This window comes from Parasteatoda tepidariorum, chromosome 7 (genome assembly GCF_982258835.1).
Source record: "Parasteatoda tepidariorum strain Cologne lab strain chromosome 7, Ptep-v5.0, whole genome shotgun sequence".
Classification (NCBI taxonomy): domain Eukaryota; kingdom Metazoa; phylum Arthropoda; class Arachnida; order Araneae; family Theridiidae; genus Parasteatoda; species Parasteatoda tepidariorum.
The window spans coordinates 38297341-38541133 of NC_141761.1; the positions used below are offsets into that span (position 1 = coordinate 38297341).

At 28.5% G+C, this 243793-nt stretch overlaps 4 protein-coding genes and 1 long non-coding RNA gene across 28 annotated transcripts; 1 reads left to right on the forward strand and 4 right to left on the reverse strand.

Moving 5' to 3' along the window:
• Positions 1-32802: 32802 nt before the first annotated feature.
• On the reverse strand, positions 32803-98168 carry LOC107448198 (uncharacterized). 22 transcript variants are annotated; one of them, XM_043051626.3, is made up of 14 exons: positions 97493-97883; positions 86477-86584; positions 85204-85329; positions 83888-83949; positions 83115-83206; positions 82669-82730; positions 79469-79527; positions 77733-77950; positions 75910-76100; positions 64516-64671; positions 50845-51057; positions 43048-43387; positions 40067-40117; positions 32865-34009 (listed from the first exon to the last, which is right to left on the reverse strand). In XM_043051626.3, the coding sequence occupies exons 1-14, from the start codon at positions 97601-97603 to the stop codon at positions 33774-33776; spliced, it is 2025 nt and encodes a 674-aa protein (XP_042907560.1). In that variant the 5' UTR covers positions 97604-97883; the 3' UTR covers positions 32865-33773. The 22 variants fall into 22 exon arrangements, with proteins under 22 accessions (XP_042907558.1, XP_042907564.1, XP_071039674.1 ...); XM_087167688.1 differs by having other exon boundaries at positions 50809-51057; XM_043051625.3 differs by having other exon boundaries at positions 64516-64620; positions 75856-76100; positions 97493-97880.
• Positions 98169-104691: 6523 nt separating this feature from the next.
• LOC107448243 (succinate dehydrogenase assembly factor 4, mitochondrial) lies at positions 104692-107245 on the reverse strand. The gene is made up of 2 exons (XM_016063378.4): positions 107056-107245; positions 104692-105093 (listed from the first exon to the last, which is right to left on the reverse strand). Exons 1-2 carry the CDS (start codon positions 107108-107110, stop codon positions 104819-104821), a joined length of 330 nt encoding a protein of 109 aa, XP_015918864.3. The 5' UTR covers positions 107111-107245; the 3' UTR covers positions 104692-104818.
• A 12604-nt stretch (positions 107246-119849) lies between these two features.
• LOC107448253 (uncharacterized) lies at positions 119850-139551 on the reverse strand. Of its 2 annotated transcripts, none has more exons than XM_016063387.5 (5): positions 139295-139551; positions 134530-134683; positions 133951-134087; positions 132229-132352; positions 119850-122049 (listed from the first exon to the last, which is right to left on the reverse strand). In XM_016063387.5, the coding sequence occupies exons 1-5, from the start codon at positions 139326-139328 to the stop codon at positions 120015-120017; spliced, it is 2484 nt and encodes an 827-aa protein (XP_015918873.3). In that variant the 5' UTR covers positions 139329-139551; the 3' UTR covers positions 119850-120014. The 2 variants fall into 2 exon arrangements, with proteins under 2 accessions (XP_015918873.3, XP_071039673.2); XM_071183572.2 differs by lacking the exon at positions 139295-139551 and adding an exon at positions 139013-139276.
• Positions 139552-158164: 18613 nt separating this feature from the next.
• LOC139426064 (uncharacterized) lies at positions 158165-196441 on the forward strand. Its single transcript, XR_011637343.2, has 2 exons — positions 158165-158369; positions 196315-196441. It is a non-coding gene; the product is annotated as an uncharacterized LOC139426064 (long non-coding RNA).
• Positions 160422-239543, reverse strand: LOC107448270 (uncharacterized). Of its 2 annotated transcripts, none has more exons than XM_043051621.3 (5): positions 239403-239543; positions 173309-173371; positions 168367-168426; positions 165733-165870; positions 160422-164624 (listed from the first exon to the last, which is right to left on the reverse strand). In XM_043051621.3, exons 1-5 carry the CDS (start codon positions 239428-239430, stop codon positions 164497-164499), a joined length of 417 nt encoding a protein of 138 aa, XP_042907555.2. In that variant the 5' UTR covers positions 239431-239543; the 3' UTR covers positions 160422-164496. The 2 variants fall into 2 exon arrangements, with proteins under 2 accessions (XP_042907555.2, XP_015918893.1); XM_016063407.4 differs by lacking the exon at positions 239403-239543 and adding an exon at positions 200248-200520.
• Positions 239544-243793: the final 4250 nt, after the last annotated feature.

Below are 243793 nucleotides of genomic sequence, written 5' to 3' on the forward strand. Positions count from 1 at the left end.
AGGAAAATTTGTTCGTTCATGATAGCTTTGATTGGAATGTGAATAAGAAAAATGGTTCTGAAAACAATATCGTAAGGGGAAAGTCTTATCCAGAATTAGCAAATATTCTGGAATATTCTACCATACGTGAAAAGTGCTAAATTTGTATTTGAAAGATGGAACATAAGATTAAAATTTAATAAAATCTGAATTTTTAAAATTAAAAAATATATATATTTAGATACAAAGCTATTCCAAGATTTTTTTTATCTGTATATACACTGTATATACTAAATCCCCTGTTTTCTGCCGCTCACCAACTGATTGCTTTATAATAATTGTTGTTGCTTTCTAGCATAAAACTGTTTTTAAAATTATTACTTAAAATATATCTACTGTAGAGAATTCTTCCTACCTACTTATTGCCCCCACATATAATATTCATTTCTTTAAATTAAATATTTATTTTCTCTCAAATTTGCTGTTGTTGCTTCTAATGCAACTTGCCATTCCTGCAAGCCTGCTTGGTGAAATCAAACGTATCTAACGCAGAATGGTTCTTGTTCTTCAGTCGCGACATCTATGATCGAAGACTTCAAAAAATACAAGTTCAGCCACACACACGTCACAACCCGTTACCCATTCATTCATCCACAAATATCAAAATTTTGACCTAAACCAGAGAATAATCAATCTCCAATTCAGTACCCTCAGATGTGGGATTTGTTATGGGAACTCGACAGATTTAATTAGCACCAGTTACTATTTACTACACGGGAGTCTTCGGTCGGTGGGGATTGAACTTATCTAGACCATGGGCCCAACACAGAACAGGGCCCAACGCCCTACCAACCACGCTAACCCGGTTTTGTCATAGTTGATACGTACATAATATGAAATATCTGGTAGGATTTTATTTTCCTTTATGATTCGATAATGCAGCAGTTCTCAAATGATGTTCAGCGGAACCCTAGAGATCCGTGTAAGAGTTGAAGGGGTTCCGCGGGTTAGCACTTTTTGAAACCAGTGATGAGATTTGAAACCACCGATTATATTTAGATCCAAACTATAACTCATTATTTATTTAATGGCATTTTTTTAAGGAAATTATATTTCTAATAACAATATATTGAACAAGCGATAAAGAAAATTAGCATTAATAAAATATTACATTAATATTTCCTATCGCGCTTTCCAAATAAAAATAAAATAATTAAATTCTTTAATAAATAAATAAATGTATCTGCTTAATAACCATTTTCAACATTTATAACAGTTTTTTTAAGTTGTCACCTGGAAGTAAAGCATAATTATGCTTATTTTGATCATTGCCAATGTATATATAACAAAAACAAACTAGAGGGGATGTAACACAAAGACTGCAAATCTAACTATCGGACATAAAACCTAATTTAATATTATTAATAATAAAACGATGAAAAATCTTTCCTCTAATATTTAATAATGTCTAATAACCTCTAATAATCTCTAATATCTTTAAAATAATCTTTTATATATATGTAGGTTGTGTTTACGATACCTTAATAAACTTTATTTAAACTTTGTTTTACGAAAAAAGGTTGGTTATTTAGGTTTCCGTAGCTGAAACAAAATTGGGAACCGCTGTTATAATGATCAATCAGTGAACAGATAGAATTTGCATAGTAATCATTTTCTAAAAATAGCTTTCAAAGCTGCATTGTTGTAACAAATATGATGAGTTCACATCCGTAATTTAATATTGTCGCTCACCAAACAGAATGATATATTAAAAACATTTTGTGCAAGCATCACATTGTGCATAAAGCTGATCTCCAAATTTTAAATTATTTAACGACCCTCATTAATAGTAATTTTTAATAGCATATTAATGTACTTTACACCAAAATATAATAACTCTAAAACCGTAAGTAGGTTTAAACAAATAAGTTTATTTTAAAATAAAGATCTATCTTGGTCATAAAATATATGAATAACGTGGATAATGTAGATCTATCTTGATCTAAAATTATCTATCTTGTGGCGATGAACTAATTCATTGCTTGTATTAGCCTCTAAAAAAGTTGGTTGGGATAATTTTTACAGAGTTGTTGGAATTATCTATTTTTAATTGTTTAAAATTACAATTTTAGAAAACTTTTGAAATGTTTCATTTATTTTTTCGTTTCTAAATTTTTACTTATTAAAGTTTTCTCAGAAGCTAATTTTAGTAGACTATTGAATATCTATTTCCAACTGTAAAACTTTTTTTATGCTTTTGTGTTTAATACTTATTTTTTTCCGTCTTTTTTCTTTTTTTGTTGTTAACTTTAGGGATTAAAACACATATACTCATATTATAAGTGAACCATAGGCAGAAGCTGCTAGTAAGTAATAAAATTCATTTTGTTTTAATGTTGATATCTTAAATTACGTTATCTGTTTTAGTCCTTTTTAAATAAACAATTTGCTTGTCATTTCCATGTCTTTAACGTTTTGTATAGGCTTTAAAAAAGATGAAAAGAACGGCAAAGAAGGCAAGAATGAAATACAAAAGAAATTTTATGAAGAATGACGAATTTTATAGCCTTACTGGTTTTCAATTTAAAAAAACTAGTTTAGCTTCAAAAGCTAGGAAAGTTACTTGAATTATATATTAAAATTAATCGTTTATCGATTTGAAAAGGTTTTTGTAAGAATCATAGTCAGTATTTCCTTGACTTAGAATTTTAAGGAATTTTGAAAGAAAAAATATTTGGTATCACCCTACAGCAATATGTGAAGTTTTTATTAAGGTTTCGTAAAGGTTTTAGTCAGAAAAATCTATTTGCCATAGATTTTTTTAAAACTAAATTCGTACAGTCTTTTAGGTAGAAAATACTCCTTTTTTGAGATTTTAAAAATTGAGCGAAAGACTTATTCTTAGAAGAGATTTCTAAGAATATTAAGCGTTTTCAACGGAAATGGGAGGAAATCAGCAAATTTCATAAAAGCAAGCGTAAAGGAAATATGCAAATTTTATAAAGGAAATGTAAAGGAACATTTCAAAATATATAAGTATCCATCGAAGAATTATTAGAACATATTAATCTAATTTTAACTTTCAAGTGATTTTATTATCGTGATTTTATTCAGAGAGAATATTAAGAATTTATAAAGGTTTTGATAAGCTGGAAATACTAAAAAATTTATGTTCGATTTAGTTCGTAAATTGCTCGAATCTGTTCATAAACAGTTTAGTTTGGCTGAGGATTAGGTTGGACTTATAAAACTGTTGCAAAGATTCAGGCTGTTTCGTTATAATAGTTGAAAGTAAATTTTGACACTTCTATAATTCGTCTACCCAAGTATTAAAAAATAGCTACAGTAGAGCTGTTGCTGCATAATTTTCAATTTTTCGTAAATTTTTAATAAACAGATTTGATTATTTGAAATATGCAATATTATTTTCAAATTATTTAACAGATTTCATTATTAAAAATTGCTGCATTTTTATGTGAAAGGTTAATTTTTCCACTTATCCGCGGAATTTCTGTGGGTTTTTTTTTAAAATTGCCTGATTTTCATTTAAACTTTACAATCCCAAAATTGCTTCAATTGAAAATTATGCACTTGGGAACCTTTCACAAATTAATCAAAGTGAATGGAGTAACTTGTCTATTCAACCCAATATTATGTTTCTTAATTTTAATGACTCTTGAAAAATATTATATGAAGTAAAAAGAAAAAAACTGCCATGGAGTTTGTAACGGAGCGTTTGAGATCATATACATATGTACAGTCCGCAAAAAAAAAAAGATATCACCCTGAATAACTTTCGTTCTAATGATCCGATTTTCACGAACTAAGTGTCAATCTTAATGGTTCCTGGGGGTGACCTCAAATATGCTAATTAATTAGTGCTAACTATTAATTAAGTTACGAAATCAGACACAAAAACGTACTTTCTCTGAATAAACATATATTTTTTTTTACATATTTGGAATCTAGACACTTGAATTAGGGGGGGTAGACAAAATTTTAAAACAATTGGGTCGTAAATTGGGTTGCAATAAAGGTTTATATATTTGGCGATAGTCCAGAGAACCGCCAAAAAAAGTCGCCTGCGCAAATAAATATTTTAAGATAACCCTTGACTGATTCAAAAGAGAAACGCTTAATTTTACTAGGTTGCTAGGCAACCAATTTCTGACTGTAAAAAAATTGAAATAATGTTTTGTGATTGCTCTGAGAGGTTTAATTAATAGTTAATAGAAAACACCTCGAAGTTTCAAGGCAATAGACAATTTTTAAGTTCATTTATGTCCAAAAAGCAAAAAAAAAATAAATAAATAAATAAAATAAAAAATTATTTTAATCTCTTTTGAAAAGAAAATTTGAATCGATTTATAAGTTTTCAGAATTTAAATACATGAACTGTTTATCTGATATTATTTAGATTATGCTATTTTTTCTATGTTTATTCGAGGATTTCATACTAAAATCAAATTAACATAACTTATAATTGCTATATACAAAATTTTAGGGATAATGATTTTTACAGCTTTAATCGAGTCTTCTAGGCATGAAAGTTTGAAGAAAAAAAAAGTGCATGAAAAATAAAACGTAGATTGTATAGTAATTCTAATGCACATTCACAAGGTTTTCTGTAATTTACGATTTCTTTTTTCTATAACTCAATGAATTGCTGAATGTTTAGTGGCATTTTAAAAACATTGAAATATGTTATGTTTAAGAATAAGATATTGAAGTAATATGTTGCATATTGTATGATTCATTGTTTAAAAAATTGCTTCATTTTGCTAGATATTTACGTTACATGGTTTTCTTTGGATAAAGGTGATTAGCAAATAGCATCCACATGTTTCGATACATTCTGAAACTTATGTTCGCAAATTCACCATAAAATGTCGCACAGCATATTCTTCAATTACGATAAGCTACATTTACCACCAAATACTGCTACTATGATTATTTTTGTTATATATATATATATATATATATATATATATATATATATATATATATATATATATCTGATATGATACTCTCTTTTTAAACAGAGCTCGTAAGGCCCTTAAGATACTGAAATGGGGGCACGGAAACTTAAAAGATTTTTTTTTTCCTAATGCCCGCCTGTGTTAACATCAGTCAATTCAGGCATCTACAGGGCGACAGATATCTGTGTGGCCTAAGGATTCCTAACGAGCATCAAACATTCTCAAAATTAAGTGTTCATTCACTGGAAAATTTAGTGTTTATTCAATTTAAGAACTGTTCCTTCACTTGGTTATCTTACTACTTATTATTTAAACCACCAAAAGCTTAAAAGAATATTATGTAAGTTATCTAAATTTTTTTTACATAATTTGCATTTAATAACAAATATGTCGACATGCATTTAATAACAAATACGTCATTTAGCTAAAATTACAAATTTTGAAATTTTTATGATTTTTTTTTAAAGACAAGCTAAGCATAAGTATTCCTTCACTGGTTAGTTTACCCTATAAGATTTTGAGAAATTTGCGATGTTGTGAGAGATGCTTAAAAATGTTGACTGCGTATTTTTATTAATATTTATAAAATATATATTCAAGAAATTGATGAATATTTTATTCCAAATTTATTCATTCGTATGTATATTATTGAGATTTTATCAGTTATTGAGAAAAAAAAATAAAAAATAATCACATTAAAGAAGCACAATCTGTTGTATAATCATATTCTATCAGAAGCATGCTTTTATAAAACTCCACATTCTCTGAATAAAATGTATTTTATTCAATAAAATGTTTTATTCAAATTTCTTTACTAAATTGCAAATAGAATTTTAGACGACTAAAGAAGAAACATCGTATTTTATAGCTTAAAAAAATAAAAATGAAAAGATAAGCAAACGATTATTAGCGAAAAAAATATGAATGAAATTTTATGCTAAGCGCGCGAAGTCAAGTTCCTCGCAAGTTTATCACATTTTAATATTAATCGCTCCATTTAATCATTTCTTCATTGTCGCCAAATTATTTTTTTAAAAATAATTCATTTAAATTTTTTCTCAGCTTCTAATAAATAAAAACAGTTGAAACTTTGAAAACGAAACAGTTGAAAACGAAAATTATTCAGGGTGATATCTTTTTTTTTTGCCGACTGTACAGTCGGCAAAAAAAAAAGATATCACCCTGAATAATTTTCGTTCTAATGATCGGATTTTCACGAACTAAGTGTTAATCTTAATGGTTCCTGGGGGTGACCTCAAATATGCTAATTAATTAGTGCTAACTATTAATTAAGTTACGAAATCAGACACAAAAACGTACTTTCTCTGAATAAACATATATTTTTTCTTACATATTTGGATTCTTAACCTTCAAAATATAGGGAGTAGCCGCAATCTGGGAAATATGGTCCCCATAGTTTGGTCAGGAGAGCGATTCAAAGTTCGTACCCCTTAATGTTAATTTCACTTTTTACGTTTTTAGTCATATTTTAAAAACTAATAAAAGCAATTCGAAGAAAATTTCACCCAGTCATAAAACTCATTTACCCAAAGATAATTTCACGAAAAAAATAATTTTTAATAATTGTTAATTATTTTTTATTATTTAATTAAATTAAGGATGAAAAATTTTTGAATTATAAGGTATGAATTTTTTTATACCATATTAATCTACATATTTTTCAATTGAAAAATCTAAAGTTTCAACTGTTTTTATTTATTAGAAGCTGAGAAAAATTAAAATTAATTATTTTTAAAAAAATAATTTGGCGACAATGAAGAAATGATTAAATGGAGCGATTAATATTAAAATGTGATAAACTTGCGAGGAACTTGACTTCGCGCGCTTAGCATAAAATTTCATTCATATTTTTTTCGCTAATAATCGTTTGCTTATCTTTTCATTTTTATTTTTTTAAGCTATAAAATACGATGTTTCTTCTTTAGTCGTCTAAAATTCTATTTGCAATTTAGTAAAGAAATTTGAATAAAACATTTTATTGAATAAAATACATTTTATTCAGAGAATGTGGAGTTTTATAAAAGCATGCTTCTGATAGAATATGATTATACAACAGATTGTGCTTCTTTAATGTGATTTTTTTTTTATTTTTATTTTCTCAATAACTGATAAAATTTCAATAATATACATACGAATGAATAAATTTGGAATAAAATATTCATCAATTTTTTGAATATATATTTTATAAATATTAATAAAAATACGCAGTCAACATTTTTAAGCATCTCTCACAACATCGCAAATTTCTCAAAATCTTATAGGGTAAACTAACCAGTGAAGGAATACTTAAGCTTAGCTTGTCTTTAAAAAAAAATCATAAAAATTTCAAAATTTGTAATTTTAGCTAAATGACGTATTTGTTATTAAATGCATGTCGACATATTTGTTATTAAATGCAAATTATATAAAAAAAATTTAGATAACTTACATAATATTGTTTTAAGCTTTTGGTGGTTTAAATAATAAGTAGTAAGATAACCAAGTGAAGGAACAGTTCTTAAATTGAATAAACACTAAATTTTCCAGTGAATGAACACTTAATTTTGAGAATGTTTGATGCTCGTTAGGAATCCTTAGGCCACACAGATATCTGTCGCCCTGTAGATGCCTGAATTGACTGATGTTAACACAGGCGGGCATTAGGAAAAAAAAATCTTTTAAGTTTTCGTGCCCCCATTTCAGTATCTTAAGGGCCTTACGAGCTCTGTTTAAAAAGAGAGTATCATATCAGATATATATATATATATATATATATATATATATATATATATATATATATATATATATATATATATATATATATATATATATATATATATATATATATATATATATATATATATATATATATATATATATATATATATGTAACATAAAAAGCTTCAATTAATCTTTTTATGTTAGTTTCTTTGCTATAAAACTTCATCCTAATTAATTATTCTAAACGAAATACTTTCTCACACTTTTAAAAACCACAAGCTGTTCTTAAATCTATTTTTGGCTCAAGTATGCATTTAATTAAGAGCAGGACATTTTTCCCTTTGCTCTTGTGTGGGAAACGTTCGATCTATTTCATAAACCAATAGCAACTACTAAGAGTTCCCTCTTTCCCTAAATTAAGACATATTACGGATTTTACTTTGCAAGATTTTCCCTAACATATAACCAAGGAGCGCAGCGCAACTTTTCATGTGCACTTTCACTCATTCTCATGACTGCTCTTGTCTAATAATTAATAAATAAATTTTGTACCCTCCTTCCCGACCTATGACCTGTTTTAATCCTTCCACTCGGCAACGACGTTATATATATATATATATATATATATATATATATATATATATATATATATATATATATATATATATATATATCTGATATATATATAACAAAAATAATCATAGTAGCAGTATTTGGTGGTAAATGTAGCTTATCGTAATTGAAGAATATGCTGTGCGACATTTTATGGTGAATTTGCGAACGTAAGTTTCAGAATGTATCGAAACATGTGGATGCTATTTGCTAATCATCTTTATCCAAAGAAAACCATGTAACGTAAATATCTAGCAAAATGAAGCAATTTTTTAAACAATGAATCATACAATATGCAACATATTATTTCTATATCTTATTCTTAAACATAACATATTTCAATGTTTTTAAAATGCCACTAAACATTCAGCAATTCATTGAGTTATAGAAAAAAGAAATCGTAAATTACAGAAAACCTTGTGAATGTGCATTAGAATTACTATACAATCTACATTTTATTTTTCATGCACTTTTTTTTCCTTCAAACTTTCATGCCTAGAAGACTCGATTAAAGCTGTAAAAATCATCATCCCTAAAATTTTGTATATAGCTATTATAAGTTATGTTAATTTGATTTTAGTATGAAATCCTCGAATAAACAAAACAAAAATAGCATAATCTAAATAATATCAGATAAAAAGTTCATGTATTTAAATTCTGAAAACTTATAAATCGATTCAAATTTTCTTTTCAAAAGAGATTAAAATAATTTTTTATTTTATTTATTTATTTATTTTTTTTGCTTTTTGGACATAAATGAACTTAAAAATTGTCTATTGCCTAGAAACTTCGAGGTGTTTTCTATTAACTATTAATTAAACCTCTCAGAGCAATCACAAAACATTATTTCAATTTTTTTACAGTCAGAAATTGGTTGCCTAGCAACCTAGTAAAATTAAGTGTTTCTCTTTTGAATCAGTCAAGGGTTATCTTAAAATATTTATTTGCGCAGGCGACTTTTTTTGGCGGTTTTCTGGACTATCGCCAAATATATAAACCTTTATTGCAACCCAATTTACGACCCAATTGTTTTAAAATTTTGTCTACCCCCCCTAATTCAAGTGTCTAGATTCCAAATATGTAAAAAAAAATATATGTTTATTCAGAGAAAGTACGTTTTTGTGTCTGATTTCGTAACTTAATTAATAGTTAGCACTAATTAATTAGCATATTTGAGGTCACCCCCAGGAACCATTAAGATTGACACTTAGTTCGTGAAAATCGGATCATTAGAACGAAAGTTATTCAGGGTGATATCTTTTTTTTTTTGCGGACTGTACTATTTTTAGAAGATGAAATCAAATTTCAAGTTGTTTCAAAAATTTTGATTGTTCCCTTTATTCAGATTAAAATGATTTTTATAAAGCTAACAATTGGATGTAAAAAAGAAATTTTAAGAATGGTGAACTAAGGGATCAGTCCCAGATTTATTCCTTTAAATAAACATGTTCATTTACATTCAAAACTATTAACTTATAAAATTTTTTTATTATTTACTGTTTTTGGAAGATGGATTCAAATCTTTGTGATGGAAATTTTATGTTGTTTAAAAAATTTGAAGTGTTCTCGTTATTTAGTTTATACAAAATGAATTTTATTTATTTTTACGTTTATTTAAATTCAAAACTAGTTCTCTTTTAAAAGTTTTAAACCAAATTACAGTTATTAACTAATACAATTACATTGCAGTGCGATGCTATTCCAATTTATATTTTAATGATTAATAACATTTTTAAGCGACTAACACAAGAATCTAATAATTTGAAGTGAATTAACTCAAATTGCTTACTTTGACTAGTTTTCAAAATGTTTACATTAACCATCTTACAAAATGTTTATGTTAGCTATTTTTAAAATCCATGAAGATTTTTGAAATTCATGTGAGAGAATTTTCAGCACAAAGATTTTTAAAAAAAATAACTTTAAAAATCCTTAAGCGTTTTGGCACAAAATTCCGTAGTTTTTATTAAGGAAATCTAAAAGAATTTTTCTTAAGTTTTTTTAAAGAAATAAACTAGTTTATTTAAAATGATTTTTATCTACTTTTATGTTTATTTACACTAAAAACTAGTGAAACACTTTCAAAAGTATTAATCCAACTTAACTTATTACATCCAAAGAATTTGGTCTGACTAAGAAATTATTCCAATTGAAATTTTAATAAATAATAATATTTAAGCAACTACTCAAAATTAATTTGAAAGTAAAGTAGTTACAAGTGAATTAACTCAAAATGTTTAATTTTTTTTTCAAAATGTTTTTATTCTATTTTAAAAATTATTAAGGATTTTTGAAATTCGTGCAGAAAAACTTTCAGTACTAAACCTTTAAAAAAAACTCTAACACTCCTGATATATATTATACATTATAAAAAAGATATAAATAATAAAATTGTAGTAAAAACTATGGTAATTCATCAGCAAACAACAATAATATATACCTTTGAACAAAAAAAAAGTGTTGGGTTTCGTTGTAGCTACGTGGCGAACAGCAAAAACTGTCAGCCATTGTTGGTTGCTGATGAGTTACAACACTTTTTATTATATTCCCAGTTTAAAGGCCGAGTTTAAAGGTTTATGTCCCAAGTTTAAAGGCTTATAATATTTAATATGCAAAAAAAAATTTTGAAAATCTAAATTAGGTAATCTAATAAAATTCTCAACGATCTAACATCCTACTTTCCTATTTTTTATTTGATCATGATTAATAAGTCATCTTATACAAACCAACACAGTTTTTTTTTCTCATTGTCAGGAGAAATAAATTATCTGTGAGCATTCTATACATTTCCATTATCATTTTGATCCTTTTGAAAAGTCGTGATAGAAATTCTGACGGAAGCATATACTGCATTTTTCTTTGTGTAACCGCAAACAATAGCATAGCACTCACCAATTGGAATTGGTGGATCAAATTTTTAGATTTGGGTTTCGAACAAAATTAATTTATTCATAACATCTATTTTCATACTTCTAGAACCAAATTCAATATTCGAATTGCAAATCAAGTATTTCTCAATCTAGGAAGTAATTGCAAACATGCCAGGTAAAGCATTTCACTACTAGATATTCTAAGCATCTTTCCAATCTCAATGTATATATTAATAAATGTACGAGACATTTTAAATGTTTTAATTATTTCTGTTCATCTCAGATTAATCATCTTGAATTCCAACTGATTTCCAAAATGGACTGAAAATTGCATTCCGCAGCAAAATTTCAAAATTTCATTCAATACCTTAGTAATGCGTGCAAATCAAAATATTTAAGTAGTTTCTTAAGTGGAAGGCAATTCTACAAGAGCCGTGCAAAAAATAAAAGAGACATAACTTTGAAAATTTTTTGTTCTAATGATTGGATTTTCACGTACTATGGGGCTTAACTTCATATATGCTAATTAAATAGAGCAAACGAGTTATGTTAAATGAGTATTAGTTTTATGTTTTGTTATCAGATACAAAAACGTATTTGGTTGGTTGGTTCTAATGCCACTTGCCACACGGGCAAGCCTGCTTGGTGACACCGAGTAAATTTAAGGCAGAGTGTGCGATTCTTACTTTTCAGTGGCGCCCTCTATGGCCAAGAATTCGACTTCTGCCACATCATACGTCACACCTGTTTATAAGGAGGACCCATCCATACTTTCATTCATTCATCCACAGATCGACACGGTTCCCAGCAGATCACCGAAGTCAAGCATCACTGGCTGCGGTCAGTGTGCGGGTGGGTGACGACTTGGATCAGTCTGCGTAGGGACCGAGGGTGTGCGGTATTGGTCCTCGCTAAACTGTGCTACCGTAAAGTGCTAGACTTCGCGTGCAGGTCATCGGGCTACCGAAGCGCAGAGGATCAAAATTGTGATGGCATGTCTTCGGATCATCCTCCGGGGTGTTTCCCAGACCGTCGCCAATAGCCCATTGTGCAGCTCTAGTGCGACGTAAATTAACAACAACAATCATCCACAGATCGTAATTTTGACCTGAATTAAAGAACGATCGATCTCCAATCCAGTACCCCCAAAGGTATTGATTTGTTATGGGAACATGGACGACTTTGCTGCTCAACAGAATTTTAACGTGCATCAGTCACCAACTACAAGGGGCCAGCGGGGTTCGAACCCACGAACTCTCGGACATGGGCCCAGCACCCTACCGACCAGGCTGTTGCGGCCAACACGTATTTTCTCTATATAAAGATACCTTTTTTTTCTAGATGGAATTGGTTGTAGTTGTTGTTGTTACTTTACGTCGCACTAGAGCTGCACAATGGGCTATTGGCGACGGTCTGGGAAACATCCCGGAGGATGATCCGAAGACATGCCATCACAATTTTGATCCTCTGCGGAAGGGATGGCACCCCCGCTTCTGTAGCCCGACGACCTGCGCGCGAAGTCGAGCACTTTACGGTAGCACAGTTTAACGAGGACCAATACCGCACACCCTCGGTCCCTACGCAGACTGATCCAAGTGGTCACCCACCCGCACACTGACCGTAGCCAGTGATGCTTGACTTCGGTGATCTGCTGGGAACTGTGTCTTAACGATCAGTCCACTGCGGGACTAGATCGAATTGGATTTTCAACAGATTCTATCAAAATAGGGGGGTAGTCACAATCTGAAAAATATGGTCCCAATATTGCGGGAGAGCGGTAAAAATTTTGGCTCTCTTCAATTTCGCATAATTTACTACAGCTCAGGATTTTTTTAAACTAATAAAAAAATTTATGCGCAAAATAATATTTTTTTTTCTTAAAAATAATTATTTATAATTTTTTTTATTTTGATAGTTCCTACTAATTAATTAGCTTATTTTGAAGTCGCCCTTTTAAATCATAAATCTTGGTACTAAGTTCGCGAAAATCCGATCATTAAATAAAAGTTATTAAGCTGATATCTTATTTTAGATTGTGCTCTATACAACTTTAAAATATTAATTGCAGGAAAATTACTAAAAGCAAACAGAGTGTACCGCGAGAGGCTCTTAACATATAATTTTAGAATCCTTGTCAAAGGTTTGCAGATAACGCTATCGAAATTTAACGAATCACTATGTGAGGAGGATAGCAATAAAATTATCAAAACATGTTCGCCGCAGAAAACAATGAAGATTAAAAAGAGGAAATGTATGTAAAAAAAATTTTAGAAAACGTTCTCGTGTGACAAACGTAACGTTGTTTGCCGGTGCTAAAAGAATAATTAGAATTAGAATTAATAAAGAGCTGATTTGTTGGTGAAAAAAATCGTGCACCAGAAATATAGTTCATCAAATCAAAAACTGAGTTTAGTGAATTTTATGGGATTAAAATTAAATTGCATAAGCTAGCATGGTGTTAATGCAACAGACTACAACAACTAAAAACATATCCGTTGCAATTGAGTGTTTGAAGATCGTATTAAATATAATTATTACTCTACTAATACATATAAATGCTTCGATTAAGAAGCCCATGATGCCAAACGAATAGTTTTGATTTATAACCGGTGTAGAACAGTCGACCCATTTTTGGGTTTATGACTATCTATTCTTTACCGTTGCTGTGAGGATACCTGGGACTTGAAGTAACGAGCTTAAAGCCATACACTTTTGCGAAATTTAGCTGTCCTAGTAACTTCAAATTGTGGTCCATTATCTGATCCTACAATATCCGGAATTCCATGTCTGGCGAAAATCGATTTGCAATGTAAAATTACTTCTTTTGGCGTTAACCTATTCAGTTTTGCCACTTCTGAATAACGCGAGTAAAAATCTATCACTAATAAATACCATTCTGCGTGAAGTTTGAATAAATCCATTGATACAATTTCTCATGGTCTCTGAGAAAAACTAGTTGGTTTCAATGATTCAGAATAGTTTTCAGCTTCCTGTATACTTGAGGGACATTCACGAACTAATTCATCGATTTGTTTGCTGATGTCTGGCCGATCTACTGCAAAATTCGCTAAAGCTCGGCATTTATTAATTCCCACTTGATCTTCATGAATTTGTCTTTCTTCTTCATGAATTTGTCTTAATTGTGTCTTTCCTTTCAACTAAACCAAAGGACATAAAACAAATCAAAACAAAATTGTAATGTATTTTTATTTTATTAAATTTTAAATGAATTTCTTATGTTACCTTTGTTACTTTTTTTTAATTTATTTATTTATTTTTTTTTGTTTTCTATTATTACAGTGTTCAACAATATATGACGTCTTATGATGAGCAAAATAATTTATGATTGTAATACCCCCCCTTTTTTTTTTTTTTTTTTTTAAATTTCTATTTTAAATTTATTGTATTACTTTTCTTTGTCGCCTGGACAGGATTTTCCTCTTGACGACGAATATATATTCTTTGTATTTATGTGTTTTTGTTCTCAATAAAATTATATTTGTTTGTTTAAAAAAAAAAAAAAAAAAAAAAAAATTACATACATTTGCTGACTTGTGTGCTCAATATAGGCTTATAAGTCATTGTCAAGTAGAAAATACAGATAGAACAATTCAGAGAAAGACATCACAAAGAATACATCCAGGGTTACGGCGGGAATCGAACCCGCTACCTCCACGCTTAACAGAGCGTTTGGACCGGCGATACCGCTCGGCCAGGGAGGCCCCTGTTGTAATGTATAGGTTATCATTAAAAAAATAGCCAAAATATAAATATCGCTATTTGGAATTTCTTGTCGCTTACGGCGATTTTTCAAATGCTCGGCAGAATTCGTATCGACCAGCCATCGCGGGATTTGAACCTGAGTCACCTCATCTGAAAGCAATGCTACACAACCTTAGGATCTAAACTGAGGAAAAAATAATTATTATGTAAGGCATTTACAGTCAAAAATACGTTGCTCAACAACCACTATTGAGAATTTACGTGATTAAGAAATAAATAATTTTACAAAGAGCTCGAACGATAAATATATCAGCATTGGTCTATACTTACATAAATAGACAATTTCATGAAAAAGAATCAATTTTAAATAGGCTTATAATTTTTTAGAAAAAAAAACATTATTTAAATAATTTTTTATATAATTCAACTTTTATCCTACATTTGTCCCTCCTACATGTTACTCCACATTTCTCTATATTTCTCTATTGTCACTCCATATTTCTCGAACGTTACGATTTTTTAAATCGTAACGTCCGCAGCTGCTTCGGATTGCTTAACTTAACGTTATACTTTGTTCATTTTTTCAAAATCCGTAAGGCTGCTGAAACTTTGACACACGAAAGGGCCATGTTTGTTTATGAACATAACAAGAGCTTTTTGTCTAATTTACAAACTGTTTGAAAGTTATTTCAATTTTAAGTGCTTTTGTCGAGAATATTTTTCTTTTACTTTAAATAATAGTTATTGTTAATGTAATTTATTTTTCACCAGATCATTATTTTGTTAGACTTGATGCCAAAAGTAACAAAAAAATAGATAAAAATAAAAGAAATAAGAGAACAAGATTAGATGTTGTAAAAATCACGTATAAATCATAACATATATAAATCATAACATCATATGTAATTAAATATAAATCATAACATATATTTCAAAAAATTTTTAAAAATATAAATCCCAAGAGAGATTAAAACCTTTTTAACAAAATAATTGCATCGGTTTAGATCGTTTTTAAGTAAATTGCGTCTGATCTATTGCTTCTTATTGTGTCAGACTTTCTATATTCCTAAGCTGAAATACTTTATTTCCAAGTACAGATAATTTATCTTTTTAAATACTAGAAATAATAAAAAGGTGATAGCTAAAGAGTACTCGTTTTTATTTTAAAAGCACCAATAACAGCTTTATGTTTGTCACAGAGTATGTATATCTGGAAAATAAAGGAAATAAATTTTAGATTAAAATAAAGCGTGAGTGTTTATCAATTTTAAGAACATAATTTTAGAAACAAAGGAAACTAAGCATTTTTTTTTTTTTTTCAAATTTCTCTACAGAACTCTACATTCACGATTATCTTAAATATTTTTTTTATTATTTATATAAAAACTTTTCAGTTTTGATTAAACTTTCGATATCTTATGAATATCGATTTCTCATAACTAACTTTAACGAAAAAAGAGAAGAAAATTTTTTAGGTGATGTTCAATTTTCTCGTTTCTGGAGCAAATGTTAAAAACCTATTTACCTAGCAAATGAAGTTTGGCATGAAATTGAAATATTTTATGCAATCATAAATATAAAAAGAGTTTAGAAGAAAAATCCACTATTGTAAGAAAAAACCAATAACTTCCCAAAAAATAAGAAATATTTTAAAAGGTTTCATCGATATAACGAGAGAGAAAAAACTCCGATATTAAGAAACTTCTACAAAAGCAAAATTTCTTTTTTTCGTTTTCAATGAATAACAAAAGTCATTCCTACGTTGACTATAAAAAAGTTCTTTAATTCTAAAATGCATGGAATTAAAACAATAAAATTGAAGAAATTTAAAAATTAAACTTTCAATTTCTGAGGAATTATTATGTCAGTTTATTATTGGATTTTAGCTTTAAAAATTTCATTTCGAATTTCAAAAAATGCAAAAATTTTGTTACAAAGTGAATAAAATAACTAAATTCGTTAATAATGAAATGTGTTTCCCTGGTAACAATTTTCAACGTTTATAACAGTTCTTTTAGCTTTCATTTCAACAAAATCATGATGTGGTTTATTTGTTTCATTTTCGCTTATGTATATGTCTAAAAAACAATTCTAAAACTAAATTAAACACAACTCAATAGTGTGAATTCAATAAAAGTAGTAAAAACACTTTTTAGTTTTATTCCTCACACTATAATAAAGATATTTTGGTGTCTTATTGATCTCGCCAAAAAATTTCTCCCCTACCTGAATGATTGATGGAGTAGGTGGAGGATCTCTACTGAAAAAAAGACACCTGCTCGCGGAGATCATTACTCGCCAAATCTTTATGACGCCAACGACGATAAAGGGTCTCAAATGGAAAACCGATTTACCTCGCTTTTGAGCGACATAGTTGATTAATTCTTCCTTTAGTGGAAGACGGAATTTTTCGGAGGCTCAAGGGATTTTTAGGAAGAAAAGCTGTCTTATTCACCTCTTATGAAAAGGGATAAATCAGTAAAAAGTAAAGAAATTTAACTAGACAAAAATAAGTCAAAGATTTTAAAAATAATTTTATAAAAAATTTGTATTATCTGCAATTCAAGATGAAAGTTTTAAAATAATACACTTTGTTCGTTCAGTTCTCGTAAAATTATTCTCTTGGCAACTCTATCTCTTTAACAAAATAAATAATCTTATCTTCACTCTATAGAATTGAGTTAAAACATAACACGACGTTTCTGAGTATTTACCGCATATTATGATAAATCCATTATTATGACAAAATTCTAAGCCTTCCACTTAAACAAATGTGGAAAGTAGTATTGCTACAAACCACTTTTATTCGAATGAAATAGCTACCAGTAGTTTCGCTACTTGTAGCAAGCTATTTCCGACCCCCGATCACTGGGCGCTACCGCTGTAGCTTTCTAAAAAGGTACGAAACAATATTTTAGAATATTGTTTACTATTTTACATTATTCCAAAAATTCATCAAGTAAAAAAAAAAATAATAAAATAAAAAAAATTATTCATCTTGTCACGCGTATCCCCTTTTTCTTTTTTTACAAAAAAAGAAAAGAAAAAGACGTCAAGGTAGAGATTTTACTTCTCAAGTTAGATTCTGCGCAGACGAGTTTTTCATTTTTCAAAGTTTACTGATCTAATATATTTTTTCACGGAAGATTTAGTTTTAATAAAACTAATTTCAAAATATTGTATACCTCTCTTATTTATAAAAAGTGTTGAAATATGTGTTGCTTATACAAACTGTTTTTTTCGAAATTCAATATAAAATATATAAGTTATTAGCTTAAAAGATGAGGATATGAGACCAAATTTCAATTAAGACTTTTTGCAAGCTTTCTGTATTACTAAACTGCCTACGAAAAATCTTAGCATTAGGTATAGCTGAACTTGACAAATACACATTTCCCCCTTTTAATGCAGTATTCAAATGTCAAAATGGTTGAAAGGTCAAGCTGAGTGTGGGGAGAAAAAATGATAGAAACAAGCAAATATTAAAAACATTAATTTGTTTAATATCGTCACAAAGTTTTAACAACAATGACAAAATAGAGGGTAGATGAAGTCTGAAATATAATACATTGAGTGTAGCATGTGCAGAAGTCAAAGACAACATCCACTCAACTGTACGATGAATAATAATCAAAAAGGGAAGTTAAAAAGAGTGAACATTTAAACAAGACTCCCAGAAGTCTTTCAATAGATTTGGTTATACAATTTAAATAAGCACTGGAAAAGTCACTTTCTCTCAAACTTTCATGAAATACAAGAATTTTATAAATGGAAAGAACATTTGATTTTTCTCAACAAAAAAAAACTATTATAACCTAAAAGGAATAGTTGGTTTAATTTACAATATATATATATATATATATATATATATATATATATATATATATATATATATATGGGTCATTCTCACGAAAACTGTCATTTTTCAGTTCATAAAATCCCGAAAAAGTAAAGTGACTAAAAAGCTCTGAAACTTTTTATATTAATAGAAATATGTAATGGCATTATAAAGAAAGTATATATCCTATAAAATATACTTAATATTTAAATTAATTATTTTTTTAAATAATTAATTTATAATAAATTAATTTATAATAACTAATAATTAATTAATTTAATAAATAAATAAATTAATTTAATAAATTAATTTATTAATTTTTTAATTTATTTTTCAAATTAATTAATAAGTAAATTAATTATTTTCACTATTTAAAAAGTGAGGGAATGACACTAATAGTGAGGGAATGATATTTTATTTTAATACATGTTTTTAAGTTACATCTACCTAAAGTTTGAAAATGATAACATACTAAGTATATCTAATATTTATTATAATTTACTCTTATATATTTAATAGTTTTTACAGGTTTGGGAAATAAAATTGGCTGGCACGATTGAACAAAAAAAAAATTTAATAATATACTCATCTTGAATCATTCCCTCACTTTATACACTAGTGAGGGAATGACGAATTCAATAAAATTTAAAAATAACAGTTAGGCCTAATTAATTTCTGAAGTCAATCACATACAATTATATTCATACAAGAAAGCAACATATAATTATCCACTTTCTCGATGAAATTGTATTTTATTTTACTCTAAAAAATGACATGAGGGAATGACAAATGTAAAAAAATTTACCTGGTTTGATTCATTCAAATTTATTCCACAGCAAGGTTTCTTTAAGTTGAAGATGGAAACATACTGCAATTTTGTTCTATGATGCCAGTTGTTAACTTCCGAAGTTTTTATTAAAATATTTTTATTCTAAGAAGATTGCAGGTGATAAGAACATTGTTGTGAGGGAATGACGCGAAACACTGGGGACAAAGTTTAAAATAGTGCTGTGTTAATATTTTTATCAGAAATTAAATTTAAAATTGATTTTCTGAATTCTATATTTTAGTATTCTGAAATAAAAAACACGAATTTGTAAAAAAAAAATTTTTATTTCAGTAACAATTTTTTTCTTTTTTTAAATCAGCAGTGGGGACAAGTGAGGGAATGACATATTGGTATATTTTAATTACCTAAAATAAATAAAAAATAAAAATTGATAATTTTATTTTTATTCTTTTGTTAGCTTGCATTCTGAAAGACACTTTCCCTGAATTTTTTTTTTTTCGTAAGCTGTAAGACAAACATAAAATATACTGGGGACATGAAAATGACTGTTTTTGTGAGAATGACCCATATATAAACACAAATAATAAAATTAATATAAAGAGAAACTAAAAATGGGAAAACCAATAGTCGTTATCAAGACACATCTACTGATGTAAATTAATGCAATATTTCTGAATAAAGAATAATTAAATTATTAAAGATAAAAATTATTATGTATAATTAAATCGGACAAAACCTGTTAGGATTTGTTACAAGTTAAGGTAATAAAGCAGCATTTGAAAGTTAAATAAAAAATAAACATTGCAATATGAACTTATTGAATTTAAAGAACAAATTCTATATGTAATTCATCGTTAATAAAAATATGTTTTATCAATTATATCAACAAATCAAAGATACTTTTCTTCTGAAATACGGCTGATGAGTAAATAAGAAGTATAAAATATGAGGGGGAAATTTGTACAGTGAAAAAAATCAAATGCTCTTCGAAATTAAATATATTATACTAAGCATCGTTATTTTAATGCAAATAGAAGCAGTCACTTTAGTACAAAAAAAATCAACATTAAATCATTTTTTTTAAATATTACGAATTAAACAATATTGATTAACATCAGAGACTCCAATAACTACATTTTCCGTAGTTTTAGAAAATAGTTTTTCCAAGTGGAGAAATGTATTCATATTTTAATGAATTAAAATTAAAGAAGTCCATAACTTAACACAAGTAATTTAAACACGTACATATGAGGTCAAATAAAAGAATGCTCAAGTTCAAATATTTTTTTTTAAATTTATTGTTTGAAAAGGTTTCGGTTTAATTTACTACCATTTAAAAAATAATTTGCAACAGTCTCAAAAAGTTGGAGTCTCTGAGACAATTCCAAAGCATTGAAATAAATTCAAATGTTTTTGAAAAAAAAAGAGTAGACAATGTTTTAAATATTTGCAACATTGTTTCAGCTAAAAGAGAAACATAAAACATTATATATATATATATATCATTAGGAAATTTTTTCTTTATTTTCATTATCACATTGAATGATTTGACACACAAAATTACTAAGCTATCTATAAGGAAAAGAAATAAATTTGAATCAGCAAAAAGTTAAACATTTAAACAACTTGATGATTCATGAGAGAAAAAAAAATCTTTACATTTCTCTAGATAACAAAATAGCACTCATTATCAATGCACATTAAAAGTATAATTAAAAGGCTTGGAGCAATATAGTGATCAAGTCACAGTTTTTGCAAATTTTACATCAAACTGTTACTAAGTATTGTTTACAGATCAGTGCTTAACAAATTTATAGAATTTCCACAACACGGCAGCACTGTTATATAGAGAATTATATCATAGATTACCATTGTTGCTCTCTTGAACAATTTGAGAAATGTTGCTCATTATTATATTACCTCAAGCCGTTTAATTTCAAAAATTGAGTCAAAATGCTAATAATCTTTTATGAATAAATTGATAGATTAACTCTACTGGTAGCATTAGGATAAGCTCGCATCAATTTGTTTAAATACTGTAGACTGTTTGATGGCAAATCTTTAAAAGACTTATAGATAAAAGCCGACCACGCATTATTTACAAGTACGCAGAAATATAGCATGTGTACAGTAAAAACAAGTGGCTTTGCTTCAGTAACAAAGGAGAAGCATATGCTTCAAAAATAATCATATCTAGATTATCCATGATTATTTTGGTAAATTATATCAAACTTTGGGAAGTGCTTGGTGTATTATACAAGTTTAAATTAGGTAATCCCCTGGTGAACATTAGCATGTACTAAAAATTTTTTAACTGTTATTCTTTAATCCACTTAAAAGTTACAAAGATATTATTCACAATGGTTAGTTTTCATGTTAATTTAATGCACTATCTTTATATTTACTTGTTAGTTAAAATATGTCCTAATAACAGAGTGAAAATGCTAACAAAATGAAAAAACAATGTTTTGAACTGTTAATTACTTTAAAAATTTCGTTCATGATACAAATATAATTTCCCTTTAAAAATAATAGTCATGATCTACAGAGTACTGGTAAGTTTAAAATAATTATCAAAAAATTAAATTTTTTTGTAATTTTTACGACTGTAATTCTAGCATTTTCTGCAAGAGTAAAAATAAAAAAAAAATTTAAGTACTAAGCAGAAATTTAAAATTAACAGTTGAAAACAATAAAATATTAATAAATGAGAATGCTTACAAAAACATTAATATGAATTTAGCAATTAATATGACTACAATTGACCTTTCATACTTTTTTTTTTTAAAAAAAGATAACAATGAAACACTATAAAAAATTTTTAAAAAAAGTTTCACCTAAAATTCAACAGTAATCTTTAATGTGTCATATGGTCAACAATCATATATTACATGGTTTTAATAGTGTTAATTAAAAAAAAAAAGTTCAGAGCTTAAAAAAAATTTTTCATTATAAATTACATTTTAAAAAAAAACATTTAATTAATATGGAATTTAATAAAAAAAAAATTTTAAAGCAAGATTTAAAGTATTAACTAAAATCAGTCACTATGTATCCATACTTGTTTTCAATTTGAAATTTTTCACAAAAAAAGAAAACTTTAAGAACTGCAGTTTCTATTTTTTATTTCCAACTTAACATATTTTGTAATGCAAGGTTAGAAAATTATTTTAAACAATTATAAAGTTCAACTTTTTGTCATCTTAACGCCCTTTTTACTAAGCATCAAAAACCTTGTTTTTCAATTTGATATTTTTTGCATTTACTACATTTTGTTACATAAATAATTCCAGTTATAATTTTCACCAGAGTTTGTACCTAGACATAATTTTCGTTTATGTCTACAGATAAATTAAATACATAAATGAAGATAAAAACAAACTTTACTTTTTTCTTGAAAGCTTTCTCATCGATATTTTTAATTCTATATTTTTTCTATATTATTCAGGTTAAAAACTTCTTTACATGTTTTTATTAATTACATAATTATGCTTTCACAATTGATTAAAAAGCAATCAATACTAAATTTAATTTTCAAAATAACATGCATAACTGCCATTTTAAATATCGTTACTTGAACAGTCAAGTGTTAACTGAGAATTTCTCATTGGTTGCTTTCTTAATCAGTTTTTCTCTGAGTTATTTAATAAGAAAGATGTTTATAAAAGAGAAAGTTTCTTTTAGTCTTGTCAAATATTTAAATGCAATCTGTTGGAGGTTCGGAATAGATGGTCAAAACAGCAGTCAGAAATATTTCTATTATTTCGTAAATACTGTTTTCTCATTTGGTATATATATATATATATATTATTTAGAATCACAGTTTAGATCATCAAATTCATAGCACATATAAATACATGGCCCTATAAATGATTTTGTGCTGTTCACATGACTTTCGCATACTTTAATATCATTGTATAAGTTTCAATCAAGCATTAGTAAATGCAATAAATCCTACTTGTTCACAATATTGCCATCTACTTAAGAGATAGTAAGGATTTAATTTTGTAGTTTAAAAAAAATAATAAATGAAAAATAAATTTTAAAAAAATAATTTGTAAAGTGTGTATTTAATAAAAACAAATGGTCAGTCTATAAAATACACTATTGCTCATAAAATTCAATACACCCATTTCTTTTATTATTATTACATTTAAGAAATTGAATTTTTTAAAACGAGTTTTGAATATTTTTGAGACTTACAATATGTTTTAAAAAAATTGTAGCAGCATTTAGATACTTTTAACGCAATTAAATTTCAGGAGAAATGTTTAATATATAGATTAAAATTTTAATACAACAGAGAACAATTGAAGAATTTAACTAAAAACCATTTTTCACAAAAATTTTACCTCAGATAAGTTAATATGAAAAGACTTTAGGAAAAAGATGACTTGTTCAAAATAATCAAAAGAGCAATAGACTTTTTTCAATGAATAATAATTTCAATTCATTTATTTTAACAATGTTTTAATTATATGCATAAATAAAATCAAATATATCTTTTAAATGGCCACTTGCAATGTACACTTTAAAAATTCCTTACAATCCATAATATGAATCTATTTTTAAAGTACAAAACTGACACTCAATATGAAACTCTATGATTCCAGAATATCAAGCTTCTTACTACAGTAATCAAATCGTCTAAAGCTGTCTGATTCTAAGCATATATTATATTTGATTACAAAAGTTCTGGTCATAGCTTAGAGATGCCACAGAATAACAGTTTATTGGATGTAATATAAGGCACACCAGGGTTAGAGAAGTGATTTTAGACAACAGCTATTATGGTTATGTATTCTATTAACATATACATATTAATACTAAACAGCAAGTCTTAGAGACTATAAATAATGAATAGCACTTCATATAAATGCTGTCAGCCACTTTTATTTTAGCATGTTTTAATGGAAATCTATTTCCCAATATTATAGTCAATGCATTAGATCACATGGTATCATAGAGGCAAACTTTTAAAAAATGTTTATTAGTAGGTATTCTTTAATCTTTTGTTGAAAATGAAAAAAGGAATAGATTGTAGAGACGAAATTGCATTAAAAGATTAGTTTTGAAATATTTTTCAAGCACTCAATGTACAGAGCGCCCCAAAAAAAAATGGACCACTAACTTTTGATCTAATGATCGGATCTTCACCTACTGGGACTCATTTTTAATGGTTCACAGGGGTGACCTCAAATATGCTAATTAACTAGTGCTGATGATATTTTAAGTTACGAAATCAGGAATTACTGAATAAACATAAATGTTTCTTTACTTGGTGGATTCGGATTTCTGTCCCCCAAAATATAAGGGGTAGCCGCACTCTGGGAAATATGGTCCCCATAGTTAGGTCAGGAAAGCAAACCTAAGTTTGGGCCCCTTAATATTAATTTTACTTTTTGCGTATTTCGCTATATATCGAGAACTTTTTAAACCAATTGAAATTTCTTCTGAACACACAATTATAAAATTAGTTTATCCAAAGATAATTCAATACAAAAAAAATTTTTTAGAAAATATTTATTATTTTAATTAATAATGGTTGAAAAAAAGAGAAATTGTAAGGAATGCAAATTTTTGCTTCATTTTAAAGAACATAATTTTACATGGAAAAATACAAAATTTGAGCAAAATCTGCCGAATTGTCATTGAGAAATCAAATTTCAAAAAAGTCAGATATTTAAAATTCGATTTCAAAGGAATTACTAAACCAATTTTGCCATGCAAAATTATATTCCTTAAAATGAAGCAAACATTTTTATACCTTAACAGTTCAACATTTTTTCGATCATTATTAAGTAAAATAATAAATATTTACTAAAAATTATTTTTTGCAATGAATTATCATTGGATAAACGAATTTTATAATTGTGTGCAAAAAATTTTCAATTTGCTTCATAAGTTCTCGAGATATAAGGAAGTATGCAAAAAGTAAAATTAACTATCGGGACCATATTTCCCAGGTTGTGACTACCCTGGCGGTCAGAAATCTGAATCCGTCAAAAAAATAGTATATTTATTTATAAAAAGTATGTTTTTCTGTCTGATTTCGTAACTTAAAATATCATCCGCATTAATTAGTTAGTATATTTGAGGTCATCCCTTTGAGCCATTAAAAAGGAGTCCTAGAAAGTGAAGATCCGATCATTAGATTAAAAGTTATTCATAGTGGACCGTTTTTTCTGGCGAGCTGTACATAAAAAAAATGCAATCAAAAAATCTAATGACAGATCAAGTAAGTTGATCAGATATTAATGCTCTTGTATGACATATTATATACATGATATGTCATATTCTGAATATGATTTTAATTTTGAAAAAAAAAATGTTTTTCCCCATGAATTATAAAACGCACAATATTATTTTAATAAATTTCTATTACATAAGAAGCCTTTATCTCCTATGACATATATAACTCCAAACAAATGCAAAAATTCACATAGTTGAACCCATTAATTATAAAACAGGACTCATAAAGTGATTCCTTATTGATATTTCATATTTTAAGACTTCTCAATTCAATTCCAATTTGAATCACTTGATTCAATGAGTAAGAAGAGAGATCATTTTCTGTGGATTTTTCATTGAGGTGACCTGTTTTCAGTCTCATTGATTTAAATTGCAATCATAAAAATGACATATTTTCCTATTGTTGAGCAGCAAGAAAAATCTATATTAGTTATGGGGAAATAATAATAGTTGATATCCTTCTAACATACAATCAATGAAGAAATTTATGCACAACAGTAATCCATATATTCGGAATATATGATTTAAAAGAATCACACACAAGATAAGAAATATCTGACCAACAAGCAAAGGGAAGAACAGTAGTAGCAATGCTTTAAAAGTTAATTTTTACTTATTGGTTGGCAAAAAGTTAATTTTACAATTGGAATACAATAAAAGTCAGATAACATTTCTTGATAATAAAAAAAAAATAAGAAAAGTTTTAAAATTTTTTCAATAAAAGATAAAAGCATAATAACAGTGATACATCGCAAAAGCAATTATAACTAATTCTAGGATCACAATTAATAATTAAAAGATTAGCATCTTGTTTTAAATGGTATGATTTTTTTTTTATCCTTATACTATAATCCAAACAATTCAACTACTAAATTAACAGTTAAATGGTGCATTCATAATAATTTAGTGAAAAACAAAAATATGATTGTCGTTTTTATTAAAACCATAAGATATGTATAATAACAATAATTTTTGCATGGCACAGTTCAAATAATTTGAAATATATTATCTTAGTTTACAATAATTCAATTCAATTCTACAATTAGAAATAGAAATTTGTTAAAATATTGATTTCCACAGTCAAAATTATAGAGCAAATACTTTATCTTTCTATCACAACAAATGACTAGCTCAGCCATAATCTCTAGGCAAAGTAATATATTAAAACAATAAAACTTAAAATCTGAAAAATTAATATTTTGTATATGATAAGAAATGAATATTTTAGTCCTTTGAGATAACGAAGAAAATAATTCATAAATTTAAAGCGCCCCACATACATATTTCCTAAATATTAATCTTTTTCCACCAAAGAAAGTACTGTAAAATTTATCAATATTTATAACTGCAAGAGAATTGTTATTAAGATAGGAAAAAAATTAAGATACACAGTTAAAAAGAAATCCTTTAATAATTGTAAATTATTTAATAGAAGAAAAAATTATTTACTTGCAAACGTTCTGAAACTGTATTTAAGAAAATAGCCTTCTTAAAATTTTGCATAACACTTTCAATAAAATTTTCTAGAAAAATTTAAAAGGATCTAAATTATACTGACAAGATTTATAACCCTGAATAATGATAAATAATTTTTTAATTAAGTATTATCATTGATTAATATTTTGAACTGTTTTGAAAAATTATGTCAAGTTTACAGATTTATGAAACCTTGTCTGATTAATTTTTATACACTTATATAATGTAAAGTGTAAAATAGAAAATAGCAGGGATTTAAGTAAGTAAAATAATCTTTTTTTTTTAACTATTTAAAAATTGATAAGATGGGCACATAATTTGGTAGGTATACATGAAAAGTTGAAACTATTTTTTATAATATAAAAAAAGTTAAATTTAGAAAGAAATTTTAATTTTTTGAAAATTAAATAGCTTAAAATAATATTACAAACATGTTAGTATACAAAAGAATACAATTTGAATTCAAAAATGATAATTTCTTAAAATTTTATCAGTTTAAAACAAATAAAAAATTACAAGTACTTTTAATGAATAAAGTACACAAATTTTATATTAAAAAAAGAAAATTTTATGAATAAAAAATAACAAGAAATATAGAATCGAGGAATTAATTGCGAAAATCTATAAAGTTTTTATAAAGAGTGCGCCAAAATCCTTTTTACTAACATAATAAGATTTTAGATGTCAATTGCATATCTATGGGAAAATTTAAGAAAACTACTAGAAAAGATTTTACTTTCATTATTCAACATTGTGTCAATTCAACAAAATCATAGTCTTAAATTTCGATCTTCGAAAAGAAAGAAAAAAGGAGATGACAACAGATATAAAAGAGAGCAAAATTGAATGCTAAAATAATATATTCAGACAATACATATTTACCATTTTTTATTAAATAATTGTTTATAAATAAATATTTTGTTCAAATTAAATGTAAGAAAATAACAATATTCTAAATTCTTTTAATAATGTAAAACAAACATTTTGTCAAGAATATAACAACTTTTGGCACCTTTATTATAACAGGCAAAAGTTATACATCATAATTTAAAGTGATAAAAATAATTATATCCAAAAAAGAACTTAATGGTATCATGTAAAAAAAGGAAAAAAAAGAGAGAGAGCCTTAATTTTAGTTATTAAATGATAAAAGTGAATAAAACTCAATAAATTCGCAAATCCCAAATTCAATATATGATTAATTATAGTGTAGACTACATAATTTGGCATTATGTACCAGCTGAAAAGTGCCAAGTAATTGAAATATCTAAGAACTGTACAATTAATTTAAAGTACACAGTCAATAATCCATAATTTGACACTTTATGACACAGCTGAGCCAGATTATTGGGAATACTTAATTAGAAAAAGACAACAAAATATGAAATTGGGAACGGCACAGGCCAGGTCAGTCTAATTTGAAAAGATAAAAACCAATTTAAATTTTTTCTGTATACTTGAGATACTAACAAGGTAAAAATTACTTGAGTATTCAATACAATAGTAGTATACCAAAAATTTTAATTTGAATAACTTTAATTATAGTTTAAATACTTTCAAAGCTCACAAGTGATAAATAATTTAAGTGATAATATTTTATCTTAAATTGAGTTGTTTTTTTTGTATAACATAATGAATTCTTCAACTTATTCCTTTTAAAATTTAAATGAAAAAGGCAATTAACATTATATATATTCATGCATGGAATCATATAAAGGACTAAATTAAGGATTATTTGTAAGCAAAATAGTTAAAACTAAAGTTTAAAAACATATAACATGCTATTTTGAAAATTGTCCTTAAAATATGCAATATGAAAATATTGTAAAGATAATTTTTTAGATAGAAGGACGATTTTTCCCCCCTGGAATCTTATACTATTTGAAGTTAGAAACTGATTTAATGGAATGAACTTTAAAGTTTATGATAGTTTTTTTCTTCCTAATTTTAAGACATTGTGTCTTGTAGTATACATATAACTATATATATTTCACATAAATTCCTATGTCATTTTTATATTGATAAAATTTTGCATTTTTGTTTCTGAGTTGCATATTTTTTTTTTTAGGTTTTTAAATGGCATTTATTATATTTTAGAAAAATTTCAAAAAGTTAATTTTAGGTGCATTAACCATCTGATAGATAAACCACATTGAATCAACAACTACCCTCTAGAAAATTTCCCTGTGTTATTAGATGAGTAAATGATGGACAGGAGCATTGTCAGAAACCTGCCCATTTGTAAAAGCACTAGAAGATTAAAAAAAAATAACAAAAATTATCAAATATGCAATACAAATGGTGCAAACATCAAGGATAAAAGAGAAAAGCTTACTGTTGAAAGAATGTGTATATCTATAAACTGTAATTAGACAACACTTTTTTTCCCATTAATTCCGTAAAATCATATTTCCAACTAGGTATGAATTTCTACTGCAATAAAATAACAGAATTTAATATCTTTACTTTCAAATTATACTTTTGAATAGATCTATTTACTGCAAGTTTATATTAATTGTGCACTGTAAAAAAAAAACAATAAAAAGAGCTATTTTACAGCTGCATGTTATGATTTATATTAATGGAAAGCTATTAGATTTTCTGTTGGAGCAATTCTTTTTTAAATCGGAACAGAAAATTTAAGGAACACCAGAAAAAGAGATTAGGTGTGCTAAGAAATACTTTCAATAAAAGAAAAACAAGCATTTATTATTAAAAAATAAAAATAAATTGCAAATATCAGTAACACCTTGGTCTGTAGAGTTTGTATTAGGAATTTTAAAAATCAAACTAGTTTTGATAAGTTGATATTAAAGAGTAGTAAGATTAAAAACTGTATTTTTAAAGCAAAAAAGCAGGTAATACATATTTTTACACTGTTTAAGTTATTAGTCGGTGTAAAAGAACATTTTAAAGTCATTAATTGTATGAAACAAAGAATGAAAGCTGATTTTGCATTTTTCTAATAAAGGAAAAAAATTGATACAAAAAAAAATGAAACAAACTTGCGTGTTAAGAGCCTTATTATCCAATAATAATGGATCAAATTTGACAGCCAAACTTGATTTACTTGAATGAGGACAAGTTAAATGTAACTTTTCAAATTTGTATTGCACATGAGTAATATCTAGCTGAAAAGCTAAAATTAATTTTCTATACAAGTAAGGAAGCGAGAAAATAATTCAACTGCTTTAAAATCTGTAGGATACAGAACAAAGAAAAAAAGGAAGAAAATGGTTAAATTGAAAGCAAAGAGGATAACTTAAGTACAGTTCTCTCTAAAAGACACAATAGGGTACCTTAGGATGAAGGACTATTTTTATGCAAAATATTTTAATTATTTCCTTGAAAATAAAAAACTATTAAACGTTTCAGTTTCAAAATGTCTAGTCCTTTTCATATCTGTACTTGTAATTTTAACATAGATCATTTAGTAAAGATTAGAAGAATTTAATAGCAAACAAGCGAACACAACCGCATATAAACGTTCATGCAATTAAAAAATTGTTATGGATGAAGTATAAGGTAAAAACATTCAGGATTCAGTAGGAGTGCACAACCTGTTGCCCGCCCACTGTTGATGTGAGGCTCGCAGGAACTGTTGAACACAGCAAAAATTTTTTAATGAAAAATATATAAAAAATTTCGAAAATTTCAATCGCACATTTGAGTTAGTAAATCGTCCGCTTTTTCAACGGTTATCGCTACAAAATTCTGCATGGTTTTAAAAAGCCCAATATTTTTAATATAATATTAAAATGCATGAATTTCAAATTAAAGTAATTACTTTTTTACTAGTTTTATTCTTATCCATTTCATAGTAAATTCAATTAACATTTTGATCCTTTTTTTTTCCCATTATTTATAATTTCCATGTGGTTAGTAAAATCCCAATATAATTTATTATGACTCGTGAGTTTCAAATTGCACATTTCAATGACCACTTTTCGACATGTTTTACTTGTGCCGATTTCATTATAAATCTAAATTATTACTTGATTTTTTCTCTCTTTGTAAAGGCTTGCTATGCTTCTATGCGATTTTAAAAGTCATGTATTTTTACTGCAATATCATTACGATAGGCAAGTTTCAAATTGCACATATAAGTAATCACTTTCTGATGCACTTTGCTTCATCCTTTATTTCATTTCAAGTCCAAATTATTTTTAATTATTTTTTTCAGCAGTTTTTGTTATCCATTCTCATGCGGTTACAAAAAATTGTAATTTTTATTACAACATGCAAATTTTAAATCATGCATTAAAATAATTACTCACTGATGCAATTTATTCATGCAGATTTCATTATAAATGTAAGTTTTTTTTTGCAATTATTGTGATGTTTTTTCATGTGATTTTGATGATCCTGTTATTTTAACATCCATGTTATTACAACATTTGAGTTTCCAATCCCGAATTTAAATAGTCACTTTTTGATACCATATATTTGTGCATATTTCAATTGAAATATAAGTCATTTTTTGTCGTTTTTTCAGCAGTCAGCTCCATGTATTTGGACGTGGTATTTAAAATCCTGATATTCTAATACTTAATTTTTTTTAATGAAATTTAAGGTATTGTTTCTAAAAAAACCTTTATATGCAAAGAAAATATGAATTGTATATAACATATTAAAAGTAATTTGAAAGGAGTGAATTGATATTGAACTATTCATATTTATTTCATAATTTATAATGCACCTATATTTCATGATCAACAATGTTTGTTCGACTTTATTACCAGCCTACAAGTCGGCCTCCTGATTTTTGTAAAATTTAGTGAGTTTAAAAAGTCATCTTATAAATTGGGATACACGGTAACCAATATTAGTTAAATAACCAATATTTTTAATGACACATAATTATGTTTTGCAAATTAAAAGAGCAAAAAAAGTAACATTCATTACTTAATTACAAATAAATTCCTGTTTAATAAAAAGTAAATAACATTTTTCTCTCAATTTCAACAAAAATTGTTCTGAAGGAACTTTTTTTAAATAGTTCTACTCCAAACGAATTGTTTTGCGTGTGCTTAGATTAATTTTGAGCTTTATCTGCTCTAGAGTGCAATACTACTTCCAATGCAAACATATCCATATTTACTTCCATCAGTAAGGCTCTAAACACTCAAAGTTTTAATGATCATTGATTGTTTATGTCCATAATGAAATTAATAAGATAAAATTTACCAAAATAAATTTTAAAAAACTTTAAAAAAAAAAACAGATATATTGATTTGTTTCATTTGAAATATTTTAAGATCACAAATTAAGATTTACACTAAGAAATAAAGATTTTCTTTGATTGGAATGTTATTTAAATACTCTCCCTGCCCACAAAAAAATGTGTTTTTTTTTTTGTTGTTTTGTTTATAAGTAGCTATATAAGAATAAAATTATAAAATATATAATAAAAATTATACTTGCATAAAGAAACATAATAATGCCCTTAATCCTCCAAGCATTGAGCTCCTGGGTAAAATTGCACAGAAATTTCCCTGCTATGCACTACTCTTCCTTTAAATAACATCTGGGGAACCGGTTTTTTGATGTAGGAAAGCATGCAGCTAGAGGTTCGGAAAAAGCCAGGACTAATGCTCAGAGGGTTAAATATCAATCAATGAAAATTTCCTGTTAAATATTTATTAAATCGGAAAACTCAATTTATCATACACTGAATTGAATTAGGAATTGAAAAGTTGACAGAGATGTGAAAACAATCCTACAAAAGTCCGTGGTTGGGGGGGAGAAAAATACGTTTAAAAATTGAGGAATACAATACATTGAACAAAATTATAATTGATAAAAATGAAGTAGACATATTTAAATGTAAATTTTGTGAAAACACTTCAAAGTGATAATTTTATAACAATAAAAAAACTTACACCCCCAAAAAAGTAAGAATAAATGCAAAGGAAATGAATAACATAGATATGATGATATAAAATTTTTTTTAACAAGTTCAGTTAACAAGTGATGATATCACAAAACCATGCACTAACACAGAAATTAAATGAGCAAATAGAAATATTTTAAAAACTTAATTTTGGACACATAACACTACAACAAAAGAGTGGGAAATGACATGCCTAATTTACATATGAAAATTTCAGTTTTCACCTGATTAAGGCATGAATTTGTACAAATTGACTTAATGTACACAATGTTTAGAGGCTGTTTGCTTTTTTTTTCTTCTTTTTTTTGCTCACATTACATAGTAATATGTTACAAAATGCAGCCATTTAGAATCCCCCTGTTTTGTCTTACACTATAAGTGATCACATGATCTACAACTTTACAGATATGTACACATGCCATAACTTGGCAGTTGGCATTTATATATGTTTCAATTTACACTAACGATCACACGTCGCGAGCGACTTCGATGCACTCGCGACACTCTGCCTCGTCTCCTATGAGACAAGGAAATGTGTTTGTTTTTTCTTAAAACGGATGAAAATGAAACGTCATCAGATTGTGTTCTTTCAAAATGTAATGAGAAATGTTTACTCCTCACAATGAAGAAGCTCGTAACACTATGAACCTTCCAGATGAAATGTGTCCTCTGCTGAAGGGTCACTCGATACAGGTATATCAGCATCATTCAGCAGCTGAAGTCCATCAAAGTCTAGATTTCCAAGGTGCAAGTTGTTCCTCAGAGCATCCTCTGATGTGAAATAGTCTGATTCAAATGAACTGCACATGTTGGATATTGCACATCCCAGTTCTTTAGCAAAGTCTTGCCTGGGGATGGTGTCATCTCCTGCAGGAGCTATAAAAATGATAAATACATAAAGATATTTATTTATTTTCCATTATTATTGCCTACTTTTAAGAACATTATTTCACAAAGTATATCTATGTCAATCAGGTTATGAGAGAAACAGTGAAATAACCCATAAAAATGAAAATTTTGTTTCATTAAGTATGTAAAATTTTAAAACTACATTTACAAAGATCTATGAATTCTGTCATACATTTCAGGAAGAAAAAAATTTTTAGCAAAGAAAATAATAAAAATAATTAATAGTCAATTATAAATTATCATACAGTTAAGTTTTTTTTTAAATAATTTTATCACATAATAATTGTGTACATTAGATAGATAAAATACTCGATTGAAAATCCCTGGAAACATTAAAATTGTAAACAATTGAAAAAATAATGCACTGACATGCATGATAGCTTCATTAAGGGGACTTTGCCATGCAGTCAAGTGCAAACGCAATTTCTGAAGGTTGACCAAATTTCAGTCCCTCAAGCACATGAAATATCAAAGCACAGAATATCTAAGCAAATTTACAAGTAAACACAAACTAAAAAGATGATAATCACAGATTTGAGTAGTGAATAATTTCAAAATCAATTGGGATGAAATTCACAAGTCAATATTTAAGGAATAAGTACAACAAATTAAAGATGAAGAAAGGCAATTGAAAGTCCCAAGATTGGTAAGAGAGGAAAAATAATTAAAAATTGGAAAAAGCAAGTCAATCAATTGAACAAACAAACACCCAATTATACTTCAAAATGGATCTTAAATGCCAGGGTTGCCGTACCATAGCTAAAAGCTAAGCATTACTTTACCCCAGGTGGCCATCCTCTATTAAACAAACCTGTGCAAAAATTCAATCGGGATGCCATTTCTTAATACGAGTTTATGTAGAAGTCTGCAGTTATTTAAAACAAGTACTTAACTATAGCAAATATAATATTAATTTAAAACAAACAGATGCGCAAAAGTCATCTATAAAATTAGCTGATTTGAAAAACTTTTAAACCTTTTTTTTTTCAATAAAGATATTAAAAGCAATTGATACAGTTAATAAAATGAAAATATGAAATAAGCAAATTTCTACATTTTTAAATTTACAATCAGTTATGGTATATTTTGAGAAGAATAACCTCATAGCTTGAAACCTATTTTGGAATATAGCAAAACTAAAAATTCTTATACACTGTAAAGAAATAAAAGTGTTAACAGTTTTAAAAGAAAAAAAAATCTAGCGATGTTATTTATCTTTTAAACTTTAAACATTCTTAAAACTCAAATTAATATATTAAATCTCTAATTTATTCATCTTTTAATTTCGATATTACTTTTGCTTAATATAATATATAATCTACATAAAAAAAATATTTTGAAAGTTAATAAACTAAGAAAAAAGAAAAAAAAATTTTATTATAAATCGAGAAAGAAAAAAAAAACGCTAAACAAAAGATTGATGGAATAAAAACTTTAAAATTACACTTTAATGACAAATTTTGCAAAATATAAACAAATATTCGACATTTATGGAGTAAAAAAAGTTTTAATTGCAAGAATAAAAAAAAATTTATAAATTTTAAAAAACTATAATAACATAAGTATAAATTTATTTTAGTGTAAAATAAATTGTGGTCTATCTATAAATGCTGAAGTGAACATATTTCAAAAATTATTATTCATAGTATTTATCTGAAATTTTGAACATTATTGCTTAATGTACTTGTTGACATGAAAGTAAAAATTGAATCCTAAGGCAGAGTATACAGTAAAAAACATTAACAATAAATTTATTGTTAACAATAATTAATATTATTACAACTGAAATAAAGACAATAAATGTATAATTATTTGGTATTCAAACAGTTATATCCAGCCTTAAAGTAGAATAAAAAGAATAAAATGTTACGCTAATATGTTGACCAAATAACAAGTTTGAATTCCAAATAATAAAAAAAACTTTCACATTATTTGATACTTTCTAATTTAAAAATTATCTTTCAAACTTAATATGAACAAGCATGATTTTTAAACTATTTAAATTTTTTTTAATAAGTTTAAGTATTTACTTTAAGAATAAATTTTATGCAACCCAGTATAAGCAATTATAATAATAAATATAAAATAAGTAACCTAAAGTTTTAAACAATAAAATAAATTAACTATTTGCGCTATAAGTTATTCAGTGACCAAACATTCAATGAAAATTTTAAAAAAATAGCTTGTAGGTGAAGTTGCAATGGTAAACAAGATAAACTATTTGGCTTACATTTTATCCAATAAAATCGCATTATTATCGCAACTAAATCTGCATTATAGTTAAGATTGACAAATATTTGAAGCTTGACAGTTTTAACTGTCATGTCAAAAAACCATTTTTGACAAAGCATTTGAAAATTGTAGCAAACATAAAATTTTAATGTATGAAATAATTATTAGCTATTATAAATATAAAAGAATTATTTTAAAAAAGTATTTATTGGCATGTGATTAAACATGTTCTTCATATGTTTTGACATTGAACCCTTTTAAATTTTGCATGTAGTGAAAATCCAAAATTTTCTGAGGTTGTGGTAAAATTAGATAATTATAAATAAAATTATGCAAAATTGCAATTTATCCAATCTGGTAATAATCTTGCTCATTGTGTTTAAAATTAATTTCTATTTTACTTCCATTCTAATTATTCCTTTCCCTGAAGTAGGTGAAAAATACTAGTTTTGAAGCCCTCTTCAGTTATGAATGAATTAAGAGAAAATTTTAAAATACATTCTTTTGATTAATACTCAGCTGCATGGGTTAGAAAGTAAACATATGAAAACTGTTATAACATTTTAAGATAAACTTGCATTAAAAAATTTATTCTAGTAAATGTACTAAAAACAGGTGATAACTTAATGATTGATTGAAAAAATTAATGAATTATTTAAAAAAACATTAATTTATTTTTAGTTATAATTAGTTTACTAATCAGGAAATATATTATAATCATGATTCGTAATCACATAAGCAACAACGAATATTGTGAATTAAATAGATCAGACAATTATTGGCGACCACTTTGGCTTTACATTTTTTTACTTATTTAAATTTCTTACACAACTCCACATGCCCCACAAAGTATGATATGAAGTATATAGATGTAAGTGGGCAAAGTAAAATTATAAAAAAAAAATAAAATATAAAAAACAGCCTTCACTTTTTTACTTGAATAGAAATTACAATAAAATATAATATGTTCTACAGTACCACAAGAATAAAAATTATAATTTACTAAATTAAACCTAAACAACTAGATGTTAAAATTTTTATGTCCTTTTACGAATCTGAGTTTAAAAAATTTCCTACAATCCACTGCCAACAAATAGATGGAAAAAATCTTTTAGTTCACACAGCTTGTGGTGAAGCTAAGAATTCGTACTCGTACATAATTCAACAAGGCCCTTAACACCCATAATCTAATTTATAATAAATAATATAATATTTGTTTTCAGCTTGATAATATATATACTAAAACTATTATTACAATATTTTAAAAGTATTCTATAAGAAAAAACCAGCTTTCATTCTTCAAGTTGTGCTTACATTTTTTGAGTCAACCGCTGACTTTCTGCAGTATTAGACCCGAATCAATTTTACTCATATTTTGGTTATACATGTAACAATTTGAAATTAACAGAACAAAAAGAAAATAGAATGCCTATTAACCTTATCTGCAGAATACCAGTACAAGATAGAATTAGCGTGTTTAGCATATAATAATCAACTTATGGATTAAATCAGGAGTTGGCAACATTCTATCTGTGGGTGGGTTGGGATACATTTATTACCTCACTTACTCTTCGGCTCTACAGTCAATTAATGACCGTCTTTACCACAGAGCTCTACTTTTTCTTATCCTTGGCCTTTATCTTCTAATTTTTGATTTTCATCTTTGTTAAATCAACATATCTGATCTACCTATCTTTTTCTGGGATGTCAGACCTTTCCCTCTAGTCTTCTCAAGATTTTCTTTGCTACTCTTTAATCACTCAATTCCTCTAGATGTCCCAGCCACTGTGTTCTTTTTCTTTTTATTATATTTAGTATAGCTTTTTTCTTTATAAAACTTACTTAACTCTAAATTACACCAAATTCTACACTTGTCTTCATCTTTGATTGGATGCTATATTTTCCTTAGAATCATTTTTTCAAAAGGTAATATGTATTTTTCTTCATTCTGACTGGTAGTCCAAGTTTCCTGCAGCATATGTGCAAATAGATCTAACTACTGTTTTCTACAATTTTAGTTTCAACTTTCTTGAGAGTAGAAAGAATTTAAACAACTGAAGCATTGAAAAGTAATATCTGTTTTCAGTTGCCATTCTAACGTTTACTTCTGGGTTCAATTCACTTTTTTTTTGTGATAATTGAACCAAGATATTAAAATATCATTTATTACCCACAACTTATTTATTGAACTGCTTCAATGAAAAAATTAATTATTTTTTATTGTTATTCTTACAAATTCATAGTTAAATAATTTAAGTTTTTGTCAAGTCTAAGAATAGGTAGTATATATTAGTAGAATTCAGTACAATGTCTGCAGTTGCAATATAAAAGCCAGCTTTTCAATAACCACTCTCACATCCATCATTGAAGTGCCTAAAAGATGCGTGTTATATTCTTGGAAGTACCTTTCCAGTTCCTCCATTATAATAAATGACTTATGGAGAAAAAGATTCTGAGAATTGAACTCTTTCTATGTACTCTATAACTCAGGAACTGCACAAAGTTTTACATTTATTTTACAAGAACATTAAATCGTTTAATCTTAGCCTGAAAAAACTTTTCTATAAATGTGTTATTTCTAGGAAGTTTTTCTCTCCCTTACAATGTTTTAGATTCGAAAATTAGGATGAATCTCGTAAAAGAAGCTAAAAATTGTTGCTTAGTTAATAAAAATTTTTTATTAACAAAGTCCCTCAGATTATGCAGGTCACAGAATGCTGAATGAAAGGATTAGCTAATTGACAAGCTAAATCTTAAAATTTTATTTGCATAATTAGAAATATTTGAATTACTATTTAAATTGATTAATAAAAAATGCATCACTTTATAATAATTAAACTGTTGACATGTTTCAAGTGCACAAGCATGCTCCTTGTCAGAACAAAAAATGAAAATGAACAAGCAGATACAGTTTTTGTTCTGATCAGAAACAAGTTTGCAATCCCATCTTGTGGTTCAGTAAAAACATGTTGGCAGAGTTTAAAATTTTTATGGAACGATAATTATTTTTTTAACAAAAGTAATTTCACTGCTTTTCTTAAAAAAATATTTTGCTCATAAGAGTAAATAGGTATTTAAAAATGTTTCGATGAGGAAAACAGACATTATTAAGTCAAAGAACGTAAGCAGTTCATAATTTGATTAAACTAAAAAAAAATGTATTTGATAAAGTAACTGTGTTTTTTTATTAATTTACATTTATCAAAATTTGAAAGGTTTTAAAAACAGAATTATAATTTATACAATTGAAAAAATATAATAACAAATTTATTGCATCATCTAAAAAAAATAAATGTCTAATTATTTCTTATCTATAAACAGGGGGGAAATTAATATTTTTGTTGCAAAAAAAAACACCAAATTGAAAAATAAAATAAAAAAGGATGTGATATAAATGATGATTTGCATGCAGAATATGATAGCAGCCAATGTGAGCACCTGTTAAAAATCATAATATACTAGCATCTTAAATAAGAACACAACACATTAAGACAATGTATTCGTAAGTAGCTACAAAGCATTAATTGTTGCAGCAAATCCACAAACACATACAACAGCTGCATAACCAGAAGGATAGGTATAAAAACTACATTGAGATCAGACGGTATCATTAATTATCATGAAAAAGGCAGAGCATCAAGCTAGTTGACAGGAACTATGCATCTGAATGTCACTGAACAATCTGTCAAACTAAGAAGCGGGTTAATGTTTGCTCTTTCTAGATATCTACATGTGCATTTCATTTAAATTATTTCTCTTGTTTGCTTTAAATGGATTATAAAATTCACTCACAAACATCATGTCTTCCTTGAATTTCATAGCCTGCATCACTTGAAAGTTCGCCTGAAAAGCAATTCATTAAAAAAAAGCTTTTGGCATAGTTCATTTTTCTGCCTAGTAATTAAATCAATTAACCACCCACTTTAACCATAAAATAGATTCACAAAATAAACTCAAATTTTGTTTCTTTGAAACAAAATTGTTTGAAATATTTAGATTTTCGATACAAAAACAGTAACCATTGGTTATATTGTGCAAACAAATAAGCAACTTTTCTTTAAAAAAAAAATTTTTTTTTTTTTTAATTAAAAAAACATGTATTGATAACTTTCTATTTTTCCTAATTCCATAAATACAATTTTTTGAAACAGGAACAAGAAATTATTAGCATCAATACATGCCTTTGATTCCTTGTAGTTTTAAGCGCAAAAATCCTCATCTTATCTAATCCTATGAAACAGAAGAAGAAACACCTCCTTAGAAGCACAATTACTGCTAATTTTCTATTATTTATGTCATTTTAAAGGACAAGCATTTTTTTTTCTACACAAATGGCAAATCAGCTAAAGCAATTTTAAAGACAGTGTGACAGTTTCAGCAAATTCGTGTCCCACCAGCTTCTTACCATGACCTTGAAAAAGCATTGAACTACATTATTCACCGATTTTGCTGGATTAGAATTCTTTGAAGTCGTATTAGATCAACCTTATGCCTGCTAGGATCCCCCAAAAAATAAGTCATCTTCTAAGAAGACCCCTTCTTTAAATGCACTACAGTCTAATACATGCCAAGAATATCTCAATAAGCTTCTTCTAACTGACTCTTATGAGATAGAATGGTCCACCAACAATTGACATAAGGTTTGTCTTTACACAATCATCCATTTTGTGCAAAGTCTTCCTCTTAGCTGATATTCTGAACATACGCAAAGGTGACTTTTTTAAGAAGGTTTGAGTTCTCACAATTAAAAATATGCCTAAGCCATCTGATAGGATAAGATATGCAACATTAGGCTATAGTCTCAAGCAATATTAAGTTTTTATTTTCATAGACTTCATGATTAAACAAAATTCTACATCTGTCATGTTTTCTAAGTGGGGAAAGATATTGTATAAGTTTGATAAAATGCAGATTGGCATTTTAAACCTGGGAAAGAAGACATTGTGGTCCCACATTGTGACATGGGAACACAAAAATTGCTGCAGCCTGGACTGAAATGCATCAACTTAACTTGGATAATCTAGGTAAACAAAAAATTTTTAATCTTTAAATTGATGTCAATATTATAGAGAAAAAAAACACTACTTGCACTTAAAAAAAAAAAAAAAAAGAAGAAGAAGAAAGGAAAATTAATTTTTGGGATTGCCATTGCAATAAGTTATCTAAACAATAAATAGCAATTGTTTCTTAGATAATGATGATTATATAAAAACCACTGAGCATCACGAATGATTGAAAATAAAGGTTAGTTAAAAATAACAAACTGAACTAAGTTGTCTTACTATAGTTATGAAATCTATTCTTTTATTTTTCTATCTACATTATATTGTATATTCAGATAAATGCTTATTTCTACAGCCCCTAATAAGCACAATATAATAAAAGATTACTGAATTTAAAACCATTCAAAGCAATATATTTATAATCATTTGCCAGAGTATATACAATTAAGAATCAAGTCTGATCCTTTTTCTAGAATGTCAGACAGCAAAAAAAGAATTTTTAAATACTAAAAGAAATAATTTCTAGGTTAAAATTAAGAGTAATTTCTACAATAAGAAATAAATATATCAATGTATTTCTCATTATATGAATAGATAATCATTTACCTTCTCATAGAAAAATTGAACTAACGATTTTGCAATCACTGTTTCATTTAATTTTAAGAACAATAAAAAATTCAATGCAACAAATAAAATCTAAATACTTATGAAGTATTTCCTTCAAAACATTCCAACCTATCTCAATTTTTTTTTTCTTTTACATTGTAATTAATATCATTTAGAAAACTTTCACCTTACAAGATGCAAAACAATTGAAAAAATACTTTTAACAAATAAAAACTATGAGGATAGGAAAATTGGTGGAACTTACAACAAATAAAATGTAAATTAATAGTTTAAAAAATTTGTAAATTCAACACAAAGAAAACAAGCAAGTTGTAACAACAATACAATATGGTATTAAAAGCCGTTCGTTAATAACAATTTCTAAAATTCCTTAAAAAAGTATAAATATTTATAAATAACATAATTTGTTTTAGTTCTTTTTTCATCAGAATATTAGAAAAAAAGCTTTTAACGATAATAATCAAAAATTAACATTGGAGAATGAAATCGCAATGATAAAGCTATTTGAAATATCATTTTCCTCTAATAATATAATAAGTACATGAAAGGTTTTACAAACTATAAAACTTATTTTTATATGTTTTAAGCGCTAAAAACTTAATTCATTTAATATCAAGCAGAAATTTTATAAAATTATGAATGAAAAAAGAGAATAATAAAGGAATTATTACATGGTTGGTCACTTGTTTTACACTTATTTTCAGAAATAAGTTTTATGAACATTGAAAATAATCATTAAAATTATTCATAATACCCTAATTAAAATAATTCATAAAATAATATACATTATATATCGTACAAAAAATAAGCAAATCACACATCAAAATGGAATACAAGTTTACATAATCATATGTTTCCAATACTTACGGTATGATAAAATTTTTAAAAATATTTTCCAAGAAAAGAAAAAAAATATGAAAAATATAATTTCTAAATTTTACTTAACTATAGCTGTTTTTATGCAAAATCAGAAGTTTCAAACTGAAAATTAGAAAATGATGACAAAATTATAAGATTTTCATCCTAATTATACATTTTTTTCTCTTAAAAATATTTCAACAATTTGTATGAAATTTTAATATATTGATCAGTTTTTGATGACATTTCAAAATGCAAGAAGTTGGGAGAAAATGAAGTAATTACCTGTTAAAATTATATCTGGTATACTTGTTGGAGTTTGAGGGGTTTGTGGCGTCGTCTGATGACTTGATATAACACTAGATTTGGTATAAAGGGTTGGGGACTGTAGATGAGGATCTGAGCCAAGAGAAGTTATTGAATAAAGCATAGCATTGTCCATATCCTGTGAAGAATTCATGCCAGGTGAAAGTTGACTTGTATATTGAATACCACTCTGGTTCAAAAGAGTTATTTCCCCATCTGACGGGGGACCAATACCTCCACCACTATCTACAGTTGCTAAAAACATAGCTGTGTTGTTATGGGACCCAACATTGCTCGAATTCGAACTATTATCTGCCATCTGAAATGGAAATACAGACAGAAAACTTAATATTTATTATTGAGATAAAGAATGAAATATACAGAGTCATATAGAGAGAGTAAACCAATAGAGAAAGTTTGATGACTCAATGCATTATCGGAAGTATAAAATACATTAACAGAGGTCCATCAAGAATTGGTTTTTCAGGGTGCTGTTTCAAAATTGCGTAAAAAATATTGTGAAATATTCTAAGAAAAAGTTAAAAATAGAATTCAAATTTCTGAAAAAGAAGCATGGAATTTTGATAAAATTATTTTTTGAGAAAAACTATAGTTCTATTTCTATGAAATATTTTTGTCAAAATCACATTTATGACGTTCCATGCTTAATTTGAAGAAAATTCACTAAGAGTTTCCTGATTATCCAAAGAAATAATTAAGATATATCTACACATTAATACTCCTACAAATTTAACTCTTCGATTTCAAAATTTTCTCATTGTTTTAAAGAATTTCAAACAAAAAACTTAATTATTCATCCACAAATCTTTAAAAAAATTATAAACTTTCATTTTAAGATCAAAAAGTAAATCAAATTCCTTGCTTAAATAACAGAATCTTAAAAAATTATTCTAATATTGAAGCAAATAAATTTTTAAAAATTTTTAGTATTGTGAAAGAAAATTACAATTTTGTTGCAAGAGGTTTCAGTAAAAAATTATATTTTTTTAGAAAAAATAAAACTTCTTTAAAAAGAAAAAATGTCCCAAAAATTTCAATTTTTTTAAATTTAAAAAGTTTAAATTTTTCCATGTTTTTAATAAAAATTTTAATTTTTCAAAATAATTCTGATTTTTTAAGCAAATTTGAAATCTATTAAATTTTCAAGATTCTTCCAGAGGTATATGAACCCTGTTTATATTAAACAGTATAAACTTTTAAGGATCAAAAATCTAAAACACACTAATCCGTATATTATCAGCTGACAAAAAGATCTCAACACATTATTCTTTAGAAAGTTTTTCTTTTCCATTTAAACACATTTTTGTCAATAATTCAAAATTCATGCCCTTAAAAAGTACTTAAGTTGTAACAATGTAAACAAAATGGAATATTAATTAAACATTATGAAAAAACTTTTAAAACTGGCAAAATGTCACAAAAAGAGAATAATGGTTGATATTTTGAAATGTCTTGAATTATTCTGCTTTGCTAATTTTTATGCTTGTGTTGAATACTTTAAAATACAATCTAGAACTTCCAACTGGCGGCCCGGGGGCAGTATCCAGCCCGCGCAGTCTTTTTTTGTGGCCCGCAAAATAAAATATATTAGTTGTTATTTTTTTGCAGACAATTTTTTTAATAAATCTTATGTGGCTCTAAAATACTTTTCTCATTAATAAAAACCTAATTTTTTCTTTTCTGTAAAATTTAATAAATCAAAAGCGCAAAAAAATTTTTTTCACAGGTTTTGCCTCCAAGAAAATATTTATTCAAATACAAAAATATGGTTGTTGCTCTTTTTTATTTCATTTTTTTGAATTTTGTGAATATAATTTAGCATGTGCGTATCAGAAATTTTCTCGAAGAAATTCTTCAATTTAACTTTTTGAAACCACTCATTTTGGACGAAAACATTTACACACACATTTGTAAATTTTAAATATAAATATCTATTCTCTGGTGGTTGCAGCAGACAAACCTCCATTTTCTCATTGAACATTTTGTGTGCTACTAGGTAAGTTTTAATACCAACCTTTTTAAAGTTTTATATCTTAACAGTTAGATATCTGTTGCACATTAAATGTTTAATACATAGGTGCACATAAAAGTTATTGTAGCGCGAATTTTTATTATTTATTTAATATTTTTAAAAATATTAATAACAATTAAATATTTTAAAAATCTACTTCTTATTTTAATTTGTAATTCAATATTTTTGTTTTATACAACTTTGTAAAAATCTGACAGTAATATTTAATGTTCCTTCAAGCATAAAAAGAGTCCTACATAAAATTTAGATAAAGTTGCGGCCCACCATTTGATTTGATTTGTGTTTTTAATTGTGGCCCCCAGCCTCATGTAAATTGGAAACAGCTGATCTAGAAGTTTAAGTTAACAATTAGTATGAATTCTTGCATGTTAAATACTGCTGTCAGCAAAATGATGTTATGTTAGTTATAACAGATTATTTTTACATTTCATAACTAATTATGGGTGAATATGCTTTAAGTATTGGTTTAAAAAAAAAACACTTATTTTGACATGTATCAACAGTATTTAATTCAACTAACAAAAATTCGGATAATTAGATTTTTTTTAAAAAAAATGCTTACTTTAAATAATTACTGTATGTATAGTGGAAATGAGGGGAAAAAATGTTTTTAAGGATTTCAAGGATTCTTAAGGATTTCAACAATTCTTCTGTGGGATGAATTGGTGCATTATCAACATTTAAAAGCACAGGACTTCCAACTGATTTTTGGCGTTTTTTCACTTCAGGAATGAAAATTTCGTCCTACCACTCTGTAAACAGTGCTGCAGTCATTCAAGCTTTGTATTGGTTTTCATAAAATAGAGGAAGTTTTTGACATTTTCAAATGCTCTAGGGCGTTTTGACTTCCCTATTAACAGAAGGGGTATTTCATGGCTCCCAGTTGAGTTCGGGCAGTTAAGCACAGTAACGACGTCTTTACTAGCTTTATGTCCTGGAGCACTAGGAGGCTTTGGCACTGCACTCTCTTTTAGAGGCTAAAGTGTTTTTGGGTAAATCTTTCCATAGACCAGTCTCATCGGCGTTGTATAAGAAGTCGGAATCGTAAGAGGCTGCTATAGCTTTAAACTTTTCAATAAACTCGTCAGAAGCTTTGGAGTCTGCAGATAACTTTTCACCACTTAAATCTAGTTCACAAATACCGTGCCTAGACTTAAAATTCCTTAGCCAGCCGTTACTTGCTTTGAAAGATAAATAACCCAGCTTTTCAGCTAAGATCTTACCTTATCCACAAATCTTTGTCCTATCCTGTAAACTTTCTCTGCATAAATCTTTCCTTGGCTTTACTAAAATTTTATTTTATTCATATAAAAAAAGAAAAAAAAAGAGAAACTCATCTTTTCACTATATTTTCATATTTCCATAGGAATTCTGAAAGCGATTCGGATAATCGGCGATTCGGATAGTTGGAGTTCGGATAACTGGAGTTCTACTGTATCTACTTAATTTCATTACAACTATTTATGTTTAGTTCAACATGTTAAAAAATCTTTTTATCACAATTTAAACATATCTTCAAAACAAAAAATCATTTCTAACATCAATTTTTCTATGAACTTAATTTCTAACTGTTCCTACAAATAGCAAGATATTAATTCCCAATTGAAATGATATTAAGAAAATTCAATAGATAAACAAATGTACATATTCATTATTTAGAGCAATAAATTAAAAACAATAAATGCCATGTCCTGACAAGAAAAACTTAAAATAACAAGCATGCAAAAACAGCAAGAATGACATTTACTAAAAAAATATCAATATAGAAATTGTAAAAGATAGAAAAATTCTTTTAGACATGCTAAAAACAAATAATTAAAACTCAAAATAACATGCAAAAAATGTGAATTCTTGTGAAAATCATGTAAGGCAACAGAACCTGTTTTCCTTTACCTAACAAATGATCGAAGAATTTTGAATTACATACATGACAAACTCTGAAATTGCAGAGTTAGCAACAGGGTGTTGTATCACTGCCAGATCGTCTAATTTCCAGGGAAGGTAGAGACTGTCATAAAGCATTGAACTCTATGACTGGAAATGCCATCATACACCGCTAGGGGTGCTTTGCTATTATGAATTGTTTCTACACGTGCCTTTGAATGGGTATTTTTATTTATCTAAACTTTATGTTTTATAATAATTGTTGTCAAAAGTTGTGTTTGAATTGGATCGGTATTAGATTTTTAATTGCAATTTAATGATTTGGCAATTAATTTGCAAAGTTCACAAAATCATTAAATTACAAAACAGCTGTTTTGGTGTCCATTTGAATGCAATTTTCGACAATGATTATTAGGAAACATAAAATTAAGATAAGTTTGATAAATAAAAATACCTGTTCAAATATTGAAACAATTGATAACATGGAAGCCTCACTAGTGGAATAGAATAACATTTCCTGTAATGACTTCCTATGCAATTCTAAATCCTCATGATGTGTCCTGGAAGTTAGTCTGGTAGTGATACATTCTGTGTAAAACTGATCCAATATGAAGAGAGTATAATCGAGCCGTATAAATAGAGCATGTTGGCTCAATAAAGATTTTATAATAACCATATTTAGATTAAAACGAAAAATGTCAATAAAGCACAGAAATGGACATACTACAGTTTTGGTTCTCGAAATAAGACTCTTACTCAGTGTCTAAATACCAAATTGATTTGGTTTTAAAATATTAAAGAAGGTTCTTGCTTAGAGAACCAAAACTATAGTATGTCCATTTCTGTACTTTATACAGTGTTTTTCACTTACTTTAGTCTACATAGCACAATGCATACCTTAATTAAAAATTAGATTAATTAGAAACATTATTTTGATCAGTGGGATTGTATAAGTCTCATGTAATTGAAATGTACATGGAGTTAATAGAGAGTCGATATAAATATTTTAAACAGTTGAGGCAAAGTTTCCTTTTTAACCAAGATATGGCTAACCATGCTTTGTTAAGTAGGAATTAGTTCGAAATGTAAGACCGGAACAAAACATTTTGTGTTAAACTTTTAATTGATGAAACACCAAACATATTACAGTGAGGAAAAGTAAACTTAGTTGCTAAGGGTTAATTTCAAAAGAAAAATACCTAAATAATTTGCTAAATGATAAAACTTGTAAATGCAAAGAATACAAATTGCGATTTTTAAACACAAAATTTTGAGATAAAATTGTATAATTAAAATTCATTTCTCCCCCACCTGTAAAAAAATTAAAGCTACAAGTATTTATCTTTAAAACTGCAACAGAACATTACTAAAACACTGACATTTGTTTAAGTTACATTATATTATTTTAATAATGAAACTATAAAACAAAATAATTAAAATAATAAACATATAATAAAAATATGCATTCATGAATCATAAACAAAAAGAACATCTATTTAAAGTAAATAGTATTAAGATTAAAGTCAAAAGTTAGCTAGACAAAAGAAATATTAGTAGAAAATAAAATAAGAATCAGAAAAACAAGTGGGTTTAAATAGGGAAAAGAATAATTTTAGTCAATAAAAACAAACATGCATTCAAAGATTAGTAAAAACAAACATTCAAAAACAATGCTGGGACATTCAAAAACCAAGGAAAGAGTTTAGAATCAACAGTGACAAGAAGAATCAACAAACAGCTAGTAATTTATTATCAGTGGCTTTTATGAAGTAATATTTTACATTAAAAATTTCTCCTCAATTATAACAGAATATTCCTGGAAGAACAGATTAAGTTTAATATTGAACAACTAAATAAGCCTTGACAAAATTAAATATAAAATCAAATGATTAAGGGAACTAATACTTCATTCAAATTCTAAATAAAAATAAACAAAATAATGAATTGCACCTAAAATTTTTTTTAAAAAAATATAACAAAAATAAAACTATTGATTTAATACAACCAACTTCGTAGATGTTTCTAAAATAACTAATCAGTTGATATAAATTTTTATGGCATACTACATAAAATTAGTAAGGTTTAAATCTTAAATCTGAAGAAATTAACTAGGTTTCATATTTTAATTTAAAAATTCTATTTTAATTTTCATTATGTTCACGAACAATTCAAATGGAATTATTATATTAATTTAATTTTATAAAGAATAAAATGAACAAAAATAGTAACTTTAGAAAAATTGCAAAACAAAGGAGATTTTGATATCATATGTAGTAATATCATGTCCTAAAAAGTTATTAATTCTTTGTTAAACCATTTGCATGATTATTTCATATCAGGATTTTTTTATCATAGAAAAAGTTTAAAACTTTTTTGGATACAACTCATGTTCACATTTTTAATTTTTCTTAAATTATTCATCATCATTCCAATTAACCATTAACACTTGAAAGAAACATTGATTTGTTAATTAAAATAATTTTAGACAGCTATACTGTTTTCAAAAGAAGCTCACACAGTCGCAGAGTCCCTACCACTTTGGTGGGAGCTAAAAAATTCCTTTACTTTATTATAGAACTATGTAGTCAGTACTAAATTAAATTGTTTTTGAACAAACTTTGAAAGAAATACAATAATCTCACAAAAGCATACTTTTAAGCAGGGAAAAAAAAAACCTTCTTTATGCACTGATATTTTAAGGTTACATTTTTACGCAAATACTCAGTAATTCATCTATATAAAGTTTATTTCAAAGCCAGAACTTTTTATTCTCCTGACATTTGATAAATTGACAAATTTTTGGTTGTCAAAGTTCTTAAAACTTTCTTTTCTTTTCTAGTCTTACTTCTTAAACAGCCGGTATTATTTTCAACACGTCACATATTACAAGAAATACTTTTGTATACTTTTATTCTTATTTTGAAAATTACTAGATTGATCAGCAATTTGATTACTACAAAAAAAATTTTTTAAGAATTATTTCTTTTATTAAATAAGCTAGACATCAGTCTTCTCCAAAATTCACTAAGCTTTACCATCTTATTTAAACATGAATTTTTCAATAGATTTGTTGATACATAAAATTATGAAAGAAATATATTTTTGAAGATTAATAAATTAAAAATTAATACAATTTATAACATATTTTTCTGTCTTTTTGGGAGATATTTATGGTTTTTTTTCGGGCGAGAATGTATCATAAAAGTTAACATAGGTCGTTAATTAATTTAATGGCCATCCCAAAAATGTGAAGATATTTGCATAACATATTTAAAAAAAGCACTCAGTTGTCTTTTTATTTAGAATAGAGACTACCTTAAGAAAATAAAAATTTCTAACACTAATATCTCATAAAATTTTGAACTCATTTCAATAACGCTATTTTTTTTTTTTAAATAAATAAATTCATTCTAATATTTAACTAAGAAACCATAAAATTCATCTAAGCTTTAAAAAAATGGGGTAGAACAGTGCTTTTAAAATAATAAAACCATACAACAGAATATTTTTATCAGTTTATCATTTTCTAAGATATTTTAATAAAAAATATTCCTTTTCACCTTTAGAGTCAGCCAGAATACAGAACTGTTAGTATAAAAATAATAAGAAATGCACAAAAATAACGTAATAAATATATAAGTTAACTAATAATTAAATAACTAAAAAAATTATAATAAATATGCCTTAAACATAAAAACTAGATCCTTTTTTTTTGTTCAATTAATTGTCTCCACTGAAAGTATAAATAGCTGTTTGATTCCAGTCACTGCAAAGCAAATAGTTTAGAGGTAGAGAGAAGTTACCATGAAGATGCATTCACACAGTTGTAGGTCACCCACCATCTTGAATTGTTCAAGTTGATGCTGCAATGCGTTTGTTTGCTGGTGTTGCTGGACATAATAGTTAGAATCTGGATAGGAATTATTACTCAATGTTGTATTAGACCCAAGACCAGGTGAACTAGAAGGTGAAAGACTATGAGAAGCAGGAGATGTTGGAGCACTACACGAATGATCTGCAGGACTGGCACTTCGATATGAGCCCATGGACATCTGTGGAAGAAATTAGATAGACAAAAATTTTATAATTGCATAAAAATGAGTAATTGCATAATTGTGTAATTGCATAAAAATGTAAAAACAACTATAAATTCAAAGACTGATACTGTAGTTCAGTGGTGCTAAATTTTATAAAGGAGAGCTCATAAAAAAATTGCTTTTGGTGACCACAATGAATTTTTTTTAAATAATAATTGGAATTATTTCTTAATGTAATTAAGAACAATATCAATTTGTATTAAAATTAAAAATGACCAAAGAATATTACTTTTGAATTAAAAAAGCCTTTTGATTTTTGTACACTTGGTCTCTTTCAGACAAAAATTAAATTTATAACAGTTTTTAAACTTCCTTGCAGATAAAATTAATTGCACATTTATTTTTAAATGTTATAAGCTACTCACATCTTTAACTTTTAATAAAAACTTGCATGTTAAGGTAAAAAAAAAAATTCTGAAAAAAATTTAATGTACAGGTCAGAAGTAAATTTTTTCGTAGCTATATTAGGGAATTTCGATGTTATAATTTCATTATGAGTTAAATTTTTATTAAAATTAATTTCAATAACAGTCTCATAATTTCTTATGCTAGTTATTTAGTTTTTTTTAATTATTAATATTTGGTTGGAATACCATTTAAGTATCATAGATTGTGCACCACCTAGGTGTAAGTAACAATTAACCCTTTAGTACCCTAAAACTGGGTAAAGAAATGTAATGTGCTATTCCCTTAAGTAAAATTTTAGAGGAAGGTTAATATTAGGCTAGAAAAATTTATAAGTTATAAAACAAATAATACATACACACTACATCAATTTGAAATTTTGTTCTAAATCTTTTTTATTGGTAAAATACAATTATTGTGTAAAATACAACAATCACTGAAAGCTTTAAATTATTTTGGACCCCCTGCCATTCTTTCCTAAATCATTACACTAATTTTTCGATTAATAAATTAAGTTGGTCTTGTACCACTATCAATCAATCCTCTTTGCACCAGCTGGTAAATAAGGCCTCAAGCCTCTCTTTTTTCTAGGTTTTACTTTACACAGATCTTGGTGTGTGTATCGTTGCCAAGTAAGTTTTGGCCCTCCTTTTTTAATCTTTTCTATCGGAAGTCCAAGTAAGTGCAATGTTGGCAGCTCTACTCGTTTTAAACATAGGGTATGCCCAGTTCTATTGCATCTTCTATTCAAAAATTTTAATGAATGGGCAAAAATTTAGTCTTTCTCAGAAGATCTTTATTTGAAATAGTGCAATGTAGTGTAGTGTAAGATCTTTAAAATGTTATAAATTTACAGTTTAAATTTGGAATAGCATAAATCTCTTTAAATGCTAAATGGAGAAAATAAAAGGGAAAATCTCAAATTTCAAAAAAATAAGCAATTACTGAACAATAGGGTAAAAAAATTTCAGTTAAGGTAAATAAAATTGAAGCTAGCATAAAGTACAGACAGGGAAAAGGTAAGCGGAGTAGTAAATTTATATTTTATATATTTTAAATTAATAAATATAGACACAAAAAAAGAGACAAAGAATGAAAAATAAAGAAAAAATTACAAAGAAATATTAAGAATTTGCAATTAAGTTTTATCATTTGCGCACAAGTTGCAAGTAAATAGAAGGCATAATATAAGACAAAAATACTAAAAAAAAAACAAGGAAAAAAAAATAGAAAAAAATTATAAAATTTATAAAAAATTTTAAAAATTAATAAAGGTTAGAAAATAAAATGATGAAAAGATATAGTCTTGTCATCAGCTCAAACAACTATATCTGCAAAAATAGTATTTTCAAATATTGAATTTAAAAAAAACAAAGCAAAATATAACAATAAATTGTGAGAAGCACAAAAAAAACATACGAATAAAAATAAATAATAATAAAAATGAAAGAGAGAAGCTGATTCTGAAATAAAACATTATGAAGCAAAGATCAATAAATTTAAGAAAAACACAAAATAAAACACAAATAGGAAACACAACGAGAAGTGAGAGTGGACATCATCATGTATTTACAAACATCTTGCAAAAATGATTTTATTTTCGTAGCTAAGCAGCCACATTACAAAATATGAAATTAAAGCATAAATAGAGGACAGTGGGATATATTTTTAAAGTACAATCTTATTGAAGTTATTTGTCTGTTACCTTGGCCCGAAAACAGGATTTGGGCAAGTTAAATTATACTGGATAACTCAAAGTTTATAATTTATAAAGTCGAAAATTTTATTAGTACAACAGCTGAATTCAGTGATTTTTATAAAAATTATTAACATTTATTGAAAAGCATTAATTGAATATTGGAGGAAGCTGTTTGTTAGATATAAAATTTTTTTAGCCATGATTTGCACACATCTGATTTAAACAAGTTAAAACAATCTATTTAGGTAACCAAAGGATTTAATGAAAATATATTCATTTATTAGTTTTAAAACACAATTAACTCATTGATTTTGTATAGAACTTAATTACATTTGTTGGATATCCATTGTTATTAATGAGATTATGTAAAAGTATGTCAATTTTTTTTATGGATTAATTGTATATGTATGCACACATATATACAGTGAAACCTTCAAGAAGGACCACATCTATGTAGCGACTTCCTCTATTTACGATCACTTTTGGGAAGCACAAAATTTTTTCCATAGATTTTTTATTAAAGAAAACCTTTAGGACCATCAAATGGGGAAAAAATCAAATAAAAAAACAAAATATATTAACAAAACAAATAAGTAGATTTAAATGAACTCAAAATATTTGTGTGATGCTCTTAAAAAAGTTATTTTAGAAAAAAAACTAAGCATCTCTAACAAACAAAGCTTTTCTCATTTTTGGAAGCGAACTAATTTTTTTTTATATAAGATTAAATGCAGGCAGACTTACACAAAAAACATTATTTTTAATTTATTTAAAATCGTTCTATCATTCATAATTGGTAAATTTGTCTTTACACTTAATTACATTAGTTGGGATCATTTGTACTAACACTAAATTTTATTTATCAATTCGGTTTTCATGATTCCAACACAAGTGGCAATTTCACACAAGAAAATGACACTGATTAAAATTAAAAATTGTTTGCAAAGAATCATGTACGTTTGATAACATGTTTAATTCAATGGAGGTAACTCCTAAGAACGACCAACCTCCACTAACGACCATTTTAAAGTGGAACAGAGAGTGGTAGCGTGCAAGAGGTTTCACTATATATATATATATATATATATATATATATATATATATATATATATATGTATGTATTAGGCCTGGGCAATATACCGTAATACCGGCATTTACCGATATTTCTTTGATACCGCGGTAATGATATTCGGAAGTATATTCTTCGGCAATACCGAGTTATTGAACGTCGGTATGCCTGCACCTCCCGGTACTCACCGCTAGCCAATATCTTCGGCCGACCGGCGGCGAGGAAGTGGCGGTATGGAATGGTATCTAGGAGGTATTGGTATGGCACGTGCTTGATTTAGGGGTGAAGAACTCAAAGGCTTGGGCTTAATATTTACGGTACCTCCTCTCGGCAGCTAGAAATTTCTCCTACAATATATTGTGGTATCATTTGACTTTAAAGCGCATGCGTCATATCCGTGGTATTGGCGATATCGGATTTCAAACACCCGCACGTTATATCAACCCTCCACGGTATACTTAGTTACTGATTTTGGTTTCATTTGATTTTGGTTTCATTTTGAGAATAGCGTGCTTCTGGATTTTAAAAATATCCGAGATTGTCGACGTTGCTTTTGGATCTCCTGTGAAAAACGAATAATACAGAGGAAATAAAAATAATCAAGGTATGTATCTATTATTTTCAATAAATATTTTATGCATAAATAAATATTTAATTATGCAATTTCTTTTCTATAGATGTTTTGAGAAATGTTTCAAAGTTCAGCAATTTTAATTAAAAAATTGTTTTTTTATTTGTTTTGTATTAAATTTAAATTATCTCATTTATTTATTTATTACTGAACAGAAAAAATACTTTCGATTAGAAAAAATGGGGATTTCCGTATTGTGATCTGTGGCTGAATAATAAGTAACAAGAATTTGAACCCCCGGGCAAAACCTCTTCGTTTATTTTATTTTATCATTTATTATTATTTATTTATTTTTTAATTTGAAAAACTTAAAATCTATTTCGCCCCTTTTCGAATGAAGTGGCGCGACAGATCACGATGCGGAAATATTCCCCCAAAATGCATTTCTGTTGATGCTTTGTGGAAATTAAAAATTTTCACAATTTGAATTGAAAAAAATTTTTCAGATAGAAATGGTTAAGTAGTTAAATTTGAAATAGCATTTTAAAAAAAAAATCGTTTCTATTTTAGCGATTTAAATTTCTTACATTTTTATCGATATTTTAAAGAATTCAAGAAAATGCCGGAGTTTTATTGAAAAATAATGCTTGAATTTTAGCAATTTTAAAAAACTTTGCACTTGGAGTTTCTTTGAATTTTAGAAAATCAAATGCATATGTATCGATGTTTTGCGAGAATTTATAGAATTCCGCAGTTTTAAATTTAAAAAAAATATATTTAAATAATATTTTAGTATTTAAAATGGCAAAAAACTGCCGTGATTTTAGCGATTGAAATTTTTTTTATTTTTATCGATGTTTTGAAGAATTTTAGAAAATGCCGCAGTTTTATTTGAAACGGTATTAAAATTATAATATTTTTGTACTTAAATTTAAAATAGCCTACATTTAAAAATAACGCTTGAAATTTAGCAATGATTTGCGGCAATTTATAGTTTAAAAAATTTTACGTTTAAGAAAAAATGTCTTGCTGACAAAAGTTTAGAATTTAAATATTAAATAGCGTCTTTTGAAAAAATTGCTTTGATTTTAACGATTTGAAATCCTTTATTCATTTTCATCTATGTTATGAAGAATTCTAGAAAATGCTGTCATTTAATACAATATTTTTATAATATATTTTAACTTTTTTTTTACAATGGCTTAAAATAAAAAAATTACTTTAATTTTAGCAAATTTTTAAAAAAAATTATTATTAAGGCTTTGTTGAATTTTAGAAAATAGTGGAAATTTATCGAATTCTTCAAATTCATTTTAAAAATATATTCAGGTAATATTTTAGTATTTTAAGTGGCACATTTGAAAACAATTGTTTTGATTCTAGGGATTTGATTTTTATTTTTTCTAAATTTTTTTTGTTGATATTTTCTAGTTAATATATAATAATTAGTAAAGGCTGCAATTTTAATAATGGCGAAATATTTATTAGTAAAGGCGAAATATTTCTAGTAAAGGCTGCAATTTTTTTTATAATAAAATTATATTATTTTTGTATTTAAATTTTAACAAAACACTTGCATTAGAAAATGCTTGAATTTTTGGAATTTGAAAGATTGTTAGTTTCTATTGCGGTTTTGTGGAATTTTAAAAAATCAAAGAATAAATTTTCTTGAATTAAATTTCTTATAAAAAATATGTAGTCTTATTTTAAAATAGTACGTTGGACGATTTCTGATTGTATGTACTTTTTTTATTCATTTCTGTTTATTTTTCCCAAAATTATGTTTTATAAACTAAATAAAAAATTTAAAAAAATATTAATAATAACAAAGATTTTGTCACATTATGGATTATGTTAATTGTTGAGTTGTAAAGTAAGACTGAAAACTTTTGTCAAAAAAAATTTATATTGATTTCATTATTATTCTTTTATAGAATATTTCTGTTATGGATGCTCTTACTGATTGTCCAGGATATTGCCAGGTAGTATCAAAGCCCAACACTAAAAGCGCTGTCTGGATTTATTTCGGTTTACCAGCTGATGATAAAGGCCGGATTTTAAACCAAAATATAGTTGTATGTAAATTATGCTCAAAAACTGTTGGATCAAAAAGTGGGGGTACAAGTAACCTGACAAGTCATCTAAAGCATCATCATCCTTTAAAATTTAGGGAATTGAACACTTCAAGCAAACAATTGACAAGAAGTACTATACCTGCCATTGATGTTGATGATCCTTCAGCTCCAGTTGATGCTGAGCAGAACCCAAGTGAAAGTGTGAAAAAGCGGCAAAAAACTATGTTAGATTTTCAACCGCTGGACAGTAAATCGTCTAAAAATTGCACTGAAGCTGTGGCGAAATTTATTGTAACATCAATGCAGCCTTTTGCCACAGTGGAAAATCCGAAGTTCATTGAAATGGTGAGGGTTTTGAACCCAAAATATAAGCTGCCTGGAAGAAAACACTTTTCAACTGTAGCTATCCCGAAATTATATAATGATACGGTTGAAAAGATAAAGGCTGAAATATCTTCCATACAGAGTTGTGATATCGCAATCACTACTGACTGTTGGGCATCGATAACCAATACTCCTTTTCTAGCAGTGACTGCTCATTTTATTTCTAATGAATGGCAACTTCTAAGTGCGTGTTTGAACTGCAAACATTTCATAGAGGACCATACATCAGAAAATTTAATTGAAATGTTAAGTAATACTTTAAAAGATTGGAATATTGATGTTAAAACATTGCCCTCAATAACATCTGATAATGGCACTAACATTGTTAAAGCTATAAGAGATCTGAAGGTAAACCAGATTTCATGCTTTGCCCACAATATAAACATTGGTGTCAACCAATCTTTACAACAGTCTTCCTTGAAGACAGCGATTTCTCGCTTGAAAAAGCTACAGAACACGATTTCTCATTCATGGAAGATGAAAAGAGATTTACAGAGAGCTCAAGAGCAATTGAGTATGAATGTTGAAAGCTTGCCGAGTGCATGCCCAACACGTTGGTGGAGCACAACAAAACTTTGCAGGCGATTTTTGTCCAATCAGCTTCCTCTCTGCAAAGTTTTGCTGGATTATCCCTCCAGAAAACACTTAATGCTTGAGGGATCTGACATTAATGTTCTTCAAGATTTTGTAAGTGTCACGAATTTGCTTGAAGAAATGACGAAATCTTTAAGTGGAAGCAACTATATTACAGCTTCCTGCGTTCTGCCGATGTTAAATAAAGTTAAAAAAAATCTTCAAGTTAATGACAGTGACTCTGAAGTTAGTAGGAGTATAAAACAAGAAATTCTGGGGGCTCTGGAGGCTAAATACAAAGATTCATCAATGGCATTGATTTTGGGTCTTTGTTCATTATGTGATCCGAGATTCAAAGTGAAATATCTAGAAAATGTGTCTGCAGTTAAAAGTAGAGCAATTGAACTTATGGCTGAATCATATACTATGCAAGATGACCTACAAATGAGTGTTCCTTCTTCATCCAGTACTCAAACAGAAAGAATAGGACTTGCTAAGTTTTTTGACTCAGATGAAGAAAAGGACTTAAATGCTAGGGATTGCACACCAATAGCAAAAGCTGAGAGGGAGATGAATGAGTATTTGAATATTTCGAAAATAAGCATTTCGGAATGCCCATTAATGTGGTGGAAAAGACATTATGCCTCTTTTCCGAAATTGCAGTTAATTGCGAGGCGCTTCCTTGCAATACCAGGGACAAGTGTACCATCTGAAAGTGTATTCAGTGTAGCAGGCAATGTTATTACTAAAGATCGTGCATCTTTATTGCCTGACAAAGCTGAGATGCAGATCTTTCTAAGTAAAAATTCCAATTATGTTTAATTGTGTTGCAAAATTTTGAGAAATAGTGTTGTGACGTTTATAATTGTGTTGATATTTATAATTGTTGATGTTTATAATTGTGTTGATGTTTATAACTGTGTTGATGTTTATAATTGTGCTGATGTTTATAGTAGTAATTGATGTTTATATTAATAAAATTTTTCTGTTTTAAAATAATGATGCTTCATAATTAGTTGATTCTGTAGGATAATTATGCTGCGAGCTAATACTATAGGATAAGTACCCCATTTTTTTTAAATGATGCTCTTTAAACAAATTAATTTTTAATAGCAAAAAAGTCTTAGCATTTATAATATACATAACAATTTAATTACCGCGGTATATCGTAATATCGTGATATGAAGCACACAATATACCACAATATCGAAATTCTGACATTGCCCAGCCCTAGTATGTATATTACACATTAAAACAAAACATTGGAAATGGAAAATTTCAAAACTAAACTTTCTTTGTAATAGTTTACCAAGTAGTTTTGTCAACCAATTTTGTCAGCTTTTGGCCAAATTTAAATTTTAAGTTTCACTTTTTGAGCTTTACACTGTCCAAATGTCTAAGCCGCAACCATCACTTAGATTCATTGATGCAAAACATCTTCAATCTAATAATTTGGAAGAATGGCTGTTATTTCTGAATATGGACAAGGACAGAATTTGGTTTTGCACTGACTATGGATTAAAAAAAATTCGGTTTTATAATTAAAAAATCTTTGTTATTGTGGTGTAGGGTCCAGCCAAGAGCAACATGGCCTATAGCTTTTGTTGTATCCCACATCCTATAACGAAGCATGGCACTTTTTTCATTTAAAGGGATGTAGTATTGTTGGCTGCTGATGCATTACAAAGCTATATATTTTTCATTATTTATATCCTTTCGTTTTAATAATCTAATTTGTTTTAATATCTGCTCTAATTTTCATTGGCAGCTTTTGACCATGTTTATTCGAGTAAAATGGCTTTTTATACTTTTTAAAAAATTTCTAAATACTAATTAATTATACACACACACACATACATATGTATAAAGACACAATAGAAAGACAATAAAGAAGGGAAGAGAATTTAAGATTGATGCATTAAGAATGACCTTTAAAAATATATTACACTACCCTCTATTTACACTTTAACTTCGTTATCTAACAACTTAGCTAAGGAAATATTTTAAAAAAATTTTTACTAAATGTGAGAAATATATGATGCTTGTTTTCACTTCTTGCTATACAGGCTCTTATTTCGGTCTTTAAATATTTGCTGTGTCATGTTATAATTCTGAATCGTTTTTTTCTTTGATGCTCCTATCATTAGTGTATAGATATATTTTGCTTTGGTGATATTAAGGTAATATTTACAAACTATTAGATAGATAAAATATACATAAATATAAAAAATTAATATGTATATATACATAAAGGTAAAAATAGATAATACATAAATATAAAAATAGATAAAATATACTATTTTTGTGTTTATAATTCTGAGAGCTGATGACATGATTATACCTTTTCATTGTTTTATTTTCTAACTTTTATAAATTTGTAATTTTTTTTTTAATTTAAAGAAAGAAAAAATTTCGAATTTTTTTTTCTTTATTTTTTAACAAAAAATTTCTTTCTTTTTTATTTTTATATCCTTGTTTTCTTTACATTTTTATTTTATATATATATGCACATGCAGTAGTAATCTATAAAAGGCAATTCTACAGATTGCAGTTTTCCATAACCCACAATAACTTTGTAAGTGTTAACAATGGAAATTACAGATGTACTATGAGTTACAAAATAAACTCTGTGCATCTGATTGCCACAAAAAAATGAGCGAAAGTTTAGGTTTCCGCAGAAAAAAAGTTTGAAGTTCTGCCATTGAAGATAAACGATATTCTGACCTTCCTTTGAGGTTGATTGTGACCAGTAAAAGCAAATCGTTGATCAAGACAAAAATGTTTCAACACAAACTATTGTGTTAGAGCTTGACATTTCCCAAAAAACAAGCGTTAATGCACTCAAACATAAAAATCTAATGTTTAAGTTTATTCGCTGGATGCCTCATGAATTGACAGCTGAAGAAAAAAGCAGCCTGCCTAGCTCGGCTCAGAGATCAAAGAATTGTGACCTGTGATGAAAAATGGGTGCACTACAGCAATACAAGTCATAAAGGAGGCTGGTCAGCACCCAGGGAATCAGCAGGTTCAGTTGCAAGAAGAACGCTAACAAGAAGGTCCTTCTCTATATCTGGTGGGAATGTCATGGAATTATCTTTCAGGAGGACCTGATAGCAGGCAGGCTATCAACAGTACAATGTACTGCAATATGCTAATCAAAGTTAGCTATGCCTTCTGTGAAAAACGAGTTCAGAATGAAGGTGGTTCTCCTTCATCAAAATAACATGAAAAAATATTGAAATTATAAAATGAAAAAAATTTGATGCAAACTATTTGCAATATATAAAATATCCCACATGGAGAGATTTCTAGAATTCTTTTTAATGAATAAAGGGAAATAAAACAAAAATCGTACATCCGATTAATAACTATAAAGTAAAAGTTGCAATGTTTTCCTAATGCAATTAACATTAAACAGACTTTTATTTTTTCATTATGTTTATCATATTCACCAATTTAAAATTTTGAATTGTAACATAAATTAAATTCATTTTCAATAGATTTAACATTTTTTTTCTTGAATAAAATATAAGGATATTTACATAATATAATAATTTTCTTGATTATTATATTTTCTAAAGAACATAATATTTTCTTGAATGAAATATGAGAGACTAGAAGTAAATTCAGAATGACAAAAAAAAATTATAAAAATAAAAAAATAAATTAAATTTTTAAAAAAAGTTTTATAATAAAAACACTCACTTTATAATTCAGAAGTAATACATGTAACTCATTTTGTCTCTCAAATTTCATAATTAAGTAATTTTAATAAAATTCTTAAAAGATAATATTAAAAGATAAGATAATAAATTCTTTTAAAGCATATATAACTTATTTTATGAAAATTCTAAAATTAAATTTTGTGAATATAAGTGATGAATATATTCATAATAAAAAAAGAGAATTTAAAGAGAAAAAAAACTAATACTTTTGTTTAAGCATAATTAAAAATATTGCTATTAAAATCATTTGCATGAATTTATATATCATTTTGGTACTTAAAAATACTTTTTTTAGTTATTTCGACAGACAAAAATACACTAAGTCAAAAAGAATAGCAAATAATAGATTTATCATAAAATGATCAAACATGTTCTTCATAAAATGCTAAAAGAGACTGGAAGTTTCAAAAGGCTAAATCAGCCCTCACAAAAAACTTTTACGTAAAATGACAGCCATGTAGTTGAAACAATAAATTTTGCAAATACTCTTTTTTCACTATAGATACATATCATGTTTAAGATGTACTTTCCAATTATGTTTCAAAATATAATTATCTTTATCTACAAGTCAGCATAACAGTTCAGTTTGTTTAGTTTGGCAATTTATATTTCAGTTTTAAAATCTAAATAGATGAATATGCACAAATTAAGTATCAACGCAACTACCTACTTTCAAGATTCATTTGGGTAACACTAGTCCTGTTAAGTAGATAACTTATTTTCAATTGAAATCTAGTTTAATTCGATTAATGATTTGTTTTAAACAAAGTACTACGAAAAAACTACCTAAAAATACAATAACAACCAGAAAGAAAATTTTGTTCATTAAATCAAGGTGTTTCTACAATGGTGTTAGCCGAAATTATCAATAACAAAAATTACAATAAACAAAAATGCACTAGAATAAACTTAAAATTAATTACTTTCCCTGTTTTCTATTTATAAAAATAAAATGTCTGAGTTCTATTATTTAAGCTAATGCCTTGTCTCAGAAAACTGTTTGGCATACAAAGATAATCGTGGCATTAAATACAATTTGCTAACATTATTAATGACAAAAGTAACTTTTTGTGAAGCACAAAACCTCTGATAAAAACCTCATTCACGTCTTCTTTCTTTAAAAAAAAAAAAAAAAAAAAAGATTTTATTTTTCATAGAAAGAACCTCTACTTTTAATTTACCCATTATTAAAATTTTGTAGCGATAAAATAAAGAGCATAAGACATTTGTATAGGAAAATACATGCAGATAAGTGAGCAACAAAAGCAATGGGATGTAGAATTTATTCTCAAGTTATTGAAGATACTATTTCTAATTCATTCATTGCTGTACTATAACTCCTTGATTCATGATAATACAGATGAAAAACTTCACATTGTAAATCTTTATAGCTTATATACAAGCATTTTTTTTTAACAAGCTGAAAAAAGGGGATTATGCTTCTTAAGAAAAGAAAATTTGCACGCAAAAAAAACTTTTTTTTGACAAGACAACTTGAACAAAGTTATTTTTCATAACATTATAAAAACTTCCTTATTAACAACACTAGAAAGACTGAAACTTAGTATATACCTATATTGCCCAAAAGCAGTCCTAATAACTGGATTGTGAAAGAATAACTAATGTGTAAAGAAATTTGTTTAAATGTAATTTTTAATATTTTTTATATTATTTACCATTATATAACAAGTTATTAGTAAATATTAACAATAAAAAATTATATGTTGTGCAAAAAGTCAGAAAATTGTAATAAATTGTGTCATTATATACGTCATTGTTTTTCTAATTGAAATTAAAAAGCAGTCAAAATAACTTCCTTGGCATTCTAGAGTTAAATCTGATTTATACCTGTAAAATAGAGCTATCAAAATTAAATGACTCATTTTTCCTAAATTCTCGCATTTAACTCAGGATCGGGTTAAATTAAAGCTCGCAGTACAAGTTGACTGTACAAGTTTTCTTTTCAAATTGAATAAAAACTTTTTTATTAACTAGTGTCACAGTTATTTTTGAATTAATACTGTAATCAATATTCAGCTAGCTTAAAGGAAATAAAATTCACACTTTAATTGCATGGCTGTCATTTTTCAAATTTGCCTTTCCCACTAGATGTGCAATATGTTTCAAAGTAAAGCATAAAAAGTAAAAGGAAGTTCTAAGCAACAGAGTACCCAATTTCAAAATTAAAGGTAATACCAAGGTGTAAAAAAAAAAGTTTTTCCTCCGGAAAATATTTTTACAATTGGTTATCAAATAGTATTTATTAACATTATAAAATCTTAAAATATATGAACTGCTTCTAAAGATAGGTAATTATACTATCTATGCTAAAATAATATTTTTAAAAAGTTTTAAAAAAAATTTTTCTTTGCTTTTTCAAAATTAGATTATTTATATTCAATTTAGTAAGAAATTCTAATTACTTTTCAAAAAAGTACTTTATGATAGTAAATTATTTTGGAGATATTTCAATTTTCAAAGAGAAATGCATCCTAATTTATTTTTAAATTTTCCACAACTTAAAAGGTATTGGTATAAAATAATATGCCCCAGCCTTTATCTTTTTAAAACTTATAAACCATTTTTGTTGAATATTTTATATAATTTTTTAATTTCATATTAAAACAATACTCACTCTCAACTGCACTAAAATTATTCTCAAAAATTTATAGTAGATAATAAAAAAATTTTTAAAATTTTAATTTTGAAATTGGATACTTTTTCACTGGACAACCTGTATGAGATATTTTTGTTTAAATTTTTAAAATTCACATTTACTGTTCAAATTAATTAGCCTCCCCTTCATATAAATCCGATAGCCCCTAATAATCTTTAATTGCATTTTATTGTAATGTTGCTTCTTATAACTTCAAATCTCTTTGAATTAGATGTCTTTATCAGCAGATTTCTACCTGAGGCAAAGTAGGAGATGTGGGTGTCGCAGATTCATAGCCAAATGGTTGAGAATTTTTGTTGTGAGGAGACGGCTGCTGAGGGTACACTCCAAATTGCGGCGTCTGCTGGGGATAAGTTTCAAGTGAGAGGGCGTTGGTATCCATAGTCAAACCCTAATGAGTTGCATCAAAGCAGAAAAAAAAAGATAGAAACAGAATGAAAAGCAACTACAGAGAACCAACTAAAAATTTGCAAAAAAAATGAAAAGGAAATTAACACTGGTGATTAAACACTTAAAAGCTACACCTGTGTACATCTAGTAGCTTTGATCTACGATCTTAGTAGTTTTGATATTTTTTCAAAAAGGATATAAGTGACATAATATTTCTCCTCTAAAACAAGTAAATTTTGACAAAATTAACATAACTGTGAAATAATGCTTTCTTTAAACTAAATAATTTTCACAATGGCTGAGATATTATAGCTGAGCTTATTTCAAAAAATAAATAAATAATTATAATAAAAGTGAGGAATTAAAATTATTTCATGATTGCAGTTACAAGTGTTAACTAACACAGGGATGAGATTAGCAAAAAGGCAAAAAAGCTGAATTTCCACGATAGTAAATTTTACGCAAGCGCAACCCTATAATAATAAATTCCAGACAGTTTAAGGTAATAAATAACGTGTTGACATACAATTGTGTACTAATCTATTATTATATAAATGATTACATTGATACTTAACATTTAGTGAAAATAAAAATTACCAATTGAAAAAATAAAGCTGGAAATTATATTTTTCCTCAGTTCAAATAAGAGACAATTATTACTTGAAAAACTACCTGGTTTAGCAAATTAAAACTACTGAGAATATATATTAATATTTCATTTCTTTTAATAAATACTGTTATGTGATTTATAGCAAATATATCGGTAATATTACTTTTTAAATTATATTGGAAAAAAAAAACTTTAACGATGGACCGAATTATTATGTTCATATTATAGTCTAATCTAACTAGAGCCCTGAAACATATCAATAACAGTGAAGTAGAAATATATAGTAACTCTTTAACATACAAAAATTGCTATTTTAGTTTGAAAAATTACATGACAATCAGCAACTGTTTAGATAATTGTTTTTTATTTGATAAGAATTTTGCATTTTATAGCATAAATAACAGCAATTATAAATAAAATTTTGATGATGAGTTAATTAACTCTTTTTCCAAAAAAAATTTTAATTAAATCCTTTTTTAAGTGATTGCTTTTGTTTGCTATATCTTTTATGTTTGCTATATTTAGTCGTTAGTTCATCTTCAAACATCTTGTGACAAATCCTATTTTTTTCTTTTTTGCAAGCACAGAATGTAAGTTTTGAATATATTCCCTTCCAGTTTCTCTGATGTTGTAAAACTTACATATACTAATAATCGTCGTGAGAAAAACAGTCACCTTTATAGTAACTAATTAAATAAAAAATTTACTTCTTACAAGAATCACGATAGTTGGTCTTAAAATTGCGTGAATATGAATAACAATTATGGATTTTGAAATCACATGAATATGAAACTAGATATGCGATTTTGAAAATGAGAAAGTACAAACTGGGATATCGAATTTTTAAAACGCGTAAATACAAATATGAAAAGCTATGTTTGATATTAAAATCGTGTGAATAAGAATCGAGATATTAGCAGATTCCAGGCTCGGGACCTCTAAAAGGCTTGTCAGAAGCAGCATCGTTTGAACTACGAAAATCGGATCGATCTGGAGGGCGGGTAAAAAATTCGGAAAATTTTATCAGCTGCGTGAAAAGGGGGAGAAAATAGCTAAAATAAGTAAAAATGAGAAAGGATTGGTAGCTATGTAGTTTCTGTAATTTTCTGTTTCTCTTTGAAAATCGGTGAATTTTCTGAAAAAGCGGAATACTTATAAAAAAAAGTGAAATTTTTAGAAAATCTGAATTTTTGATTTAAAAAACTGAAATTCAAGAGAAAAAAGTGAAAAAAGCGGAAATCCGCTAAAAAGCGGAAAAATCTCATCCCTGCTAACAAAAAAAAATTTCCTTATTGAAGACCCAAACATCAAAAATAATACTTTGCAAAAATAAAGCAATAAATTCTACTAGAATTTTATTTTTTTTAAAAAAGGGGGGAGTGTTATTTTAGTGAAAAATTAATTTAATTAATCAAATTAATTTAAAACCAATTTAAACTGTCTAAAATAATTCAAAAATTGATCATAATATACGATTAATCCTGCACTTTATCGTGATCCTTACATGTTCCAAATACACAACATACATTACTAGTCAATTTTAATATATTAATATTATTATTTATGTGGCGTATCATAAAATTTTTCTCAGTATGAAAATTTGCCTCAACGCTATTTTTGCCAACTTATGAAAACAAAATATTTTTTTAATATGACCCCAGTTCTCCATCAATCATTGTTTTTAAACTACAGTAAAAGTTTTTCAATACTTTTATGGCAGGGAATTTCATTTGGATGAGGAAAAATGATTGTTTCAACAGTTAAATTTCTTTGAACTGCTAAAAAAGTGATAAGTTCTAAAACAAAACCTTTGGTAAGAAAAAAAAATGTTGGAAACTTGCTCCTAAATTTGTTAAAAAAAAATTTTCGTAGTTGCAATTTTTCACATATTTTCTACATATTCTAGCTACTTTCTTTTTTTTTCTATTCTTAAGTAAGCAGCATTGTCAGCTAAAAGCAGATGGGGGGCGAAAATGTCTTAAACTAGTGCAAGAAAATTTGGAAAATTCGGAATGCAACGATATTGCAATGTAGCAAGTGTATTTTAGTAAATAATTAAGAGTCCAGTAGCAGAATTAGTGCGTCATGGTACAAGAAGCTACAGACTAATTTTAGCCTGGCAGCAAAAGTTTAATGTTGTTTTTCAGTTCAATGGTGTTTGGTTAATTTTTTTACACTATTTTTAATGTCAACTTATTTCAATAAACTAAAAATGATTGAAATCAAGAATATATTGCAATGAAGGAAGCTGCACTGTAGAGACACTTTTTATAAATAAAAAAACATTGATTGGAAACATCAAAATCACAACAAAGCAGAAAGAAATAGTAGAAACTGTCAATGATCGTTTTCCCCAACTTTTCACATAATTCCAGTAAGTCACATTTTTTTGCTTGTCCCAAGAAAACCATAATTAAGAATACATGTAACACAATTCCTTTAAAGTAAAGTATAAGTCCGATTCTAATTAAAAACCAATGCCACCAATTAAAAAACATATATTAGCTGTAACAAATAAAGCTAAAAAGACACTTTTTATAAAAAAAAAATATTTGAAACATCAACCACACAACAACAAAGCAGAGAGAAATAGCAATACCTGCAACGGTTTCGTATACACTTTAAAGAAAGTAATACCCACAGCGAGTTAGTATACACCTTAAAAATACAAAAAGCTTAGCTCAACGAAAAATCTACTCTCCGGCATTCCAAAAATTGTCTCGTTTTTTGTTTTTTTTCTTAATCTCGCTTACCTCGTAGTGTTTTTCAATTCATGCTTGCGTTAACTAAATATTTTTAGGTCTCAATGATTTTCCGACCTAATTATGTTACAGAATTTTTTTCTTTTTTGAATTAATACATACTTTCTTTTATATTTGTGAATATATAAATTAGAAGTTTCAATTTAACTCAAATTCAAAGTTTTAGCATTACAACCATTGAGGTGAAATACACGAGTGTGTACATCACAATAATTTTTGTTCTTATAATGAAACAATGTGACTATTAGTCAAATGGAGAGAGAACATTTTCAACCTTTATATCTTCTTGTTATTGCAAACGAAGATAATGAATGCTGGAATATTAAAGCCAAAAATCTCTAAATATGGTAGGTTACAGTACCACATTTGTTTGCACCCCAAAATTTCTTAAAGGAGGGCTTCATACATTTCACAAGTAAGTTAATTTATCACTTGTTGGAATTAAAATTGTTTTATTTATTTATTATGTATTTTAAAAATGTTTTTTTCCTTAGAACATCGTATTAATCCTGATTATTCCAGTTCATTCATTCTAAAATTCCTAATTATACTTTCAAAGCTATCTTATAAGCAAATATAAACAAATAAGAACACAACTATACCATTAAACAATGACTACATAGCATTATTCATTATTAAAAGAAAATAATAACTCGAATTAGGTGCTAAAATGCTGTAGGTAAAGTTTTGGATACATTGTTTCTTTCCTTTTCGTTTATTAAAAATTATATATTTTTTCTCTAATGTTTTTGAAAGAACCAGTTTTGTTTTCACCATATGCTATATATTTTTTTAATTTCAGTAGTTAACTTTGGGTTAGTTTTCTCAATACACTATTTGCTCATACAAAAGAGGGTTTATGAAGGATTAATAAGAAACAATTCGATAAATAGTTCAAAGATTCTTAACACTAAATTATCAGTTCTTCAATAATATCATCAGGTCATTTCAATTAAAATTGCCAAATCTTTTTAATTGCGATTAGGAAAACAAAAATCTAGAATACTATCAGAAGTAATAAAGTTATGTAACTTTACTATAGCAATTGTAAAGTTAAAATAAAATCGGCAAGTTAAAAAGAAGGAAGCAGATTTTTTAAAGGAGATTGATGGATTTTTTAAGAATGTTTTCAAAAACTTCTAATACCTGAAAAGATATCTATGATTTTACAAGATGTGGTACTATTGTAAAATCTGTGTTAGATTGAAATTTAAATGAGTTTTTTTTTTTTTAAATACTTCAAAATCTAAAAATCAATAAAAAAAATTACTATAAATGACTGTTACAAAACAACTATCAATGATTTTGAAAACTTCTGAATATAATTATAATATATTTTATAAAAAAGAAACACTTTACCATTTTTAAAGCCATTCGAAAATCAAAATTTTCTTCATTTTATACAGTTTATACATATTTAAAAATTGGAATTTTTAAATAATTTTCAATTTAGCAAAGTCTTGTGGAAAAATTATCAAAAACTTCACTGTCCTGCTAATTTTAATACTCTTGAAGCTTTCAGCTTTCTTCCATTGCCTTTATAAGTACAAAATCCGAATCTACCAAAAAAGAGACTTCATCAACTTTGACACAACACCCTTCTTTCTACACCGAAATTGCCAAATGAGAGGGTGTAAGTGACTATAAAGACTGATATTTGGGATGAGAGATGAGGAACTATAACAGCGGGCTTGTTCTATTTGTACTACAACTCTATGGTAGCAACTCTACTGCTTATAATAACATAGTTACTTCACCATATGCTAAATATTTGTAGCATAAAATAGTCTAGTCTTTTGAAATTTGAAAAGCTATTAAGTTCAACATTTAAATACAAATATTTTAATGCATGCTCTGGAAGAAAATGTTAGAATTCTTCCATGGTGTTGTAGATCAATGCAGAAGTTTTTGGTATTAAGATCAAGTGCAATTACTGATTTAACTATTAATGAGCATTTGCAACCTTAATAAACTATTGTATGATGTAATTATTATTAAAGTTGGTGTTTTGTCTAGAAAAAACCTATTATGTTCAGGACATTGATAGAAACAGGAAACAAACGGAAGAAACTGGACAAAATGGAAAAAATTAAAAGAGACTAATATAATTAGTTACAAGTATTATAAAAATAGCTTAAATTCAAACTACTGGAATAGAATATAGAACTTAAAATTTAAAAGATTTTTCACAACTATTAAAAAAACTTTAAAACTTTTTTTTAATACAGAAATTTAAAAATCTATATATTATATTACTTAAGGGTCTACTTAAGTATTCATATTTCACAGTATATGATTAAAATAACAATATGCAATTCCTAATTATGATCCTTATGATAATTCCTAATCCGCATTTTTTAGAACAGTATATGTTTAGTGACTCGTTAATTTTGTAGCATAAATAAAATTTTATTATGTTTTTTAACAGTTCTCTACATAGTTCAACATAAATTTAGGTTTTACTATAGATACTCATTTAAATCAAACAATATAAAATTGCAGTTAGTTTAATGGGTTAAGATAAATTTTATATATTTTTATATTTTATAAGATAGTTTTTGCTTATTTAAATAAAAATATGCATTAAATAGCTTGAAAATTAATACTATTATTTAAGCTAGATTGCAATTTGAAACTGTTTTAATATTTGATATTTCTTTTGTAAAAACAAAAAAAAATTGTTTTTCCAAGGTTTTTTTAACTGTGCAAGAAACTAGCCATCCCTTATAATTAAACATTACATTTTCCCACACTCCAAATAAAATATATAGCCATAAAATTATTAATAAGTAATAAATGTTTGGGTAGGTGTACCTAAAAAACAAGGAGGTGAGGAAAAAATTAAGCCATATTCGAATTGAAGGGGTCATTTTACAGGATAGCCTGTAGAACTGGCAAATGGAATTAACTTTTTCCTTTTGCAGACCAATATTTTTAAAGTGACGACAGTACTATATAATTTACATGAATGAAGAATTTAAGTTTATAATTCACCAGTGTCTAAAACCATAAAAGTATATTAAAAATCAGGCATTCTAGAATTTTAAAAAAAAATTATATTTGCAGCATAAATAAAATTAAGTTCATAAGTTTAAAGTAAACTATAAGTACATGCTCAGACAGAACAGAGAAACTAGCTGAGAGTGATTAAAGCATTCATTAAAAGCAAACCACTGCACATCAGCAATAGAAAAGGAATTTCAAATTTATACACAAGAAAGAAATGGAACATTTATTTAAACAAAAAGAAAAAAATAGTGCTTTACCATTAGAGAAATCTAAATTACTAATAATCGAATTTTAAAAAAAACTACCAAAAGTAACAGTGAGAGAGTGTTCACTAAGATTGAGATGGCAGTGACTTTGACTATTTCCTACAGAGGTTAAAAAAATTATAATACAATAAATAATAAATGGCTGAAGGTAATTTGATCAATCAATAATTTATCAAGTTCATTTATCTAATGGAAAAGCACCAATATTTTATATCAGATTACTAAAGATACTAAGTCAATCAAGGCATTTCAATAATATTATCTTTCATTGATTAAGTTCTTATTAAATTCACAATTTATTATACTACAATTTCACATAAAACACTTAGCGAAAAAGTGAAATAAATTAAAAATGTGCAGATATAAATGATCAAATTAAAATTATAATATATTATAGAAAAACAAGTAAAAAGTAATTTATTTATTCATTAAATATATTATTTTTTTTAAATTAAATTAAATGCGAATGAAATTAAATGAATTATTTTTTTACCTTTCAATTTCAACTGAAAAATTTCATTCCAACCTTAATACAAGTCAAGCATTATTAACTTAAAAAATTTGTCATTAGCTATTAAAAATTTGAAAGCTTGATTCACAAAATGTATAGATCTTCAAAAAATGCACAGATATGAAGGATAAAATTAAAATTATAATATTATAGAATAACAAGTAGAAAGTAATTTATTTACTCATTAAATATGTTACTTTTTCCTAATTAAATTGATTATTTAAATTAATTATTTAAATTAAATTAAATGCGAATGAAATTAAATGAATTATTTTTTTACCTTTCAATTTCAACTGAAAAATTTCATTCCAACCTTAATACAAGTCAAGCATTATTAACTTAAAAAATTTGTCATTAGCTATTAAAAATTTGAAAGCTTGATTCACAAAATGTATAGATCTTCAAAAAATGCACAGATATGAAGGATAAAATTAAAATTATAATATTATAGAATAACAAGTAGAAAGTAATTTATTTACTCATTAAATATGTTACTTTTTCCTAATTAAATTAAATGTGAATGAAATTAAATATATTTTTTTACCATTAAATTTAAACTGAAAAATTTCATTACAACTTAATTGCAAGTCAAGCATCATTAACTTAAATCATTATCATTAGTTATTAAAAATTAGAAAGTTTGCTTCACATAAATATTAACACAATATATGCTATTGAAGAGGTTTTGTGATATCAACGTAGTGACAGCACAGACAAATTTCTTACTTTTAGTTCAATATGTTCAGTTCACTACCTTATATTTCTAAGCTAAAGTAATCACTCTGCCCATACAGCTTATGAAGTAACTCTACAATATTAATATACTCATTACAGAACAAGACCTATCTACTCTAAAATGGATAGATAGTTCTCAAAGATTCAACAAGAAATGAAAATCTACATAAAACACAACCATAAAAGATAAAAACAGAGGTAGAGAGAACAAGAGATGGACAGACAGTTAGCAAGCATTTAAAAACAATTTTGTTAGAGCAAAAAGAGCTAGAGAATAGAGCAGAAGTGTGAGAATTATGCTCAGTAATATCATAAGTTAAACAAGCAATATCAAATTTATTTAATTATTTACAAATTTAATTAAAATATATAACGAAAAAAATTGGTCAAAACTTTTGAAAATAAAGCTAGTATGTGTATATATCTGCTGCAATTTAATGATTAAAGCAATAAATCATGTTATTATTCATAATAACAGGTGATTAATAATAACCACATTTCTTGGTAAATATGAAAATGTATTGTTATTTCATTAACCGGTTATTATCAATAATTGCCAGTGAAGTTCGGTCAATATGATAATTTATTGAAACTTTATCAGTCAGTGTAGAGATTAGTAGATTCAAAAATAGAAGATTACATAAAATGCCGAATTTTACTTATGATTTAATTTAAAATAGTAGCTTTAAAAGTCTATTTTAATATGTGATAATATGCATTGATAAGTGGTAATTTGAAATCTTGAGTGTATAAATTTTAATATCGTCCCAAAAGATTAATATTTTCATGAAAAGAGTTACAAATGCGCCTTTATCGCTGAGGCTGTGGTTGGGAATCTCTTTTGTGAGTGCCTGTCCAAGGCCGGAAGGTCTTGCTGTTTAGCCTAAATTGATTAAATCACTGAAATATGAACAAGTTCACTAATAATGTACTGTAAAGTATATTGACATATACTGTATATATTTTTTATTTACATACTTTAATTACATAGAATTTTTTCTTGTTTAAACACATTTTTACACAATTTCTGCGATTTCGAGTTCAGTTAAACATTTTGAAAGCTATGGCATATAGTGATAAAAACGGAAAAATTTGACGTCTAGAATATCTAACTATTAATTGAAAACTGAACTGCAAAGCCAAATACACAGCACGCTAGCAAAAATAAAACTCTTCTACTTACTGTAAACAAATACCACATGTTCATTTTAAAGCATGTGATTTGGAAACATTCCTTTCCCCTTATAGAACAAAAAACAAGAGTATGTGAGTCATATCTCTCATTTTAAGTAGAAGATTAAATGTACATGCATCTCAAGTCGTATGGACATACAATGCCATCTTGTGCTAAAAATTATAGCTTTTAAAAAGATCCAGAACACGGTATGTGACAGCCAGGGATGAACGAGAAATCTCTCTAACATGGCAGCTAAGAGATGAGAGGGTTTTATGCTGTCATGTACACCTGACGGTTAGCAAGAGAGTTAATGAAAATGTTAGCCTTATGGAAATATTTATATTTAAAAATTGCTGTTTATTATTTTTATCAATCAGATTAATCAAGGGAAGAGAGTGCCATTGACCAGTTTATCACATACTGGTGTTTTTTAAGGTTAAATTCAATTGACAGCTACACATTTGCCCATTTTACCGTGCACTGATGTTCTTTTTAAAGTCAAGTGCCACTGCCCACTATACACTAAACAGATATTTTAAGGTCAAATGCCACAGTTCAGTACAAATTTGCTGGTATATCCCTACATTGAAGTTTTTGAGGTTAAATGCCTAAGAAAATCAAGAATGTGAAAAGAACCAAAACCATCTAGTACAAAATATTTATACAACAAAAGAACAACCAATGCACACAAGGAGCACGTATCTGCTTCTAAAGTAAACAAGTAACTAACATTGTCTAACCATTTGAGCTGAAAATTACCATTACGCATGCATATTAAAAATCTCCAGCTAAATGCGCTGAAAATCGACCAAACTTCATTGGAAATTATAAATAATTTTAAAAAATTATTTAATTATTAATAATAAATAACTAAAAGATTAGTCATTTTAACTGACTTAATCGATTATTATTATTAATAACCCATCTTTTACATTGACCTCAACATGCATAATTCATACCATGCAATAGAAAAATAAATTATTATTCCTTTTCAACCCTAATTTTTTCGTGTAATCAAATTTTTATTAAAGTGATAAAATTAGTCTAGTTACAGCAGTCAAATAACATAGTCAAAAAAATTAATACAAAATTTGGCATTTGGGATCTCATACTACTGCAAGAACTATTTTCTATGATCAAAGGTTTATTTAAATTAAGTGTTTTACTTCACCTCAAACTTCTTCATATGCAAAGAAGAAAAATAAGAGCTTTAACAGAGAATCAAGAAAATAAGGATAATTAAAAATGATTTAACTAGCTTTCAACGTAGTTAAATCTACAACTTACAATAACATATTTGTAATTTAAAACTGGGGAAGATTTAAGCTGAATTTAAAAAAAAAAAAAGAAATATTTGTGAGTTGCATAGGCAAAGAGGGTGAATTTAACACATTTAAGAAAAAACAATAACAATAAAAAAAAGTACTACTTTTTTTTTTTTTTTTTACACATAGAATAAGAAAATTTCAAAATTTGATTTCCTGAATTTTTCTGATATCACGATGTCGGCTGTAATTTTCAATAAATTAATGACCTTGTAAAAAAATTTTATATTAAATTAGTAAAAAAATTCAAATACACATAATTAACTATTTTCAGCAAAGCAGCTTATCTTTTGCGTTTTAAAGCAAAACATTTACTCGGCTTGAGCTTTGATGGCAGTTTAAATATATATTACCTAGAGAAAACCCTAGCATTATTTCAGAAGACAGAAAATTTTTTTTATGGAGGAATTTTCTTCACAAGATGTATCTAAAACATTTTCTTAACTTCATTCAAAACTTTAAATGTTTATTTTTTTAAGGTAAAATTTTTATTTTAAAAATGCGTATTTAAAAATGAAAAATGAATAATAATAAACCATCATAAAAAAATTTCAAAATAATTTAAAACAGTGAAAAAAGTGAGTACTAAATCATAATGCACATTATAATAGAATTTTCTAATGAGATTATAAATATAAAAAAAATTATATAATTGGTTATAAATAAATAATTAGATTCAAAATTCATAAAACTAGAAAAAGTGTGTATTAAAAATTAATTTGCACAACTTTTTGATGTTTTCTTTTAAATTTTTATCAATTAGTACAAGCCATCTCTGGTTCCTCTTTACCTCCATAGTAATCCAAGATCGATGAAAATTATGCCCTTGGGGTTTGTAACGTACTTGCTGTGGTACATTGTGCTGGTGCCCTCCGTGGTGTCTTGGGCTTCCACTTCCAATTACTATATTTGTAAGATTATGATGATGGCGACGTCTTGAAGATGGTGATGGTGAAGGACCAGGACTTGAATGCCTACTACCTCCACCACCACTAGGGGTAGTAGTAATAAGTGTACCTCCACTGAGACTTGTACCTGCAAAAAAAATCAATTTAGCATTGATATAATCTCAATATGATTTTTTTCTAAATTTTAAATATATAAAAAATAAAATAAATTGCATTATGAGAAAAGTAAATAAATTTTAAAACTTAAACTTGAGATACTTTTCAAATTGAAAAATAAAAATCAGATATTAAAGTAAAATATTTAGAAATATGAAAGGATTTTTCACAAAGTCAAAACAGAGGTGCATGAACAGAAAATTTTGAGTAATATTACATAAAAGTCAAAACTATGAATCAATTAGAGTATTGTGTATTACACCATTACTTCATACACTGTATTATATAGTGAAACCTGAGAAAGTTGACCACTAAGTTGATTACTTCACTGGTAAACTTAGACAGGTGGTCAAATTACAGGGGAAAATAAGTAATCATTTTGTTTTATCATTTCTTACACCATATTACACTCATGTTTTTTTCCCCCATTTAACTACCAATGCAATTACCTTTTTTTTTAACAAGACTTTAAAATTTTATTTAGCAACTACCCCAACATATATTTTTAGATATGAGATTAACTACCAGAATAAATTTCAATTTCTTACAAGATTTTGAAACTAAACTAATTACCTATAAACCTTATTTTGTTAGTAATAGATGCCAAGTGTTAATTATAAAATTATCTGAAAATATGAGTACATAAAAATGTATGCAATAATAAAACTAACAAATTTTCAAAACCATGCAAAAGTGATAGCTGCTGAAAAATCTATAGAATTATTGCAAATACTTGGATGCGTAATTAAAATTTCCCGTGAAATATATAATGACATATAGCACACATGAAATATAGCATGATTTTATCGATACTTTAAAAAATTATGTGACAGAAAAAAGGTCAAAATACTGCATGAATTTAGCGCAAATTGAGTGTTTCAAAAAACAATTACTTAAATTCGCTAATTCTTGTGTTACGAATTTCTCCTGCTGTAATAATACCATATAAAAATATCAGGATTTTAAAAACCATTTGAAAACCAGTAGCAAAGCTGCGAAAATGTCGTTCGTAAAAAACAGTGGTATTGTCATATCAAAAAGTAATTTATCAACTGCGCGATTCAAATTTCGAGTATCGTAATAATATGGGAGTTTAAGAAACCATGAGAAAATCAATAGCAATAACAGCTAAAAGAAAAGAAAAAAAATTATTGGTACACAGCATAGATTTACAATGAAATCCAACTTGTTAAAAAGTTATTAGTAAAATAACATTAACCTTTTCATTAAATCTTATTAAAAACATTAATTCTTAATAGAAAAATTAATTAAATAAAAATTTTACCTGAATAAAAAAAAGGCAGAAAATATACCACATTGAATCAAAATTTGTAATGAAATAAGCATATTAAAATATAAGTTTTAAAAAAATTGAGAAAAAAGCACCACTTTTTTCTAGAAAATGATCAAAAGTAATTTGGCTTGTACAGCCAAAAGCATTTATTACAGAATTTTTCTTTAAGTCTCGTGTTCTCGAAGTATACCAGAAATTGTATTTCGCTTTTACAAATCCATATAAAAAAAAAAAGAAGAAAGAAAAGAAGAAAAAGAGGGACCTAAATGACTTACCTAACAAGATTTACTTAACAAGATTTTGACTTACCTAAAATGTGTGTCTGATGGTGCATTGATGAGGGGGACAATGTTGTACTGGTAGATGAATGAGGGGGTAACTGACTACTTGTGATGATACCTGTTTGATCCTCAACATCAAGTGGGGTGGTGAGAGGTGATGGGAAATGTAAATTCGTCAGATCAGGCAATGAACCTGTATTATTTGAGATTGGCACAGATCCACACTCTTCTTGAGAGGGATAGATGCTGAAAGCAACACAAACAGCTTTCGTTTACAGCATTCACAAAATTATAGAACAATGGGAAAATGTACATATGTAAATTAAATAGTATGCTGAACAAAACAAAGATATGCTTAAAATAGTTGCTTCATACCAAAGAACAATTATAAATCCAAAGAAAATAGAAAATATGATAAATTGAAATTGTTAGAGATAACACGAAGAGATTTTCTTTCGAATAAAATACGTCAAAAGTATGAATACCTTTTTAACACTAAATTGTGGAGAAAGTAATTCCTATCTTTTTACAATCACTTATAAAAGTCTGGCTTATTTGTGAGCCATGATCTGACCAACAAAATTAAAGTAACAGGTAATCAAATAAGAATAAAAACATTATTTTCAATACTGAATTTCTTATTTTACTTTGAGAAAAGTTAAATTAGAAGAATTTAATGTAACATTTATTTCTGCATTAATTACATAATAAACAGAGCTAGTTAAAAAGTTAAGTTATACTGATAAGATCTTGCAATAGAAGGATAAATTTCAAACAACAAAAGTAATGCATTTCCTTTTGTAAACAAACAGCACATATTTTATTATGAAACAAAATAGATATCACTTAAACCTCATATGGCTCTGAGGCTTATACCTCATATTAGGCTTAACTTTTCACCAACTTTCCTTGACACATATTTTATTTCTTAATTTAATGTATATATCAGAAAACTAAAACAGATGTTCTTAAAAAAAAGTTATTTTATTTTTGCATTGAACGCAAACATTTCTTCATTAAATATTAAACTTTATTAAATTTCTAATAGTATTCTTATTAATTTTAAGAGTAATTGCTTTTAACTGTAAATTTCATATTATTAATTTTTAGAATATTTTTTTTAAGGTACGTTAATTTGTTTGGCATAAATAGAAAAATATAATGGTTATGTTAATAAGTAGAGAAAGGCACCTTTTGAATAAGAAAAAACAGAAGTTTTGATAGAACCATCATTAAACTTTTGAGATGGCTAATACAACAGTTGTAATTAAAGTCTTTTTTTCTTCTTCTTTGCTATAAAAGTGTTTTGATATGAGAAATATTAATTTTTTGTGATGTCACATTGGTCCTACATAATATACTCAACATAACATGTCTCTTATATATCACATATTTTTATAACAAAAAAAAAGAGACTTAAGATATAACTGTTCTACTAGCCATCTCCAAAATATTAAGTAAAGGTTTAATTTCATAATAATAGAGAATAGCAAAAATTTATCATTTTTGTATTGTAAATTGTCCATTAAAATTATTTTGGTTTTCCATTTTTTAACTGGACAGTGGTTCTTGGATGATCTAACTGAAACTTAACATTTTTATACAGCAATAAAATTATATTTTAATGCGAATAGTTTAGAAATTATTCTAAGAACATTCCAAGTTACATAAAGTATTTCCACTCACAAGCACACACTAATTAGTTTAATTTACATACAAGACAAATATATTATTTTAAAAGTATAATATTTTAGAGGTATTTACTTTATTCCTGGAACTTCACAAGATTTTGGCCTCGACTGTTGTAATGGCATAAGATGGTTCTGCAAATAACAAAATCGTTTAAACAAACAAAAATCAACTTAAAGTAAATAAACAAGAGAGAAATAAACTCTAATACTGATAAAAAATTGGTTTGATATTTAATATTAAAATTTGGGGGATAATCAACAAATATTGAATGGAAAATTCTATTTTTCCTTTTTTTTATATAACATAAGAAAAAAGGAAATTGTTTTGAAATCAGAAATCAATAAAATAACAAAATATGCTACTTGAGACAAGCAAAGTTTTTCGGACACTAAAACTTAAGGCAAATGTCACAAAGTATCTAAAACTATTAAAAACATAAGAAAGAAACATACTGAAGATGAGATATAAGAAATCTAATCTAATTTAATTAAATCAAATTATCTAAGAAATTAATGTATAAATATAACTGAAAAGTCAGTGTTCTGTTTAATGAGATATTTTTGCTAGTCAAATGGAATAAGATACAAATTTAATGATTGAGTTTCTGATAGATTTCTTATTAAATTAATTATAATTATATTTCAAGATTTGATCAATGCACAAACAATCTGGGATTGCCAAATTGGCTCCTTCAGACTTCAGTCTTTTTAGTGTTAATGGTATGTGACTTTTATAAAATTCACACCAGTGTTGGCCTATGTATAAATTAGCACTTGCAATAAATTAGCACTTGCAATGAACTGAAATGACAGAATAACACTAGGTAAGTCACATACCTAGTGTTAATGGTATGTGACTTTTATAAAATTCAATTTCTCAAGAACAATTTGACAGATTTCTTTCAAAGTTTGTATTTTATCATTTAAAATTATATTATTTTAAATAATGTTAAAATTAATAATTATTGTTTGTATGATTTATCTTTGTATAAATGAATTTTATAATTGTGAGCAAAATTTTCTTGGTTGGTTTGAAAAGCATGCAAGATTTAGCAAAATACACAAGTAAAATTCACATTAAGTGGTTCAAACTTTTGACCTCTCCTGACCAAACTATTAGTATTATATAAACCAGATTTCGACTTCACCCTAAATTCTATCTTAAATCCTATATTTTAAGAGTCATGAATCCACATCCATGGAAAAAAGGTATACCTTTTTCAGAGGAAGTATGTTTTCACAACATCTTAAGGGGAAAGCAGCCGAAATTTTCAGAAAATAGAAGGATTTTTTTTAAAAAAAAGGAAAAAATAGGAGTGTTGAAAAACAAATAAAAATTTAACTTTAAAGTAATTTAATCAATTTTTATGAATATTAATTTAAATCAAAAAATATCTTTTTCCCTACGTAGCCAATATAAATTTTGAAAACAGTAATAAAAATAAAATTGCTGAAAAGATCAAAAATTATTTAAGTAAGACAGATATTTTACTTTCATTAGGACTTTAACAATATAATTATGATGCATAAGTAATTTGTATAAATAATATATTTCTATAAAATTGAGCTACAAAAATTTATCAAAAAATTGTTTTTGCCGAATTGGTATTTCATAAATAAAAAATTCTTATATTAAAAACTATTATTTTATCAAATTTAAAAATACATTCATTTCATACATAATTTTTTTTAAAGAGTTATTTTGGCAAGGAAAAAAAAACAAGGAAAAATTCATAGCAATGATCAAAATGAAAATTATCAAAACGCTACATATATTTATGATGGATTAAGCACATGTTAACAAATCCGAAATTGCAACAAAATCCCCACTCACAGTCAAATTTTATTTAAATGTACAATATATCAATTTTATTTAAATGTTCTTTATAAAAATAAAAAGTGAAAGCAACAACATGATTTTTAGAGCAAACTATCTTTCAAACTTTCGCGATTTCAGAATTTTTCTAATATTGTCTAATTGAAATTCTAGCAGAAGCCAATCATTATGAAATTTTTTAATTTTTTTCTCAAATAAGAAAAGAAAAATCAGAAGCATTTCTTTCCCCTTTGATGGGTGAGAAAAGTATCTTTTGAAACTAGTTCAACAGAATAAAAAATATCTTTTAAAAATTTCTGCAAAAAGAAAACTAAAATTTTTTACTTCATTATACTTAATTTTTCATTATTAGGAAATGAAAATGGAAAAATTGTGACCATTTCTTTTCCCTTCTATGCGCGAAAAAAGCAAGGAAAAAATCTTTTGCAAAAACTCTAACGTTCTGTGACAATATCGCCATAATTCCGGCACACGATTATTGATACTATCTAGAGTTTAACTTAAGTTTCAACATTTTGCTAAAACATTAATCGAAATCAAAAGCAAAATCTTATTGTGTATCACAATCTTATCTTTATGCTGAGCAATTTTATTTCTCCACCACTCCAACTAAACATGAATTGGCAAGCAGAAACAGAACCTGACGTAATAAAAAGAATTCATGTTCTACCACGTTCTGCCCCCTCCTCACACCCCATTCAAAATTAATGAATTAAAAAACAGGTGCAGTTGCAATGCTTGACCTTGAGTCTTTATTCTGTTCACTATGTTCAAAGGGGGAATAGCAGAAATGAGAGATGATTTTTAAAAATATAAGAAAAAGTAGGAAAAAGGAAAAAACAGGAAAAAAAGGAGGGGTGCTGAAATAGGAAAAGTAGGGGAAATTAGGTCTGCTGTCCCTGCATCTATATATATTTGAACATCGTTTGCACTAATTATTAGCATATTTGAGGCCATCAACATGAACTACAAGTTCTAGCATGCAAGAATTCGATCCCTAAATCAAAAATTACTCAGAACGTTCTTTTTGCGCACTCTACAGATAGATATATAAAGCAGATAGATAGATATATAGATAGATAGATAGATATATAAATAACTAGATAGATAGATAGATAGATATATAAATAACTGCTGCAAAGCAAATTATGTCATGTACTTACACGAAATTGCCAGCTCCCCTCCCTTGAAAATATATTGAACTATACACTGTAAAAGCCACAAAAAAAAAATTGCAATAATAATTGGCATCCACCTCTAAAAGAAAACTGTGAAGAGGGAGGAAGTAAATCACACTTGTAAACACTGTGTTTATTACAAAAAAAAATTACACTTCAAATGCCTTTTAAAAAAGCAATTTATGCTTTTGAGAGACATAATATTGATAAAGAAAAGAAATTCTAAGGATTCTGAAGAAAAAGGTACATAAAACTTACTTTTTTTGGGTCCCAATAACTGTTAACTTGATCATTTTCGTGCAATAGTACTCTATCAACTTCTACAAAAATCAAAAATGGTTTGTAAGAAAAAAGAAAATATTTAATGCTATTTTCAAACCTCTATAGAAATTTTTATCTGTCAATTATGCAAAGATATTAATATTATACAGATGACAATCTTTTAGATGATTCCTAGATAATAAAATTTAAAAGCGATTGCTACAACTCCAAGGTCAAATATACATAAGAGATAAATAAAAATTATTAACAAAAACATTTTTATGTGTATTCAGCATGAAGGATAAATTAATTCTAATGATAAAATATAAAAAAGATAAATCAAATAACTAAGAGTTTAGTAACATTCTTAACATCTTAACTGGTACACCAATTTTAGTAATGGATAAAATAATAAAAGTCATACATAAAAATCAACTACATACCAAATGTCCTGTTATTAGGAGGTGTATTGGCACCATGATAGTTGTCTTGGGGGTTCATAGCACTCTGATGAAGGGCAGAATCTGAATTGGTCCTAAAATAGCATAAGTTAATATTGAATTTCTTGGTGATAACTTTATAAAAAATGTTTGTTGAAAAAGTATTTATTGTTATAATATAGAAATTTAGAATTTTCATACAAATGTTCAGTTAGAATGTTTATTTATAATCATAGAAAGCAATTTAAATTCTTTTTCCCATAAAATGTGTTTTTTCCCTCATAAATATTATTTTAATAATAAGCGACTAATAAAATGATGAGTTTATAATTTTTTTCAATATACACAGCATTTTCTGGGAAGTAAAAATACTTTACTAATAGCAGCAAAGGAAATGTTTCTATGAATCTATTAACAACAAGTACAGTAACCTTGCGTTTCACTTTTCCCACGAAGTCATTCATCATTTTTATGGTGAGCCTTGTCTGAGTAGCACGTCTATATAACGTTCACCTCAATTAAAAATCCCACCAGTTGTAAAGTGCACTCCATAACATTTCTCATGCAAAAGGTAAATAAAAAGAATACAAGTCAAAACAAACGCAGGATCTTGCTGACAAAGAGTTTATTTGGTTTTTAAAAAATTAAGGCTAATTTCATTTCGCTTACACATCAGAAAATTTATCACATCTAAAATATTTAAAGAAAACTCAAAAATGGCAAATTTCTTTATAAAAGAAATAGTTTGTTAAAACTAATAAAATAATTTACTTTACCTCCGCCAGTTAGTATCAGGTGGTGGTGAAAGATAAGATGAATTATAAGGTGAAGCATCAGCCTAAAAGTGAATTAGAAATTAAATCCACATATATACTTCCAAGTAAAAAAATTAAACCAAAAGATTTTAATAAAGACTCAATACAACTTCATTTAAACTAAAATAGAAATTCAAAGGTTCATTATATTTTGAGTGCACAAAAATAAAAAATTTTACTTTAAAAAAAAAAAAACACTAAACTTATTTTGACCATCAAATTACATTAATAAGAATTAAGAAAGTAACAGAATAATTGATAATTACCCGACTTACTTTTTTAATGCAAATATATACTTAAAAGTAATATCTAACATATTACATAATGTGAGAAGAATATGTTTAAAGAAAATCTGGTTCCAGACATTATTTTTAATAAGTAACACACATTCAGATAACTGCAAAGCCTAAACATAATACAGCATATGAGAGGTGAATACTTAGCAATATACCAAAACAGACCAGCAAAATTTACAAATAAAAATATGAGTGACATTTTTCACTAAGATATTTTGTGTACAAAACCTTTAAATTAACTACTTGTACACATAATTGCTACAAAAAGATATCTATATATTGTTAAATGAACATTTCAACAGCTTTTATCTAGATTTCTTGCACAAAGATTCAATATTAATTACTCAAGGATATAACTCTAAAATGCTAATTAATTTGAGCAGATAGTATTTTAAATTACAAAGATAGGCTTTCTCTAAAATGCCTTCCTTTTATTTATTTATTTATATGTTATTATTTTGGGCAGATTTGGGTTCTAGTCAGTTAAATTATAGGAGGTAAATGCAATCTGGAAAATACATATTCAATAGATTTATTAGTTGAAAGTTTAAGATAAGAGAGACAAATTGAGACGTTATGGAGACAAGTTGAAAGTTTGGTTCTTGTGATATAAATTTCATTTACACATTTTCATAAAAAGATAATTTCAAGCAAAATATTTTTTTATGATAATCTATTAATTTTTTATTATTTAATTTATAACAATGGCTAAAATTTTTCTAAATTAAGTTACGAAAATTTTAATTTTACAATTTTAAATATCTAAAAAAAAACTTCAAATATAAAGGTTCAAAAAATTATTGAAATTTTCCAAAGGGTCAAAAAAGTTGAAACCTTTCAATCAAACCTTTCATTTCAAAAACCTTTCAATCAGTTTCATTAAAATTTTGGACTTCCCTAGGGAGCTCCTTCTCAGTTAACTTTCTTGGGTCGCACTGCTGCCTGACAGTACAAAACACACACTAAAACTAGTAAAATTACCCTTTTATTTTCAAATGCAAAACGACGACTCTGATGAGGAACTGCATGCCGTCCTCTTTCTCGGTGCATTCTGTCTGCTGAGACTTCTCGTCCTTGCTTCATATCTTCTAAACTATTTAAAGCACTCTATAAAAGAAAAAAGAAAAATATATAAAGCTGTAAAATCTACAGTAAAGAATGAGTTGAGGTTCAACAATGGGCAATTACAGCATCTCCTTATTTTTTTAAAATTTCACTCCCAACTCATTGGAAATTCTTTTCTGAACCCGAAAATCTGATTGTTTTTTCTCCAAACTGCGTATATATTTAATTACTAAACATTTAAATTGCCCAAAAAGAGCCTCGTTGGTGATGCAATCAAAAACAATTTCCGATTGGTCATGGTAATGGCAAGTTATGTGCTGAATGGAAATGTGCCGTCTCCATCTGCTAAGGCTATTTCAATGTTCTTTCATTTTTTATATCATTTATATTGTATGAATATCCCTTGTATATTATTAGTATAATATTATTAATACAATAGTTTAAAGGATTTAGATCTGGTGAAGAAGGGGTTGACATCAAATCGAAGAAGGGGCTAAAATAACTTGACATCAAATTTACTTATCTGAGAATCCTACATAAAATTTTAAATACAACCAATAGAAAACAAAAACTCATGTATTTAAAACAAAACAAGTTGGCATCTCTACTGCAGCAACAGGTTAGTGGCATAACATATTCCACTGTAATCCCATTGATAAAATAAAGTGAAAAATAAAAACAGCACTTGTAAAAATTAAAAGACATACAGAAGGGGAAAAATAAAGCATGATGATCGTTCATGAAAAAATCTGATCTATGGCACAACAAAGAAAAATACCCGAATTTATTCGTTTAGAAGCTAATTGGTAAGAAATGTCCTCAGTTTTTCATAACTGGTTGCAAAATAATAGTTTTTTTCTATATTTTGATTAAAATAGTCACCAGTCTCCTTCACTTTAAATAGTCGTTTTTTATTTGTCAATGGCAGCCCTGCATTTATTACCTATTCTAGCAAAGAAACTGTAAATCCAACTATAAAAAATTATGCTTCAAACAAATAAAAAAAATTAAAATATGCATTCTTTTAACATATGCATTCATTTATCGATACTTTCGTTTTTCTCCCAAATATTTGACATAAATATTCGAACTCAAAATACTTATTTTAGTTTAAAAGTTTATTTAATTTTGTATATACAGTGTTTCAAACAAAAGGAATATAAATACAAACATTACTCATAATACATACCTGTAAATCAATGCTATTGTTACCAATCTGATTTACGTTAGGTAAAGAGCCAGCTCTGTATGAACCAAGAGACTGGTTAATTATGAGGTGATGATTTTTTGGAGGACCCTGTAAAAGCAAATAAAGAAATATTAAAATTAAAATCTAAACAAAATGAAGATGACAAAAAAAATATGAAGTATTGTATTACAGACAGAAAATTAGTTTTTGTAGATCACAGGGTTGGGTTTTTGACGTCAAAAAGTGGTTTTTGACATGACAAGGGTATAATACTGGTTTAAACCGTCAAAAACCCGTCAAAAATGTCAAAAACTAAAGTTTGCCAAAAAAATATATAAACTTCAAAACTACCAATAGTTGCCATGCATTATATTGAAATTTAATTATACTATAGGTAATCAGCAGGTTTTAAAATATTTTTTAATTAAAATTAAGGTAAAATAACAGATTTAAAATCTCAGAAATTTATATTCAAATGCATGTGCAGAAAAATTTTGCACAAAATTTTTTTAAATATCTATATTTTGAAAAAAAAAAATTTTTTTTTTTATACTTAAGAAAATTAAAAGTTTATTACTATGCATTTTTGACATATAAGGAACATATAACTAATATTTATAAGGAACTTACAAGTTATGTTGTATAAATACAAACTTGATACAAGTGTATGAAAAAAATTTTAATGTTATACCAAATATATTTATTATCCAGTATGTTAATTTGAATTTAAAAGTAGTTATATTTATGAATAATGATAAATATAATTCATATTGTTTATTATATTTATTTATAATTATTACACTTATCATTTTAAAACAATTTTTACCTCTTAATTTTTTTCCCTCACTTGTATTAAGAATACAAATAATGCATATCTTGAAAGCAAGAAGTAATTATTCAACAGCTGAAAATTTAGATATTCAACAAAACTATGTATATAGTATTCAGCAAAATGAAATTCACAAGTATTTGGATAAACTAAATTTTCAGCATAGTAAATGAATAGGCTGAATATACTGTAAATCGACACTAACTACTCTGTGTATTTAACAGAAAGCACTTAAATTTGTATTGTCTTATGTTAAAAAGATTATTAAGAAGATTTAAAAGAACATTAAAAAGATTCTTCTTTAAAAGATGTCTAATGTGCAAAACTGCTAATGTTTATCTTTAAAAATGTCTAATTTTTAGTATAATCTATACTATACACTAAATTTGGTTATAAATAAATTTCTTAATAATATCACTGCAGATTTTCAATAACACATGAAAATGAATACATAATATTACAAAAGATGTGAGCTTTCAAAAGTACAAGATTTTGGTTACTGTTCAAAATATAAGTGTTTCTTCAAAATTTTAAATTTATTTTTTCTAGAACATATTTAGAAACACTATCCTTTATAAAAAATATATAAATTTTATGTATTAATTAAATTTCACATATGAATATAGGTTTTTGACATTTTCGACATTTTTGACAGTGAGGTTTTTGACGTGACGGTTTAAACCATGGTTTAAACTGTCAAAAACTGTCACATGTCAAAAACCTGCCAACCCTGGTAGATCATCAAAAACCTACAGACATCTCTTTTAGTTTAGCAGAGTTTACGGCATTGCATAGTTGACCAGATACTGATTTTAGCAAAGGAAACAATTATTTTGGTTTTGACACATAATATTTAAAACATAATATTTTTGAGGTAGTCAAAAGCCACTTTTTTTTTTTGTTTTTGTTTAAACCACTAAAAAAATTAGGGCTAAAAATGAAAAAGGCTGCTTTTTTTAAACAATATATTTCAAAAACTGTCATTTCAACTGAAATTTTAAAAAATTTGGAGCAGCAACTTTTTAAATAAAATATACTCAATTGTTTTGAAAGATACAGTTATATGGAAAAGTGCCTAATTTTCAAAATAATTATTTCAAATTTTAGAAGAAGTAAATTTGAGTAGATAAATTTAAGCTATAACAAGCGTTATTTTATTTCTAATAATCTTTAGAAAAATAAAAACTACAATTTTTTGAGCTTAACCCTTTGCTTATGGGGTTCTATGTTGTACCATCACTTATGGTCCACATGTTGTACCAGCCGTAAGCAAAAGGTCAATTAAATATAATTCTATATAGTTTTAAATTTTATTTTAAACTGAGAGTAAACAATAGGTATACATAAAAAAATTCTCTTTTTTTGATTACTAGATTTGTAAAACTAATAATCAAAAAAAAAATAAATAAATAAATACCAATGCTTTATTAAATAATGAATAAATAAAAATAGGATGAAATTTTATTTTTATGTCCAAACTACACTTCATATGTAAATATCTTTGAAATTTTTAATTTTATTTTTTTAATTATATTTTTATATATTTAAAAAGGAGTAGTATATACAACAACTCAAAACTGCCTCATGAATATTTTTTTGTAGCTTTAGTAGTAGTACTAAAAAATGATGTATGTAAATAAAACCTTAAATTATTCACAGTAATTCAAAATACCAAATTATATTTTAAGAAAAACTACAAATTTCTACAACTTTAACTTTCAAACTTCTACAACTTAAAGACATGGAAATACCTTTTAAATACTCCTACTTTTAAAACTCATAGTATTGATTGTTTTCAGCACATTAACAGCAAGACTTATAAAATATTCTATTTTTCCGCAACATTAGACATCTGATGCATAGCAGAATATCACAAAATATTTTATTCAGATTATTTCACTAAATAGACACCAATAAAATAAATTCAAATACATGCATGTTACTGTGAATAACAAAATATTACAAAAAGTCAATACAGACTATTTGTAGGTAAAAACTTGAGATTTTTAAAAATAAAAACCAGTCAGTCTGGTATTTTTCACAAAAGACCGGCTTTTTTGCAACCTAGAGTATTTTCCGAAAATAAATGTATGGAGAAAGAAAGTATCATGATAATAGCAGTAACAAAGGCTGGGATAGCCTGGTTGGTGCATGTCCAAGAGTTTGTGGGCTCGATCTCCGCCGATCGAAGACTCCCCGTGTAGTAAATGGTGACTGGTTAAACCTGTCAAGTCACAAAGTCCTAAATGTTCCCATAACAAATCATACCTCTTGGGGTAATCATCCAGGAGTTTCCTTGTCTCCCGAATTGGCTCAAAATTACAAGGCTACAGAATTGAACATTAGTCGTAAACTCAAAAAATTAGGTTGGCTGTTCAACGTCGGATATAAAATAAAATAGCATTAATACAATATTAATTGAAAGTTAAATAAAAGGCCATAATTTTTATCTTCAAACACAGTAGTTGACTATAAATAATTAAAAACTATAATTGCAAATTTACACAATAGGTAATTTTAATTCTTATTTATACTCACAATCCCCGTGGCAAAATCGTAGCGACAAGGTGACATTGTCGCAGAACGTTACAGAGTTCTTGCAGAAGGAATTTTCCTTTAGAAAGTAAAAAATTTTGTTTTTTTTTTCTGCAAAAATTTTATTTTCTCTAAAATTATATTTAAAAGATGCCTTTTTTGAGGATTGGAGGAAAAGGAAATGATCGTAATTTTTCGATTCTTCTTTGAAAAGAATACAAATAAAGAATATTGAAGGAAGAAAAAAAAATTTCTGCAAAAATTTTTGAAATATTTTTTGCCTCCACAATTATATTCAAAAGATGCCTTTTTCATGCATCAGAGGGAAAGAAATGCTCATTATTTTTTAATTCTTATTTGAGAAAATAAATAAAAAAATAAAAAATTGGTTTTCTTTCCTTTCACAAATTTTATGATTTTTAACTATATTATGTTATGATGATTTGCGAAAAAAAATAATAATTAGTGCATTTTCCTCTCACAAAATTTGAGAATATCGCCAATGATATTAAAATAAAAAAATATTACATATTCACTAAAAAAAAAATAAATAAATAAAAAAAAAACATTTTATTATATCCAAATAGAGTTTTTTTTCTTTGTAAATACAACGTTTCTGTTACTTTAATTAACATACATATTAGTTATTATTAAAAGTATCTTGTAGAAAGATATTAGTGCTAGAGAGGTTTGTCGCAGAAAGCCCAAAAAAATTTTGCCATGGGACTCACAACTTTTTATAAAAACTGGCAAAGAAATCAAAATGACAAAATTTAGATATTAATGTTGTCACAATTACAACTTAAAGCAATTGTGCAGATATTCTAAATTATTCAATTCTTGTTAAGAATAAAAAAAGAAATACAAAAATGCCAAGTAAACTTCGAATTAAAAATTTAAAAAGTAAATAAATAAAACTACACTTAAAATTTTTTAAAAAAAAAAAAAATTTTTTAGCTATTTAGATTGATTAACAAAGTTAATATTTTGATTTTCTAAATTAAACTATTGGAACACAAAACAGAATGTACTCATACCTTTTTAAACACTTGTAACTAGATTATTTAAAAATCAATTTAAAAAAATATTAATAGCAGTCATAAATTTGCTCTTAAGTTTTAAAATTTAGTATTGTTATGCTTACTAACTATGTTCTTATTGTCAAGTAATTTGTTCCTTTATCATTGTTTGAAATTAGACTAACAAGAAACTAAATATGTAATAGCATAACCAACTGAATCTAAGATTTTAAAAGTTTTTCAAATATAAAATATAATAGTTTTCAAATAGTAAATACATAAGTTTTAAAATTTAATATTGTTATGCTTACTAACTATGCTCTTATTGTCAAGTAATTTGTTCCTTTATCATTGTTTGAAATTAGACTAACAAGAAACTAAATATGCAATAGCATAACCAACTGAATCAAGATTTTAAAATTTTTTCAAATAGAAAATATAATAGTTTTCAAATAGTAAATATATAAGTTTTCAAATAGAAAGAGTAGTAATGATTCAATGATAACGTTTTTAAGAAGGGGAAGCAAACAGCTAAACAAAACAAAAAAAAAGTAGTTCAATCCATAGCTTTTAAACTTTCATTTTGTGCAGTATATTTCTTTGAACTTAAAAAAAAAGGAGAGACAAAAAGACAACACTTATTTCAAAACAACTAAAATCCATAGTGTATTAAAATTATTACTATAAAAAAATTTATGAATTACCTCCAAATTTAAAGACTAATTTTACAACTTATTACAATATTAATAATCACTAAAAAGATTGACTACAATATGAAAATAAAGTGCAATACGATGTTACATCATATTTTTAGATAATGCAGACAGTTAGCGAATATCATTAATTTTTATTTTTAACAAAAATTATGGAAAACTAAAAGTATTGAGGGGAAAAAAATTTCTTAAGAGGGAGATTCGCTATTCAGATGGCAGAGTGGCACTCTTGACTCGTACCTTAGATCAGCGACATATTTTCAGTTTGTCAATACTACAATAACATAAATAAATACCAATAAAGAAACTAAAATAACACGCAATGTTGGGTCTTTTAAATAATTTTAATAGTCACAGATCATTTTAGGTATATAGTAGTTCATTTATAACAGACAATAAAATTACAATACAATAAATAAACTTACAATATTTCGTAGAAAAGAAGCCACAACAAGATTCTTGCAGTAATATTTAACTTTTATTTTAGACATATTTTGGACCTCAGCAAAAGCAAAGTTATTTTTATTTAAAAATAATGAAATATTGTAATATGGAAGAAGGGTTTTATTGTTTTAAAATTGTCTACATGTTTCTGAATTAAATTTTTTAATATTTATTACTTTTTATCCTTTGATAAAATAAATAATTGCATTAAGATATAATTAAAATTATCTTGATTTTTAATCAAAATCAAGCACTTGAATTCATTATAAATAGAATTCCAAAATGGGAAAAAATCATTTGGTCTTTTACAGTTGCTATGTATAAAACACATTTGCTATGCTTGATCTCGAGGTCAAACGCCTGCGACAGGCTTATAATAAAAAGAGGTGAAAAATGAAATGAAAATAGAAAATGATTTCGTTCGAAGGATGGTGTTTAGTAAAAATATTTCATGCAGCAATAGTTCATTCTTCAAAGAAGAAATGAAAAAAGGGGTTTCATTTTTTTATGCTAACTCTTTTTCATTTGATACCTGATTTCAGGGTTGGCAAGTTTTTGACACATGACTGTTTTTACCGGTTTATACCATGGTTTTTAACCCTCTGTATAAAACGTCAAAAACCCATAGTTTTGGTAAAACTGTATTTTTATTTGAGTTTAACTGCTTATAATTTAAAATTAATTCATTTTTGGGCAATAAAATTAGAAAAAAAGTTGTTAAAAGATATTTTAGAACAGATTCTTGCATTTTCCCAACATGATTATATCAAAACATACTATTTGAAGTAAAATATTAGGATACTAAACAAAATTTTCAACATTTCCAAGCATCATCTTGTTTAGCATATTACATTACTAAAGAACGTCAAGTCATTCTTGAGTTAGAGTTTGTTAGTAGTTACAAGTTTTGAAAGTTTTGTTTAGCTTATTTCTAATATTTAAGAAATGCCAAATTTTAAATTCTTCTTTTTAGTTCTTGAATTTATAAATAGTTCCAAGCTTCTTTGTTTGTTTGTTTATTTATAACAATTAAGAAGTGCAAAATTTTGAATCCTTTGCAAATCAAGCTATAATGATAAAAGTAAGTATCACTATTTCAATACGTATATTACAATATTTCTATATGAATGTATATCCTTCTATAAGAATACATGTATATACAGTATACTCTCGGTTATCCGCGCGCGGATTATCCGGTTTGCAGATTATCCGTGCTCATTCCGGAGTCACACAAAAAATATAAAGAGAAACATTTTCAAGATTTAAAAAAATTTGATTCATGAAGTTATAACACTACCAAATTTTTGGAAGCAATATTCGTTATTGGATTGCAGTATATGGAATATCAGCAGCATGGTCAAAGGTAAAATCGTCTGCGTTATCACGATCTTGGAGAAAGATCATACCGCTTGATGAACAATCCTCTTCAGATGTTCAAGAAAAATATGATAACAGTATTCTCGAACAAGCAAAAGAAATCTAAGGTTTCGAAATTCTTGATGAAGAAAATTTAGAAGATTGGTTTCAAAGTGATGCATGTGAGCCTGGCTTCCAGTATTTGACTGATGAAGACATCGTTATGTAGTTAAATCAAATAGTGATGATAATAACTGACGCAGAAGATTTAGTAAATGAATGAAATACAATTTCTCATTCTGTTGCTCTGTGGAAACTTTATTAGATTATATGGGAGGATTTGATTACGGTGACATTACTGCGGTTCGTAAAATATGTGTATCGATATATGGCGAAGACGCATTACACATTTTTTAATAAGGAAAATTCCTAGTTTGATGTTATGCATGCTAATGTCAGTAATTTTTATATTTTTTGTACTGACATTGAATTTTTCTTTAATAAAAGGAGTTTTCGGATTATCCGTGTTTTTCGATTGTCTGTGCGACCTGTCCCGGTGATTAACCCGGATAATCGGGAGTGCACTGTAGTTGCAAAACCAATAGCAATCATTTACAACATTCATTTATAAAGACAACTATGCAAAAATAATATATTGTCCGCAATATGCCATAAATTAAAGAAAACAGTAGGCTTTGGATGGTTTTTACCACTGTCATGTCAAAAACCAGTTTTTGATGGCAAAAACCCAACCCTGCCTGATTTAGATTTCTTTTTTACTTTTCTTTTTCTTTCTTTTTTTTGGAAAAAAAACATGGGTTTAAGCATTGACAGGTCTAGTTTTTCTAATTTCTTTCCTACTAAAAATCCTGTCGTTGATGAAATGTTCCATTTTGAAATATCAAAAAAGTATGAAAATCATGACAAAATACCAAAAATCAACAATCAATTGTTTGGTAGAGTTATAAATACATTTAGTACAAATCATAATTTAAAGCACTTTGATTAATCCTCAAGAGTAGAGGATATACTTTTTTCTACATAGAATAAAGCAAACACAATGTGAATAAAACATAAATAAATGACAGAAATGGACAAATAACAAAATGAACAAGAGGTAATATTATGCATTTAAGCATTTACCATTTCTGCGTTTTTACTTGCGCTTTATTCATGTTCTTTTAGTTCTATGCATTTCAATTGAAATATCATTCATATCAAAGTAAATACCAACTATACTAAATAAAACAGAGGCTCGTAACAAACCTTACATAAATAATACTTTCGTAAGTAGGTACATAAAAAAAAGAGAAAATTAAAATTTAATTATATAAATCTAAAAGTTGTAGTACAATATAAGTTATTTGATGACATATTACTTTTAGCAACAATCACTCATTAAAATTGAACTATCATTCACATTAGATACCTACTACTATACTAAATGAAAGAAAGGCTTAAGTATAAACATAACATTATAAATATTACGTAAATTTAAAAAAAATTTAATAATAACATAAATTTTAAACTGATTTTAGTACAGCAAAGGATCAAAAGGGTACCAAACATTTAAATAAGTTTAATATTATAAAACCTTTAACACATAAAAATTAACATAACTCTATTATCAAATATTAAGAATATTTCCTAGCTAGGATTGGGCGATAAATCGATGCATCACGAACGATTGATTTAAGGCATGTATCTGCATGCCGATATAGTGACTTCCGTTTTAAGCGATGCACCAAAAATTTGATTTAACCCAGCGATATAAGACAACCCTTGTGGTTTACCAACATAACGATTTAACATTTTAGCTGCGAAGATGTTGATTGCATCTAGCTAGAAAAACGATATTCATTTCGTGATGTTGACTGACGAAGAGCTAATTTAATCGGAATTCCCGGTTTTGCATGAGGACCAGGGTTGAATTATAGAATGCAATGCACAGTTTTATCTTTGAGATTTTAAGTATCATGAAGATTATTTTCAGCGGGACTTACGTTATTTTGCGATCGCTGTGCCTTTCATTTCGTGCAGATTTAATGTTTCGTGTAAATTATTTTCAGTTAGACTTATGCTACTTAGCGATTGTTGTGCATTATTTTGTCACTTTTATTCTGTAGGGATTTAACGGTTTTTGTCAATTATTTTTAGTAGACATACTGTTACCTTTTTATCGCTGTTATTTTACGTTTTCATTCTGAACTTAATATCAATGAAAAGAAATTATGAATATACAAAAAAAAAATTCTTCATTGAATTTTTAATCATTGTTTTTCATTTTATGATAAAATTTAATAGGGGTATTTTATATTTAAGTAATTCATACTTTTATAAAAGTTAGTCTGTTTGTTTAATAAGTTTATTTACTGCATGTAAGTATAATAATTGGATTATTTTTAAACCAATAAATCCTATTTTTAATTATAAAAAATTAAAACTATTAATTTGCTTTAATTTTTGCAAAAACTAAAACAAAGTTTGTGCTATTTTTTCTAAAAAATACTTTGGCTATTAGTTAAAACGGCCAATTTTTTTAAATTAAATAAGAAGTTAAGCAATGTTTAGACACTTTTCAATAATTTTACAACATTACTTTTAAATATAGTATTTCTTTTAATTTTTGTTAAAATTCTTTTTGTTTGTTTGATAATTTGTTAATTAGTCAGAATCAGTATTATTTTTAAACCAATTAATCTTTAGTCTATTTTATTTTCAAAAAAGAAAATAAATAAATAAAAAACTTTCACTTATATTTACATTTTTTAAGTCAATACATTTTTATTATTTTAAATAAATAAATAAAAGAAGGCCTAACAATGTTCCAAAAGCATGTTTCTTTTTCAACAAATAGTTTAAAAATTGTTTTACTTACTTTTATGAACATTTCTTTGGTTTGTTTCTTATTTCAGTTTTTTTTTCCCCCTTTAATGCATGTATGTAAAATATTCTGTTACAGTTTTTTTATTATTTTAAAACTAATAAATCTTAAGTCATTTTTAATTTTTAAAAAAAAATTTAAACAAAACAAGACAGTGGTCTTAAGCCAATCCATCTTTATAATTTTAATTGAAAAAATTAAATAATGAATTAAGCATTTCTTTAGATTATAAATTTATTCTACTTATTTATTTTTGATTGATTAAAAATTTCTGATAGATAATTTTTTAACATATGTTAAATCGCTCTATATCACCGTATCACAATGTCTAACAGACGATATATCACGATATAAAGTTTCTTACATCACCCAGTCCTATTCTTGGCAGAACATATTAGCACAGCTATTTTAAAATTTTATATCTAAGTAAAATTTTTAAGTATGTAACAAAAAAACCAAATATAAACATGGGCATATCATTAAAAAGTCAAAACTTTAAAATTACTAAATATTAATTTAATTCTGAAGTTACAATAAGCATATAAAATTGAAAAACATAATATGTCTAATCTGATATTCAAAATATATATATTTTTTAAATGTCAGATAAAATACAAAAAAAAAATATATATATATATTTAAATAAATAAACAGTGAGGATGTTAAATTAGTAATTTTTAATTCCCCGTCGAAAAAGCTTAAAGAATTCTTCGAGGAAATCAAAACGGATTATAAGATATATACCACATACAGTAAATTAATACTCAATGACACCAAATTCAACGATCTATAATGAATTCAACAAATACTTTAATTTCATGCTAAACATAGTTATCATAAGATTGCATAGCATAGACAAAATAACATAGTTATTATAAGATTACTGAAAATCTATAAACATCAATTTTAAAGTCAGATGCATAAACATAAACAGAGTCGTAACGTAGTACTCACTACTTTTACATGTAAATAAGATGCCAGTTAGTAATGATCATAATTTTTACAAATTAAACAAATAAAAGGTTTAAAATCATTTGGACAATGTAATGCACCGCAATTAAATAAGGAAAGTATAAATTAAAGCCAAATTTGTTTGTAAATAATGCGTTCAGCTCGTAAGGAATGCAATGTTTTGACAGTATTGAACCACAGATACCCAAACAAATCGCATTGGTATTAAGTTTGAGAAGCACTTAATTATTTAACTTTAAGAAGTAGATCAATTTTAATAATTACCCTCGTAGCTCCAATAACTTCTTTCATAATTTGCTCAAAAGCAGCCGTTTCTTCAGCTTGCTTTTGATTATGAAGAGCTATTTTTTCACTAAACTTCCTCGGATTCGCCATCACGGAGTTTTGCTTGTACCTACATACTCTTCAACCCAGTAAATAATGACTGGACGTGAAAATTAATCAATAAAAAACAAAAACATAAGCTGAGACGCAGTAAACAAACATGCATTATCCTCCATGTTTGATGCTCAGCTCAATGTTAAGCGGAAATAAGCACAACAGCCCAACGATATTCAATATTAGTAGGATTTCATTTAAAAAAAAAATGATCTTAAGAGATAACAGCAACAGGGAGAAGATCCTTCACGTTCTCTCTGCATAAAATTAATACAATACTTTGTGCACCCAAAAATTTTAAATAAAAGAAACTAATTTTGAAAAATAAAAAACTTAATATTGAATTGCTTATTATAAAAAACTTGCAAATAATTCGAAAACTGTTTTAAACTGCAGTAAAACAATTACAATTATTTAGCATTAAAACTCAATAATTAATTAAATTATTTAAGTTGGTCAACTGGAATGTCTATGACCTTGAGCGTTTAATAAAATAATAAATTGAATGAAGGAGATTTAGTTCATAAAATCATGTTCAATGCTTTAAGACACTTACAACTTTTATTCATTTACGAACGAGTTAGCTCGTTCTTTTTTTTTTTTTTTTTTCCTGACTTACAAAAAAAAAAAAGGTATCATTTAAGATCAAGCAGAGCCAACAAATTTTGGTCGAAGTCGAATTTTTCTTTTTCTATGTAATGTTTAATAATTTTTTATTTTCGCCTCGTCGTTTTATTTTAAACTTCTTATCAATTTATCTGTAACTGTAGATTACTAATATTTAAAAACTTGTCTGCAAGATAAATCAGCCATAGCAGGCAAGTTAAAAAATCTCGGAACTGCTACACCTAAGCATAATAGTGCGAAAAACAGGATTATTTTGTCAAATATAATATGAATTTATAACTTCTTTTGTTTACCTTGCAAGATGTAGTGAAACAAATTTTTTCAAAGCCTTGATATATCTTTCACTTTATATAAAATAATAAAGTAACTTTAAAATGATGCTCAGGGTGTGTTTATTTTCAGGTCTCTGTCCATTCCTGATATTCATAGGTAAAAGATTTGTTTTTAACGGTCACAAAGTTATTAATTCTGTAAAAAAAAAAATTGACTCAGAAACATCATTAAATTTAATATAGCAAAAGATTTAGTTTTAGAAAGCTAAATTAATATTAAAGGAATCAGTGCATTTTTTAGAAAATTAATTTGCCTACTAATTAAATTGATTTTAAAAATTAATCTCTTTAATTTTCCCATGAAAAATATTTATTACTGGTATTATATTTATTAATTAAGAAGTCAAATAATATGTTTAAATCAGTATTTTGAGTTGTAGAATTAAAGTTATTCAATTATTCTGAATTTTTATTTAAATGTTTTAATTGATAATTTAATCAATGTTAATATATTCCAACTACAAACGCCAAGGTTCAAAATGCAATTTTTACTTGCAAATTCAAAAAAAATAAAATGTGTAGATGTTTATGGGGGTTGCTACAAGTTATCTTCCGTGATATTGTTGCTTAATTTCTTGTGAGCTACTGCTTGCCTCCTAATTGATCTTTTTTTAAAAAGTCAACAATTCTTGTGATATATATATTTATTAAAAACTGGTTCAACAAATTCAAAAAAATAAAACATGTCGATGTATATGGGGTTTGCTACAAGTATCTTCTGTGATATTGTTGCTTAATTTGTTGTGAGCTACTGCCTGCCTCCTAATTGATTTTTTTTAAAAAGTCAACATTTCTTGTGATATATTTATTAAAATATGGTGCAGAAATGAATTGATTTTAATTTTAAATATTTAAATCTATACATATTCTCCCAGCAGCCTGATATTCCCCCTCTTTATTTTATTCAATTGTTAAATCAATTTGCTATAATTAATCAAGTTTTATTCAAAATAAACTAATTAATATGATGTTATAATGAAGTACGAAAATGATTTTAAGTTATAGACAAATATGTTTATTGTTAAATTTTGAGTGGACCAGTGATATTGTTTGTGGGCCAGTAACTTTTATTTATAATTTCTAACTCTATAATTCTTTAATTATTGTAATTTTCTTTTATCAAAGCCTATATATTTGCTCAAACAGAATATAAACATGTCTATAACCAGTTTCTTCCTTTAGATCTTGACAAACTGATATTTGAAAAAGCATTTTATGGGCAAAGTACATTAAATGTACATTTCTTTTTACTGTCTATTATTAAAGATCTTAACTTTTTTTTTTACTGGTTATCATATTCCTAACACAAATACTATTGTAACTTTTAAATTATTGAGGAAAGGTTTTAACGGTTTTTTCTTATCTTTCTCGCTCTAAAAGTGCTCATCCAATGAAATGCATTTCAATGTTGAATTTTTCCATAACGCGACACTCTTATAAATAAAAGCAAACTGCTTCAATCTGAGACTATTTTCTTGAAAATAATGGTTCTCTTTTGCTGCTTTCTTTGAACTATGACTTGCCATAATATGCATGTTTGAGGACAAATACGTCTGAAATGAATAGCTTAACTGAAATGTTGTTCGCAATGACACTTGCCAATACCAGCAAGCCTGCTTTGGGAATCCAGAGGATGTGTTTCTTGTTTTTCAGCGGCGCCATCTATGGCTAAGAATACGACTTCAGCCACACACGTTTACAGAGAGGACCCATACATACATCCATAGATCATAATTTTGACCTGAACCAGAGAACGATCAATCTCCAATTCAGTACCCCCAGAGGTATTGATTTGTTATGGGAACTTAAAGGACTTTGTGACCTCCATAGATTTAACTTGCACCAGTCACCATTTAATACACAAGGATTCTCTGAACAGCTGGATTTCGAATTCACAATCTCACGAACATGAGCCTGGCATTATACCAACCAGGCTATCCCGTCCTTGCTTAACTCAGATTAATACTAAAAACTTTTCTTAACATAATAACCATTACTGTTGAATAATTCTTTTACTTACATTAATTTACTTCAAAGCAGTTTGCATAGTAGCACCTCCTTCTGAAAGTCATTTGAAAGAAAGCTGTGTAAGTCAAAACAAAATTTTGTTGCTTATTACTTCCTTCACTTTTTAACACTATTCGTAAACCTTTTTTATAAATATCATCCACAAATTCTACAATAATTATCTTCCTACATTCTTTTTTAATTTATTCCTGCAGTTATTATTTTTTAGTTGGGATGTTTTGTTTGTTGTAGATGAAACAATTCTGTGGGCCATCGGTTGAAGACCTCTTTAAATATAATGCGACAGTGAAACTAAAGAGTTCACAAGTCATAAGATTGAATTTTTATATTAAATGTGGTCTTAAATTTTACTACTATTATTTGACAGGGGAGCTTAGTATGGTAAGTCAAATAAATTTTCTCTCTTAAAAAATACAGACATTTTAAACGGATATTATGGTAAAACCTCAAACAAAAGTTTCCTTGAAAGGAAAAAAAAATAGGATCTAATTTTGAACATTTTTTATAAAGCAATTGTGAAAAATGCCTGATGTATACTTTCAAATCATGAAAATCAACGCAACCAATGTAAGCTACTCACACTAAGTATGCAAGAGTAAATTCTTCTATATTAACTTTGTGAGTAACAGCAACAAATTAATTTTTTGAATATTGTTTATCATTAAATAATTTAAACATAAAGATATAATATTATGTAAAGAAAAGCTTTAAATTTGAAGGTATGTATTACATTGTGTAGATCCGGTAATGCAGATGCAGGGTTAATAAAAAAGGAATCAATATGTCAGTACTGAGAAACACTACCAAATCATACTGAAAATTGAATTGAGGAGCTTAGTGGAAAAACCAGATAAGTGATATTTTTAGGGGAATTAATGAATCAGAGAAAATAATATAAATCGGTTGCATCAATATAGGTATGTTTAATGTAACAGAATTGTTTGAGCCTTCACTTCAATCTTAACAAACTAATCCACATTAGTTTTTAGTATTCTTGATTGATTTTTATTCCAAATTAAGCGGTGGTAAATAAAATAAGGCAAAGAATTATTAGTCCGACTTTCTAATATATGGATAATAAAATAGTTCAGATATCACTTTTTTTTTCATATTCTGATTATAACCTGTCTAAAAATGTCACTTAGCTTGTTCTTCCACTAAGTCCTTCAATATCCTTAATAAATCTAAAATATTTCAATTTTTTTTTTATATTTATTATTATTTGTAACCCTTTCCCATGATTTTATGTTATTAAACTAAGCAAAACTGGTTTATCTTAGTTCATCCCATCATAATAGAAATTAACAGTATTTTGCTTCACTTAGCATGTTATTGCTCGTAGTCAACTAATGATAGTCTAAACTTACCACTATCAATTTTCTCTGTAAATATCCCTTTCAAGAGGAATATATCCCTTTCAAGAGGAAAAATTGTCAATATAATACTTTATACCTATTTTAATACATTTGGTACTTATATACATCTTCAACAAAACAATTACATCATTTATCTGTGGCAACAAACCAAATCCAAATGTTTAAAAAAAAGAAGAAAAAAAAAACACCAAAGTGATGTTTACAGTAATTGAAACAGTAATTATGTGGTAATAATTAATTTGATAAGGACTTCAGAGCATAACCATTTCTCTTTCTAACCTTTAAGTTACAGTTTAATATATTTATAGATAGTAGTCAGGGGTCTGTCCAGGCTGAATTTACTACCGTTTAGCAGTACCTTCACAAATTCAACTTTAGGAAAATCAGTACTTTCACAAATTCAACTTTAGGAAAAATGGTAGTTTCACAAAAGACTTTTTCTTGAAATTTTATTTTTGTATCCCTTAAGAAACGATAAATCCGTATTTTTGTGTTGATTTTTTATTAAAATTTTTTATTTTTCACAAATTATGTCTTAAACTTTCACAAAATAGGTACCCCTCAGAAAAACCTAGACAGACCCCTGGTAGTGTAAAAAAAATTTTCATTCTGTAGGACGATTTTCTACGGTTCCCCTAAATGAAATTCGATTATACATAGCTTATTTTTATTATGCACATAGTATTTTTTTTTTATTTCACCTAACCCATATTACCAACATTAATTAAGCATCATAGCCGTCAATAATAGTATGGCAATTTTTTACGGTTCTTCATAACGAATAAGTACCTTTACTCTATTAATTTAGCCTTTTACTACAAAGCCTATTTCTTTTATTTCAATACTCATATACTATCTAAACTAATTAAGAATCGTTGTCGTTAATAATAATAAGGCGATTTTTTACATTTCTCCTAAACGAATCAGTATCACTTTTCCATTCATTTTACTTTTGAATACATAACAATTTTTTTTTTGCATTTCAATTACCATTAATTTAAAATAGTTACTTTTTTAGAAACACATTTTAAAAGAATAACTATAAAAAAAATGTGGTATTTCATAACTTTAAAAATAGAAATTTCGTGACATAATCCACACGTTTTACAAAACTCTTTTTTTTTAGCAAATAAGGCTATAAACTACAAATATCACTGATGTTAATCTTTAAAATATGTGATTTATGGAATCGTCTAAATTTGAATTTAAAACAATGGCTAGTGCTTAACCAATCAGAAAATTCAATTTCGTTTTTCGCTGATCCCACTCGAACGGTTTGTCGTAGAATGTTCTAATGCCAACAGTGACCTTCCTTGGGGTTTGAACTATCTGCCAAATAATTTCATAGCTTTCGGTCAGATGGTTTAGGAGTCTATAAAGGAATTACACACATCCACAGACAAACATTCATTTTTATATATATCATTTAATTTCCTTTAGAAACTTAAAGTAGTTTTGAAAATAAATATAATGGTTTGAAAAATAAGTAAACTGAAATTATGTTATAGTTGATTGACATTATTAATTAGTATTCTCATATTGTGTAGTTTTATCTTGCAAACTAATAGATGTGGATATCAGGCCAATAGAAAAAATATACTAAATATTTACAAACTATAAAAAAAATTGCAATACACTCAAAGAAAAAGAATTTAAAACCCGAATTTTACTCAAGCTTGGAAAGAACAGTTACCTCAATTCTCTCATAAACCATATGTTAAAGACATTCAACATAATTTAAGTATAAAGGGTGTTTCAACACAAAGTTTACAAGTTTTTACTCTACATTCAGGGAAACAGATGATGCAGTATCACATAGAAATGCTATCATGTGGCTGATAAAAATCTTACAAATATACAATAAAAATTTTATAAATTTACAGAAAATACAAGAGAGAACACCACCTAAGAGAATATACAATTTATTATTAAATGAACACCAACAAAAGTAACATGGTAGACTACATGTAGTCCATCCACTGTAAAAAAATAATTGATTTTAGACTTGGCGGGGTCTGTGTTGTAAAATCATTTGGGCCAAGATTTTCTCATGCAAACCATAAACGTATGTTTAAATGTAACTCCTCTTTAACTACTGGATTGTTACTATGATTTGCTCTTTAATCTTCTTAGAGTAACTGGAATATGAATGTTGGGAAATAAGTGCTTAAGCCGTTATCAACAAGCTGTGATACACTCCTCATATCTTTCACATATGAAATGGAAGCCTGCGTTTCTTAAAAGATTACAGATATGTATTGGTCTCCCCAAAATGCTGGGTGTGCAACCAGATTCTTCAAGTAAGCAAGACATAACAGGGATAGCAATCGATGACATTAATATAATGTCAAACCAACTACTGACTAAATGTGACAGCTAGATTATGAAAAGTCCATGAATAATAAGAAAACCAACTTGCATGCAAAACCATCTAAGTTGTATGCAAAACGTTTGCAATTCAACTTTGCTATATGATTCAACCATCTAAGCGCATCCTAACCCTCCTAGAAATTTGAAACCCAAGTTCTGAGAGGAGAATAGACATAGTATGCATTTCCTTTTATATGACAATTCCTTGCTATCACTTTTAGAGATGTGGCACAATTTTATTTTGATATAGTACCAGATTAGTAAGAGCATTTTACACAACATAAAAATCAAGGACATTATTTTTGTAACACAACAAAATTATTTTCAATCTGTACATTAATGCAAGATAAAATTCAGCACTAAAATGGAAACATTTATTTTAAATAGCAAGATACATATTTACAAGTTATACATTTTTTTTTCATATCTGGATCAACTAAATAAATTGAAAATATTTAAATTACATTTTTAATAGGTATCTAAAAATCAGTAACTCTTCCTTTTCTTTCCCAGTCTCCATATCGAGTAGGTTCTGGGCCTCTGGGACCTCCCACTTCTCCAGTGGCAGGATTTTTGTTTTCAGGAAAAGGAGCGTAAGGGTCAATAGTACTTTCTTCAGTGTCCTCTTCAGCTACAACTTCTTTATCTAGTTTTCCAGTTGGGGTCTTACCTCTTATCTTTTTACTAGAATCTGAAAAACTTCTGTGAACAAAATCTGGAGAAACCATCATAGGTGTAACTAAAAAATTTTTCCCTGTAAAAAAATAAAAACCATTGAAGGAAAATATGTTGTAATAATAAAGCATGTTGTAGAAAATTCATTTATAAATATTTTTACAAAATTGTAAATTATTATAGATGTAATAATACATAGATCAAAAAAAAAATTTATCTAGTCTAAATATTCAAACTAGGAAACTCTATCCTTACTGCAACAAAACTAAAACCTTATTTTGTTCTCGACAGAAGTATTAAGTACCAAGCCAGACTTTTAAAAAAAATTTCAACTACCTTATGAAATGGTGATAGTTAATTGGGCATAAATAATCTGATTTATGTTGATGAGATAATGTAATTTAACTAGTTCTTAAATTTTTGAAGCTTATAATGCATTGTAGGTTATGATGTTCTGGTCTATTTGTATCTTTTGAGTGTTTCAATTCATTATTTATACTAATTTTTTCTTAATTATTATTTCACTTTTTCTAAATTATAAACCCCCTAGATTAAGAGACATTAGTTGATCTGTTTATTAATCAACACACTATTTTTACTTAAAAAATTCATTGAACATTAGTTGTTTGAAGTATTTGATAGTAACCAAAATGGAAAAAAATTATTTTATTCAATTTTCGAGATTAACTTTATTTCTGATGTGATCGGAAAATGTTTTGCATCTCTAAGCGTTGCTTTCAAAGGCAAGCTGATGTTGGAGATCATGTTACTCTGTGCCAGAATAAATGAGTCTCATCTGTATGTTAGTAAAGTATAAATGTCAACACTCCCTCGGTTTTTAAAGGTTTGACAATTTTTGCACCATTCATTTGTCAAACTTCCAAAAAAATTTTTAATCTTCTGAATATTAATTAATTAAATGTAAACAGATTTAACATTTTCCTTTTAGACAGAAGGAGAAAACCTTTTTGAGTTCGACATGAAAAAGCGACATGTTTAAATAAAGGCTTGAAAAAAGTTGTAGTTGATAAAAGGGGGGGAAAATTATACTTAATAATGTATGCCAAATTTATGATGTTGAAAGTTTTTAGATGTAGTGCCTTAAAATAATTATTTTGGCAAAATATGCAATCTTAAAGCAAAAAAGATAGTGGAAAATGAGTAGAAGACTCTTCAAAATCAATTGTTTTTGTGGTTCCATTTTCAATAGAAATTATTGGCAAAGAATTTAGTCTCTTCAGTGTTATTGTACACCTTAAATACGTTTTTATAGTTTTTAATTTGCTAAAAGAATTAAAATGTTTAAACTTATCTATAAGTTGGGAAAAATATCTTCAAAGTTGTTCTCATAAATGAACATATATTATCTTGTTATTTTTTTATAATTGTACCTGTTTTAATAATAAATTAAAGGTGATTTGCATTCAGTGTACGCCATTTTGTTAAAAATTGTTTGTTTTATAAAATGAGACATGAAATTCATTAAGTGTCATTTAAAGAAAATATTTTTCTTATTTTTTTTGCTGCACAGCACTTTTGAACTGAGAAATATTCTGCAACACTAATATTGCACTTTGGAATTGAATATCTTCGGGTAAAAATTTACAGTTGGGCTTCCCTCTTATTTGAAAGATTTTCATGTTTTTCCAGAAAACATAAAAAATGTCTTAAAATAAGATTCTCTAATAAAAATAATAGGGGAAATGGATTATTTTAAAGACAGTAAAAGGCCTAAGTTGCAGTACCCATCTATTCTAAAGGGACACCTAATTCTAAATTCCAACTTCTTCTAATATCCTAATAAAATGTATTAAAATAAACCTTACATTGGAGATTATGATTTTGGGAACTATTTTTTCTTCCTACCTTAAAAAAAAAAAAAATGAGGAATACGTTTCATTAGATTAGCATAATCAATAGCTGACGAAGTAGGTGAAGGGAAGTAATAAGTTTGGAGACAGAAATTAAATTTAAATTCCTTAATCATTTTCTTTTAACAAGGATGTAACCATAGCATATAATTAAATATGTAAAAACTCACTAGGTTTTGAAATCGTTCTCAGTATTTTCGGATAAGTCTTGATAACCCTAAGCATCTTTTGATGGTTCGTTAAATGTTTAACATAAGTATTTAGGGAAACTATATTTTCATGTTCAATCCGAAGTTCAATCGCAATGTTTGTTTACATAACATTGCAAAATAAAGCGACGAGTCCTTTACGAAAACTTGCAGCTCTTCTCGTTAATATTTCGTCGTATTTACTTTTCCTGTTGTTGCAGGAAAAAAACTGTCTTAGCAGCCGCGATTTTAACCCTACAAATCTGTGGCGCAGCGATATCTGAAATTCGGGAAAGCACGCCAAGTTTTGTCCGAGTAGCGGTAGCTAAGTTTTGCGCAGGATGTGAGGAGCATGTGATGCACAGTCGGCTAAAAAATAAGATATCATGCTGAATAACTTTCGTTCTAACAATCAGATTTTCACGAATTAAGTGTCAATCTTAATGGTTCCTGGGTGTCCTCAAATATGCTATTTAACTATTGCTAACTATTAATTAAGTTGCGAAATCAAACGCACTTTCTCTGTATAAATGCATTAATATGTTTTTTTCATATTTGGAATCCTGGCCCTTGAAATAGGGTGGGGGGGGGCTTTGGATAAAAACGATTTTTAAGTAATATTTAATTTATTGTTTTCTTTCTTAAATAAATGTTTATTTATTAATAATATGGGTTACTATGGCGGAGGTTTGTTTTCCATCAGTAGCCGCCAATATTCGTATAGTGGAAAATAACTTCATGATTGTTCATTTTGGCCATTAATGAATGGATTAAACAATTAACAGTCTCCAGGAAAGAATATACAAATTGTTTAGTGAAATTTAGATTTTATTAAACATAATTGGTAATATAGAATGTACACTCTAACATCATCCAAAAAAAAAATGAAATCTCCTAAAGGGATCAAATCCAATATTCTCAAAGAGAGATTACACAGCCAGAATATCATCAGAGTCTAGCTTTTTCCAGCATGGCAGTATTATATTACATCTTTCTAATGTCAGATAATATCATTTTCATTTTGTTACCTGTATTTTTGAAACATGTGCAAAATGAAAAAGATAATTCTGCTTATAATAGTAATTCACTTTATTTCTACAAGCACTGTGGATAATTATTCTTTATAAGACTAAAAATTGAGAAGTATGAGTCACTGACGAATAACTTTAAATAAGAATTGTATGAGTATACTTTACTCCTTACGTAAACCTGCTAAATCTAAAAATGTTTTATTCTCTTATCAGTTATTTTTACACCAGCAGCACTTATAGTTTGTAAAGTATGGCGTAACTTGAAATTTCTTTCTCTCAATGAAACGGAAAACAATTAAACATCAAGTCCGAAGGAACTAAAATCCACCCCATCTGCCCTAAATGCCATCTATACCGAGCTTCCGCCGATCACATCCTGAACTGTCTTGGTCTTCTCTGGGAAGACATTTACTCTACTCCTCTTTTGGTATTTGATTTTCTTCAGGTCAACGGGTTCATAGATCTGGTCTGACTTCATCAGGCCAGAAGAGGATAAGCAACAACAACAATTAAATGTTTAGCGTGAGATAGAAATAAGTATATTTAAACTTTACACGCAATCAAAATGAGTTGTGTATGTGAATTTCTACTTTGCAAACAATAACATTTCTTATACTTCGAATCATTTTTTGTTAGACGTATTATTTTAAGTATCTTAATTTACACACTTATTTATTAGAAAAACATTTTTAAAATGTTATCAGTAATATTAAAATTTTAAAAATTTCACCCAATTGCCCCCTGCCTGCTTCACTAGCTGTAGTGAACGACCAAAGAAATCAACAGGAAAGAGACCGAAGAACTTCACGGGCAAGGCTACTAAACTTCTAGCATCCTAGAAGTGTTCCTTCAAAACGCCGAACTAGTGACGATGCTGCAATCACTCCTCTCCGAATCCCAAGCCTAATCCAAAATCCAGGACTAAGCCTTTTCCACGAGCCGATCACAGCTGATCATTTTTTCTTCTATTTTCAGATCCTCCAACATCATTGATCCTCTCAACTTCGGTGAGTCGGTTAAAGCCACTTCGCGGCTGTGTACCGAGATAGATGGAATTTATACCGTTCTGTTATTATAGAGGTTAAAACATAGTTCTGTTTTATTAGTAAATGCAGGCGGAGCCGGAAGGGGATTTAAGACAAGGACGCTTTTATAAAATAGTCAGTTCACTTCATCATTTTCGACTAAATGAAAAGTAGGCGTAACTTGAAGTTTCGTACAGTTATTGAGAACAATACTTAACTTAATATTTAACTTTAATAAAAACTTATGATAATTTATTCAAGATCATTTTAAAAAAATAGAACAAAATAAAAAAATTTTATAACTTACCATACAACTACAAATTTTAAGATTCCAGAATATCATATGCTTTCTCATGATCAATAATCATGGGTAGACTTATTCACTGTGATATAGACTAGTTTTATATTTCGGTAAAGTAATATCTATTCAAAATATATGGGGGGAAAATCCCTTTAAACCAATTATTATATAAACTTTAACGAAACCTAACATATTGCACATTAAGCTAGTTAAATGATTTCTGATAAAGCTGTTTTTCTGCTTACTTTTCGGGATACTAGAAAGAAACAAGTCGTTTCTTCTCTAATAGCTGAGCAGATGTGCATCTGAATATTTGAGTTTTGAAATAAAGTATAGTCAAGAAAATCAGAGAGTAGGCGCGGTGCAACTGGGAAGTAACGCCCACCTAGATAATTTCGCCTTTGATTTTATGAATATTTTTCATAGTTCTGAATTCCGATTACTGAGTTGTTACAACACAATCTTACGCGAAAAGGCCGAATCCTTAGGAAATTACAATTGGTCGTGGGGCAAGAAACGGATTACGAATAATGCTAAACTAGAAGACTTTAAATTCAGTCACAAAGGTTTGGCTTGTGAGACCCTGAGACCGAAATGGCCCTTTTACCCATTTGAAATTCGGGAATATGATGTAAAATCTTAGTGTGACATAAAAGAAGTGAAATTGGGGAAAATGGGCACATTTGCTCAGTTAAGTCCAAAGGACGAAATGAAAATCCGGAAAAGCATGGGATGGTGGCAGGAAAAAGAGTGGTGAATGGTCAACAATCATGAAAATCGCTGTACTTTGCTCGAAAAAAACATCTGACTGCTTAAGCAGATGCTTACGCAATGAGGTAGTTAACATCCCATGACGCCGCTGCTAACTTAACCTGTCGGTCGACAGCAGAACTTAGCTTCATGGGAGACTCCTACCAGCGATAACTGCTACGGACAGACGGGCTCAAACGCAAACAGTTTGACGGCGAACCTAATTGCTGCTACCGAATACCGCCACAGAAATTACGCTATTTGATCAAACCGCTACAACAATTCTCAACTGTTTAGTTTACACGGTGTGTTTGCTTTGTCCTGGTCTTAAGACCACAAAATCTTACATTTCTGTCATGAATACGTTGACTAGAAATCCTGCATTTCGTAAAAGTTGCAATTCAGGCACACGAAGGAGAAAAGAATCATTTCGGAAACCTGAAGTGGACGGTGTGAGGCTCGACTGGTAACCGGAACTCATCGGACCGGACATGCGTCCAAGTCATGGCAAAGGAAGACGTCGACGACGAAATTTGCCCTAGGGCGATTGTTGCGAATCCGCCACCTTCATCTAGCGGACAAAATTGAAACTAATTTTAGCTGTAACCGAAACTGATGAGCTTATGTATTATTATTATTGTTTGTTCCGTTCAAAATGGTTACTTCTACGCTTTAATTGGAAATATCTTCATTAAAATTTTCCTATTATTCTTTTTACTAATTAATAGTTGAGTCTCAACGAGAAGTAGGCATCAATTAACAGGGAAAATACGGTCTGATCCGCATCGAAGAGGAAGCGATTTAAAGAAGAGGTAAGCTTTCACCCAAATTATATTCTACTGGCTTTAAATCGTAAAAGAACTATATCATTTTTAATAGCAACGGTGACTATTGGCATATAAAGATGGAAATAGAATATTCCACAGAAGGAATTCTGTGGTCGTCATCAATGGATTTTCTCCGTGTCTATGTCTTGGAAGATGAGAGAAGAAATTGGAGCAGTGGAACTAACTCCGTATCTTTTAAGAATTCTTGTAGTTCTTTGACGTTGTTCAGGAATCTGGTTGCGGTGCGGTCTTACTCCGAGGCCTAGCCCTGCAGCCTGTGAAACAGGCCGAGTGTTCTTCCTTTGCAGTTGACGCATGTCGGATGCTTGTTCTGGGGCTTCATGCAGAGGTAGGAGTAATGCGCGTCTGCGCATTTCATGCATGCCTGCTCATCGGTGCAGTTTCTCTGGGTGTGGCCGAAGCCTTATAGCACTATATTTCGTAGTGACAGCCACGAAATCTTTCCACTCGAACAGGTCTAGAAGTCGGTCAATTTTAAAGATTTCCTGGTGCTTGGGATCATTGGTCAGCAGGGCCGGATTAACCTATAGGCACACTAGGCACGTGCCTAGGGCCTACGAAATTCAGGGGCCTACGAAAAACTTCGGAGAAAAAAATTTTTTGACAAAAATAATTTAGCTTTAAAAACAACAAGTGTATTTTGCACGAAATTATGAAGATACAAATAAAAATATAATATTTTTCGGTAATAAATTATTTTGCAGAATCTTATGATCTAATATATTACTTTTTTGCGATTTTTAGATTCAACGAAATCTTGTATTATGCTGTCGAATTCCAAACTACGCAAAATGTCGTATTCAATAGACATAAGTGCGAGCGATGCCAAACGATCTTGATTCATTGTTGAACGCAAATAACTTTTTATCAATTTTAATCTGGAGAAAGATCTTTCTCCTTCTGCATTTGATCCAAGAATCGACAAATATATTCGTAATGCAATGTGAACGTTAGGAAAAGTATTCACAAGTTTATCTTTAATTGCTTTAGGGCCTACGAAAATTGGCTATGCCTAGGGCCTACGAAAGGTATAATTCGGCTCTGTTGGTCAGGATCACTAAGTAGAGGGGGAGGAGCTTGAGTTCCTGGTCCCGCCTCTTCTGCATCTGCTCAGTTTTGAATGGTCGTAGTAGACCATCATCTGAAAGGTCTCTTTCGATGGTGAATCTCGATATCGGCCTCGGGAGTGTGGAACGAAAATGGTGAAGGAAGACGTCAAAATCAAAATAATGAGCAAAAATATTTTTTTATAAAAAAAGTACTAGTAACATTTTTTCTATTTTAGTATTGTTTTTTGAGCTTTATAGTTTATTGCATTTGAAATAGATCAAGATAAAAAATAAATAAACTCGTTGCAGCTGCGTCATACCTTTTTATGGCACTATTTGTGAAAAAGTACTTTTTAATTTTTTTTAACCAAAACTACGAATAGGGGGTTCATTTTAAAATTTGAATCAATTTAACAAAATCACGTATCTATAGATTGTTGCTCATATGTCAATAATATCTAGAACTTTCTTTAATTAATTATACACCAACTTCATAATTTTGGCGTATTTATTTAAAATGGGGTGTTTGGCCAAAATATTGACTGATATCTCTTTAAACGTATCTATGACTTAAAATTGGGTCGGCTGTTCAACGACGATTATAAAATAAGAAATAAAAAAACCTCTAGAATTTGAGCAGCGATGACTCAGGGGATAGAACGTTCTCCTTCCAATGAGGTGAACCGGGATTGACGTGAAATATCCTTAGTGGTAGACGGATCATGGGTTAGAGTCCCTTCACCGTCAGGTTAACTGTGGAAGGTTCTCGCAGTCTTCCTCTCCATGTACCACAAACGTGGGTTAGTTCCTTCAAAAAGTCATCCACGAAGACAAATTTCTCCCTATACTTGATCCAGGAGTTCCCTTGTCTTTTGGATTGGGTTCAAAACTACAATGGTACGGAGTTGAACATTAGCAGTCGTAAACCCAAAAATTGGGTCGACTGTTCAACGACGGTTTCAAAATAAAATAAAAACCTCTAGAACTTCAGCAGAAACAGTTTCTGGTCTGTTTTGCTCTAAATTTTAACTCCTCATTAAAAAATTCAGGAATATAAGACAGAAACTACATATCGTGAAAAAGTCAGCGGGTTTTTTTTTTTAAGAAACTACTATAAACAAGCGAATTTCTCTCCTCATGAAACTATGGAATTCTTGTATGTGGGGAGGGGACATCCCCCTGGTTGGGAACCACTGTTTTCGTGTATAATCCCAACCACAACCGAATGATCATGTATCTAATAAAGTCAGTAAATATAATGAATTGTGTTCATTATGACAGTGAGTATTTCGAGCATAGTAGTTGACTTCTGTGTAGAAGCACGCTATCTAACTGTAAATAATAAATACTAGTGGGCTGCGACCCGTGCTCGCTAACGCTCGCCAACCCCCGCAAATTGCTACGCAATCTTATATGGTTTGCTTCGCTTGCTACTAACTTAGGTACATTGCAAATGCACAAAATTCTAAGAATTCAAAACAATCATTCAAATCCATATAACAACTTTTAAAAAAAATTAGTATTACAGGAAAACGTTTCTCTATATAACATAAAATCATAATAGTCTGACACCGTTTTCCATTGTTGTCGGCGCATTTTTATTGGCCGAAAATCGCGTGGTAGGATCCAGTTTTCCCCCATTCATATCCATATTGTTTAGGTTGTCATCAGCAGATCACACTTGGTGAGAATGCTCTCTCTGGTTACTTCAGTTTCCGTTTTTAAAAGCGCTATATATTGAGCCACCTCAGCAAGACATTTTCTAGCGTTGCCATTCGGGGAGTTGTAATGAGACTTTTTTTGTCGCCGTGTAAGAGAAATATATATATAGATCATAGTTAGTTCAGAATATACTCGTAAAGCAGCATTTACTTAGTTATTCGCTTACAACAGAATTTTTCGATCAAAAAAAAAAAAAAAATCAATGTAGTAAAAATTTTTGTTTAAGATTTCATTTGAAAGGTCCTGTAAATTGTTTGTGAAAACATGTTTTGTAAATGCGTAATGTAGTTTTTTTTTATGACTATAATTTATCAATGTATCTGAAACTTGAGTCTACCCTTCTGCTCAATACTTTACTGATTCACAACCAGAGCCGGTCAAAGGCAGGGGCGGACGGGGCTGTTGCCCTGGTCCCAAATCAGAGGGGGGGGGGGCAAATCGGAATGAAAGTTTATTTTAGGTTTCTTCTTTTAAACAAACTATCAGTACAGTGTAAAATCCGTCAGCTTTATTTTAACTTTTTCATTAATCTATCGTATGAACACAAAAAAATCTGTATTTCGTTAATCCATGTCTTTCTAGTGCGGAATTCTGCTAAATTTTCGCAATTACAATGGACAAATTTTGCCAAACAAAGGCCTGTATTTTTACATATAGCAAAATGCGATATATTTACAAAAATACAGGCTTCTGATAGGCTTAATTGAGCTATTGTATTTACGAAAATTTACCTGAATTCCGTCCTAATGTTAGCAAGGATAAGAATTTTTTGCATCTAGATGGCAAAATTAGCAACCAGAAAACGGTATTTGGCATGACGGATATAGAATTGTCCAAAAATCAATGAAATGGACGGAATGATATTTCGTCTAACCATTGGAGGGGGAGACTTTATAGCTATTTTAGGTTCTAGTTAATTTTCTTGTTATCTATGTATAATGAGGTGCAAAATTTAAATACCTACATAAAGTTCACATCTTCATTACTGAAGTAGGGACGCCCTACTCTCCAATTAGGCTAAGTCAGGCACTGTTCACGCAGCACCTCCTAGAAAAGAGTAGGCCTCTGCACGGGTTACCATAAATATCCTTTAGTAGTCCAAACGTAATGACATATTTCGTATTTTCAACCACTGCGCAGCTTAGTACCCCGAACGTAATGACATCTTTCTTATTTTTCATCTACTGCGCACTTAACTTCGTCACATCGGACTACTAAATTGATCCGTGCAGAGGCCTTCCTTATTCTAGGAGGTGTTGGTTCACATCAATGTAGAAAATTAAGTAAAATTATATTGTCGAATTATTCTACTAATCATCTAATTTTTCCGACTGCTTATTCCGAAAATAAAAAACGACGCAAGATAAGTTATTTAGGCTAGTTCAGTTATACTACGCATGCGCAGAAAAAATTTAAAAAAGTTTCTTCATAATTTTGTAGGGAATCGTATTTGGCTACTAATGATAAAAGCTTTATTTGAATATCTTAAAAAGTTTCAAGCAATATTCTAAGTAGTTTTTATACTTTTTAAAAGGAAGCTCAAAACAGTAAGGGTTTATCCACTAATTTCATCTTGAATTATTAAACAAAATTTATTAAAAATGGATCACCCACCCCCCACAAAAGTATGTTTACATCTGCATGTACCATAATTCTCTGTTTTTCTCTGTACCATAATTTCTCTATGCCATCATTGTAATGGATAATTATTTGTTATTAAATTTTGTCGTATGATAAAAAATGAAATTTGTGAAAAACCCGTGATCGTTTTGAGATTTCTTTTGCAAAGTGCAAAAACTACTTGGAAAATTGCTTGAAACTTTTTAATGTAGTCAAATAAATTTTTTTTCATTAGTTGTCAAACAAGATTTACTACAAAATTATGAAAAAACTTTTTAAAACATTTTCAGTACATATGCAGTATAAAAGAACTAGCTTGAATACTTATAACTTTCATATTTTTTAACGAATTTTTAAAAATTTTAAATTGACAATTTTGTAATTAATCTTAAATTGCTCCAAAAATTTTGTTTAATTCCATTGAATATCAATAAAGTTACTGAAAAAACGTAAGGCGAAAAACTGAAATTTTTTTCAAAAATGTCCATATCTCCATAAATATTTACTCTAGGTTTACGAAACTGTATGCGGTTATAACAACTACTTAATAATAACTTAATAACGACTTAAGTAGCCGATACAATTTACAAGCTTGTTGCTTGATTTTATGGCATAGGGTGTTCAAAAATACTTGTTTACCTTCATAATTTATTTAATTCAGTTAAACAAATTAAATCTTTAAATTTTATTGCTATAAAAAATCGCATGGACTAAATATCTTTAAAGTTACAAAATAGTCCTTTAAACTAAACTCAGTGGCGCGACAGCCCATAGAGGGCCAAGGCCTACTATGCCCATCTCAGTTTTCTTGACCTTGGGCTCTTAGGTGCAGGAGCAGATGTCCCGGTCAGGTGGTCAGCCTAACGCGGAACCCCCAGTGTTTAGTTTCCAAGCATGCCTGGTACTCATTTATCGACCCACTGAAGGGTTCTTCTTGTTTTTGTTGTTCATTTACGTCGCACTAGAGCAGCACAATGGACTATTGGCGACGGTCTGGGAAACATCCCTGAGGATGATCCGAAGACAAGCCATCACAATTTTGATCCTCTGCAGAGGGGATGGCACCCCAGCTTAGGTAGCCGGACGACCTGAACGCGAAGTCGAGCACTTTACTGTAGAACAGTTTAACGAGGACCAATATCACACACGCTCGGTCCCTACGCAGGCTGATCCAAGTGGTCACCCACCCGCACACTGACCGCAGCCAGTGATGCTTGACTTCGGTGATCTGCTGGGAACCGTGTCTATATATATATATATATATATATATATATATATATATATATATATATATATATATATATATATATATTATAGAAAAGAAATTAATTAAATCACGATTAGTAGAAAATACTAAACTTCTAAAGCAATTAGTTCTATCTCAGTGTTCGATATTTCAGAAGAACTAGAACAATTCATTTCCATCCCTAGTTTTAATAAAGGCATTCTTGGAATGACTGCATTAATTTCTCCATAGGTAACATACGAACTTTCTAATTTAGTGAAACACATAAGACTTCCATTCATTTTAGGCAGCCAGACCAATGCTCGAAAGACATGCAATTCTCATTTCCGATGAAGCAAATTTAGATCTTCCATATCTTGATGTCGGTCGAAATTGACCAATTGTAAACTATTACAAGTTTATCCAGTAGATTACGGTGATTTTGCCATTCGCAAGGGCAAAAAGTATTTCGTAGAAGATTTTAAATTTATTGTTTTGAATCATTTTTTTACCCTTTGTCCTCAGAATCTCGATTAAACATGTTTTTAATACTTTGTTCATTATTTCGTATTAATTTAGGTCAAAATAAGTGAAAAATATTATATTTAGCATTTTAATAATTTATGGTTACGAAATACAGCACGAAACACCGGTGTCTTTTTCTGCGTTAATTTTCCAAATACGGCTCACTTCCAAAAATGAATCTTTCAAATTTTTATAGTTATTTATATCTAAAAGAAGCAATTATTTATCATTGAAATTTCTATACGAAAACAAATTGTTGAACGAAAACAAATTTTACGTTGTTTCTATACGAAAACAAATTGTTGATAAACTTTTTTAATAAGAATGAAAAAAAATTCAAACTGCTTTTTTTCGATTTTAAAATTTAGATTATCGTAATTATATTTGTACTAAGATCTATTTTTTAACAACTATAGACAAGTCTCATGTGCGTCAAGGAATTGAATATTATACTGCGCTAAAGGATTATTACAAAGGATTAAATTATTACATATTATCAAACAAATATTATGTTGTATCGTAAACAATTTTTAAGAGCATATGTCGAAATATAAGGTAGAATTTATAATCGAAAAAATTTATTTGGAATCATTTTAATAAATTATATTTATTATTATTTTAAAAGTTTCCGGTCTTGGTGGATAATTCAAGAACTTAATGTAAACATTTCGTGGAATTTTTCCAAGTACATGCATTAACTAAATGAGATTTAACTAAAATGGAACTAAATTTTCAGTTTCAATTTAACGTTGCCGAAAGTCAAATTTCTTTAACTTGGAGGATTCGCTCTCCACACCCCGTATTCTCCTTCCATACGAGGTATTCATTCTCATTCATCATTGCTTATTTCTGCCAAAACGTCAATGTTTTACACACAAAAAAAGTGGACGTTTTGTGGAGAACAAACATATTTTGGTTTCAAAATATATAATTATCTTTACGAATGAACATGTTAAGTATAATGAAATGGATATTTACCTGAACTTTAAAAAAGTTTAACTTTAAGAACACATAGAACGAGTGACTCAATAGAAGGATGTAAATGAAAAATATTTGTATTCTTAGACGAAACTTATAACACTTCAAATAAAAAATGATTTTAATCTCTTATTTAATATTTATTTTTAAAATTTTCATAATAAGTTTTACAACTCATAATTTTTTACAATTCATAATTTCTCTCTTTTCAGTTTGTTACTTTTGATTCCATCTACTCAAGCGAGAGTTTATAAACTGAAAAGATAAAGATCTAGTAAGGGAAAAATAAATTTTTACAACAATGGATAAATAGGCAGTATTTGATGCAAAAAAAGCTGAAAGAAATCACGAAAATTCAGTTAAAATTGCAATAATTCTTGAACAAATGGGATTTCCCCACCCAAAAGAAAACTGGTTAAAATTATAACACAAAATGGTCCTATCAGCATAGTAAATTTAAGCTGGTTCATTTCATAGTAAATTTAAACTGTATCAAAAATAAATGTTTCATTTCAACGGATACACTAGCATTTTTTTTACCAGTTATAACAGCCAATAATTATTAAACTTTATCGAATCTTTATACTCTTTGTGCACTTTTCTACACGCCTTCGTAGTTTCAAGTCTTAAATTTTTTTGCTGTAAAGCAAAATGTGGAGTAAAGAAAAAAAAGGGGAAAAATTAACATAAAAGGCGCTTAAAAATACAGTAACTTTCGAACAACTGTATTCCAGCTCTGTATTTGCATTCTTGCTGCGTGTAAAGCAGACCGTATGGTATTTTTCCAACAAGTTTAACAGTTTATAATGCTCGAACAAACTATAGAATGTACATTTTTTTTAAATTCTATCTCAATTCCTGTACTTTTTTCTATACATCATTATAACTACAAGTTTTATAGTTTTGTAAATGTAACGTTAAGTGTAATGTTATGTTGAACATCCAAAATAGCGTCATTTTTAGTGTCGGCCCTAACGATTTTTTAACATAGACAAGTACATTATAGAATTTCATGTTTGATGTGCATTAGATTTTGTGAAACTAGTGATTACCTCATAAGATTTAATAAGACTTGCACGAAAGTTTCATGAAATAACAAGTTAAGACATTTTCATGTTCCTGAAAGAATAAAATTTTGGAATATTTTTAAACAGTTTTCTTTCATTACATGTCTTCTCATGTTTTTAATTATTTGTAACTCTTAGACTAATCGGTATTTATGTTTGCTGATTTGTCATTTGAAAATAATTAAATATTGTATTTTAATGTTGTATTATTGTAATATTGCACTTAACTTAAATTTTTCTTTATCCGTTTCTACGTTTTCCCAAATATTTTACTTTCTTCGAACATTTTTATTTCCTAAGCTAAGTTATTTTTCTGTCAAAAAATGAACGTAATATTTAAATGAGTAAACAGTCTAAACACTAATTATCAACGAAATACGAGAATTTAGAATTCATGACTCAGTTGCCGAAATCCGAAATATTATGCCAAACACAAAAACGTAATTCCGATAAACTTTTCAAACCATGTAGCAAATCATAACGGCGCAAAAATCGAAACGTGACTTCGTAGGATTAATTTGCATATATACTCTAAATAACCAATTATACTTCAAAATTACTCCAAATTAAGTAATTCAAAAAATTTTAAATTCAAATTCAGAAGTTAGAAAAAAATAAACTGAGAACAATTAGAATTTTTTGTTTTTTAAAATACAAGTTTATTCAAATTTTAAAGTCAGATTTTTTTTTTCGTGTAAAATGTAGATACTACAGCATTGTATTACATAAAATTAAAAAGTTACGACAGTTTATTTTAACAAATTTTTACGAAACTTTAAAAAAAATAACTTAATTATAGTTTACAATTCCGCTTTAAAATTCAGAAATTTGGAGTTGGTTCGAGTTGACTCGTTTGACGATTCAACATCGAAACTTTTGTCCAATTTTGAATTTTTCCTTTCATTCACCACTTCTCGTTTGGTGCGTACCGTACGCCTTTTACTTTTGATATTGGAAGGAGGTTGTGAATAAATTGAATACATTTCAATGTACTCATTCATTTTTTCTCTTAGTAAATGTTCAAGTTCGCTTTGAAAACTTTTGTTTATGTTGTAAGGGTAATAAAATTGTGGAATTTTTATTTGTCTTTTCTTGGAATATGATTTTGTACCTTTTTTGGAATCGAAAATTTTTCCTTCAACATCTGCGAATCTTTCGTTCAATGCCCCAATTATTTTACGCAACTGGAGTTCTAAATTTTCTCTTTCTTCATTATAAATTTCAACACTAGATGACTCTGCAGTAACGTGTGAAGGGGGTCTTTCAAGGGAGTCTAAGTAGGATTCATCTGTATTAGAGGTTTGATCTACTACAAGATATGATACAGACTCATCGGGTGAATACGGAGGATCAACTAAAATATATGTTTCTCCCGAGGAATGTTCGTGATCTCCTTTGTGAAGCTCTTTTACATTTTGGTTATTTTCACCAGATAATTTAATATCGCCAAGCTCTTCTTCCGAAACTTCCTCTGTAACTATTTCTTCCGGAAGATCCATTAGCTCCCCACTTCTGTGTATATCAAAGTAATCAACTTCGGAAGTGGAAGTATCGGTGGTAAAAGAATCTAGCGATGTTCCTTGTTCATTAGCTATCTCTACAAAATCATCCACCATACCAGATCCGGAATCTATTAATAATGAAGATTCAAGCACGAAAGATTTCTGAGACTCGTTTACATTCTCGTTTTTTATAAGTGACTCCGTGACACCAGGTTGCGTGTTTTCATTGATTAGATTCCATGATTTCGGAAGCACTAATTGCTCTCCCTTTGCATGTGAATAAACTTCAGAGGTTGGGGTATCTCTGGGGGAAGAATCTAGAGCTATTCCATGTTCAGACGCCAATGTAAAATCTGCTTCCATGCCAGATCCGAAATCTGTGTAAAATGAAGTTCCAAGCGTAAAAGGTTTTAGAAACTCATTTACTATCTCTGATTTTACAGTAGACTCAGGCTGTATTCCTTCGGGAGCTGGATCTGAAGGTTTCAATTTAAAAGAGCACTGGAATATTTTCTTTGCATTTTCGTCTTTCCACTCACAAGACAAGGTCTGTAAGGGAAAGCTATCCATGTTCTCCCAAGATATCAAAGCTCCATCTTCGCTTATACTCTTAACCAAGAAATCTTCATTGCAGCTTAGAAGCTCTAACAGATCTAGAATGTAATCCTGCAGAGATTTTAGCTCAGCATTAAGTTCTTGCGAAATTTCTAAATTTAAAGTTTTAATTAGTCTCGATTCGCTAAGATTATCTAAACAGCTAGCTAACATTATGATCTCCGTTTCGCAAGGCTTCAAAATGTTTTCATAAAAATTAGAACCCAACTTATAAATTTCGGTACTAGCCTCTGATAAAACTTTCTTAATATTTCCAAACAGTAAACTAAACCCTCTTGCACTCAAATCTGGTTTTGGAGACAGTTCACCTTTTGGCAGTTTACATTTTTTGAAGAAAGGACCAAATTTATCATCAATTTCTTGCTTAAAAATATATTTTCTCAACTGATATTCATCCGATTCGAACAAATTTGATAGATTCTCTTCATTCATCAAGAGAGCAAAATTGTCCATCGTATCAACCAAGGCTGCTTCAAAGACATTGTTAATAGCTTTTGAGAGAGCGACAGATAGAGAACCGATTCTTTTTATAGTTTCTGATTGGGATGGTCGGCGTCGTTGGTATCTGCAGTACAGAGAATTACGTAGCCGAATCTCGCATACAATATCCCTGTTCTCTATTTTTAAAATGTGCATTCTTCTATGTACTTCAGCTGCTACAGAACCGCATCTTTGTTTCATTTTCCGAATGGTACAGTAAAATACTCTTTCAAGGGCCCTGAAAAGTAAACTTATTATTGATTTAAAAGTAAAATGTGAACTGGGTTCGAAAAATTATTATAAAAACGTACTAAATGATAAGCAAAATATCTTGTAGTTATAATATAATAAAGTATATTACGTAATATAATTTTGTATGTACAGTCGAACTTCGTTAAGGGGAACACGACGACGTAGATTTGTTTTTACGTGAACTAATTTTCGATTTCTCTACAAATTGTATATGGATAATGCTTTAAAGTACTTTTTTAACGTGAACACGCTCGATGTGAAATATTTTTTATGGTAAACTCTAATTTCATTGCCCTAGGAACGATCTTCACATTTATCGTGAATTAAGTTGTTGTTGTTATTAATTTACGTCGCACTAGAGCTACACAATGGGCTATTGGCGTCGGTCTGAGAAACATTCCGGAGGATGATCCGAAGACATGCCATCACAATTTTGATCCTCTGCGGAGGGAGAATCCTTTCTGCCCCAAAGTCACAGGTGTGCCTCGCTCAAAGTTTTCCCCCCTCCCTTTATAATCACAGGTTCGGAGTTGACGCTAATCCATTGCACTTGACATTATCTTTCTTACCATAGGGGTTGATAGTCATGATGCGTTTATCTCTGATTGGCGCCTTTTCGTTAATATTTATTATTTACAAAATGTTATGATTTCACAAAACAAGAATAAAATTCAGAATTTTTAAAGACTGCTTTATTTTGCGCTAGGTTATTTTTAAAAATTTATTTATTGTAATTCGTTTAAAAATTTATTTATTGTTTTCGTTAATATTTATTATTTACAAAATGTTATGATTTCACAAAACGAGAATAAAATTCAGAATTTTTAAAGACTGCTTTTTTTTCCGCGAGGTTATTTTTAAAAATTTATTTATTGTAATTAAAATATCAGTATTGTAGAGTTATTTCGTAATATTTTTAATCCCCTTTGCTCACAGTATTTTATGAAACATAAAGTAAATTAAATATGAAATTTCTTAAGTCATTTTTTTAGAATGTGTTTATTATTAAAATTTATTTATTGATTATTTACAGCAATATTAGTAAATTAGTGTGATTTAATGCAGCCGCATGCTAGGAACTAAACAGGACGAGAAACAGCATTCTTTTTGTCACTAATTTTTTAATATTAATTTATTAGCAATTTAATTCTAAATAGGTTGTCCCATAATTGCGAGATCAATTATTTTTTTTTAGAATTCTTGACTAGGTAGAAAAATTACACATAGGTAGTCTTGAAGTAACATTTTAAAGAAGAAAATTATTAAAGATTGACGCAATCTATTAATTACAGTAAATGTAGCATAAAAATATTTAAAAGCAATTCCTTTTTAACATATTTTAAAGGTGTTCGCTTTAGTTCCATACCATTTTTCACTTGAAATAATAAAATTGTATATTAATTATTTAATTCTGCTGTGATGAATCAGGATAATCTTTTATGAATCTTAATCAGCTTCTCAAATATTTACCTTTTGTCAAAAATTTTAAAACTAGCGAAGAGTGGAGTTTATGAAAAAAATTATTTTGAATGTTTCTGAAATATAGATAGAACAGTTGTGTTCATCAAGGCACTAACATTTCATAACAAATAAATCAGCTATGAAATAAAACTAAGGAAATTTAAATACACACTACCGTACAATAATAGATAAGACACTATCAGTTTTTCACCTTTTTTTTTTGGAATTTCTCACAAAATACCTAGAAGATTATTTTATGAATTTCAAGAGTGTAATAAATTTTAAAAACTTCAGAGGTGGTCTAAGGGGCCGGCAATAAATTATGAGCGAAAACAAGTATTATAGCATCTTATTTCAGAAAATGTAACAATAAATTTATTAACTCAAAGGACACTTTGTAAGAAGTACATAAAATTTCGTAAGCTTATAATGAAAATATGGACATTTTTATAGAATATATAAATAAAAACTTTTATTTGCCATACGATTTTTTCCTAAAACAGGAAAAATACTCAATAAAATAAAAGTTTTAGGAGCAATTTTTCATTAACAAGCATGTTAAAATTAGACCAAGAAAAAAAAAACAAATCCTTTAAAATACGTTTTTAATGTAGTTCTTTCCCACCTGCACTGAAACAAATATTTTTTCCTAATTTTGCAGTATAATTTTTTGAAGATATTCAAATCTTTTTTTTCCCACGAGTTGCTAACTACAATTCCCGACAAAATTTTTAAAAAAATTCTTCATACGCTCATATCTTGCGCAATTTTAAACGATTTACTTTCTGTTCAATTTTAAAATTATCTTGTAATTAATTAAAAATTTCTTCAAAACTTTTATTCCATTTCATTCAATATTTTTAAGCTATAGCAAAAAACAGCTACAAAATAATCCTCAAATTAGGACAGTGTATGTTCTACATTTACATAGCTGTAAGAGGACCAATTGTACTCGATCTTGAAAGAGTGAAAAATTCTTTGGATTGGATTGAGGTATTACCTATGATATAAGAAAACTTACGTTTATATTCAATTCAATGCTACTAACCTCGATTTCCGATAGATAATTCTTCGTGTAGGGGAATTTATTTATATTATGCTGGATATAATCTATATACTATTCAATAAATATATACTATATACACTAAACAGCCTAGAGGAGAGAAAAAAATCGTAAAATTCGATAAATTTTTATTTTTTGGCACTTTGAAAATTCTATATTCGATATAATATCCATAGCAATTTATAATAAAAGATGTTTACAAGAATGTAACGGTAATTTTAAAAAAAGTTATGATACATTTAACAAAAGCAGGAATTAAAACTTTAGCTTTTCGAATGATACTGAATCTAATTTTATCGAAAAATCATTACTTTATTAACAAATATAGTTTATCTGAGACAACTCACTAAAATATTAGTACAGTAACATATTTGCAAGTTTCTCTAAAGTAGTATAGTATTAAGTTTTAATAAATAGCCGAATTCCTGTAGCCGAATAGCCGAGTTTTAATAAATAGCCGAATAGATTTTTCCTTATTATTTTAAGTCTTACTTTTTTATAAATTGATTACAAGAAATCAATTTCAATTTTAGAAGTAAGTGAAAATTTATCAATTTGTTCTAAAATGAATGTGTCAAACAGAACTATTTTATTTCGTCTCAACTTTAGACTGATTCTAGATCTTGGAGTTCTATAGTTAATAAGGTTTATGCCATTAAACTATTTTTAAAAAAAATTTAATAGAGACGTACGAAGAAAGACTTGGAAAGAGAGCTCATCTTATAATTGCCATACCATAAACCTTCGACACATATTAATCAGGCCTTACAATTTTTATTTCGTCGCACCTTCAGACTGATTCTAGATTTCGGAGTTCAACAGTTATAAAGGTTTATGCCATCAAACTATTTCAACGACAAGAACTTTTTCAATTTAAGACCGTGGTGGGCGGAAGATTCGCAAGTGAGGTCGAATGCATATGCGTGGCGGAAGCAGCTTCATGATGACTTATTCAAGCTGTCGTTAAGTTACTTTCTGTTTTAAAGCATTGTATAATTATTTATTTTCTCTTCCTCTATATTTCTTTTCTAAATTCCAACAAATATTAAAAAAAAATAAAACGTGAAATCCACGTTAATAAAATAAAAACTTAAAAAAAAAAACTTATCTAGCAGATGTTTTGGAATAAGATGAAAAAAAAAAAAATTACTTCAAAAAGTTTCTCCAAAAATAGCTTAAAATTCATTACTATTTATTATTCTCATTCAATTTTGTTTAAGTAATCAGTAAAATAGATGATGTTATAAAAATTAAAGGTAAAATTTAATCTTGCAACAATACTACAAAACGCAAGTAAATATATGTATTTTTTAAAATTTTTACTCTGATCTTTTAATAAAAAGTTGTTTTTTTTTCAAATACTTATTTTCCGCAAGAAAATAAACCTTTTTTTTCTCCTTTTTTTTTTATTAACTTTACTAATAATCCATTCCTCCGGAAAGTAAATTAAAAAAAAAAAATATTTCATGATATCAGTATTTATTTATTTTTCTTGCAAAATGCAGTTGAAAATAATTTAAAAAGAAAATTCATAAATACTCATCCTAAGAAAACTTTTTTTAAATGTTCAGTAAGGAAAATATTTACCAAGGAATTTATTAGGAAAGATACGCACCAAGTACCTACTTTGAACTAATTTACTAATAAATAAGTAATTTAAAAATTATATTTTAAATTTCCGCAAGAAAATAAACAGTCTCCTCCTCTTTTTTTTTTTTTTTTTTTTTTTTTTAACTTTACTAATAATCCATTCCTCCGGAAAGTAAATAAAAAAAAAATATTTCATAATATCAGTATTTATTTATTTTTCTTTCAAAATACAGTAGAAAATAATTAAAAAAGGAAATTCATAAATACTCATCCTAAGAAAACTTTTTTTAAATGTTCAGTAAGGAAAATATTTACCAAGGAATTTATTAGGAAAGATACGCACCAAGTACTTTGAACTAATTTACTAATAAATAAGTAATTTAAAAATTATATTTTAAATTTCCGCAAGAAAATAAACAGTCTCGTCTTCTTTTTTTTTTTTAACTTTACTAATAATCCATTCCTCCGGAAAGTAAATAAAATAAAAAATATTTCATGATATCAGTATTTATTTATTTTTCATTTAATCGCATTCATTTAATCGAGAACTAAATCATTAAGCATTACGTTAGTTACCATTGATCGCAAGAAACGTACAGAAACTAGACAGTATAACTTATAAAAAAATTAATATAAATATAAAATTTTCTGTGGACGTGTTTTTCTACTTTGAGTAAATTAGATTCATTCTTATTTTTATTTAATATATATATATATATATATATATATATATATATATATATATATATATATATATATATATATATATATATATAAGGCATAAGCTTATTACGTATTTTTTCAATAAGCAATTTTTTTGTATTTATTTTAATTTTTCTTTACTATTTTATTTGTAGTTAACGAATGTTTAAAGAATTCAGATTTATAAAAATTTTATTCTCGCAAATAAATATGTGTGTATATGCTACCACCTCAGAAAAAAACAAAAACATTCTTGACTTCTTTCACATTTTTTCTATTTCAATTACATTTTAGTGACTTTTTTGTATTAATAATTTCAGAACACAAAAAAATACTGAATTACTGATATACATTCCTTTAAAATGAAGTTCATAATAAGTTGATTTCAGTAATAACATGAACAATACCTAGTGCATAGCTTCATTTAAAATACTTCTAATATACTAGTATGCAACTTCTTTTGAGAGATGAGAGAATTGGCGAGTTTCTAGTCTTCAAGAATTGTAACAGGATTCGAAGGTATTAAAATACGCCAATGCCAATCTCATTGTGTAACCCCTAAGCTTTCTCGAAGTTCTTCCTCCCTCTCTGCGCCTGAACATCATTAACAACAGGTGTGTTCTTAGGGGGGGGGGCTGTCTTGAGTAGTACAATGGGTTATCTTTTGGGCCAGAGAGGGCATCCCCTCTGCGGAGGGGATGGCACCCCCGCTTTGGTAGACTGACGACCTGTGCATTTTACGGTAGCACAGTTTAACGAGGACCAATACCGTGAATTAAAAATTTCGAAATTGTGCAATAAATCAGTTTAATTCAATTAGCTAGTAGCTTTTTAGTAATTTTTATTTGCTTCTATGTAATAGAAAAAAAAATATAGCATAGAAAGTACACATATAATTTTTTTTCTTTCTAAGTTTCTAATCTTTATAGCTGTATTTTATTTTTTTGAAGAAATTAGTTGTATTTATTGGGAGAATATGTATGGAAGATATTAAACATTTATATTAGAAATTTAAGCTTTGTAGAAAATCTATTGTATGATTTTTATGAAAAATTTCTGAACCGATAACGTGATATACTTTTAACAATTAGCAAATTTTCTGTCCCCCTTCGAGTTGACTTTAAAACAAAGTTTGACTGTAACACCAGAGGGCACCCAGTGGCGTAGCGAGCTTAACTCGCGCCCGGGGGACAATACCCTTTTAGCGCCCCCCCCCCCATTCGAAAACCATATAATATTCTATGTAAAATATATATGGTTTATATATAGGCGACTTGGATTATAGCAAATTAATAAATAAATAAAGTCACAGACTCAAGCTAGGCTTTAAATTTGAGACAAAAAATGTAGTTGAGAGAACAAGACTAGATTTTGAAATGTATATGATCATCTAGAATTAGTTCAAAAGATACCTATTATTTATTTTACATATTTATAAAGAAATATTTTAAAAACACGCAGTTTTTAAACAATAAAAAAGTAAATATTTATTATCTCTAAGGAGATACATATATTTAATAATCATATGATTATAATACATTAATAAAACTATTACTATGTCTAAATTTTCCGTGCTTTTGATGAAGAGAATGTATCAATAATATCATCAAAATTGATCATTTAAAATTTTTCTCTTTCCACACTTAAAAATGCTAGGTCACTTAGGCGATCTGTCAAAATTAATTTTAATTTGCTGAATGAACGTTCGCAGCTAGCAATTGATACTGAGATAGTCAGGAGTATTTGAAATGCCGCTCTCAGATTTGGAAAAACATCTTCTTCATTCAAGATTGATTATAAAAGTAAGAAATTCTAATGGAGTTTTAGGTTTAATTTCTTTTCTACTAACATTTTGCTGTCCCATATTTTCATAAAAAGTTCTATTACATTGAAATCTGTATTATAAAATTCACCCAGATTTTTAAAATTTTTTCAAGGTCGTAATTAACATTATCCTTGTTTAATAAATTTTCAACGTTTAGTAGAAATCCAAATTTGAAATTAAGGTCACTTAATCGTGTACACATTTCTTGTTGGAGACGATCAAGAGTGCTTTTCATAACGCGAGAAATTTCACTTTCTGCGGAAAGCCCACCATATGTGCCAATTCTCCAGGCACGTATTGTTGTATCCATATCCCATTTTTCACAAAGAGACTTTGCTTTTTCTATTACCTCTTTACAGAGCTTGTCTCAAATTTCGGCTAGTTCAGTCGCTAATGATTCAAGATCATGGAACACTTCTCTAAAATTCATTCTAGGATCTTGTAATCTGAGCTGCACACGATCAATCCTTCTTAAGATTTCATACCAGAAATGAAGTAAAGTTATAAAACTAAAGGTTAGTATATTTTGCAACAGAATTATAGCTTCACTTCTGTTGTCACTTGTAGTGGTAGTGTGCTCTGCTAACTTTTCTATTAGTTCTTTTATATTCTCTAGCCCATAGATGATAGCGATAACCGCTTGTATTCTAGCGCTCCATCGCGTTTCAGATGTGTGACCTGCCATCACGGCAGCATTATCGTAATATTGTGACCTGCAGTTTGTTAATGAAATTTCATCGTAATTTAATTTCTCTAAAATTGTATTTTCGATTTAGGCTGCATCTTTAGCATGTATTTCAATAAAACTCAAAAAAGATTCTTTGATGGAACCTTTTTTATTGATAAAATCAGCATCTACATATCTAGCAACTTGGGACATTTGTTCTCGATGAGAGATATCAGGAGTTCAATCAAACAAAAGTCCATATTATTTATTTCTTTTGATATCGTTTATTAGCTGATTTCGAACTGTAGATGCCAGAAGATGAATGAATTGATTTTGAATCTGTGGTGACAAATATGAGAACAACAAATTTTTCTGTTAACAAATTTTTTCATACTCTATTCACTTAATAATAGAAGCGTCGAGCAGATGTAGTAAGTAATCTTATTTGATTTATTACTTACCAAGAATGCCTTGAACTTGAAAGGTAGTAACATAGTGAAATGTACAATATAATTTATGCTGACATTAAACTTAAATATAATATTTAATATTTAATAACATTTCATTTTTATTCTAAGCAGAGCGCGATAACAAGGACGTGAATTAAATATTGAAGTATATTTAATATGAATATGAATTTAATATAATATTTAATATGAATTAGATATTAAATATTATGAATAATATTTATGAATTAACATTTATTATATTACACTGGCACTAATTTAAAATATATTTTCCAGAAATCGATTATAATAAAAAAAATTATCCAGCAATTTTTTGTTTTGCGGACCATTTGGCGCCCCTTTGTGAGTAGCGCCCGGGGCATGATGCCCCCCCTTGCCCACCCCTCGCTACGCCACTGAGGGCACCACCCCCTGCTCAAACTGCTAGCCATCTCCCCAGAATTGCGCTAGTAGTTCCTTTCGGATTTTTTCGCAATTAGAGCTCACTTTGTTCGCTCAATGAACAATATTCTAATTTAGTCCGGCATTGTATGTTAGATTAAATTCCTTAAAATGAAGTTCTGAAAGTAGGCAACATATACATCCAGTAAAACCTTAAATTTATATGCATTTAATTCAATTTATATACATTACTTTTTGACCTATATGTATTTCTATGCTACTTCGGAATAATATTTTTAGATAAATAGCTAATTGAATTATAAATTTTTACAATTGTAACTCATGCACATCGTGTTTTTAGCCTCGGCAGTTTCACGTTCTTTACTTCAATATAAACATGTCAATTGTGTAGAAAAAATATGTAAAGAAATTAAAAAGCAAAACAAGTGAATCATAAAAAGCAACTCTCCTGTTAAGGAGAGTTGTTTTGTCTCCGTAGGTGATTTTGATTTCATGGAGAAAGTAACAGTCAACTTTCCATAACTTTTCTATAATTTAATTTGGAATTCTGGATTTCTACTGTAGTTTAACGTAAGCACAGGCATTATTTGAACGCAAACACTTTTTGAAACATTGTAAAGCACTTAAATAATTTATATTCACTTTAGAGGGAAAATTTGGCGGGGAAAAAATACTAAGACTTCTTGCGCTCACGGCTAAAATCATAGAAATCATGCTAATGACTTAAAACTACTTTAAATAGACAGTCAAACATACCCTTTTTAAAACCAGACTAGCTTAAAGAAATTTAAAAATGAATTTTTATTTTTAAATATAAAAATGTTTAGATTTAAAAAAATCCAAATATTTTTATATTTAAAAAATATACTCAAAATAATTTAAAACAAATTATTTTGATAAAAAAAACATTTACCAATATGCAAGTGCTATAGTATGAATTTAACAACATAGTATACTCGCTAGTTATCAAGTTTTAACTTAATAGGTTTATTAAAAGTTTAAAAATCTTACACGCAAGGTGATTGAATTTGAATTGAGAGCAGATTTAAGGAAAATGCTTATTAGATTTAAAGCTTGTCTAATGCTTATCATTAGATTTGAATAAATTTTAAGCGAGATATTTTAGTTTTCAGAAGATTCCAGATTTCACTATTCTTGCTTTAACTTTGGAAGTTTTAATTATATTCTTTTATTGTGTGTTTCTTTGTTCAGTATAAAACAAAATACAACATTTTTTTAAGAAAAAAAAATCCAAAATTTTGTTAGGGAAAATTTTAAAGAATTATAAATTAATTATAAAGAAAATTCAAAATATAACTAAATTATTATTAAAACTGCGTAAACTGACAAGCACAGTTAAAGCAAAAATATAGAACAGTGTTATAATCTGTTCGATTTTAACTTTTCATTTTTGTCCAACTTATAGCTCAGTTTGTTTTTGATTTTTGTTGCTCATACAAAGAAAGAAATATATTTCAGAAGTTTATAAACTTGACTGTTCAGGTGTTAGTGCCAGTCTCTCTTCTTACATTTCAGTTTTTATTGCAAAGCAAAATAGCAATTTCATAAGACTTTTTTAACAACAGACTAATCAAATAGTTTTATAAAGTGATGTTTGAACAAATCTGTTATGTAGATTGGGAAAAGATCACTGTATCTTCAATGGCCTAAGAGTCAGGCCCGGATATACTTAGGCACTAGAATAGCTCGAGCTAAAAGAATATTACCTCTTATTTTGGGTAACGAAATAAACCGTTATTACTGAGTCTTACGCTGACGACTACCAAAATAAAAGAACAAAATAATGATAAAATGCTATGGTGGTTTGGGATCATGGAACCTGTGTTTACCTGAAAGCAAACCAGACTGAATTAAAGTGGGTAAATTTCGACTGAAAGTTACAGTATGTGTACGTAAATATTTTTAATGAAAATCTAATATTAAAATTGATGTAAAGAAGGTCAAATTTAGTAGAAATTTGAACATACTCGCATGGTTCAGGTATAAGGCACCAGTATGGACGATCGTCTACATATTCCTCCTCTTCTTTTACACATTCTTCTGCGACTTTCTTCTCATTTTCATTGATACATTTTGCAGAAGAAAAGTAATCTAGGAAACAATAATAGATTCATTATGAAAATACACATTTTGTAGATTTCTAACTATATCTGAAAATCGAATGATGGTGTCGTAGTTTTCCATTGTTGTCGGTAAGTTTTTATTGGACAGATTATTACATGGTAGAAGCCAGTTTCCCCAACATTAATTTACACTTTGTTTTTGCTTCTCATCTGCATAAAATAAATATAAGTCAAAGATACTGTTTTCCTGTAATAAAATTTCGTATCCCTAATTTAAAAATATTTAGCTTTAACATTTGTGTTTTTTTTTTCTACTTTGCTTTCAATGCGTTTTTAATTTAGTTTGTTTTCTAAATTTAAAGCCTAACTAAAAGCGTTGTTTCAGTATTATAATTTAATTCTATGATATTACATTATTACTCTACATTTTAAGATAAACTTATTTAAAGCAGTCTACTTAAAGTTTTTCCTATTTTTGCTGCACATCCATTAATATACTATTATAAATTACAGTTAAAGAGATTCGTTAAATGATTAAATGAACTTATGGCGAGTTTTTACTGAAGTTCAGAAGAGGGTTTGATTTATTAGCTACCTTGAATTGGCCAGAATCTGGATGTCCACAATGTAAGTATATTATACTGGATAATTCGAAAGGTTATCAAAGCTTAACCCAGTCAGGGGGCATCCGGAGAATACTGTAGACTAAGTGCGCGTACGTGACCTCTCAGCAAAAGAAAAAGATTATAAAAGGTCGGCTTGATCAAAAGGTTATAATTAATAAGGTTAAACTGCGATGGCTCAAGGGGTAGAGCGTTCACCTTCCAGTGAGGAGAGCCGGGTTCGATTCCCATCGGTGGCTGGTCGATACGAATTCCGCATCCGGCTTGCACTGACCGGAGTGCTGACGTGAAATATCCTCAGTGGTAGACGGATCATGGATTTGAGTCCCCTTGTCAGGCTAACCGTGGGATGCTCTCGTGGTCTTCCTCTCCATGTAGCGCAAATGTGTGTTAACTCCATCAAAAAGTCCTCCACGGAGCAAATTACCCAATACTTGATCCAGGAGTTCTCTTTTCTTTTGGATTGGGTTTAAAATTACAAGGCTACGGAGTAAAAGACGTAAACCCCAAAATTGGGTCTGCTGTTCAATGACGGTTATAAAATTAAATAATTTCGAACTTAATGATCAGCTTCATGCACAATGTGATTTATTAATATAGCATTTTATTTAGCATGATTTATAACATGTGACTATTTAATATAAAAGCCCTTTTAGGTTAGCGAAATTATTAAACTATGGTTGTGAAGTCACCAAATATGTTATAATAATATACTCATAATTTCAAATGTTTTTTTAAAAAATAATTACTAAGCAAAATTATTAATGTTCCCTAATAGATCTTAATATAATCATAAGGGAAAAGTTTGGACATGGGAAGTAGACACAACGTAAGTAAACAATTGTTGTTAGATATATTTTAAGTGAATAGCTTCAACTTTCGTAGGAAAAACTTAACTCAGGAAATAATTATTGTGGAGCAATTATTGGGGTTGGTGAGAGGCAGCGAAAAAAAGAACTTATCACTCTAGTTCATTCATGATCTGTATAAAAACGAAATTTACTTCTTTTCCATTCGAAGTCCGTACAAAAAAGTTTTAAGCTTCTTCTGTTGTCAAGAATCATTCTAGAGACGTTCGTAAACTTCTCGTTGCAGAAATCTGCAGCCTGTTCAACGCATGCAATGAACTCTTTGTGCTTCCTGGAAGAAAATTACTTTAAAACATGCTCAGAAAAAAGTTATTTTTTGAAAAATAATACTCCTTAGTTGAAGTTCTTATTCGTTCTGTTATAAAAATAAGAACAAATATTAAAAATCACTAGCTTGGTATCGAAAGCTAAGGAGGAGAGAGTTCAAAGTTAATCAAGTAAAACTGAAGGAACTTGAAGCAGCAGCTTCCGTACATTAAGGAGGAATTTCAATTCTTTTACGAATCAATTTAAAAATAAAAGGAAAATGAAGTCATTTCCTTGTTAGAGCCTCAATTTCAAACTATTGTAAAACTAAGTAAACTAACCATATAATTAAGCATAAATTTAAAGTGAGTTTAAAAGTCACTCACTGAATTATTAAGTTTAAATTATGGAGATTTCAAAACAAAAACATTAATATATTCGAGCAACTTTAAAATATTGAGTTGAACCTGCATATTTCTGAAAATCTATGTGGTTCTGTAGCCAGACGCCCTGTTCCACCTGTAACACTCATCCTGTAATCTCCGCACAGGTAAACTTTCTTGAAACACTCGTCTTTGGCAAGTTCGTCATAGGTCAGGCAGCTAATTACCTGCACTAGCACTGAAAAAGAAATAAAGCTAGATTTACGAAACGTAGAAATTTTTTCATCAATTCTACATAAAGTCCACCATTTATATCAATATGAATCTTCATCGAAATATTCAGAGTTAAAGGATGTAAAGTAAAAAGAAATACGTTAAGTTCGGAACCGGTAAAGTCATTAGTTGCAAAACAAATACAGTAAAAGTCCGTTTTACAACAATTCGCAGTAGCCGATTGAAATACTGTAACAAAAAGCTTGAAATCAAAAGTACATATCTGATGTTAAAATATAGCAAGACTAGTGTGCAATAGTTTGGACGTCATTAATAGCGAAGTTTATTTCAATATTCAGCGGACAAAAAAAATTTGATAGATACGCTTTTAACAAGCAGAATATTGTTTTTAAATGTGAGGCGGGGCTTTTTGAAACATAGAAATTTTCTTTTATTAAGGGGAAAATAACCTTGCCAGTGGTCCTTCATATATGCTTTCTTTTGAACAAAAGATTAAAATTACAAGATGGTGAAATGATTTTCAATTTTATCCTTTCGTTAATGATACAGAGAGTTTTTTTACTGTTATTTAGTAAAAAATAAATGCTTACCAAACATATTTTGCATGAAATTTTTTGGTAAACTAGTTTTATAATTGTGTGCAAAAAATTGTCAATTTCTCAGAAAGCTCTCGAGATATGGTGAAATACCCAAAGTAAAATTAACATTAAGGGGTCCAAACTTTGGACCGCTCTTCTGACCAAACTATTAGGATTTAGGCTAGCCCCTAAGTTTTGGGAGTTACAAAGCCAATCCAGTCTGGAAAAAGGTATATTTATTCAGAGGAAGTAAGTTTATGTGTCCGATTTTCATAACTTAGAATATCATCTGCACTAATCATTTAGCCTATTTGAGGACACCCCTTCGAAACATTAAGATTAAGTTCTAAAACTTGAAAATACGATAATTAGATCAAAAGTTATTTAAGTCCGTCCTTTTTTTTATTTTTCGCACAAACAAAATACAATCTTGTTTTTAATATTGCTTCAACTCGAAAATATTTGCTTGGATTTCATTTCAAATTCTTAAGGAAATGATTTCTTAGCGATGATTTTAACCCCAACACTTTCGAAACAATGTTTCGATTAAAAAGTTACATCATATATACATCGTATCAAACAAATGATGATAAAGAAATTGCTATTTAAGTAAAACGGTAATCTTCTAAATTAAAGATGCGCAAACCCTGTCAAGGTAGTGACTATTTTAAGTAATTTAATTCATCTTTATAATTAAATCAATGACAAGTCGTAAGTTATGTACCTAGATATGCTAAAAGCCCATTAAACAGTTTGGTATGTAGGATTCATCCGTAAGATATATTCAACTGGAATGTAGAAACACTTGAATTTACACCAAAACTGTTGAATCTAATCAAATGACTTATCAACCTATTACGAAGTTCCAAGGATTAACTCGTTTTTCCTAAGTGACACGCCAAAAATGAATTAAAGTTGTCGATTCTAAATGTTATGGAGGAAATGAAGCTAGATTTTCAGTATTAAAATAGTTCTGCTGTGTTAGTTCCTTGCTCAGGAAACAGCGACTTAAAAGTAATTTAATTTGAGAGAGACTGAAAGCTGAATGATTACTTCCAGAAATTTTATTTAAAACATTTTAAGCTGCACTGTCACTTAGCTAAACTTGTCGAAATGCCTTGTATTCAATAAATGGAACCTTTTGTATTTAATTGCCTGAGAAACGTTTTAATTTAAAACTCAAAAATTACAACAGTGTTAGAAAATTTAAGTTTAATTATTGCCATATTGTAAAGAATTTAAAAACACCCATATAGACAAATAAGCTCTTTCCATCAATGTAATATGCGTGCAAGGCATTCTATGAAAGATTTACAAGCTCATTACAACATATTTATTGACACATAAAAATTTGTTGTTGTTGTAGTTCATTTACGTCGCACTAGAGCTGCACAATGGGCTATTGGCGACGGTCTGGGAAACATCCCTGAGGATGATCCGAAGACATGCCATCACAATTTTGATCTTCTGCAGAGGGGATGGCACCCCCGCTTCGGTAACCCAACGACCTGCACGCGAAGTCAAGCACTTTACGGTAGCACAGTTTAACGAGGACCAATACCGCACACCCTCGGTCCCTACGCAGACTGATCCAAGTGGTCACCTACCCGCACACTGACCGCAGCCAGTGATGCTTGACTTCGGTGATCTGCTGTGTCTTAACGATCAGTCCACTGCGGGACCATGAAAATTTGAGCAAAGATATTTAATTATACACTAATCTCAAAAATGTTTGCGACAAATGAAAGCGAGGTAGTCTCGTTTTGGTTTTAAATAATTTGTTACACAGAGTTTTAATGGAAGAAACAAATAGCATTAAAAAATATCAGGTAGTGTATATTTCTCACCAAAAACAACTAACAATTCTATCAGTTCAGACTATTTTTCAAACGATTACACGGGAACTAATTATAATGGCAGGTAACTTTTTAGGAAATCTATATTCCACCTTCTTTACTTTCCTGTCCCGTTACGGGTAAACCGCAACCTTTTTCTTATTTCATTGAGGGTAAACCGCAATACTTTTTCTTAATTCGTAACGAATTCATCTCCTCAACAAAAACTCGGCCTTAATCAGTCAAATCTGTAATATTTCTAAAAATGTCGTTTGCATTTTCCATCTATCTAGTGAGGTTGCACTAATTTATTGCTTATGTTAGCCTTTGTTTTTGATTACTCTTGTAAGGTACTTAAGAATTAGGAATTGACATTATTTTTAATACTTATGTCACGTGACTGCATTAAACCTTCTAATTCAGGGGCTCTACTTAAAGATAGTTTTCTTTAACTTTTAAAATGATCCCATAAAAAGATTTTAAAAAGAAAGATCGACCTTAATAGAAATAAATTTTTAAACTTGCATTCATTAATACTTCAAAAGCACAAGAAACAATCACTTATAGATGTTACTTTGTCTTTACTAAACATAAACGAGATACCAAAGACAGACGTTTCTTTGTAATTTGCGGGTTAATAGTTTTTTTTTTTCGTTTTTTTTTTTTATATTTTAAAATATTTGTTCGAGTGCAAAAACAGTATCGAAAAATTTTATTTTATAATCAAAATCTTAAAAATCTTAAATAAATTTTAAAAACTTTATACTTTCAAAATTTTTTAGATTATTATTCAAGGAAAGTGTTTTCAAGTTTTTAAATTTACTTAATCGCTGTGTTATAAAAAAATTGAAAAACAAGTATTTTAAAAACCACTTCTTAAATGACATATTGGTGTATATTTAACGTTTATACATTTTACGCCGTTAAAGCTGAATTATAAGTTAACACAATTCTAAAAGAAAATAAAAAATTTGAAAACTAACGTATGTTAAATTTAAAATTTATATCAGATTTGACAGCAGCCATTAAGGAATTAGGTTAACTGGAAATGTAAAAATTTTCTCAAATGCATTTGATAAATTTAGTTTATATTTTTCTTAAAGCATAAGCAAACTGAAATGGGGAAAAATCAGTGCATTTTGGTTAAAAAACCACATTTTCTGCATTCCAATAAATTAAAGCATATTACTACCAACTTTAAATTTTTTTAAGTTGAATTTGCAATTTACAATTCATTGTTAAACTCAGAGTCAAGGGATTTTTCTGATGAAAACTTGTTTTAATGTCTTCCTTAAAAAAAATATTTATCCTAATTGTAATTAATTAAAATTCATGTTAAATTTTAAAAAACAAAAAAAAATTGAAGAATGTTTCTGTTAACATGTTATTTCAACGCAGCTCAAAATTTGGGAAAATAATGCAAAAATACTTATTATTAGAAAAAAACTCATTTTAAAACAATCATCGTACTCATATTTTTCATCTTACTCTTAACATTTTAAAAGAAAAATAAACTTAAAATGCTTGAAACTTTAATATACTTCAAGTATTTTTATTAGTTAGAATAAGGATAGAGGATTTTCAAATTTTAAGTTAAATTTATTCATATTTCATATTAGAATTTTCACAATTTCTTTTAAATGTCTCATATTTTAAACTTCAACAGAAATTCACTAAGTAAATTTATTAGTGTCTTCAAGTTGTTTTTTTAAGAATTAAAATACTCTAAATATTTGATAGCTGAAATATTTTATTGCATAAGAATGTTAAAAATATAACGTAATCCACATAATTTAGATATAGTTTATAAGAAGAAATACAGAAAATATATTAAAAAATTTCTTGATTAAGATATTGGCCACAAAATAGTTTAAAACAACAAATCTTGCACAGATACAGTAATTTAATTAGAATACAAACATTTTAAACAAGCTGTGAATTTCTGTACACATGCGAAACTTAATGAAATTGAATTTATAAAACAATTTCAGCTGTAAAGAACTTGTCTTTAGTTTTCATAAATACTTTTAATTTTTTTTTTCATTTACTATAATTTTAAAAACTGAAAATCAGAGGTCAAATATAAGAAAATAACCAGATTAGGGTGAGTAGGCCACGTTATAGCGTTTTTGTAAATGAAAATTAGCTAAAAGTACAATGATGTGCAAAATATTTCAATATTATACAACTTTAATAACTTACCGAGCAAGAAAACTATTTTCATCAAGCTCATCATATTGGGAAACAACTGGTAAAGAAAGCGAGTCCCAACTAAACAGTGTATATGCTATTCATGTGGGCGTTTTAAAAATAAGCAGTGTCAAGAGCGCTCGCCAAAAAGTCTAAACCCGCTGCCGTTCATAAAAAGTTTGGAAAACAAAAGAACGGAATAAAATCAAAAACTGAAAAATTATCGATGAGCAACATTTATAAAATATCTACTGATTTCCCTATTTTATGAAGTTTTCGTAGGTTTCACTCAATTTGTACATTAGTTTCTTTCATTTAGTGTCCCGCTGTGGACTGATCGTTAAGACACGGCTCCCAGCAGATCACCGAAGTCAAGCATCTCTGGCTGCGGTCAGTGTGTGGGTGGGTGACCACTTGGATCAGCCTGCGTAGGGACCGAGGGTGTGCGGTATTGGTCCTCGTTAAACTGGTCTACCGTAAAGTGCTCGACTTCGCGTGCAGATCGTCGGGCTACCGAAGCGGGGGTGCCATCCCCTCTGCAGAGGATCGAAATTGTGATGGCATGTCTCGGATCATCCTCAGGCATGTTTCCCAGACCGTCGCCAATAGCCTATTGTGCAGCTCTAGTGCGACGTAAATGAACAACAACAACGACTTTCATTTAGTATGACTGAAAGATAAACATCCCGTACTTCGATACGAAAGGCCCGCAGTAGACTGATCGATAAGACACGGTTCCCAGCAGATCACCGAAGTCAAGCATCAGCGAAGTGCGGGTGGGTGACCACTTGGATCAGTCTGCGTAGGGACCGAGGGTGTGCGGTATTGGTCCTCGTTAAACTGTGCTGCCGTAAAGTGCTCGACTTCGCGCGCAGGTCGTCGGGCTACCGAAGCGGGGGTGCCATCCCCTCCGCAGAGGATCAAAAATTGTGGTGGCATGTCTTCGGATCATCCTCCGGGATGTTTCCCAGACCGTCGCCAATAGCCCATTGTGCAGCTCTAGTGCGACATAAATTTACAACAACTACTTCGATACGAAAGGCTTCAAAAACTCAGTAAAAATTCCAGCTAAATCAAATAATATCAAAGTGTTGAACTTAACTGATTGCAATCCATGTTAAAAGGAAACTAATTTCTTGATCTTCAATTAAGAATACGTCTATTATTTTTCAGTAAGCTTGTCAGTTTCTTCGGAACACGAACCCTTGACCTCCAGCGTTAGATATTAGGTTGATTGATTGATTGTTAATTTACGTCGCACTAGAGCTGCACAATGGGCTATTGGCGACGGTCTGGGAAACATTCCAGAGGAGTTAGATATTAGGAAGCCGTTATTTAGATATTAAGATCCCGAACAGCTGCGCAGACTGATCACTCTTTGAAAATCATTCAAGAAATTTAATTTTTACTGGCAAAACTCATAACATATTTATCATTTAGTGTATAAATCTAACAACTAAGCCTTTGTACGAACTCGTATTCAGGATACTGAGTATACTTGAGTCTGGTATATACTTGAGTATACTTGATACAGAGTACTGAGTTTACGTATTCGGATTGCTGAGTCTCCAAATATAGGGGGTACCCGCAGTCTGGGAAATATGGTCCCCATTGCTTGATCAGGAACGAGGTTCAAACTTAATTTCACTTTTTGTGTATTTCTCCATATCTTGAGAACTTTTTAGGCTAGATGAAAAATGTTTACTCGTAATTATAAATTTAGCTTATCCAAAGATAATTCGGGGCCTCCCTGGCCGAGCGGTATCGCCGGTCCAAACGCTCTGTTAAGCGTGGAGGTAGCGGGTTCGAATCCCGCCGTAACCCTGGATGTATTCTTTGTGATGTCTTTCTCTGAATTGTTCTATCTGTATTTTCTACTTGACAATGACTTATAAGTCTATATATTGAGCACACAAGTCAGCAAATGTATGTAATTTTCAATAAAAATCAATAAAAAAAAAACCAAAGATAATTCCATGCAAAATATAACTTTTATGGTATATTTATTATTTTTTATTATTTTATTTAATACTATTCCAAAAACTTTTGAATTGTAAGATATTCAGTTTTTTAAATCATTTTGGAGAATGCAATATTAAACGGCTAAATACAAAGTTTGAGCGAATTCGGTCGAATAGTTTCTGAGAAATCGAGTTTCGAAAAAGTTGTACTTAAAAAATTCGAGTTCTTAGGAACTATCAGACCAATTTTGCTTAAATTTTGTATTTTGTCATGTAGAAATACATTATTTTAAATATTAGAAAAATAGTGTACAAAATAATAAAAAAATAGTGTTAAAAAATAGTGTACAGTTCAAAATTTTTCGACTATTATTAAATAAAGTAATAAAAAAATTGTAAATACTTTACTAAAAGTTATTTTTTGCACGGAATTTTAAAATTTAGAGCAAAAAATTTTGAATTCACTTAAGAAGTTCTCGAGATATGGTGAAATACATAAAGTAAAATTAACATTACTTTGGACAGCTCTTCTGACCAAACTATAGGGACCATATTTCCCAGATTGCGGCTATCCCCTATATTCGGGGGGTCAGAAGTCCAAATCCGTCAGAAAAATGGTATGTTTATTTAGAGAAAATATGTTTTTGTGTCTGAATTTGTAACTTAAAACACCGTCTGCACTAAATAATTAGCATATTTGAGGCTACCCCCTGGAACCATTAAGATTGAACCCTAGAGCGTGATGATCCAATCACTTTATCAAAAGTAATTCCGGGTGTTTTTTGCGCATTGTACACCTGTAGCTCTGAGGCAGCTCAGCAAATTTTTAATTTGTAATGCAGAGTATAGTCTTGGATCACACATTAGCCAAAAAGAAATTTCTTAAATCCCCAGAGAATGAAACCATCAAAAAATTCATCGAATGCAACCACTTTATGGTTCATTCTCCCAAAAACAGTCATTTTCATGTCCCCAGTATATTTTATGTTTGTTTTACAGCTTACGAAAAAAAAAAATTCAGGGAAAGTGTCCTTCAGAATGCAAGCTAACAAAAGAATTTAAAAAAAATTATCAATTTTTATTTTTTATTTATTTTAGGTAATTAAAATATACCAATATGTCATTCCCTCACTTGTCCCCACTGCTGATTTAAAAAAAGAAAAAATTTTTTACTGAAATAAAAACATTTTTTTTACAAATTCGTGTATTTTATTTCAGAATACTAAAATATAGAATTCAGAAAATCAATTTTAAATTTAATTTCTGATAAAAATATTAACACAGCACTATTTTAAACTTTGTCCCCAGTGTTTCGCGTCATTACCTCACAATGTTCTTATCACCTGCAATCTTCTTAGAATAAAAATATTTTAATAAAAACTTCAGAAGTTAACAACTGGCATCATAGAACAAAATTGCAGTATGTTTCCATCTTCAATTTAAAGAAGCTTTGCTGTGAAATAAATTTGAATGAATCAAACCAGGTAAAATTTTTTACATTTGTCATTCCCTCATGTCATTTTTTAGAGTAAAATAAAATACAACTTCATCGAGAAAGTGGATAATTATATGTTGCTTTCTTGTATGAATATAATTGTATGTGATTGACTTCAGAAATTAATTAGGCCTAACTGTTATTTTCAAATTTTATTGAATTCGTCATTCCCTCACTAGTGTATAAAGAGAGGGAATGACGCTGAAGTGAGGGAATGATTCAAGATGAGTATACTATCAAATTTTTTTTTGTTCAATCGTGCCAGCCAATTTTATTTCCCAAACCTGTAAAAACTATTAAATATATAAGAGTAAATTATAATAAATATTAGATATACTTAGTATGTTATCATTTTCAAACTTTAGGTAGATGTAACTTGGATAAAAACATGTATTAAAATAAAATATCATTCCCTCACTATTAGTGTCATTCCCTCACTTTTTAAATAGTGAAAATAATTAATTTACTTATTAATTAATTTGAAAAATAAAATAAAAAATTAATAAATTAATTATTTTATTTATTAAATTAATTAATTAATTATTATTAATTAATTAATTTTAAATTAATTATTTAAAAAATTAATTAATTTTAATATTAAGTATATTTTATAGGATATATACTTTCTTTATAATGCCATTACATATTTCTATTAATATAAAAAGTTTCAGAGCTTTTTATTCACTTTACTTTTTCGGGATTTTATGAACTGAAAAATGACAGTTTTCGTGAGAATGACCCTTATAAATAAATAGAACAGCTTATAAACATTTGCCAATTAGAAGAACGGATAGCACAAATTAGAGGTGACAATACAAATACATTCACGGTAACCCCGTCACTTTATCGTTTTATTTTTTATAACCGTCGTTGAACAGCTGACCCAACATTCGGGTTTACAACTACCAATTTTCAACTCCGTTACCTTGTAATTTTGAATCCAATCCAGAAGACAAGGGCACACCTTGATCAAGTATTGTGAGAAAATTTTCTTTCGTGGAGAGCTTTTTGATGGAGTTAACCCGCATTTGCGTTAGAATTTTTTTAATATATGAAATCAATTGCTGATAAATTTTGAATAAGAATGAAAATTCTTTTTTCAAACTGCTTTTCTTTTAGATTTTATGCTTAGTACAAGTATAATTCCTATAATCTAAAAATTTTTTAGTAACTATTAGACCAATTTTTATAATTAAAACCTACTAAAATGCATTTTTGTTGTATTTAGTGCACCAGAAAAAAAATTGTATCAAAGAATTTCGTATTTGGAAGAAATATTTCATCGGTGACTATACCAGGAAACAGCTTCGTCTTAGGCATAGAAAGTTTCGTGAAATTTGAGTATCCATTTTTATAGTGTATTACCAGAAAATTATTACAATACTATAATCATAATTAATTAAGCATCACTATCATCAATAATAGTTTGGAAATTTACAACGGTCGCTTGAAACGGAATAGCTCTTACATTTCTCTCGTATAATGGAAAAGAGTCATTTTAAATGCGTGAGTTTGAAGAAAAAGTCGAATTAAATAATGAATTAAACTATCTTATTCTAGAATGATATTGCTTAAAGCTTCATTTATGGGAGGTGAATGCTCTATTTCTTTAGCCAGCACGGTTCTTATTTTAATTATTTGACTGATTGTGATTTTGATTGTTTAAAAAATCAAAATATTAACTTTTACTTTTGAATTTACATAAAACACTATGAATATAATTATATTCAGTTTATAGCCTTTTTGTCACTAAATTTATACAATTTTCATTCGAGAAAACCATTTTAATTTTGTAATATAGTATCCAACTTTACTTTTCAACTCTTATAGGTAAAATTTTAAAAATGTTAGGAAATATTTTATTACTTCTAATGTAGCAAGGGTAAAGAAAGCACTCAATTTCAGTTTATTTTTTTATTTCAGTTAAAACGGATTCAACATTTGTTTAACTTTCATTTGTAATGTTTACTCATCTTGTTTCTCTGAAGAAAGTTACAAAAAGAGGGAAATTTTAGAGTTGGTTTCAAGTCTAATGTTTTTTTTAATTGATTAATATAATTTTCGAACTTTAATGACGAAAATTTTCTTGTTAATTTAAGTTAAAGTGTATAAAACATAATTCGAAACACATTTTACTCAAAATGTTTATAAGAATATTTCACGGAACAAAAATCTATAGTTTTTACGAAATAGGAAATTTATCTTAAGTACTGCGATTTTATTACCTAATTTTCCTGTCAGTGACGGTGGAATATTGCAATCAAAATTTTGAACACTTTCCGACTAGCCAGAGCCCTTACACCTCTACTGAAGCACCGTGTCTGATGATAACACAAATTTCAATCGTTTAATGATTGATACAAGCAGAGTTTATCACCCCAGTGAGTTTAACGTCAATCAAAATTCCGATTAGCAAAATCACTCAAATTTTTACTGGACTGTCTGATGATCATTTTATTCATTTCTTGATCACTACAAGCAGAATTTATTGCCATATCTGTATCTCTGAGGTATAAGACACCATGTTTCTAAAACTGAGTTGATACTATGTCTATGTTGTATACTTTTCACTCAGTCTTGCGGTGTGCACTATATCCTGTCATAATAAATGGTGAAGTATAGGCAGTTTGGAAAAACACCATATCCAACCTCCTCTAGAGGCAAGAGGTAAAAAATTGCATTTTTATGGCATGGTGTCCTAATACTTCCAACGTAGAGATATTAAAAGCTACAGAGAATTCAGAGCAAAAGGCAGTATTTAACTCACTATTTAATTTGTATAACATCTGATGTATAAAATTAATTATTAAAAATTATTGGAAAATGAAAATTGAAGTTGAATAAGTTTTCAAGTAAATCACCAATCAAAATGTTTATTTTTAAAGAAAGATTGTTTTTTATTCTTTATTAAAGAATTTGTGTATTAAGTATTGTAATAAATATTTAGAACTCACGTCGTATTTTCTGTTGTGACACTACAGAATCATTGCTGATGGCAGTGGTGGGATTTTCGAAAATTTTCATTTTTTTCTAAGATTTGAATTTCTTAAATTATATTACAAGTTATTAAGTGTTTTGAAAGTATACTGAAACACAGTAGTTCTTCAGTTATAATGCTATAACATGTATGGAATTTTTTCAATAAATGAAAGAAATCAGATCTTTCTTATCTAGATGAGGAGTTAGGTAAAACAATTCTTCCTCAAGTACAATTAGACTTGAATACTCAAATACATCAGCGTCAAGATACAACTATTGCAAATAACTCCTAAATTTCAAGAGATTAAAGAAGAAAGGATATTATATCTCATCAATTTTGAGCGTCGAGCAGAGATAACACAAATTCCCCTGGAATGGTGGCTTATATATTAAGCTTAGTGCCACCGGACATTTCAAATATGTTGGCGAGAAAATCACCTAAAGATGCCAATAATTATGATTTTGTGCTACGAATGCAGATCTTATGATCACTAATAATACACTCTATAACAAAAAAATCGACGCACCAAGAAGGAGTTGTCCGATTAAAACGAAAATTGGTGGATAGGAAGACAATGTACAGAATAGTAAATGATGAAAATTTCAGAACAATTGAATAATTTATTGCAGGTGTTGACCCACCTCTAGCCTGGATATAAGCTGCCACACGGCGTGGTATAGACCGATAAAGTTCCCGGATGGTCTCTTGCGGTATTTCCTGCCAAATTCGATCCAATTGTTGAACGAGGTCATCAAAATTCCGTGCCAGCTGCAATCGCCTTCCCATCATATCCCAGACATGCTCGATGGGAGAGAGATCTGGTGATCTAGCAGGCTAAGGAAGAGTTTGACAAGCTTGCAGACAGTTCATAGCAACACGTGTTGTATGTGGTCAGGCATTGTCCTGCTGAAAAACCAGCCCCGGGTGCTGCAAAAGGAACGGTAGCAAAACAGGTCTTATGATTTCGTCGACGTACCGCTGTGCAGTAAGTGTACCTCTAATGACGACCAAAGGGGTCCGGCTGTCAAAGGAAATGGCGCCCCAGACCATAATGCCTTGTTGAGGACCGGTGTGGCGTGCAATAGTGAAGGCACGATCCCCCCTCTGCCCTGTGCATCTCCAAACACGTCTTCCATGATCGTCAAGACACAGTCGGAAGCGGGATTTGTCGCTAAAGACTATACGCCCCCAGTCGGCATCATTTCAGCCGTATCTGTTCAAAACATTCATGCATACGAAATTTCAAAGCAATCGGATGATTTCTTCTTGGTGCGTCGATTTTTTTGTTATAGAGTGTACAGTCCGCAAAAAAAAAAAGATATCACCCTGAATAACTTTCGTTCTAATGATCGGATTTTCACGAACTAAGTGTTAATCTTAATGGTTCCTGGGGGTGACCTAAAATATGCTAATTAATTAGTGCTAACTATTAATTAAGTTACGAAATCAGACACAAAAACGTACTTTCTCTGAATAAACATATATTTTTTCTTACATATTTGGATTCTTAACCTTCAAAATATAGGGGGTAGCCGCAATCTGGGAAATATGGTCCCCATAGTTTGGTCAGGAGAGCGATCCAAAGTTCGTACCCCTTAATGTTAATTTCACTTTTTACGTTTTTAGTCATATTTTAAAAACCAATAAAGCAATTCGAAGAAAATTTCACCCAGTCATAAAACTCATTTACCCAAAGATAATTTCACGAAAAAAATAATTTTTAATAATTTTTAATTATTTTTTATTATTTAATTAAATTAAGGATGAAAAATTTTTGAATTATAAGGTATGAATTTTTTTTATACCATATTAATCTACATATTTTTCAATTGAAAAATCTAAAGTTTCAACTGTTTTTATTTATTAGAAGCTGAGAAAAATTAAAATTAATTATTTTTAAAAAAATAATTTGGCGACAATGAAGAAATGATTAAATGGGGCGATTAATATTAAAATGTGATAAACTTGCGAGGAACTTGACTTCGCGCGCTTAGCATAAAATTTCATTCATATTTTTTTCGCTAATAATCGTTTGCTTATCTTTTCATTTTTATTTTTTTAAGCTATAAAATACGATGTTTCTTTTTTAGTCGTCTAAAATTCTATTTGCAATTTAGTAAAGAAATTTGAATAAAATACATTTTATTCAGAGAATGTGGAGTTTTATAAAAGCATGCTTCTGATAGAATATAATTATACAACAGATTGTGCTTCTTTAATGTGATTATTTCTTATTTTTTAGTTTTTTTTCTCAATAACTGATAAAATTTCAATAATATACATACGAATGAATAAATTTGGAATAAAATATTCATCAATTTCTTGAATATATATTTTATGAATATTAATAAAAATACGTTGTCAACATTTTTAAGCATCTCTCACAACATCGCAAATTTCTCAAAATCTTATAGGGTAAACTAACCAGTGAAGGAATACTTAAGCTTAGCTTGTCTTTAAAAAAAATCATAAAAATTTCAAAATTTGTAATTTTAGCTAAATGACGTATTTGTTATTAAATGCATGTCGACATATTTGTTATTAAATGCAGATTATGTAAAAAAAATTTAGATAACTTACATAATATTGTTTTAAGCTTTTGGTGGTTTAAATAATATGTAGTAAGATAACCAAGTGAAGGAACAGTTCTTAAATTGAATAAACACTAAATTTTCCAGTGAATGAACACTTAATTTTGAGAATGTTTGATGCTCGTTAGGAATCCTTAGGCCACACAGATATCTGTCGCCCTGTAGACGCCTGAATTGACGGCTGTTAACACAGGCGGGCATTAGGAAAAAAAAATCTTTTAAGCTTTCGTGCCCCCATTTCAGTATCTTATCTTAAGGGCCTTAAGAGCTCTGTTTAAAAGGAGAGTATCATATCAGACATATATATATATATATATATATATATATATATATATATATATATATATATATATATATATATATATATATATATATATATATATATATATATATATATATATATATATATATATATATATATATATATATATATATATATATATATATATATATATTTATATAAGAAAACAAAAATAATCATAGTAGCAGTATTTGGTGGTAAATGTAGCTTATCGTAATTGAAGAATATGCTGTGCGACATTTTATGGTGAATGTGCGAACGTAAGTTTCAGAATGTATCGAAACATGTGGATGCTATTTGCTAATCATCTTTATCCAAAGAAAACCATGTAACGTAAATATCTAGGAAATGAAGCAATTTTTTAAACAATGAATCATACAATATGCAACATATTATTTCAATATCTTATTCTTAAACATAACATATTTCAATGTTTTTAAAATGCCACTAAACATTCAGCAATTCCTTGAGTTATAGAAAAAAGAAATATCGTAAATTATAGAAAACCTTGTGAATGTGCATTAGAATTACTATACAATCTACATTTTATTTTTCAAGCACTTTTTTTTTTCTTCAAACTTTCGTGCCTAGAAGACTCGATTAAAGCTGTAAAAATCTCTATCCCTAAAATTTTGTATATAGATATTATAAGTTACGTTAATTTGATTTTAGTATGAAATCCTCGAATAAACATAGCAAAAATAGCATAATCTAAATAATATCAGATAAAAAGTTCATGCATTTAAATTCTAAAAACTTATAAATCGATTCAAATTTTCTTTTCAAAGGAGATTAAAATATATTTTTTTTTTTTGCTTTTTGGACATAAATAAACTTAAAAATTGTCTATTGCCTAGAAACTTCGAGATGTTTTCTATTAACTATTAATTAAACCTCTCAGAGCAATCACAAAACACTATTTCAATTTTTTTACAGTCAGAAATTGGTTGCCTAGCAACCTAGTAAAATTAAGCGTTTCTCTTTTGAATCAGTCAATGGGTTATCTTAAAATATTTATTTGCGCAGGCGACTTTTTTTGGCGGCTTTCTGGACTATCGCCAAATATATAAACCTTTATTGCAACCCAATTTACGACCCAATTGTTTTAAAATTTTGTCTACCCCCCCTAATTCAAGTGTCTAGATTCCAAATATGTAAAAAAAAATATATGTTTATTCAGAGAAAGTACGTTTTTGTGTCTGATTTCGTAACTTAATTAATAGTTAGCACTAATTAATTAGCATATTTGAGGTCACCCCCAGGAACCATTAAGATTGACACTTAGTTCGTGAAAATCGGATCATTAGAACGAAAGTTATTCCGGGTGATATCTTTTTTTTTTGCGGACTGTACATAACAGAAAATACAGAAATTGTGGCTTCTTTACACGTTTCGGAATCTTTACTTAATGATGCAATGGCACCATATAAAAGAATTGACATGGTGAATAGTACTGAGATACCGATATTACGAGATATTGGCACCATCTTGAGTTTAGTTTCTTAGAAATGGGTAAAACCAGAAATGCACACAAGATAAAACTTCTATACAAAATGAATCATTTCATTTTCCCTTGGCTGAAATTGAATTAAACTGTAATTTAGGAAAGGTGGTTATCAAGAATAATAACTAACTTTTCTTTAGTTACATTTAAAATAAAGATAGCTTTTAAGGCTATCTTACAATTTTTAAAATTTTGAAGATCAAAATTATGAGAGCAATCTATAACAACGGAAATTCATTCTTGAAGACGATTCGTTGCTGACAAAATTGGTCTTATTTGTTCTAAATGAAGGAATCAGAACTTGCATATTATTATTATGTGAGAATACGAATAAAGTGTTATCAAACATTGAAGTTCTGAGTTCTGTTAAAGCCCTTGCTACTTAGTTAAACTTCGTCTTGTGATACATTCGTGAAACTTTTTCTTAGAACTGCTTGCATGATTTTTAATTTTTCTTTGCTGTTGTATTTTGGATAAGTGTACAATGCGCAAAATAAAAAAAAAATCCCCTTAAACAACTTTTGATCTTATCAACGATTTTTATGAACTATGGGTCAATCTAAATGGTTTAAAGAGATGGCCACAGATATGATAACAAATAAATGCTAACTACTACTTAAGTGGCAAAATTGGACATAAAAATGTATTTTCTAAAAGTAAGCAAGCCTTTTTTAATTTTTTGGATTTTCGGCTTTTAAAATATTAAAAACACAATTGCCACAATCTGGAAAATATGGCTTTAAAGGCTGAAACAGAAGAGTGGTTGTAAGTTTGGGCCCCATAATGTAAGTTTCACTTTTTAATTATTTGTCAAAAACTCGGAAATTAATGAAGTGAATTCGAAAAATGAGTGTTCACAATTATAAAATTAGTTTCTCTAGAGAAAATTCCAAATTTAATGTAAAAAATGTATTTTGATAATTATTTATAATTTTTATTACTTTACAAGAATTGAAAAAAATTAGAATTGTAAGACATACAAATTATTAAAAAATTTTATATTCTGAAATTTTAAATAAGAAATACAAAATTTGACCTAACTCAGTTAAATAGTTTCTAATCACTAAAATTTTGATAAAATTGTATTTTTGAAACTTTATTTTTATGAAATACTTTTTTAATTTCGTTCTAATTTTGTATTTTGCAGATATTTTTTACGTAAAACTACCCATTTGAAAATTAGAATATAATCTACAAATCAAAAAATATTTAGTCCCAGAGAGAACCGGGAACAAACAAAACGAACTACGATCTTGCTTTTAAAATGAAATTGAAATAGTTTCTTTTCACCCTTAAATAAATTAATCGTGATAAGTTTATATTTTTTTTTTGTTTTTCTTTGTTATTAAAAAATGAAGTAAATAAATAAATAGTTAAATAGTAACCATACGCATCTTAATAGTTTGACTGATTATAAAATAGCTCAGGAATTACAAATATTGCCATTTGAACTTCTTTCCTCATATTATAAATTCAAATGAAATCAAACTTTATTTAACAAACTTGACAGTTTTATAAGCCTTAAAATTCTTATATCTTCAATAAGAATTTTCGTGGATTTCAAAATACTTTTCACAGAAATTAAGCCATTGCTTGAAAATTAATTTATTTCACTGGAATGTGTGATGGAATTTTTTTTTTAAAATTAAGTACAAGAGTGGAAACACAACCCGTAATTTCAAATAATCATTCGAATTAAATCACATTTCTCTTTCTTATTTCCCTTTTTCAGAAGACATTAAATTTCAAACCAAATTTATTTTACTCATTTCCAATTCTCTTGGATTACATTATTTATAAGGAATTTCAATTAAAGAGATTTCGGAATAAAAAATAAACTTTTAATTTTGTCAGTAAGTTACATAAAGCAATTTTCGAGTTTAAATGCTTATCATAATTTTAACTAATAACTATAGTTCTTTATAAATAGTTATTAGTCAGTATCAACTAGCTTTATAAGAATACTGATATTTAACCACCGACCTTGAAAAAGTGAGAGTTGGAACTTCAATAGTGGCAATTTTATTTATGACTATTACACAAGAGATACATGTTACCAAGTTCATACTGTCTTTTAGTGTAGTCACCATCACTGTTTACAACATTGTGGAAGTCATTAGAAATCTTTAGTAGTGTCTGTTTCGTTGGTGAATACATTAAAGTGACCTAAAGCCAGAGAAATATCTGGAGATAATGTCTCGAAAGAATTTCTTCATCTTCAATCAAGTCAAATTCATAAAGACGTAAATCCGGATAGTATGGTAGATGTTACAGAACTTACCAAGATCAATAATGGAACAAATTATCCGCAGCTTGCGCTGTACGATGTACCTTAAAACGATGGATCGGCTTCTTTAGAAAGTGTCACCGCTCTTTTCCTTCAACAGGTAGGAGGTTGCGCTTCGGAATTTTTTTTTAAAAAATGACAGTGCACTGATGATTGTTGAGGGGGTACATATGAGTTTGAATAACATCATCACAATTACGCAGTGAACTAAGAAAAGAAAGGAAAAGAAAATATAAACTAATATGTAAGCAAGAAAAGGAAAAGTATTTACTAAAATTTTTTGAAGTAAATTATCAAAAATTAAAGAATGAGATGACTTGCTAAATTAAAAAGTACCCATCGCTCGCTTAGTGAAGTTCTTCCTTTAACACGTAAGGTGAATCGGGGTCCATGTTGGACTACACTTGTTTTTATTAGAATAGTACGAGCAATGACATTTCTATACTATATGAGAATAAAAAGCAATACTTAACCCAAGATAATTTCATTGACACTTAATTTTTTATTCAAATTAAATAAAAACTTACATTATATGTATTATGCAAACCGATGCTAAATGATGATGATGATCATGACTCCCAAATTAAAATTTTAAGAGAGAGATCCAAAATGGTGCATCGAAAAATGATTTCAAATAAGCGTCGCCGAAAAGGCATATCTGAATGGCAGAAAGCAAGATTTCTTGTCAAAGACAAAAGGAACTAGTGATTTATGCTCGAGGCCTTATATGCCTAAGAGCATGAAGATGTTATTCGATAATGTATTTATTTAATGGTACAATATATCATAGTTACAATCTAATTAAAGTCTAATTTTAGATATATTGAATTAAACATAATAACTAATTATTTTTTAATTAATTCGTGTATTTTATTTAAATAATTTAGGCTATAATGGGGTTGTATTGTATCATCGATTACGAGTTCGAGCAGACAAAAGCTAATAAGTGTCACTTCTGTGTTGCAAAACTTGTCGAACTTTCAGTTTTAATTGCTTTTAGACTTATACCCTATACTTATGTATCTTATGAAACAGAACAAGCAAAAATTTGGTCAAAATTTAATTTTTATCTTTGAAAAATAGCTGTTTTCAGAAAGAGTTTTAAAGCTTAGCATCTTCTACTTTTTGTAGCAGACTACAATGAGGGGACGAAAGCCATGGGGTACCTCTTAATATCATGTCGGTCCTCATCTACTCTGCGAAGTAACACAGTTCGATGTGGCATGGACGGAACAATGTAGTTGGAAGTCTTTTGCAGGAATATTCGACCATACAGACTCTATGTAGATCCATAATTTGCGAAAGTGTTGCATATGCAAGATTTTGTGCACGAACTGACCTCTCGATTATATTCCATAAATGTTGGATGGGATTCATGTTGGGTGGTTATGGTGACCAAATCATTCACTAGAATTGTGCAGAATGTTCCTCACGCCTCTCGCGAACAATTAGAGCTCGTTGACATGGCGCATTGTCATCCACAAAAATTTTATCTTTGTTTGATTACGTGAAGTGGACTTAAAGTATCTGAACATAGTCAAGTGATCTGAAAGTAGCTGAACATAACGAATTCTAGTCAATGATCTGTGCAATTAGACTATAGACTATGAAGAAGTAGCCCACACCATTATGGGGAGCCACCACCCGATTGCAGAGCCTTGTTGACAACTTGGGTAAATGGCTTCGAGGAGTTTGCTCCATGCTCAAATACTCGCATCAATTCTGACCAGCTGAAATCGTGATTTATTTTTAAATAAGCTACAGTTTCTCTATCCTCTAGGGTAAAACCAGTATGGTCACGAGATCAGGGTCCTTAAGTCGTAAAGGCACTCAAATCGGATTTTTGCTGTCATATCCCATTACAGCCAAATTTCACCATTTTGTCCTAACGTACATATCCATTTCATGTCCAGCATTGATGCTTGTGGTTATCTTACCAATGTTACTATCTGTTAATGCTGAAAATTCTACGCATTTGTCAGCAGCTTCGATCATTAAGTGCAGGCGGTCAGCCACTACGCTGTCCATGGTGGCAGGTTATGCCGCGGCACTCGCGACACTGTGACCTAGGAAAGTGAAATTCTTTCACTATTTCTGAAAGGAATGACATATGCCTCTACCTTCAACTACCATCCCACGTTCAAAGCTTGTTAATTCTCGTCTTGTGATCATAATTACACTATTCTCAGCTTAATAACTTGAACAAAATTAAAGTCCTGCCAGTGCACTACAAATTTATACATTATGTATGCAACTCTACTATCTGCATATTTAAATATTACTATTGCTCTTCTATGACTTTTATCACATCAGTGTATATTTTTAAAGAAATGAGAGACAGTCACCTGCAGCGAAAAGCAATCGCATGTGAATGGTTAAACCTGGGCACAGCTCGAAATGTGCATTTAAGAAAATGAATACGGCATTTGATTCCGTTTTTCAAACTTCCTTTATAAGTATTGATTTGTTTTTAAAGAATTAACTAATGAATTCAAATAAATTCGGAATATGCTATAGTTTATTTGCCTAAATCACTTGGTACATTTTATTAAAGAAAGCGTTTTTGTAACGACTTTAAAAGTCAACAGTTGTTTTCACAAAATTGCCTTTGGTGCTATAAATTTATAATAATAGTAGTAAATTTACGTTGTGTGATTTATAAGTTTTAAAACTCATTTTATCGTTCAGGGTTCTGATAACGAAGAAATTGCGTGAAAAGATATTTCTGTTATATACCTAGCCACAGGATTATAATTCCGATATTTAGGCCCGTAATGATCATACTTACACGGAAGTATGCATCTGTAAAGTTTCAACAAAAACGAAATTAAGCTTAAATTAAACAGAATGGTTGAAAACCTTGAATATGATAAAAATTTGCAGCCTGTTCTGCCCCTGTTGTAAAATATGTCATATAACAGTATTGCTCATTTAGTTTTAAACGAACAAAACATTCCAGCTAATGGGTGTTTATTCGTGGTGTAACAGTTCAGCTGTCCTTTTTGTACTAGAGGGTTCGAGGTTCAAATCTCAGCTACGGAAATAGGATTTTATCTCGAGATTTTTGTTCTAAAAAGGTGGAAAACTGTTTAGTATTACCATTTTTAATTCACTTAATAATAAATTATCAATTTATTCAATTTAGAAATTATGAATTTTAATTTAAAAGAATCTAAATTAATTATTTAAAAAATGTAATTTAAAATATTTTAATGAATTATCTGAATGTATATATTTTTTTAATTTTGAAATAAGTTATTTAATTTTTTAATTAATTTCTTTAAGAAAGTGTTAACAAAAGAACATTATTACATTTCTTAAAAAAAAAGATAAAATTTAAGTAATAAATTGAAAAAAGCTATTTATTACTTAACTAAAAAAACATTTCATCGTAAATGAAATCATTTCATTTAGTTGGTAATGCACTGGAATTTTGATATCAATTAAATGAAAAAACAGAAAATTAATGTAGAAAAGGGTTTAACAATGTACGAAATTTGAGTACAAGAATACACATGATTTAAATTAATAGTACGGTAAAAAAAATAATATGAAATGAATCTATACAAACACTACTATATTACAACGAATATATTAAAGGAATAACTCGAATTTCATCTCTACATTGATGCATAATATTTTATTAATTTTTTCTTAAATTCAATTTGAACTCGGCAATTAACTTAACTAAAACATACTAATTAATTAATTTATTTATAATTCTTATTTTGAATATCGGTTGCGACACTTGATTTATAATCCAAGCTTTTATACATAAAAAATAAGATATTAAGTAATAAATGTTTTATTAAAAATATATAAAAGCTGGTTATCTGGACGAAAGTTCGCATCATTTTATTATGTTTTATTTCATTAGATGAGCATGGATCACGTAGATATCCGAAAGTAACTATTGTTTTGAAGGTTAGCGAGTGATAACGATCAAGAGTCTGTATACTATTAGCATTCATATATTTTATCTACAAAATGTTATTTGTTTTTGTGAGAAATATCGGCTTTTACTAAAAAAGGAAACAATGATAAACGGGAGTTGGTGAGCACACCCTTCAACTTCTTTGAAGAGATTAAAAAAAAAAAATTCAAACTAAAAATTCTCAAACTAAAAAGTCATCTATTTTTAATACTTTCTGAGAAATTATAATACAAATCTTAAAAACATTTACAAGTTTCCAGAAGACTAAGTAAAGTAATTAACGCGTATTAATAACATTGCAATATAATGTACACCGAAGAACCATTACATTATGACCACCCTGCTAATAACATGTAGGACCACCTTTAGCCCTCAAATCTGGTACCAAGCGCTCACCAACTGGTCCTGCAATTCCCTCACATTGCAGGGGGTAGCGTGGCAGCACGAATTTGGTTTTCCAAGAAGGATTAAGGTCAGGTGAATTTGGGGGACAAGACATGACTTCAAAGTCACTGGAATGTTCCTCGAACCAATCCATGACGATTCGACCCTTATGACATGGTGGATTATCCTGTTGGTAAACACCATCCCCCGCAGGAAAAAATGTTGCCATGAATGGGTGAACCTGGTTTGCAACTATGTTCAAGTAGCTTACAGATGTCAGAGATTGTTCTATGAGGATTATGGGTCCCAATGTGCTCCATGAAAACATTGTTCCTGGGCGAGAAACCATGAAAACCTGGGCGAGCCCATTTTTGTAGATGGAGGGTGGTCATAATGTAATGGCTCTTCTGTGTATATGCATCATTATTTAAAATTACATGTTGTTATTGTTAATGTGTTTTGTTTCAAGTTTTTTATTAAATGTTCAGGGAAAAAAAATCTTCAAATACTCAGCATCAATTTAAGTTTGATATGTATAGGGGAATATAACGGGGTATTATTTTGTATTCGAATTGAGATGAAAATTTAATCCTTGTCATCGTGTGAACTAGAATTCATTTCATTATTTTCTAAAGTAATTAAAAAACCTCTAAACTTTTATACATTTTGTACTCTCTTAAAATGAATATCAATAACAAAATTCTATAAATATTTCAAAAGCAAATTGAAATATTTTTTTTAAAGTTTATTATTATTTTTGCCTTTTAAAGAAGTCTCATTTTATCCCCGAGGAAATTAAAATTATTTTTCACCATATGTTAATAAAATAGAATACAATGAAACTGCTGAAATTATATTATTAAAAATAGCTGCGTTATTAATTTTAGTTTTTATTATTGACTAGAAACTGTTCTAGATTAAAAGAAATGATAATTTCAGAAGGCAATTAACTTAAATATGATCTAAGAAATATTTCTCGTCTTTTTCTCCCTTTAGCCATCTCATTTTTCCTAAATCAATAATAATTTTAAAACTTCAAATATTTTTCAAATTAAAAGAGTGCTTTTATTTCTTTCAAAAAGAAGAAAGATGATATCAACAAGAAATATTTTCTTACCTTTTTCTTGTAATAAAAGAATAAGAAATTGAAACAAAATGTTTTAATAGAGTAAAAAAAAGATTATATTCATTTTGGCGCACGTACGTATATTTATAGATGTAGCGATATTTTTAATTTTTCAAAAATTAAAAAGCAGATATTACATACAACTTTTAACTAATAATATTACTATAATATTATTTTTAAAAATTTTATTACAAAATATGTGCTTTTTAGCGTAAAAAATATTATTTGATGATTTTGATATTTTAAATGAGAGGAACTAATATGTATTGTATTTTACTTACTTTTCTTCTTATTACAAACTTTTACTGTGCATATTAAGTGTTTAAGTATTTTTTCAGGTATTTTATTTCATTTTATAGCCACCCAGGCGAAGCTAATGGTTGCAGGTTCAAACCCCGATCAGGACATGACAGTTTCTCTCCGTCTGATGTGTGAATGTGGCCTACCCTACGAATGTATCTGTGCCAATGTGGTGTGGATAGTGTTGTTCGTCTCCGTGACTTCGGTTCACAGGTGCTCGCCAGGTAACTTTAAACTAGTAACACTTCTGGCATTTTTCGAGGTGCAGGACGAAAAGCTCCGTGTCTGCCGTTAGAAAAAATTTTTTGTTTAATGTGTATTTTCAGACAAATGAAAAAATTTTCTGTATTGAAAGCACGCTAAAAGTAATTTCCCAGACCGTGTAAATTAATTTACAAGCTTAAATTATTTTTTAAGCATAAATGAATATAATAAATCAATTACATATGAAGGTATAATTGCTATTATAATTTTTTCTCTCATAACTTTGTATTGTGCGTAAGAAGAAAACTAAGTAAAAGAAAAGAGAAAATTAAGTATATATATATATATATATATATATATATATATATATATATATATATATATATATATATATATATATATATATATATATATATATATATATATATATATATATATATATTTTTTTATTTCTTATACGTAGGGAACCGATTACCCGGAACGATCGGGACCATCGCTATTCCGGATAACTGATTTTTCCGGTTTTTTGAATCTCTACAAAAAGCCGTTTTTTTTATTGTTAAACCCAACTAAAAAAAAAAAAAATTTGGAAATAATCTTAAAAAAAAGAAAAAACGATGAAGTAATACGCTAATGATTATTTCCAAAATGATGGTAAGGTGAACATCTTTCAAAAAAGAAAGAAAATCCTAAAATCTTATGAGGAAAAAAAATTTTTTTTTTAAAAATGACGGGAAAATGTATCGAATTTCTTTCCGTTTTTTTGGTTTTCCGGTTTTCTGATTTCCGGATAACGGGTTCTGTACTGTAGTATTTCACACCTGACTAAATGTCAAAACTAATTATGTATGGATCTATAATTACATACTCTTTTTATTTTTTCACAATTATTAAATTTTCTCTTTTCTTAGTGGTTGAAACCCAAAAAAAAACTAGCAAGACTGTTTTATATTTTTTTTTGTAGTTTAAAACTGCTATTTTTTTTTAATTTTGCGTAATGAGTTTCATTTTAGATGCAGACATGATTTCTAATGTAACAATTTAACAAAAATGGGGTTTATTTTAAATGGTAGGCTATTAACCCATGACAGTTTAGATGTATTTGAATTTTACTCATCAGGGTTTTAGCTGTAGCCAACAATAATTAAATTTATTTTGAAGATGATAATGAAAGGCGCGGTAGCTCAGATAGAGCTTTCGCCTTCCAATGAGGCGTCCGAAGTTCGAAACCCAGCGATGGCGGAGTGATACGAATTCTGCTCCTTCTTAAGAATAGCTGGTGGATTAGAATCCCTTTGCCGTCGGTCTAACCGATGAAGATCTTTAGATCAGTTTTGGAAATTCTAACTAATCTGAAATTGGTAAGAAAAATTTAATTTGGATTGATGATAAATTTTTCCCTCCTAAATTTCCTTATTACTAACTCATGTTTTTGAATTTTTTTAAACATTTCTTTATTATTAAAAGAAATAAATGTTTCCATTGAGTTGACATTTCTTGCTAAAAGACAATAATCTTACAAATTTACAGGACATTTTTTTAATAAAAAAAAAAGAAACAGTAAATTTTTTTCACACTTTAAAATAAGTGATAATCAGTTATTTAGTTTTATTGTTTATTTGTTACATAAATTTGGGGGGAAAGTTTGAATACATAATGAAAATATAAAAGCACTAGTAAAATTCAATAAATAACAATTAAAATTAATGATGCATGCACAAGCTATCAGATTTACAAATGAAATTGATGACAATAAATAAAATATGATTTCAATAACATGAAAATTACAATACATATCCTCAACACTTAGATAACACAATAAATCACTTAATAATGACGATAATCCACAGATAGATTAAGTACTTCACATAATGTATGTACAGTAACATTGAATAACATCACAATTGTATGAAATGGTTTTAAAACATCAAACAATGTTTGAACAATTCGCACCAAAATGGTCAGGAATTTTTAAATAATGAATTTACACTTTGAAAGAGTTATAAGTTTTTATTAAGCATCGCGAGGGATTCAATTTTTATTTAAAATTTGGGAATATTTTTCTTAATAGATTTTTTTAAAACAAATTGCAGATGTTTTTTATTTAAACATTTTGGTACACTACAAAGCTTACACATCTTTTTAATTTTAAATGCAAAATATTATACATAATAACGATACAAGGAACATAATAATAATATAAAGTATGTCAAAAAAGTTTGGCAAATGAACAGATATCGCAACGTGAGTCAAAAATTGGGCATGAGCCTGTGCATGGAGAGACCTATAGAGAGATATTTATTACAGCATATGACAAATATAGCGTGTAATTGATGCAAATTAATCCGCTACGAGTATTCGAATAGCGAGTGCGCAAAAACCTGACTCAAACTGAAATGGAGCAATAGATAATCGTACTGCTTTATTAAAAAGGGGTTAAACAGCCTCAAGAAAGTGTAAACGAAATAAGTTCGGTGAGAAGAAAAGGCATTTATGTTTGGTTTTGGCCGAAGCCACGCACTTTTTCTAATTTGTACCCTGGACACAATCAGCTACAACCAAGTTTTCTCCCTTCATGCCACGTGACACACGTTCGGTGACCACAGCTTAGAAGGGTTTAATATTGAAATCGTTGAAAGCTGGGATGATTGCCCACATGACTTGAAGAGATCTCTCCACGTTGACAGTTTTCTTTGGAATTTAGGAAGCCTTATTTTTCAATTTGTTTTCACGGTATTTTAATGGCATACCAGGTTGCAACGAATGCCTGAAAACTTGCTTGTATTCCAACTTTCCGATCTGGCACGTGATCTTGTCATATTTTAAAACCTCCTTCTCATGTTCAATTGACGACCGGAATTGGCGTCAGGTGGCGCAAAGCAGAACTCTTTACCTAAGGCAGCACTAAGCATGCATTCACTATTAGCATGTGGATAGTCATGTGAGGAAGAAGTATAATAGTTTCTGTTTTGATTTTAAAATCACTTAAAAAATTTTAATATGGGAGTCTGCACGGAGGAAGGCTCTAAACATGGAACCGGTATTCTCCCCAGATGGAGTATTCGAGTGTTGGAATCGCGAATTTAAACGGCACGCGACCGGAAATCTTCGAGGATAATATCTAACGAGTGTACGGGGCTAGCGTGGACGTTAGGTAGAGCGCATGTACTTGAACGATTTTGCACTGGAAACTAATATCCCATTAAAATAACGAATCGAAAGATAAAGCCTACATTTAATTACGAAACTACGGTAAATTTTTATCTCTTTGTCCGTCCACGCAGTACGGGGTTATGTTGCCCTTTTTTGTCATCTGCTATGTAAAAGAGAGAGAAACACAGCCGATTTGTACTTACAAGCCATTATTTATCGGACACCTAATCGATGCAGGAATTATTTGCTTGTGGGAGGCCTTGAATCTGTTTGAGGTTAGGAATGCGTGCCAGATTACTCGTGGTTTCAAAATTGCGAAATGGAAATAGAGCTTGCCTTTGGCCTTAAATATTTTCTTTAACTATTTCCGGATCATAATTTGACAAATATAGCAGCTGAGAATATCTAGTGAATCAGACCGATGTAGCAGCAAGATTGCCGAGGGGTATCGAAAGGCAAATCATTCAAGCAAGATCTGTTTCCATTTTGATCAGAAGTGCGACAACTAAACTCGAATCTATCAACGCTTTATCGGTAATTTCAAAAGTGTTCATAAGCAAGGTTAATTTCTGGGTTTAAAAAGATATTTTATCTCCAAAATTTGCTTAATGGTTTCTTTGCCAAACTTTTTAAACTAATTTTGTATAAAAGAGAACTCCATTTTAATTGGATGAAGGAAAAGTCCACTCCTTTTCTGATGGATAAAGAGTTAATCGTTTTACCTAATCAACTTCAGTACTTTTCTGGATTAAATTCGTGAGGGAAAACGCAGTATGGATTTACATACAACAATTTACAGTTAATTCTTTTTAAATAAAGAGTAATCGACTCATGAAATTCGATATTCAAGAAGTGAATATATTCTTAGCCACTCCATTGTATATAATCATTCTTTTTTTCCCCATTAACTACTTAATTGTTTTGATGCTTTTTTTAAAATGTTATGATCATAAATAACAATAAAAGTAATAGTACCATTTTTGTTTCATTTCACATTAGTTAAAAAAGGTCTAAAAATATGTTTTAAGAAAATATTTCACAAAAAAAATCCTTAACCATAACGCTGTAATTGGCTTACACTCACAAAGCTGTAATGTAAGTAGAGAACATACGTAAATATAAATTTTGCTCTCAAAATGAAACCACGTGACAGGAGGCGAATGGAGAAAGAAATTTTCTACCTTCCGTTTTTCCTTGTTATATCAGTGGAAGAAAATCGATAAAGAAAAATTAAAGTCAAAAATCTTAAAATATGGTGGTGTACTGTACCATTCTATTTTATTCCATTTCACTGCTTTTAAAATCCAAATTTATATTTTTAAAACTGTTTTACAAATAAATATAAGAGAATAAGAACATGACTTAATCATAAGTAATGATTACATAGAACTATTTATCAGTAATACATCATTTTTTTTTTAAATTTTAGTGCTAACATGAAATAGGCGAAGTTTCAGCGACATAGTTATTTCCTTCCATCTTTGTTTATTTTACCTAATTATTTTTCTTATTTACTCCCTCTAATGTGAACGAATTTTTTTTCTTTATATTTATTTTAAACTTTAGTATCTTGCTTAAGGCTAGTTTTGTTTATAACATGCATTTGCTCCGACAAAAAAGGGATTAGGAAAGATTAATATAATATTTCTATAGAAATGGAATAATTCAAATCCAAGAGAATATCTTCGTGAAAGATTGGGTAACAAATGACATCTGGTGATATTGCTTTCCAAATATCTCTGATTCATAAATATATTTGCAAGTTTAATAGTATGATTATGATCTTGTGAAATACAACAAGATACTTCAAAATTGAGAATAAAAAGATACATGAAATGAAAAGCTTTCATAGACAGTAGATTACTACATCTAGCTTTAAAAATAGTTGCCAAAATCATGGTACGATATGCCCATAGTTTGATCGCTTAAAGATCATTGGCTTTTTATATGAATTGCAGCAAAGATCTTCTAGTTTAAATAAATTGAACATCTAATTGCTTCACTTTTTTCCTGGATGAGTATTATTGCATGCAGGGTTGTTAAGCATACTAGAACTCTTCAGCATTAATGACAAAATTGCTTATTTCATGACTAATAGACTCTCGGAAACATTTGTCTGAACTATAATATCAATACCCAGAACCTGTAAATTTGCTGCAACTTTAATGAGGCGTTAAATTAAACCAAGTTTCTCTTCCATTTGAACCATAGTTTCATGGAATCAATATTTAAAGTGTTCAACGTTATGGTTCGACTTCGAACCATAGTAAGGTAGCAGAAAACTTCAACGATGTTATGGTTTCCCGTGAACCAATATTTCTAACAGTGTGTAACCGATCTATAAACAGGTAAGAATGGCTTTAATAATAAATATTAATAAACTTTTTTCTACTTCGAGTATGGCAGTAAAATACTGAGAGAGGGAATAAAATACTTGTATAAAATTATAACAGCAAAAGATTCCAATTTCATTCATATTTAGATCTTTTGATTTAAAATTTTGAGCAATAGTTTCATTTGTAGCATATGCTCTCATAAATAAAAAAGTTTTTCTTCACTATTGCTAAATAACATGCACAAATCTGGTTAGAAATTGCATTACTTCAACAGCTGTGAAATATTTAAGTGTATATCAATCAATTGCGAGCACCAAAGTTTAGAAATTTGCAATGCATTAAAAACTGCATGAAATCAATGCATCCAATAAATATCATTCCATTATATTATATTAAAAATAAACTAAATAGAAAACTAATCGGGTTGTAATTTGACGAAGAATTTAACTGAGAAAATGTAACTAAAAGATGATTTTGCCACAATTTACATTTTTGGCAGTTTGCCAATCATCTGACTGTGGTGAGCTAAATCTACTTAAACGGACATTACAGGTCTTTGCTGCTGCAGTGATTACCAAACATTTGAAATAAGAAGTGTAACAAAAGAGGATTTTTACAAAGGACGAATTCGACATAAACTATACGTAAGACAGGGACCTCATTTGCTGATACCAAATCTCAATCCCTTTCCAGCAATCCTAATCTGTCGTTGTCTTCGTGCCTTGGCTATGGCTTTCAACATGTTTACAAGCTGAGCGGCAGTGTAGTCGCGTTTATTAACTCCACCTGTTAAAAATAGAAAATATTAAAAGCTATTCAAAACTATTGGGCGAAATTAGGAAATTTTGCTACTGGTGAGTTGGAACATTTTTAACAGTGGTCATTTCCTAAAACATGTAGAAACGTTTTCAAGGATCAGAAATTTTAAACGATTAAAAGAACTGCTGATATTAATAGTGTAAGGCATTTCTTTTTAAGCATTTCTCAAAATACGGTTCATTTCGAAAATGAAAATTTTAAGAAAAAAGATCTAAGGGTGTTTTCCAAATATTATTGAATATTCACAACAATTCCATATTAATTTAAAAAATAATAATAATGGGGGTCCAGTTTACTATCAATTTCTTTCAATCTCAGATAAAGAGCCCCGATGGCTCAGGGGATAGAACGTTCGTCTTCCAATGAGGTGAACTGGGTTCGAATCCCAGCAATGGCTAGTCAATACGAATTCCACATCTGGTTTACACCGACTCCAGTGCTGACGTGAAATATCCTCATTGGTAGACGGATCATGGGTTAGAGTCCCTTTGCCATCAGGCTAACCGTGGGAGGTTTTCGTGGTTTTCCTCTCCAAGTAACGCAAAAGCGAGTTAGTTTCATCAAGAAGTCCTCCAGGAAGTCAAATTTCTTCTAATACTTGATCCAAGAGTTCCCTTGTCTTTTGCATTGGGTTCAAAATTACAAGGCTACTTAGTTGAACATTAGAAGTCGTAAACCCAAAAATTGGGTCAGCTGTTCACAACGACTGTTATAAAATAAAACAAAATCTAAGATTAAACCTATATTTTTAGATTGAATAATAATTCTTTTAAATTTCTTTTATCTATTAATTCTTTTATATATTGAATATTAATTCTGTTTTAGACTGATCCTTCATTCTAGAATGAAATCTTAATTTCTTTCCATTTATTTAAAGTTGGAGTCTTTATTCTTAAAACAGCTCAATTAATAATAATGTGCAAAGCTTGAAGTTTATTTATTTATAATTTTTTTAAAGAAAAAGTAGAAGAAAAGATAAAATTTAACCAAATAAATTAAAATTCATATTTCATTGTTATCTCGCATATTTACTTTTTCTTTAATAGTGTTTAGTTATTTTTAAAATAATACTGACCAGTAATATAGCCGTCCAATGAATCAGTATCATCAAAGAATGGTATATCTTCCACAGGTCCACTCTTATAATGTGGGAAACGCTTTTTCCACCAATAAATATTATCTAGAGCAGAAATATCAGTAGGCACAAAACCATCTACAATGAAAAGTAGAGAAGAAACTTCAATTACGTTTAGCAACTCATAAAAAATTACATACAGGTATTATTATCAGGGCTAGAATGTTAATGACCCAAAAATTCTTAAAAAGTTGGAAGAAAAACTTAACAATATAAATTTGAACGAAACTAACCTTAAAATAAAAAATAATGTCCTTAAAAAATTTCGAAAATAAACTTTATACTGGCTTTTTTTCTAAAATAAAAATAAATCGTAAGTTTTCGCAACTTGGTAAGAATTAAAATAAACATGTAATTTGTAAATAAAAACCTGATAAAGATAGTTAGAATTTTTTCAATTTTTGGTTAATATCTACCAGAATAACAGAATTGCATTGTGTATCAAATGTTCTTTTTAGAATTCTTCGAATTGAAAGATTGCCTATTATCCAAAAGGAACTTCTTCAGATTTGAAAATCTCTATTCAACATAAAAATATGTTATCGGAGGATTATGGAATTCATAAAATTGAAAGGAAAATTTATATTAAATTATATGGGAAAAAATAATTCAAAAGCAAAGCAAACTTAAAAAATCATTCAAATTTCATAAAAACTATTTAAGGTAAGAAAAATCAAAAAAGTGCAAAAAAATTTCATTCTTTATAAGGATGTTAAATGTTGTATAATTTATAGTTAAAAAATTTTCCCCTTTTATTAATTAAAATAATATTTACTATGATATTTATTAATTTATATATATTTACTAAAAGTTATATTTTGCATGGAATTATCTTCCGATAAACAAATTTCATAATTGTGTGCAAAAATTTTTTATTCGACTTATAAAATTCTCAAGATATGGTGAAATACGCACAAAGTAAAATTAATATAAAGAGGCACAAACTTTTAACCTCTCATTTGACCAAACTATTGGGACGGACCATATTATGGCTATCCCCTATAATTAATTTGTCGAAAAAAATGCGTCTTTGTGTCTGTCTGCAACTTTAAATATCGTCTGCACTAATTAATTAGCTATTTAAGCTCACCCCGTGAATCCATAAAGATTGAATTCTAGAACGTGAGGTAACGATCATTAGATTAAAAGTTATTTTTAGTGGTCCGTTTCTTTTTTGTAGAAAATTGTAGCTTTGGGAACAAAACTAATTTCAAATTTGAAATTGATATTTAGCCATTATTTATTTTCCATTTTTACCCTTGGAACCTTTGAGTGTTCAGTTCCAAATCTCTTCTATTTTTCCTCATACACGCCGAGAAATTTTTTGGAATGGATGCCTATTTTTGACCACTCGGAACATGTCAACTTTTTATATCTGTGTAATTTTTCAAGTAAAGTAAGTTTTTATGCTATAAGAAACACTACCTTTTCATTTCATTCCTGGCTAGAATTATTAAGCATTTATATTGAAAGTAGTCATTACGGAACACCGTTGACGTATAAATTCAATCTTTTCTTAAAATAGCTACTCTTTGTTGCGAATAATCGATATAATTTATGTCATCGTTTCCATAAATTAGTCATTAAGTTGTCAAAAACTTAAAAAGTTATGTTATTAAGCTTTGAGTTACTAGGTTAACGAAAATATAAATTTTGGCAAACTCTTAGAAGTCGTTTTTGTTTTATCACGAAAAAATTATGATGATTATACTCATCTTTAGAATTAAGTTTATAATTAAAGATTAATCACAGATTTGATCAGGTTACCATGATTTTTATTTTATTTTATAACCGGCGTTCAATAGCTGATGCAATTCTGAGTTTAAGATTATTAATAGCTTTGAACCCGATCCAGAAGACAAGGGAATTCCTAGATTAAGCATTGGAACAAACTAGCCTTCATGAAAGACTTTTTGATGGCACTAACTCTCATTTGTGTTACATGGAGAGAAAATCCATGAAACCTCCCACGGTTAACCCGACAGCAAGAGTATCAATGATTCGTTAACCACTAAGGAAATGTACGTCAGCACTGTGATCGGTACTAGCCGGATACAAAATTCCTATCTTCCATCCAGAGCTGGAATTCGTAGCTGGATCACCTCATTGGGAGGCGAACGCTCTATCCCCTCACTCATCGCAACTCAGTTTCCTTCAGTTTTATGTTTTATTTTAAAACCACTGTTTAACAGCCAACTCAATTTTGAGTTTACGACTATCAATGTTCAACTCTGTAGTCTTGTAACTTTGATCTCAAAACAGAAGACAAGGGAGCTCCTACATCAAGCATTGGGATAAACTAGCCTTCATGGAGGACATTTTTTTAAGTGAACTAACTCGCAATTGCGTTACATGGAAAGGAAAATCAAGTGAAAACCACTATTAGCCCAACAGCAAGGGGACTCTAAACCATGATCCGTGTACCACTGAATATATTTTACGCCAACACTGTGGTCAGAGCGAGCCAGGAACAAAACTCGTATCAACCAGGTACAGCTGGGATTCAAACCTGTGGCATCTTAATTATAGGCGAAAGCCTTGAATAAAAGTGGAAATAAAAAGTGCGTGCCTTACCTTGGAAACTAGAGTAGACTGGAAACTGTGGCCTAAATTCTTTTTTGAGATTGCTTACATCTGAAATAAGATTAGATTAGATTAGAAAATTAGATTTTTCTAAACAGAATGAACTTTGTCATTTACTTAAATCTTACATTTGCAATGATTAGTTTTGTCTTCCTTTGAATAGCACGGTAATATTTCATCAGGAAAAAGAACATCACTTCAGATGGTCTTAGTTTAGATTTAAAGTGTAAGATTAAGATTTGTTTTAGAGAATATAAGACAAAAGGAAATCATGTTAAAGTTAAAATAGCAATAAGAAGATTATAAAACGAAATAGACATATATTTCTCTTCTTTTTAATAAACAGCTATTTTACTTAAAATAAATATTTAGAGTTGACTGCTTTTGTCTACAGTCTGTAGACTGAATCACGCAGCTCTGAACCTTGAAAGGCAGAAATGCTTAAGAATCGAATGTTTGAACAACAAGTTTTCACACCATAGCAATTTTTTGAAAGAAGAAAATAAAACAATGTGCCTTTTGATGTCATTAATAAGAGTAAATGTTGATTTTAATAGTAAGTTATCAAGGAAAAAAATAAGGATGATAACAGATAAGTGGTCCACAGATGGTGTATTTATTTTATTTTTTTATTGAAATTTGTGGCAAGATTTTCCAAAAACAAAACTTTTCTTTCTTCTTTATTTTTGCTCTGTTATAAGGAAGATTACTTAGCCGGTTGGTCGCCTATACATTCAAAATTGTAAGAAAAAAATTATGCTCGCTTTCCTCTTTTCTAAATTGATATCTGAAATAGATAAATATGTCTTCCATTTAGCTGTTTCGTATACCATACTCATTCTTACACAGCATAAAAATACATTTCCATGAAAACATTTTTCACTTTACCCATAGAAGCAGATGGGACTCCAGAGTAATTTTGATATATATATTTTTTTGATGCTGTAATTACAAGTAAAATATATATTGGAAACTTTTAATTATAAAAAAACAGTCTAATAGTTACTAGAAAATATCTGTTAGATTATCAGAATTATAATTTTACCAATATACAAAATAAAAATGTTTGAATTTTTTTTTCATTCACAATCAAAAATTTATTAATAATTCATTTTGTAAATTAATAATCTTTCTATGATGAATAGTTGTTTCTCTTAGACATAAATAACTGCAAAGAAGTGCAAATTTTAAAAACTTATTGTTGGAAGTGAGCGATGTTTGCAAGATTTTACCTTTAACACAGAAAAAGACACCGGCGTTTTCATAACCATAAAGTATTAAAATGCTAAATATAATATTTTTACTTATTTGACCAAAATCAATAGAAAATAATTAAAAAGTATGAAACATATGTTTAATAAAAAATTTGTGTCAAAGGATTAACAGCGGAAGGTTAGTAATTTTTAACTCGCTTGAAACATACCTGAATCTTTAATATTATGAATCTTTAATATTAACATTAATATTAATATTAATGTTAATATTAATATTAATATTAATATTAATTAAATGTTAATATTAATGTTAATATTAATATTAACATTTAATTAATGTTAATATTAATATTAATATTAATTAAATGTTAATATTAATATTAACATTTAATATTAACATTAATATTTTGAATCTTTAATATTAACATTTTGGTAGTGACTTACGAATTTGTCGTCCTATCAGAGTTTTGTAATATACCCTACACGCTATATCAAGATTTTATTGCACTTGAAATACAAGCTTCAGGTGTAAAATTTCAATCATAATACTGATGAAATAGTAACAACAATTTTTGTTAATTTTTTTTTCATTTGAAATTAAATACAAAGAGTCTACATTAGAGGTAATTTGTAAACTTCAACTTAACAGAAAAATTAACCTTCAAAGAGCAAGAGAAAAAAAATACAACATTGTAATTTAAACTATGTTTCAGTTAAGAAAATTTTTAACATAGCAAATATATATTGTTGGATATCATAAATTTTTATCATATAAAAATTTATGATTTTTATCATAATTTTTATAAGAAAATTAAACAAAATTTTTAAAATCAACCTTTTTAAATAGTCAGTTTGCATTACTATTAAATGTTGAATCATATAATTATTAAATTACATTAATTTTGAAAGATGTGTCTTAAAAAAAGGGTTTTATATTATAATTGAAGCCAAAATTTAAATACGAAAAAAAAATACAACTCATAAATTAAAAACATTAAAATTACCAATTCAGAAAGAAATTTTTGAGAGTTAATAATTAAATTAAGAAAATAATTGAGATCAAAATTAATATCTTGCTATCATTTTCTTATATCTTTACAAAAATAAATGTCACGGTAATTCATAAAAACTGTTTATTGTGATAAAAGTAATTTTGATTCCTTTGGTTTCAGCTTTAATTTAACATTTATGACACAAAGAATCATAAATTGATATCTAAAGCCCACGGTGGTTTAAAAGTTAATTAGTTTAATAGTAGCTATTAAAAAAAGTCAGCAAATTCCAAAAGCATTTTTTCATTGAGGAGCATTTTTATGTAACTTTAATTAAGAAAGCCAACTTCAAAGAATTCTGATAGCTATTCATTTTCTTAACGTAATTTTTACAGAGAAAAACAAATATCAAAAAGAAAGATTTGTGCAAAATTGTCTGAAGGATTGTCTGAAGCGGCATTAATATGTTTCAACAGATTGAAGAAATAGCAACAACAAAAAACACTGAAATTATATTTTCTGAATCACTTTTAAGAGACCCAAAATGAAAGATGTCTGAATTACAAATTATTTTCTAGCATTTTTGCTAATAACCTTACTTTCAATGTACTATTTTTTTTAAAATTTAATCAAGCAAATTGTAATTTGTGCTGTTATTTTTCATGTGAATTGGTTAATTATTTTCTATTTATTTTAAAGTTTTAAATCCTTTTTATTTACACTGTAAAAAATTCCTGAAAATTTATGGGAATGTGAGCAAATTATCACGTATCATGTTACTTAGTTATTTTAAATGGGCCATATCTTTCGCAGGACAATAAAGCTGCATAAACCTATAAAAAATATAAAAACTTACTTGATAAATTAAAAACTTCATTTGTTAACAAAAAATATGAAACTTATTATATAATAGATGTTTCATTTCATTTTATTTTCCACTTCATTCTTCACTACAACAGACTTTTTAGTTTTGTTTATCATCTTTTTTTTTATATTTTTCTTTGGCAATTTAACGATTTTCGTTTCAAATCTCTTTTGTTTTCCTCACTCACGTCTAACGAGTCTTGAGAATGGGTGCCTATTTTGAGCACTCGAAGAATATCGACTTTTATAACCATTTTCATATTTTTTCAAGAAAATGATGTTTTTATATTATAAAGTATATCTTTCTGTTTCAATTTCTTGTGATTCTTCATAATTAATAAGATGACATCTAAACTTTTAATTATTGCACAGTAAACACTCTTTATTTTGAACTGTAATTTTTTTTATTTATTTTCCTCTCTTAGAAATTCAATTCAGTGTTGAACCATAATATTATTACTTCTAAGCATTATAGGGTGCAATAGGTACTTAATAATGTGTAAAAAGACACTGTGCTAATATATTCATATATAATTGCTTTAAAAAATGTTGACTTTGTATAAGAGTTTAATACATCGAGAAAAAAGTAGGGTCGAAACTACTAGAATATGGTAACTTTTATTGTGTTTCTGTTTCTATGGAAAAACCAAAAAAAATTTTATTTTTCACCGAAGCGATTTGATAAGGACTTTTGGAGAAATTAACAATAAAATAAGGTTTTTCAATCTGCTATGAAATTTGGTATATTATGGTAATATTTGGTAATTTTACTGTCGCACTTTAGAGCATAGCATAAAAACCATTTATTCGATTAAATTTACTTTTCAGTTTTGTATTTTTTTCTAAAGTGTGATATTAAGAAATATAATTTTGAAAACCAGAACTTCCAGTGAACCGTTACCATATGAACGGAAAGATAGCAAAATAAGTGGTTTAAATACCGCATATTTTGGTTTTATTAACCAGAATTATGGATTATGAAATATCATTACCATATGGTATGATAAATTTACTAAAACTTTTTTTTCGTCACGTAACTAACTACACCTCATTCACTCAAGTTTACGTCCCATATTTTTACAAAAACATGGGAGGTGAACTTGATTTATGTTGATCATATTTTTGCAAAAAATCACTCTTAAATTTTTGAGAAAGATTATTTATTTATTGATAGTTTGCACATTTTATCCTTTTTTTTTAATTAGTTTAGAATATTTATCACTTAAATAGACTGGTTTTCTTCAAGTGTTTTTTAGTTTATGCTTTTATTATAAATTTTTTTAGAATAATTTTATACATAAAATTAATTTTTTTAATCATACATTTTAAACATAAGCAATCACTTATCTATACGGCGAAATAATTTTTGACTTAAATATAGACCATGAGCATTTTAAGCACCACTTCAGATTTAATATTGTAAATTAGATCATCTATATTAGTTTTGAGCAAAAAGAACTTAATAAAGAAAATAAAGAAATAGTATCTTATTTTAGCACCTGATTATAGTATCTTATTGTAGTATCTTATTGTCATACGGTAATATTGTTACAATAGTATCTTATTACAGTATCTTATTGTCATACGGTAAAAAATATTGAAAATGTTTTCAATTTTTATGATAAATAATTCATCTCGGCGGAACAGGTTAATGATGATTCTAAACGTCATTTAATTAGTAGTTTTCTGGGAAATGTTTAAATATTTTAAAACTCCATTTCAAAAAGTGGTTTCATTTTTTCAAAATACTATGACTTGTTTTAATGGATAACATTTTAAATTAATCAATATAGTAGTCTAAAAATTTAATCTGATTTGAAGGGAAAAAAATAGGCTCTAATAAGTAGATAAATTAAAACTTACCAGGAATATCATTGACTCGATAATCAGATGAGCTCATGAAATTGCCTTTATCAGAATAGTCATCTGAAAAAATAGAGTGTATTTAAAAGCATAATTTTTAAGTATAATAACAACTAAATGGTATAGTTAACAACAACTATATGGTATAGTTATTTTTGATCATATTATGCAGAATATGAGAAAAACGATAGCCCCAATTTGAATCACTTCATGTAATTTTATTTTTAAATCATAAAAAGTCCCGTGTGGTATCCTGTATTGTGAAGTAGTGAATAAAATAAAAATTACATAATAAAAAAATCATAGTACCTTTCAACTATAAATAAAAAGTCGAACTTATGCGTCTTTTTTAAGCAATAATTGTGTCAAACTATTATGTACTTACTATTATACTGTATTTTAATTTTAGCGCATGTTTTCAAATACAATTTTGCTATGGATACTAAATCTGAACATAATGTTTAAACGTACTATTAAGGTTTTTATGTTTACGATTGTGAAAAATGAATTATTTGTGTATTTGGTACATTAGTATAACATATTTGATTTATTACTATAATATATTTTATCGATGAAATTGATATAATTTTTATTTAGATCTACATGAAGTAAATATGTAAAATTCAGTTTTACAGCAACTGGCTCTATTAAAAATAAAGGATTTATTTAATGTATTTATAACGAAGCGAAACTTGTGAGTTTTTGTTCATAAACACTCAGTGAAAAACGATTTTAACTGAATTTAAAAACCTGTAATGTAAAGTTATTCTAAGGAAATAGATATAGCGACCGTCTTATACCAGCAACAAATAATATTCTAATAGAGAAATAAGTTTTTTTTTTTAATTTCGTGAATGAAAACTGACCTTAAATTTAAGCAACTATATTTTAAAAATTTTCTCAAATGCACATTTTATTATATAAATGTTACGTCATCAAATATAATTTCAATTTTTCCTCACTAGTAAGATTTAAATATATGAGCCTCCACTTTCCAAAAATGCGGTTTCCAATGTAGATATATGATGAAACAATGTAAGTAAATCTACGCAGCACTTATCTGTCGAAAACCACGTACTACTTTTGCTAACATACACACGCCTCTAAATAAATTCTTGTTTGAATTAGACAAGTCTGACGTCATAGCTGCCCTTTTAATGGAATTTTCCAAGATACTATCATATTTTCCTCTACGGTTGACACACGTTATTGTACAACAAACCAGCGATGCATACTCTAACTGCTTAAAAAGAATAAGAAAGGGACATGTAAGTCATTTTAGATAAAATGAGGAATTATATTCCATCAAGACTTAGCTACAAAAGGTTGTTTGCTTGCCTGAAAACGTCAGTGGCAATAATTCACTTCATTTTGTAGGTTGTGTATCATGCAAATTTATCAAGCACTCTGGTGCCCAAGGAAGTGTGAAATTAATAAAAACAAAGTTTTATTGTTCAGCGTATTGTCTGGCTAAATTTTTATGTGTTTCCTCGTGTACGCAGATATTAGTGTTTTAACCGGTTAATGCTTTACTTTGCTTTTAATAAAATTACTTTTGAATTAGATTTCTTTACTTATTTTTCTGTATTTCAGTTATTTAAAATACACATACTTAAATTTTAGTTTTAAAACTAGTTTGAGTTCTTCCTTGATTTTATTTGGGGAAACTCCTTTTTCAATTAGATTTTTTCTCGTATTTTTCTGCATTTTTTAATCATAATAAATGAATTATTTAATCAAAATAATAACGAAGGAAATTTCACGTAGCACGCGGATACCAACACGAACACAAAGATAAGTAACGTAACACTAAGATAAATAGAAGTATTGACGTCTCTCCATTGAGCACAAATATATTTCGGGTTTAGATTCATTCTCTTGCAACGGAATTTTAATAAAATGTTAATTTGCTTATACGTGGGGACAAAAGTCGGATTTTTCACTGCAGTGGCATCTATGAACTTTCCAAGGACTATTTTCGTAATATTATCCAAGCTCAAATATGGTTTATTATATAATTAAAAGACAACACAAACTAAAAATAATTACATGAAAATATCTCGTCAATCGAGCTGAATTTTTTATTACAAAGTATCTTTGAGAATAAAAATTTTAAAAAAATTTGTTGTTTTTTTTTGTCTTGTTGTCTTTTGTTTTAGGTATACGTTTTATTCAAATAATTTCGAAAGGATTATTAATTTTCCACCAACGAGTCATCACAATGTATTTGTCAGAGTTTCTGCATTGGTAATGCATTTAAAGAGGCATTTCCGACCAAGCAGTCTCCCCTCTCCGCCAAACGTTATTTAAAATGAATATATATATATATATATATATATATATATATATATATATATATATATATATATATATATATATATATATATATCAGTTTCTACTAGCAACCAAACAATTTTTAGCTTTTAGTCCTGTCTTTTCGTCTTATTTTTATAACGTTTCATTACATTAAACTGTTTATTACACTTAATAACCATGAATTCTGGTGAATGCAAAACAATTCAATGGTAACAAACTGATAATTCTTAGTATTATGATAAACAAGTAATTACACGTATTGGATAGACATATAATTACTGAATTCTTGTGATTCATGTTTGATTTAAAGTAAAAAAAGTACTGACATTATTTATTGATCGAAATACATAAAATCAAATTATATAAATTGATTTATAATGGCATATCAATCATACTTTAAAAAGTTTGACATCAATTTAAAATTACATTAGATTTTCTAAAAACATGCGATACTACATTTTATATTTGATTTTAAACTATAATTTTGGAGTAGGCTCTAAATAATAAATATAAAAGTACCAAAAAAAAGCTGTTTAAGATTTTAGATACTAATATTCATTGTGGCGGTTAAACTTGAACCGTAGCTCTCTCCCCCTCTTCCCCCATAAAAAAAAAAGAAAATACTGCTCAGAATGATTTAAAGACAATTTTTTTTCGATTTTTGTTCCACTTCATGAAAAATATTCTTTTTATTTAGAAAATTGCATATGTCGTCTGATGTTTGCGTTCCCAAGAATGACATTTACGGCGGTGAACTTTACAATAGGTTGTTAGTTTCTTAAAGCAAAAAAGTACATGTTTTTGATAAATTCTTCGAATCTTGCTTTTTATGCAAGACATTAAAATATAAAGAAAATTATTCAGTTAAACAATATACATATATTGTAAGTTCAGGAAATACTGTTATTTAAATTCCTAAGGTATAAAACGTACTTATACATAACCATTACTTAAAAAAAAGACATATATTTTTAAATTTTATTAGTTAAAGAATATTTAATTGTTAAAGAATAAATAGCTCCTGCACAAAGAAACAAAAAAGTATGATCCAAACTACCAAAAAAATTGTAAAATATACCATGTTTCTGGATTTCTAGGAACAACAAAAACTCGGTAATTTTTACAGAAGCACTTTCTCAAGGATTTTGGCATGAATAACAATAAAATATAGTTCTGTAACAGGTGATAAAATTTGGTAAATGTGGTAAAACTTGGTAATTTTATCATGATACCTTAGATTATGGCATAAGAACCATTAAATGTATTTTTCAGTTTTGTAGTTTTTATAAAATGTGTGATAATAAAAATTACAATATTGAAAACCAGAATTTCCGATGAACCGTTATCTTATGAATGGAAAAATCACGAAATGAATTACTTAAATACCATATATATATATATATATATATATATATATATGTGTGTGTGTGTGTGACGGAGGTTTTGTTTCTTCGTCAGTAGCCGCCAATATTTGTATAGTGGAATTCATGATTGGTCATTTAGGCCAATACTGAATGAATTACACAATTAAGTCTCCAGGAAACAATATATATCTCGTTAAAATAAAAAAAAGCTTAAGTAATGAAAGATATTTTAAAAGGATAGAAAATAAATATGTAATGCCAATTGTGGCATCACAAGATATATATAGATTTTAATTAATTATGGTTCTTTACTGCACAGTGCATCAAATTTACCAAAGGTTTTATCTTCGTGTAAACTTTTAAAAATGTTTCATATTAATTAACTATTTTTGCTGGTATGAAAAATATATTAATCGAAAGAACTTCAGCTTCTGTAACCGATAGTCGATAGTCAATAAAAATTGAATATCAGACCAATATCACAAATATACGGTTGTAATATTCTAGATTATTTTAAAATAAACTTAATGACCACCTGACACAAAAGTACAATAATTCCTCAAACGCAATATAACAACTTAAATCTACATAGAACGATACAGTAAGATTAAAAAATATAGGTAATTAAAAATTTTGCATTAGTTTAAAAAGAAATGTAGGAATCTAAATTCGAATTAATTAGTTAAATTATACTTTTTTTTAATTAATCTACTTACAAAAGTTTAAATTTTGCTATTCAATATTATAATAATCATGTTATAATTGGATGCTAATATTGGAAAATAATAAATTTAAAAAAAAAATAATAATATTATAAAATGAGAAAAAACTAGGTCTAGATATAAAACTTTTTAATAATAAGTATTTAAAATTACTCTACCCTGCAATTAACGCTATTTTTATTAATGATGAAAGACTAATTTGCTCTTGAATATCTTATGATCTACTAATTAAAAAAGCTAAAAAGTTTGAATTAAAAAAATGAAAATTAATATACTTTATTTTATGTCTTCGTAATTGTAAGAATTAAATATCTTATTTCATGATTATAAAGATATTTTTTGCATCGACTTCGCCCAAATATTTTTCTTCTCTTTAATTATCTTTAATTCCTTTTCAAAGTAGTGTCAATTGAAATAAGTTCTTAAAAGTTGATGTAGATTTTTACTCTATCATCCTGATACTACGCTGAATTAATGAAGGCAATAATTTTAAGGGAAATTAAATGCCTGCTTTAAGGTTTAGAGTACTTCAGATTCCAAATACCATCTTTGAGCAATAATTGAAAACTAAAAGGAATGATTCCAACTAAAATGAACTCTTTTAAATTTAATAAAAACTTAATTCTTAGTTTAGAATTTTGAAAAGAATTTTTACTCCCATTTTATTAACCGAATTTAAATTAAAATCATTTCAATGCTCATTTTCAGAAGCTAAACATCATTATTTAACAATTAAAATGCTCTTTTTAGTAAATAGTTTGTGAAATACATAACGTTATCTGAAAAAATTGACATTAGAATCATAATTTAAAGTTTGACTTATATTTAATACAACTATTCTAGAATTATGTATTCGATAAATTTATTTAAAAATCAGCTATTAGATCGCGCTTTCCTTTAAGAAATAACACAATAATCATTTAAAATTAAAAATCCAATTTTGATAATTTAAGAAGCAATCAAATTTGTAAATAATTTCCAATTACACTTTTATAATTTAATCTTAAAAATAGTCCATTTTAATTTTAAAACTAGACAGCACTTTGTTTGAATAAAATAAAGTGATTTAACAATTATATGAAGCGCAACAATCCCCTTTGTACGCTAAAAAATATTAGAGAATTGTTTTGAGTATGAGATGAAGTCAAAGAATTTATACATTTTAGTTTGCTTACTGCTTTGCCAAAATCTCCTAAAATAATACCGAATTTCAGAAAAAGAAAAATATCTGAGAAGTTTAACTTCTTCATCAAACAGCCATTTTCTTTATTTTTAAAATGCAGTCAGTCAGTATTTAAAAACTATAATTGATTATAAAGTATTATTAATTAAAAATTATTATTTAAGTATTATTAGTGTTATTTTAAGCTGTTGAGCATAGGAGCTTTTTAGCACTAATTTAGGGAAGCCTGCTAGCATAATTTAACAAGTCATTCTACAATGCAATATTTCTGAACTCAAATTTGTTTGCGATTCTAATATAGTCATTCAAAGACTATTATAATAATTGGCAAAAAACATGCAACCAAATTTAAATCTATAAAGTTATTAAAATTTATACACAAAACAGTTTATGTTGATGAAAATTTACAATACTTTATTTAGAACTTTATGGAATAGATAATATTTTGAAAGAGTGGAGCAATTTCTGATTCACTTAGAAAGTAATTTTAAAAAAATCAGAAAATTAATTAAATTTTTTCTGTTTTGTGTTTTTTTAAATTTTTTCATTATATTGAAATTTTCTTAGTTAAAGAAAAAAAATTTAACCTTTTTAAAAAGCCATATTTTCTTAACTGAATTACTACAATCTCATTTTTCAGAATAAGATCGTAAAAGTTTTAGGACTGTTCAGAAAATCTACATACGCAAAAGATTTAATTTAAATTTGAAACTCTTAGAACAATTCATTTTGTGTTAGATTTTGTGTTTTATTTGTTTTTGTGTTAGATCTTTAACAAGCAGGATATATAAAAAAAGGTCTTTTCCATTGCTTTTTAATTTTTTCTTACTTCCTCTCGTGAATATTTTAGCCGTTTTTCTCTCATCATCCCTAAATCTGTTATGAAAAGTAATCTGCTGATGCCGTCTTAATCTGCTGTGCCCGCTGTCGTGCTGGAAGGTTTTTGCTATCAGTTAAAAAAGTAATTAAAAATTTAGTAATTGAAATACTGTTTTCCATAGGTTTGGATTGAAATCTCGGTCGGATTTAAATGGTATAAAAATATTGACCAGAAATCTTTCCCTAATCTGTTATGAAAAGTAATCTGCAGATGCCGTCTTAATCTGCTGTGACCGCTGTCATATTGGAAGGGTTTTGCTATCGGTTACAAAAGTAATTAAAAATTTTGTAATTGAAATTCTTTTTTCATATGATTGGATTGAAATCTCGGTCAGATCTGAATGGTATAAAATCATTGATTAGAAATTTTTCCCAAATCTGTGATGGAAAATAATCTGCTGATTCTAGCAGATTATGCTGTGAACGCTGTCGTGGCAGAAGATTTTTTCCATCAGTTACAAAAGTAACTAAAAATTCAATAATTGAAATTATTTTTTCATATCATTGGATTGTAATCTCGGTCGGATCTAAATGGTATAAAATCATTCATTAGAAATCTTCCCCAAATCTGTGATGGAAATAATCTGCTGATGCCGTCTTAATCTGCTGTGCCCGCTGTCGTTCTGGAAGATTTTTGCTATCAGTTAAAAAAGTAATTAAAAATTTTGTAATTGAAATTCTTTTTTCATATGATTGGAATGAAATCTCGGTCTGATTTAAATAGTATAAAAAATATTCTTTAGGAATCTTCGACTCGCTAAAAATAAGTATATGCTCGACGAAATCGCAATTGTAGTCTTGCTTCATTTCTAACAAAATGATTATCTTTGGATAAATGTAACTGCATTGAAAGCAATATTTCCCAGAGAAATAATTTAAATTGAATAACTTTCTTTAGAAATTCAAACGCAATGCTATCCCATTTAATTAAGAAATTTAGAATAAGAAAATTTATTTTATATTAATTGTGATTACATTATCCGAAATATCAATCAGTTCTTTTATTTCAATTCTTTTATTAACAGTTATTTAAAAAAAATGATTATTACAAATGCTTTTGTAAGTTATATTGCAGAAAAATGTTTTTTTTTCGTGCAATAGAAACAAAATTAATAACTTTTGTTTCATTCTTCGTTTCATTCATTTATTTATAACAATATATTTTCAGCGAATACTTTTGCAAGAGTGTTATTAAATGAAAGGATTATTTTTTTAATTAAGAATGACATTTTTGTGGCAATATTTTTTTTTTCAAAAAAGGTAATTTAATTATTTAATTAAATGAAAAATTGGCAATTTTTCCCACGGCACTGAAAAAGGAAACTCACTTTAGCACTAATAAAAGTTAAATGGAAATTAATAAACAATTTAAGAATAATTTGAATTTTTTATAAAGAGAATATAAAAACTATTATGAACCATATTTTTGAAACCAAAAAAGCGTACTATATCATCATTTTGAGCATATTATGCATTTTGTTATAGAAATGCGAAAGTTGGTTTTCTTTTTAAATGATTTTTTTAGCTAGTTTCAATGTATAATTTTTAAGTAATATTTTTTAAAACTATTTTCGCCCTTTCTAGCCTCATTATATTTCACTATTGTGGATAGGTAATAAAATTTATCATTTAATCAACGGTTCCTTTTAAAAGCGAGCAAAGTCCGAATGGAACTAATTAAAATTTAAAATCACACTTTTGAATAACTAATCTTAAAAATGTTTATTTTGATGTTAAATTTTAATAAATATTAATTTATAATTAATACCATATTTTTTCCCGAGTAAAAAGAAAAATCACAGGAAGCTTAATATTGCTCAAGAGCAACCTCACAACTATGCGTCCCCAGCCTCATGGGGTCATTTATTCATTTAAGTTGACAGCAAGAAATGCATAAGGAATGCAAGAAATGCAAAAGATTAAGTGACGCATTTAAGATATTCATGAACAACACAATATATTCTACTATTATTAACAAGTTTATAATATTTTTTTAAAGCTGAGATTAAAAATACGAATTACGATATTACTTTTCCACCACTTCAGTCGTGTTTTTTAATTTGCTACCTAACTGTCAAGAGGGGCAAGCAATTGAATATGAAAGTGTAGCCGATTTATCAATCTGACAAAGTTCGCAGAGAATTAAATTTTAGGGTGATAAATAAAAAATAAGCCTTTATACATAGCACTATGTTTATAGCATACTCTTAGAAATTTAAAATTATAGTAAAATAATCGTCTGTCCATCGAAATAACCTTAAAATTTACGATAAAGAACATTTTTACCGGTACGGTTTTGAAACAGCTTATAACTAGCATGGTAAAAAAAACATGAAAACAAAACTATGCGGCTGCTTAACCAATTACAACTAGCACACCTTCAAAACCATTAAAAAATTAACTGGACATTGGAATTAGGTAATTGGAGTTGTGCTTTATCAAATGAATCATGGAATGTGGTTTGCTTAGTACATCTGGTTGTTTCACTTATCGTAAGAGATATCAGATACTAGACTCCTTTGTGTAAACCAACTTTATAGGGCTGCTATCTATGTGTTTATGAAATTTTAGTTTTCCAATAGTCCAGAATCACAAATTTGAGAGTGCAGGATACAGGAAACTCTTTATGTGTTGAAGGAAATGGCGGAAACATAGTAGTGTCAACGCTGGAACTCGAACCCCAGATCCGCCGGTTATAACATTGACAGATAAGCCCTCTCGGCTATAATATGTACCCAGTTGCAAAGAACTAACTGGCTTCATTGGACGGCTTAGTTACTGGGATAAAATTCTGGTTTTTAAACCGTATTCAGTGAAAGCAGTTAATAAACAGTTCTTCTCACAGTCAACAGTTTTACTACCATCCTATTTATGGTTATTTCACTGTTTCGCTTGAATATGGTAAGACAACAATTAAATAGATTGTTTTTTAACCATTTTTTTTCGGGAAATTTCTAACAGTGTAGCCCTTTCTCCCTTATAATCAATTTCTTCTCACTAAAACGACACATGAGACAAGAATTTATTTTTAAGCCATTATTGATTTTGTTTTATTAATTGATGCTCCTAATTTACCACAAAAACATTCCTTTCAGGAATTTCGTCTTTTCTGGGGGCTTTAAATTAAGAACTCCTTCAAAAATTGGATTTACCAAACTCAAAATATTATTATTTTAAAATATTGTTCGCCTACAAGAAATACTGAAAATTTAGTATTTTTACTGGTAAGCTTCGCACCCTATGCGAGATAACTGCAAGCATTGAAGAAACAGGGAATGCTGATCATATTAAAATATACAGGATGAACAATGAAAGCTATTCAAAAAGGGAACATTCATATGGTAACATCAAAGCTATATATATATATATATATACACTCTATAACAAAAAAATCGACGCACCAAGAAGGAGTTGTCCGATTCAAACGAAAATTGGTGGATAGGAAAACAATGTACAGAATAGTAAATGATTAAAATTTCAGAACAATTGAATGATTTATTGCAGAGTTACAGTAGCAAGTTCAATAAGGTGTTGACCCGCCTCTGGCCTGGATACAAGCTGCCACACGGCGTGGCATAGACTGATAAAGCTCCCGGATGGTCTCTTGCTGTATTTCCTGCCAAATTCGATCCAATTGTCGAACGAGGTCATCAACATTCCGAGCTAGATGCAATCGCCTTCCCATCATATCCCAAACATGCTCGATGGGAGAGAGATCTGGTAATCTGGCAGGCCAAGGAAGAGTTTGACAAGCTTGCAGACAGTTCATAGCAACACGTGCCGTATGTGGTCTGGCATTGCCCTGCTGAAAAATCAGCCCAGGGCGCTGCAAAAGGAACGGTAGCAAAACAGGTCTTAGGATGTCGTCGACGTACCGCTGTGCAGTAAGTGCACCTCTAATGACGACCAAAGGGGTCCGGCTGTCAAAGGAAATGGCACCCCAGACCATAATGCCTTGTTGATGGCCGGTGTGGCGTGCAATAGTGAAGGCAGGATCCTCCCCTCTGCCCTGTGCATCTCCAAACACGTCTTCGATGATCGTCAGGACACAGTTGGAAGCGGGATTCGTCGCTAAAGACTATACGTCCCCAGTCGGCATCATTCCAGCCATATCTGTTCAAAACATTCATGCATACGAAATTTCAAAGCAATCGGATGATTGCTTCTTGGTGCGTCGATTTTTTTTGTTATAGAGTATATATATATATATATATATATATATATATATATATATATATATATATATATATATATATATATATATATATATATATATATATATATATATATATATATATATACTTAGTTTAGTTGTTTCAAAATTGTTTAAATGAACTTTAAAAAAAATGGATTTTATTCTTTCGGAAGAAATAAAAATCAAATTAAATTTTATATATTTTAGTCAATAAATGAAAAAACTGTTATTCAAGCTAACAATTTAAAGATCATATAATTATATCATGATTTGAATATTCTTAGAAACAAGAAACAATATATTTTATCTATGAAATTTTTATTAAAAATCAATTTGAAGCTTCAAATTGTATATAATACTATTTCTTATTCCTAAAATAAAATTTACTTAATTATATGAAAATATTATGAAACATCTTACAAAAGTAAAAAATTTCACGCTACTTTATAAAGCTCGAGTGAACAGCAAATATTGTAAAAGTGGAATGAAGGATTTATTTGTAATGGTTATCGTAATAGATTGCAGAAATATAAGGATTGGTAAATAAAACTATTCCTTTAAGGTAAGCCATTAACTATTAACACGAAGATATGGTTTCGTAATAAAAAGCTTTCTTTTAATTCTTTAGTAGATCAACTAATCCTTAAGTATATAAAAGAAAAATCTGTTTCTTTATCACATTAAAAATTACTTTTCTTTTATATCGTAATCTAAAAGATATGCTATATGCATTTATATTTAAGATTCTAACTATGGAATTTAAACAACTTTAAAAATTCGGGAGGAAAAAAATTTTTCTTTTTTTTTATTCATATTTTCTAAGTTCTAAAGAAATTTTATTATTTTTTCGTAATAAAATAAATTCCAATGAAGCTGTATAAAATGTTAATTTTACGTGAAAAGTAATTAATTTATCAAAAAATATATTCTGTAAATCGGAACAGCCACCGTTTCTTAAGCTTCTAATAAAGCAGTTCCTAAAATTAAGTGCTAAGTTCAAAAACTTTTGCCAATAAATCTCTGTATGAAGGGTTAGAAAATAATAATAAGAAAAAATAAATATAAGCTCATCAAACTAATTACCACTGGTAGTGAAATAAATCTGATATTCCATAAAAGTTTAAGTTTATGATTTAATTAAATTTAAATAAAGATATGAAATCAAACTTCTGAAAATAACGTAAACTTCAATAATTTATAAGCAAACAGTTAAAAGTGTAAATAAATTGTATGTTAATAAAAACAATTTAGAGAAACTACGAGTGTGAAAAATGTTGTTATGAGAAATAGCCATTTAAAATTCGCAAAAACTTATTTCGTCCATACGCGCATTAAAGCAAATAGCTTCTGTGTACTTTTATTGTTCTCAAATGACAATAAAAATATGATAAAATAAACAATATGATTTTTTTTAAATTTCCTAAATTTTCATTACATTGCAAATTTTTATTCCCCTTTAAAAGAAGTATATCAAAATTTTCTTATTTTATTAACTAAAATAAATTAAATCTCTTATCTCAATGGAGTTAGAAAGATGATTTGAATAAGAAAAACTTAGAACAATTTAAGCTCTAGAAACTAGCATATTTTTTCTCCTGTAACTATCTTAACTCACACTAAATTAAATAAGATGATTTATAAGGAGTCAATCAATGTATGTACAGTGAGCTTACAAAAATACTACTTGAACGTTGTAATTTATGAACACGAAGATATAAATAGAAGATGTTCCGTTAATACTTTATTTTGCTTTAGCTCTAAGAACACACGTGAAATATTTCTAAAGGACACGTTCAGTGGCACCAAATTTGAATTTTCTACCTCAGTCTCTATAGTGGGATAAGGTTCACTTCGAAATCTTAAAAAGGATCATTTTTTATTGCAAATATAGATTTTTTAGACTTGATACAATATTGACTTGCTTTTGTTTACATTTTAATTCATTGGGGGTGATACAACAGTAAAATGAAGATACAGTAAAAAAAGATTTAAAACGAAAATATCTATAAAAAAACACGTCATTTCAAAAAAATTAAAATTGTTCGACAATTTAGTTTTTTATAAAAAAAGTATTCACATAAGTGTATTTCACTTACAATTGCTCCCTCCAGTGATTTTATTGAACGAGTCATGATGCAATTTCATTTCATATATTATTACAGTAGGGAACCGATTATCTAAATGACAATGTTACCCCTTTCGCTATTCCGGATAACTGATTTTTCCGGTTTTCTGAATCGCTACAAAAAGCCGTTTTTTTATTGTTAAACCCAAGTAAAAAAAAATATTTGGAAATAATCTTGAAAAAACGAAGTAATACACTAATGATTATTTCCAAAATGATGGTAAGGTAAACATCTTTCAAAAAAAAAGAAAGAAAAATCCTAAAATATTATAAGGAAAAAAAAAAATTTTTTTTTTAAAAAATGGCGGGAAAATTTATCGAATTTCGTTCTGGTTTACTGATTTCCGGATAACGGGTTCTGTACTGTATTTAGATTAAATCTTCTTAATATACAGTGATACTATAGTTATGCCTGAATAAGATTATATCTATTTGATCTTTTTTTTTCCATTAATTTAAAACTCGTAGAAAAAATTCGTATTTTTTTAAACTTTTTAATTAAAATTCACAATACGAATCATTCAACAATGTTCGACTTTGGAATTGAATGCTTTTGATAAAATTATTCACATGAATGATTATGAATTCTTTGGGGGAAAATTAATGAGAATTCGAGAAATTATAAACAATTTCATCAAAAAAGTATTTTTAAGCAGAACATGAATATAATTTAATTAAGATTGAGGCTTCTTTTAAGATGAAGAGACGGCGATTGCTTAAGAGAAATGTTTTGAACAGAAACAATATCGCATTTAAAATTAAACAAAAAATACAGAGAAAATAGTATTATCATTTAATTCTGCACTATTTGAAATGAAATCACCATAAAAATCTATAATAACATGCAATAGTTGATTATTATATAGTCGATCATTATATAGTCCTAAATCGATGGTAAACTTAAAAAATGAGAAAATATTTTTAATTCACTTTTCATCCAATTTATAAAAGTAAACTATATAAATATTACTCTAAAAATAAATAGTAAATTTATAAAAAATTGAAAAAATTGCAAACGCAATTTTGACCCAGTATGTAAAAGGGATAATAAAAAAATATTACTCAAAAAATAAATAGTAAATTTGTAGAATCGTGAAAATATTACAAACACATTTTTAACTCTGTTTGAGAAAAGAATAATATATATAAATATGAAACTGAAAATAAATAGTAAATTCATAAAAAATTTGAAAACATTGCAAACACATTTTAACACATTACGTGTAAGGGATATTATATGAATGATACTTTGAAAATAAATATTAAATTTATAGAAATGAGAAAATATCGTAAATACATTTTTGATCCAGCGTGTTAAAAAGATAGTATATAAACATTATTAAAAAAATGAATAGTAAATTTATTGCAATGTGAAAATATTTCGCAAACACAATTTTGACCCATTACATAAAAAGGATAATAAATAAATATTTCTCTAAAAATAGATAGTACATTTATGAAATAGTGAAAATATTGCAAACACATTTTTTATCCTGTATATGAAAGAAATACTATGTAAATATTATTCTAAAAGTAAGCTGTAAGCTTACAGGGAATATGGAAGCATTTCAAATACATATTCAGCAAAGATTGAACTATATAAGTATTTTCTCTAGAGAAACGTACTTATATGTATCATTCTTCAAATTGTAGCAATTCGTTTTTTGAGAACCAAAGAAACGTGAAAGTGTAAAAGTTCTTTGGTCACGCACGTGCTCGGAAGAAAAATGAGAAAACGTTTTTAGAATATAGTGACAGAACGTATTTTGAAGAACAACATCAACATGTGAGATCATTTGCTATCATTGCTATCATTTCAAGAAAAAAATTTCATGTTTTCACAGTCGAATGCCATTCGAATACGCAAATATCACATAAACACTTTACTGAGTATGTTTTTTTTTTCCTTCCATTAAATAAAATATTTGTTCGAATTAGAAAATATATTTTGCGTATTTTGTTTAAATTTGATAATGGGAATAATATTGATTCCTTTATTTTGTCATTTTAATGGCACTTAGGCCAATTTTAAAATTTAGTATATTTCATATATTAAATTATTTTAATAAAAAAAATAACAATGTTATAATGCATTTGAAATATAATCGTTTTTATGTCACTTTTCAAAAAATCATTTAAGATTTGATTTTTTTATCGATTAATCATAATTTTTATTTCCATGTGTATAGTGATTTTCCATGAGTATTCCATTAACTGAGTTGTTATTACTATTATAAAATTGATTAAATATGAAACACAAGAGGGCTCTCTCCTTTTGCTAACTTCGCTTACCAGCCCCAATAATTATTTCACAAACAATATTTTATAGTTACTTCAGTTAATAAATTGATTGTTACTTCCTTAGAATTAAAAATTACTTAAGTAAATGAACCCAATATTTTGATCGTGTTAGCACAAATTTAGTTTAATCTAAGTCTGTGTTAACCTGATATTGATAATAAATTTTAATATAAATAGCATTAAAGTATAATAGTAATATAATAGTATTAAGTATCAATCTAAACAATATTAATAGATATTATAATAACATTATTAAAAATGTCAATTCTTAATTTTTATATTGTTTTTCACTCTATATTTTACCGTTAAAATTTGATAACTCTACCTGCAGTTGAAACTACACCAGTATGTTATTTGAACCATTTAATTTTTCAGCAAGTTTGATAAAAGACGCCCGGTGGCTGAGTGGTTGCGCTCCCGTGCCACAGGCCCTGAGTTCGATCCTCGGGCCGGGCAAGGTTGTCTCAGCCTTTCATCCCTTCAGTGGGTCGATAAATGAGTACCAACCATGCTTGGGAACTAAACACTGAGGGTTCCGCGTTCGGCTGACCACCGGACCGGAACATCTGCTCCTGCACCCCAGATCCCATGGTCAAGGAAACTGAGATGGGCTCAGTAGGCCTTGGTCCTCTATGGGCTGACACGCCGCCGAGTTTAGTTTAAGTTTGATAAAAATTGGATTTATTGTGACTGCTATTCAGATATCACAAAAAATTTTGATTGGACATACGTGCAGAGCGCAAAATAAAAACGGACCACCCTGAATAATTTTTGATCTAATGATTGTATCAACACGTTCTAGGACTCAATCCAAACGGTTCAAAAGGGTGACCTCAAATATGCTGATTAGTTAGTGCTTATGATATTTTAAGTTAGGAAATCAGACACAAAAACAAATAAACTATTCTTTTTTCGACGTATTCGGATTTCTGACCCCCAAAATATAGGGAAAAGCTGGGAAACATGGTCCCAAATAGTTTGGCCAGGAAAGTATTCCAAAGTTTGTACTCCTTAAAGTTAATTTAACTTTTTCCATATTTTGCCATATCTTGAGAACTTTTTAAGCAAATTGAAAAAATTTTCCACGCAATTATGAAATTCGTTTGTCCAAAGATAATTCGAAGTGAAAAATAACTTTTGTTGAATATTTACGTTATTATTTTTTAGTATTTTACTTAAGATTACGTGAGAAATGTTTGAATAATAAGGTATAAAATTTTTTTTCATCCTCTTAAAAGAAAGGAAATTTCACAATTTTCTGCAGAATCGGTATAATAGTATTAAATTTTTAAAAATCGTATTTTCGAAATCGATATTCAAATTTTGTATTTTGCCATGTAACATTAGTTTCTTTGAAATGGTGTAAAGATTGTGTACCGTACAATTCAAAACTTTTTTGACCATTTTTAAGAAAATAATAAAAAATAATAAATATTTTTTTAAAGTCATATTTTGCATGGAATTATCTAGGAATAAATGAATTTTAAAATTGGTGTAATTAAATTTTTGAACTAGCTTGAAAAGTTTTCGAAATAAGACGAAATGCAAAAAAAAATAAAATTATCATTAAGGGGTCCGATTTTTGAACCACTATTCTGATTAAACTATGGAGACCATATTTCCCAAAATGCGACTACTTCCCATATTTTGAAGGTCAGAAATCCGAATCCATCGAAAAAAAGGTGTTTATTCTGAAAAGGTATACGTTTTTGTGTCTAATTTCGTAACTTAAAATATCGTTTATACTATTTAATTTGCATATTTGACGTCTCCCTCTCGAACCTTCAAGTCCTAGAATATGTAGATCAGAATTTATTCAAGATGGACGGTTTTTTTTATTTTATGCACTGTACATAAAGTTCATATAACTTATTATAACTAGTTTTGATTTAGTTTAAAACATGTCGAATAATATAAAATAAATATAAATTTGTTTCATTTACTGGATGATTGTAATATTTCCAGAGAAAATTTTTGGGAAGAATCCCTCTTTATAATTCAGTTCTCATATATTCAAATATCTTCCTAATAACATCAGAAATTTATACGTTTTACTCCTTCTGGTATAAAGTGATGAGGATTGTTAAAGATTCATAACGTCAAGCGTCTTTCTTTATCCTAATTCAAATGCATATTATATTTGTTGGTAAATTACCTTTATGGAACAAAATACATAAATGTATTATCTGAATAAATATATAGTTAGTAATTTGGAGAAACATGTCGAACATTTATTCTTGGTTGTCAAAACTGTTGTTTTTGATATTTTTAAACAAATAAAAATTTGAGCTCCTATCTTAGAAAAAGGTAGAAATACTTTAATGTTTATTCCGTTTCCTACCGAATTTAATTTTTAAAACTAGTGCTTCAGAAATATAAACTTTATATTTCTTTAGACAATGTGATTTGCATTAAAGCTTTATTCATTTTTATTTTGAATCAGGCATATATTTATAATTTTCGTATTGATGCTTTAAGTATTTTACGAGTTATGCATTCATTGGCAATACAAGCTCTTTATTTAAAATAAAGTTAATAAAATTATTTAGAAATGAAAGAAATTAACAATTTTAAATTAAAAAAGCTTTTTTAAACAGATTATAAAATGATATTTTATAAACAGTTAATCATAAAGTGATATTCTCTTAATGAATATTGTTGTCATAACAGTTTATCTTTCAATAATAAATGTTTTTTAAAAAAAACGCAAAAGGTATTTTGCAAGATATAACTCATAAATAAACATTCCCTATTTAACAAAAAGTCAAACGATATAATTGAGAAACTTGATGCAATCAAACGGTTAGTCCAGTTTCATAAATTGATGGGCCAGAGTTCAATGAAATTTAAAAATCTTACGGGTTTACATAGTTCACTCCTATAAAATTTTGGTTAAACGAGTTCTATTATAGGGCTCAAAAATGTTTCGATTACTTTAAAAATTCTCGGAATATTGTGAAAAATGCAAAAAATAAAATAACACTGGGAAACAATTTTTTTAGCTTAGATTTTTTAACGGCTCTAGAATATTTTCACATTGCTGATTTCAAATCCACCATCGTCTTCTCTCTCCAAGCTATAGTTCTTTTAATAACATTTCAACTTATTTTTTTGTCGAAATATGCAAGTTTTAAAACGTTATATACAACAGGGGGTCGCGAAAATGTTGCGACAAACTTCTAAAGGAATTAGGGCACATCATCAAGATTAAAATTGCATTGGAACCTATGTCCGGAAATTACGTCATACACCAATACGCTACTAGTATCGCTTCCCTATTAATATTTTTTTTCTGTCCTGAACAAGTCATAATAGGGTACGATGACATTTCCGGGCGTGGGCTCCAATGCATTTTTTATCTTAATAATGGACCCTAGCTCCTTTAGAAGTTTGCCACATCATTTACGCGACTTTTTATTATATATAACCTTTTTGAACCTGTATATTTTGAAGAAATTAGACACAAACTGAAAGTTAAAAAGAATTGTGCCTTTAGAACAAAGCTAATTTCAGATTTTAAATCCCCGCACATGAATTAAGAAAAATCAACTATTTGTATAAACGCAAAAAAAAAAATTTTTCTTTAGTGTTATCATTAAATTACCCAGTCTTTCCATCAATATCCTGACAAAACTATTGGGAACGTATTTTCTAGTTATTACAATTATTCCCCTTATTTTTAGAGTCGAGAATTCAAATTTGTCAAAGGTCAGAAAAAGTACATTTTTGTGTTAGATTTTATAATAATAAAATATCGCCTGCACAAATTAATTAGCATATCTAAGGTTAGATTCTCTTAGTAGGTTAAAATCTGATCATTGGATGAAAAGTTATTCCGGGTGTTCACTTTTTTCGTACTATTTCATCGGTGAGATTTTTAACTTGGACGTAGCTCGAAAAGAGTGTTTACGAAAATAGACAAAGTTCAAAATGTGTATTTACGAAAATGAATATAGCATTTTATTTCGCTTTTCAAACTTCTTTAATAAATATTTTAAAAAAACTAACGAATCCAGACAATTTCGAAATGTGATATCGTCCATTTGTACAAAAAACTTGGTACATTTTATTAAATTAGTCTATTTAAAGGTTGACAAAAAAAATCACTATTTAAAAGTTAACAGTTATTTTGCTATAAATGCCACAGGTGCTATAAATTTGCAATAGTAGTTGTATATTTACGTTTTCTCTCTCTTTATCGTTTAGAATTCTGAATACTAAGATATTGCATGAAAAGTTGCATCTGCAATATACCTACCCACCCCAAACCCAAGTCCGAGCCGTTGCACGATAACAAAAGCTTATTGTTTAAGTAAGTAAGGAAAAGTATTCCCCCGTTTAGCTGTCAAATTTTGATTGAAAACTAAAGGAGCACATTTTGCTGCGTCTATTTTCATAAACACGCATTTTGGACTGGGCCCAGTTTCGTAAACACACTTTTTTGGCTATCTCCAGATTTAAAATCTCCCCGACGATTTTCTTTATCCATCTATATTCTCCGACTGTTCAATTTGATTGTGAGGAAAGAAACCTTAAGACAATAAAATATGAAGTTATTACTCAACCGAAACGCAACAACTGACTTAAATGTATTTCTTAGAAATCGGTGCTTGCTTTAAACCCTTGTACTCTAAACACCATTCAAAGAAATGTTTTGATTATAAAATTGATCAATAAGCAATAACATCTCAATGATGGCTTTTTTATATGCATTTTTAAAAATAAATCTTAATTATTAAAAAAAAAACTAGTTCGTTAATTATAACTTAAACTACTTTTTTCATCTAGCAAAAAGAAAATGCAAATAACTTAGAAGCAAATTTCACGATGATAGAATGTCTTTAAAAAGAGCTCCCACGCAAACGTTATTATATTTATCTTCAAAGCCTCATTTATAAAGATAAATATAATAGAATCTTGAAGTAAAATGAACTTTGAAGTGAAATTTCTGAAAGCCTTCAAGCACATTCTATTTCTCAAAGAATATGAACTTCTTGTGTATGCCAGTTAAATTAGAAATTCATTCCCGTCAGACGGAAAACTGTTGATACCATTCAGGAAGTCTATTAATTTTTTTCATCGTTTTATAACTTTCGTTCCCTTTTCTTTTTCTGTTCCTTTCTCTTTCTATACTTGATATGCCTGACAAAATTATAAAATCTATACAATACTTTGTGGAGTATAAAATAAGACAGAAGTATGCATTAATATTTTTCCAAAGTGCTAAGAAAAATAAATTTCATTCACTTTAAAAATAAATTTAAGAGAAACTCCCATCTACAATATTTCTTTTATTTTAATGAAATCGCTGTTTTAAAATTTTAAACTAGTCACTGTTTGGTCAGAATCATTTTTTTGTCATAACATTGCGTTATCACATACATTTTAACATTACTTTATAATATATATTTCTCATAACATGCAAGTTACATTAAATATCTTTCCCCTTAAAACTGATTTACATAGTAGAGTTTCAAAAATAAATCGGTTTGTATTTTCCTTTTTCTTAACAAATTATGGTTTTAAATGTTTAATCTAGTTTCTGACTTGTCTAAATCATTTTATGTTAAAGTTTTAAGGAATTTTTTTTCACTCAAAAATAATTCCTAAGACAGAATTATTAAAAATTTTGCCCTCCCGTGTTTTTTTTCGTATCAAAATTACAGTTTTGAGTTTTTGAACAATAGAAGTACCTTTTGAAATTATGTCAAAATATTTTAAGAAAGATTAATTTTGAATGTGAGTTTGGTTTTTAAAATTAGTAAAACTGTAAGTTTACGATGAAATAAACGTAAATAAACATATCTTGCCTTTAAATAAACGTAAAAAAACATATCTAAGAAGACAGAAAATATTAAAATATATTATTCAAAACTCTACAAAACACATTTAACTGATGGCATGTAAGTTCATAACATTATTGCCAAAACCAGCATATGACAGTTACACAGAAAAATAGATTACTACCCTAGTAACTCCGAATAATGTAAGCAAGAAAAATAAATTTAGTTAAATAAAATTACCGATGAGAGCAAACAAAACAAATGATGTAACTGATTTTGAAACGGATTACATGCTTATAGCATTAGGTTTTTGCCTTCTTTAAACATTTAGTTTAATATTTAAGCTTTTATGTATTTTTATTGATAAAGGATCCATTTAACCGAGAAAAGTTTGGGATTTTACTCCTGCATAAGGAAAAGATGATTACAAACTGTATTCCAAAGCACTGTGTTGTGATTTTGCAAAAGTAATTTAAAACTACACGTTTTACAGTTTTTAGATTTTTTTAGAATCTTATTTTAATCAGTGCAGCTGGTTCAAACAGTTTTGAATGAAGCAAAAAATCATTTAACGTTAATTTCATATTAACAAAGATACTTATCAAAATCTAAAAACGAGCAACTGTATACTATCCAACTACTTATCAAGATCTATTGATTGCAGGATTTCATTGGCATAATTTTGTCAAAAAAATTAATTGAGATTCTAAAGTACCGCACACTTTATATCTCATATTGCGATTGGGTGGTGGCCTTGTATTTAATGTGTATCAAGACTTACTGCCGAATAGACTTACTGCCGAACCATCATCAGTTTATTTGTGAAAATTAAATAATTAAGTTAAAAACACATTTAGAATTTCACCTTTCCATCTCTATCCCTTTGACTTGTTGATTTCGATCTGGAGATTAAGAGCCACTTAATAACAGTATCCATTTTAAGTATGCTTTATAAATACTTTCTAAATCGTTATAAAATAAGAAGTTAAATATAAAGAATTCAGGGGACGAAAATTATATTTATGTGAAAAAAGAGAGTTATAAAAATCTGACAAATTACTTACGAAATCAATCAAAGGAAAGTAATAAATAAAAGCAGCAAAAAACAGATTATTTGAGCTGAATATGTGCTCTTTCATTTGCTTAATACTGCACATTTTTTTAATTATTCATATGAATTTATCTTTAATAGATCTCCTTGCTAAATCGCGAGGTTTATTTACATTTTTTCATCTCTAAGTTATTGAGTTGCAACGTCAACTGTTGACAATTTTTTTTATTCCAGTTTTAACAGGAATTATTTGAAGGATAAAAATAATATTAAATTTATCTTGAAATCTTTATTATATAACTCACAGTATAATGAGTCATAACGAACCATGCAACAAATAAACAATAAATTGTCATTTCCAACATCATACATAAATAAATGAGCAAGGTTTCCCTGAATTATGACCCTTCACATACACACTGAGCTCTTTTAGGTTATTTACTAATACGTGCAATATTAATTTGTGTGACGACTTGAATCAAACTAATTGGATTATGCGTTCCAATAATACGAATTATCCATCACTTAAGAAGACTGATTCAAAACTTTCAACTAGATTAATTATTTTCATGTATAGCAAGCGAGAGCGAAAAATCAAGCTACTAACAATAATTTAATTTGTAATACAATAATATTTATTAGCTTTCAACTTCAAAAAATAATTGGTTTTTCCCGCTATACATGTTTGTTTAACTTAATTCATGGAGGAGAGAAATTTTGCATGGAGTAAGAAATGAATATGAATAATTAAATTTGGAATTATGTGAGTTAATATGTGACATTTATTTGACAAAATGTATTAATTACATCAGAAAAATCACTTCGGAGTGGCATAATAAAATTTCAAGTTAATATAATTAGATAACATTATGTAAATTGAAACATTTGCTTAAGTTTGTTTTGCTCGAATGTTTAATTGTAAGCAAGTTACAAAGGAGAAATTACCTTTAATAATTTTACTATATACTACTTTAATATTAAATACTATAAAAAGTTCAGTCATCCAATAAAGACATTTAAAATAGAATAGAATAGCATACAAAATTCGTTGCTCATATTATAGATTTCAATGACTATTTATTTTTAGAGGATGTATTGGGGAACGGTCTTTAATGGTCTCGGAACCTGCTCGTTCCAGCTTGATTGTCTCAATTTTATTGATGGTATAGTTTTGTAGCTTTTACTATGTCTTTTATAAACTCTTCTGCTTCTACTTGCTACAATTTTATTGTGATTACTTTTACACTATTTAATTGGTTTTAAAACTACTGTTTTAATATGTTATACTATGTTGTTCCTTTGTAAATTTTGCATGTTTATCTTTTAAATTGTTCTTTTAACTGACACTTTCAATATATTGCTGTTTTAATGTTTTATCACCTTACATGATTTTTGCTGCTCTGCGCCCGCCATGTTCATGGGCCGTTTGCCATGTCTGATATGTATTTTATGTTTGTACTGTTTTCTGGTTATGTATTTTTTGATTTTAATAAACATTTACCCGTATGTCCTAAATAAGGGCGGGTCGGGGAAAATATTTCCATGACTATTTATTTTTGTTTAGATATTATGCTATTATAAAACCAATTATAAAAACATCTAAAGTTCATTTTTTATTAGTCATTTCTTGTAATTAAATATATATTATATTTTGAATGCTCTTTGAAAAATCTAAATTAATTTCATTAGATTAAGTTGTAAGATCTAACTACCTGTTTTGGATGTCATAGACGCTTTTAATGCTTAAATTAATACTTTAACATGACTTCTATAACAAGTTAATGTGCAGAAACTTGGCCCTTTTCAACTTTTGTGCTAGAATCAACTTTTGTGCAAAATCAGTTCAATCTGTTTCAATTTTTAATGCATGGAAGTTTCAAATTCGTTTACTATTTGTTTCGGAAATATTTTTAAACATTTTTGCACAAATTTGGGAAACCTTTTCTTACAGTCATGTAAAACTGTTTAAAATTGCTTAGCACATTTCTTTGAAACTTTAACTACACTCAATAATTTTGAGTCACCCTGTATTTTCTAAATGCCAAGGCATTTCTCTAGCTTTCGAGTAAACTACAGTCATAATTTCAATCAATCATCTTTTTAACATTAAATGCTTCCAGTTATTTTTATTAGTAATGTAGTTATGGTGGGAGAGATAACATATTTTAATGTAAATTAAAAATATAAAGTACAACCAATATAAATTACAGCCAATTTATAATGATTATAAGCTACAGTCTATTAAAAATGAAAAACATAGAAAGTAAGCATTAGTGGTATTTAGCCGTCGTCTTACAAAAACGATACTCTACAGCCAATGGTCTCGTATTCTGGAAGCAACAAGTCCTTTTAACATAATATTTACACAATTGGTCAAAATATTAAATATTTTTACTCATTACAAAATATTACTCTCTAATGAAGAAATCAAAGTTAATTTTAAATACAAAACATCTGGGATAAGTGTGAAAACACCACTCACAAGAAAGCTCAACGTTTAATTTATTCAAGACGGTTTATAGCCGCCTTCTTTAATGCATATTTTTTTAAACCCTCTCCAAAATGAAGTTTCCAAATGAACAAAAAGTCGCAAATTAACACTAAATTGAAAGGGATTTTATGAAAATTTGATTAATCATTATTTAAATCTCTAGCTTGGAAGTTTAGACAGTAGGGTTTTTCCTTTTAAATATCTATTGGCGACCCCTAAAAGAAACTTTTACTCCATAATCGACAAGTGTATGAAAATATATTACAGCAGCAGTTCGTATGAAACAGTTAGCTGTTTTTTATTACAAATCTTTTTTCGTAACCATATTGTAAATTTTTTTTTGAATAAAATTTTAATTTTTTCAAAAAAGAAGTTTAGTTTCTCGATGCTAATAAATTATTTTATTTTCTCAAGATTTTGCTTGAATTTCTGTTCTGAATTGTTTTTATGTATTTCATGTATTTTTCCTAGACTTATACAAAATCTTCGGGGTACTGAGAGAGTTAATTTCGGCATTTAATTTGGCCTCTCTCTCAATAGAAAAGGTTTTGTTTTATGGTTTCCGAGGCCGGTACCCCCTGATGACGTCAGCTTCGCTGGTCATATTTTTATTTTTATTTCCTTTGTTTTCTTTACTGCTATATCGATGCTAATAAACTAATTTGAATAGTAAATCAAATAATAAAGGTACATTTATTAATACCATAAAGAATAAGTACCAGATACAACTTATTTCTCATATATAATATTTATCGATAAATCAAATTCTAAATATCTTAAGTTAAAAGTTTAATAAATAAGCTTTTAAGTCATGAGTAAGTATATACAGAATTGTTAAGTGTTAGCCATCAAAAACTGATAGTGTAACAGAGGGCAGTATAAATGCAATGAAATTACATACATTCCTTGAGGGAAACTTAACAAAACTTAAATTTTCAATTTAACTATTAGTTACTTTTTTATTGCTGTAAATCATTTACACTGCATAAGAAATACATCAAAAGTCTAATTAATATTTATTTCTTCATTAGTTTTATAAATAAAAAACTGTCTGAGTAATGCTTCATAGAAGCTTAACATCTGAAATTGTAATTGTTAATTACTTTTTAAATTCTACGACAGACTTGGAATAAAGTATAATTTTTTCTAAAGTGCAAAACACTTTCCTCGCAAACACTTTATGATGGAACGTTATTTCATTAATGGAATGATTTTTTTTTTTAACAAAACACAACTGCAATGAGATTGCATGAATTTTTAAAAAAAAAACTTTAACACAACTTAAATTTCAAATTTAATTATTAATCCCTTTTTAATGCTATGAATTTATTTAACCTACTTGAGAAAACCGAAAGAATCTTACTATTATTAATTCCTTCATGTTATTAATAATATAAAAACCGTCTAAATATTTCTTTATAAGACTTTTATATTTAAAAATTACTTTTTAAATTCTGCCTAAGACAGACTTGGTATAAGGTGGAATTCTTTTTAAAATGAAAATTCCGTAAGTAATTGCAAACTCTTTATGAAATAACGTTATTCCGTTAATTCAATGATACCCTTCCTAGTAAAACACAAATTCAATGAGATTGCATTCATTTGTTGAGAAAAACTTAAAAGCAACTTAAATTTCAAATTTTATTATAAATTTATTTTTAATGCTCTGAATTGATTTATATTACTTAAAAATTTATTTATATTACTCAAGAATATATTTATATTATTAATGAATTAAAAGCCATCTCAGTACTTCTTTCATAAAACGTTTATATTTAAACATTTCATTATAAATAACTTTTTATAATGAAAATGTTTTTTGATGGAAAATGTTTTTTGAAATAATTTTATTCCATTAATGCAATGATTCACTTTCTAGTAAAACACAAATGCAACAAGATTGCCTGCATTTGTTGAGGAGAACTTTAATACAACTTAAACTTCAAATTTAATTATTAATTCTTTTCCATGCTCTGAATTTATTTATACCACTTTAGAAAAACCGAAAAAATATAATTAATTTTAATTCATTCGTTCAATCAATAAATTAAAAGCCGCCTGAGTACTGCTTAATAAAACTTTAATATTTAAAAATGTAATTAATAATTACTTTTTAAATTCTGTCTAAGACAGACTTTAAATAAATTTGAATTCTGAATTACTGAAATGGAATTACTGAATTTGAATAACTGAATTATGAATTACTGAATTTGAATAACTGAAATGGAAATTTTTAATGTTTCTTGGCAATAATAAATGTTTCTTCAAACCATATATAATACATTTCTATACATAATACATAATATAATATATTTCTAATTATATCGGAATTTCATTAATACAATTATTCTCTTCCTAGTAAAATATAAATGCAATGATTTTTATTTAATGCTTGGACACAATATCACTGCATGTGTATATTTTTATTTATCACAATCAACTATTTTTTGTTAATTTACTGCCACAAGACAAATGCAATTAATATATTTTAATTGAGAAAAGTAAAAGGAGCGTAAATTTTTTACTTACCCTTAGACCAGGGGTGATAATGGGTAGGAAAATAATTTATGGGTGAAGGTGGCCGTGAAGCAATGATGCTTATCATGGAAAAGCAGAGCAGCAGGTGAACAATGAAAGCAACTTTGATTGCCATTGTGAATGTTTTGAAGTTTTGGAAGAATAAACTGAGGCAATAGCAGCAAGAGAATCCAGGAGAAGTAAATCGTGACAGGTCTTTTATAAGACAAAATCTTCGAAGACAGTGTGGGAGGGAACTTTGCGCGCGCTTTTGACGTCATGTCCCTGCTTTTCCGACAAATCTTTCTTTTCTCAATTTTCTGATTGGTGTTTTGCGAGGGTGGTTAACGTATCAAGTTGCGGGGTTATTGAAAATTAAACTCTTATTAAGGTTGAAAAGACAAATCAATTATAGGTGTGTGTTTATCTTTCTTTTCAAAAGTTACTTTTTTTATTTATTTTTAATTTGCATCTCTGAAGAAACTAGTTGATAATTAATAAGTAAGATGATCGTGTTATTTAAATGAGATGAATTTCTCAATTTTGAAAATGAAAATTGCATTTCATGAAGAAACAAAATCTCGTCATCACTTTGTAATATGCAGTTTATATTTAGGCAAAATTTAATCTAAGTTTCAAAGCATTTTGAAAAGCACTTTTCAATGAATACTAACACTATAAAAATTTCCACCATTATTATGTTCATATTAATTGATAAAACTATGGTGATACTATGGTTTTCTTTCAGAAGTGTAATTCGAAAGTCTTACATCTGGGTGACTCATATTATTATATTGATAATGAGGTGTTCAATAAACAATGTCAAGCACATTGTTTAAGAAACTATAATTTAATATTGTTCGTTTATAATAACATACAGTACCCGCAAAAGTGCAATGTAAGTCAGAGGGTCACGAGGATTAGGGCTCAAAAATTTTGCGACCAACCAGATGAGTCAGCATTGCGCATCAACCGCTTCTATTTCTTACACACTCTGATAGTCATTAATTTGAAGCTGTATGGGCTTAAAAACCCCATTGAGGATAAACTATATTACAATGACAATATAGTGCCTGAGCCACTGTAATACAGCGGTCAAATAATGTATAATATTGACTCAAAAAAATTTTTTTTGTTGTAATGTCAATGCTTGGGAAGTGTTCATACCATGATGAGACAAAACAGTGAATAATAAGATTATCCTGTTATTTTCTTTTATTTCCAAATTGCTTTAGCTCCAAATTACTTTATCTTCAAATTACTTTATCTTCAAATTACTTTATCTCCAAATTACTTTATCTCCAAATTACTTTATCTCCGAATTACTTTATCTACAAATTACTGTTTTTTTAGAAAAAAATCTAAATTACATCTCACTTCATTAGAAAAAAAAACGTAATAGCAACTGTTTTTTTAGGTATACAACTTTATATTACATTCCTTTATATTACATACATATTGCTCAAAAACTATAAGACCTAAAAACTTGAAATTACAAAAATGTTTTAAAAAAGTACATACTGGGAATACCATGAAATAAAAAAAATCTATATTCGATAAATAGTTCGAGTAAACTTACAATAAAAAATACTAAGCAATCCGCAATTGCTGAGATAAAATTAAACTTGCTGAAACGGCTTTTTTTTTAAACTTAACGTAAATTTTTTTCCTTCGAAATCTCAATTTGTTTGAAAGTTCTTGCAATTTCTAGACATTTTTTCAACGAATATTTTCTTATTTAAATGAAGAGGATTCTTCATTTGTTGTACGAAATCAATGCTTAGCTGAAAGCTTTCGTAACAACTTATTATTAATTTACTTTCTTGAAAGAAAGTCATCACATAAATATTTATTAAGTTATTTCATAAATATTTTCTGCCATACTTTTATACTTTAAACTTACAGCATTTGATAATTTATTGTACTTATCATTTACTTATAATTTTTTTATCTTCATTATAAACAGCTTAAATTTACTTTAAATACTAAATTTTTAAAAAGAACCTTTCATAGATGTCTAAAAAATATACTTATTTTTCCTTTATTTATTTTCTTTTGGACATTTCTTCCTTTGAAACTTTGAGTCAGAATCACATGTAATCCTTCATACTTTGAGACTTTTAACTGAAATTAAAATTTCAGCATCTCAATTTTGTTATTTTCGAAAACTTGTATAGAATTTAAGCTGACCTCTTGCAAAAAAAAAAATTTGTTTTGTTTTGTTTTAATTTTACAAGGATTACCCCAACAGTCCCCCCTAATGATTCCAGGGCCATGTTTTTTTTAAAATCAAGCTTGTTAAACACCTTGTATAGATTATAATGAATCACTTTAAGCAATTTTAGAGAATTTATATTTTTGGTGAACAAAATCGATTAGCTTATTGGAAACTCCAATATTTAAGTTAAAGTTCTGTATAATAACATACTAAAATTAAAAATATTAGTTGAAAAAAAATTTTATGGAGTTCTTTTCTTCAAATTTCACTTTGACTGCGAATCATTTTGCTTTGAGTGATAAGCTAAACAAATTATGCTAATATTAGTAGATTAAAAATATAGGTTTTTCCTAAAGTAAATTAAGTGTGCAATATTCACTAAATTAAAGCTGCATTTCCCTAAAGTCAAAATCAAGTCACTACTACAAACATTGAAAGTTGTAATCTTTGAATAATTTCCCCACTAGATTACGGTTATTGAATGACCGTAAAAATACAGCTCTACCCGTTAATGTTTTCTTGCTAATTATATGGCCATAGACCGTAAATTGACATTATGCTTGTTAAAGTGAACTTCAGTTCGAGATTTGACATTGTCGGAGATTCAGTTGATTTCTTTATCAAATTAAGGTAAACCATAGAACGAGACGAAAAAGTGTATTGATTCCATCTGTTGAAGAGTAATTGAGTTTCATATTCTTTGTACGTGGTCACCAATGTAAAGATAGTGAGCTATTTGAGAGAGAACACAGTACATTTGTGTCCGTACCTTGATATTACAACTACAACCAACATTGCAGAAGTGAGTTAAGAAGCTTCATATAACATCCGTATAAATCTATGGCCATCTCAACTCAATCTCTTACTATCACAAGCTCTAGGTTTTTTCCTTATGGAAGAAATGTGGCCACACAACAGTCAACTCTCCGAAATGTTTTAGAGTGTATTGTACCATATTTTTCAATATATTAGCTGTAAAACTCTCTATAGGTGCACTATAATTAATGGCCATGCATTGTTTCCTGGCCGATTCAAGCAGAATTTACTGCAAGGTTATCACTAAAAGAATTTGCCGCCAATCTGAATTCCAACCGATTGCCTAATAACTGGAACAATCAAATTTTAAATAAAGCTCTGTGCTGCATGATATCACAATTTATAAGCGTTAAAGATCACTACAGAAGAATTCATTATTGCCAAAGTGACGAAATTTTTATCATATTTCAAAAAACTTTTATTTTATTTTATCACCATCGTTGAACAGCCACCCAATTTTGAGTTTACGTCTACCAATGTTCAACTCCGTAGCCTTGTAATTTTGAGCTGAATCCAGAAGACAAGGAAACTCCTAGATGAAGTATAGAGAGAGATTTGCCTTGGTTGAGAACTATTTGGAAAAATTAACTCGCATTTGCGTTACATGGAGAAAAAACTGTTAGCCTGACTGCAAGGGGATTCTAACCCACTAGGACATTTTATGTCAAGACTGTGGTCGGTGTGAGTCGGATGTGGTGAGCCTATCACTGGGATTCGAACCCGAGACACCTCATTGGGAGGCAAGCATTCAATCACATGAGTCACCATGGGTCACCTGAGATAACTTAATTGATAAAATCATAACTAAATCTTTTATAATATTTTTGATAGAGGTATCAATCGTTTCTGGATCACAACAAGTAAAATTCGTCCGTAATTAAAATTTATAGTTCATCAAAACATCAATCACTTTTCGACTGGACTGAGTACTGAAATTTCAGCTAGAGGTTTGTGTCTGATAATTGTACAAATTTTTTACACGTTTCAAGCGAAATTTTTGTCCATTTTTAGTGCAATTCGTAATTTCGGTCACCTATACAAACGGACACAATACTAAAATGAAAGAATTAATAAAGTAGAACAAAAACTTTTAAAACTTCTTTCTTCATGTTGACTAAAACGAAGAATGTTCTATTTATATTACTTTTAAAGTAAATACAGAAGGCGCATCATTTTTGAAATAAGCTTCTATCATAACGAATAATGCTCCCAAATTTTTCAAACGTAATGCACCTTACGTATTTTATCCAATGTCTGACAAAAATAGAAATATTTTTTATCCTTATAAGGTATACTTGAAAAAACAACGTTTTTAAACATTTATTTTATTTCATTATGTTAGGATCTTTTACTCAAGAAACAGTGTTAACAACTGTGCCAGCAAGAATTCTGAGTACTGTAATTAATGGAAATTTAGTTTTTTTTTAATAATATTATCTTTTTCTTCTAAAGTTTATCATTTCTTTCATATATCATTTCTTTTATATAGAAAATATTACTTTTTTCTGTTTGGAATTTAATTACCAATAAATTTTATTACTAATAAAGGCTTTGCTTTTTATTTAATTAAATTATACGAAGCAAAAGTTTAGTAATATCGCGAAGAACGTATGACTAGTATTTAAACTAGAGACTCTTATTTGTACCTTTACTAATTTGATTATGAATTTGATTTTGATCGTAATGTTATGACTGATTTCTATACTGTTTGGTGAGCTAATTTCAAAGCTGGTTTCATTTTTTTTTTTTTTTTTTTTTTTTTTTTTTTTTTTTTTTTTTTTGCTGTCACATAGGGATTCTTACAAATTCACCTATTTCGCAATATCTGGTCAGAGAGAAACTTTACTATTACTACTTCGACAGGTGAGGTATTGCTTCTGATATATATTTTTACGTTGAATTTAATGAAATCAAACTCGAGTCGATAGGTTAAATAGTTTAGAAGTTATTAAGGTTTTCTGTACTAAAAGTGCACTTTTGTATTTATACCTATTTCCGCGTTTGACGTTGCTCTCTTGGTATCTTCTATGTATTTTTGTTAACGCTGAATAAAATAAGATAAAATCAAAGTCTATGGAACTAATACACTATCGACCAATAAGTATTTGGACACCTACGTAAATTACTATATCTGCGGTCCTGAGATATGTCACGCCCTCCGCCAGTATATATCGTGTAGGGAACAACATGGGCATTAGTCCCATGCAAGATGCCTACTGCACTATTTTGGATGACAATGCGCTTCCTACGTTGTGGCAGTATTACGGGGTGGGCCCCTGTTACTTCCAGGACGACAATTCCAGCTGTCATGTTGCGAGGGTCACCAAGGCTTGGTATGGTGCCAATGAGGTTAATCGAATGGACTGGCCTGCTCAGAGACCAGACCTGAACCCTATGGAGAACCTCTGGGACGAGTTGGATCGCGGAATTAAGGGGTGCACTACCCGTCCAAAATCGGTGAAAGAACTTACACGTCTTCTCCAAGCCAAGTGGAAGAAATTACCACTAGCCGTCACACGAGGACTTGTGGAAAGTATGCCCCTGAGGGTTCACGTTGTAATTGCCTCTCGTGGAAGCCGCACCAACTATTGATTATGAATAAAGTTTGTTTTTCTTTTCAGTCACACGAGTCCAAATACTTATTGGTAGATAGTGTAGTTTAAAATTTATAGATGTTTTTATTTATTAAAAATTCAACTTTATTCTTAGACCTATTTACATGTCTTACACCATCTATACATTGATATACAGTCAATAAGACAGTGTTTCTTGTATACCAATGTATGATAAAACCATTAAAGTTAAAACCAAATCAACCAAAGAAACTAATAGCTTCGAAGTTATAAAGAATTTGTGTGTAAACGTGTATAAATTAATAACTACAATTTTCATAGATAAAACCCGCCTTTTTTTATTTGTTAGTTCTATAGATTTGATTTATCGCACTAGACTAAATGTAAAAGAGTATATAAGCAGCATTTTATGTGTCTAGATGTCAATCTCAAATTCTTGATAAGTCAGTATGAAGTTTACTAATTAGTACAAAATTGAATTTTTTATCTTGAAATAATAATCGCTTCTAAACTTTTCCTCCTATTGACTTGGTATTGTTTGTATTCAATTCAGAATAATAAAATACTTCAGAAAAATGTCTTATTTGTCTAGATATTAATATTTTAGTTTCCTCCTTAAAATAAAAGCCGTTTTGAATTAAATGTATTAAAAAAATATATATACATGCAGTTACTACTTTGTATTTATTATTTTTTTTATTTATTTATTTGAGTTATTTTTAAATAACTCAAGCTTTTTAACAAGTAATGACGACTTATGACATTTAATGTTTATCCATTCTTTAGATTAAAATATCAAGTATTGAAAATAAAGAAAGTTAAAATTTTCAATTTATAAAAAAACTGATAGAAAATATAATTTGTTTTATTATTTTTCCTAAAATCAGCATTTAAAAATCTATCAGAATCAGCTATTGGTTTCCAGTCTATTTTTTGGTTACATACCTGTGCAATCAGAAAATACTACAAAAATACAAACAAAAATAAAAAACATAGGCTTGTTTCTATATATTTTTCTACATTTTAACATGAGAGGAAAGCATTCTTAAATTCACTGTAAAGGTCAAATAATTTGATTAAATGTATTTAAGAAAATAACGTCACATTAGACCAAATGATTTTGCATACCTGTGTGAATTAATAATTATTTCTTTAGCATTAAAATTTCTATCCATTCAAAACACTAAAATTGCATTTCAGAGGATAAAAGTACGATGAACGATTCAGCTTTTATTAAAGGGTACCTCACTCCATACATATACTTAAAATTTTAATATTTCTCGCTAACATGGAGTACTATGCATATTTAATCATCAATCAACAACCTATCATGATGCATTGAGCTTTAATCTATCTGCTGTTACATTTTTAAATACTTAGGAGCAAAGTTTATAAGAATATATGCAAATTCTGACGAAAATTGTCTATTATATCATGCGTTAAATATCAAAAAGTATAATTAGGTTTACTTGATATATGCAGTATAAAATGGCTTACAAGAGTCTTTCTAAATCCCCTCTTAGCTTAAAAAACATTTATCTTATTAATTTAAAGACGGAGAAATCGTCCTTTTAGAAAAATGTCAATACTCTAATTAAAATATTATTTTCTAAAGTTATTGGGTAGTAATTCTTAAAATTTCTTGGAACCATTATTAAAATCCCATACATTTCCTGGTGGTCTTTATGGCATTATCTGTTAAAACGAATTAAGATGGCTAATTTTTCTCTTTCGGATTAAACAATTCAAACAACTTTCTTGTAAACAATTGTCAAATCTCTAGATGAAATGCGGGATAACCCGTATTTGTTTGGCGTTTTCATATTTTCATGGCTATAATACTCTGTGCCCGATTCTTGCATTCCTATTGTGTAAAACCTTAAAGTGAACTATGGAAACCAACAAAGTAAAGTGTTAAATTAACGTCCTTAAAATCATAATATATCTTTTTTTCTAAATAGCCTAATTTTCTTGTAATTAATAGCTATTGGAGGATATCTTATAATATATATATACTACTCGAAACAATTAATGGATATTGTAAGCCTTGAATAAAATAAAGTGGTATAAGCAAACTACGCAAATTTTTTTTGTTGCCTAAAATGGAAGAAGATAGTCACAAATGCAATTTGTTCTTATTTTCAAACTTCGCAATATGCAAATTTTGAGTTTGATATCGAAGATAACGCTTTACTGGCAGCGAATTTGATTTGGCTTTCAACTTAATGTAAGACAAAGCAGAAAAGAATGATCGACATTCAATAAACGCGTTGTTTAGATGATTGCTCAACGAAATCATTTTACCGAATCAGAAGCATGGAGAGTTGTTGTCCAGTTAGAGGGAAGCCAAACACAAGCCGAAGTAGCAGAAGTCATTTGAGTTTCACAATGTGTGATTTCCAGGATCTGAAACTGTTTTTGGAGGCTGGAAATTCAAGCGGAAGATCAGGGCAAGGACGTAGACGTGCAACAATACCCAGTAAGGACCTTAATTTAACGCTAACGGCTCAGAGACACCAAAATATGAATGTCACGCTTCACCTTCACTCAGCTACTGGCAGCACAGTTTCGACGCAAACTATCCGAAACCGTCTTATGCTTAGGTCTGTATGCTCACCGACCTATGGTGTGTGTCACGTTAGCAGCAAGGCACCGTCGCGCCCTCAGGGAGTGGGCAACAGAGCATGTGAACAGGAGGAGAAATGAATGGAGCAATATTCTTCTCTCCGACCCCGTGTTTCTGTTCATCCTGATAATAGGCGTAATTTCATACATTTGATTTCATCTGACAATCGTCTACTCAAAAAACAATTATATTTATAAATAAACATTTGAAGAAATATGCTTGTTTGTCAACTAAAGTCCTACTTTAAAATAAGGTATATCATGTTACATCAAAAATTAACTATTTTTAGGGCAATATTTTTTTTAATTTATAAGTTAGAAGTACGTTATTTAAGTCTAACTAGAGCTATACAACTACTATACTGTTGGGAACGGTCAGGGAACGATGTCATCCCATTTTTGATCTTCTGCATTGAGAATAGCTCCCCCTCTTTGATAGCCTTTGAACACGAAGTCGGCACTTTACGGTTAAATAGTTTAACGAGGACTGATATCGCGATGCTTTGGTAACTCAACGGATTGAGAAAAGTAGTCACTTACTCTCTCACTGTCCGCTGCCATTGATGCTTGACTTCGGTGATCTACTAGGAATCGTGTCTTACGATCAGTTGTGGGTTCAACAAATACTCTGAAGGAAGAAAAAGTAGAATTCAAAAAGTTGACGATTAATTTGTACGGCCAGTTCCTTTCTTCGAGTGAAAGCACGGTGCTCGTAATTGCAAAAAACTTCAGAAAAATTAGCAGTTTCAACCTCATGAGTTTATATTGTAATTATATAAAGCTACCTCGGGGGAGCCTGTAACCCCTAGAAAGCGCGTCCCCAGGTGGAGGATTGGAGAATGCCTCCATTGGTTTCTTTTGGGTGGTAGAAGGGAAATAAAATACCTTCCGCGGACCAACAGGCAGAAGTCCAACCTCCTAGGAGGTTCTGGCAACCTTCTTCTTCCATGAGTAATATATGGTTCGAATCTTAATGCTACTGTGGCCAAAGCTGTTTTAGATACTTTCGGACACATTTAATTTTCCTTGCTCTACTGGACAAGACAACAACATATAAAGCTACCAAACTCAAATCGACGATCATTGTCTTTTCTATAGTGGCTACAATATCATGCTAGGGACATAAAGTTCTCCAGCTGCAGCCCAAAAACAGCCCTCTCGCATTCTGTCTACATTGATGACCACGAACAACATACATGTAACACTTTTACTCCTCGGCAGATAAAATCGCTAATCGATCTCTCCTGGTTCGGTGGTTCGTCTTGCTTCGACAAGCAAATCAATCGAGTCTCAACTAGCTTCAAGACCCGAACGAAAAATTACTTTTGCGAGAATAAAATTAATGTACGGTTAGTGCTCCTACATTTGATACGAAAAAAAAGTCCAAACATTTAATTTTATGTTCATTAGTAAAACACTTTTAGCCGTCGTAGACTGTAATCAAGTGGTTTATATTATAATTGAACCGAAAAACCTTTTTTAAAACAACAATTAATCAAAATAGTAAATTTAAAAAAAATTTATAAACAATGACTGCCAAACGTTTCTGTAACCGTAACGATTGCCTTTATACTGATTCATTAAAAGTAATAATTAAAAATTTAAAAATAAATATATCGTTAGCTAACGATATATAAGCAATACTTAATGGTACAGTTACATTGTAATTAGTCCCACTGGACTAATTGTACGACACATTTCCCAGCAGTTCATCGAAGTGAAGCGTCCCCGTTTGAGATGAGTGAGCTGGTAGATGACCACTTCAATCTACCTGCGAAGGGACCGAGGATGTGCGAGAAAGGCATTATCGTTAAAAATTCTTCGCGCGCGGATCGTTAGGCTATCAAAACTGGGGGGGGGGGTGATTCCCTGTACAGAGGATCAAAATTATGATGGCACTTCTTCAGATTCTGCTCAGAGATGTTTCCAGACCATTACCATTCGGTTTATAAAGTGTTTTTCAAGTCTAGTTCATCAATTATGTAAAATTGTAATGATTTAAATGCTTTTAGGTTAAAATGATTTGAATTGTGTTAGTAATTTTTTTATAGAAAATGTAAAGAAAAAAATTAGCTTATAGCTTTATTGGAGTGCGATATTACACTTGTTCCCTTGACATTTTAAATCCGCCTTAAAATAATGTCCCCATACATCACATAATGTATTATCATTATACAATTTTATATGGCAATAGACATATTTATGAGACACTGCTCGATAAAACTCACTAAGAGTGTTTTTCAGTTTTTTAGAAGTAACATTTCTGGTCTTCAAATTTTGTAACACAGAAATCTCTTCAAAAACAAAAATTTATATTTCTTTTTCTTGATTTGCGTCAAACTCTATTATTTTTTTTCAAAAAAAAAAAGCCCAAAACTAGTTATTCAAAGAAAAAGAGTTAAAAAGCTTTTTACGAGCGAGACTTTTTTTTAAAATCTATAAATCACAACCTAGAAAAATTAATGATCAATATCTTTTGGGTTTGCCCAAACTCAATAATAGAACATAAATATGTTACTTGTTCCTGTTATTTTATCTATCATGAAAGATCTCCTAAAACATAAAAACGTATTTTCTTCTGGCAAATAAGCAGAGATTATTGTTACGAATAATGCAAGAAACAAAATGTCATACGAGATAACTTTTTAGATATTCTGCTTATTCAATTTTCAGATATTCTGCCAATTTACTGTAAACAATTAGTAAAAGTGTTTGTTTCATTTCCTAATCAGTTATCATCAGTTGTCCTTATACGGTAAATTTTGGAACACTGTTTTCTTTCAGATTTTCTTTCTAATGTAAATCAAGAACAAGAATACAATTTAAAACAATATCAACGGTTTACTTTTCTCTGAATGTCTCATGCAACTTAATTCACAATTTCATACTTGTAATTTTTTTAATGTTAAATATTTAGTCATTCAATATAGTTTAAAATTCTCGTTTTTCATTTTAAAAAAAACTTTGCTAGAAATGCAAATGTGGTTTCATTTGATTAGTGATGTACTTCACTGGCCTGATCCGAGAATAGCACCCCTCCAAACTAAATTTGTCTTCTTTTTACATCCAAAATGACATAGTTGCAAAATCCGAAAGAAAAATAATAAAAAAACGAGAAGAAATTACAGATAAAAAATAAACGCTAGTTGTTAACGGGAAAAGTTAAACGAGAGAAAATAAAATTAATAAAAACATTTGCTGGTTAAGAAAAATAAAAATAAAATAAACAAAAAAATTTTACTAAAAATTAAAAAATTAATAAAATAAAAATTAAAAATAACTTTATAACTGTATGCGCCTTTGCGTCAGCTAGTGAGATACAGCTGAGACCCAAAGGTTCTCTAATAAACATTTTTAATGAAAAATGACAATTTTAAACTAAAATATTAAACTGTAATAGTAAATTACCAAACATTAAAAAGTAGTTTTTTTATAAGAAGTATGTAATTTAAGTAGTTTTAACTTCTTTTTCACATTTTGCTAAGTGAATAAAATATAATACAATCCATGCTAAACCTTTATATAAAATAATAATAACACAATAATTTGGCAATTCTGCAGCAGCAAACTATTTTAAAATTTTTCACATTTTATTCTTAAGTTTATTTCATGTCCATGTTATTCGTACATCCATTTATTCTTAGATTCATTTCATTCTTGCATTCATTATAATTCATTTATTATTCTTACAAGATAAAGATTTTAAAAGTTAACATACTCAATAAATAGTTAACATCTTTGAACATTTTAATGCTAGTAACACATTAATAATTTTAACACGTGAATTTTTAAATAATATCACGTTATTCTAGAGGGCAATTAATTAAAAATCTATTTCCTTCAATACGGTTGCATTTATTAGCTAAATATTATTGGCTAAATACATTCTAGAATTAAACTAGATTTTAATCAAAAAATTAGCATTTTTAGAAAGTATTTCAAAAATTATTTTTTTTAGAAAATTCGAATTTAAACTATAAGATAAAAAAAAATATTTATGAAAAACTCATGTTCCTTTTTGTTTGCTTCTTACGAAACGTTGTTATTTTCAGTAATTGAATAAACACTAAAGTTTAAAAATCTCACTAATAATATAACAACTATTTTAGTTTTAAATATTTTTCTTCTTATTTATTTATGTTTTGAAATATTGAATATTTATTCATTTGTGACTCTCTAAGAAAATGATATCTTACACAACTAAACAGCCTATATTTCAAAACTATAACTATATTTATGTTTCAAAAACAGCCTGTTTTTCCCCCACCGAACACTCTTATACTTTTTATTATCAAATTTGTTTATGTTATTCACTGCCAAATATGTTTAAGAATCTTAATGTATGTATTTGACACTATTCTTTTTTTTCTCGTTAAATTGCAAAAATTAATTTAAATTCATTCAAGAAATTGTTTTGGTAAGAAACATATTCTTTTCGATTATGATTTAAAAACTAATATAATTGCAATACTTTTTAATATCAATTAGTATTTGGATAATAATTCACTAAGAAAAACAAAGTAAAGTTAAAACTACAAGAGCCTGATAAAATTTATCATGTTTCTGGCTCTGTGGGAATACCAAAAAGCGCGGTAATTTTTACCGAAACATTTTGGTTGTGATTTTGGTAAAATTAACAATAAAATATGGTTTTGTAACTATTTAATAAAATTTGGTAAGAGTAGTAAAATTCGGAAACTTCGTCATGGCACAAAAGCATTACAAAAACCATTATTAAGGCATTTTACAAAAACATTTATTCGATTAAATGATTCGTTTAATTTACTTTTCAGTTTTGTACTTTTTATTAAATGTGTGATAAGCTATAATTTTCAAAACTAGAATTTCCGGTACAATGTTACCAGATGAACGGAAAAATTACCAAATGAATGGTTTAAAAATTATTAATATATTTTTGTTTTATTTACCAGAATAATCCTTTTTTTAATTCAGAATTTTCATTACCAAACAGTACGATAATTTCACCAAAAATGTTTCTCCATGCAAAAAACTATGCAGTTAGAAATATCGAAGAGTAACATCATTTAATATTTTTATGCTTTAAAATCATCTAATACTTCTGTAATAATAGGACTATGCAGTTAAAAATATTTCAGAATAATATAGAAAAGTACCTTGTTAATTAATGATACTGGCATGAAATTTATGTTTGCTTCCACATTTTTGAGACGCTATATTTCGCTTCTAAGGTTCTTTGTTACAAAAATATCTTACATAGTGAAGATATACGCATGAATAATATATTTTGAATAGTTGGATATATCATTTGTGTTGACGTCGAAGCACATGTTTCATCATAAGGCAAAGGAGAATAAATTTAGAAAAGTTACGAAACTGAAATTTTACACAAAATGATTGGTATTCAGTACTTTTGAGAGAAGATTTTAAATGGCATATTATACAATGCCCTTTATTTGGGTTATCCAAGCTATCAAAGACTGGAACCCTTAGTCAATGAAGAAAATTATATTTGTTATATTATTCATAAATAGATCAATCTTGCAGAAACTAAATGCAAATCATTTTCCTTTATCTGTAAGGTATAGGCATTCTAAAACTCCTCAGTGCACGTATATAATATCTTTTGAAATTACCATACTGTATGATAATGACATTTTTAGTAAAAAAAAGCCATAATTCTAGTTGATAAGACCAAAAAAATAAAAGGCAAAACCATTTAAATGGTAATTTTTCCATTCATAAGGTACGATTTACAGGAAATTTTAATTTTCTAATCATTAGTTTATTTACCACACGTTCAGTAAAAAATACAAAACTGAAAAATAATTTCAACAAAATAAAAAGTTTTTATGCCATGTTCAAATGCATCATGACAAAACTACCATATTTGGTCACATTTACATGATTTTATTGCACATTATTTTATTGTTAATATTACCAAAATTTTTATCAAAGAACTTCAGTAAAAATTACCAAACTTTCTGGTCTTCCCATGGAAGAAGAAATACGGTAAATTTCATAATATTCTTGTAGTTTTGATCATACTTTTTTTCAATGTGGTAAGAGTTAGATATTCTTCTTAGTTTGTTTGTTAAATAAATAAATTATTCTTAGCTGATGAGCTAAGAATAAATAAATATTTACAGAAATCGACTCATATTTTATTTTATTTTTATTCTACTGCACCTTATTTAGAAGAATTAGGACCTTTTAGAATTAAAAGAATTAGAAGACATGATGCATCTTAAAAGAATTAGGACCTTTTTTTTCACTTATGGTTACTTGACTTGCTTCTTTATCTATTTGCGTAAAAAACATATCCCGGAAAAAACAAACTGTTTACCGTCATTGAACTGCTTTTGTTCAAATTATTCATTGAATGTCTTATTCGTTTAACATTTATAAATAGAACTTTCAGTTACAATTATCGGCAAAAAATAAAGACAATCCTACGCGACATCACAAGCACGGAATCTTCTTAACCACGATTCTTTGATATGTTTTCATTTAATGCTGTTTATTTCTTTTTTTATCCAGTTCTGTTACATGATATATCCTATTATTTTATTCAGAACAGGAAAAAGAAGAATTTATATTGATTATCAAATTAAACTGTAGGAAGCGATGCTTATCCTCCTATGATCTTCTATTTGTTTAAATTGATTAATGGTTCATATCAAATGTTTGTGATACGTGTATTATTTTTAATAAAAAATAATGAATTTAAGAACAAAAAAATAAAAATAAAAAGAATTTGGGTCAAAACATAATTAAACTTTGACGCTAAAGATAAATGTACCATGCGTGAAATAAAAAAAAGCAAACAAAAAAACGACAATAATAAATAATGATGGATAATCTTTGGATAAGCAAATTTTATAATTCTGTGCAAAATTGTTCGAGTTGCTTAATTTTCCAAGACATCACGAAATTGTAAAATTAAAGATGCATGTGTATCGAGTAAAACGTCTTTAACAACTCTTAGTCTATTTACAAGTATGACATGCTTACGCAAAATAACTAAAATTGCTTAAGGAGTAAAGATTCATTCTACAACATAGTTACACAAATTTCCAAAAATTGGATTTCATGGAAACCGTAAATATAGGAAGTGCTGCTCTAAGTCGTATTCTTTTAAAAAAAATTGATTAAAATTATGTAATGGTGCAATATTGTGACAAGCCATACTTTTTCCGGAGTCACTTTTTAGCCATACTGTTCCTTAGCGGCCACCTATTACTATATTTTTGACCTCCGTGTCCCCTTATTCATAAAAAGTCAAACTTCCTCTCCTCCTTCTCTTTTGTCACAAGTCACGCTGTATTACACAAACATATGCTGAAATTCAGTCTTTCTGTTGAGCTTCAATTGAGTTTAAACTTCAATTATGCGTTTTATTAACATTTGTGAGCATAACAACAAAAAAGATTCGGAGTGTGATTGTTTGGATGAAAAATATGAAAATAATTTAACAACTAATTACATTAAAAATATTTAACCTGCTTAATTTAAATTATTAAATTTTAATCCCTTCCTTCTCGCTCCCGTGAAAATGACAGGATGAGGTTTCGCCCTCTACTTCTCGCCCCCGTGATATTGACAGGCTGGGGTGTTCAGTAGTAACGCGCCAATAAGAATAAAACTAGTTCATTTCTTTTGCCCGGAAAACATTTTATTTCTCATTTTACACAACAGATGGCAGTACCAAGATATTTTTAAGGTAATTGTAGACAGTTAGTTTATTCTAAACTAGATATCAGCACTAATCAAATTCGTAATACAAATACAAAAGCCAAAAAAATAGGCACTTTTATGACCGTTTTCTTGAAAATTAAGCGATTGTTAAGGGGTTAACCAAAATATCACACTTCTTGGTACCTCATCCCAATCCACTTGTCTCAAACTGTCCTAGTTTTAAGAATCACTACTTTTCCCTCCAAGCGTGACATCTTTCATGGACTGCTCATTAATATTATTGCTAAATAAGTACTTTGCTAGTTTCCTGAATTTTCATTCGATAATAACACAATACAGGGAATTATCAGATTGCCTACTTGAAAAACACGGTGATTTTCATCAAAAACACTTCTATAAAACGTTTCACTAAATAATTAAAAATTGCTGCTTATCATTTTGTTGCTCCAAAGCCTTTCACTTATTTGATCAAGTTAGTGAATGGCTTACTAAAACAATTTTATAGCTGTATGGAAAATATGTTCATTCATAACTATAGACAATAAAGTAGAATGAATCTAAACCTTGATGCAAATAAACGGAAAAGTTATTAAGATGCTCACGATTTCCTGTGACGTACTTGTAATTTATTCTTCAAAGCAGCTGTTTTCACAAAAGTGTGGATTTGCTACGCACAAAATTTGAGCCAACAAATTACAATGCAGCTGTATAACAATAATTGCTATTCGTTTCTGAGTTTGTATGCATTTTAAGTTAGAAGATTTTTCCCGTATTAAAAGTTTCATAGATTGCGTAAGAATCTCCTCACAGATGAAACGATTCGAACTGTTAATGTGGAAAACAATCGATTAGGATGAAGAAAAAAACATTAAAAAAAAAAAAAAAAAAATTATTTTAAAACAGCGTTCAGAGGTTTTTTTTCTTCTCCCGACTAAATTCAAATGTCAGAAGGGTGTAGACGGGGGGGGGGGGGGTATTCTAATAAACATTGCTTTTGTGCATATTTTTTAAAAAACTTTTCTCGAAATAGATTCATTAGAATATTTAAGAGATTAACAAAAAATACCAATTGAAAAAAAACCTTATCAAAATTTGATTAGTATTGACAAGTGTCAGTTGAATTATGACCCTCATTGTACTTAAGTTATCATGCATTAAATCATAAAATAATCTCATAAATACATGCTAACCACCTTTGGTAACCAACTTGGTCAGATTAACGAATTTATCCCTTTGCCGTTCCATATTCCGTGATATCAAATTTTCCTTACATGGCATTTCAACTTCCAAATCAGGTGACTTTGACCTCCGTACAAAAAATTTAACATTTTAATTTTAATTGAAAAAAAATCAAAAAAAAAATCAATTGGACCAAGCTCAAAAAAGTTCGTCAATAATTTGTTAAAATTATTTACTTGGAAATTCAAAACACTACTGTACACTGCTCAAAATCTCTGTACACTACTGTACATAGTGATTCAATCAGATACGTAAGACTACGATAAATTAACTTTTTTTTCATGTGCTACTATTCGACTATATGTTTTTTTTATCATTTATTATGCAGTTCTTCTTACCTCAGTCTGTAAAATTATCCATTGATCAATAAATTAACTACCTAAAAACATAAAAAAATGCAAAGCAGTTCAAGACAGGAGTTTAAGGCGAAATTATTTCATTTTAACAAATTAATTATAGCGAATACGGATAAATCAAGATGCCTCAGTTTTCGGCAGTAATCAACACTGCACTTTGCATATTGCACTTGCTTCCATATTAGATATACCAGAGAAGTAAGACCATACCCATTGAAAGCAAATACATAACTAAGGGTACATTTTAAATCTACGTTTAATAATTATCTTTACTATGGAAAACATATTTTTATTTAAATTGATGGAATACGACAAGGATCTAATTTTTCATCTCTCTTAGCTAACTTATTTTTACAATATTATGAAAAAAATTATACTCTTAATACTAAATTTATTTTCAGATTTATTGATGATTTAATTATCTTTAATTTTCAAGATTATGTAATTTTGTTAAATAATATTCATCCAGAGGAATTAATCTTTCTTCGTAATATTAATGATAATATTAATTATAATTTTTTGGATTTAGAAAGGATTAAAAAAGAAGAAAATATCTGTTTTGTTAATTTATACTATAAAATAAATTATTTTAATTTTAATATAAATAAACTAATTACCAGAAATTCTAATGTTTCTAAAAACATTTATTTAAATACCATTTTTAATCAAATGAATAGAATTAAAAGAATATGTAATAATGTTTATTTGTCCAAAAAACAAATAGATAAACTCTTTCAAAATTTGATTAAAAAAAACATGGACACACAACTAACGTAATTAAGTTCTAGATAAAATCATTGAGTTAATTGTATGTTATTATTAATAAATTTACTAAAAACTTCTTTGTTAATTCATATTTTAACCATGTGCAAGTCCATGGCTGAAAATCTGTGCTAAACGGCTAAATCATGTTTCTTTTTTTTCTTTTTTTTTTAAATAAATGTTAATTTTATAAAATCATGAAAATTGTGTTACTAAATATCAACCTCTTTAATTATAAACTTTAAATTATTCAGTATAATATTATTACCTTACACACATCCATTTTCGAGTCAATTCAATTTAACTAACAAATCAAACGCGCTACAGTACTGCAGTAAGAACGTGCCACAAAAGATCCCTCTATTTTCGCTTCTAACCTTTATTTGCGCTTCTATTTTCATATTTTGTAATCTGGCAATCTTATTACGAAAATATTTGAAATCATTCTTGAAAGATTGCGGTCCATGTAAGTTCATTTTAATTCGCTACTCACTTTATAGATTTCGTTTTGTGTTTTGTTCTGCATTTTCTTTAAATTTTATTTTCAATTTTTTGCTTGATATGTTTTATTTCGTATATATTTTTTACTTAATGTGTTCTATTTTCGTTAAAAAATTTTTATTGTTCCTCACAATACAACGTATTGATATATTTTGCTTTGGATATATTGATACAATACCAGAAAGCACTCCTTTTTGCTGATATAATCGTGTGAGCTAATGAAGAGATTATATCTTTTCCTTGTTTTGTATTCCGGCTTTTTAACATATTTTTATTAAATAAAATGTCTTTTTTTTTAAATATTTTTAAAAATATTATATTTTAATAATTTTTCTTCTTCTTTCTTCATTAATCTTTATTATTTTTTATGTTTTCTCTATATTTTTAACTTATTTTATGTGCTCTACACACTTGCAGCTTGTGCACAGTAAATAAAACTTATAAATTGAACTAATAAATATACTTATGAAACTTATATAAACTAAAAAGAGTGAAATAAAATTAATAAAACTTATAAATTTCTTAATTTTCTTCGTTTTTCTCTCTTTTCTTTTTATCCTTTTAGTCTTTTCTGCACTATATATATACACACACATCTGCCTTGCTTGTATATCGTGTGTTCTCCCAATAGCACCATCCTTGAGCTTTAAATCCGATATACAATTTCAGATTATAAACAATTGAGCATTTTATATAACATATTTCGTATTTTCAACGAAATAATGTCTATGTTGTAACCCATTTAGCACATATTTAATTACATACATCTACGTTTTAACTTATATTTAATATGCACTGAAAAATAAATTACCTTAGTCTATAATTTCAGATTAAAACATTAAAAACAGTAGACAGTTTATAAGCCCTTCAAGTTGATTTCAAAACTAGGTAAGAAGTTTAAGAACTTACTTTGAAATTTTACTCGTGTAAAAAGGGTTAACTTTTTACTGCACAATCTTAAATCTCATTATTAATCAACATCTTTGGACGAAAAGACAACGTCAACAACTTTTTTTTTCAAATTAACTTGCACCAGATGTCAAATTTGCAAGCAGTAGCTGGAGCGATTAATTAGTTTTTCACCATATAAGAAAGTCTTTAAAGACAACCTACGTTTTGTCTCCTGAAATAAACAAGAGAAAATTTAATTGACTTTTTTATTAACAGAGAAAATTCATTATAATGCTACTAATGGTCTTAGGTTAAATAAATTAATTACTGCTGCTACGCTAAAGGTAAGCATTGCGCAACACTCTCATTAAATACATGTCATTACACAAATAAGTGAATTTAGCTTTGGATATTCAATTATTCATGTAAATTATATTATTCCTATATTATTATATGTTCCTACATCCCTGTGTTATTTCCTGTTAATATAATTTATGTCATGATTAATACACAATTTTTTTTATAATTGTTAGTACAAGTATGATATTTTAATAAAAAAATATTATTTTTTCTCAAACCATTTATTTTTTTTTTAAATTTATAGAATAATTTAAGCAGATGAAGAGAGTAAAATCAGTCTAGAGTCTTAAGAAACAATCAATTTTACTTTTTGATTAAAGTATTTTTTTAGAATAATGAGGAATCAAAAGCTTTGTAATTGAAAGAAACATTTTTTATACCATATTAAGTCACAAAAAAATAAAAAAAAGACAGAAAAGAAATTTAAGTCTTCAATTCATTCAGTCATTTTTCTTAAAATTGTTTTTTTTTTCCCAAATTTAATAAAAGTATATTTTCTTTGAATTGTACAATGATGTATTTTTCAAAAAATTTGAACTAAGTTTGATAAAAATACTTTTTATCACCTAATTGAGTACATTTGTAGCTTCTTGGAAAGGTAGGCATTAAAGCCTTTCAATAATTTTATAAATTTATAAATTATAAATGCCTTTTATGAGTTTTAAATGCATTTTAATCAAAGTTGTGTCTTTTAAATTGAGCTGTTGAAAATTTAAAAGACATCATTTATGTCTTTAAAGTTTCAAACGTGTTTTTCTAGAAATAATGAATTCTAAACGGAGTAAATGCGTAGATTCTCTAGATGTAATGCATTTAAGCATTTAAATGCATTCTTTCTTTCAAAATAGGAAATAAAACAGCTTCTTTGAGAGATAATCAATAAATATGAAACTTGGAACACTAAAATGTAGTTTTAATTAAAAGTATGGTCTAAGGTTCTTTTTTTTTTACATTCACTTTTCCATTAAGGACGTGCATACTTGGGATGTAACGAATAGTCGGCCACCATTCGGTATTCGGCAAAGTATTATTTGGAATATTATTTTCCGACAAAGTTTTTTTTGGGGGGGGGATTTTAATAGATTTAATAAAGAATAATCGCCGATCGGCCTGTGATGGGGTTAGGGAACTGCCCTTGCATCAGAAAGGTTCTGGATTTGAATCCCGGGCAAGGCATGGATGCTCTTTCCTTTTCTGTACTATCTTTCCTTACTGTGGGAGCAACGTTGGCCCACCTAATATGGTGCCCCTGAAAGAATGGCCAACAAATCTGCCCTTCAGGTGCCTGTATGACCTAGGTCATTATTCAGGTGGGCATTGGAAAAAAATAATAAGAAAAATAAAGAATAATCTAAAATTGGTTTCTTTACTATACATTCTTAGAAATAATATTTACACATATTAAGTTCGAAAACTTGTTAATTTATATCAGAAAGACCCATGAAAAAGCGAAATTTGAAGAATTGAAACTAAATTACTTTGCACTGAACCATGAGTTTTATAATGCTGATTTTTTTCCTATTTTTAATTATATTCATGCAAGTCAGCTTCATCGTTTTTTCAACACTTTATGTTTTAAAAATTAAGAACTTTTTTTGTTTCATTTTTCTTGTTTTTCTGTTTTAACTCAAGCGAAGCCTATGAACGGAGTGAATTTTTATTAATTTACTAATTCACTAATTTTGCAGTATAAGCATAAACAGGGTGTCATAATAGCAGTTATAAAAATAATTACTTTCATGAAATAAATAATTTTTAAACCATTGGCCATAGCTTATCGTAAACAATAGTGTGAAGCGAAAATTCCAGAACTCCAGAGAATTCCAGAACTTCGAAAATTCACGGACTAATTCTCACGAAATGGATTTTTTTTTTTAATTAGAAATTTTTGTTCCCCCAGCTTGCACGAATAGTAAATTTAATTTTGAAATTCAAAAGCATGATGTTCTCCAAAAATTGATTAAAATTTGCTGTAATTCAATATTACTATTCCTTAAAAAAACTCTTTGTTTAATTCTTAAGTTTTTGTTTGATTTATTAGGAAATAATTATTAGCTGTTAATTCTATTTATATACTAATAAAAGAGTTTAACTTCCTTTTGCAAAGAATGAGTCTGCATAACTTCTTTAAATCGGTTTTGTTAATTTTAAGCAGATTTATTCAGCACGTAACGACCTCTTTTATTTTAGAGTTAAATGAAAAAGTATGCATAAATAGCAAATCTTAGAGCTTATAATTTATTTCAAATGTTTCCCCGTGTCAGTTAAATATTCATTCATTTCAAAAACTATTTTTAAGAAACAGTAGAAAATATACTATGCTTTAACTCCTAAAATCTATTTCGATTCTTTCATTTTATGTATTTATTTATTTTTTAAACTCTAAACTTCCATAATATTCAAACATATGATTTCGATTTTTTGACTGAGGATAGAAATTCGCAACGGAGTAGAAATGGGAATTCTAAAAAATAATAATAATAAAACTAGTATCTTCTTAGTTAAAACTAGTATCTTCTTAGTTAAAACTAGTTCTTGCTTTAGTATCTTCTTTCATTTTCTTGTAACGTGTTATACTTATTGTGACTTGTAAACTTGCTGTATGCTACTCGCTATAAAATAAATTTTATTAGTTATAAATGCTCGATAATTTTTTTGCTGAATTATAACATTTTAAAATATTTTCCTCTAAGATAGGATAAAATATTTTACAAATAATTAAAAATAATTTTGCAAAAATATTTACATGCATTTTAAAATCTCATGTAATAAATATAAACGAATCTTCATAGTTTTTATTTGTTTGGTTCTGCAATCATGCTTGATAAATATAAGTTATAGATTTTAATTCCTGAGAGCATAACGAGATTCATAATAATATTCAAGTTAAATATTAATCAAATTTTATATTTAGTACATAAAAGCTAGCTAAAATTACTTTTAAAATATTTCTTCTCAATTTATGTTAAATAATTTTTATTGTACAAATTTGATGTTTTACTAAAACGTTGTTGTTTACCTTGTATTTACCTGAATTCCATGACATCAATATCGAAAAATGTTATACTGAAATGTAAAGAAAAATATTTTAAACAAATGAAGAAGAATATAAGAATAAAATTTAAAACAAACTATATTTCAATAAATGTTTTATTATTAAAAAACCATTGATTACGCTGTATTATTTTCTGTACAAAACCTTAACATTTCTTAGAATTAAGGAGGAGCTACAAAAAGACCTAACAGAAGTATTTGCCGAGAAATCCAATCAGCACGCTCGAAATCTATCTTTACTAATTGTAGATGTAAAGCTAGTTTACATGCTACTCGGTGCTTTTTAAAGTTAATTTTGTTTTAAATAAACAATACTATCGTGAGGTTTATAAAAATACGACTCTTTGCTGGTTCGATGAACCATCCAGCATTCATCATGACGAGTTCCACCCGTGATCCTGCCCATCCCAACCACCCTTCCATTGGACATTGTATTCTCACTGTTACGTATTTTTCTACAAAATCCTTACTCTAACCTTAAATCAGCATTGAATTCTGACTCAGTTTCAAAAGTTGGCATTATTGATCTGTCTAATAGTTTTGCTCGTATCATACCATCACGAGCTTCCGATCCACAAACTTGTCCCGAAACATCCGTAACAATTTTAACTAATTTTTCAACAGCCTGGGTGTGGCATGGAAAGCAGAAAATGTATGAAAGAATTGAAGAACCTTCCTCCATCAATTTCTTCAAAATTTAACAAGTTTGTGAATCGAAGGATCGTATCATACCATCACGAGCTTTCGATCCACAAACTTGTCCCGAAACATCCGTAACAATTTTAACTAATTTTTCAACAGCCTGGGTGTGGCATGGAAAGCAGAAAATGTATGGAAGAATAGAGGAACCTTCCTCCATTAATTTCTTCAAAACTCAACTTGATAGATGAGACGATATATGAAATTTGAGTGAATATCAAAATGTGAAATTTGAGTGAAATCGGTTGAATAGTTCCTGAAGGATCGAATTTTGAAAAAGTAGTATTTAGAATACTGTAAAAAATTGTAAACCTTACAATTCAAAATTTTTTAGGCTATTATTAAATAAAATAATAGATATTTACTGAAAGTTGTTGTTTTTCGGGAATGAAATTAACTTTGGATACACAAATCTTAGAATTATGTGCAAAAAATTTTCAAATCGCCTAAAAAAATCTTGATGACATGGAGAAATGCGCAAAAAGTAAAATCACACTTTGGGCCTCTAACCAAACTCCAAACTATGGGAACCATATTTCCCTCATTGCGGCTTCTCCCTATTTTTTGGAGGTTAGAAATTCGAATCCGACGAAGAAAAAGTATATTTATTCAAAGAGCATTTTTGTGTCTGATTTCGAAACTTAAAATATCATCTTCACTATATAATTAGCATATTTGAGAACCCTCGAACCATTAAGATTGAGTCCTAAAACGATCCGATCATTAAATCAAAAGTTAATCAGGATGGTCCATTTATTATTGTACATAATCGCTGTTCGTAACATATACGTTTAGAACCCTTGTTAGAAATGAAGAAACGAGAATATACTTATTAGAGATCTAAAATAAGCTCTTTTTTTGTGCACTGTACATATAAAATAGCTTACATTACACATAATAAAAATTACAGCAAAAGTTAATGTAATGAAAAAGTTTGTTTAATGTATCTAAGGGAAAATAAAACCTATATTAAAATAATTTTAATTTTTGAACATCTGATTTCTTATTATTCATTTCTACAAATTGTATTACTTCAAAAAATATTTTATTAATGCGAATAAACATTAATATTGATATGAAAAGAATAAGTTTTCGAGCGCTCAACACCTGAAATATAAAGCATTTAATTTAATGTATTCCGTATCGTGGTAGTACAGACTTCGAAACCATGATAGAGTCCGTACCTTAATAGATAAACTATGAAAAGTATAGAAGGTTCAGTAGCTTGACAGTCGATACGTTATTTAATGATCCTATCTATAATTATCAAAACCATTCTTATTTATCATTTTATTATTAATAGTAGTAGTAGTATTGTAGTTGAATGAGTTGAAAAATAACAATTGTAGTTAACTTTAGCGATTTTGTGGCTGCCCTTTCCTTTTCTTACTTTCAACTTCAGAAAAGAACGAACCCATATAAAATACGAACCTGGAGAAACCAATAAATTTTCTTACTTTTCCTTAGAACAAAGGTTACATGATCATTGTTTAAAGCAAAAGATGGGAAAATTTTTTAAATAGAAATGACATTTAAAATAGAGATAACTTTCGAACAAATTGAAATTTCGAAAGAAACTCGCGATTACTTCACAAAAAAGTGGTGCTTTCAACATGTTAAATTTCAACTCTGTAGTCGCCATTTTCTGCATTGCAGAGCGGCCGGCGTGATATGTTTTACTAAAAATTTCACAGTTAATAGTGTTGAAGATTCAATTTTTTTTTTAATTTTGTCATACTTTCTATATATTTTTCTGAGCCTTGGTGGCTTAGGGGATAGAGTGCTCGTTTCCCAATGAAGTGAACTGGATTCGAATCCCAGCAATGGCTGGTCAATTCGAATTCCGCACTCGGCTTGCACCGACCACAGTGCTGGCGTAAGATATCCTCAGCGGTAAACGGATCATGGGTTAGAGACCCCTTGCCGTCAGGCTAACCATGGGAGGTATTCGTCGTTTTCCTCTCCATGTAACGCAAATACGGATTAGTTTCATCAAAAAGTCCTCCACGATGGCAATTTCACCCAATACTTGAACCAGGAGTTTCTTTGTCCTCTGGATTTAGTTCTGGATATAAGACTACGGATTTAAGCACTAGTAATCGTAAGCCCAAAGATTAGGGTGGCTGTTCTACGACAGATATAAAATAAAATTTATATTTTTCTGTAACATATCAGTTTCTAAGTCTACCGCTTCAGCACAGCAAAGCAAAATGTTGCGTAAAGATTTACACCCAAAACAGAGGCTGTTGCTCTTACAATTTTAAATATAGATAGAAAGGAAAAAATATATAAATCGCAATCGTAAAATATAAAATCACGCAAGATTTACCAAAATGATTTTAAAATAAAATTTAAAAAATTGATGTCAATAGGACTAAGTGAAATTGAAGTGCAAAAAGTAATAACCAAAACCTAGAGTAAAGAATAAAATTTAACTTTCAATTTAGAAAAGAGGAAATGTTCCATAGTTATTTGATCGTAATGTTAAAGTCTCAACAAATATATTTAGAGTGCTCTAAACATTTGAACTAAGAGCGATAATAACACCACAAATTTGAAACAACGACTTAAAGTAATCAAAAAGAAGCGGAGAAATAATCAATAGCTGGTTTGATAAATTAAAACAAAATTAAAAATGTAAAATGAAATTCATATTTAGTGTATCACTTTCGCGCCAACCACAGTGCAGACGTAAAATATCCTCAGTGGTAGACGACGGATCATGGGTTAGAATCCGCTTGCCGTCAGGCTAATCGTGAGAGTTTTGTGGTTTTCCTCTCTATGTAACACGAATGAGGGTTAATTCCATTAAAAAGTACTCCACGAAAGCTAATTTGCCCCAATGTTTGTTTCAGGAGTTCTTGTAGGAACATCATATGTCACATGACTATTCATATTACTTTTATGAGAGTTGCGAATGGCAACAGATCAAAAAATAATAATAAAAAAAAATGAGTGTTCTAAAAAATGTCTGCTGATCATTTTTATCCTGTAACTCTGTTGCGTACAACTGGTGACCCGGATTTTTGACATGGCTACAAAAAACAGTGAAAAGATCGAAGCAACGATCGTCATGGACGCCGAAGCTAATAAAGTAAGCATTAAAATTCCACCTTTTTGGAGAGAGAAACCCGACATTTGGTTTTACCAAGTAGAAGCACAGTTTCAAATAAATAAGATCACAACTGAAGAAACCAAATTTAATTATTTGATATCCCAACTGGAACCGAAGTATGTAGAAAATATTTGGGACATTATTAAAGACACTAAGCCTAACAAATATACCTTGGCGAAAGAAAGACTTTTAAATACGTTTAATGAAAGCGAAAACAAGAGAATTCAGCGCTTAGTTACAGGATTAGAACTTGGAGATTACAAGCCAAGCCAACTTTTGCAAAAAATGAAAAATTTAGGAGCAGACGATTTTTCAGAAAAAGTGTTAAAATCTTTATGGCTTGATAAAATGCCGAATTTTATACGAAATATTCTGCTTGTCAGTGAAGAAAGTTTAGATAAACTGTCTACGATGGCGGATAAAATTCACGAAATGAAAACTGGGGAAGAAATATGTACTGTTTCACCAAATGTTACCTACAATGATGCTTTAATTGCACGAATAGCAGCATTAGAACAGAAAATTGATTCACTGCAAATAAATGACCGTAGTAGATCTAAATTTAGAAATAATTACCGAAATACATCTCGAAGTCGCAGTCATTCAATAAAAGCATTCAATAGGAAAGGTAAATATTGTTACTATCATTTTAAATTTGGTAATCGTTGCCGACCTGAGAAATGTTATTCACCATGTGCTTGGCGAGAAAAGTCGGAAAACTCCATGATGCAACAGGATTAGCGGCTACAACTGTTGCTGATGTTAATGAAAGCCGCAAGTTCAGATTATTTGTAAAGGATAAAAAGTCAGGTTTACGATTTTTAATTGATTCAGGAGCTGATGTTAGTCTAATACCTGCAACTCTCACTCGAAATAAAACAATAGAAAATTTTAAACTATATGCAGCAAATGGATCCGAGATTACAACCTATGGAATCAAAATATTAACTGTTGATTTAGGACTTCGCCGCTCATTTAATTTCCCATTTATTATCGCCAAAATTAATAAAGGAATAATAGGGGCCGATTTCCTTAATAAGTTTAATTTATTAATTGACATTAAAGAAAAAAGATTAATTGATGGAGTAACCAATTTAATAGTTAAAGGAGAAATTTCTCCAATATGCATGACGGAAACAATTTCCACTATGGATAAAAATTCTAAGTTTTCTGAATTATTCTCTTCATATCCAAATTTAACTAAGCCAAACTTATTAATTAGTGATGCTAAACATGAAATTCGACATTTTATCGCCACAACGGGAAAACCTGTGTTTTCTAAGGCACGACAATTAGATCCAAAAAAATTTAAAATAGCCAAAGAAGAATTTCAATTCATGCTAGACAACGGGATTATTAGAACTTCAAAATCGCCCTGGGCAAGTCCCTTACATATGGTTAAAAAGAAGGATGGGTCTTACAGACCATGTGGAGATTATAGAAGACTAAACGACCAAACAATACCAGACCGATATCCAATACCAAGAATCGAAGATTTCCATCATATTTTAAAAGACACCAAAGTATTTTCTAAATTCGATTTATTTAAAGCTTATTATCAACTTCCTATAAATGAAGAGGACAAACAAAAAACCGCAATAATTACCCCTTTCGGACTCTTTGAATTCAACGTTATGAGTTTCGGCCTCAGAAATGCACCTTCAACGTTTCAACGCTTCATAAATGAAGTTCTGTGTGGACTTGATTTCGTTTTTCCTTATCTAGACGATATATTAGTGGCATCTCGAAACAAAGAAGAGCATCAATCTCATTTAAAACAACTTTTTGATAAATTAGATAAATATGGCCTCAGAATCAATATCTCCAAGTCAGTCATTGCTGTGGAGAAATTGGAGTTTTTGGGATATGAAATCAGTTCGGAAGGATCCAAGCCCCTTTCCCAAAAAGTAGAAGCAATCCATAATTAGAAGTTGCCAGAAACCATACGTGAACTGAGAACCTTTCTTGGTCTAATAAACTATTATAGACGATACATCAAAGACGCTGCTAAAACACAAGCAATTCTCCACGAATATTTGAAAGGAGCTCATAAAAATGACAAAAGAAAAATAATGTGGACTGAACAAGCTATTAACATGTTTGAAAAATGCAAACAAGACTTATCCAATGTAGCCTTGCTAACATATCCGAAGTTTGAATTACCTCTATGCCTTTGCTCAGATGCTTCAGATTTCGCAATCGGATCTGTATTGGAACAATACGAAAATGGTGCTTGGAAACCGATAGCTTTCTATTCAAAAAAATTAAATGATGCACAGAAATCATATAGTAGGGGAGAGTGGGGTCAATTGTAACATTTTTTACTTAACTATTTTTAACTAGCAAAAAATCCAATATATTATTAGTATTAATTGACAGACGAGTAAAGTAGACTATCCTCTACTAGAAAAAAAAATAAATACCTAATTTTAAATGTTATTATATTAGTTATTAACAATTTTTGACAGTCGAGCACTTGTTACAATTGTCCCCACTTACGGGGTCAATTGTAACAGTTCATAAATTCAACTAAAACATAGTTAATTATACATATTATCATAGTTGTGATATATTTCTTTATTGATCAAAATAGTAGTGATATTTTAGGAGTAATAATAATAATGAGCAGAGACCTAAAGGGTTAAGCTTTTAACTTTAAGGGGTTAAAAAATTTAATTTATGCTGTGAAAGGTGACAAATAAAATAATGCACATGCAATCTATATATATATTTCTCTTACACGGCGATAAAAAAAAGCCTCATTACAACTCCCCGAATGGCAACGCTAGAAAATAGACCAATGATTACCGTTAAAAATGTCACATGCCAAATCTAGCTAAGATGGCTCAACATATAGCGCTTTTAAAAACGGAAACTGAAATAACCAGGGAGAGCATAAGCTAGGCAGAAATCTTTGTCGATAGATCTCTATTTTGGTTTTTTGTCGAAAGCGTTTTTTTTTCACGAATTTATGTATTACGAATTTATTTGACAATTTTTGATTTATATCACGAATTTATTTGTTTTACTAGAATTTATTTGTTTACGCAGGTTTTTCCATTGCAATTCACTTATTTAAATTTTTAATAGACTTAATTATAGCCAAAATTTTAATCTTTTTAAAGAGATATCAGTTTTAGAAATTTTATCTTAAGATGTTATACTATAGCACATTTCTAATAGATTTAACGAATTACATGTCATTTATTTGAATTCAAATTTATTTTAAGGACTCAGTACTTACTAAAAAGATGTAATTTTTTTTAGAAAAAAAAGTTGTTACTTGGATTTGAATGATTGTTTTGAATTCTTAGAATTTTGTGCATTTGCAATGTACCTAAGTTAGTAGCGAGCGAAGCGAGCTTGATTTGCGGAGCAAACCATATAACATTGCGTAGCAATTTTCGGGGGTTGGCGAGCGTTAGCGAGCAGGGGGCGCAGCCCACTAGTATAATATAAATGATATAGGAAACTATTGGTGGTTCTTAAAGAGTTAAGTAATGGTTTGTAAACATAAGATTATTTATTTTCAGCTGTTACAATCGTCCCTTTACTTATTGTTACAATTGTCCCCAAGACGCCATTTCAGCTTCATTTGTTAAAAACAATGCTAGTTAATTAACAAAACTAATCTTTTTTTTTATTGAAATGTTAATTAAGGTGTCCACTTACATATTCGGTTACTAATTTTTATTTGTTTAAACAAAATTACTTTGTTACAATATAATATTCTAATACCAAAAAAAGTACTTGCGTGGCGTGAAAATATCTTTTGTGATCTAACTCTTTCAAAAGTACATAAAAATGATTGCCATCAGGGGTGTACATGTAGATTTATTAAATACACCTTGTGCGCCACCTTGAAACCAAATCTAGAGCCCGACACTCGAAATTTTTGCTCTGTTACAATCGTACCCTGTTACAATTGACCCCACTCTCCCCTACCTACGACAGAGAATTATTAGGGATATATCTTTCTGTAAAGCATTTCAAACATCTATTAGAAGGTCGAGAATTTACTATATTTACAGACCATAAGCCACTGGTTTTTGCCTTCAAACAAAAAAATGAAAAAGCATCTCCAAGACAAAATAGACATCTCCAGTACATATCCCAGTTTTCGACTAACCTTCAACACATTATTGGCAAAAATAATATCGTCGCAGACGCGTTATCCCGAATTCAAGAAGTAACTAGTGTAGATTATGAGAAAATTGCTGATGATCAAAGTAGTGATGAAGAATTAAAACAACTAATGCAATCAGACACAACCTTAAAATTTAAACAACAACCACTACAGTCTGGTAAATTTCTATGGTGTGATATCTCTGCTAATAAAATTAGACCATATATACCTAAAAATTCAAGAATGATTGTTTTCAAACTGATACATGGTTTATCTCATCCAGGAATCAGATCAACTATCAAACAGATAGTGTCAAGATTTATTTGGCCTGGAATTCGAAAAGATGTTCGAATTTGGGCACAATCCTGTATTGATTGCCAAAAAAACAAAATTTCAAAACATACTAAATCCCAGTTTGGAGAATATCAACAACCCGATGAAAGATTTAACGAGATACATATTGACCTAATTGGACCGTTACCCCCATCCAATGGAAACAGATACTGTTTGACTTGTATTGACCGTTTTACAAGCTGGATAGAAGTAGTTCCTATACCTGATATCAAAGCTGAAACAGTCGCCAGATGTTTCTATGAAAATAGGATAGTTAGATTTGGAGTGCCATACAGAGTAATTACCGATAGAGGATCACAGTTTGATTCTGAAACGTTTAAATCTCTTACCAACTTATGTGGAGTAAAAATCAACAGAACAACTGCATATCATCCTCAGTGCAATGGCAAAATTGAGCGTCAACATCGTACATTGAAAACTGCAATAAAGGCACACAACTCTATTAAATGGTCTGAAACCCTTCCTACTATCTTACTTGGTCTCAGAGCTGCTCTACGCGATGACACCAACTATTCAATATCTCAGATGGTTTATGGTAAATGCATTAAACTTCCTGGTGAATTTTTTGATAACTCAAAAGTGACAACATCCACGGAAAACTTTATTAGCAATCTTCAAAATCAAATGGAAACATTAAAACCTTTAGAGTCAAAATATTTCAAAAGGAACAAAGTATTTGTGCACAAAGATTTAAGTTCATGTTCACATGTTTTTATGCGGATTGATAGAGTCAAGAAGCCATTAGAGTCTCCTTATCAAGGACCCTATAAAGTGATGGATAAGTCAGAAAAGTATTTTGTAATTAGTTATAAAGGAAAAAACGTAAGCATTTCAATAGACAGGCTTAAACCAGCTTATCTACTGAATTCTGAAAATGAGAATCCAGATTACGATGAAAACCTAAAAGCTGCAAAACCTAACGAATGTTTAACATCAAATAAATTACAAGAAAATGCAGCCAATTCCGAGCAAAATGTTAAAATGTCTAGATTTGGCAGAAAAATAAAAAAGCCTGTTCGCTTTTTAGAACAAAACTGTATTAATTAGATACATATACATTTATTTTATATATATATTTTTTATTGCATTGAAACTAGAATGGTATAATTTGTATATATGTTATATTAATATCTTGTATATATGTTTTCGTATTATGATGAGTCATTATGTAGTATAATTTTTGAACTGTATATATGCTGTTATATTATCATTATATGACAAATTTGACATACTTGCCCAAGCATCGTAACTTAGTTACTGGTGAGGGAGTATTGTAGGAACATCATATGTCACATGACTATTCATATTACTTTTATGAGAGTTGCGAATGGCAACAGATCAAAAAATAATAATAAAAAAAAATGAGTGTTCTAAAAAATGTCTGCTGATCATTTTTATCCTGTAACTCTGTTGCGTACATTCTTTTGTCTTCTGGCCTGGGTTCAAAATTGCCAGGCCAGACTACGACATTGACTGTCGTAAACTCAGAATTGGGTCAGTTAGTCAACACCGATTATGAAATAAAATAGGTGCCCCTGATGTAAAGTTAATATTGGACTCGTGTTACTTTAAACCAACTCTCTTCTAATCTGTGTTTCAAATAATTGCCATTTCTTACAAATGCGTAAGATCTTGAGGAGAAATACATCAATTCTCCATGAAAAAGTGTGAATTAATAAAAATTATTGGAGTTTTAGATGAGCATAAGTAATTTAGCGGTTAAAAGGTAAACGAAATAAATCTTACTTATTCTAATTTTTTTTTCATGAAGAGAAAGTTGGGTGGGGTGAATCATGTCACTACTTCGCAATTTGCAAAAAAAAATTTAAAAAATTAAGATTTATTTATTATTATTATTTTTTTTTTTACTGAACAATTGTTTCAATGTATCATAAAAACAGAATTAAAAAAATAAATATGTCGATTTAATTTTTTACAATCTATTTGAAAAAAGAAATAAGCATATCTTAAGTCAAAATTTGTATCAATTTAAGCAGGAATTTATTCTCCAAAAGAATTAACTCAAATAAAAAGTCTATAAAAACAAAGAAATAATATTACTGAGCAAAAATAAATATTCCCTCAATGACTTTTTTTTATTTCGAAGCTATTTTCGCCTCGTTAGAATAGTTTATGGACGATGCTTTTATTATAATTTTTACTTATTTATTTCTCCCTTCTCATGTTCTTTTAAAAAATTATTGATAAAAAATTAAAGTAAAAAGTAATTTCAAAAATACAGCATTTTTCTTAATTATTCTTAACGGTTAAAATGGCAAAAATGAACATTAAGAATTTTTTATCAAAATTTACTACTTGTAATTTATATGCTTCTTTTTGGTAAATATTCCAAATTAATATAACTAGTATAAATGTGAATACAGAACTCTGATATTTACATAAAAAAAATTCTCGAAAGAAAAATATATTTATAAGAACGTTAGCTCTTTGCATTTTAAAGCTTATTTATTTCCCTGATGTTTGTTCATTTATTTTAAGCTGTGCGACAAAAAGAATTTTATTGAATACATGTGAATTTGACTTAGAAAGAATTAAAGAAAATAGTAAGTACGGAAAGTTTAGAATAATTAAAACAAACTATAAATAAAAAGAAAACATTTCTCAGCATGTGATTTAAAAAAACTATCCAATAATTTTATAACATAAAGACAATTACGAAAAAAAAAGAGACGCATTAAATTAACCAGTAAACTAGATTTTTACTAACTCGTTTTCGTACCTGTGGGGATGGAAATCACGCAATCGTTATTTCGACTACTTTCAACTGTGTCATTTATTTCGACTTAAATTGGTCATAGCTGACTTTTTGAGATATAAGCAATTGGAATCCCATCAACATATATGAACAATATTTAACAGGAAGGCAGCCTTGAAGAATTCAAATACTTTCAATAACAAAACAATCGACGCACCAAGATGCAATCATCTGATTGCCTTGAAATTTCGTATGCATGAATGTTTTGAACAGATGTGGATGGAATGATGCCGACTGGGGACGTATAGTCTATAGCGACGAATCCCGCTTCCAACTGTGTCCTGACGATCATCGAAGACGTGTTTGGAGACGCACAGGGCAGAGGGGGGATCCTGCCTTCACTGTTGCATGCCACACCGACCCTCAACAAGGCATTATGGTCTGGGGTGCCATTTCCTTTGACAGCCGGACCCTTTTGGTCGTCATTAGAGGTACACTTACCGCACAGCGGTATGTCGACGACATCCTAAGACCTGTTTTGCTACCGTTCCTTTTGCAGGAACCTTGGCTGGTTTTTCAGTAGTGCAATGCCAGACCACATACGGCACGTGTTGCTGTGAACTGTCTGCAAGCTTGTCAAACTCTTCCTTGGCCTGCCAGATCACCAGATCTCTCTCCCATCGAGCATGTCTGGGATATGATGAGAAGGCGATTGCATCTGGCACGGATTGTTGATGACCTCGTTCGACAATTGGATCGAATTTGGCAGGAAATACCGCAAGTGACCATCCGGGAGCTTTATCGGTCTATGCCACGCCGTGTGGCAGCTTGTATCCAGGCTAAAGGTGGGTCAACACCTTATTTAACTTGTTACTGTAACTCTGCAATAAATTATTCAACTATTCTTAAATTTTAATCATTCACTATTCTGTACATTGTCTTCCTATCCACTAATTTTCGTTTCTATCGGACAACTCCTTCTTGGTGCGTCGATTTTTTTGTTATAGAGAGTAATTACACTGGACTAGTAAGTGCGCTGCCACACCAAAATGAACCATAATCCTGAGGCAACAGCATGACATTACGTTTTTCTTGATGTGTGCAATATAGTGCGAGAATCTTTAAGCAGTTCACAGAAGCATGGATGTTCCCTCAAAATATTAGACAAAGATGACAAAGAAGTTTGATCGACATCATTTTTAACTGGCGAGTTCCCCAATTCTTGTAAAATATCACAGGCAAGAAAATGTTTGCAATGACTAAACTCAAACTACTAAGCATTTTCAATAGGTTCACTAACAAACAGGCTATGAGAGATGAAACACCACAACGAGTATTCAATGCTTTACAGTTCGTTCAACAACAAAAAAATTACATTCTTCGTAAATTGCTCCTTTTTTTAATATTTTAATAACTTACCCATAGAGTAGATTTTATTAACTTTATTAACCTAGTGTTTGGCAAGGCTAACTCAGCACTCAATACCTCACGCGACAAGCAGCTATCAAATATTTAAAATATCACTCGTGACTAGCGAGTCGTATTTCAGAGTCCACTGTTTTAAAAATTAGGAAAATTCCATTTTATATTCCTTCCATAACAACCTAGCTACAGCATTTAGGTTGAAAATTTTACCCCAAATTAGTCGCTACATTTCAAGTAGGTGGAGTCATAAATAACTTCCAGTGCAGTTTAGTAGTAAAATTATACTGCTAATGAATTCACGATTCATTAGCTAGCAGTGATTCCCAAAGTGGTCTATATCGACCCCCAGGGGTCGATGACAACCTGCAAGGGGTCCATGTCAAGTGAAAAAAAAATTGAGGATCCATGATATGAAAATGGGGTTCAATGATAGTGGATCTCATATGAGCAGGTCGTGACTTTTAATTTTGGCATTTCATGAATGGAATAATCACCATACCCTGATAGTACCTATTTATTTACATACTACCTTATAATATAAAGACATATATCTATCTACATTCTACATAATTTATAGAAGTAGCTATGAAATAAAAATTTTATTAAAATTTAAGTTTGTAGGATCATTTTTTGATATACGAAACTGAATTATTATAAACTAGCAGTTGCCTGCAGCTCCGTCCGCGTTCGTTTTTATTTTCTCTGCTTGTAAGGTTTTGTTTAGTAACAAAAAAGTATTTTTCCGCGATAAATTGCAGCCTAGCAAGTGTGTCAACTCTTTAGCTAGCTAGTCCTCCAATTTTATCTGCGCACAAGATACGGGAGATTTCTTGTTCAGTTTTTACGTGAAAACGCAATAAACAAACCGACAATACGCTACTTATATACAAACTTATTTCCGCAATTATAATATTAGTAACGGAGTACGAGTTTTATAGTGCACTATTTTTTTCCATTTACATATTAATTAAATTAAATTTAATTAGTAATTAAATTAAATTAGTAATTAGTTTGAATTTAATTAATAAATGTATAAAATTAACATGTGTTTTCTTCTTAAGTCCACTACACTTCACTACAGTTAGAAATTTAAATCTTTCACAGTGAGTAGCACCAGCTGTCAAAAATACATTTGAAGTTGATGAATTTATAAAAAAATCAATATCAGGTAAGCAGGGGGTTTACCCAAAACCGAAAAACATGACAAGGGGTCTACGAGACAAAAAAGTTCAGGAACCACTGAGCTAGATGATAGTTTTAAGCAATTACTGGAGGAAAAGTTTTTACAAAATGAGGCGTGGCTTAACAGCTGGCGAACCCTGGATTTTTTTAATTAATTAAGTATTGATTTAATGAAAGAGTACTTCTTAAGTAAATGTTGTTGATTGATAGCATAGCACCCTTAAACCTATGAAAAATGCTCAAGCAAAAACATAAAATCATCAACATCAATAATCAGTGCAAAAACATTGAAATGTTGCACCGAATTTAGGACAGAGGGAAAATATATTTCGAATTTATCTTTCATAGACATTTCTTATACACATCTCTTATACATTTATCACTTCCGATTAAGGATGTTATTTGAAAGAAAAAGTAGGCGTTACGTCTTGATTTAATATCTAACAAAGACACACACAGTTCGTCAAATAGCTGGTAAATATTATATTTATTTTCCCTGTCCTGCAGCATTACAGATCAACTGCAGCCGCAAGAAATTTTGATGAGTGTGTATATCACACCCTTTCACACGATCTGTACTGTACCATTCACAGATCGTAGACAGCAAGGTGCAACTTGCTGAAGCTATGAATTTGGAAAAAAAATTAACCTTTTACTTTTAATGTGTAGAGTTATTACAAGTCATTTCTTTTATTTTCTTATTAAAAAATTATTTATTTATTTATTTTTGTTTATAACTGTAGGGTTATTTTATGTAGAATGTTATTGGAATATTTTTCCGTACATTCAAACCAATAAGCTATTAATTTCAATGAAAATAGCTAAATAATTAATGTAGTACCTACAGCCTCCATCACAGGATCTCTATTTCTCATTAAATATACTAAATAAGAGGCAAACAGAAACATTCACAGATTAACGGTGTAGTCGAATTTCTTGATGAATTTAATAGATTTAATAAATGTGCTGCATTTCGTATCGTCCTTTTTTCGAAATTTATGAAAATTCTGGAATTGAAGGTTGTATTGTTGGAATCTGTCAGATTTTAGAGTTTAATCCTAGAAAATTTTGTTAAATTTACGGAAAATGAAATTTTTCCCGCTGATGTTTAATTTTGGATCATTACAAACTTTTTATAATCCACAAAAGTAGAAATTGAAAATTAAGTAGGCGTTACTTCTCTCAGAAAATATTACGTGTTGTATTCTTAAGATAGAAAAAGGCGTTACTATTATAGACTTCGTAGAAATATGTCCTTGCTTTAAAATTTTTGCTAAACTTTTTGAATACATAACTCGCCTTCATTCATCGAACCAGTAACACATGTTAAATCGAAAATAATCGATTGGATACTGAGTTCTCTCATTTCGCTCCAATAATCTTTGATACATCAGCTTTAATACTTTATATATAAGATTTATTGAAAAATTCGAATGAAGAATTGGAGAATTCAAGAATGAAGACTCCACAAATGACTTACAAGGCTTTCAAGAACCCAAAAAACATAGAAAAATTCCCCCATTTATTGTCTTTGAAGAAGATCATAACTGGAAATTTTTTTATGAAACAATTACATGCTACCGATTATACCACGAAACTTATATATAACGACGCGTGTGTCAAAACGAAAAGCACCTTACTGTACCAAAGATACAGACTATTTCAGACTGAACCAAAATTGAGTTATTGCTCTTACAAATTGCAAGAAGAAAAATTGAACAAAAGCATTGTTAGGCATATCCCTGATGAGATCTCTGAAACTGTCAGTGCAGCATTGAGAGTTAGGACCTACAGTTCTGTGTTAAATCAAATATATACTTAATAATTTTATATATAGATACTTATTAATTTTATAAAAACTATTGCTTATATTTTACCACTAAGTACAAAACAAAAATGTTTTCATACTTTTTAAAATTCATTTCTTTCTTTGTCGCTGCACAAATTATTATTACATGTTGCAATAATGAATAGCTTTACGATCCCTGTCTGAATATGGTCAAGCTCTCAAATTATATTTCATGTATGAATTTGTGAATTATTGATCTCGATTGGCTGTTCAATGTCTATTCAGCCATCAAAAGAATTTACACAGAATATATCTAAACTGCATTTATATATGTCCACGAAATTGTGCACCGAGCAGTTCAGGATTAACAGTTGAAGATGTCCAAGATGAAAACAAAATAAAGTTTCTTTTCAAAAAAAAAAAAAAATTGACAACAACCATTTTGACCCGCGTGACAATTTTAAGCATATGAATAATGAGCTATTATAATCAACTAAGTCTAGGCCTACATCTATTGTTATCTTTGCCAAGGTAGGCAGTAATAGGCTTCGATATTACAGTGCAAGTGATATCGAAAAAAAGACAAGAGAAAAAAACTAGTTATTAAAAGCCCTAGCGTGTATATAAAACGTATGAAAAATTATTTACAAGAAATAGAAACAAAAGATTTGTGATAAAAATATACTGACTTCGTTGAACATTACAGAAATGGTACATCACACGCTCTTGACATCCCGCTCAAAATTCAGCTGCCGTTAATCGGACAAAACTTGGCGTGAGAATAGCCTTTGTTCTCCCCAATTTCAGATGCCTCTGCTCTATAAATTTGTAGGGTTAACGTAGTAGAATCACGGCTTCTAAGACAGTTCATTCTATTGGTCGAACTCTTCGTTATTTCAAATGCATATGAAGCATATTTCTTAACTGTATTCGTAACTGGATGTTGTCAATCTCTTAAGAAAAAAAGTGACTTGTTTACAATTAATGTTTACTGCTGTGTTAGAAAATTTTCATCGTCGATAAACTTTTCCTTTTTTAACTTAATTTCATGTTCAGTGATGTAAAATGACAGATTGCAAAAAATATTGTAATTAGTTCAGAAGATATTGCATTTTACGGATACTCAACATCTTCGAACAGATGAAAAAGTATCCTGATTTGACCTTTGTGTAGATAAACGAGGAATTGACAAATCCAATTAATATAGAAACTGCAAAAAAAGTAGTGTAATCCATTTTCGAGATTATACTAAATTTCTACGTTTTTAACTAAGGTTTTTAACGAAATATGAAACTAAATCAAGGTATATCTATAAAGTTTAGATTACTAGATCGTTGCATTTATTTCCAGTCTGTCACACTTCAAAGATTTTGTTGTTGTATTTCTACTGAAGAAAAATCAGTAATTTACGATTGATGATGCTTTAATATAAAATTTATCAGTTATGATGCATTCAATAAAATGCCAATCCCCACTGAAACACGACCTTAAATTGGGGGTTAATAAACCCTCTTCTGACAAAAATTCAGAAAAAGGTGGGAGTTTATCTAATTTAATCGACAAATGTACAAATTTATCATCCCCACTTCAAACTAATTCATCAAAGTTGACTAAAAGAGCTTCCAATTTTAAGTCGAAATTAACATTTAAAGTTAGTAGTCAAACAAAGTTAAAAAAATCTTTTAAACGCAAAGAGGAATCTCCTTCAACTCTCGGTAATAAAAAATTGAAAAGTGATTATGAGATGAATCACAAAGCTAACAAACTCCAAAGTAAAAGCCAAAGTGAATTTAAATCAGTTTATTATAAAGATAGTGCAAGTTATGTGTGCAAATTTTGTTGTCGTCGATTTTCTTCTGTTGAGCAATTAAAAGAACACACACTTATTCATGGGAACAAATCATCATACATCTGCCATATTTGTAACCATGAAGCTGCATGCTTCTCTGCCTTGATGACGCATGTTGTTAAACACAGTCGAAAATCTGATGTAAGTGAAACTGTTAACAATGATATTAATCTTTCTACCTCTGAGAAAGTTGTAAGCTCTTTTCAATGTAATCAATGCAAATTAAGTTTTACTACTTCTCAAAAACTTTCCAACCACAACTGCCCTTCTGTTTCCTTTGAAAAAAGTGAATACATGTGTGCCTATTGTGGTAAAATGTCTACATCTGTAGAAGAATATCGTTTTCATGTTCAAAGCCATTCTATTACGCCTTTCATGTGTATTCACTGCAAATTAAAGCTTCCTACTAAAAAACATCTTGACAGGCATAATGAAATATGTAAAAAGAGACCCAAACTTAAATTTAAATGTGAAAAGTGTTCATTTGCATGTAAAGGTAAAAGAGAACTAAACCAGCACATAAAAAAATGCGAATTAAATATAGAGTCCTCAATTTTTGGATGTCCAATGTGTAAATCATCCTTTTCAGTTAAAAGCGATTTAGATGATCACATTTTAAATTGTAGAATATCGCTCTCATCACAAAAGGAATATTCTGATATTCAAAAAGAAAAAAGAATAAAAAAAGTGTCATATATATGCGATCTGTGCGGTAAAACGTTTGCAACTAAACTTGGACATGAGAAACATAAAGAACAATGTGTGAATTCTGAAAAGTTAGTTACAACTAAAAAATCCAATGTGACTCTAAGAATTTGTCCTACTTGTGGTATTCAGATTGATTCTTTATCACTAGAGGAACATATTGAATCTTGTTTTAGCTCACTTCATTCTAATGTGAACTTGAAGAGTCCCAGTAAACATTCTGATGGTGAAATGAGTCCAAATAAGTATTCTGGTGGTGAAATGAGTCCAAGTAAGAATTCTGGTGGTGAAGAATCTCCAAATACTAGACGTAGTGCTAGATTAGTAGGGAGAAAAATTGTATTTTCTTCTGAAGAAGATGTTAAAGTAAAAGAAACTTATAAACCAAAACATATAAAAAAATTTAAATTAGTAAGCAAATTCCGAAGTAGAAAAGGCCGGCAATCCAAACTAGGTAAAGAAAATTTTATGTGTCTGGAATGCAATCTAACATTTTGTAGTAAATCGACATTGCTAAGGCATAAAAGAATGCATTCAGGCAATCCTTGGTTTTCTTGTAAATACTGTGGTAAATATTTTTTTCGTAAAGATGTGTTTAATCGTCATGAAATGAATGTTCACAATAAAAGCAATAAAAATGTATTTTGCTGTTATTATTGTAAATTGTTTTTTAATGCTGCTGTTCTCTTAAAGGAACATGTAGCTACTGCACATAAGGAAAATTCATTGCAATCCAAATCTGGTGACACTCTTAATCTTGACGAAATTGATCCACAAATTCAGGTGAAGCTGGAGCCAGATTCACATAATCTAAGATCTGATGAAGTAGATCATGTTAAAAGTGCAGATGGTCAATGTTCATCAGAACTTTCTTGCCCTAAAATGATTAATTTCCCTTCATATAGTAAGAAATGTGGTATTTGCTCACAAATATTTGTAACTATTGCTGAAATTGAAAAACATCTCTTAACACATCCTGTTCCTAATATTAATGATTATGAAGCGCCGAATGAAGATACTCTGAGATCAATAAAAAATAATGTAAAAGTTGTTTCTGATGAATTAGCTACAGATAAGGTAATAGATAAATGCGATATTATTGCCGATGATGCTAATTCTCTTTTGAAAGAAAATGTAGCATCCTTCGCTGAACCATGTTCTAATGATATTTCTATTGATGAAACATTGGAAATTTCATCAAATAATGTGGTTAAAGAAAAATATTCATGTAAACTTTGTTTTAAAACTTTCAATGATAAAACAGCTTTCTCAAAACACGAAGCTGAACAACATGTAATTGTAGATTGGTATCAGTGTTTAGTATGTGATGTATGTGGCTCAAAACGAGATATGGTTGAGCATATGTTCACTCATATGTATCAAGTGGGAACTTTTGTGGTAGCTAATAATGATTTCAACAATGTTTTCTCATGCTTGCAGCAATCTAAAATTGATGTGCTAAATCACAAAAAACAAGCTTCTGCTTCTGTGGGTGATTTAAGTGATAACAAATGTGAAGAAATAGAACTTGAAGATGATGGTATTGAGTTGCCGAAACTAACATATCATGGTAATCCAAATTTAGAAATAGAAAAGTGTTCTATGATAGAAAGCCAATCAGATGCTATTAATGAACAAATTATTAATCTTAAAGCTAATCAAGAAAGTGTTAAAGAAATTTCTTTTATTGATACAAGCACAGTGGAATGCTTGAAAGAGACTGAGTGCATGGATTCCGAATATCATGATAATGATTCTTTATCCAAAAATAATTTAGTCCAAAATATCCAAATTACTCCCATTATTAGTACCTTAAATAGTAATTCTGATGAAAATCCCAATGATAAGGACCCTTTTCAAGAGTTGAGAAGAATTCTTAAAGCTGATAAAATACCTTTAAAAGAAATTTCAATGAGCAGTGACGTGTCCAGTAAAAGTGACCTTTACAATAAAGCCTCAAATGAAGAAAATTCATCTGATGCTCAAAACTACTCTCAGTTACGTTACCTTCTTGAAAAAAATGATAAAAATAGAACTTTGGATAAAATAGCTTCTGCTGATCAGTATGTGGAATGCGCCAAAGAATCAACTGAAAACTCGGATGCTATAACCTCAATGAGAAATCTTATTCAAGATTTGAAATCATTAAATAAGTTAGTTTCAGAAAATGTTTCGAACCCTGATGTAAGTGAGGAAGAAAATTTAAATGAAGCAGATAAAGTGCATATCCCTAAATTAAATGAAACGCATAGTAAAACTATAAAAAATGCAGATGATACCAATAAATTGAGTATTAAGAATTTAAATGAAACTGATACTTTTAATGTCAAGAAATTAAATGAAGGAATTGAATCTCAGGTTAAAATATTGAATGAAACTTATGAGAAAAGAAATGAACAAGATAAAATGATGAAGGATATAAATGAAACACGTAAATTTAAATTTAGGAATAATAATGAGTTAGATAAGAATATTTTTATGCATATAAATGAAACTAATAAATTTAGCTCTAAAAGCAGTAATGAA

What these genes read in the sequence shown, in the direction of transcription:
- LOC107448198 (XM_087167685.1), bottom strand. Translation starts at nt 97,603, where the DNA reads ATGGCGAATCCGAGGAAGTTTAGTGAAAAAATAGCTCTTCATAATCAA. An exon ending in GATCTTGGATTACTATGGAG is followed by an intron (nt 64,672 to 75,855) that starts GTAAAGAGGAAC and finishes GCAACTCATTAG; the next exon opens with GGTTTGACTATGGATACCAA. An exon ending in CATCTCCTACTTTGCCTCAG is followed by an intron (nt 51,058 to 64,515) that starts GTAGAAATCTGC and finishes TTTCTTCCACAG; the next exon opens with ATGTCCATGGGCTCATATCG.
- LOC107448243 (XM_016063378.4), bottom strand. Translation starts at nt 107,110, where the DNA reads ATGCTTAGGGTTATCAAGACTTATCCGAAAATACTGAGAACGATTTCA. An exon ending in GAGAACGATTTCAAAACCTA is followed by an intron (nt 105,094 to 107,055) that starts GTGAGTTTTTAC and finishes ATTTTTTTACAG; the next exon opens with GGAAAAATTTTTTAGTTACA.
- LOC107448253 (XM_016063387.5), bottom strand. Translation starts at nt 139,328, where the DNA reads ATGATGAGCTTGATGAAAATAGTTTTCTTGCTCG. An exon ending in GGACTTCGAATGGAAAAGAA is followed by an intron (nt 132,353 to 133,950) that starts GTAAATTTCGTT and finishes ATTGTTTCCTAG; the next exon opens with ATTACTTTTCTTCTGCAAAA. An exon ending in CTTATACCTGAACCATGCGA is followed by an intron (nt 122,050 to 132,228) that starts GTATGTTCAAAT and finishes TTTACTTTTCAG; the next exon opens with GGCCCTTGAAAGAGTATTTT.
- LOC107448270 (XM_016063407.4), bottom strand. Translation starts at nt 200,371, where the DNA reads ATGGCAATCAAAGTTGCTTTCATTGTTCACCTGCTGCTCTGCTTTTCC. An exon ending in TTATCACCCCTGGTCTAAGG is followed by an intron (nt 173,372 to 200,247) that starts GTAAGTAAAAAA and finishes CTATTTTTTCAG; the next exon opens with ATGACTATTCTGATAAAGGC. An exon ending in ATTGGACGGCTATATTACTG is followed by an intron (nt 164,625 to 165,732) that starts GTCAGTATTATT and finishes TATTTTTAACAG; the next exon opens with GTGGAGTTAATAAACGCGAC.